At 42.0% G+C, this 232,969-nt stretch overlaps 6 protein-coding genes across 10 annotated transcripts; 3 read left to right on the top strand and 3 right to left on the bottom strand.

Annotated features, from left to right (window-relative positions):
- Positions 1-74,585: 74,585 nt before the first annotated feature.
- Positions 74,586-86,992, bottom strand: RBX1 (ring-box 1). Its single transcript, XM_037068091.1, has 5 exons — positions 86,872-86,992; positions 84,919-84,997; positions 79,699-79,769; positions 76,732-76,817; positions 74,586-74,797 (listed from the first exon to the last, which is right to left on the bottom strand). The coding sequence occupies exons 1-5, from the start codon at positions 86,947-86,949 to the stop codon at positions 74,785-74,787; spliced, it is 327 nt and encodes a 108-aa protein (XP_036923986.1). The 5' UTR covers positions 86,950-86,992; the 3' UTR covers positions 74,586-74,784.
- A 15,714-nt stretch (positions 86,993-102,706) lies between these two features.
- LOC119002354 (60S ribosomal protein L12-like) lies at positions 102,707-103,869 on the bottom strand. Its single transcript, XM_037068228.1, has one exon. It carries the CDS (start codon positions 103,372-103,374, stop codon positions 103,006-103,008), a length of 369 nt encoding a protein of 122 aa, XP_036924123.1. The 5' UTR covers positions 103,375-103,869; the 3' UTR covers positions 102,707-103,005.
- A 485-nt stretch (positions 103,870-104,354) lies between these two features.
- Positions 104,355-147,323, bottom strand: XPNPEP3 (X-prolyl aminopeptidase 3). 4 transcript variants are annotated; one of them, XM_037068470.1, is made up of 11 exons: positions 147,176-147,323; positions 140,671-140,787; positions 128,360-128,767; positions 126,974-127,176; positions 119,372-119,434; positions 118,447-118,560; positions 116,475-116,560; positions 113,802-113,982; positions 112,629-112,749; positions 108,434-108,504; positions 104,355-107,279 (listed from the first exon to the last, which is right to left on the bottom strand). In XM_037068470.1, exons 1-11 carry the CDS (start codon positions 147,237-147,239, stop codon positions 107,202-107,204), a joined length of 1,506 nt encoding a protein of 501 aa, XP_036924365.1. In that variant the 5' UTR covers positions 147,240-147,323; the 3' UTR covers positions 104,355-107,201. The 4 variants fall into 4 exon arrangements, with proteins under 4 accessions (XP_036924365.1, XP_036924367.1, XP_036924364.1 ...); XM_037068472.1 differs by lacking the exons at positions 108,434-108,504; positions 147,176-147,323 and adding exons at positions 131,237-131,298; positions 139,168-139,315 and having other exon boundaries at positions 140,671-140,760; XM_037068469.1 differs by lacking the exon at positions 108,434-108,504.
- DNAJB7 (DnaJ heat shock protein family (Hsp40) member B7) lies at positions 142,211-154,914 on the top strand. The gene is given in 4 exon segments (XM_037068475.1): positions 142,211-143,173; positions 143,175-143,236; positions 147,596-147,669; positions 154,859-154,914. Coding segments are annotated over 3 exon segments (927 nt in total). The 5' UTR covers positions 142,211-142,367; the 3' UTR covers positions 147,655-147,669; positions 154,859-154,914.
- ST13 (ST13 Hsp70 interacting protein) lies at positions 147,424-180,486 on the top strand. Of its 2 annotated transcripts, none has more exons than XM_037068474.1 (12): positions 147,424-147,669; positions 154,859-154,913; positions 156,881-156,959; positions 158,966-159,036; positions 165,572-165,638; positions 167,070-167,154; positions 167,273-167,383; positions 171,141-171,243; positions 172,447-172,563; positions 174,743-174,791; positions 177,139-177,251; positions 178,413-180,486. In XM_037068474.1, exons 2-12 carry the CDS (start codon positions 154,860-154,862, stop codon positions 178,539-178,541), a joined length of 978 nt encoding a protein of 325 aa, XP_036924369.1. In that variant the 5' UTR covers positions 147,424-147,669; position 154,859; the 3' UTR covers positions 178,542-180,486. The 2 variants fall into 2 exon arrangements, with proteins under 2 accessions (XP_036924369.1, XP_036924368.1); XM_037068473.1 differs by lacking the exon at positions 147,424-147,669 and adding an exon at positions 147,719-147,953.
- Positions 180,487-184,789: 4,303 nt separating this feature from the next.
- On the top strand, positions 184,790-229,570 carry SLC25A17 (solute carrier family 25 member 17). Its single transcript, XM_037067912.1, has 9 exons — positions 184,790-184,964; positions 203,503-203,563; positions 205,552-205,618; positions 208,901-209,052; positions 219,739-219,855; positions 220,935-221,080; positions 221,411-221,506; positions 224,136-224,218; positions 229,064-229,570. The coding sequence occupies exons 1-9, from the start codon at positions 184,911-184,913 to the stop codon at positions 229,209-229,211; spliced, it is 924 nt and encodes a 307-aa protein (XP_036923807.1). The 5' UTR covers positions 184,790-184,910; the 3' UTR covers positions 229,212-229,570.
- The last annotated feature ends 3,399 nt before the right edge of the window (positions 229,571-232,969 follow it).

The raw sequence follows: 232,969 nt of genomic DNA, 5'->3' as shown, positions 1-232,969 counted from the left end.
ACTCTGTACAGTAATTCAGTGGAATATTAAAATATGTTAGTAGTATTGTAAATAAAAATCTGATTGACTTCAAAATAAAAACAAATGACCTCAGATTTGATCCTTTGTCTTCTAAAAGAGTACTCCAAAGCAGGTCAGAAGAGACATATGCAAATAAAGATACTCAATGCCTGGTAGCCCTAAGCTGATGGTAACTAGCGCCACAATGTGTGGGCCTATCAGACTGTGACTCTCCCTAAAAGGATCTCAGAATAGCTCTGCTCTGCTCTCTGCAGCGGGCAAGCGTCTGCTCCATTCAGCAGTAGCTCATTCTTTACTATTGTTGCTATGTAACAAACTATTGGCTCTCAGTGTTAGCCAAGGCGGCCAGAGAAGGGTGGGCAGAGAGGGTTTTGGGAGAAGCATCTTTCCTAGAATCTAATGGAACAAACGTGGCCTGAGCATTTCCAGGGCACCCCCATGTTACCTGCCCCTGAAGATACAGACATCCAGTTCTGTTCAATGAACATTTATTGAATGGCTCCTATACAGGAAGCACTATGCTGGGCTACAGGGATATAAAAATAAATAAAATTTACATGATTTCTGCTCTCAATTGCTCACTATCTAGTAGGAGAGAGAGTTTTGCCAGTGGGGAACTAATCTAACAAGATGCAATGATCAAGGCTTGGGTGCTGTATGGACACACAGAAGAAGGGGTGCTTCGGATGACTTCGGCTTTGGACACGGTGATGTGCTTGTGGAACACACTTATGGGGATCTCCCAGAGACAGCTGGACATATGGGTTATGGGGAAATCAGACCCGGTGCTTGCCCTGGAGGCTCTTGCTATCGCGTAAAAGAGGTAGAAATGTGAACACAATAGACCAGCCACCATACTCGGTGGTGAGTGCTCACACGAGGCTCAGAAAACATGATGACACAACTGCTTGGCCTGGCAGTCTTCACGCTCCTCTAGGAGACAGCCCAGGGCCTGAGTCTTGAATGACCTAGGGTGGTAACTCTGGTGGAACAAAAAAAAGAGAGAGAGAGAGAGAGAGAACGGGCCCACATGAGATAATTGAATAATTTCTCAGCTCTGCCGAGAAAACTGGTAATGGGAGGGAGCCCAGAGCTGGCACAGGAAACACCATGAAGCTCAGAACCTGGACCCTGGGCATCGGTGATAGGGTCTAATGAGGAGCTGAATGCATGGCACCGCCCAGCGACGTAAGATGTTTTGGGGTGTTGAGGTTAGAAGCACAGGAGGGAGTAAATCCACGACTCCACACTCTGCCAACTTGATAAACATCTCATTCCCCAGAATTTCAGGTGCGTCTCCCTGAGACACAGGTGGAGACACATGCCTTTTCCTCCTACCTGCAGCCTCACTGCAGGTTTATTCCTTGAACTACTTCTTTGACTCATCTTGGTATAAATCAAAGTCAGAGCAATTTCAGATCAAGTCCAAATCAACATTCTAACCCATCCTTGAACTTTACTTAGGTTCTGTGCTCTAACTCAGCTCAGCTCAGGTAAGAGAAACAGACTTTACAAAATCCTGATGAAGTCACTTTTGCTTCAGTTAAAAGCGTGTAGGACATTCATGATGTCTTTTATTAATTTATCAAAAATGTATTGAATTGGGCCCTGGCTGGTGTGGCTCAGTGGATTGAGCTCAGGCCTGCGAACCAAACGATCGCGGTCCGATTCCCAAGTCAGGCCACGTGCCTGGGTTGCAGGCCAGTTCCCAGCAGGGGACACATGAGAGGCAGCCATACATTGATATTCCTCTCCCTCTCACCTTCCCTTCCCCTCTAAAGATAAATAAATAAAATTAAAAAAATAAAAATAAAAGATTTCTTATTTTTAAAAAAATTTTAGATGTATTGAATTGGTACCTCATGTGGCAAACAAGGGGTTAATTTATTTAATCCACACAGCTCTTGCAAATGGATAAGGAAAAAATAGGGGGGAAAACTGGGCAAGAAAACCTCCCCAAACAATAATCACTTGTGACTGAGACACCCTCCGGTGACTCCCAATAATTCCCTCCTCCTGGTGTCCACGCCTTCATGTTACCCCCTCCGCTTACATGTGGGCAGAGTCTATGGTTTGTTCTAACTGATGGAATATGGCAATGGTGACGGCACGTTGCCCCCAGATCGTGCTGTGTTAGGTAAGATGGCATCAAGCCTTAGCAATTTGCATCAAGAGATTCTCTTCGCTAGCTTGATACAGTTAGATGCGGTGAGGAAGCCTCTACATGGGTGGCCTCTGTGAACTGCAAGAAGTCAACAGACAAAAGCAACCAAAAGCTGGGGCCCTCAAGTCATACAGCTCCGCGGAAATGAGTCCTGCCAGCACTCCGAATGAGCTGGGCAGCAGATTTTTTCCCAGGTAAGCATGCAGATGAAAATGCAGCCCAATCGACACTCCGACTACAACCCTGGGAGGCCCTGAGCTGGGGACCCAGCGAGTCTGTGAGGACTCCTGACCCACATAAACTGTATAAATGGAAAGATCACTTGAAGCCACTGAATGTGTGGTAGGTTATTATGTAGCAATAAAAAACTAATACAAAAGATCAAGAAAAGAAATATAAACAGGACTTCTTTTTAAAAAATGCAAAATTTTTAAGTTGGCAATATATTAACATGGGTCAACACTTTAAAAGGTATATTCTTCCTCCTACCCTGCCCCCCAGTTACCCAGGGCCCCAGCCCAGCGATAGTCTTTGTTACCTATTTTTTGCATATGCTACAAGAGCTATACAGCGCATATGTGAGCAAACAAATTTATATTTCCCCTAACTTAAAAAATATACTTTATTGAGCCCTGGCTGGTGTGCCGCAGTGGATTGAGCACTGGCCTGCAGACCAAAGGGTCGCTGGTTCAATTCCCAGTCAGGGCATATGCCTGGGTTGTGGGCAGCGGGGGGGTGGGAGTGGGGGGGCGGCGGGGGCGGGCGGTGCTTGGTGCTTGGTGCTTGGTAGGGAGCACTTGAGAGGGGACCACATGTTGATGTTCCTCTCCCTCCCTTCCCCTCTCTAAAATAAATAAATAAATAAATAAATAAAATCTTTAATATATATGTATACTATATTGAAAGAAAAAGAAAAAATATTATATTGAAAATGTGCTGTTCCGCACCTTCTTACTGTTTTTTTTTAAGTTGTGAGAATATTTCATACACGCAGAGGAGTGGATGGAACCTATCTGTACAGTTTAAAGACCAAGCCAACACCTATGTCACCATCATCCAGTTCGTGAAGTACAACAGAGCCAGTCAGTATCTTAGCAGTCCTGCAGCTGGCTGTGTGGTCTCTCGTATCACGCTTGCTTCTCTGAGGCTGCGATCACCATGCTGACCTCAGCCATAATCACCCCCTTGCCTTTTTAATAGTGTTTCCTTCGATGCATGCATTCTCACACTCTGTACTATAGTTTAGTTTCATCCATTTCTGACCTTTATATAATGGGAATCATACTGTTCTTTTGTGACTTATTTAGCTCACTGTTTTTATGCAAACCAGCCATGGTGATGCATGAAGTTGCGATTTGCTCATTCTCTTGCTGCTTGGTTTCCACTGTGTTAATAAACCTCCATTTTTTCCCCACTCTGCAATAAGTGGACACTTGAGGGTTTCCATTTTTGTTCTTTTAGGAACAATTCTGCTCTGAACATTTACTTGCAGTACTCCTGCTGCACCTGGGCAAGGCTTTCTCAAGCAGTCTAGATCCTGGGAGTGAATGTCCGGGGCACAGGACACTCTTAGCTTCCGTTTTTCTGAGCAGTTTACCAGTTTAAACTCTGCCAGCAGTGCATAAGAATTCCTACTGCCCCACCTTGTCACCAACAGTTGGTATTGTCAGACGCCTTCATTTTAACCGCTCTGGGGGATATGCAGGGCTGCCTTAGTGTGATTTTAATTTATATTTCTCTTGATGCTCCTTTGAATTTCTTCTTTTATGAAGAGCCAGTTCAAGTTTTTGTTTATTTTTTCCATTGGTTCGTTTGTTTAAAGATTTTTTAAAAAGTTATAGACGTAGGGGAAGAGAGAGAGAAAAAGAGGGAGAGAAACATCAGTGTGTGGTTGCCTCTCCTCCTCTCCTGTTTCCCCACTGTGGACCCCGCCCACTCAGGCGTATGCTTTGACTGGGAATCGAACCAGAGACCCTTTGGTTCTCAGGCCGGTACTCAATCCACTGAGCCACACCAGCCAGGGCAGTTTGTTTTTCTTTTATCTGATTAATATAATTTGTAATTTCGCACTTTGTCATTTGTCCAATTGTACAAGTAGATCTTAGGTATGATAAGGTACTCTCGCCTTCAATTATAAAAGAGATGGCAAAACTAGGATGGTATTCTTTATTCTTTTTGTCATTATCAGATTGATGAAAGATCATGAAACTTGATAATACTGTGTTGGCAAGCATGTGAAGAATGTATAGTAGTACACTGCATACTGGGTGTGTAAACTGGTGAACTTCTATGGAGGATCAGTTTGGCGTATCTAACACACTATGAAATGCAGGTATGGTTTGACTCAGCCTTCTATTTCTAGGAACTTATTCCTTATCCTATGGATACATTCACTTAGATGAGAAGTAACACGTTCAGGATTATTCAGGGTAACATTGTTTATAATAGTAAAATGTTGGAAACTTAAATACCCCGTGGCTGAGGGCTACTTAGATAATTTGTAATACATATCTACAAAGGAACATTAATGCAGGTTAATAAAAACATTTTATGTAGGTTGAAAAGGAATATCCTCCAAGATACATTGTTAAGAGAGAAAAACGGCCAGGTGCAGAATACTGTCTATCAGGAGCTCCTACCACAGCCACAGCGTGTGTGCCTGTCTGCTTGTATTTGCATAGAATATCTTGGAAGGATTCTTGGAATGTGGTTGGGAAATTAGGGTGGAGAGAGACTTATTTTTCACTCCAAGTTCCTTTGCACCTTGTGGATTTTCTACTAGGTGCATGTATTACCCATTAAAAAGAAATAATTTTTAAATGTATTGAGCTGCTTCTCCGAGCCAGGCCTTTGCTAAACACTAGAAAGCTGTGTTTGCCTTGTGGAGCTCCCAGTCTAGTGATGGAAGACAGTCACTGGAACCATCATTGTGGTGACACGTGACAAGTGCTATGATAGGGGACATCGAGGTACTTAGAGGGATGTGGTGCAAAGCAGGACACCTAACAGAGTCTCGAAGGAGGACAGGCGGCCTGATTTCCGTGTGGGGAGCCAGCCTGTGGAGGCGGCTTCCGGAGACCAGAGGCCCCGGCAGAGGAAGCAGCGTTTGTAGAGGGAGAGCAGACTCCATCCATTTGAGGAACTGAAAGAAGTTCAGCTCATCCGGAAGTTGACATGGCCTGAGTTGGTTTCCAGAAACAGCCACAGTAGATTAATGGGAAAAGGATTGAGAGGGGGCAAGAGTGGAGTCGAGAAGACTGGTTAAGAAGCTTCTGCAGCCATCAGAGAAGAGAGGACACGAGGCTGGAGGAAGAAGGCCAAAGTGGAGACAGAACGTGTGGGGCAGATTTAAGAGGCAGTAAGAATGTAGAATCTGCAGACTCAGTGGTTGGATGATGGGGTGAAGCAGAGAGAGGATCATTACAATGATAAAGGCTCACATTTGGTGAGGACCTACTAAGTGACAACACCTGCCCAGAACTCGGCTTGATTTTGTCATTCGGTCCTCTCTCACTGACCTGGGGAGGTAGGGACTGCCGTGGGGAGAGGCTGCAGGTTTAGCTCGAGAAGGCTTAGTGCCAGCATTTGAAGCTGTGCATCTGGCTGACAAGTTCATGCTCTTAACCCTTCTCTTAAGGGTGACTCCCAGATGCCAGGTTTGGGGAATTGAGTGCTTGATGATGTTTTTCATGGAGAGAAAACACAAGGGAGAAAGAAGGTTTGAGGAGGAAAATGGTTGTCTGTTCTTCAAGTTTCAGGTTCCTACAAGACTTCCAAGTAGGTAAGTATAATAGACAGTTTTGTGTATAAAACCAGAGCAAGTTCTGGGCTGGAAATTTGGGCATCGTCAGCATGAAGTTCCTGTTGTCAAAGGAGTAGATGAAACTAGACTGTGACCAATTAAGTAAAAGCCAAGAGAAGCCAGGATAGTTTTCTGAAAAAGAAAGGCATCAGGGAAGTCAGGGGATCAAATCTTGTTTCTGGGAAGAAGGCAACGCTGGCAGCAATGTGGAAGATTGGCTGATACGGAGAAACAGGTAGTAAAAAAATCCAACACACGTATTTGTGCTTTCATTTAGCATCTTCCAAGCGTCACCAAATACTCTGTGCCAGGGACCACCAAGCCCAGGAAACACAGAGAAACACCAGAGCTTGTCCTTGACCTTGTGGAAGTTCAGGGACAAGAAAGAAGGAGTGAGATTGGTGAGCCCTGTGCTTTGAGGGGAGTGGGTGGGCACAGGGTGCTATGGGAGAGCAGAGGAGGGAGAGCAGGTCTAAATCCACCTGGGGCAGGGCAGGGGGTTCCTTCATAGAAGTGTGGCAGGAGGTGAGTCTTCATGAAGTGACACCTCCGCGAGTAACAGGCAGAGCATGGCCGAGAGAGCCAGCAGTGCTGGTGTGTGCTGGCTCGCCTTTTACGGACAGGTAGGTGACTTCTGGCCTAGAGGAGGCAGGGCGGTGGCTGGGAGCACAGAAGAAGTCAAAGATGCTGGTGGGGCAGGAGTGATGATAAATGGCTCAAGAGAGTGATGACGGCCCAAGCTCGCTAGGAAAAGTGGCATGATCGAGGTGAGGTGAAGAGAAAGGAGAAGGGTTGGAGGGGTGGGGTGGGAATGTGGAGGCTGAGTGCTTCAGAAAGGTGAAGGAGTGGTGGAGTGGGACAGCTGGAGGAAACGGTGGAGACGAAGCCTTCTGAGGTGCTGAGGTCCTCTGGACGGTAGTGAGAGTTCCTGTGGATTCCGCAGTCAACTGCGAGCACGTTCAGCTCCCAGGCCCCTTTGCTTTCCATGGCCACCCCCGACTGGGGGCCAGATGCTGGGTTCTCCCTGAGTGTGACTGAGTGACAGGAAATGGCATGAGGAGATGGAGGAATAGTGGTGAAGAACAGCAGGAAGAGGCTGCTGAGGTAGAGCCCGAGGCAGAGGAGGTGAGCAGTCCAGGAAGCCTCCGCTCCTGTGCTTGCTGGGACAGAGCCAGGCTGGCCAGGTTCCCGGGAAAACAAGCTGCGGAGGGGAGTGGGCTCTGAGTGTGGATGCTCAGGGGCTCTGTTGCCATGGAAGGGGGTGCGACAGGCCTGGGGGGAAAGGCAAGGAAGAGTGTGAAGCGTGAAGGCACTCAAAATAGTCTAGGGCTGAACAAAGCAGAGAAAGTCAGAGACTGGGTTGGATCGCCACAAGCTTACCCCAGTATCATCAGGACGTACAGTCGTCCCACGTAGAGCGTGAAAATAATCAATGACAGCAATTGAGAGTACCTGTAGGAATTAGGAATAGAAAACCTCAAAACAGATAAGGTAAGAATTTATTCCTTTCTCCCATAAAATTCCAGAGGTAGGTGGTCCAGGGCTGATGTTTGGGACTTTGGCTGGTTTCAGGGACCCAGCCTCTGCCCCCTCGCTCTGCCTTGTGCACCTTCCGTCCCTGAGTTATCTCTGCTCCAAGATCTAGCAGCCATCGCATTTCCCTTCCAGGCAGGAAAGGGAGGAAACGGGAGAAGAAGGCGTGCCCCTGCCTGCCAGGGCTCCCCAGAAGCTGCACCTGCCATTATACATCCCGTTGGCCGGAACTTATGCACATGGCTACAAGGCAGCCAAGGCAGCCTTGCTCCAAGGCAACCTTGCAATGTGGATTTCATTTTGAATGGTCCGTGTACACGGACCAAAGAAAGAACAAACAGTAGTGAACAAGCAATTTTCTTTGCCACATTCCACCCATATACCTACTATGTATATGAAAGATGACATCCCAGCTGCCTGGAATAGGCCTGGCTCACACTGTTGTCCCACAGAGTTATTAACGGCATTCCTTTTCACTCAAAAGTCGGGGAAAAAGAAAAGGGTTTTGTGATTCCTTGAAAAGTTAAATGTAGAACCAGCAAGTGATCACATGAACCAGCAATTCTACTTCCAGGTGTATACCCAAAAGAATTAAAGGCAAGGACTCACTCAGAGAAATTGGACTCAAGGAGGAACACACCAAGACACATCATAATTATATTATCCAAGATGAAAGATAATGAGAGAATCTCAAAAGCATCAAGAGAAAAGGAGAGAGTTACCTGCAAAAAAGTTCCCATAAGATTTTCAGCTGATTTCTCAAAAGAGACCTTACAGGCAAGAAGGGGCTGGAAAGAAGTATTCCAAGTCATGAAAGGCAAGGACCTACATCTAAGACGACTCTATCCAGCAAAGCTATCATTTAGAATGGAAGAGCAGAAAAAGTTCATCATCACCAAGACATTATTATATGAAATGTTAAAGGGACTTATCTAAGAAAAGAAAGATAAAAAATACGAACAGGGAAATGACAACAAACTCACAATTCTCAACAACCGAGCCTAAAAAGACAAAACAAAACAAAAAACCCAAAGCAAGCAACTAGAACAGGAAAAAACCAGAGAAATAGAGATTACCTGGATGGTTTTTAGTGAGGAGGGGGAAGGGAAGAATGAAGAGGGGTACAGGGAATAAGAAGCATAATTGGTAGGTACAAAATAGACAAACAGAGGTTAAGAATTATATAGAAAACAGAGAAGCCAAAGGACTTACATGTACAATGCATGAACATGAACTAAGGGGGGAGGAATGCTGGAGGGTGGGGAGGTGCAGGGTGGACGGAGAATAAGGGGGAGAAAAAATGGGATAACGTAATAGCATAATCAATAAAATGTACTTAAAAAAAGCAGGGACTCAAATACATGTTCACCCATCTTCATAGCAGCATTATTCATAATAACCACAAGGGGAAAACAATGAAGAGCCAGTCGGCAGACAGAAAGACAAGCAGAGTGTGGCCTATCTAGACAACAGAATATGATTCAGCTGCGAAAAGGAATAAAATACTGATTCATACCACAGCACAGATGAAACTTGAAAGCACTGTGTTTCAAGAAAAGAGCCAGATACCAAAGTACAAGCGTCGTGTGATTCTACTTATGGGAGGTACCTGGGGTAAATGAAGTCACAGAGACAGGACGTGGGTATGAGGGGCTGGGGAAAGTGGAGAAGGGGCAATTATTGCTTAATAGGTACAGAGCGAAAAACTTGGGGATGGTGAAAAAGTCTGGAAATGCATAGGGTGATGGTAGCACAACCATGTGAATATACCCAATGCCACTGGATACTTATAAGTTGTTAAAATGGCAATTTTATGTTATGTATATTTTACTGAGAAAAAAATATTTGAGGTACTTACCCAAGAGAAAAGAAAGCATATATGTTCCTGCAATACTGACTGCTAAAACAGCTTTATTTGTAATAGCCAAAAACTGGAAACAACCCAAAGGCACATTAACAGGTGAGTGGATAAACAAACTGGTAGAGCTCTGCAGTAGAATACTACTCAGCCGTAAAAAGGAACAAACTTCTCATACATACAACATAGACACATCTCAAAATAATTACATTGTGTGAAGGAAGCCAGACACAAGGCTATTCATTATATTCATACATAAATGCATATAGAATTTGTATAATGTTCTAGAAAATGCAGACTAATGTATAGTGATAGAGGTAGGCTGGTGGTTGTCTGGTGAGGGCTGGTCCAGGGAGGGACAGGAGAGGAGGGTTACCAAGGAATACAAGGACGTTTTGGAAGGGCTGACAGGAATATTCGTTGTCTCCATTGTGGTGACGGTTTCATGGGTGTATACATATGTCGAAACTTTTCAATGTGTAGACTTTGAATACGTGCAGTTTTTGTATGTCAGTTATACCTAAATGATGCTATTAAACTAAACATGCCTGGGCCCTGGCTGGTGTAGCTCAGTGGACTGAGCGCGGACGTTCGAACCAGAGGATCGCAGTTCGATTCCCAGTCAGGGCACATGCCTGGGTTGCAGGCCAGTTCCCAGCAGGTAACACACAAGGGGCAACCATACATTGATGTTTCTCTCCCTCTCTCCTTCCCCTCCCCTCTATAGATAAATAAATAAAATCTTAAAAAAATAAAAAATAAACATGCCTGCATGCTTACCTTATATGTAAATAAATAGTAATGAAAAAGATGTTTCAAAAAGTATCTTAGTTGAGACAACAGATTATATATATATAAAGGCAAATATATATATATATATATAAATATATATATATTTATATCTTCCCACATATAAAACACACTCGCCTGCTCCCCAGTAGAGAAACCTCCAGATCCCACTATGGACAGCTCAAAGTCTACAACCTAAAAGTCTATAAATATCCATCAGACCCAGAAGAAGGTGCAATCGTAGACTAAAAGACAAACTATCTTGAAATATATGCTAGCAGAGCGGGAACAAGATAATCCCAACAAAATGACCATTCTGAAAATGAGAGGCTACGAAACACCCAGCAGATGCTGGTCCACTGCCATCGTAACGTCCTCTGAGCAGGGACAGGGTGGATTCTCTGGCAGCAAAGCCAGTTTGTCAGTGCACCTGTCTGGTAGCCCCTGGCTCTGCCCTCTGGCCCTTTCTGCTTTTCCCATTATCCCCCACGGACACAGGAGAGACGGGCTTGGGGAGACGGTGTTTTGGGGCTGCATAGTTTCCAGAACCTGCTTTTGGCTGGCAAAGGTTTTGGAGCCTGGGAATGGCGGCAGGGTCTGAGTCATCACAGATTTTTGCAGGCCAGGCTGGTGGTTTCTTTGGTAATATAATTCTTTCAAACACTTAGCAGACTTCCAGACTATTTGTTTTGCTTCGTGTGTAAATGACCCCAGCCGAAGATCTCACTTAGATTTAACTTTTCAGCCCGGATACTTTGCTCTTCCCCAAATGAGCCTCTGCTGAGCCTAATGGCAGTCACCTTCAGTCCCTCCAAAAGAAGGGGGCAGAAAGCAAAATCCTTAATCCCGCTTTCACCTTCAGGCTCGTGGCCTCTGGGGAAAATTAGTCTACTTTCTGGTTACTGTTCCCAAGCCACTTCTCGTAATTGGTTACATTTGAAATGCCCAGGCAGACAGCTTCTTTCAGCCCTGAAAGTCTCATTGTCACAGAACTGCTGGGCAATTTGGACTGTGGACCACCGGCAAGAGTACAGCTCATTCTTCCCACCTCCACCGAGGACTGGAGACTTCAGTCTTCGCCCTGTCCTCCTCACACTCTTGAAAGCACCAAAGAGTACCCGACATAGGCAGAGACTGACTTCTTTGCCAGTTCTCCGGTATTCCTGCCTCGTTTGGAATTTGCCTTCCAAGGACCACTAGCACTGGTGACCCATCCGGGTGCTGTGAAATCAAGTGGGCCATAGCCAACCTTTTTTTTTTTTAATGATGTAGAATAGAATAGAAAATACCACATGCATGCAGTCCAGAGCAGGAATAGAAGCTCTGTTCTACCGAATGCCCTGCTCAGGCCGCTTCTGGGTCCTGGTCTGCTTTCCACTGCCTCAGGCACCAAGACAGTATCTGCAGTCCAGGCAGAAGTCTGGTCAAAGATGAAGAAACAGGCAAAGGCTATACCACCAATCTCTTACTTTCTATTCCCAGAAGCTGCTATATGACACTTCTACTTATATCCCACCAGCAAGAGCTTAGACACATGGCCACACCTGGCTCAAGGAGGTTAAGTGATGTTATTTTTATTATGGGTAACTGAGTGCTCATATAAAAGTTATAATACAATGTGAGCCCTGACTGATGTAGCTCAGTGGGTTGGGCATCAGCCTGCAAACAGGAAGGTCGCTGGTTCAGTTCCCTTGGTTGCAGGCCAGGTCCCCTGTTAGGGGCATGTGAGAGGCAATCGATATTTTTCACTTTCTTTCTCCCTCCCTTCCCCTTCTCTCTAAAATAAATAAATGAATAAAATCTTTTTAAAAATAATTTAAAAGTTATATTACAATGTAAAAAATGGAGAGAGAATATTAATTATTAGGCAACTAACAGAATGTGTTTTTGTGTAGATTTTAAAGCATCTAAAATTCCAGGGAGTTGTGGCTCAGTGCATTGGGTGCCGGCCCATGAACCAAAGTGTTGCCGGTTCAATTCCCAGTCAGGGTGCATGCTTGGGTTGCCGGCCAGGTCCCCAGTAGGGAGTGCAGGAGAGGCAACCATACTTTGATGTTTCTCTTCCTCTCTCTCTCCCTCCCTTCCCCCCCTCTAAAATAAAGAAAATCTTTTTTAAAAATCTTGAATTCCAGGCAACATGAGTAGTAACCAAATACTTCTAAGTCTCAGAGCTCCTCTCAGTTATAACTCAATCATAGAGATTGTCTTGCTTTGCTTTCTCCCACCTTCATGTAATCTTCCTTAGTTCCCTCTTTAATTCCAAACGTGTGGCAGAAACTGCAAAACTGCCCTTCTCTAGAGTATTTGAGATCTTGTTTCCCAGCGTGTTGTCATTTGGCTCAAATAAACTCTTCTGGAAAATTAAAACAAAACAAAACGTTCTACTGCTGTTCCTATCAGGGACCTCTGAGTGAGCTCCTCCCTCAAGTGGGCTTGTTCTCCCCTGACTCACTGCACACGTGTGGCTTCCTGAACCCCTTCTCCAAACCTAAAGGAGCTTTCACATCACCCCGTTTTCTTTCTTTTTGTAGCACTTCCATTTATTGATTGATTTATTCATCAATTGTCCACCTGTCTGTCTGTTTCTCCCTACCGGAATGTGAATGCCAGGAGAGTAGTGCCTTGTCTTTATTCATCATTTTATCCCCGCTGATGAAAACCAACCCTGCTGCATAGTGGATGGGACTCAATAAATATTCACTGAGTAAATAAAATTAGCTACACTTATTCAATCTCTTCTATTTTCTGGGCATTGTTCTACATCCTTTATGTATATTAATATATATGAAACCCTTACAACAATTCCATGAGGTATTCATTGTCATCATGTGATTTTACAGATGAGGGATAGAAATTGTCATTTTCCAAAGAACAAGCAGCTAGTAAGTAGCAGAACTGAATATCAACCTTGGGAATCTGAGTTCCAGAGCATGTGACCTTAACCTTTACAAAACATTGCCTCTTAAATATCAAGGGTCAAATTGTATAGAATGTAGCTAAAGCAGAGCTTAGAGTGAGATTTATAATAGTAAATGCCTATTTTAGAAAAGAAGAAAGATCTCAGTAACCTGAACTTCTGCTCTAAGAAACTGCAATTTAAAACAAAGCAAGAAGAAGGAAGGAAATAATAAAGATATAGCAGAAGCAAATGAACTGAAGAGTAGAAAAACAGTAGAGAAAATCAACAAAACCAAAAGTTGGCTTTTGAAAAGACGAACAAAAGTGATAAACTTTAGTTAGGAAAAAGGAGAGAAGATTCAAATTACGAAAATCAGAAATAAGGGAGGGGCTATAACTATCAGACTTACAGAAGTGAAAAAGGTTTTAAGAGGTACCATACAGAGAGATGCTGGTCAAGGGGTACAGGGCTTCAGTTATAAGAGACGTAAGTTCTAGGATATAATGCACACATCGTGATGACAATAATACTCTATCATGTACTTGAAATTTACCAAGAGTGTCACCACAAACACACACACACACACACACACACACGGTGACTATATGAGATGACGAGTGTGTTAATTACTCTGATTCTGGTAATTTCATGATGTGCATGTATGAGTATATCTATGTCAAATAATCACTTCACATGTATACAACTTTATTTGTCATTTATTTCTCAAAAGGCTGGGGGAAAAGGAAGGATACGATGAACAACTGTACTCTAGAAAATTAGATAACTTAGACAAAATAGACAAATTCTAGAACAACAGGGTTGCCAGCCAGGTCCCTGGTTGGGGTCATGCAAGAGGCAATTGATCAATGTTTCTCTCTCACATCGATGTTTCTCTCCCTCTCTTTCTCTCTCTCTTCCCCACTCTCTAAAAACAAATAGAATAAAGCCTTTAAAAAAAAAGAATCTTGAGATGGGGAGGTGATGCTGGATTGTCTGAGTGGGCTTGCTGTAATGACAAAGGTCCTTCCAAGAGCGATGATGACAGAGTCAGAATTAGAATGCCACGTGAAGCCAAAAGCAGAGGGAACAGAGTCTAAGAGAGAAGCTACTACTCAGCTGGCTGTGAGGATGGAGGAGGGGACCATGAGCAACTTCTAGAAGTTGGGAGGGGCGAGGAACAAAGTCTCCTGGAGCTTCCAGAAGGAACCAGCCCTGCTGTACATTAATTTTAGCCCTTTAGACTCATTTTGGATTTTTCAAACTCCAGAATTATAAAATTTGTGTTATTTTAAGCAACTAAGTTTGTGGTGATTTGTTATAGCAGCGATAGGAAACTAATACACCAATCTTCCACAAACCCTTCCAAAAAAAAAACAGAAGACACTTCTCAGTTTTTGGATGAGGCCAGTATCACTCTGAAGACAAAACCAGACAAAGACATCAGAAGAAAAGAAAACTACAGACCAAACTTCCTTATGAATTTAGACACAAAAAGAAAACTACAGACCAAACTTCCTTATGAACTTAGACACAAAAAGAAAACTACAGACCAAACTTCCTTATGAATTTAGACACAAAAATTTCCTGAACAAAATACTAAGAGACTGAATCCAACAATACATCAAAAAATTACATATCGGGACCAAGCAGGATTTACCCCAGGAATACAGGTTGGTTTAATATCATGTGCAGAACCAAGTTAGCATGTCAAGCCTGAGAATGCTGTCTTTAGAAACCCCTGCTTGCAGTTTGGCCCCTCGGCTGGCATCTGTGAAGGTGGATTTCAGAACTAGCAAGAGTGACTCGCTGTGCCTACATTGTTTGTACAAACCATATGGTTTATGCTAAATACCTGCTTTCCTACTGAGAGGATGGAATTTTGGTACATGGTAGGCAGAGGATGCTTCCATGACCAGCACCTGTTAAAACCTTGGATACTGAGTCTCAAATGAGCTTCCCTGGTGGACAACATTTCACATGTGCTGTCACGACCGCTGTTGAAGGAACGAGGCATGTCCTACGCTGACTCCACAGGGAGACTGCTCGGGAAGCTTGCGCTCAGTTTCCTGCGGACTTTGGCCCCTGTGTCGTTTCACTTTGCGTGTTTGGCTTTGTATCCTTTCACTATAAGAAAACTTCACTGTGAGTGTGACTCCGTGCTGAGTCCTCTGACCCCGCCCAGTGAATCATGGAGGTAGTCTTGGGGATCCCAACACACATCCAAAAATCAATTAATGTCATATACCACATATAGAATAAAGGACAAAATCCATATGATCATCTCAATAGGTGCAGAAAAAAAGTATTTGACAAACCTTGACATCTTTTCATGCTAAAAAAAAACCCACACACTAAGAACAGAGGGAAATTCCACAACCTGGTCAAGGGAACATATGAAAAATCCATAACTAACATCAAACTTCAGGCTGAAAGACTGAGGGATGTTCCCCTAAGATCAAGAACAAGACAAGCATGTCCACTGTCACCATTTCTATTTAACTTTGTTTTGGAAGTTCTAGCCAGGGTAATCAGGTAAGAAAAAGAAATAAAAGGCGCTCAGGCTAGACTAAAATATTGGGATAGTAAACATGAAATACAACATACAGACGATGTATCGTAGATACATTGATACACCGAAACCTATATAATTTTATTAACCAATGTCATCCCAATAAATTTCAATAAAAATAATAAATAAATAGACTGGAACAAGTAAAACTCTCTATTTACAGATTATATAACCTTGAGTATAGAAAACCCTGAGGAACCCACTAAAAAACTTAGAACTAATAAACACATTCAACAGGTTGTGGGATACAAGATCAATATATGGAAATCAATTGTGTACCAGCAATGAACATCCCAAAATGAATTTAAGCCCCAGTTGGTGTGGCTCAGTTGATTGGACATCGTCACGCAAACCAAAAGGTCGCTGGTTTGATTCCTGGTTGGGGCACACGCCTGGGTTGTAGGTTCTGTCCCCCATCAGGGGACTCATGGGAGGCAACCAACTGATGTCTCTTTCACATTGATGGTCTCTCTTTCTCTTCCTCTCTATCTAAAGAGCAATGAAAAAAAATGTCCTCAGGTGAGGATTAAAAAAATGGTGTGGAGACAATTGGATATGCAAAATAATGGATATGTACCCCTACCTCTTACCAGACACAAACAGTAACTCAAAGTGGATCATAAACCTAAATGTAAGAGTTAAAACTATAAAAAACCTCAGAAGAAAACATAGAAATAAATCTTCATAAGTTGAGCTAGGAAATAGTTTCTTAGATATAACATCTAAAGCAGAAACAACCAAAGAAAGGTAGATAAATTGAGTCTCATCAAAAATATAAATATTTTGTGTTTCAAAGGACACTATCAAGAAAATAATTTAAAAAGTGAAAAGATATTATACAGGTTAATTTGCAGATCACATATCCATAATATATAGAGAACATTTACAACTCAATAATAAAAAGACAAACAATTCTTTTTATTTTATTTCTTTTAAATATTTTATTTATTTATTTTTAGAGAGAAGGGAAGGGAAGGAGAGAGTGGGAGAGAAACATCAAAGTGTGGTTGCCTCTCATGTGTTCTCTACTGGGGACCTGGCCTGCAACCCAGGCATGTGCCCTGACTGGGAATGGAACCAGCAACCCTTTGCTTCACAGGCCCGTGCTCAATCAACTGAGCTACACCAGCCAGGGCAATTCTTTTTTAAATGAGCAAAGGATTTGAGTAGCTACTTCTCTAAAAAAGATGTGCAAATCAACAATAAGCATGAAAAAACATTCTCAGCAACATTAGCCATTAGGGAAATGCAAATCAAAACCACAATGAGAACACTTCATACCCACTAGAATGGCTATAATTAAATATGGACAATAACAAATGTTGGTAAAAATGTAGCATAATTTGAACCTTTACACATTGATAGCAGGAGTGTAAAATGGTGCAGTGCTGTGGAAAAGATTAGTAGTTCCTTAAAAAGTTTAACATACCTGGCTGGTGTAGCTCAGTGGATTGAGCGCGGGCCTGTGAACCAGAGGATCTCGGTTCAATTCCCAGTCAGGGCACATGCCTGGGTTGCAGGCCAGTTCCCTGCAGGCCAACTCCCAGCAGGGGATGCACGAAAGGCAACCATACATTGATGTTTCTCTCCCTCTCCTTCCCCTCTAAAGATAAATAAATAAATAAAGTCTTAAAAAAAAAAGTTTAACATAGAGTTTCCATACAGCCCAGCAATTTCACTCCTAGGTGTGTATTCAAAAGAAATGAAAACATCAGTCCACACAAAAACTTGTGTTAAATTCCACAGCAACATCGTTTATAATAGCTTAAAAACAGAAACAATGTGAATCTCAATCAATGGAGGAAGTGATAAACTTATGTGGTATACCCAGGCAATAGAATATTATTTGGTTATTAAAAGGAATGAACCCCAGCTGGTGTGGCTCAGTGGATTGAGTGCGGGCCTGCGAACCAGAGTACCGCGGTTCGAGTCCCAGTCAGGGCACATGCCTGGGTTGCAGGCCAGTTCCTAGCAGGGGACACACCAGAGGCAACCATACACTGATATTTCTCTCCCTCTCTCCTTCCCTTCCCCTCTAAAGATAAACAAATAAAATCTTTAAAAAAAAAAGGAATGAAATACTGATCCAGACTATGATATGGACAAACCTCAAAAACACGCTTAAGTGGAAGAACCTAGTCACAAAAGGTCACATACAAATGATCCCATTTATATGAAATGTCCGGGATAGGTAAATTCATAAACACAGAAGTCAGATTAGTGGTTGTCAGGGCCTATGGAAGATGGGGGGAGTGGGAAGTGACTGCCATTGGGTGCAGGGTTTTTTTCTGAGGGGGGTAATGCCTATGTTGTAGAATTGACTGTGACGATGGTCGCAGTACTGTGTGGATACAGTAGTCTCTCCCTGATCCATGGATTCACTTTCTGCAGTTTCAGTTACCTGTGTAACTGAAAATATTAAATAGAAAATTCCAGAAATAAACAATTCATAAATTTTAAATGGCATGCCCTTCTGAGTAGTGTGATGAAGTCTTGTGTCATCTCGCTCCTTTCCACCCAGGACACGAACTCTCCCTTTGTCCAGCATACCCATACCATATACTTTTATGCCACCCACCCATCAGTCACTCGGTAGCCACCGTGCTGATCAGATCAACTGCGGCAGGACTGAAAGTGCTTGTCTTCAAGTAACTCTTGGAGCAGCCTAATGCCAGGTGACAGTGCCTACGTCATTCACCCCCTTTCGTCTCATCAAACAGCCACTGAGTCATCTTATATCAGCACAAGAAGGGTAAGTATAATACGCTAAGGTGTTTTTGAGAGAGAGAGAGAGACCACATTCACATAACTTTTATTACAATATATTGCTATAATTGTTCTAGTTTCATATTATTTATTATGCTAATTTACTTTTACTATGCCTAATTTAAAAACTGAACTTTATCTAGGTATGTAAGTAGAGGAAAAAACCAGCATATACAGGGTTCAGTACTACTCACAGTTATAGGCATCCACTGGGGGTCTTGGAATGTGTCCCCACAGCTAAAGGGGGGTTTCTGTATACTAGCAACCACTTAATTGTGCACTCTAAGTGGATGAAGTGGATGGTATGTGAAATACCTCTCGATAAATTTGTTAAAAAACGCCGAGGGGACACTTGGGTGTCCCCTTACAGGAGAGGCTGGAGCAGTAGAAATAACAGTTACTGGGCTACACATAAGAGAGGTCTCTCGGGAAAGACTCACTAGGGGGTAAGACACTTCAGGACCAGGTCCTGAGAGTGACCTGTCCTTGGTGGAGGGAGAACAGCAGGGGAATTCAGGAAAGAAGGCTGAACAGGAGCAGCCAGTAGGGTAGGGAAACCTGGGTCATGGGGACAAGCTGAGGCCAAAGAAGAGTTTTAGGAAGGGGGATGGGTCATGTGTGTCAAAGGCAGCAGAGAGGGCAGGAAGGTGCAGGTGAGGAGCAGGGCCCACCCAACCCAGACTGTCTCCAATCTTTGGCAAAAACTCAGTGGTGATTTATGCCCTGCCCCCATGCCGCCCTGGGCCTCTCTGGAGAAGCAGGGGATATAGTTAGGTGGGAGTAATAAAAGAAAAATCGAAGTTTGGTGTCCAGCACACCAGTGACAATCTCGGCTCAGCCATTCATTGCCTAAGTTACCTTAGGAAAGTCACTGAACCTGCCTTCTCAGCTCCCCATGGGGCCAGGGGGAGCTTCAAGTACTGCTGGCGGTGAGGATGGATGAGGAGGTGGAACCATAGCCTGCACACACTGCCTGACTCTCAGTGGGCACTTCGGTTGTTAAAAGCTCTGGCTCCAGACACAGGGAGCTAGCTGTAGAACCTTGGTCAGTTTTCTTAACCTCTCTGAACAGTTTTCAGGAAAACCTCTCCCAGTTTTCAGGAGGCTCAGGGAAATACTAGTAAAATCAACCCCAGTGGCTTATTGCAAGAGTTAGATGAGAAAATGCAAGTAAAGCATTTTGCACGGGGCCTGGGAGCAGCAGGGTTCCACGGAGAAAGAGTAGGATGTCCCCTTCTGCTCTCAGCCCTGGCCCTGACGTATGCCCTTGCTGGGTGACATCAGGTGGTGGCAGAAGCAATGGGAGCAGCTCGACACCCCAGTGTTCGTGCAGGGCTGGCTGAGGGTCCAGACAGAGAGCAGAGTGAGGCGAGGGTGTGTGCGTTGGGGGCCCGGGGAGCCTGCAGCCTCTCCTTAGCTTGTATTGGCTCCCAGACGGGCAACATGATCGCCCCCTTGACCCCCGAGGGGGAACAACTGCACTGGGGACGTCCCATGCCTGGCATCCCTCACGTAAGGCCTGTTAACCTTGAGCAGCTGCCGAGTCCACGCCAACAGCTGGGCCCCGCGGGCCATAAATCACTGATGACACGAGCTGAGCGTAGTCGCCGGCTGCTGCAGGAGGTGGGGGATGGGGCGTGGAGGAGCAAGCAGGCAGGGGCTCAGAAAATTCCCCCTCCCCCCTCCATTCAAGCCAAGGGTGGCGCCTTTGCATCCTTGCTGGGCAAACTTATCTTAACTAACCTTCGCTCTTTCGACAGCGCAACAGGGGAGGCTGCACGGATAAGCCGAGTTGGAAACCGGAACGTCTGACACAAAAGTCACTCTCACACACTGTGGCCGGCCCCAGCCTGGGGCTCCGCATCCCTCTGGCCTCTGCCCTGGCTGTGAAAGCTGGGGACCAGCTAATCCCACGGATTGCACTAACCCGAAGAACACACGCTCCGAGCCGCCGCCGCGAGGCAAAGGCGAGGGAACCTCGACCCAGAGGACTAGGACACGCGTCCATGGCATGTTAGCTAGTGCAGGATGTCAGAAGCCAGCCTGGATTTTGCCCGTATCTGATGAGTGTGAATTCCAGGCAGTTCATCTGCCCGTTTACTTTGCTCCCGTGTGAATTGTCCAAAAAGGTCAGTAATGGCATTTTCCCTGTACCGTCGTAACAGGCAGTGGAAAGAAAAGCATTGATGATGATTCGCCCTCAGATTAGTAATGGCCAAGAATCAGCAGGGGGTGGAACAAACTCGGGTGTCGACTATATTCTCAGAACTGTCAGCTGAGTTTGCATCTCGAAAGACTGGAAAGTAAATGGCAGACATGAAAACCGTTGTTTTGGGGTGCCAGACAGATTTGCTTGTAATTGTCCTGGGCCAGGTTAATCTGTGGGGTCCCAGGGTGACGGAAGGGGTTACGGGGTGGGGGTGGGAGTGGGGAAGGCCTACCTTCCTTGGAGGTAGTGTGTTACAGGCGCGCGTTTACTCGATTCACCAAGCCGCTCACTAATATTTATTTGCTTTGCTCTGTGCTCTACTTCAATGAAATGTGTGCTTTAACAAATGTTTGTTAATGATATCTTCTTATTTGTAAACAATAAAACATTTTCAGATACTCATAGGGTGAAAGGGGCTTTGAGGATTACCTGATCCAATGCCACAGCTGTACTGGTGAGACAGGAAGACCCCAAATCTGGCCCCTGTGGCCCCTGAGTCAGAGGCAACACCAGAGCTGGGACCGCAAAACCTCCCCCTTTCCATCTCACTGAACGAGGTAACCTCAGCCAGGGTGAGTTAAGAAATCTTTTAGAGGGACCGTGGTTTTATTGATTTTTAAAAGACTAGTGATTACCTTTTTGCATCTTTTTAAATTAAAAAGATGTTATTTTATTTAGTTTTGAATTAGTGATGGGTGCCAAAGCTAAAAATTCAAAAGAGCAAACAAAAAGTACAGAATGCAAAACATCCCTCTCATTGTTTCTTCGGGGCTTTGTCCCACCCCTACCCCAAGTGCCACTGTGGGGACTTCTGCGAGTCTGTCCAGAGGTCATCTGTGTAGGATAAACCTGCTCCTCCCTCCTGACACACAGGCGAACACACTGGACACACCATTCCACACCGGCTCCTGTCACTTAGTGACACACACCAAGCCACACACGCTGCACCCTGAACGTTTTCTCCATTTGTTTGACTCTCTTAATTCTTCATTCTGAGAACCCTCTGTCCATGTCTTCTGTCCATTTGTCTCTTCCATTTTTCACTGGGTTGTCAGTTTTTATAAAAATCAAGTTTTTGCGTAGGGAATATACTTTGTAGAGTGAAAAAAACTGTACCCCTTCCGCACAAAAATTACAGTTATTTTTGGTGTGGCCCTCGGATGCTCTTTTCCAGAGGCATACGTATTTTTACGTTGTTACAACTGATCATAATAATATCTTCCACTTGTTGAGTACTTCCTGGGTGCGAGGCGTTGTGCTAAACCATTGGTGAGCTACATGAAATTTCTAGTTCCGCTTTTTCACACACGTAGCAGAGTGGTTTTTCGTGTTGCGACATTACCCTTAGGATTCTCATTTGTGATGGCTGCTTAGCATGCTGTCAAGATAACGTATGCGCTATCGTGTCCTTAGCTGTGCTGTAATGGTTGACTCTGAGTTGCTTCTGTGGCCTCGTAATTTCTGATTAGTACACCCTTCAAATCTATTTTAAAAACTAAATTCCTACATGGATGTAACCTCCATCTTACTTTAATGTCAAATAAACAATCTGAAAATATTGACGAATATTCAATCATTATAACTGAAATAGTTGCCTCATGAAATAGAGAGGAAAAAAGGTACAGTTAAGGAGTGCCTATGAAGGGCACACATACCAACCACTCTCTCTACGGAGCATGCCCTTTCCCTCCACCTGCTTCTTTCCCCAGGATGTTCGCTCTCTCCCCCTGCCCCGCACCCCCCCCAAGCCCCAAGGCCCTTTCTTTGGCTATAACTTGTTTCCTGAGCCAATTTCTTCTACCACTCACTTGAAAAACAAGGGAGGGAGCACACGCACCTGTATTGTACACGTACATCTTACCGCAGCTTATGATTTCAAATTATGGCTGGAAAATTATATTACTCAGCTTGCTGCAAAAAAGGTTTCATTTAATAGCAATTTTATTTGTAAACACTTTAAAAACTAAAGTTACACACTTTTTAAAACATAACTCATTGTTTTCACATAACTTATTTTTTTAATATTTTATGATTTTTTAGAGAGGGGGAAGGGAGGGAGGGAGAAAGAGAAAGAAACATCAGTGTGTGGTTGCCCCTCATGTGATCCCTACTGGGGATCTGGCCCACAGCCCAGGCATGTGCCCTGACTGGGAATTGAACTGGCAATCTTTTGGTTTGTAGGCCCATGCTCAATCCACTGAGCTACACCAGCCAGGGCAAGTTATACACTTTGTGGTGTGAGTTTCTCCTCAGGATCAATATAAAAAGCAAGTGCAATTTCCCTTTCTATCCCATAAAACTATAATAAAGAGAATTATTTCTGCCCCATGCTATCTTTAAAAGTATGGTGGTGAAATTGAAGTGGCCACCATTACATATGCTCATGTATATAAAAGCTTCTTTAACTAAAAGGCTTATTTTTCTTTTTTTAATACTTTATTCACTCATTTTTAGACAGAGGCGAAGAGAAGGAGAAGGAGGGAAAGAGAAACATCAGTGTGTGGCTGCCTCTCGATCAAGGCCTGGTGCTGGGTCTGTAACCCAGGCATGTGCTCTGACTGGGAATCAAACTGGCGACCCCATTGAACTATGCCAGCCAGAGCTAAAAAGCTTATTTCTCTTTATTTTCTAAGTAAAAATGCCTTTATATAATGTCAAGTAAAAAAATCTCAAATTGCACATACAATATGATTACGGTTATATCTAAAAAATAAGCCCTGGCTGGTGTAGCTCAGTGGATTGAGTGCCGACTTGCGAACCAAAGGGTTGTGGGTTTGATTCCCAGTGAGGGCACAGGCCTGGGTTGTAGTAAGGGAATCGTGCGAGGCAACCACACTTGATGTTTCTCTCCTTTTCTCCCTCCCTTCTCTCTCAAAAAATAAATAAATAAAATCTTTAAATATATATATATATATACTTAACAAAGGAGAAAAAAGGCTACAAGGAAATACACAAAAAAGTTGACAGTTGGTATTAACAAATTTTATGTAATGTAATAGTTTGACAATAAAAACCAAGAAATAAAAATAATATTTTGTGAAGAAAAATATTATAATATCCACTGCATAATGATCTGAACACTTAGGGAAGAATTTCTGGGACCCACAGGTATTGCGGCTCATCCCACACTACCTGGCAGGGCCTTCACCCATGCAAAGCCTGTGGCAGCATTCAGCCTAGGCAGGACCTTTTTCCCTTGTAATAAAACAGAGTAGAGTGATGTCAGACACAGGCAGGGTCAGATCTAAAAGAGGCTTCCCGTGTTGGAGGTTAAGGTTCATTGGCTCCACGGACAGACATGAAAATGACAGGGACAATGTAAACCAGCACCACAGAAGAGTCATCACATTAAGTGGCTGTGGTCACAGGTTGGTCCCCCACTCTCGTGTTATAGAACATTTTTATTTAAAAAGCGAGCAGGTGAGAAGAGCTGTGGCGAGCTGTGGAAGAGAGGGCAGCGGGCAGAGTCCTCAGAGAGGACTCTGAAGGACAAAACAGGAAAGCAAACACCACAAGAGTGGGGATTATTCTGGGCCCTGTACACAGCAACCCATGAGGCCACAGGACTTGATTTCAGCGTGGAAAGGCCCCAGCTCTTGCCTACACACCTAGGTGGGTGTAGCCAAGATAGTCACCACCCTGTAGGCCCCCAATACCCAAGACTGAGGTGACTGTCCCTGTGATCAGGGGTCCATCAGTCTGATGCGGATCTTTGCTTGCCGCACCAGTCAGGGGTGGGTGCTCAGCACCACCTGGGCCTCATGGCAGAGATCACCCAGCTCCTTCCCCGAGACTTGGTCTGACTAGATAAACCTGCAAATGGATTGTAGGTTGCAGCTTTCTCTGTGTTGTGGCTAGAGGTTTGATCACTAACAAATATGGTTGCCTAGGCAACCAGGCAGCAGTTTAGTCTCCTGGCATCATCTACATTAGGACAGCTTAAGTGGCAGGAATTTAGGGTTGTATTTTGTGTTTTGTAAACGGTACCATTGGATCCCCTTTCCCTTTAAAAAGCACATAGAAATGCCTACTCGGTGGCTGTCAAGATTCACGCTTTCCCTTTCTTTCTAGATCCAGTTCTCATGCTTGCCTTCCTGCCTACCAGGTAAGTGCAGAGGGACCAGCAGAGGGAAGGGCGGAGTAGGAAGAAGGTGGAGGATGTCGAGTGTCCAAGGAGAGGCTCAGCAATGAGCCAAGCAGTGATCTTTCACTCTTGCTCTGCAAACTCCTCCCTTGCTGATGCCACCAGCACAAGGTCACGCGGTTCCGGTGGCAGAGCGGGACTCCGGTTCCATTGCTCTGATGTCTCCACTTACTGCTACTGCTTTAAGCTGGGGCAGCTGGGGAGTTACAGGGAGGTGGGCCACCAGGAAGTGTGGGAGCAACTTAGCTGCATTGCCCTTGGAGCCAGGCAATGCCAGCCAGGTCTCTCCTTCAGCCCCAGCCGGAAGGACACCAAGCTCAGATCCCGGAGTCCAAGCTCACAGAACCCAGTACCGACCACATTGTCTGCCTTCCTGTAATGGATGCGTGTTTTTGTTTTCTTAGCACCTCTCTTTTCACTGGCGGACTGGCCCTACCCCGTGGCATGGTGGGATGGTCACTCGCAGGGCCTTGACAGCTACCTAACCACGGGACTTGGCCCCGCAGTCAAGGTTTAGATGACAGTGTGCCCCCTTACCTGTTGAGAGTGACTGGTCAAAGGGGTAAGTAGCCCGTCTGTTCTTCCCAATCTATTTGCTATAGGAACAGTAGGAGGGACAGGGCTCTTTCAGGTTGTGAATTTGAGGGCAGAGAGAGTCCGGCTGTGGCTAAAGGAAGTGAGACAAGCATGCAAAGAGAAACAGAGACAAGCAGAGTCAAGAAATGGAGAGCCTTGCCTACCCTGTTCCATCTAGCCGTGCATATAGCCAGTACCTCTCCTGGGCTTCATGATCACCCAGGTCAACAGATGCCCACCCAGGGAGCCTTGGGATCCTGCTTCCAGAGCAGCACGTTGTCCGTATGGTTCAAATAAATTCTTATAAAAATTCAAAAACAGCAACAACAACACAAACTACCACCCAGTTTCTTACCAGTTCCTGATTACAATTCAAGACGAAGGACAAGTATCTTTCTCCTGGCAGGGTTCTGGAATCACAACTATTTTTAGATAAGTAAAATGCCCCAAGTTCAATTAGTAGAGCATAATTCTGAAGAGCATAGTTCCGAAGCCAGATTACATGGGTTTCTAAATACCCTAGCAGTATAAACTTGGCCAATTAATACTGGCCCTAGCAGTATTAACTTCCCCTAAACTTCACTTTTCTTACCTGTATTTATTGTATAGATTAGATTTATTATGTTATATATATATTTGTGATTATTCCCACTGTTGTGTGACTACCAGTATTTGCTGGCTTACTGTGTGCCAGGCCCTGTGCTAAGGAGGCTGCAGGGAGGGTCGCACAGCAAGTGAGGGTGAGGCAGGGACGATGTTGACAAACCCCTCCTCCCACGGCGGCCTCAACCGCAAAGGAAGGTGCTTCTATCCAAATGCCCACAAAGAACACTTCCAGCCTTTCTTTCTCCCCCTTCCCTCCTCCTCCTTGAGGGAAGAGGAGCTAACATAATGGTTAGAGTTGACAATCATTTATTAATTAGTGGGTGGGGTCCCTTTTAAAGTTGGGCATGTGCTCATGACCTTCCTGTGATGAGCTCTGTGGGACCGGGTACTGGTCTCACTCTCCTGCAGCTTTTCCACCTGGTAGAACATGAGTCCATTCACACTCCACAGTGCGAACCCAGCTGTCTTTATTTCTGGGGTTGAGAGTAGGAAGGCCTGACGCAGGCCCAGGCCTAAGCCAACTTCTCAGTAGGGTTAACCAAAAGCCCTGGCTTGCAGTTATAGATGGCCCAGTTCCATCGAGTACTTTCATCAGGGCTCAAGTAGCACATAAAGATCCAGGTATATGGGCTGGGCAAATACAGAAAAGCGAGACCAGGGGAAAAACTAATGATCTGAATAGCATAGGGGACTCCAACCATACTTGTCTCAATGAGCTGGTTTCTGGCCCAGAACTGGGAAAGAGAAGACCAATGATTTATTTTCTGAAACAGGAGGGGGTGTGGTTGTTGGACTATGTGTGGGACAGGACAGTTGCCCACAGGGCAGCTTCCCCGGGATTTTGGAGAGCAGTTTTAACCATAAGCGACTTATACCTTAACTGCTAGCTTTAGTGCCTGCTCTGCATTTCCAAGTTAGACTTTTGTGCACAACCTGTGGGTCAGAGAGCCCTAGAGGAGGGGAGAGGTGAGAAGCAGCGTGGACACTGAAACTGTAAGTTACTTGCACTCAGAAATGGCGAGACACCCTAGCCCTGTTTGCACAGCTAAGTGGTTGAGCCTGGCTCCAAACCCAGGTCTGCCTGGGGCCACAGTTCATGCTCCTGGCCCCTCGACTGCATCCATGGCCTAATTCAGTGGTCCACTCAGTCTTGCTCTACAGACGCACAAACCATGGGAGCTGGAGGGAACAGGTGACCATCCAACACAACCTCTCACCCAACAACAGCTTCGCTCTTTCCAGGATCTACAGCTGCTGATCAGTTCACCTCTGCTCAGATACCAAAGGTGCTGAGCTCTCATCTCCCTCCAGGCCACATATCTCATTGTTATAAGTGCTTCCTTCTTATTCTTTTTCTAAAAAAAGATGTTATTTATTTACTTATTTACTTTTAGAGGGAGGAAAGAGAGGGAGAAACATATTGATCTGTTGCCCCTTGCAGGCCCCCAACCAGGGACATGACCCTCAACCCAGGCATGTGCCCTGACCAGGAATCGAACAGGTGACCTTTCAGTTTGTGGGACAACACCCAACCCACTGAGCCACACCCGTCAGGGCGAAACTGCTTCCTTCTACTAAATCAAACTCTGACTGTACTTTCCTAGCTCTGCCCTCCGGACCCTACTTACCACGTTTGCCACATTCACAGAACTGTCTCTCACTTACCCGAACAACCTGTGTTTCCCCGAAGGCTTCATTTATGAACATTTATTGCTCTTTACGTGCCAAATGCAGAGATACACACACCACTATGGCTGCCGTGTATCTCACAGATGCTCACAGACTAGATGGGGAGTCAGTGATGGACACAGAAAACCAACAGAGCAGTGCGGGAGGGACAGAGCAGAGGGAGGCCCTGCAGCTGGCGGGGGTGAGAGTAGAAACTCTTTCCCTGACGCACCCCCAGCCCCGGGCGCAGCACCCAACACAGAGTGGGTGTTTAAGTAATGTGACACAAAACAGCAAACCAGGGATGCCAGGGAAGGGTTCCCTGGGAAGGTGTTCTCCAGGCTACGGCTGGCAGTGAAGAGTGGGACTGAGCCAGGGGGAGACCTAGTCTGAACACTCCCAACTTCGTAAAAATCTTTATTTTCTTTTAACGTTGAAAGATTGGGAGATTTTTGCAATGAAACCTGGGCTCGTGGCCTCTCCTGGAAACTTGGAAGGCCTTGCAACATTAAGCCCACCGTTCCCCGGAGTGCCCCTCTCTTTGTACTGAGTGGCAGTGGCTGCCTCCAGACACGAGCTGTGCGCTCCTGTGCTCAGCATCAGCTTCCCTCACCCACGCTTCACGCCCGGCCCTTGCAGGTGTCAGTGTGGATGCTTGCGTTGAACCTGCCCCTTCACTGTCTTCATTACTCTTATTTAGAAAGCTTTTAGTTCAGGGATTCTCCACTTGAAGGATAAAGACAAGATAGCCTCTTAGGGATTTTTCAAACTACTCTTATATACTGGAAAGATTCTAATACAACTCCCTCCTACCATCTTTCCTCTACCCACGCACAATAAAAATCACTGTCAGAAGCCCAGCCTCACCCCCGCCACACTGGCAGTGCTATAGTGTGGAACTCCCACCCACAACATTTCCCTCATCCTGCAGGAGGATGCGTGTAGATGCTTACTCTCATCTCACACAACAGCAGTCACCCCCTCCCTCTCTAATCATCACTAGAGTTTGTCGCCTAGCAACACAGCATCCATCAGGGTAGCAACGGCTCACCAATTCATTCATCCCTTCCACAGACGCTGATGGAACTACTCCCACGCCCGAGATAGGAGTGACTGAAAAAGATTTGTTGCATGAATGAAGATACAGGGATGGCCCTGACTGGTGTGGTTCAGTGGGTTGAGTATTGTCCTACAAACCAGAGGGCTGTGGGTTAGATTCCCCATCAGGGCATATGCCTGGGTTGTGGGCCAGGTTCCTGGTTGGGGGCACATGTGAGAGGCAACGGATTGATGGATCTCTCCCACATCGATGTTTCACTCCCCCTCTTCCTCCCTCCCCTCTCTCTAAAAATAAATAAATAAAATCTTTTGAAAAAGAAGAAGAAAATATGGGGATGAATGAGGCCTCAAAGGAGGTTGTACTCTGGGCAGAAGAAAAACAAACAAGCAAACAAAAAGAGTTGTAATGCAGGCCACAGTAGGTAAGCATATGCAAGCTCTAAAGAGGAAGCCACAGTTCTGTTTAGGGAAGTCAGAGGAAAAAGCAGGGGTAATTCAGCTAGATCTTGAGAGAGGAGGAGGAGTTGGTTAGGACAGGATGAAGGAACAGGAGAAACCGGGTTCCAGGGCAAAGGAACATCATAGGTGAAGACCCCAAGGTGTGGAGCTGCATGGCATGCCTGGGGACACAGGCAAGGTCAATGTCAAGAACACAGAGGGTATACCAAGATTCCTACAATCCATGTGCACAAAGGTTCGAGCCAGTTCCAAAGTTCAGACAGGAAGATCAGAGTTCTTTTGAGACAGAGGACAGGCGCGCATCCCTGCATGGGCCCTCTACGCACAGAGCCTGGCCTGGCTTGCCTTGGTCAGTAGAACGCTTGCTAAATAAAGTTGAAGGTGGAACAGAGGCAAGAAGGAGAAACAAGTGCTATCCACATGCCAGTCATGGCCAAGATGCTGTCTCAATTACTATTTTCCAAATGCTGTTTCAATTATTCCCTTCAAGGTTGTTACACCTGCCAGATCCGCAGGCCCTACAGGATCTGGCCCTGCCTACCTCGCCACCCTCATTTTATGCTGTTCTCTCTTTCACTCATGCTGGTCTGTTTCTCCATTCATGAGTTTCTTTATTCATTTCCAAACAGGAACACAGAAGCCAAAGCAGTTATTTTAATATGGAGAAATTAATGTAGGAAAGTGGTTAAAAAGATATTGGAGGACTGATCTTGGGAGTGATGGACCAGGAAGAGGTTATAAGGCTGGAATGAGGAGAGTTTATTACTGTGGGGAGCCCTGCCATGATTCAGGAGTTCAAACTCTGGCAAGGACTCCTGGAGCCGGTTCTGAGACCCTTTAGAATGGCTTCTTAACACTTGGAAACAATGACATCCTGCCACAAATCAGATGGAAATGTTGGACTTGCCTCAGCAGAGTATGGAGAAGAGCGTGAAAAAGCTGAGAGATTTATTATGTAAAACTGGAGAACCTAACAGCTGACCACGATCTCGGGAAGACACTGTCCTCACTAATGCAGCACAAAATGCACCAGAGCGGGGTCCACACTGTAGAGAAACTCAGTAGGAGCCATCCTTCGAGGGCCAGGGTTCGCATGAAAGATGCAGCTATGGGCCGGGGCCCCCCGGGTGCGGATATGGATGATGGGATTCTGCCATAGCACAGGCCAGGTGATAGCACTCAATCACCAGAGGTGAGGTAGACACAGGGATGATAAGGAGGGGCAGAACTGGACCAGCAATTGGGCGGCTTTTAACAGGGATCTGTGGTAACTGACAGCTTTGGCAGACATAAACTGGTTCTCACCCACAGAGTTAAGGGAAGGCCAGATCCCCTCAACGGACCCTGCAGTGTCATGACAAGTACACACAATAGAGTTTCCCCAACTTCTCCAAAAGAACTTCAGTCACCTACCAGAGTGAATGTCTGCTACAGAATAAAGGAATATCTGGACCTTTTTTTCCCCTAAAGATTTTATTTATTTACTTTTAGAGAGGGCGGGGAAGAGAGGGAGAAAGAGAGGGAGAGAAACATCAATGTATGAGAGATATATCAATCGGTTGCCTCTTGCACACCCCCAACTGGGGACCTGGCCAGCAACCCAGGCATGAGCCCTGACAAGGAAATCAAACCAGTGACCTTTCAGTTCACAGGCCAGTGCTCAGTCCACTGAGGCACACCAGCCAGGGTGGAATACACAGATCTTTTGAGGACCATTAGACACAGGTCTGAGTTCACATGGTACAAGGAGACCCAAATGCCACCACGATCCACGTGGCAGGAGGAGCTGGCGATAAATGGAGTCATGGCCCTCTGGCCATTTCCCAAATTCTTTGAGAGAGTCATTGGAAAGGATGGACTCTTACCAACCAGCAGAACTCACATATTTTAGTCCTTGACTTAGAAAGTAAGAACCCTTATGTCTGGAAAGGCCAAGAAGTCCCTAACCTGGGGACTTTTCTTGAGTCCTTTCCTGGGGCCAACAAGGTAAACCAGAAGCACTCTTGGGGTGTCCAAAGTGGGGTCCCTGGGCTGCACACCAGCCAAGATGGCTATGAATGTGGCCCAACACAAAATCATAAATTTACTTAAAACCATTTATTTGCTCATCAGTTTTCATTAGTGTTTGTGTATTTAACGTGTGGCCCCAAACAACTCTTCTTCTTCCAGTGTGTCCCAAAGATGGGAAAAGGTTGGACACCAGATGAAAGAGATTAGTATCCTGTTTAATTCACTGGAATAGCCCTTGCAAAAGCCAGAAGGAGCATGGTGGGTGATGGTGGACCACCACAACTTAACCAGATGGTGGCCACAATCACAGCTGCTGTGCCAGATGTAGTATTTTTACTGTAATAGAGCAACACAGCCTGCGGTTCTAGGTCGGCAGCTGCTGATCTGGCAAATGCACTCTGCTCCCCGGAAGGAGGCATGAAGAACTGCATTCACCTGCAACAAACAACAGGCCACCTTCACAGTCTTAGCCCAGGGCTGAGGTAACTGCTGCTTTTTATCACAGTTTAGTCCTATGGACTCTGGGTCAACCTGACACTGATTCTCCCATATACCACCCCGTCATGAAGCGGCTGGTCTGGTGGAACGTTAGAACGGTCTCTAAAAGTACAGCTGCTGTGGTTTCTAGATGTGGCAATTGTCTGTACAGGTCTGTAGCTGCTCCTGGGGCTATGGCTAATATTTATTAATTCCTTCTTCCACTGCCCACTCTGTGTTTTGTTGGCCCTCACAGGACTTCAGCAGATTCTTTACCTGCTGGGGTGCCTCAAAACTTCATTTCTGAGGGGTCTCAGTTCTCAGTGGTCCTGCTTATTGGGGTTGTTTTAATTTCCCGTTAACTTTTACTACTGGGCATGGAAGTCAGAAGAGGGGCCACGTAGAATCTTCTGGGTTCCAGACACAGTTGTGCTGCCTCCACTGTGAGCAACCATTTGATTTGGCAATTGGGGTGAAGCATCCCAGCCAGAGGAACCTCCTTCACCACCTGAGAAATGCAAAATGTCCAGATTCTAATTCAGTAGAACCACACCTGTGTGCCTAACATTAGGGAATCTTTCTCCTTTGGGGACTAAAGCCTCACCTCAAGCTGAAAGTTGTGGGAGCAAGAATTAAAAGCAGATGTAATAGTCAGAGTCAAAGAACGCAGTATATCGATCTTTGGTTCACAGCACTGTGTAAGACGGACATCTTTTCAGGGTGTTTATCTCAGCTGGTGCCACAGCAGAATCTCCCGTAGGCCATTCCATCAAACCTCCAGGCTGGCTGCTTCTGGCTGATGGGGTACACAGTACTACAAGTGAATTCCACGTGCACGTGTGCACAGTTGCAATTCTTTTCCTAGGAAATCATTCCCTTGATCAGCGGCACCACTGTGTAGAATCATGAGCGTGCATAAGGCATTCCAGACGTCCACGGGCAGGGGTCCCAACAGAAACACTGCAGTCAGGGAAGGCGAAGGCCTATTCAGGACTCACATTTATTCTAGTGAGGGCAAACGGCTGCCTGTTTCAAGATGAAAGGGGTCCAGCATAACCAAGCCACCCACAGGTGGCTGGCTGGTCCTTCTGGGGTCTGACGGCACATTGGTGGGGAGTCAGCGTTAGTCTCTGCTGCTGGAAGGTTGAACACCCCAGTCTGTCTTGGTGAGGGGATGTCCTTGCTGTCTATCCCCAACCTCTGCCATGTGGACCCACCGAATAAGTACCAAGGTGGCTGGGAAAGGCTGACTGACATCCACAGCATGTGTCATTTCATCCACTTTATCGAGAGCCTCCTCTGTGGTAGATGTCCTTTGAAGAGTGTTCACATGGGCCACAGATTTGTCCACACAGTGCCCATTCCAGAGACCACCCAACATGCCTCCTCCCTACATTTCCCATTACCCATCTTCCAGTTCTGTTCCTTTAAGTATCTGTTAACCACTGAACGTAAGTACAATTTCAGGCCATTGCTAGTTCACATTATTGTCCATATGATCTGCCCAGTTTCTGCCCCTTGGGACAATTTCTCTTCATCAATGTTTTTTCACGAACACTCTTGATCGGGGTTGCGGTGCCGGTGGGGTGACAGGTGAATTGCTGATGGGGAACTTTGTCTTGGAAGGATCTGGCCGAGAGCATCCCTATCAGTCACAGAGAGACCATCAGATTTCACGTGATGTAATGGAAAGTGCACACAACATCACAAGGATGCCATCAGCAAGATCTAGAAGGTGGGGAATCCTAAAAGATGCATCATCCGGTTTCTTAAAAGTATTTAAAGAGAACATTATAGATTAAAAAAGCCTTAAGAGACAGGTCAACCAAATGTGATATACTTGGCTCTTGATTGTAACAAACCAATTAAAAAAGAAATTATTACAAGACAGAAAAGTGTGAACACATGACTAAATGATATTGAGGAATTATTGATAATATCTTTAGGTATGAAAGTTACATTGTGGTTATATTAAGAGACAAAGTCCTTGATATTAAAGATTAAATCCCTATATGTTAAAGATACATACTGGTCTGTTTCTGATCAAAATTGAATGAATTCTGAGATGGCTTTCAAATACCCAGGTAGGAAGAGATGAAACAAAATTGGCTGTATATTAAAAATCACTGAGGCTGGGTGATGGGTACAGGTCCCTTATGTTATTCTTGCTACTCTTTTTTTTTTTTTAAGATTTTACTTATTTTTAGAGAGGAGAAGGGAGGGAGAGAAACATCAATGCATGGTTGTCTCTCACATGTCTTCTATGGGGACCTGGCCTGCAACCCATGCAGATGCCCTGACTGGGAATTGAACCAGGGACCCTTTAGTTTGAAAGCCCGCGATCAATCCACTGAGCTACACCAGCCAGAGCTATTCTTACTACTTTTGTGTAAGCTTTACCTCTCCATATTAAAAGATTGTTTTCATTTATTTACTATTTATTTATTTTATCCTCTCCTGAGACTTTTTTTCTCACTGCTTTTAGAGAGAGAGGAAGGGAGAGAGAGAAACATGGATGGAGAGAGAAGCCTCTTGCACTGCACTCGGACCAGGGGCTATACAGGCCCCGGGGACATAGGTAACAACCCTGCAAACTGGGCATGTGCCCTGATCAGGAAGGAACCACACACTTTGTCTTATGTGACCACCGCGTTACAACCAACCTAGCCACACTCTCCAGGGCACGTCACCAGTGCTTTTACCCATCATTTCAGCCTTTCCATGCCTTCCACTGCTTTGTCTCCTTTGTCTTCATCTTCACCGTCCTATCAAGGTCTTTATTTCCATTCCTTTAAAAAGTTTTCAAAGATTTTTACTGATTGATTTTTTTTGCCCGTGGAGAAAGAAACATGGATTTGATGTTTCACTTATTTATGCATTCATTGGTTGATTCTTGCCTGTGCTCTGACAAGTGTTCCAACTGTGACCTTGTCTAATGGGACAACGCTCTAACCCACTGAACCACCCGGCCAGGGCTAGCTCCACTCCTTAACATTTTAATTTACTCCATTTTAAAATGAAGTCCTCTAAACAATAGGCTTTTCATCAAAACCCAGTGATTATTTCAGGGGGCAAACTGGAAGGTGGCCCGACGCCAGGGATTTGTTTCACAACAATAGGGAGGGGCGGTTGGTGGGGAGCGAGGCACAGGCAAACCCAGACGGTGGAGGGTTGATAATTGTATCGGGGTGATACGCACCTGGAGGCTCATTTTACCGTCGTGACTTTCGTTTATGTTCAAAATTCTCCATAATAAAATCAAACGGAATACCCATTACCAACTCCTCTGTAACTGACTTTATGGACAGAAATCTGTCGTCAGGTTAAGGACAGACCTGGTTGCAGAGATCTGCAACAGTGACTGTCCTGTGGGGGCTTACGGTTATTAACAATATTGGTGCGGCACCGAGAGCTAATAATCACTGCTGAGCTCGACCAGCGCAGGGCGGAGGGGTTCTCCGGCTGGGCTCACTGCAGCGTCTCCGGCGCCCAGGACACCCTAGTGCGAGAGGAAGAGAACGCAGCGCCCCCAGCCAGAGCCCCGCCCCCGGCAGGGGCCCCGCACAGGCAGCTGCGGGGACCCCGGGCTCCTTCCTCCCCTGCCCCCTCGGCAGGCAAGGGACACGCTACTCCGAGGCCGGATTAGCTGTGTGACTGCGGGCTGGAGAAGAGGATCAACGAAAGTTCAGGGTCCACCTTCCGACCGAACCCTGGGGTGTGGGTGGAGGGGCCGAGGGGCTCACGAGTTAACGCCACAACAAAGGTTAGAAAGAGAAGAGCCGGAGGGCGGGGAGGACTAGCCTGCCCCGGGGATGGGAGGGCGGTGCCGCTGCCAGAGGCCCTAGCTCCTCCGCCCCCAGGACTCCGGCACGCCCGGCCCAGGTGTCTGGGTGTGGCCGTCCCCTATCATCCCGGTCTGCGGAAGTCCCCCGGGCGCCGGCTGCCAGGCCCCGAGGACGCGCTACGAATCGTCAGCGCCGCCTCCTCGCGCAGAGACGTGAGCCTCTGCCCCTAGAGCGAGCACGTCTGCCTTTGTGTCCGCGGGTCTGGGTAAATGAAACCACTTCGTTTAGTTTCTTCTTTTTTTTCCCCTCCGATCCAGTTCCCTTTTCAAGCCCCACCCGGGTCTTGGGCAAAGCAGACGCCCTTAGAGTCCGGAGAAAACACTTGTTTATTTAAAAACAAACGTGTCCCAAGCTGAGCTGCGGTAGCGTCCTTTTACGCGCCGCCTCCATAAATGGCGCCGGTGTCCGACTCCAGCCAGGTCACGATCAGGGGACAGGTGTGACAGTGGGGGCCGGACTGTAAAGCCAAGGGGGACCGAGTGTGTGCCGGTGGTTTCCCCACTTACTGGCATTGCAGAGCTGGGTGGGTGCTGGACGCAGCATTGGAGGGCAGGGGGTCAGGCAGAGACCAGGATTACTGTGGTGGTGGCTGCAGAGAGGAAATACGCAAAGCAGGAGGCTAGGTGATGGAATGCGGGGTCCAGATGGTTGAGTCCTTTATTCCTTCCAACCGCATAACTGACGAGCCTGCCCCAGCCTCCATATTGGAGTGCTGGGGCAAAGGCAAAAGGTCAGAGTGGATAGTACACTCATCTAGGGGCAGGATCTCTTTGATCTCAGCAAATGTCCTCTAAGGGCCTCAGTCTCCTAGTCTGTATAATGGGAATGGCAGTTTAAAATAGAGCATTTGTGTTTGGCAACTGCAGCACACCCCCCCCCCCCGCCCCCGCCCTGGCCTCCTTGCTCTTGAGGGAAATACACGTCACAAACGTGCCATAACACACCTCAGTGTGGAACAAACCCAGTCACACGGGTTTTCATTCCTCCCATGAAATATTCTGAGGCTTCTGGCACCAGGCCTGTGCTGGGTGGAGGCTGCGTGATGAAGGCAGCAGGCTGGGCCTGAAGAAGCCAATAAAAGACCTGACTCTTTCCTTTGGACCAGGAAGTAGGCCCTGGAAGCCACTGGAAGCTAGGCTGCCAGGGGCCCTGTTCTGCCCAGAGCCCTTCTGTGTGTCAGGGCTCAGGGTAGTGCCCTGTACTTGGAAGATGTCCCCCTGACATGTTTGTAAAAGGCCGAGTGTTCCGAACACTGTTGGTGCTTCTTCCAAATGGTGGTGGGATACTCAGATTAGATGCTGAGAAGACAAACCCTGACCCTTTTGTAGGCTCTAAATGATTCTTTCTCGTAGTCTCTGCATTAAAGACTTCTGGAGGGAACCCCTTTCTCGCCAAGTTCCTTAAGTCCTGCGGTGCTTAGTGTCTGATGCAGGTTCAACACTGGCTAAGTTGTCCACGTCAGGTGCTCTGAGGACTAACATCGAGTGAATTGGGGAAGTCCTCTTTTGCATCCCTCTGAGCGTTCCCCCACGGAGACATAACAAAGTAATAGTCCTAGCTATGGTTTACTGAGTGTGTCTCTGTTGTGCCAGGTTGTATGCCAAGCACTAAATTCATGCTCTCATGTAAGAGGGGACAGAGCCAGGTCACTCAGGCAGTTCAGCCAAGCCCAGGCTGCACTCTGGTGTTGGATAGACTAAAGGCAATGGGCTTCCCTCCCTGCTTTGCTGGGCTCGTACAACGCCAGTGGCAGCTGAGCATCCTGGCACTCCCAGTGCAGTGGCCAGAGTCACTACAGTGGCCTAGACTATCATTCTAGAAGCTTGCAGGACAACCAACTCAGCCAGGATCAGGATCCTACCAATTCTACTCCTGAGTGACCCTCAAATTCATCCAGGTGTCACCATTTGCCCCCACATCACCACATAGAGCATCCTCCTAACCCCACTACCAGTTCGCCTTTTTAATCCATCCCTACACTGCAACTTCCAAAAAAATCAAACAAACCCTGGGTAACATGTTTAGCCTGTTTTTCAGCTACCTCACTGTAGGCGTTAAGGTACAGCAGAACCGAACAGTTTTTGCTTCCTTGCCTTGCACAGTTGGGCCTCCACCCGGGATTCCCGCTGCGCCACCAGCCTCCCCAGGCAGAACCCAATGGCCCGATGCTCTTCACCTGTTTGCTGATCTGTTTCCTCTGCAAGGACTGGGAGCTCCTTGAGGGCAGGACTGTCTTATGACACATGGGCTCCCTAATGGCCAGCACAGCATATGTTGAGCTCGTCGGGTGAATGAGAGAATAAACGAATGATGGGGTGCAGGTTGGACCAACTTGTTCCTGTGGTTGGTCTCTACTGAGTTTCTAAGATTCACCTCAAGCAAATAACCAGAATGTGTCTGTGCTCCCATCCGACAGCAGCAGAGGAGACTAATGGCAGGTGTTGGGTGGGGGCAGTGCAGGCCACAGGGGGTCCAAGATGCCCTGGGAAGAACAGAGAGAGCAGCTGAAGCCCCCGTGAGAAGAACCACCTTCCTTCCCCTCTGAGGCTGGGTCTTTTGACCATCCCAGAAGTGTCCTGAATCTCAGAGTGGCTTTGCTCTGGAAAAACACCTCTAGGTTTCCGGGCAAACTCTTCTGCAGAGGATAGGGGAGGGTGGTGTGTCTGAGGTGATTTAATATCAGCTGGGGGCTTTCTATGTAAAATCGCATTTAATGCGCGCATTTCCCAGTTAAGGAAATGAGGCACAGAGAAGTTCAGTACCTTGTTAGTACAGAAAGGGTCAGAGCTGGGATTGGAACATAAGTTGTCTCCCTCCACTATTATTGAAACTTAGGGTGAAAACTGGGCCTTTTCCCAGCTCACTGGCTCGCAGGGGCCATGGGCCACCTAGTGATACACTGGCCTTCTCTCCCTCCCAGTGTGGTTTAGAAGCAGGTTCTGAGGCAAACTTAAAAAGCAACCTTGTTACCATGGAAACGGCCCTGTCCCTGCAACTGATTTTATTTTTCCAGTGGACTATCAGCCTTAGCCACACTTGCCTGCCCTGAAAGGTTCAGGCCTCCCCAAAGTGGCCACACTTAGATCTCAGGGAGGTGAAGAGGCCATCTAAAGTGGGTTGGCCCAGGGGTGAGGGACCCTCCAGGCCAGGCCTAGCACCTATTACCTTCAGACCAAGGCAACTTCTAAAATAAAAAATGACACAAGGCCCATCATAGAGATATCACTTATCTGTGCAAAACCTTTCAGTGGCTCCAAATAACCTGCCACACTGGCAAGTTACCATTTGAGGGCAATAGAATATAGACTGGCCATAATGTACTTTTCCTCTATAATAACAAACATCTAGCCCTGGCTGGTGTGGCTCAGTGGATTGAGCAGCAGCCTGCGAACCAAAGAGTCGCCAGTTCGATTCCCAGTCAGGGCACATGTCTGGGTTGTGGGCCAGATCCCAGTGGCAGGAGCGCGAAAGGCAGCCACACGTTGATGTTTCTCTCCCTCTCTTTCTTCTTCCCTTACCCTCTGTCTAAAAATGGATTTAAAAAATCTTTAAAAGAGAGAAAAGAACAAACATCTAAATTCTACCTCCGCAAATCCTCTCCCATCTGGAGTCTTTTCTGTCCCCCACCTACCCCCTAAACTGACCATCACTGACCCAGAGCAGTGCCTTAGTTTCATCTTCACCTTGACCACTGTAGTAACTCCCACTACTAAGCATCCATTTGCTCAACAAGTATTTCTTCAACTTCTTGCTCTTAGCTGGAGGCTGTGCTAGGAGCTGAGGACTCAACAAGGAGCAAAGCTGACCCCTCCCCACCTTCTGGAGCTAGTTGGTGGTGGTCTAGCAGGAAATGCACGGGAAGAGAGCCACTGTCAAAGCCAGTAATGCTGAGTGTAAAGGCGTGGGGAGCTTAGGGTCTCTGAAATGCTCAAAAGGACAAGGTGAGCTATGAGCTAGGGGAGGGACCGGGTTGGGGCGGAGAGATGAAGGAAGAGGCTAGAGGACTAGGCAGAGGTGGACCATGTAGGGCATCACGTTCACTAGCCTGCAGGCAGTGGGTGCAGGGCCCACCCAGAGTGAGGCAAAAACTTCCTTCTAGTCCTCACCTGGTTATGTCTCCAAATAGCTCTGGGACTGATAGCAGGCTCCCGCCTTAATCTCCTTTGCCAAAAGAGGACTGGGTGAGGTAGTATTTTTTTAAGCCTTTGAACAATTCTAAACCCTAGACAAAGGTCAGATTTGCAACACCAAAAGTGCCTCTCCTTTTCCTGGAGCTTAAATTCCATTGGAAGAAGACAAACAGTGAAAAAAAAAAAAAGGAAAAAAATACTATGTAGTACTATGGAGCAAAAGAATTAGGCAGTGTGAGAAAGTGGCAGTTTGGGGTAAAGTAGTTGGAATTTCTCACTGGGAAGGGGGACATTTAAGACTTAAAGGAGGAGAGGGACTGGGGAACCACACGGACGGATTTCTAGAGGAAGAGCAATCCAGGCCAATGCAACAAGGACCCTGCCTCCAAGGCAGGGAGCCCAGGTGACTGAAGGAGGGGCAGGGAGGAGGGGGCCCCAAGAGTACATAGACCCCGAAACCTTTGCAAGGCCTTCGCTCTCAACACTGAGAAGGGGAGGCTTTGCGGGTCTGTAGGCACAGGAAGGACAGAATCTGACTTAAAAGAACCAGCACGCACTGCAAAGGGCCTAGCCAGGTGAGTGTTCAGGACAGAGAGTTGCTGTCAGAATCTGAACCAGCCCCCCAGGGGCTCCCAGGGCAGTGGGACACCCCCCAACCAGATTTGCACTGTAGAAAAGTCACTCCCACCAGCACAGGGATGGACTGGGATGCTTTGCTGACCTGTACAGTGTGTTCCGATAAAGATCTATTAAATATAAACGAATAAGACAGAAAAGTTCCACTTCCAATCTCTCCTCCTCATTCTCTTTCCCTGTTTGCCTTCTGTTCTTCCAAAACATTTATCCAAAGCCTAGTATATTAGCAGCAATACTGAATTATAATTCAGAATAAAATATCCACAAATCCATACTGATACAAACAAATAACTAGGGGCATGGAGGAAGAAACAGCTATTTTTTACAGAAGGATTCCAATTCACAAGTGCAGAAGGAGCGAGGGGAATAGACACTCAACACTGGAACTCAATATTAGTTATTGCACGCAAGAGCCAGCAGTGGATGCCAAAACTAGTGGGTGTAAGTTTGAGGAGAAACAGAATATTTGCATCGACTGAAGATCTCCTCCCCAAAATATTTAACTCCAAATGGAAAAATAATAATTGGACAGAAGAGAAACCTGGGAGACACCATTCCAGGCAAGCTGACCTCCCAGAATAAGGCGCGTCCACATCAGGTACCCTGGATGCCCGGAAAAGAGAGCACATCTGGGTTACTCCCCAGAGGGCATAACCTTGATCTAATCGTTCAAAGACGTGAAACAAAGCCAAACTGAAGGACATTCTACAAAACACCTGACCAGTGCTCTTTAAATGTGTAAAGGTCATGAAAGATAAGGAAAGACAGAGGAACTGGTACGGATTAGAAGGGACAAGGGACACACCATCAGTAAAGTCAGCGTGGGCGTTCCTGGATTGGATCCTAGAACAAAAACAACCACCAAAGGATATTAATGGACAAGTTGGTGAAATCTGAATAAAGTCTGTAGTTTAGCAAGTAGGACTGGGCCAATGTTATTTTCTTTATTTTGATCGTTTTACTACGTAGGGTTATATAAAATGCTGACTTGAAAGGAAGCTGGGTAAGAGGATAGACAGGAACACTTGATGCTATTTTTACAACTTTTCTGTAAATCTAAAATTATTTCAAAATAAAAAGTTAAAGAAAAAAGCCTATTAGAACCCTAGCACCCAGCTTGTGGTCTCTACATACCATTTCCCTCTGAAAGGAAGCAGGGCTCCTCGGAGGGCGGAGGGCGCTGGGCCCAGAACCACACACGCGGAGCCAGGAATACGAGGAAACGCCCGTGGGGAAGTAGTTGTCAAGACTCACAGGGTCGTGTCTCAAGGACTGAGGAACCAAACTGAAGAGATTTCCACAGACCAAAGATGGCATCATTTGAATATCAATAATAATAACTGCAGTGGCCTTTAAAGTACACCAGATGTTTAAAGCTATGAGTTTAAATCCACAATGATATCAAAATAATATATATATATATATTTTTCAACTTGATTTGTCGCCCTTGGTGGGTTCTAGAGAACCAACTCACTTTGAAGACCAGTGTATAAAAGGCAGGAATGCCGCGTTTATCTCACCCTGCCTTCATGGTTTGTAATTCAGAGGACCCACGCTGGGTATGCGGGGATTTGCTCTTTGGGGAAGTATTCCAGCTAATAGTGCGGGGAGAATGATCCAATTCAATGATTTTCATCTTGCAACCCCTCATGAATTCGGGGTTCATTGTTCATGAACAATGGCCATTTATGTCCTACAAAGAAAGACAGCCAGACATTATTTGCCTCCTAATGAAATTGTACAACACCTCCTATGAATTAGTTTTGTCAAAAAAACCGATAATCTGAATCCACTCAGGCTGTAGATGAAATTGTCAGTTTACAGGAGATACAAAGGACAGAGAAGCTCGTTCAACTCCAGCGCAGCAGCGCAATCAGCAAAGCCTGACCCAAGGGAGGTGGAAGGACAAGTGATGTGTTTGCAGAGAAAGTAAAAAAAGGCAGAGGGGAAATCGTGGATGGGAGAGCCCCGAGAGACATATTGGCTAATTGCACAGTGTGGTCCTTTTTTTAATCCTGATTTAAAAAAAAAAACTAAAATGGAAATGTCTATGCCACTTATGAGTCTATCTATGAGTCTATCGGACATTTTACCGTTGACTAGCTATTTGATAACATTAAGGAGTAATTAATTGTACCTCTTTTGTTTGTAATGGTATTGTGGTCACGTGTATGTTTTTTTAAAGACTTCATTTTGAGAGAAACACACCACAGCACCGAGAGAAGAAATGGTTGAGGTGTGGGACTCACCGCCAAGAAATGCATCGTGGAGATGTGGACAGAACGTGTCAGGCATGGGCTGGTCAGTGGGCTGATGGAAGTTCACCATCCTATCCAGTCTGTTTTCTCATGTATGTATAATAATTTTCTACAGGGTAAAGTCTTTTTAATTATTTGTTTGTTTTTAGTTATATGTGTGCCCTGACTGATGTGGCTCAGCAGGCTGGTTGCCCTCCCGCAAAGTGACAGGTCACCTCCAATTCTGTGTCAGCCTGGGAGCATGCAAAAGGGGACGATCGATGTTTTTCTCGGACACCAATAGTTCCCTTCTTCTTTCTTCCTTCCTTCCCCTCTCTCTAAAAATAAATAAAACCTTTAAGAAATATATAACTATATGTGTGTCTGTGTATTTTGTAAAATTTGGATCATACAACATAGATCTTTTTAGCAACCTGCTCCTTTGTCCCCCTACCAATAAATATGATACCGATGTATAATTTTAAAAAGTCTTTCACGCCCCAGGTGATGCAGATGTGGATTTAAGCCTGAGTTCCTATGGCCGAGGCAGCCCACAGTCCAGGGAGTGAGTGAACTCATATCTGTGACTCAGTTTGCCCCTCTGTATAATGGGTGTACACTTCCTACCTCCCAGCTATGCAGTTTCAAGGACGAGTATTTGCTCTGCTGCCCAGTCACCTCCAGGCCACTGAAGGACACTGGCCTGCACATGTAGGCACTTAAATAAGTCATATTAATGAGCTTCACTTCAGAGCGGGGCCTCCTTTGATTATCATTACATTGTTGTCATTTACACATTTCTCTGGGCAGTGTCCCTGCCTTCCAGGCTGCATCGTGCGTGGCCTTTTCTGGGGCCCCAGAGCTCCTGGCACTTCCCGTGGCTGCAGTGTGGTTTCCTGTGGCCTTTCTAGCTCCTCCAGCAGACCCTGAGCGCCTCAGGCCCCGAGCGCCTGGCGGAGGGTCGGGCACAGAGGAAGCTTTCATAAATGTGTGCAGCTGAAATGAAACATGAAAGAAAAGCCACCAAACCCCAAATCCGAAGACCAATTCCTCAGCGACTTTGTACAAAATGAAGTGCCAAGGCAGTTGAGGATTAGTTGGCTGAGTTGTCCCCCCTTTCCTTGGGAGGTGCTGGGGCAAAGGGGGTGAATCCTGGCAAACAGCAGGGAGGAGGGACAGAGTGCAGAGTTCTGGGCTGGGGAGGAGAGGTAGCTGGAGGATGGGGCCCTTTCTCTGGGGCTGGTGTCTTCCCAGTTTAGCAATTGCGATTGCCCCAGACCCAGCGCTCGTCCTCGCCCACACTTCCTCCTAACCTTCCCGCCTCTCGAACGTGCTTGCTCTGGGCTGTGCTTGCTCCCAGCTGGCTTGCCCTGGGCCTGGGCCTGGGGCCCACACCCGTGGCCTCCCTCCTTGGCGCTGTAGACCTGGCCAGGTGCAGGATGCTGTGGAAGGCGCACCCTCGGGCTCACTCAGCCTGAGGGTCCCACCATGGGAGCTGTTTTGCCTCTGCTATAAGGGGGGCATCAGTTCAGATGGACTCCCATTTAGTGGAGCCAACAGGGAGTTGCTGGGGAGCGAGAGACCCCTTGTTCTGGGTTACAAAGCCCCTGGGACACTGTTGCCCAGGCCGTGGCCCCTGAGCTCTTCCTGGCAGGAGCAGACCCACTGCGTGTGGGCTCGCAGTCTGCAGCGCGGGGCCTGGCGTTTTGGTGAGACGGAGGTGGAGGAGGCTGGGGATTTATGGAATGAATGAATGAATGAGCGTCAAATCCAGCTGCACTGAACACAGGGCAAAGCAGGAAAGGGCAAGAGTTCCAAAGTCCAGGAGACAGACGTGGGTTCGCACCATTTCCTTACCGTGCACTGTGTGGCTTGGGGCAGGTCGCCGAAAATGTGCTGAGTCTGGTTTCCCCGCCGTAAAATGAAAGCAAAAAATTCTGCCTTTTTATCAGTTTTATGTGGAATCTTTGTAAAGAATTTGGCACATAATAGGCTTAATAGCCCCGGCTGGTGTGGCTCAGTGGATTGAGTGCTGGCCTGCGAACCAAAGGGTCACTGGTTCAATCCCCAGCCAGGGCTCATGCCTGAATTGCAAGAGGCAACCACACATTGATGTTTCTCTCCCTCTCTTTCTCCCTCCCTCCCCCTCTCCAAAAATAAATAAATAAAATCTTTTAAAAAAGGAATAGGCTTAATAAATGGTCACTGTTTTTATTAGTATTGTTTACTCACTAAGCAAATGTGTGTGAAATGCCTATTATGTGCCACATACTTGGACCAGATCACTGAACAGCACACGCCAAGACCCCTTCCCTCACGGGGTTTACATTCAGGCAGGGGACAGAGACAATAACCAACAAAGGAGTAAATGAAGAAGCACATTGGAAAGTAATAAATGCCACTTTGGGAATGGGAGTGCAGGGGGACGTGTTGGCCTGTTATTTTATTTTATTGTTAATCTTTTTAAAAGATTTTGTGTATTTATTTTGAGAGAGGGCAAGGGAGGAGGAAAGAGAAATATCAATGTGTGGTTGCTTCTTGCGCGCCCCCTACCGGGAACCTGGCCTGCAACCCAGGCATGCGCCCTGACTGGGAATCGAACTGGTGACCCTTTGATTCGCAGGCAGGCACTCAATCCACTGAGCCATACCAGCCAGGGCTGGACTGTTATTTTAAATAGAGTGACAGAGTAGGCACTCATTGAGAGGGTGGCATTTGAGCAAAAAGGATGGAGGGGAGGGAGACAGACTTGACAGGATCTCACAGAAGAATATTCACGCAGAAGGGACAGGCCCATCCATGCAAAGCTCCCTGGGCAAAACATGCCTGGGGTGATTGGAGCTGGAGAGAAAGTCAGAGGTAAGGTGGCCAGATCGTGTGGCACATTGCCAATCGTCATGAAGTTGGCTTTTAGGCCAAGTAAAGAGGAGCTACTGTAGGGTTTTGAGAACATTATGATCTGATTTACATTTTAAAAGAATAACCTTGGTTGCAGGGTTGAGCATAAGCTGTAAAGGATAAGGAGAGAGGCCTGCTGAAAACGTGGTGTCATTGCCAAGTGGTAGCAGTGGTGGGGTGAGAAGTAGTTGGATTCCAGGTCCGTTTGGAAGGTAGAGCCAGCCTGGTTTCCTGAAGGGCTGGAGGTGGAATGTGGAAAGAGGAGTTCAGGGGGACTCTGGGGTGTGGAAGCTGAACAAGTGGGAGGAATCGATTGCCACCAATGAGATGGTCGAGGCTACAAGTGAAACAGGTTTGGGGGGAGATCAAGAGTTCAATTTTGGAAGTATTCGGAATGTACAGAGCAAGAGCAGAGCAGACTTTTTGGACACCTTTGACAATCCAATATGGAGTCACTGTCAGCCATGACATATAAAGTGCTGTGTCAAGACTGAGGTGATGGGGTGTAACATAAATGCCCTTAGGTGGGGCCTGGAATGCCCAAAACCACAAGTCTGGACACTAGGATATGGACTCCATCCAAACACCAACACGAGTGCTTCCTCCACCCCTGGTGGGCTCAGAGCTCCCACCACCCAATACTCAAGCGCAGCTGTATCATAGGTCACACTTGGAGCCCTGCTGAATTTCCACTCCACTGTGTGTGGCCCTTGAAGCCATCTGGCTTGAGACCAATGCCCACCTCTCCACCTGCAGATGCTGCCAGTGACCGGGACTTTGTGCTGGAGGCTCGCTCTGCTCGCTTCTACTGCATACGCTCCCCCTCTCTGTATGTAACCTGCAGGCGACTCTACTGGCTGATTGGACAGGTCTCCCCTAGTAAATCAGGCATTGTGGAAAGACACACACGTGTGTGACTGCTTTCGGGGAGGCTCCCGTGCTCACGACACAGACCTAGGTGTCAGACGGGTGCACAGTGATTCCGACAGGCTGCTGATATTACTTCGGGAGTTGTTGGTACTACTGCGACTGTTTTTCCTCCCCTCCCACGCTGACCCTCACACTACCCAGTGAGGATGACAGGGCAGGGGTGCTCCTCCCAGCCTAACAGAATGGAAAGTCTGTGACGAGTACACGTAAGAACTGAAAACAGGTATTCAAACACATACTTGCTCATGAGTATTTATAGCAGTACCATTCGAAAAAGTCAAAAGGTGGAAACAACTCAAATATCCATTCATTTAAAAATGAATATATAAAATGTGGTAGATCAAGGTCTAGCCAGGTTGACACTCCATTTGGTTGGAGTGTCATCCCACACACCAAAAAGGCTGCAGGTTCAATTCCCTGTCAGGGCACATGCCTAGGTTGCAGGCTGAATCCTCTGGCTGGGTGCACACGGGAGGCAACTGATTGATGTTTCTCTGTCATGTCCATACCTCTCTCTCTCTCTCTCTCTCCCTTCCTCTCTTGTTAAAAAAGTCAATAAACATCCTTGAGTGAGGATTAAAAAATGAATGAATGAATGAATGAATGTGGTATATCCATACAGTGGGATATTATACAGCCACAAAAAGGGATGAAAGACCACCTAAGTGTCCATCAATAGATGAGGGGATAAACCAATCATGGTAAATTTCCACATTGAAATTCTACTTGACCACAAAAAAGAAGAAAATTTTACCTTTTGCAACATTATGGATGGACCTGGAGAACATAAGTGAACCTAAGTGAAATAAGTTAGTCAGAGAAAGACAAATACCGTATGCTGTCACTCATATGTGGAATCTAAGGAACACACTAAACTAACAAGCAAAACAGAGACAGACTCATAGATGGAGAGCAGAGGACAGCTAGTGGGAAGGGGGTAGGTTAGCGGATGGAGGGATTAAGCAAAAAGGAGAAAGGACTCGTGGTCATGGATAGCAGTGTGGTGATAGCCGGGGGGTGGAGGGTGTAAGGGGACTGAATGATAATGGAAAAAATACAATAAAGATTAAATTAAAAAATGTTTAGCCCTGGCTGGTGTGGCTCAGTGGATTGAGCTCAGGCCTGTGAAGCAAAGGGTCGCCGGTTCAATTCCCGGTCGGGGCACATGCCTGGGTTGCAGGCCAGGTCCCCAGTCGGGGACACATGAGAGGCAACCATACATTGATGTTTCTCTTCCTCTCTATCTCCTTCCCATTCCCTCTCTCTAAAAATAAATAAATAAAATATTTTTTTAAAAAATTTAAAAAATGAATGAAAGACCAATACCTGGAACAAGGTGGATGAATCTTAAAAGTATACTAAATGAAAGAAGCACCAAAGACCATACATTTTAGGATCCTATTCATACAAGATATAGAGAATAGATAAATCTATACAGACAGAAAGCAGATTAATGGTTGCCAGGGGCTGGGAGAGGGGGAAATGTGGAGTGATCACTTGGTGAGTAGAGGGTCTCCTCTGGGGGTGATGAAAATGTTTTGGAACTCGACAGGTGATGATTGTACAAAACCAAAAATGTACTGAATGTTACTGAGTTGTACACTTTAAAACAGTTAACTTTTTGTTATGTAAATTTTACCTAAATTAAAAAAAAAAAAAAAACCAACGCTATGAAGAACCCAATGCCAGGCTCTGTGGACCCTGAACCATCAGTGACTACTTTGCACAAGGCCTAGCAATCTGTGTGGCTTGCTAAGGACTTGCCCCCTGTGAGAAGAGTAGCTCAGAGAAGCAAAGAGATGTGCCCACTGCAAGATCAGTTTAGGACAACTGGATTTCCCAAACCAGGGAATCTGGTCTGGCAAGCACTGGTCTGGCAAATCAGGCCTGTGCTGGAAAACCTGTGGCTGAGGGTTGTTTTCCTCAGGGTGTTGCTCTTCGTACTCCTGGGTTTGTTCCAGTTGGGAGGGAAGGAGCAGGAGCAGCCCACGTGGCTTTTCAGAGCTTCCATATTTAATCCTCAGGGTCCAAATCTCCCAGAGCCAGCAAGGATTTTAGAGCTCACCTATGAGGAATTGGAAGACCCAAGAAGATGAGTACCTTCTCCTAAGTCACACAGCCTGTAAATCACTGAGCTGGACTAGGAGGAAGGGAACCAACATTTATATAATGTTGCTGGTAGAAATGGGGTCCTTTCACAGGGTTTTGAGAAAAGCATTTGCAAGGACCCATGCATGGGAGGTTGAGATGGTAAGATTTGTTGTAGAAGCAAAATCAAAGGACTGCTCCAGAGTTCTCAGTGTCTCATGTCCTGTTCTGCTGTGAAAGAAGTCCAGCCTTGACTTCTTCATCAAGCCCAGAAGAAAGGCCAGTGTCCAGGTATTCTGTGCCATTTGTTCAGTCGAAATTAAAGCTTAGTCCAGTTTGGTCTTTGTCCCCACCCAGTTGTCTTAGTCTGTTCCCAGCTGCGCTTCAGCTGGCACTGTGCCTAGGCCCATGCTTGGACTCTGCATGGCTGCTGGGCTGTATATGGCTGCTAGGGCCACATGGTTGCTCCTAGGGCCACATGGTTGCAATGCAGAGAGCAAAAGAATGAAGCAAATGTATGTTATGGAAAGAGAGGGATAGAGAAAGAAAGAGAGAAAGAGCGAGAGAGAGCCTCGTAAAGCTGAGTATATTATCTTGGGCTTGGAAAGGACCAGGTGCCCTTTCAAACTGAGCAATCAACTTTCCAGTCTTTCATAGGCTGCTGCTATTTCCTCTCCTTAATCAATCCATTTCCTAGATCTTCCCAGGTTCTGTGTCCCTTATCCAATCTAACCCTTTTACCAGGCTAGTGCGCATAACTCCATCTTAATTCCTACTGCATGTGCCTCCTAGTAGAAGCACCACCCTCTTGGCTTCTACTGGTCACGTGCCCAGCGGAGGAATTTCTCCTGCTGTTTTATCTTTCCCTTGAGTAACCCTGGCTAATGACCTGTAACTATCTTTCCTGCCCTGGGAAAGGTATTAGGTCCTGAGGGTGGAGGATGCTCTGGGAAGTGTGTGAAGCTGTAGCTTCCTAATGAAGCAGGCTTATTGTCCAGTTCAGCTCCCTAGTTTGTTAGGCTTGGTGTCTGATTCCCTTTGCTCCTTTCCTTTATTAATATCTAGCTACCTACACTAACAATTACACCTATTCTATCCGCATCCAGGAGCCTTAGGGACATTACCTCAACCACCCTACAAACCAGGTGCTAGCAGCTCCATTCAGCATATGAGATTCTGGGATTCTCAGGGACTTTGCCATCATCACACAGCTATTAAAAGGCAGGGCTGGTGGTTGAATATAAGTCTACCTGACTCTTTTTTCTAGGCTTTCATCTGCCTTGGTCACATATGTACCCCCAATACTCAGTGAGAATGAATGAGTCACACCAAGCTCCACTCCCCCAAACCTCCATCCAGATTCTCCCTTTTCAAAGTTAATAGATGCCCTGGGGCTCTCACATAGTTACCATGACAACTGAACTTTTAGAACTTTTAGAAACAACAGCTGCAGGCAACCCAGGACAAAACCAGTGAAGTCTTCGCTTGCTAAACTAGACAGTTAAGACTTTTCTGTCAACGCTGATGATGGTTAACACAAAGCACCAAAGAGCTAGAGAGAGATTTCCTAATTTACTTTTATTGAGAGTGACCATGGTTATGAAGGGCCGTTTGCTCACCCCACCGTGGTCACCTTACCACAGATCTGTGGCACCTACTGGCAGAAAAGAGAAGGGGATATGAAAATGCAGGCAGATTGGAGTGACACAGTGAAGCCAAGAAACCCCAAGGATTGCTGGGTACCACCAGAAGTTAGGGGAAAGGTATGGAGAGGAATTCTCCATCACAGCCTCCAGAAGACCCAACTCTGCAGCTACTGATTTTGAACTTATCAAAATTGGTCCTTGAAGACAATTAGATTCTAACCAGACCAAATATTGTTTAAGAAAATTAAATGTTATCGAAGAGCTATTCTCCCACCCACAAAGGAAAAATTTTCAAAAGCACTAGTTTCAAACAAGGCACCAGATGAATTCAAACCAACACTTTAGGAAATTATGAATAACAGTGCCATTCAAATGGCTCATTGTCCTAGAAATAAGAATAATAATATCCTACATGTATGGAGTCCCTATGTGGCAGATGCAGTTTTAAGTGTAGGATTTGTTAATTGTCCCAGTAATCCTGTGAAGAAGATAAATAACTGTCCCCATTTTAGAGATAAAATATACTCAGGCAAAAGAAGTTGAGTCACTTGTTCAGTGCTACACAACTAGTAAGTGGATGATTCAAATGTGAACTTAATGAACTTAGTTCAAAAACTCACCCTCTTAACCACTGTGCCAGGCCAACTCTTTCAAATTCTTTTTATGAATATTATGTATTAATATTCACATCTGTAAAAGATAGCACAAGATAATGGTTACTATCAGAAAAAGCACTGAGCAGGATAGGGAAGCTGGGAAAACTTGGTGGTCACTATGGGCCTCCTGGAGAAGGAAGGAGGTAAATGAGTGAATCATGTAAATATGGGTGTGGGAGGAGGGAGCACAAAGTCCTTGGGGTGGAATTAAGCCTGGTGTGTGCACACAGAATGAGTCACGTCTCTGAAAGCAAAGGATTCAGGTAGCCTTCCAGTCAAGATGGCAGCATAGGAAGACATGGCTCACCTCCTCGTACAAGAACATCAAAATTTAAAGTGAAATATAGAGCAACCACCACTCAGAACCGTCAGATATCAAGCTGAATGGAAGTTTGACAACTACGGAATTAAAGAAACTGCATCCATCCAGACTGGTAGTATAACAGGGTGCAGCCAAGGGCCCCCCAAATAGGAGTTTGTAATGGGGTCCAGAACTCAGAGTATCCAGTAAAAATATAGATAGTATGTTCTTCACCCTCACTAGACTGAATTGGGGGATAGGACATATGGAGCTGGGCCATTAAGAGTTGTTTTGCATATGAACAGTTTTGCAAATAACCTTAGGAATGGTCATTTAACACATCTATAATTTTTGAGTGGTTTCATGGATGTGTTAAATAGCTGTGGCCATGTTTGACCCAGGGAGATGAGAGTGACTTCCACACAGATGTAACTGGGAAGAAGCTCCCCCTGGTTACAGTGCCCGCGTGAGAGCTTGGAGTAAGAGGGGACCACATGACTTTGGAGTAAGGTGGAGGAGACCATGCAGCCTTGGAAAGGCTGAACCACGCGGCTTTGGGATGCTCCCTTAGTCATGCAGTTTAGGAAGCTGGAAAGCAAGATGTAGCAGCAATGCGGAGCTCTCTCTTAGCAGTTTAAAGAATGCAGGACAGATGCTGCGAGTAGAAAAAGGGTGAAAGGACTCTTACTGGTGGGCCTAGAGAAGGTGCCACGTGGGTTTGGATTAAAATCTGGAGATCGTGGGGGTGACACAGCTGATGGTGCTGTAAACCGAGAGAGGCCTGCCTGCCAGCCAGCCACGGATTACGGGGCAGAACCGGGGACCACCTGAGCCATGCATTTCTATTTCTTTCCCTGAAATATGATACCCCTGACTGGGCAAAGTAGGGAAGGAAGGATTATGTGTGTCTGTGGGTGTTTTAAGGGTCTTTGGGATCTTAACAAAGACATTAAGTCATTACTCTAAGTCTGTACAACCTTTGAATAAATAATTCCTTTCCTTTCACCAAACTCTGGCATTGAGAGACGTAATTTCTTGGTGGTGGGAAAGGCGAACCTAGTACAGGGGGACCCCTGAAGAAGTGGGGTGGTCCGTTCGGTAATAGTATTTTATCTGCCATACCTTAAGTCCATTCTGTAACAGTAGGGGGGGCTCCGGCGCAAAATGGGCTGATCTCACACCCACGTATGGCGGATAAAAATTCGGGAGGGATATCTCAGGGGCAAGGAGTCCCGGCCCTACACCAGGCCCCACAGCCCAGGGATCCAGAGCCAGGAAGATGTCTCCACAACTTTTGGCTGCAAAAACCAGCAAGGATTTGGTTGGTGGAAGAAACAGCTGGAGCCCCAAGCGGTTCCTCTTAAAGAACCCACACATGGACTCATCTACATGAACTCACCTACTCAGACTCACTCCCTCTGAGCTCCAGCACCAGAGTAGCAGCTCTAAAGGCACCAGAGGTGCCCAGGGAGAAACTGAAGTGTCTGCCATCCAGGCAAACAGAGGCAGGCTGCAGTGAGGCCCAGGCGCAGCACTAGCAGCAGCCAGCTTAGATTCACAGCTTGGCTTTGCCCGGGAATCTCCAAGTTGAGCACAAATAACAGCCATCTCAGATTGTTTTATAGCACAGGTGGCAAACACAAGGCCCACTGGCCGAATCCAGGCTTCCACTTTGTTTTGTCCGGCCTGGCACCTTGTTTCTACTTGGCAGCAGTGCTGAGCTCCTTGCCCCTAGTTAAGGAGCAGTTACATTTATAGAGTCCTAAAATGACATCCGGCCCTTTGAAGGCCACCACGAGGCTAATGTGGCCCCAGTGACAATGAGTTTTACACTCCTGCTTTATAGCTCAGTCAGGGAGCCCTGGGCAAAACACAGGCACAGGATGACCTTGGCCTGCACCACCTGGGAAACCCCAGGGGGCCTGCGCACCCAGAGGACAGCTACAGGTTACATCGGAGCACCACCATTCTGCCCCTGCACAGCTGATCCTCCACAGAGGGGGGAGGTTGGTGGTCAGTGGTCACAGCCACTCCTTGCAGCTGACTGGCCTGGGTAAACCCCTCCCGCTGATCTGCCAATAGCAACTGAGTCTCAACTACAAGAGGGGGGTGTACTCACCCACATGGGTACTCAGTACACATCCTGAGTGTACACACCCCTCCCGCTGATCTGCCAATAGCAACTGAGTCTCAACTACAAGAGGGGGGTGTACTCACCCACATGTGTACTCAGTACACATCCTGAGTACCCAGCTTGGGTGATAGGGAAGGCCACGCCATTGGACCCTACAGGACACCTACTACGTTAAGCCACACTATCAAGACACAGAGTCAAAGCAGCTCTAACTAACACATGGAAACAAACACAGGGAAGCTACCAAAATGAAGAGACAAGGAAACATTTCCCAAATGAAAGAACAGATAAAAATTCCTGAAAAAAATAACTAAACAAAATGGAGATAAGCAATCTTTCAGATTCAGAGTTCAAAATACTGGTTATAAGGTTGCTCAAGGAACTTAGTGAGGACCTCAGAAGCATAAAAAAGATCCAGTCAGAAATGAAGAATACACTAATTGAAATAAAGGATAATTTACAGGGAAACAACAATACGGTGCATGAAGCTGAGAATCAAATCATCAATTTGGAATATAAGGAATAAAAAAAAACAATCAATCAGAACAACAAGAGGAAAAAATTTTTTTGAATGAGGATAGTATAAACAGCCTCTGTGACAACTTCAAGAGGTCCAACATTCGCCTTATGGGGGCAGGGGTCCAGAAGGAGAAGAAAAAGAGCAAAAAATTGGAAATTTATTTGAAAAAATAGTGAGCCCTGGCTGGTGCGGCTCAGTGAATTGAGCACCAGCCTACCAACTAGAGGGTCACTGGTTTGATTCCCAGTCAGGACACACGCCTGGGTTGCATGCCAGGTCCCCAGTGGGGGGTATGTGAGAGGGAGCCACACATGAATATTTCTCTCTCTCTCGCTCTCTCTTTCTCCCGCCCTTCCCCTCTCTAAAAATAAATAAATAAAATCTTTAAAAAATAGTGAAAGAAAACTTCCCTAATTTGGTGAAGGAAATAGACATGCAAGTCCAGGAAGCACAGAGAGTCCCAAGCAAGATGGAGGCAGAGAAGCCCACTCCAAGACACATCATAATTAAAATGCCACAGGTTATCCAGTGACCCTTGATTCGCAGGCTGGCACTCAACCACTGAGCCACACCAGCCTGAGCTCATAATCTATTTTTAGTAGACAGTGCTGAGCTAGATTAAGAAAAATTTGACTTGAGACCCTGTAAGTCCTGGTCCTTCATATTTATCAGAACCACTTGGGGACATGTCTGGCTTCAGCTCGCAGAGGCCCAGGCAAGGATGCTCACCTCACCACACCCGCAATCCTCCCCAGCTGCCCCATCTGCCCCAGACACCAGCCATCTCTTTTCTTCACAAGTCTGTGTACTTCCTAGTCTTAACAAACCCATTTTACACTTTTCCAAACCTTTTTTACTTGGCCCTTTGAAAAGCTAGGTCTTGGTTGAAAATCAGCTGTACTCTTAGTCTTTGCTGGCCCAGTCTAGGGTTCCCTCTGGGGCCAGGCAGGTAAGGAAAATGGGTGGTGGTGAAGGGCCAGTGGCAAGGGGTCAATGCCTGTGCCCACACTGGGCATGGTGAGAACTTGGCGACCTAGCACCATGGGGGAATGTGGACCAAGTGTGGCCAGATGTTCCAAAGATTCAAGAGAGGCAAGAAAACCTGCAGTGCTGGTGGGAATGTAAAATGGTACAGCGCCTCGGAAACAGTTTGGCAGGGCCTAAGAAGTTTAAACACAGAGCTAGTGTATGACCCAGCAATTTCATTCTTAGGTATTTACCCGGGAGAACTGAAAAAAGCTCATGCAAAAACTTGTACATGAATTTGCATAGTAACAATGTCTCCAAAGTAAACACCACCTGAAAGTCCATCAGTGGGTATAGCCGAACAATGGAACGTCAGCCGTAAAATGGAAAGAGGTATGGTACATGCTGCCATGTGGATGGACCTTAGAAGCATTATGCTAACTGGAAGAATCCAGTCACAAAAGACCACTTCCTCTATGAGTCCTTTCAGGTGAAATTTTCAGAATAGGCAAGACAGAAGACAGATTAGTGGTTGCCAGAGGCTGGGGGGAAATGGGAAGTGATGGGTGACAGGCACAGGCTTTCTTTTGGGGTGATGAAACATTCTAGAAGTAGATAACAATGATGGTTACAAATATACTAAAACCCAGTGAACTGTGCACGAAAAAAGGGTGAGTCGTGGTCAAGGAACTATGTCTCAGAAACAAACACACAGACAACTAGAAAGAGGCCACAACCTGGATCTGTGTGAGGAACTGCCGGATATTTTGCATACTGACTCATTTTCTGAGCAAGCAAAGCAAACTGGGGTTTGGCCTGTAGGCCACCGGTTCCAAAGCTTTCAAAGGAAATCACGCTCTCCTCCAAAGTCACGGCTTGTCAGCCCTCCTCTCTCCTGTCGGCTGTTTCTTTTTCCTCATTCTTCCCCTCCTGCAGCCGCTCCAAGGCTTCTTCCAGATCTTTATCCTTGGCTGTCTGTCAAATACCCTTTCTGTCTCCTCTCAAGTTCTTGCCTCTCAGCCGCACGCATATTCACTGACAACTGTTAGGCCCAGACTCACTACTTTCCCCCCTCCCCTGTCCCCCCGTTGTTCTGCTGTCTTTCTGTTCTTGGCTGTGGCCCGTAAACTGACAACCTACCTGCTCAGCTCTGTGCCTTCCATCTCCCTGAGCCCTTCCGCCTTCCCTCCATCTCGGCTGCCGTTTATCCCAAGTTCCTTCTCTTACTGTGGTCTCTCCTTTCCAGTTGTTTGTTCCTGGCTCTCACTTCCTACTCCTTGACCTTCAGCTGGTCTTTGATTCCACTCCTGTCTTTATCTCCTTCCAACTCCCTCAGGGCCCCCACAGTCCCTCACCTTGACCGCTCTTAAAAACATCTTCATTTCTCTTTAAAAATATATAAAAAAATTATTCTTATTTATTTTTAGAGAGAGGAGAAGGAAGGGAGAAAGAGAGGGAGAGAAACATCGATGCTTCCCTACTGGGAACCTGGCCCACAACCCAGGCATGTGCCCTGACTGGGAATTGAACCAGTGACACTTTGGTTTGTAGGCCAGTACTCAGTCCATTGAGCTACACCAGTCAGGGAACCCTCACTTTTCTTGACCTGTCCCACTGCTGCATCTGCCTGGAAACCCCAACTCGAGTCAGCCTGAACGTCCTTCCTCTCCTCGGTACATCTGGGCCCTGAGCTGTGCTGGAGAATATCACGTGGCCACAGAGTCGGATGCCATTAATTCATGAACGTCAAGTGTAACTAGACCTGCCAATACTGCCCACCAACTACTCTGCCTTCCTCATCAGCTCACCCTGCCACCCTTCCCGGTGGCCACTTAAAACCCTTTCCACCGTCCCCAAACCTCTGACTCCCCCACTATGACCCTTAGAAAACTGAAGCCTTCTGACAGGAACGATCCCATCAGCCTGCTGTCAAGGGATCCACCTGACTGATTGCACCCACTTGTCACCGCCCAATGGGAAAACGTGGGCTTTTTCCATTTGCTCTGGTTCGAATATCTGTATTTATAATGCAAATAGTAACAAAGTCCCATGTTCCACCTCACTGCCCAGGGGATGGTGTGGCGAGATGGGTCTTTGGGAGGTGACTAGGGCAGGAATGAAATGGGTGCCCTCATAAAAGAAGCTCTGGAGAGCCTCTGTCCCTTCCGCGCTGTGGGCCAGTCTGCCGCCTGAACAGTCTTCGCCACATGCTGAATCTGCCCTTGGACACGCAGCCTCCAGAACTCTGAGAAATAAATGTTTGTTGTCTGTAAGCCACCGAATCTATGGTACTTGGTTCTAAAAGCCCGAGCAGACCCAGATACCATCTAAGGCCAGTCTTCCCTGCTGTGCTGAATGCCACGCTCCAAATTCCACCTTTGGGTCTCTTAGATGCTCTCCCAGGCTGTGCGATCTCTCTACTGATTCCTGGCCGAGCGCAAACAAGAATCCTCACATGTCTACCTCCTTGCCTCCAGACTGTGACCTTTTCTAGTAACTACCCTCTTCCCCTTCCAAGTCAAAGAGCTGTTGGAAAGCGCTGTCCATACCGGTTGCCTCAGTTTCACATGTACCACTGACTCCTTGACGCAACCTGGCCTCTGCTCCCAGACCCACTGAAATTTTTCTTGCACACCACCATCAACCTCCTTATGGTCCAGTCTAACGGACACTCTAAACCATTAGCTTGTGTGGTTTCTCCACGCAGCAGTTTCCGTGCGGTGGGCCTGCCCAGCAACAGGCGATGTGATAGGGGGGTCTATGGGACCTCATGGGAGAGATATTTCATCCAGCCTGGGAAGGCCAGAGAGGGTCCCCTGGAGGAGGCAACACCAGGGCAGAGCCTGGAAAGATGTGTATCAATTGGTCAAGCAGAGAAGGGGAGCAAGGACATTTTAAAAGGTGGGAGGATACTGAGATTTTGTGAAACAGCAAGCAGTTCAGCATCCCTGAAGTTGAACTGGGAGACAGATTCTGAAGCGCTTTTGAGGTCACGTTAAATAACTTGCCGTTTGGGTTTTGTTTTGCAGGCAGTGGGGCTACTTATGTGACTTAAAGGAAAGGTCACAACCTCTTTATGGAAAGAGCTACGTGGCGAATGTTTAAGCCCCTGCAGCTTCTGTGTAGCATGAAAGAAGCCATAGAGAATGCAACCAAGTGAGGAGTGTGGTTGTGTCCCGATAAAACTGCATTCATGAACACTGAAATTCAAATTTCATATAATCCTTACATGTCATGAGAAAATTTATCCTTCTCTTGAATTTTTTCTGACCATTTACAAATGTAAAAACCCACCGTGGGTCACAGGCTGTACAAGAACAGGCAGCGGGCTAGATTGGGCCTGCAGGCTGACCTTCGCCAACCCTGATGGAAAAGCTAGGGATGACGTCAGTGGAGCCGGGTTTTAGGGTGGTGGATCAGAGCGGGAGCGAGCGCGCCAGCCGAAGAGACTGGCACGCAAGCAGCCTGAGAAGGAGGGTAAACAATGAGGTGAGTGGCAAGGAGGACGGAGCTAAGTGGGTGGGTGAGGGAGATGCTGTGCCAGGGAGGGCTTAGGAAGCTCCCTTACCACACCCTGCTTGGAGAAAGAATCAGGTAGGATTGGTGCCTTTCCTCTTTACCTCATTATCTAGAAAAAACGTGATTACTGAGAGCTTTGGGAATGGGAGTAGGTGTCACCACTATCTTCACAAAGGGGGATAATCCCAAACTAGTTCTGGGTAGATTCCTCCCAAGAATAAGTCCTGGCGGCTCTCCCCTGCTGTGAGTCCCCAGGGTGTCCAGAGACTGTTTTGAAGAGTGCTTGTGTGTCGTAGGCATTGACAAGGTCATTGTTCATGTGGAATACTTTGGGTAGACTGAGCAAAGCTTTGAGACAAAAGGTCATCACCAGCTGGGAACTAATTGACTTGATGGTCATGGTCAAGCAGGTAAACTGGTCATAGGGGGTCTTTCTGCTCGGTAAGAATCACAGCTCATGGAATCACAGGGGAGAGGTGGCATGCAGTGTTCGCTCAGGGGGTGGGTGTCAGATGGTCCCAGGAGCTGGCTGAGCTCCCTGTAGAGCCATGCATCCAGAGAGGGTTCCAAGTCCCCACCGAACCCCTCTTGACTCTTTCTGCACCTGTACCCCCCGGGGAAGCCTAATAATCCCTTCCCACCCCAGGGGAAGCCTAATCCTTTACTCTTTTCTTCCCAAGCTACTGCTGATGAATGAATACTGTGCCCTCCCCCTGTAGTCTCAAAATCCAGCTTGTGCAGGTGAGAGCTCAGGCTCTGCCTCGGCCCTCCCCACAGCAGGAGGGGCGAGCATCCCTCAGACCTCCTTGTCCCCTGACACTCTCCCCACTTCAGTCAGAAAATAATGCCTCAGAAACCAGTGCAAAGAAGGAGTCTGGGTTTAGTGCCTATTACTGTTTGACTCTACGCCGGGTGTGTGCACAAGTGGCCCAGCACTGCAGGGGCGGGAGGTGGGGTTGGGTTGCTGAGCAGCACTGAGGCCCTGTTTGAGGGTTGGTTTTTTCCCCTTACAGCAGCGTTTCCAAACACCTGTCCCAAGTAATGGTGTCAGAATTACCTGGAGCACCTGCCCAAAATAGGAGCTGGGGAGGGAAGCCTGGGAATCTATGCCCCCGTCACCAGGCATGTTTGACAGCCACTAGAGCTCTTGCCCCTCCACCTTGCCTTTGTCTCACAGCTAAGATGGCATGTTCCCTGAGGAGGGTGGAGGGAGCCTGTCTCACTCATCTTTGTGTCACTGTTAGTGCCATGCAACGTCGGCACCAACGCAACACCGACAGGAATCTCCCATTTGGGGTTCGGTGAAGAAGGATCTTTATTCAGTGCAAAACAGCTCAGCTCTGATAGAGCACAGCTGTGAGGCGCCCTGGGCCAGGCCCCCTCCCGCTAGACAGCTCTGCTCTGCTCCCCAACGCTGTGCTTCACGCTGGACCAGTCTGCTCCGCCATGTGCTGGGGGCCCTGCTCTGCTCTGCTCCAGCGAGGCACTTTCAGCTCAGCCAGGGAGACGGACGAGGGAGAGTACGCTCTTACTGGAGTTTTGTAGGATAAAGTGTGAATCGTCAGCATGACTGTTTCCCCCCAGCCACATTCAGCTGGTCCGCAAGGATAGATCAAATGGTGGGCCACAAGTATGATAAGGGTAAGGAGGGACGGGAGGACAGGAAGGGAGGCGATGGCCAGTTAAAAGACGGAGGGCCACTGGTTAGGGATCCCATATGTGAGGAAGAATTGTCATATCAGAATAAAGGAAGGATCTAGAAATATATTTGGAGTAGAGGTCCAAGACTGAGATGTTTGATGTGGAAGATCTGGAAGTCGTATCGTTCTTGCTAGGACAAAGTCCAGGATATGACAAGGGTAGCAGATGACCTTGGCAGCATAGAGGTCAAGGAACTGAGAGTCTAGGGTTTGGAGGAATTGTCCACGTGGGTGTGGGATTTATGAAGAAGAAAGGTGAGGCGCAGTGGAGGAGGAGGGAGACAGAGAGAGAGACATGAGGACCCTGGGGATGAGGCTGTCTGGGAGGAAGGCAGGTGGCTGCTGTCAGGGAGGTCATTTAAGAGCCTGTGCACCACCGGGGGCGGGAGGTTTGAGGAAGGAGAGCGGGACAGTGGTTAGAAAGAGGCAGTGAGGAGCCTGGTAGAGGCTGCTCCTCCTCCAGCTCTTCGGTAATGGATCATGGAGGATGAAAGCATCCCCATCTAAAGACTGCAAGGGAACAGTGTCCTCAGGGGAGTCAGGTGAGCAGAAAAGAGGTTGGGGATAGAAAGGGTTTTGCTGGGGGCGGGCCATGGGTCCCAAGATGTGCTGGGAACATTTGGCAGATTAGGAGGGAGACGAGGCAGATTAGGAATGTTCAGAGTCTAATGGGATTGGGGTTCAGGTGATGAGAGGTGACCTGGGAGCCCTGGGCTTCAGGCAGTGTGGAGCATGACGGGGTCCTGTCCTCCACGTGTTCCTTAAACCCCTTCTTTTTTCTATTGAAACTCACTCCATAGGTAATCTAACCCAATTTCAAACTTGGAACACTCGGCCAGCAGCCTTGTGACCTCTTCACCTCTAGCCTCTCTGTAGAGCTCCAACAAGCCCATGTGATTGTGTGTGAGACATCACCACCTGAGTGTTTCCAAAACCCTTCAAAGTGGAAGGTGTGAACCTTCAAATCTGCTTTTCCCCAAGTAAGTAGCACCACCATTCACACTGATGTTTAGGACAAAAGCCTAGAAGTCACCCTAGAAACCTCTAATTCCTTTACCCTCCTCTATCCAACCCATCACCAAGTGCTAAAGACCCTCATTTCAAAATCCACTCAAGCCTGGGCTGGTGTGGCTCAGTGGATGGAGCTCCGAGGGTTGCCGGTTTGATTTCCGGCCAGCGCCCATGCCTGGGTTTCAGGCCAGGTCCCTGGTTGTGGGTGTGCAAGAGGCAACCGATTGATGTATCTCTCACACACTAATGTTTCTCTCCTTCGCTTTCTCCCTTCCTCCCTTCCCTCCCTCTAAAAATAAGTATAATCTTTAGAATAACCCCCCCCCAACACGTCTCATAGCCTTCATGGCTTCTGTTGTCGTCCCTGCTCCCACACCTGCCCCCCTACGGTCTAGCCTCATGGAGAAGCCAGAGGGAATTTTCCAAAATATATACCAAAGCAAGGATGGACTCTGCCCCCCTGGCCTCTCAAAGTCCTCACAGCAGAACCTCAGGTCAGTGTCCCTGGCCTGCAGGATTGGACACCTCGAACCCTTGCTCCCACCGAGCTCCCCTTCTTGTTCCTCCACTCCAGCCACACTGGCCTCCTTGTCCTTCTCAGGCACCCAAGCCACCCCCTGCTGGGGCCTTTGCGGGGAGTGCTTGTTCCTCGCCACCTTCAGAGCTCTGCTCCGATCCCACCTTCTCAAAGAGGCCTTCCCTGTCCGTTCTGTCCCACATAGCCCCTCCCTCCACTCGTCCCTTATTCTGCTTTGCTTTCCTTCACATGTACCAATATGCTTCACAGAACTCAACACCATACTCATGTGATGCTTTTCTGTCTCTACCGGAGTGCATTCTTGAAGGGCATCCCACATTTTTCTCTGCTATATCTTTACACTTTGCTTCAAACTCTTCCCAGCTCATAGTGGAGGCATAATAAGTATGTGTTGAATAAACAGATAAACTAAAAAAAGTCTATTTTATGTGATATGGGCCTCAAGAGCTCAACAGGTCACAAGCTGAATGCTGGCAGTGTCGTCGCATGCATTCCTGCCTTAGCGATTCTAATTTTCCCCAAAGGCAATTCATCTTCTATATTAGGCAGAGAGTCAGGGAGGAGCAGCAGTAAAGAGCTTCTCAATGAATATCTTCTCTTCTTTCTTTCTCTCTCTCTCTTTTTTTTTTTTTGGTTGTTATTGATACTAGGTCTTGGGCAGGGCAGTATGAGAACATGTGTTTCTCAGCGTAATAGCAAACATATGCTTTTCCTAAAAAGTCAGGAATAACTTTCTGCCCTCCATGGCATTCACCTCTGTAACCTCTGGAAAGAGGAAGAAGCAGGCTTGGGAGCACCCACCCTTGCCCCCACTGGTCGGTTGCATTTTGGAGTCTGGGGGCTGGTACACATCAGCGTTCGTCTAGCTGAACCCTGGTGGGTGTGGGGGTGGGGTGACTCTTCCTGAACTTGAACTTGGGGAAGAAGAAAGGTCATCCTTGTTTTAGAAAATGAAATATGGTACCTGGGGGAGGAGGGGTGGGGATGGAAGCATTCAAGAGAGACGGAACCACAAGTGTAAAAGGCCTTCAGGAAATAGGAGCCAGTCGGATTGGCTCTGAAGGTCGATGTTGCTGGGGAGCTGTGGGGAGTATCAGAGGGAGGAAGTGGCTCCGGCCAGGCCATGTGAGAAGCAGCCCTTGCAGGATGTGACAAGATCAGTTTGGATTAACAGAGATCCTGGCAGAATGGATTGGAGCAGGCGGAGAAGGGGCAGGGAAACCAGGGACTCTGTCAGCAAGTGTCTAAATGAGCAATGATGGTGCCTTAGACCAGGGAGAAGGATGGAGAGAAATGCCTGGTCTTGATAGGTATTTGATAGGTCAAGTTCATGGAGCTCAGTGATAAGTCAGATACAGAGAACCAGGAAGAAGAAAGCAAGGACATGCCTATGCTTCTTGCTTAAGCACAGACAGATGTGGCGCCATTTATGAGACAGGGAGTCTTGGAGCAAAGAGGCAGTGGAGGAAGGACAGAGGCTGAACGAGAGAAGCAAGAGGGCGACTGGGGAGTTTTGTGTCACAGAAGTCAAGGCCGACACTGAAACCAAAGTTAAAACGTGTGTGATGGGCTGAAAGCAAACCTTCATCACATATATAACAGCTTCATCTTGAAAGACAGAGGATCATGAGAGGAAGAGGAAAACATCAAATAACCCAGTAGAAAACTGGGCAGCTGCCGGGGAAGGGTGATTTGCAGGAGAATGGGTCCAAATTTCTAGTAGACAAATGAAAAGATGTCCCATGACCCTAGAATGTAGAGGAACGCCAATGTTATGGGTTGGATTGTGTCCCCTCAAAAAAAAATATGTTGAAGTCCTAATTCCCAGTACCTCGAAATGTGGTCTTTTTGGGAAATAGAGCTTTCACAGATGTAAGTAATTAAGATGAGGTCACACTTGAGAAGGTTGGGCCCCTAATTCAAAATGACTAGTGTCCTTCTTATAAAATGAAGGCCATATGATGACAGAGACACTGGGAGAATGTCATGCAAGGACAGCGAATTGGAATGATACACCAGAGACTGACAGCCACCACAGGCGTTAGGAAGAGGGAAGGAAGAAGCCCCCCTACAGATTTCAGAGGGAGTGCAGCTCTGCGAAACCTTGATTTTGGACTCCCAGTCTCTGGAACTGGGGGACAATAAACTTCTGTTTTTCTTAAAGCCACTGAGTTTGTGGTACTTGGTTACAACAGCCCTAGAAACCAATGTAGTAAATTAAAACAACATTGAGATGCCTTTTTATTTCCCTCAACAGCTTGGCAAAAAAAATAAAAAAGATAATATCCAGTGCTGGCAAGGATGTGAGAAAATTCCCACAATCCCAAGGATGTGGGATTTAGGGACACCTATTTGAAGGACAATTTGGCCATATACCATCAAATAAAGGGGACAAGGCCCATGACCTAGAACTCAGCAATTCCTGTTCTTTGTATTGTGGAGCAATACACATGTTCATGAAAGAGTTACATAAAAGAATGTTCTTTGCAGTACTCTCGTAATGGCAGAAAGCGGACAACTCATCCCATCTACCAATGGCAAATGCTCACAAAAACCTGGTTTGTCTCTTCTCGGGGCGGGGGGGGGGGGGGATTCATTGTGAATGAAGGAAGCTTAGGCATCGGGGCCCCTCACTTGCCTCAGCTCCATTGAATTCCCAGGAGGAGCTCTAGAAATTTCCTTATGTAACTTTATATTATTTTTCCTGAAGAGGTTCCCCCAAATGCATGAGCTTCAGGCCCCATGAAACCGGAGCCTGCTCCTGTCACACCATATAATTTGCGACGACAAATTAACATGAATCCAGGCAGGTAACTAGACGGGGGAGGCTTTCACCAAGGGTCTGCATTCTCGCAGAGAAGGACTGAAAGGTGGATTGGCATATGAAAGGTGACTTTAGTGGCACTTTCAGTGGAATGGCGGGTAAGAAATGGTAGAGTGCTGGGAGAGGTGGTGACAGACTGGGGACCAGGACTGTGGACAGTCCTCTCAAGGAACATGATGGTGAAGGGTGATGAGCTGCAGGAAGTCTTATGAGGGAGGGTGTTTTAATAAGAAAGAGGCTTGAGCCTGTGTGTTGAGGAAAGGACCAGGTAGTTCCAGCAATGGCGTCGAGTTAACAGCCATACTGAAAATATCTGTCATTTTGGTGGCTCAGCCTCCAAACACTCTTCCAGTTTAGGGAATTATCTTGAGCCCCCACTTCCCAACACAGAAACAGAAACAGATCACCTGCTTTTACCCGCAGGGGGGGCCCGGCATGGTGTGCATGTGACCTGGCTGCGCCTGTCAGGCTCTCGAGTGAAGGCGGAGTGCCCAGGAATGTCTGCCAGCCGATCATTCCTGTGGTTTGGTCTCAGCTGCCCTGTGCCCTTTTGGTTCTGGCCTGTTTTCTTTTCTTTTTTTAAAAAAATATTTTTGCCCTGGCTGGTGTAGCTCAGTGGATTGAGCGCGGGCCTGCGAACCACATGATCAAGGTTCGATTCCCAGTCAGGGCACATGCCTGGGTTGCAGGCCAGTTTCCAGCAGGGGCCAGTTCCCTGCAAGGGATGCACGAGAAGCAACCATACATTGATGTTTCCTTCCCCTCTCCTTCCTTTCCCCTCTAAAGATAAATAAATAAAATATTTAAAAAATATATTATATTTATTTAATTTTGGAGAGAGGGGAAGGGAGGAAGAGAAACACTGATGTATGATAGGCTGCCTCTCACACACCTCCAACCAGGGACCTTGCCTGCAACCCAGGAATGTGCCCTGACTGGGAATCGAACCAGCAACCTTTTGGTTCACAGGCTGGCACTCGGTTCGCTGAGCCGCACCATCCCAGGAGGCCTGTTTTCTAAGCTGCTTCTCTAGCCTATCTGCCATTCCGAGAGCCATCCAATATTCCACCAATAAATCTCTCTCCCGCACAAGCCAGCTGGCTGGTTTCTGCCCTTTGCCACCAGGAACATGACTGATACAAGCAGCTTCCCCCCAGTTGTCAGGAATATTGAAAGGACTGAACGGAATCTTTCTTAATCTCATGCTTTTTTCCTGCAAAATTTTCTGGATCTTTGATGTCCTCTACCACTTGCTTCAACTATAATTTCATGAAGAGTGATACCTGATCCGGCACAAAATGTGCAGGTGCCTTCACTGCAGGTTCAGTACCAACCCCAATTTTACGCTCTGCCATCCAAAGCCCAGGACCCTGAAAGTCTGAGGTCCCTTTCCCCTTGTGACATAACTTGCCCACGAGGAAGATTCTTGTAACTTTCAGCACGGTGAGCTTTCTTCCTCTGAGTGAGAGGCAAAATGATTAAGCAGAAAGAGTGTGAGATTTAGAGGCAGGAGACCGCACATGAACCCAAGCTTGCCTTTAACTAACTGTGCGCCCTTAGGCGAGTCTCTAAAACGCTCTGAGCCCCAATTCCCTCATTTGTAAAGGGGGACAACTGTACTCCTTTGGGCGAGTAATCCACAATCTGGAAGCCTGGGTGCTTTCACACAGCAGCCCCTATTAAGAAAGAGTAAGAAACAACTCTGTTGCTAAAGTTGTTGGGCTTTGCTCCTCAGACTTCAGAAATGTGGGCTGAGGGAGAGTCAGGGACTAGGGCAAGGATGGCCAGCTTTGGGGGGCAGCGCTCAGTGAGCCGGCTATTGTGAATGCCCTGCCCAGTCACGGTGGTGACTCAATAGGACAGGCTAAACACAAGACTTAACAGAGACTTGGGCAGCAGAGTGACATAGAAACCCAACCCAGAGACATGGCGGTGAAAGCTCAGAAGTCAGCTCAGTGGGAGCTCTGAGCAGGCAGGAGTCATGAAGAAGGCGCAGGGCAGAGAGGTGGGTGGTGGTGCTGGCTGTACAGGCTGCTGGTGCCCTGCCCCAGACCCTCTGGTCCTTTCTAGTCCACCTGCAGGGGCCCAAGAGGTTCCCAGTATGGATGTTGCTTTCTCCTCCTTCTGGCTCTGCTCTGCAGCCTGAGGGTTTTTTCTGGAGCTGCGGAAACTTGCTCAGCCTGTTGTGCAGGGTAGCCCAGAAGGGCCAGAGATTTCAAACCTCCAGGGCCGTGGGAGTCTGTGGAGAAATTCTCGCAGTACGTGGCCCCTCAGCTGCCCACTCGGCTGCTCCTGGTGGGACTGAGCCCCACAGAGGTAGTAGCCCTCTCGCTGGCTTTCTTCCATTCCCTGTTTCACTTTCCCTCTCCCTTCCTGGGCTTCCTGGAATCTCTTCCAGAATAAACCACTAAGTTCTTGTCTCAGAAACTTTGGGGGCATCTGAATTTGGACAGCAGTGCTAAAAGAGAGAAGCAGAAATGGAAAATCTGCTTCAGGTGCTGAGAAGCAGTGGACATTGCTAAGGGACAAGCAGATGAGGGCCTGGTGTGCCCTGAGTCACACTCCGGTCTCCACAGGCCAGTTGCGCAGATGGGAGGAGTTCCCCTTAGCTCTGACGGAAGCTACTCCTTTCAACCTCAAAGCACCTGGCCCGACTCCTGCTAAGGGTACCTGCTGTTTTTTAAGCACCTATAGTGTGCCAGGCTCTGTGCCAGCCACTTCACTGGCGTGATCTCTCATTCTCATGACAGCTTGCAAAGCAGGTCATATCCTCTTCTAACAAACAAAACAGCATGGCCCTGGCATAAAGACAGACATGTAAACCAATGGTTTAGAACAGAGAGCCCAGGAAGAAATCTTCACCTATATGGTCAATTGATTTGGGGGAACGAACAGCCTCTTTCCCAAATGGTGTTGGGAGAACTGGATATCCACATGCAAAAGAATGAAGTTGTACCTTCACCTCATACGACATGCAAAACAGCATAAACTAGATCAAAGAGCTAAATCTAAAACTATAAAACTCTTAGAAGAAAACACAAAGGCTAATAGTCATCGTGTTGGATTTGGCAATGGTTTTTAAAATATGCACCAACACCAAAAGCACAGGCAACGAAAGAAAAAATAGATAAACTGGGCTTAATCAGAATTAAAAATGTTTGTGCCTTAAGGGACATTATCAAGAGAGTGAAAAGACAACCCATAGAATGGGAACACATTTTTGCAAATCATTTATCTGATAAGGATTTAATTATCCAGTTTATATAAAGAATTCCTACAAATCTTCACCAAACAACCCAATTAAAAAATGGTCAAAGGACTTAAATAGACATTTCATTAAAGAAGATATGAGGCCTGGCTGGTGTAGCTCAGTGGATTGAGCACAGACCTGCGAACCACATGATCACGGTTCGATTCCCAGTCAGGCCACATGCCTGGGTTGCAGGCCAGTTCCCAACAGGAGACTCACAAGAAGCAACCATACATTGATATTCCTCTCCTTCTCTCCTTCCCTTCCTCTCTAAAGACAAATAAATAAAAAATCTTAAAAAAAAAAAGAAGATATGAAAGTGGACAACAAGCCCTGGTCAGGTAGCTCAACTGGTTAGAGCACCATCCTGATACGCCAAGGGGGTGGGTTTGATCCCTGGTCAGGGCACATGCAAGAATCAACCGATGAATGCATAAATAAGTGAAACAACAAATTGATGTTTCTATCTTTCTCTTTCTATCTCTTTCTCTCTTTTCTTCTTTCTCTAAAATCAATAAATAAAAAATAAAAATCAAAATGGCCAGTAAGCATGTGAAAAGATGCTCATTATCATTAATCGTTAGGAAAATATAAATCAAACCTACAGTGAGATGCCACTTCACAAAACTAAGATGGTTATCATTTAAAAATGGAAACTAGTAAGTGTTCTCAAAGATGTTACTATGGATTGAACTGCCCCCCCCCATGACCCCCAAATTCATACGTTGAAGCTCTAGCTCCCAGTGTGACTGTATTTGGATATAGGCTCTTTTTTAAAAAATTTTTATTTATGTTTAGAGAGAGGGGAAGGGAGGAAGAAAGAGAGGGAGAAAAACATCAATGCACAGTTGCCTCTCACACACCTCCAACTGGGGACCTGGCTCACAACCCAGGCATGTGCCCTGACTGAGAATTGAACCAGCAATCTTTTGGTTTGCAGACTGGCACTCAATCCACTGAGCCACACTGGCCACGGCGGATATAGGCTTTTTAAAAGATAATTAAAGCTAAATGAGGTCCTAAGGTAAGGCTTTAATCAAATAGGCTTGGTGTCCTTATAAGAAAAGTAAGAAGGGCAAGCGCTCGCTCTCTCTCTTTCCTTGAGGGCTCATACCAAGGAAAGACTGCGTGAGGGCATAGCCAGAAGGTGACCATCTACAAGCCAGAACAAAAGCTCTCATCGGACACCAAATTTGCCAGCACCATGATCTAGGACTTCTCAGCCTCCAGAACTGTGAGAAGTAAATTTCTGTTGTTGAAGCCATGGTGTATAAAAATAGTGCATCCTCTGTGGAAGACAATTTGGCAGTTCCTCAAAAAGCTAAATATAGAATTTACCATACGATTCAGCAATTCCACTTCTGGGGTATAGAATTAAAAGCAGAATCTCAAAGAGATATTTGTATGCATCCTGTTCATTGCAGAAGTAGTCATGACAGACAAACAGTGGAAAACACTCAAAAGCCCATCAACAGACGAATGCGCAAACAAAATGTCGTGTCCACATACAATGGATACTGTTCAGTCTAGAAAGCAATGAAATTCTGACACAGGCTACGACACGGATGAACCTTTGAAACATTATGCTAAGTAAAGGAACTCAGACACAAAAGGACAAATATCGTATGGTTCCACTTGTATGAGGCCCCTAGAATAGGGAAATTCATAGAGACAGAAAAAATAGAGGTTACCAGAGGTTGGGGTGGGGAGAGATGGGGAGTTATTGTCTAATGGGTAGAGAGTACCTGTGAGGAAAAAGTTCTGAAGATAGTTGGTGATGGTTATACAACTTTTTACTTTTTAAATGTAATACTTCATGCTATGAATTTTACACTTAAAGTGGTACATTTATATTATATGTATTTTACCACCATTGAAAAAAACTTGTAAGAACTAAAACCAAACAACACAAACAGGAGACTCAAAACATGGGAACAGCCCACATGTCCTTCAACAAACGAACAGATAAGCAACTTGCGGTCATCCGCATGATGAAACAGAATGGAGTGAACCATTCACACACAAGACCAATTGAATTAATCACAAAGCATTGTGTTGAATTAAAGAAGCCAATCTCAAAAGGTGACATACCATCTGATTCCACTATACGGCATTCTTGAAAAGACAAACCCTGTAGGGCTAGAGGACAGACCAGTGGTCAACAGGGCTTAGAGCTGGGAAAATGGGTCTATAAAGAGAGAGCCCAAGGGAAGTTTTTGGGGAGGTGGGCCTGTTCTGTACTCTGATTGTGGTGATTATAATAATCTCTATTCTGCTAAAATTCATAAAACTATTTGTCAAGATGTTTTTAAAAGCTCAGTTCATTGCGTGATAATGTAAAATAAAAAACAGACGAAGGACTCGGACAGACTGAGTGACCTGTCCAAGGTCACGTGGCTCCACAGTGGTGGATTGGGATGTGGCCCCAGGTATATTGTCTTCCAAGGTCACCTCTTCTCCCCTTCCCTGCCTCTCAGAGGGCTAGTGTGAGGGGAAAATGAGAGGAGGGAGTGAAAGCCCTTTGTAAATAGTTAAGGGCTATACAAATGTCAAGGTTCTGTATTAATCAGGGAACCTGGATGTTCCTCCAGCCTCAATTTAATGAAGACCATTATTATTGATTTGGGCACTCAACTCTGACCTTTAATATATTAAGAACTGGGCTTCTAAAAAACAAAACAAATAAAAAAATAGATGATATCTTTACTCCTTTTCTAAAATTCATTTCTTCTGAAGAGAAAAGAACTAAAAGTGGAAAGACAGCCACAGTTTAAATTGAAAAGATTCCCCACTGTGGTTCATGGGTGAGGGCTGGCCTCTGCAAGGCATGGGGTGAGCTGGAATCATTGTCACCAAAGAGAGGGTGAGCCGAATTCTCTGGGTGGGGAGGGGAGAGGGCTGGTGTGAACCCTGTGCCCAGGGAGGAGCAGGAGTCAGACTGACCCCGATCAGAGTTTGCTTCCACCGTTCCCTAAGACAAGACCTTGCCGTCCTTTCGGCCCCCTGAGCCTCAGTTTCCTCATCTGTAACGGGGGGCAGTCATAGCACTCGTCTCGTAGACTCTATTTTGGTGAAGGTAAAGTGGATGGGAAAGTCCCCATCGATGGCTGGCACATCAGTGACAGTCAATAAATAGTAAATCATGATAAAAATAAACATCAACAATAACAACCAAGCTCTTAGGCTCAGATAACACGAAAATCATTTCAAAATGAACCACAACTGTTACAGGGATCGGAAAAGACACTCACGTGGACACCATCAGTGTAGTGCTTCTTCCCAGTGGACCCCCAACCCTGATCAGAGAGTTGTCTTGGTGGGTATGACCAAAATAAAAGCAAGGGCAGTTCATTTGTTCATTCCTTTACGTATTAAACCAATGGGGGCACAATGGGAGGCACTGAAGATTCAGTGGCAAACAGGATGTTTTGCTCTCTTGGAGCTTCAGAATCAGAAGGCCAGACAGTACGTAATTACTTAAGTGACCAAGACAATTTAGGTAACCCCAAGTGCTTCCTAGACAATTAAGTGCGCTGATGCGGCAGTGAACTGGATGGCCATTTCCACAGGGTGGCAGGGAAGTCCTCCTTGGGGAGGTGACAGTGAATGTGTTTTGGGACTCGAAGAAGCCAGAGATTTGGAGATGTGGGGGGAGTCCCAGGCCAAGGCCATGGGCAGGCGCCAACTCCCTCCAGGGTGGTTGGGGCTCTGTGAACACCAGAGGGAATGACATCCTTAGATGAGATCAGGAAGGAAGGTAGGGCCAGCTCACCTGGAGATGAGTCGGCCTTGGTGAGAAGTTTCAATTTGAAGTTAAATGAGAAGCCAGGGGCAGGCTCTTTCAAGTTAGTTAGGTGATACAAATATTTAAAGTCATCAGCCCAAGCTCTCCAAACTGAGGTTAGCTTTGTCAACGGGCTGAGGGACTCATGCAAAGCTGGAAAGACACGGGAAGAAATTGGGGGATGCTGTAGCCCTACAGGCTATGTGAGGTTCTGCAGAGCATGGGTGAGGGCCCAGTTTAGAGGGCAGGCAGGCTCCAAAGAACTGGATGATTTTCATAGCAGAGTGCATACTAAACGGACACTGGAGAGCTCACGGCAGCTGTTTGGAGCATCAGGATCAGAAAACTGGCAGCCCCTGGGACCACAGCCAAAACAATGCCACAAAACTAGTCCAGGGAGGTGTTGGCTGTTGACGATGTTACTGGATGTCATAACCATTTTGCCACCAGCGCTGGGCCTTGGGTGCTGCCAGTGCTGCTGCCCACGGTCATAAAGGATGGCAGTGTGAGTGTTCCTAATTGATGGTTAGGTAACCCACCGCCTCCCTGCAGCTTCGAGCAAGCCGGAGAGCCAGGATGAGCACGTTCAAGGTCTATGATAGGAAATGAACTCTGCTTCCATCGAGGTGGGGATTTCTCAAGCAGTGGAAGGGGTATCAGACCAACTTGAAGACTCACTTCAGGTTATAGCAAGGAGACTAACAGCAGTGTGGCTAGTCAGGGAATTCAACATTCTTTGAGAAGGAAGAGGGTTGGGCCCTGTCACTGGCAGTGGGAATGGAGAAGAGGATACAGATTTTAGTGAGAGCGCAACAGGGTACTGAAAGACTGAAGAGGTTAGTGATTAATCAGGTGCAGAGGGGAAGGAGAGGAGAGTGTCTAAAATGCCTTGTGAACGCCTGTGGCTTCAGAAATTGGATGAGTGACAATGCTATTACCAGGTGAGGACATCCAGGAGGGATATGCTTTGGGAAAATAATCACAGGTCAGTTATTAGTGAAATGCTGAGTTTGAGTGTCTAAGACATACAACCAAGGACAGACAATGGGCACAACTATGCAGTGGTATGCTGGTAAATGACTAACAGGCTCTCTAGGGAAAACACTGATTTGTAGCATTTCTCAATTTCTGTGGGGTAAATATCCTATCAAGCTGCCAATGTGAGGTTACTGAAAGCAAATCTGGGAGGAGGCACACAGTCTGTCAGGAGTCCATCCAAGGGCCCAGTACACCGTTTTGACTACAGGCGTGGATAGGTCTTCTAGACAGAGCAGAACTGAGACCCGAACCCTCAGGGGCAGATTGAAAAGGAGCTCCTATAGGGCACAGTCGTCAGACGGAAAACCAAAAGGGAATGGGCACTTTGAGATGGAGCCATCTGGGCCCTGTCAAGTTCTCCAGAATTGGCTTCCATCCTTCATTCTCTTCGCAATCTCCAGATTGGGAGCTATTTGAGGGCAGAGACTTTAAATCTGCTGTGTCCTCTGGGTATAGAGAGCACACAGTAGGCACTCAGCAAATAATCCCACTAATATCCCTGGGGAGATTTATGTCCACCAGTTTCATTAGGCCATGCCAAAATAAGTGGCTATGTCCATCACGAGGAGGCGTGTTGGCTCAGTGTAAGACAAATCTTCCCAAGCAAGTCTTCAGGTGCGTATCTTTTATTTTGTCTGGTGTGGCAAGTGCTGTGGAAGGGGAGGTGGCAGAGGTACGAGCATCCGGATTTTCCTGCCGTATCTGAAGTTAGCCTCTGTGAAGGGGCAGCGGGGGAGTACCAGCAGGGATTCCCTGGTCCCACTCATGGCTAGACTGGTTGCTTCTTCTGTTCTGTTATATAGCCCCACATTCCTCCAATAAACTCCCCTTTACCTGAGCAGGAGCTAGATTTCTGTACTTGTCAACCAAGAGTCTTGATAAATACAGAACTCTCCAAATATATGTTGTCATCTGTGCAAAAAGTAATGTGGTTTTCACTACTGAAAGTATTCATGCAGTTTAAATGACCACATGGGAGGGGCTTAAAAGAGGGGATTTCTGCCACGGGCAGAAGCCCTAAAATAATAGCAACTGTAGCAGCTACCTCTGGGGCGAGTGCTTGCTATGTGCCAGGTGGGTGTAGTGGCTAAGTGGGGGAGCTGGGTTTGATCCAGGTTTATTAGGATTTACAGTTCTTTATTACCAAGCTAGAGGTTCTCAGACTTTTTAGTCACAAGATCCTTTTATGATCTTAAAAATAGTAGACCTTAAAGAACGTTTGGCCCTGGCTGGCGTAGCTCAGTGGATTGAGCGCCGGCCTGCGAACCAGACGATCGCGGTTTGATTCCCAGTCAGGGCACATGCCTGGGTTGCAGGCTGGTTCCTTGCAGGCTAACTACCAGCAGGGGATACACAAAAGGCAACCATACATTGATGTTTCTCTCCCTCTCTCCTTCCCCTCTAAAGATAAATAAATAAATAAAATCTTAAAAAAAAAAAAAGAACGTTTGTATGGGTTATATCTATACAATAGTTATCATAATGGAAATAAAAATTGAGAAATTGAAGACTTATAAACAATCAAACCCCATCACATGTTAACATATTTTTATTACAAGTAACTATTTTTCAAAACAAAAAAAATTAGAGTGGCATTCTTTTACATTTTTGCAAATCCCTTCTATATCTGACTTAACAGAAGATAGCTACATTCTCTTATTTGCTTCTTCACTTGAGATGTTGCTTTGACTGAATAATATAAAGAAAAGCTGCCCTCAAACAGGCAGGCAGTTGGAAAAGAAACTTCATGAAGCACTTGAAAGGATGCCAGGTGACCCCGAGAGTCCTCAGACCACTTTGAGAACCACTGTAGTATCCAGGCTGCTTCTCAGTTAAAGACTGCACGACACTGAGTGTTACAGCTGGCATGTCCGCATGGCCAACACAGTTTAAACAAATTTCAAAGAGTGGTGGGGTGAAGAAAACTTGAATTCTCTTGTTAACTGAATTTTAAGTGACACCAATTTTAAACTTCAGTTAATAAATTATTCTTTTGCCAGCTAAAATTACTAGATTTTTTTCACGTTTACTTTCCTAAACTAACAGAAAGCAACATGTCATATCCCAAGGTTAACATTTGTATCGTGATTTTACAGTTTACAACGGCTCTTTCTGGGCCCACATGATGCCACTGAGTCCTCAGAAGCCACAGGAGCAGAGGTGACTTGCCCCAAACTACCATCAGCAACCAGGCTGCGGACATAGGCCTTGTGTCTGAGTGACGTGCTCGCAGGACGCCTCTGCTCTGATGAACAAATGTCTCACTTTCACAAGCTGGCTGCCAATCTAGGAAGAGGGGACCCTTCATTTATGTTCACTTTTTCCCACATACACAAGAGACAGCATCTGTTCTAGAATCTAACTGGATTTTATTTGACACAAAACACAACAGGACGGCAGATTAGCAAATGTAAAAGACAAAGCAGAAAAGACACATTCTATCTAACTTACAATTAAGTAACAGGAGGGCAAGTCATTCAATGGATAACAAAACAGTTGAGCTTGATGAAAAAACATTCTTTTTCTAGTGCCCATACCTGAAAGACAAAGTAAATTATTTCATTAACACCTTAGTAATTTCCTGTTTTGAGACTATAAAATCTACTTAAACACATAAGCAAATTTGATTAAAACTCTGAAAAGATGTGTGTGCTCCAAGATTGGGTTATGACACTGGTCTCTGCCCCTTTCATCTCATCATCCTCTGTAATACCCTACCTACTACAGCCCCAACCTCCCTAGTGAAGGCCCCTCCCTGGGACTCCCACCTGACTCTCCTTGCAGTTACCAGACAGATGCTGGGCAGTGTCAGGGAGGCAAGAGGAAGCTGTCAGAGCTGGTGGTTGCGAAAGGGAAATCCACCTGTTAGCTCCGGTGGGTGGCTCAGAAAGCTTGAGCTCTTGACCTCTCCCTACCTTTTTTTTTACATCTACTCCAGTACTTAGGCAAGTTTGGGGTAAGGCAAGTACAGAGAATAGTAATAGAACAGCCATCATTTTCAAAATTCATCACCAGTTGCATTATGGCTCTGATTGCATTCAGCACTACAGAAAGAGCAAAACTATGGAAAGTGTGAAAACTAAGCATGGATTTTATGTATTTTCTGATTTCCCCAGAAGCCAAAATTTGGCTCTAACACGATTATAAAAGAAAACAAAGCCAGGAAATTTCTTCCTTTGGTTCGCAGGCCCGAGCTCAATCCACTGAGCTATACCAGTCAGGGCAGGAAATTTCTTCCTCATATAAATGAATTTCTTGAACACAAAATTCTTCATTATCTTACTTAATCTTTTGTCCTGGTTCTTCTGGGGCAGTTACCCTCTAACTGAAACACTTCGTTATATGGACAAGAACTGGGATATGAAAACTCCAAACATCCTGCTTCAAACATCCTGAAGGACTACTAAGTCCTTAAGCACTTTTCATAAGAAAGCCACTTGAATATTGTCTAAAAAAAGGTTGTGCCAAACTCCATAAGGTAGAGAGCTGTAGTGTTTGTTAGTGAGCTCGAGAACAACCCAGAAATTGCCTAGCAGATTAAGAGAATGTTATAATTTGTTTCTTACGGATCTGTTTTCCCAATGCACTGAAAACCACTGCGTGGCAAAGCCAGCGGCTGGATAAAGTGGCAGTGTCAAAGCCCAACACGAGGAATTCTTCATGCTCCCCACTTCTTAGGCTTAAACCCAGGCACATATAATGGGCAACATGAGGTGGTTTGGGTCCAAAACAGAATCCTGAGCCTGCTATAGGAAGAGCAAGTCACAAAATCCTCTTGAGAACTCAAAAAGTACTTCTGCCTTGACATGTATTACTGTCATGGTTGCACTCAGAATGCAAGCTCCCCAAGAGCAGGGAAAGACTGTCTCATACATTTTCAAATCTCACACATTACTTACCATACACTTTGCTGAACAGAGTGCAGTGGTATGAGTTAGACACTGAGTATTTGGCAGGTTTCTTAAAAATGAACATGCGTTTGATATGACTTCTAAAACTCTTTACCAAAGTAAATATTCAAGTCTAAAAGCAAAATAATTGCACCAATAAGGGAATCCTAAACACAACAAACTAAACCGAATTTTTTGTTTTTAAAACAAATTATATCCTATTAATTAAAACTCAGTTAAATAAAAATCCTCCTTCTCATAAAAAATTTGATAAAGAAAATGACCTGGCCCACAACCCAGGCATGTGCTCTGACTGGGAATCGAACTGGTGACCCTCTGGTTTGCTGACTGATGCTCAATCCACAGAGCCACACCAGCCAGGGAGGCTGGATACTTCTAATGCTGACCGCACATTTGTACATTTTCCAAGTAGAGCCCTTAATTAACCAAAAGCTAGTTTATAAAACAAGGTATGTTCCATGCTCCGTGTTTTATGACTACACACCCTTCAGCCTGAGGCGTAACAAGAATGGCACTGGCCAAAGCCCAGTCTTACAACATCAAAACCGCCAGATACCTACTTTTGGAATTCCCACTCTCTGTTGTCCAGTGGACACACCTGCCGTGTTTTGAGCCAGCGAGAGATGCAGTGGAAGTGAAAAGCATGCTGGAAGAAAAGATACATGTTATTAAAAATAACTGTGTAGGCTCAGTCATCTACAGACAACATGTGTCAAATGCAGTAGATCGGTTACACAAAGCGGGGCTGGAGAACAATGGGAGATAGGAAATGAGAAGCAAAAAAGCTAAACCCCTACACTTTGGTTAGGCACAAGGACATTTCCAATGAAATGTCTGCTAGAAATGTCATTATCACAAGGAGGAAACTATTAAGGAAGAAGGGTGTTATGTTCTAGTGGTGAATTCTCCCCCATTCTCTTAAGGGAAGATGGAATGCGGCTTCCTCATCCTATCCAGCCTGTAAGAAGCTGCTTCTATATACCTCGGACACATGCAAGAAGGTTCTTGATCACATGCAGATTTCAAACTTCCCTACTCTTGATCTTCAGCTGCATCCCCTCTCCTTGGAGAACAAGAGCCCCAGGAGAAGAGCTTTCTCAGCCCCTGGTGGTGCACTGCCACCACGGCCCACCCAGAGCGGATACGGCAACTTCCCTGACCTTCCCTCACCCACCTCAACTCTGTTCGAAGGACTTGTTTATAGACGTAGTGCTATTACAAGAGCTCAGTACTCAATAAGCCTTTAATGGGTGAGGGACTTTGTCTTAAAAGGGAACAAGATAAAAATTAGGGTAAAATGATGTATTGTGATGAACACAGTAGCTGAAAGAGCATCAAAGGGCTCATTTCACGATCAAGATAGGAAGTAAAAGGCAAGAGTACCAATACTGGTAACTGACCGGGAGCTAAGAGCTGGCTCTCAGATTTGGGGGGAAAAGGAAAGCCAGTGCGCCTTAATGACCTGCAGATGCTAATTACAACACCTCTAATGCCTCTGCAACAGCCCTTATTCCCCATCCCTGCCCAGATGGGTCAGTATTAAGAGAGAAGCGGCAAGTGTTCCTCCACATCTAATCTGTGGCGGGTCAAGCTGAGGTGGGGACAGGGCAGAAATGCTGACACCCAATGAAACAATGAAAGTTTTTGCAGGATTGGTTTAATAACAGCCTTGAAATCTGGTCAGTAATGTCTCCCCAAACATGCATAGAACTTAAAATAGAATTCAGTAATTAAGAGTGGACTCCACAGCTAGTGCACTACAGATACTCAATAGGACAAACATTCTCCCAGAGTGACAGCTTTTGGAAGATCCCCTACTGTTGACTCTCATACAACCCATTCTGGAAAAAAACTACCCCCCGCCCCCAAATTTCTAAAAGGCAGAGAGCTGAGGTATTTTTCTCAATCACGGGACAGCCTCACCTGGACACCCTTCTCCACCGCCCCACTAGGCACTTTGTAGTAGTATAGGGTCCTTGTATACCTCCAACTACCTCAGAAAATGAGGGAAAGCAGGGGTGCAAATGAGGCTGCGTGGCAGGTGACAGCATCCACAAATGTTCCCAATCCCAACTTTCTTCCCATTAATGATCTAACATGTGCATGAGTATGCTGAGCAGTCTCAGAGTACACTGGTGCTTTACAGCTTACATGTATTCCATCATTTGAGCATGACAGCAACCCTGGCAAGCTAGCGTGACAGGTATTATCACCTTCATTTTATAGACAGGAAACTGAAAACCAGAAAAGTCAAGCAACCTGCCTATTTCATGGAGCTGGTTAGTAAAAGACCCAGAACTAGAACCGAGGACTAGTCCAAAGGCTTTTGCCATACCACGCTGGATCCTCTTTATGGCAGGCCCTCTGAGTAAGTCTCTCTGCCAAATTTAGGGGATGTCCAGTCCCTTTTCCTTCCACCACAGGGTAACGGGGTTCTCAGTATACGCCTGAATGCCAAGGAGAGCAAAGAGCCCACTATATTTCTTCTTCCCCACGAACAATGAACACCATCCCTTAGCCAATACGGGCTTCTATAAATTGCCCAGAGCATTCTCGACAGAATTAAGTATTGGTAGCTATTTTCAGTAACTACCACTGCCCCCAATTTTAAAATTTATTTTATTTTAATTTTATTTATTTAGCAAACACTTATGCTTACTATGTGCAAGGAGATATTCTAAGCATTCTGAACATAAAATCACTACATTCTTGATTAAACTCTATGCAGTCTACTGTTAGCCCTATTTTACATGAGAGAACCCAGGCTGAGAGATGTAAAATACCTGCCTGAAGTCACTTCGTAAGTCAAGCTGTGCAGACTCCAAGTCTCTTAGGCCTGTGCCATGCAGGGGGCTGTGGGTCCTCTGTCCCCTTGGCACAGGAGATCCCGACAGGATAATTTTAGCTCATCCGACTGGGACTATATGGCTATAAGGATGAGTTTTTAACACATGCTAGAAATACCATATTTGATGCTTGTTATCCTTCACAGCTGTCACACCCTGGAAAGCCGTACATTCAGTCCAATGATGTTGCACAAAACATTTCTGGCATGAGCCATGTTAAAAAAAATCCCCCAAATCCGAACTTAGTACATTTCCCACACTTAAAATGCATGTGCATACACACACGAACACGCAGTTTATTCACCAAACTTAGTTCAGGACATCTATCCTTAAAAAAATCTGTTAAGAAGGTAAAGATTTCCACCAACAGAAGAATATTCCAAAACCTGTCCCACAGGCTTCAAAAGCAATTTCCAAAGATGAATCCCCCAAATGTTGCTAACAAAAGTGGGCCCACTCTGTAATTAAGAAAAACTAGTGCCTCTGCAATAACTAATAATTTTTACCTTGCAACAGGTGAATAGTACAAAGATTAAAAAATTTTTTTCTTTACTATTTGTATACATTCTGGGAGAAAGGTGGGCTAGTAATTTTTTTTTCTAGTTGGGTTTCAAGACTTCAAATCAGGAAGAGTGGTAATATGTTTAAAAGCCATGATGACAGGAAAAGATGTTTTCTTACATTACAGACTCCCCATGCAACGGTGCACTCCTCAGAAGTGGCAGACGCCTGGTTGGCCTGACATTCTATGCCTGTGGGAACAAGGACAACAAGATCACAGACTGCAGCAAGAGCAACCACCTTTCAGTCTATAGCTGTCCTACCTGCACAGTTACACAGGGACATGCTTGGGGCAGGGCTGGGGAAGCAGTGGTACAAACCTGAACAAAATCTCCAGTGATAAATTAGTCATTTAATGAATGCTAAGAAGAGTTAAGAACAGAGCCCTGACTGGTTGTAACTCAGTGGATCAAGTGCAGGCTGTCAACCAAAGTGTCGCCAGTTGGATTCCCAGCCTATGTCTAGGTTGCAGGACAGGTCCCCAGTAGGGGATGCAGGAGAGGCAACAACATTCTGATGTTTATCTCTCTTTCTCCCTCCCTTACCTTCTCTCTGAAAATAAATAAATAAAGAATTAAAAAAAAACAAACAGGCCCTGGCTGGCGTAGCTCAGTGGATTGAGCGCAGGCTTGCAAACCAAAGGATCGAGGTTCGATTCCCAGTCAGGCACATGCCTGGGTTGCAGGCCAGTTCCCAGCAGGGGACACATGACAAGCAACTATACATTGATGTTTCTCTCCCTCTCTCCTTCCTTTCCCCTCTAAAGATAAATAAGTAAAATCTTTTTAAAAAAAACCCCAAACAGATAAGGCTGAGATGTGACTTAACAGTACACTTTGCAATGATTTCCTATCCTTAAGAAGGGAATAATGAAGGAAAAGGCACTTTTTAATTCTGAACACAATCTGACTTGTCCAAATGAAAGTGATTCCTCCCAATTTGGTAAATTTCATAAACTCTTAGTCACTTCATAACTCTTACTGCTCTGAGGACTGGCATCTTTTCCCTATTCTTGGCAAACACTTCCTTATAGGCCCTCAGAACACTCAGGCTTGCCTGCATGAAGCTCCAAAGCCTAAAGGGGTCAGGCAGACAAATGTGAATTGGAATAGAAGCAAATAAAAGGGGGTGAAGAGGCCTGCAGCAAACTATAGGGTATGCTCTTCACAAAGACATCAAACCTCAAGTCTTGAATACACTGTCGCCAAAGCAAACCTGTTAGGCCAATGGGTTGGGGCTTTGGGGCCTGCCACTTAGTGATGCTTACAGCCCCTGAGGTGATTCTGTCTGGTGAATAGAATAAACTATTGAAAAGGTATGTATACAATATCAACTTCATAGAGGGGAAAGAGAAGGGAAACTGAACAAAATGGAAATCTGAGATCCAGAAGTGATGAGTAAGGTCTACTAGGGGTGAATATTCAAGGAACAAGCACTGTCAATGTACACTTTGCTTTCTCCGAAGGTGGTAACTAAATGAAGTCCCGCTTCTGAAGAAGAAAAATCTCTAGGAAAGACTATTTAATAGGAGACAATTACTTCAAACTTCCATAGGTAGAAAATAGTAAAACTGTAAGAAAATAATGCTGAGATGTTAATGGCCTCAGGGGAAGAATTTTACTGTAATAAGGGTTCCCCCCCCTTCCAAAATACGAAAAGCAAAGAATCCGAAATCTCAGAACTTGCTTTTGCTACACAGATTCACATTATAAAGAGAATAAATGGATTTTCTTTCTGATAAAAGTGGAGATCCAGGGTCTACACAGTATATTCAATAATTTATTTGGATTGTGAAGGTACTACCATATAAAGAGATGACTGAAAAGATACATCTGATGTCCTTCAGGTTAGAATCTCTCACTTAAATGAGGACTATTTATTATGAAATTAGTTAAATAAAAGGCACAGTTATTTAAGTAACAAAACTTTTTCAAAGTACATTATCATGTTTATATTTTTCTAGATCTCGGTATTTTTAATGGGCTCTTTCTGTGCCAAATGCAAAGCAGGCTCTTGGTAACTGAATAGGCAAACAAAAACCACTTCTACAAACTGAAAGGATGGGGGACAAAATGTGTATTTATTCATTACCAGAAAATCTCTAACACAGAACAAAAATATATAGGAGGGACAGGATTGCAATCTAGAATGCCAGATAAAAGAGCACGAAAATCTACTGACTTCAAGTGTGCAATGTTCTCAAAATGTCTTCAAGCTTTTGGTGCAGAGAATAAGTCATTAAATGGGGAGAAGAACTGGGAACAGTCAACCTAGAGCAGACAGACAAGAGGCAGGTCAAAAGGTCTTATCACACCCCTGGCAAAGAAAGAGGCATATTTCATGCCTCTGAGACATACAATGCTTGGGGACTTTTAAACTTCAATACTGCTAGGGAAGCAATGGCTTCATCTTGCAAGTGAACAGATCTCACACTTTGAAAACACAGATGGAACTGTGGTTTTAGGAAGAGATTAAATTCTTATGGATAAAAGCTGGGTCTAAGCCTTTCTGGATGTCCTCTTCATCTGGAACTAGACTACCTGATGTGATGAAGAAAATAACACCCAGTGGACTGTGTATTTCAGCAACTCTGTAAAACACCAAAAAAATGGGGCAATCTAAAATAAATACAAAACTGTAAGTATCAACTAAATATGAGCATGTAGTATCAATTTAGATTCAAAGAGAGAAATTCTTCAGAGCAAGAAAACTTTGTAGGAGAGTCCAATTGGGGCATAGCCATAATCACTCTTATTTATTTACAGCTATGTATATAATTATTTTTAATGCCAGTCTAGAATATATTAGAAAATGGCTATTGCTAACCAGGATTCTTATATTTATCTTTAGCAAAAAGTCTTTTTCAAGAATCATATTCCATTTATTTTTGAAAGACAAGGCCAGTTGTGGCAATCAGATTTCTCTTCAGTGTCTGTATTAAACAACAGAGTATGTTTCTTAAGGATAAAAACTTGATCTCAGTCAGTTTTTATTCTGGTGCCTAGGAAAACGCCCAGGATATAAATATTTATTGAATGAATAGAAGATACAACCTAAAAATACTGTCATAATTTTTGTTACAGGAGCTCAGTGTTCTACTTCTTCACTGATGTTTATAAAGATATGATTAATAACTAAATAAATAAGAATAAAATATACCATAAGGCAGGTGTCTAACTGAAGCCTACACCGATCCCCTGATGGTCAACTCTAAGAGAAAAGAGAATATCAATGGCCTTCACCTGTCATGGTCTTCCCAAGAAGTGCATTCTCTTCCATCCAGAGAGAGACACAACAACTTAAATATAGAGGTAAAAAATAAAATCAGGGTTCTATGAAATCATTATTTACAGAAGAGAGCCCCAAGAAAGTGAAATTTTCTGTGGGTGCAACTCCCTGTGAAAATGCATGGCAGAGAAATTGGCAAGCATAAAATCAAATACCACACCCAAACACATTTTAAAATGTGCGTGTGTTTTTCTGTGATGAATTCCTATCTAATCAAACATTATGGTAGCTACTGATCTGCTCTGCCTGTTGTGTGAAAAGGTAAACACGGTCAAAACTCAAAGAAACCAAGGGCAACAAGCTACCAACACTAGCCATGACTGTTTTCCAACGCAAAATATTTGATTGGTGCTTTCCAAATCACAATGATCACAAACTTCCCCCCAATTTTGTCTTTATTATTCACTGAGTAAATATTGAGTGAGAACCTATAATGTACTAGACGCTATGGTAGATGCTAGGAATATGGCAATAAATCACATGGACATGATAGAGGACGAATTAAATTAAATGCCTGCTACAAAGAAAACTATAGGATGTCTTGCAAATACTGACAGCACTGTCATAGGCTGTGTTTGTATGTATGTACGGTCAGTGAAAACATCTGAGCAAGTCCAAGGTGAGTTATGAAGACCAATTATGTTAGTTCTATATTACTCAATGAAGTGGCCACTAGTTTCACATGGCTACTGAGCACTTGATGTTGGCTAGTCTGAATTAAGATTAGACTAGCTGTAAGTGTAAAATATACTCCAAAGGCTTAATACAAACAAAAAAGAATGTAAAGTATCTCACTTAAAAATAATGATTATATGTTGAAATTAACATAGTTTGGATACAGTAGGATAGATGAAATACAAGTCATCTGTTTCTTTTTACTTTAATAATGTGAATACTAGTGTATTTTAAATTATGCACATGCCTGAATTTGTAGCTTGCATTTAGACTGGACAATGCTGGGTTAGACCAAAGTAGCAAGGAGAAGAGGCAGAGAATATTCCAGGCAGAAAGAACAGGGTATGTAAGGGCTCTAAAAAAGACCATGAACTCTTCAAGAATGACAAGCCAGACAAAAGTATCAGAGTGAGCAGGAGAGTGGCTTAAAGTTGGAGAGGCAGGTGAGTGACTTAACAAATAAGTGCCTATTATTTCAACTCTAGAAAGTTGAAATTTCTTTGCCCCACTTCTGATCTCAATAAAAAACCATTTTACCCTGGCTGGTGTAGCTCAGTGGATTGAGCCCAGGCCTGCGAACCACACGATTGCGGTTCGATTCCCAGTCAGGGCACATGCCTGGGTTGCAGGCCAGTTCCCAGCAGGGGACACATGAAAGAAAGGCAACCATACATTGAGATTTCTCTCCTTCCCTTCCCCTCTAAAGATAAATTTTTAAAAAATCTTGAAAAAAACCCACATTTTAGCAGTTGGATGAAAAAGCACTCTCAACTCTTCCTGGTGTTGTCAACATTCTTGCCCTTATTGCTATAAGGTTACTAAGTTTGTCCATCAATAGCTATAATCCTATCCACCATGTGTGGTGAAATATGTAAGCATTCAAATGAAATTTCTTTAGTGCAATTGCCTATTTAGATATTGGCAGTGATATGGTCTTAACTGTATTTGGGGTTAAAACTGAAAATCCTTCCTTCATAGGCTTCTTTTATTTATAAACCTTGCCTGGCAAAAACTAGCTCTGGTAGAATATTTTAGCTCAAAGTTTACTTTTCTCCTTTCACCTTTGCCTTTGAGTGTGTGTATTAGATGAAAAATATAGAGGGATCAACAGTGCCTCTGGGTCCACAATTCATTCTAAATGTGGCCCTGTCATCTTTAGCCTGAGTAGATTTATTCTGAGATGCTGAGATGGGTATGCCTCCAAAACACCATAAAAACCTACTCCATTTCATACATACAAATGGACTAGATGCAGAAGACCCCAGTGCTCTGCCTTTGCTTTATATTTCATTGTGAAGAACGAAATTGGTCACATCAGGATAGCCACAATCTCTGTAACCTTCTGAATTTCCCTCCCATCCTCTTGTGATTACTTACAAAGATCCATAATGTGGTTCCTGCAGATGGCACAGTTATCAACCACAATATCCCAGGCCCAGAGGGCTACTGCATTCCACTGCAAAGAGAAAAATCGGGGAACAATGTACTCTCCTTATGATACACATACACACCCTCTAGGATTTCATGCTGCAGCTTAAGTTATCATCTCTTTGGCCACAAGGACCACCAAACAATAGTTTTTGGGTATTACTTTAATCTTATAACAAACAGGTACACTATATAGGTAAGCTACATGTATACTCACCCATTCTTCAAAGGGTTAAGTATATGAACACAGAAATTAATGAGTCATCTTTTAATTTTTACTTTTTCCTACAGCTTAAAATAATTTAGTCAGTCATATCAATGTAAGCAAAGCAGGAATCATTTTTAAATGCTCATTTCAAGTTTTATAAACAGAGTTGAATTACTGTGCAGGTTCCCCGGGCAGCTGCAGAAGAGCTCAATTTCTGCATCAGTAAGTATCTGCTCTCCCAGGTAGCTTTGGATGCATGAGTAGGGAGGTAAAAGCTAGGAACAGAATGAACTAAAATGATGCCTGGATCATAAAACGGGTAATCATGGGATAAGCTGGATAATGAATTACCCAGTACCCAGAACAAGATCATTATTTAAATTATACAATATTACTTCAAAACAAACTCTAGAATTCACTAGAATTTTATTTGGCTCCTATCATCAAATAACATGATATTCTCAACTTTTCATTCTAAGACTCTTAATATTTAGTCAAGATAATTCCAGTAAGAATTTATCTAAAAGTGGCATTTAAATAATTCAACTTCCTGGCTTCTGTAATTAGAAACACTCCCAAACTCCCTTTTCATCCCCTCCCAAACTGTCATCTCTTTCAACCAACTTCTTCAGCACTTTTCATCCAACAGCTTCAACTTGGAAGGAAAAAAATCCTACTTCTATTATTCTTCAATATGGCTGCTGGTTTTAACAGCACGCAGTGTCCACAATGAAACGCCAGAAAGCAACTAGGAGGGTGAATACTGCGTGTTTAGCCAAATGTCCCAGAAATAACACCGTCCCTATTTCAGAATCATTTTGAACAGACTTATTTTATCTTATGAGGGAATCGGCAATTTTCTCCCAAACTGTTAGTAAACCACTATGAAGCATTTCATGCTAAAGGCCAAATTCCACGTTTTTTTTTTCCCCTAGTTTTAGCAGGTCGCTTGCAACTAGCACTGAACCCTCTCGTAAAAGACATAAGATTTGAGCTCGCATTTTCTTCTTAACAAATTCCACCACTTCTTTTTTTGAGGGGGATTTTGTTTATGACAGGACTGGGGCAGCTTGTGTGAGACAAATCAACAGACCTCTGAAAAGCGCCAAGAGTGACGCTCAATTCACTTTTACTCGGCGGGGCTCGGGACAGAGAAGGGGCTAAGGGTAATGGACGCCTTGTTCAGGCGAGGATCGGGCATCTGTCCATCAGGGTCAGAGGGATCCCGAACTTCGGAAAGGGGCGGGGCAGGGAGCTCAGCCCGGGAGGCCTCCAATGCGGCAGGACCTCAGGTTCCCGGCTTTCGCCGCACTGCTTCATCCTCCACCCTCCGCATCGACCCGACCCTCCGCTTCCACCCACCCCACCCTCTCCTTCCCGATCCCCCACCCCAACCTCTTCAGTGACAGCTCAGCCGCTTGGCTCGCAAAGCCAAGTCGCAATCCCGCGTATCTCAATAAGAACCTCCGTGATTGGCCCCTCAAGCTCATAGTGAAACCAATACTCCAACTAACACTGGGTCGCACACATGCCAATCAACTCCAAGACCCGCCCCCCAGCTTCCTTGCGTGGTACCCAGTCTCAGGAACGCCCTGAAATGAAGCCTTTTCCCACGCGCCTCGGTCATCCTCGGGCCTGCCAGCCAGATCCGAGCCTCTCTAGCTTCCCTGAGGAAGACACTGGCGAGACCCAACCTTTTTCACTTCAAAGCGCTTCTTGCCCGCGCCGCTGTTGGTGCCGCTGGGGGTATCCACATCCATCGCTGCCGCCATTTTGGAAACACAAGGTCTGCCGTCCGTCCACTGCGCCTGCGCACCAGTGCACGCCTCGTTCCCACTCCGGCCCCGGCGCGTCCCCCGGTACCCCACCCAACACTGGAGCGCTAGGGGTGGGTGGGGGCGGGGCATGTTGCCACGCCTCTTAAAGGCGCTGGCAGAGGTTTCGCCCCTCCTGTGTGGGCTAGGGAGGAGGCGGTGGCCGGAACGGCCGGGCGGGGCCGGGCGGGGCCGGGCTGTAGAGAGCGAGGGGGGTAGTAAAGGTTAGTGGGACTCGCTCCGATCGCTCTCCCGCGGGAAGCCCCCGACCACACTACCTCAGCTGGGGCGGCGGCTGCTTCCTCCGTCAGGCCGCGACCCGAGGCCGTGGCCACGCCCCGCCTTTCAAGGCTGCTGCGCCGCTCGCGTGCCGCCGGGTTTTCCTCCCCGTTCCCCCCGAGGACCGGGCGAGGCTGGCGCCCTCCCTCTTGCTGCCGGAACCCCTAGTCTGCACACTCGCTGTTCACAAATCCTGAGCGGCTTCCGAGGAGAGCAGGAGCCCAGACACCGTTTGGATTCCTGAGCCTAATTCGGGAAATATTCAGGATCTGACGGAGAGGCAGGAGCTGCAGACTGAGCAGGAATTCTCCAGCCCCGCCTTCGCCTGCCCACCTGAAATAACTGGCTGGAGGAAGGAAGCTCAGGAGCCCGGGAGTTGCCATCTCCAGCTGCCCCAGAAACGGCCTTTGGTTAAGGAACACTATGTCGACCCCATGCACTTCAGCACACGTTTCCCGTTCCTCCGCTGGTCGTCTATGGAGTTCTTTCTCCCTGATTTCGGCCCTCTTTCCACTCCTTGAGCCATAGCCATTCATATCTTTGGTCGCAGTACTTGGATTTGTGTGAGACATTAAGCTACTAATTCTTACTGGTCATTCGTTCCCAGCTAAGGTTAGAGATGCAAAAGGGAGTCTGATCCTCAGTACAGGTGCTTTTTCGGCTTTTTTGAAATCTCATTTTCTCTCTTCTCTCTCTCTTTAAAATCGGTTTTAGAGAAGGGAGAAGGGGAGAGAAAGAGGAAAACATCCGAGTGGGAGAGAAACATCCATCGGTTGCCTCCCTCTCATCCATGCTTTGATGGGGGGTGGGAATCTGCAACCTAGGTACGTTCGCTGACCAGATTCAACCGAAACCTTTCGGTGAGCTGGTCCACAGTCCAACCAACTGAACCTCCTGGCCAGGGCTTCCTTATTTTTCTCTTAAGAGAAAATTGCATAGCAGTGGGGTGTGTTGACTCCATTTGACATTTGTTCCTCTGTTTTAGTCATAACAGGAACAACGAATTTGTGAAAACGTTACAACCAGGCTTGGAAAGAGAAAACTTGATTGAAGCCTTAAAGCATTAAGGGAACCCTACAAAATTTTTCTTAGCTCAAGTTTTGTTAATGATTACATATTAAGATTCCCATCATCTACTTATTGTGTTCCTACATGCCCCTATACGAAGACTAGAAATCCTTAGTAAGTTAAGATATTAAAGGCATATTTATCCTTCAACAAATTCACTGAGTATGTTCCAGGTGCTATTTACATGAGGGGGGACCAACCGCCGCCCCCCCCCGGAATTTATAAAAATTGTGTATTTATTCTTACATATGTAAACTTCACTCACCTGCAAAGTACTCTCCATTTGATGCAGTTACACATATCGAGGCTTTTTCCACTGCTCAAAACAGTTTTTGAACTCATCAATTTTGATATTTTTTAGTGTTTCTGCCATTTTTGTTTCACCTCTTCCACATCAGCAAAACATTTCTCTATGAGGACTTTTTTCATCCAAGGAAACAAAATAAAGTTGCTGGGGTGAGATCTAGTGAATAGGGAGGGTGGGGCACCAGGATCATGCTGTTTTGGGTCAAACACTGCTGAACACTCAGGGCAGTGTGGGCAGGTGCGCTGGTAAATCACCCATCATGAAATGGGCAAATGTGTTGAAAAAGTCTTCAAAGAAATCACCGAGGCCCAATGCAGCCTCTCACGACAATGGCAGATGATACACTGAAGTGATACAAATGGGTTCCTAGAACACTCACCTAGCAGGGGAACCTGGTACTATAAGGGGCCTGCCCTCCAGAAGATAACTCCATTTCCTTGGGGGGAGGGGATGCCCTCACAAACAGGAAAGAGACACTGATTAAGGAGTCAAACTCCTGGTGGGGAAACAATTACACAAGTCAATGAATAAATCATTAGACAATCTCTGGTATCACTAAATGCTATGAAGAATACAAAGCAAGGTCATGAGAATGAGGGGAGATGGAAGCAACATTACTTTGGGTGGTGAGGCCCCTGGGCAGAGTGATATTTAAGCTAAAGTCTTTACACTGGCTTAAAAGGCTCTGCTTGACCTGCTACCCTTTAGTTTTACTATGCATTTCTTCTTTTAAAAAAATGCTACATGTACCTTCTATCATATTTATGTAATCATTTATTAGGTTTATTGTTTTTCGTGTGTCTTTACCAAATTAGGATTTTGATTGCTTTGTTTATTGGTAACCAAAACTCCTGGAACAGTGCTTGGTACATTGCAGGTGCTCAGTATATGTTGAATGAATAAATGGGAAGTTTATTGAGTAAAGGGAGTGTGGTAGAGATGTTGGACAGGCAGGCAGGGGCCAGATCAGGGATTTTGTTGCAGGTGTTATGGGGAAATATTGGAGGAATAAATTAGTGGAGAGGACTAACAGTGACATAATCTTAAGATTTTTTAGTTTTTTGAGCTTCGTGAAGATGAAGGAAGGTAGTGTAGGGATGCAAGAGAGGGTGCAGCAACAATTTCTAAGCTACAGTGGGGAGACGAGCTACAGAGCTTAATGGAACTACCTCCCCTTAGGAAGGGGAGCCTAAACTTCTCCCCTTAGGGGTGGTTCCATTAAGCTCTGAAAACCTCATGTGTTATCTGTCTTTAGGAGATTTGCTGTGGTGATTGGCCATTGCAGTCTGTGGACTAGATTCTTCTGCATAAACCTAAAAAAACATTGTGGGTTTCATACAGATTCTTATCCTTCTTCATGATTTCCCTCAGGTTACAATGCAATAGGTTATAATTTTACTTTAGTTCTATTCCTTTTAGCCGTCCATTCATTCGACAATTATCTTTAAAATAGCTACAGAACCTGCTGTGTGTCAACTACACCATGTGGGTCTAGCTAAAAAGGCTTCTGATATTTTAAGAATTTGCAAAAGGCCCCTTTCATCATTCAACTTAGGGTGTAATTGTCAATTAATGACAGACAATTTCAATGAATTTTAGGAAAGAGAAGTGCACGGTGCTTTGAAATATTGATAGAAAGTAAGTCCGGAGAGTAGGAGGAAGTCCTCTTCAGAGAAACAGTGGTTGGAGATTGAAGGATGAGCCAGACAAAGAGGAGCGGATGCAGTAGAGTGCTGATGAGTGCTTCAAAAGAAGCTCTTTTTTTTATTTTTTTTAAACAGTTTTTTTTTAATTATTTCGTTGTCGTTCCATTACAGTTGTCTTTTTTTTTTTTAAAGATTTTATTTATTTATTTATCTTTAGAGGGGAAGGAGAGAGGGAGAGAAACATCAATGTATGGTTGCCTTTCGTGCGTCCCCTGCTGGGAGTTGGCCTGCAGGGAACCGGTCTGCAACCCAGGCATGTGCCCTGACTGGGAATCGAACCGCGATCCTCTGGTTCGCAGGCCCACGCTCAGTCCACTGAGCTACACCAGCCAGGGCTAAAAGAAGCTCTTTTTTTAAGCCCTAACTCATAGTTTTAGGCAGCCAGATTTCAAAATTCCTGACAGTTTAACAACTGCTCCTGTAAGCTGATGCAAGCTGCCTCCAGCACTCACACACATTGAGAGAGATGGAAGAATGGCATTCCAGGTACAGCCAAGTGTGTAGAAGGGGCTGGAAGTTGGAGAATGCCTAGTGCTTAGAATACTTGGTAACGAAGCTTGGAGTGCCTGGAGTATAAAGATAAAGAATGATAGAAATGAGTCTGCAATGTTATGCAAGAATCAGTTGTTAGCATATCTCCCATATTAGCAATGTCATGTTGGTAGCTTAAAATTGGCCCTAATAGTAGTATTTATACCATGGAAATCAGCAAACACTACAAATCAGGTTTCCCCCCTACCTGCCTCCACCAGAGTCGGTTGTTAGATATTTATCCCCTTAGGGACCAGGTCCAGCAAGACTGTCCAACAGAGCCATGCAAAGGGTTTTGGTCTTTATCCTTAGTGATTGGAAGCCACTAAAGTGTTTTAACCAGTGAGTCACATGGTCAGATATGCTCTTTTAAAAGTGCTATGCAGGACTTCCACTTCTGGGAAGATGGAGTAGATATATTTTTCTGTATTCTTCTAAATACAACTGGACAGAATATATTAAAAGTAAATAAACAAGAAGACTATGAGAGATGGAGAAAAGAAAGCAGATGAGTTAGGGACCTCAGGACTTGAGGAATGATGTGGCAATGAATTCCCTGGGTTTTCTTTTTACCTTATACATCCCGGACTTGGAGCTGAAGAAGCTGGTAGCCCCAATGACTGCAGACAGAAAAAAAAAAGAAAGAAAGCAAGCCCCAATGAAAGGCTTCTTTCTCCAGCAAACAAATGTTTTACACAATAACTGCCCCACTCCCATCCATGCTGGCAAATGCCCATGCCAGGGTGGTCTAGGCCAGTTAGGAAGTTGGAACTTTTATCCCTCAGCTGCTAATGAACTCCCTTAGCCATGTAGTGTGAGAGGGGACCCCAACGGGGTCTGGACATTCATTCCCACCCAGCAGTAATATGCCAAGCCTTCCCCACTCTGTGGGGTGGTGTTGGAGATCTAGTGGACAGTTAGAACTGTCAGCATCACCCACAATCATGAGGCCACCACCAACCCACAGCAGTGTCGGTAGAAACGATGTGGGAAATTTGAATCCCCATCCTACCCAGCAGTGATAAGGAGCACTTGTGCCCTTGGATGTTAATGGGGATTAAGTGGGAGAACCTAAACTTCTACCTTCACCTTCCTCTGTTGGAGTGGTGTCATAATAAGGCCAATTGAAACAGAAGTTTTAAATAAGATCTGAAGTCCAATAATGATGTCCAGTTTCAGTTGAAAATCACTCAATTTACAAAGAAGTGTGAGATCTCAAGGTGAATGAAAAAAGATTATCAAAAGTTGCCAACACCAAGATGACAGAGGTGTTAGAAATATATGACAGAGTTGAAAGCAGCAATGATAAAAATGTTTCAGTGAGCAATTACACATTAGCTTGAAACAAATGAGAAAATAGACTCAGCAAAGAAATGGTTATGTAGAGAAGACCCAAATGGAAATTTTAGAACAGAAAAATGCAATAACTGAAATAAGTATCTCAGTGGATGGGCCCAACAGAAGAAGGGATGTGACAGGGTGAGGGGGGCAGAAATCACTGAACCGGAAGACAGAACAACAGAAATTAACCAATTTAAATAAGAGAGAGAGATCATGCTGAAAAAATAAAACCAAAAAACTTCTTTAGAGCCTCAAGAACCTATGCAACTATTATAAATATCTAACATCCGTGTCATCCAAATCGTAGAAGGAAAGGACAAAGAGAACCAGACTGAAAATGTAATTGATGCAATAATGGCTGAAGATTTCTCAAATTGGGCAAGAAATATAAATCTACAGATTCAAGAAGCTGAGTAAACCCTAAACAAGATAAACTTAAAGGAATGAATGCCAAGACACATACACAATTAGACTTCTGAAAACCGAACACAAAGAAAAAAAGCCAGAGAATGACACCTTACTTACTGAAGAAAAATAATTGAAGTGACAGCCGACTTCTCATTAGAAATCATGGAGGCTAGAAATAAATGGAAAAGGGTTTTTGTTTTGATTTGTTTTTTGTCAGTACAGAAAAAAATAAAAACTGTCAACCCAGAATTCCAATCAATGGATTATGCCATGATCATGCAATAGATAGAATTTTTTAATATAAAATTCAACAACCATTCATTAAAAAAAACTCTCAGAAAAGTAGAGATAGAGGAGAACTTCTTTAACTCGATAAAGAGTTGAATCACCAAAAATCCCCACAGCTAACATTATACTTAATAGTGAAATACTGAGTGCTTTCCTTCTAAAATTGGGAACAAGGCAAGGATGACCTCTCTTATCACTCTTATTTATTGTAGCACTGGGACTTCTAGCCAGTGCAATAAGGAAATAAAAGGCATATAGATTGAAAACAAAGAAAAGTGTCCCATTTTTAGATGACACATACTTTATGTGTCTCTAGACACATAGTATTTGTGAAAATCTCAGAAATCTTTAAAAAACTTTTAGAACTAACATATAAGATCAGCAAGCTCATAGGATACAAGATAAAACACAAAAATTGTATTTGCATATACTAGCTATGAATATTTTGACATAGAAATTTAAAATACTGTTTTTTTGCTGTGCACAATGAGCACTTCTTTGCCCAAATTTTTCAGGGAAAAATAAGGATGTGCATTATACATGGGCAGTACCTGAAATACCTTGTATCTGTTCTTGTGTTTTGTAATTATTTGTTAGATAAAATTTCTTGTACCATAATATATTCAAAAATAAATGCTAAAGTTCTTTTATAATAAAAACACAAGTATCTAAATATAAGTAAATGAATACTTGAATTAAAAATTAGAAGATTTTTTTCCTGAAAATTTGGGCCCAAAACATGAGTATGTGGCAAAATAGAGTAATATGCCATTTATTTTATTGAAGAGTATTTATCTTTTTTAAAATTGATTTTAGGCAGAGAGGGGAAGGGGGAGGGAGGGAGAGAGAAAAAGAGAGAGGAGACATTGATTTGTCATTCCACTTATTGATGCATTCACTGGTTGACTCTTGTATGTGTCTTGACCAGGGATGCAACCTGCAACCTTGATGTATCGGGAGCACACTCTAAGCAACTGAACTACCCAGCCAGGGCAATGTGCCATTTATAACCATCAAAAAATTAAATAGGTATAAACCTAGTAGAACATGTATACAATTGGTATGCTTAAAACTACACAACACTGAGAAAAATTTAAATTTTTTAAAATAAACAAACAGTGTTCATGGATTGAAAGATTAATTGTAATAAATATGTCAGTTTTCACCAAATTAATATACAGTTTAGCACAATTCTTCTCAAAATCTCAGAAAGTTTTTTGTAGTTACAGATAAAATTATTCTAAAATTTGCCCTGCCCAATGTGACTCAATTGGTTGTGTGTGTCTCGCAAACTGAAAGTTTGCTGGTTTGATTCATGGTCAGGGACCATACCTGGGTTGCGGGCCAGGTCCCCCATGGGGTGCCTGTGAGAGGCAACCCATCGATATTTCTCTCTTGGTCTTTCTCCTTCCCTTCCCCTCTCTTAAAAAAGTTATTTTAAAATTTATATGGATAGGCAAAAGAACTACAATATCTAAAACACCTTTGAAAATGAAGAATCACTAATTTTGAAAATGAAGAATCATTTTGAAAAGGAGTCACTTTATCTGCTTTCAAGACTTACACAGCTACAGTAATCAAGACTGGGTGCTGTTGGTAGGGGGACAGACATGTAGATCAATGGAACAGAACAGAAAACCCAGGACTAGACCCACCCAAATATGCCCAACTAAATTTTAACAAATATGCCAAAGCAGCCCACTGGAGGAAAGATAGCATTTTTAGTAAATGGTGCTGGAGCAACTGGACAAAACAAACAAAGCCCTTGACCTATTCTCACATGTTACACAGGAATTACCTCTTCATGTATCATGAGCTTAAATGTAAAATATAAAACTATGAAACTCTCGGCCTGGCTGGTGTAGCTCAGGGGATTGAGAGCAGGCTTGCGAACCAAGGGATCGTGGTTCGATTCCCAGTCAGGGTACATGCCTGGGTTGCAGGCCAGTTCCCAGCAGGGGATGCACGAGAGGCAGCCATACATTGATGTTTCTCTCCCTCTCTCCTTCCATTCCACCTCTAAAAAAAGATGAATAAATAAAATCTTAAAAAAACATAAAAAAGGAGAAAAACTATGAAACTCTTGAAATAAAACATAAGGAATACATTTGCAGGATTTAAGTCCAGAGTTCTTAGACTTGACACCAAAAAAACATGATCCATAAAAGGAACAATGGATAAATAGAACTTCATCAGAATTAAAAACTTTTGCACTGGGAAAGCCTTTGTTAATAGGATGAAAAGAGAAGCTACAGAGTGGGAGAAAGTATTTGCAAACTGCATATCTGACAAAGCACTGATATCTAGAGTATAGAAAGAACTCTTAAAAGTCAACTGTCAAAAACCAAATGATCCAATTAGGAAATGGGCAAACAACAAAGATCTATTTCATGAAAGACGATATACCAATGGTAAATAAGCAGAGGAAGAGTTGTTCAACATAATTATCCACTGAGAAATGCAAATTAAAGCCACAATTAGACACGACTGCCCACCTACTAGAATGGCTAAAATAAAAAAACTGACAACACGAATGTTGGTGAGAATGCAGAGAAACTGGATCCCTTGTACATTGTAGGCGGAATGCAAAATGGTACAACCACCCTGGAAAACAGCTGGGCAGTATCTTTAAAAGGTAAACACGCCCTGGCTCAGTGGATTGAGTGCCCGCCTACAAACTGAAAGGTCACTGGTTTGATTCCCAGCCAGGGCACATGCCTGGGTTGTCTGCCAGGTCCCCAGCTGGGGATGTGCAAGAGGCAATCATTCCTTACACATCGATGTTTCTCTCCCTTTCTTCCTCCCTTCCCCTCTCTCTAAAAATAAAAAAGGTAAACATAGAACTCAGCATTTACACTCCTGGGTATTAAAAAAAATAAAGACTTCTGTTCACATAAAAATCTCTACATGGATTTTAGCAGATTTACCTATAATAGCCCCAAACTGGAAACATCCAGATGTCCTCTAGTGGATGAATGGTTAAATCGTGGTTACATCTACACCACTTGACCATAAAAAGGAATGAACTATTGTTACATGCAACGGAGGACTCTCCAGAGAATTATGCTGAGTGAAAAAAGCCAGTCCCACAAGGTTACATACTGTATGAGTCTATTGATGTAACATTCTCGAAATGATGAAATTACGGAAATGGAGAACAGATCAGTGCCTGCCAGGAGTCAGGTATGGAGGTGGGAGGGGAGTCCATGCGCCTCTAAAGGGGCACCATGAGGGGTCGTTGTGGTGATGGCAAGGTCGTGTCTTGACCAATATGTCTGTGATACTGCACCGTAGTTTTGTGAGATGCTGGCGCTGGAGAAAATTGAGTATAGCATAGGCGGGATCTCATTGCATTATTTCTTACAACTACCTATAGAATCTATAATTATCTCAAAGTCATAAACTTAACTAAAAGAAAATGCTCGGCACCATTTGAAGCTGCAGCCAGTACCGAGTCAGGTGTCATCCTGCTGCAGAGGAGCTCACAGTCCACTCCACAAGGAGCTGGGCGCATAGGCACAAACTTGTAAGGCACAGTGTTCCCGGTTTCGGACTTCCCAGCATTCCTGCACCTTGTCTTGGTAGAAAATCTCCTCCTGCTCCCATTTCCTCCCTTACCACCCATTGGGTGTGATCATGACCAGCTGCATAATTTGCAGCACACTATGCAAAGTGAAAATGCAAGGGTCCTTGTTAAAAAATTATTAAGAATTTTGAGCCCTGGCTGGTGTAGCTCAGTGGATTGAGCGCGGGCCTGGGAACCACACAATCATGGTTCAACTCCCAGTCAGGCCACATGCCTTGGTTGCAGGCCAGTTCCCAGTAGGGGACACACGAGAGGCAACCATACACTGATATTTCTCTCCCTCTCTCCTTCCCTTCCCCTTTAAAGATAAATAAATAAAAATTTAAAAAAATTAAATTTAAAAAAAAAGAATTTTGAGACAGCAACAGCAGAGCATTTACACATGTGCAGGGCCCTTCTGAGCCCAGAGCCTTGCGTGACTGCACAGGTCACGCTCTTGTGATGCTGGCCCTACTTGCGATCCTGGTAGGGCTGCCAGTCACCATCTCACCTCCCTTGGCAAAAGATGGTTCTGAATTACCCAGCAGTGGTCATTCATAATACCTCATTGCCCTGGTTACTCCTCCCAGAATCCTTCCAGGGAAATCATATCTGGTGAAGCTGGGAGAGAGAGAACTCATTTTTCTCTGGGACGAGTTGCTGACTGAACGGATGTCTGTTGGGTGCCCCTGTGCGTCAGGCCCTGTGCTGCATGTAGGAGTATCAAGGGTGAGCAAGACGTGTATAGACAATCCTAGCCCTCGTGCAGCCTGTGTCCTACCAATAAAGGCAGACAACAGTAATGACTACAGTTTGGATCAAATGCAAAATCAAAAAATGAGTGAAGATCTGTGCATGAAAATAACTGGGTGGCCAGATACATAGGATTCCTATTTTATAGGTGAGAAATGTAAAGGTAAGGTAAGGTTAAGCAAATGAGCTTAAGGTCAGAGATCTGGGAAATGGCCAAGGCGGGGTTCCAGTGCAGGCGTGTCTGCCACCAGCTGCACCTCGCTAGTTGGGATCATTGCAAACTGAAGCGCCCATGTGCCGTGGGGTTGTTAGGGGCTCCGGTTCTGAGCTGTAGCTCAGTTCGAATCCTGACTTCCACAGGTTACTCGAATGTCTGAAAGTCTTGCTTTTCTCACTTATAAAATGAAGACTGTTAAGAATTGTTGCTGCAGAGATTAAATGAGATAGTGCACACAGACTGCCTAGTAAGAGCTTAGTGAGTGTTAGGTTTACAAATCACAGTTTCAAGTTAAAGGAACTGAATTCCATTCAAATCTGCTTTGGTGCTGGGTGTGTCACATCCTCAGGGAGCCTATTTTCCTGGACCCTAAAATGAGGTTAGTGATGTACTTACTGCATAGGCTCATCCTATGTATAAATGAGATGATAATGGAAATGAAAGTGCTATCCAAATGTGGCAATTTTATTTTAAAGCTGGGGTATCTTCTCTGACCAGTGGTCTTTACTCTCTTGGCAAAGGCGTCCCGTCCTTCCTCCTTCATGCCAACCCTGTAACTAACTCTGTTATAACACAGTTCTGTTTTGTAATTACTTACAAGCCAGTGTCTCTTAGCAGACTAGGAGCTCTTTGAGGCAGAGACTGTGCCTGTTCCCGATTCCCCTTTGCACCCCTAGCACCTGGCTCAGTCGCAGCTCAGTAAAAGCTGAGTGGCTGACTGGGCCTTGCCCCTGGGTGTTCCGCGTTGTAGAGCGCAGTGCTGGGGCGCCCCTCACAGCTTCGCAGGACCACCCGGTCAGTCCTTAGCTGCCCTCCCATTTCCCCCACAGCGAAATCCAGCTGCTCGAAGACTTCTTGCTGTTGTCCAAGAGAAAACATCTGTACTGCTTCTCTCTACTACCAGTTGTTTCTAGAGAACAACAAATCCACTTATTTAAAATAATAATAAAAAAAAGATCAGCAAGCTCTACCTCGTGGTAGCATGCCCTGGCCTTTCCCATCCTCTTCCTCTTCCCATCCCCTCTCCTTCCCCAGGGCCCCTACCTGTGCCCTTCCCTCTCCAACCTCCAAGGGTCCTTCTTTTGCTTCTGTAACTTGTTTCCTGAGTTCATGAAGCCCAGCTGGCTCACTTCTACAACCTCTGTAACTTTCTAAATAAACTTTCTTATAATTGAAGCAAACAAAAGGTCTGTAGTGTTCTATGTTGATGCTTTTTATGTTGTTTCTTTTTCACTGAGCTGTTTATTTGGGATATCATTTTGGTATTAATCATTGTATTTTGTAGTTATGTTGTGCTTATATGTGTTATTACAAGGTTCTCCAGGCTAAGATTTATTGTAGAAGGGAATGGATACTTCATTATTTCGAAAAGAGAGGGAGGACATTCAGGCATTTAAGAGAGTGAAGGCGAGAGGGTCCCCAATGAGTTCATATTCCCCTTGAAAATGGAGGGAGACGTATTTAGCTAAGTTTGAGGAGGTAAAGTACCAAAATTGTAGAGTGTGGACGTGGTTTGGAATGGGCTTTGGGAATCAGCGTGCTGTTGAGAAAGCACCCAGATCTTGGAGGTGGGAGGCCGCCTTGTCAACCCCCCACACTAACTAGCTGTGTGATCCAAGGCAGGTCACCCCAAATTTGAGACTTCTCTGTAAGGCGGTCGGACCAAGTCCCTAACATCCCTTTTTACCTCTAAAATTCTGAGTATCTGTGACTGCTAGCTTCCACCCACCAGTTCTTGTTCTGCCTAATGGAGCAGCATAAAATAAGACGTTCTTTGACAGCTTTACAACTGTTCGGAGCCAGCCATCATGCTTCTCTTTCTCTTCCCACCCAAATAGCCTCTGCTCTTTCAACCACTTTTTATGACACTATTTCTTGGTAACTCTCCTGGGTATACCTTTTTAAAAATAGGTACCCCCCGAATACATGACTCTTCAGAGTCTGATGATTGCAGGGACCATGAGTTACAAACTCCTGTATTTGATGATACTAAGTTAGCTTTTTATTGGTTCTTATTTTAAATACTGAAATACTGCCAACCTCAATCTGCCTTTTGCCTTCCTCTTCCCCCAGTGCACATGCCAATATAGTTACATTTTTTTATTGTGGTAAAATATACATGACATTGATCATTTTTAGCATATAGTTCAGTGGCATTAAATACATCCATGTGGTTTTATACCCATCACAAGCATCCATCTCCAGAACTTTATCATCTTCCCAAGCTAAAACTTTGTCCCATTAGATGCTAACTCCCCTCAGCCCTAGCAACCACCATTCTACTGTCTCTATGGCTCTGATGACTCCGAGCACTTTGTAAAAGTGGAATCACACTGGTTGGTTCTTTTTTTATCTGGTTTATTTCACTTAGTATAATGCCTTAAAGGTTCATCCATGTGGTAGCAGGTATCAGAACTTCGTTTCTTCTTAAAGCTGAATAATATCCCACTGCATGGATTTATCCATTTGGCTTACTCATTCATGTGCCAACAGGCATTTGGGCTGTCTCCACCCTCCGCTATTGTGGATACTGCTGCTTTCAATTCTCTTGAGTGTGTGCTCAGCAGTAGAATTGCTGAGTCAAGTGGTAATTGTTTAATTGGTTGAGAAGACACCATACTCTTAGAATAAAAACTTTTGTCAAGACTCTGAAAGAGTCTTCTTTCAGGCTTTTGCAGGTGGACTCCGCACCTGACGTACCTACTTTATGCAATGTTGAGTACAATTTATTATATACAGTGATCCCTCTGATAAAGAATTGTTTACATATAATGTATTGTTCACTGCCCAGATTAAAATCAGTGCAGGGATTAGCTTTAGAATGTTGCAGATTTTAATCTATATAATATGCAGAGAAACATAACCCAACATCTTTGGGCATACATTGTAGGCTTCCCAATCCCAACTTTTCTAGGAAAAGACAGCATTCAGTGGCAACTATCCAGAACCACTGGGCTTTAAAAACTGGTAGAAATCTGGCTTAGTGTTTACATAGTGCCACACGTTTTTATGTGCAAGGTAAGCCCTACTCAGCATAATTGTAGATTTTATGACCTTAAATACCCTAAGTCAGGAGTGTCAAACTCATTTTCACTGTGGGCCACATCAGCCTCATGGTTGCCTTCAAAGGGCCGAATGTCATTTTAGGACTGTACAAATGTAATACTCCTTAACAGTTAAGTGACATCTCAGCACTGCCGCCAGGTAGAAACAAGGTGCCGGGCCAGATAAAACAAGGTGGAGGGCTGGATTCAGCCCTGGGATTAGGCCACCTGTGCCCTGAGTGATGTGTCTTGACATTGGCATGTGGGAGATCCCCTCTGTCCTCAGGATGGCCAGATGGATGGAACTTGGAGCAGCCAGAGCCTCTTACCTGTTACCTTATCATCAGGAGCCCTGGACTCACTTAAATATGGCCAAGGAGGAGCTCCGTCACCTGGTCATCCACTTCACAGCAGCTGTTGAGTGTACCTTTGCTCATCAAAGACAAGGAAGCCATGGAGTTACTGGAGCAGTTGCTGTCTCAGGCTCCTGAGGTCATGGTGGGTGTCCTGGGCCTGAAGACTGGACTCTGCAGGTGCAGCTCCAGATAGCCCTGCTTTCTGCTTCACACACACTGGGTACTTCTGACCTTTGTGGTCAAAGCTAATGGCAGGGCAACTATTCTAAAAATATATGTACGGCACTGGCTGCGTGGCTTGGTTGGTTGTAGCATCATCCCCATGCATCAAAAGGTTGCAGGTTCAATCCTCAGTGAGGGCATGTATGGGAAACAACTAATCAATGTTTCTCTCTCTCTAAAAAAAAAAATAAACCTATCTTCGGGGGAGGATTAAAAATACATGTACATTCTGCAAATTGTAACTACATTATCTTGAAATATTTGACATGATCTTAATTTGATTGGAAATCCATAAGACATTTCCCATTACATTTTGTCACTGAAAGTAAATTACTAGCCCTGGCTGGTGTGGCTCAGTGGATTGCATGCCGGCCTGCAAACTAAAAGGTCACTGGTTTGATTCCCAGTCAGGGCACATGCCAGGGTTGCAGGCCAGGTCCCCAGTGGGGGGCATGTGAGAGGCAACCACACATGGATGTTTCTCTCCCTCTTTCTCCTCCCTCCCTTCCCCTCTCTAAAAGTAAATAAAAATAAAAAAAAAGAAATTATATAGTATGTGCCTCCTCTGTCTGGCTTCTTTCACTAGGCATAATATTTTTTGTTTCATTTGTGCTATAGCATGTATAACTATTTCATTCTTTTTATGGTTGAATAACATTTCATTGTATGGACAGATCACTTGTTTATCCATTCATGAGTTCAATGATACATTTTTTTAAACATTTTATTTTTAGAGAGATGGGAAAGGAGGGGGAAAGAGAGGAAGAAAAACATTGATGTGAAAGAAACGGTCGCCTCTCGCACACCCCCAACTGGGGACCTGGCCCATAGACAGGTGCCCTGACCAGGAATTGAACCAGCAATCTTTTGGTTCACAGGCTGGTTCTCAATCCACTGATCAACATCAGGCAGGGGAAATATGTGAATAAAAAAAATCAGCTTTTGTGTCACCTACTTGTGCAAGTTTATTATTAATGGTTTTTATTAAGAATTGAAGACATTATTACTAAAAAGTCTGCATCAGGAATTATGTGTAGGCATTTTAACCTGTTATCAAAAAAGTCACGAAAGGGTCGTCAAGGAACCAATGGACAAAGCCACAGTGGGGGAGGGTTGAGGGTAGGAGGTGGGGGTGGGGCAGGGGAGAGTGATGGGGACAAATGGAGACAACTTTACTTGCATGATAAAAAAAGTCACATTCCCCAAAGTAAGCTATGTTATTTCTTGATACTTAAAATTATTTTTAGAAGTATTTCATGAATCAAGTTTTCAATAAAACATTGCATACTTTTTTCTTATATAGATATGTAATACATTTTTAATCCAAATTGCATGTACATATTCCTAAATCCCAAGTGTATTCTGTTGTGCTGTACAAAAAATATCTTTTTTACATGCCAGGAGTGAAAATGCTGGAAAGCATGCTTTACAGAATGCCTGGTTTTAAGTAGGATTCCTAATAGGGAGAGAAGGCTACACATAGGATTCTTTAAAAAAAATTTTTTTTAGAGGGGAAGGGAGAAAGAGAAACATCAATGTGTGGTTGCCCCTCATGGGCCCCACCCTGGGGACCTGGCCAGCAACCAGGCATGTGCCCTGACTGGGAATCAAACCAGTAATCCTTTGGTTCGCAGTCCAGTGCTTAATCCAGAGCCGCACCAGCCAGGGTCACGTGGAAGGATCCTTGATATGGCTCACTGAGAAAACGCACATATTTATTTTTGGTTGTCAAACAGTCTTCAATCAAAATACTTCCCTTTGTAGTTAACTAGCCGGCATTCTGCTACACTACTGTTGTCATCTGTGATGTCAGGAGGGTGGCAGCCATCAACATCGCAGCTCGCAGACTGCCCAGTCCCCAGGATCTCTTTAATGGTTCCAGAGTTCTCTAGCCAATCAGTACTGCACCTGTCAGGCAATGTTGACAACCTAGTCGAAAGTGGTATTTCCATCGTGCTTAATGTCTTTGCTTCTGTTTCTTGGTGGTTCGAGGGCTCTGATGATCAGGGCAGAGGCAGAAGACACTACCTCGGTCTGGGCCTGTCTCTTCTGAATAGTCACTTTCACTGTAATCCTCAGGCCCTTCCATTCACCAGTCATTTTGGCAATGTCATCACTAACCTTTTCTGGAGACAAGCCCAGGGGGCCAAGCTTGAGGGCCAGGGCAGATGTGGCACTGACTTCCCCACGGGTGCACTTCAGGTGCACGACTTTGGCCTCTTTGGGGTCGAACTTTAACAGCACCGTGGAGGTAGCTGGTTTCGAGTGACCGCGGGTTTGGGACGACCAAAGCTGCATCTCTGGCTCCTCTGAGCCGAAGGCCGGAACCAAAAGTTCACATATTTACAATTTTGCAAATTGACCCTACTTCCCCACAAAAATCAACCTTTATAAAATGCTGACAGCTCTAGTTTAGATTAAAATTCTATAGAGGCTGCCTGAAGAGCTATGGGTTAGTTTTGTGGAGAGTAATGCATTTTTGCCCCCCCCCGCTTTCTTGCAGCATAATTGACAAAATGTTAAGATATTATGAAATGATGCCCCTTATCTAGTTAACACCTCAGTCAACTCACATATTTATTTTTTATGAGAACATTTTAAGCTCTACTCTTACAAATTTCAATTATACAATACAGTGTTACAAACCCCAGGCACCATGCTACACACTGGATCCTTAAGTCAATCTTTTAATGGACCACATCTAACCCATTGCTTTCTCCCCCATCTATGACTAGTAAGATCACGTTGAGTTTGCTATCATGATTTTGTGACAGCGATTGGTGGACACTCTGTAAAATATTTTGTAAGTCAGCCCTGCCCGATGGTTCAGTTGGTTGTTGTCCTGTACACCAAGAGGTTGTGAGTTCAATTCCCAGCCAGGGCACATACCTAGGTTGTGGCTTTGATCCTGGGTCAGGGTGCATATGGGAGGCAACTGATCAGTGTTTCTCTCTCTAAAAGCAATGCTACACAAGGGTGAGGGTTAAAAAAAATTGTAAATCAAAATGTTCTTAAAGCTGTAGATTCTAAGCCTGGCTGGTGTAGCTCAGTGGATTGAGCTTGGGCCTGCGAACCCCAAGATCGCGGTTCGACTCCCAGTCAGGCCACATGCCTGGGTTGCTGCCCAGTTCCTGGCAGGGAACTCACGAGAGGCAACCATACATTGATATTTCTCTCCTTCCCTTCCTCTCAGAAGATAAATAAAATCTTAAAGAAAAAAGCTGTAGATGCTAGATTTGAAAAAAATACACACATGGGCTACTTGTACACTTTTATTATTTTATAATTTATTTTTAAGTGACAATAAAAATGTTTTTCCCTTGTTGGGGAATGACAACTATATTTAGTGGAAAGGGCCTTAAAAGTAACAGCATTTTGTCCAAATATATATAATTGCACGGAAGTGATATAAAGCCTTAAGAAATGCTAAGAAAACTAGTTCTCTCGGATCCTCATGAGCACACCCCAAGAGGCATTGGTTTCATGGGGACCCTTGAACCAAGTAACACTGATGCCAACCCCAAGCTCCCCAGTGACACATGGGCTGAGGTCAGAAGAGCCGCCAGGAGGACCCACATGCTTTGTGACAATGGAATTCTGCACTAACATTAGGGCTTCTTGATGTATTCATCTTCCCATCCAACTAGGAGTATTAAGCACTTTAGTTTGAAGTGTATTTGCCCAGGCTTAAAACCCACAGAGAACTTGACATCACCAGAAGTAGCTTCCTAATGTGGATATTAGGGCTATGGGAAGAGCAGCTACTCTACAGGCCATTTCCTGATGATGGGGGGCAGAGGGGAACAGCGGTCTCTGAAATAAACATACAGAAGCACGTGGCAGAGGCTATCTAGATAGCGTTTCCCTCATTTAGAAGGTACTGTTAATGATTCGAGCTCATCTACTCAATTCAGGGAGAAAAAGTCCAGTGGAGCATTTGAAAGATTTTGAGAACTGTGGTTTTTGTTCTAGGAGAGCCTGGTATGTATATGAAGCACTCATCACACTGAGACATGGAGGGAAATGTGGGGCATGTCTGCGGTGCGACAAAGAATGGATGAGGTTTCCGCACTGCGAATGGCTGGTGGCTCACACCCCTGGATCTACCGGACAGCCCCTAACGCCATGCTGAGATGTGCACTAGGTCATCTCGAGATGGTTCTAACAGACTGACTCACATGTTTAGCGGCAACAGTTAATCTGGGGCTCCAAGGGCAGTATTCCTTGGAGTATTAGTATTCCTTAGTCAAGGAATACTAATCAGCCAAAACCACCACAGAAGCCTTTTTAACTACTACCAACATCTGTACAACTTGGCTGGACTCTAACTGGAAGGAGTCTGTTTTATGCTGCTATACAAAAACTTGCCTAAATGTTTAGCTGAAACACTGAAGACCACAGAAAATGATTTTTAGGGAGAAAGGCAATTCCTTATTCCAGGATTGTGAATGAGCAAAGGAAACCAAATCTAAGGGTTATTAGGGCCACAGAGGCCCAAGGGTGAGAAGCCCGAGTTGTGGATTTGTTTTCAGTCCTGTCCTTTTGGAAGGTAGCACAGGACTGAGAGGCTGACTCCAGCTGTGCGGCCATCCATTCCCACAGCTGCTTAGATCAGGTTAGCAAGGCCAGGCATTGTGGGTAAACACTGTCAGGACACAATTTGCATCGCTTTGGTTCATTGTATTATGTCTCCTGAAGAAGTCACTGCCTGTCTGCTTTGGGCTCCATACCTTGGGTTTTCCTGGTAAGGTGGGCAAACCTCTATTGCTACAGTGAGTGTTAATCCCCTAGCCTGTGCTCAGCTAAACGAATGTTTCCTTCAAAACTCTCAAATTGATGCTCCAGTAATCAGCATGTTTTAGATATCTTAGATTCGTATCCAGTTTTAAAAGACAACACACCAGTTCTCAAAGCTTCTTTTTGATAGAAGGTCCCAAATAAACCATCTGCAAAAATCTAGCCTTGTCCACTTTGCAAACTGAGTTCTTATACAATTGTGTCCACTGGTGTGCTGAGACAGAGATTTCTTCCAGTGCTATCAGCAGAGAAAGACGATTTCAGGCTGTTTATAGGCACTTGGTGGGTTTCATATTTTGTTTTTGTTAGCACTAGAGGAATCACAGAATGCCAACAGGAGTATCTCCCTGAAAACCAGGTGCCATTCCTCTCACTTTAGGTAAGTAGAGGACCTGCCCTTGGCCAGGAGCAGCTTCAAGGGTGTGCTATGAGGCAGTGTATTCAGAATCTATGCAGGAAGCATGGATGTCTGGGAAAGGAATCATCTTTAGACTGAGAACAGATGGAGGGTTGGATCTGTAGCAGACACCTATACACCCTTTTTTCTTTCATCCCTTCTTTTTCAAGAATCTAAATACTTCCTGGGCCCTAGGCAACCAAGGAGTGAGAAGGCTCAAAGCTGTTCTGTTTGATAGCTAGTGTTGCTGGAATCTGGATGGTGGCTACATGGTGGAATCGCAGGACACCAGTGCCATGAGGGCTCATGTGGCTCCAGGAGATGTGCAGGCTCTGGACCAGGTCGGTACCTGTAAGAAAGGCATGCATTCGCCACACGCAATCACCGATGGGTGGCTTCCAGTGTAGGCAGAGACCTCGGTGATTTGCTCCAAATATACACATCACACAAGTGTCTTATGCTATTAGGTGGATCTCAGCTAAAGCTCTGAAAGGAAAAGACCCGGAGAGGAAAAATTTCCTGTGCATTTAAATGCATTAACTGGAATGCATGAATAGATATAACCAAGAACTCTCTTTATGTTTAAAAATTAAACTTGCCTGGGTCATTAATTCTACTAAAGTTGCAGTAACATACAGTCCAAAAAGTCAACTTTCCCGATTTCTAGTTACTTAAAACAAAAAATGGCCACACACACAATTAGACACATTCATACAGTTCCCACACTCCCAAATGAAACTCACAGATAACGGCACACACACACACAACACTCAGAAAGCTCATGTGTACAGGTGCCAGGACACACCCCTTGAAGCTGAGATGCACGTGGGCTGCAACTAGGGTCAAGAGGCCCTGCTGCAGATGTGTTCAATGTCATTTATCTCTTTGGGACAATCAGCAGAAAGGATGAGAGGTGAGTCTTGAGTCACCACTACATCATCCTCAATCCGTACACCAAGACCACGAAACTTCTCTGGGGCATCTCTGTCATCTTCTGGAATATAAATACCTGAGAAGTAGAGAAAAGAATGTACTGTTTATGAAAGGCAGTCCACGGATGATTTGGGGCAGATAAATTAACCTGTTAAAGTTCATCTGTAAAACTGGGATCTTAACAGTGTCTACCTAGGAGTCACGGAGATGAAATGAGACAATACACATACAAAAGTGACTAGTACATAATGATGTTGACTGTCATTACTAAAACTATGATTGTAGTTAGTTTGTAGACTAGACTGCAGGCTCCATATAACTATAGTAATGCCAATCATGATTCTGTCATATTTTAGAGGCTCAATCAGGCCACCAAAGTACTTAACCTATTAGTATGTCCATGTATGCTGGGAACTGGTAGATAGGAAAAGTGAATTCTTTCTCTGCCTAACAGTCCTGTGGGAAGAGGGAGCTTTGCTAAAATAAAGACATAAGATGTTTTAAAATATATATATTAAAAACACTTATTTAGAGATTATAAGACTGAACAAGAAGGTACAGAAATACTCGAATAAACCCTCCCAAATAAGCCATAAATTTAACTGATGTACATGCTGTAAAGTATGAGAAACAGGAAGATTTTAATGAACATTTGGAAAATTCTAAGAGCCCAAGGTACCCTTTCTAGTAATGAAGTCAGACAGACAACAGTCTTTTCACAGGAAAGAAACTGTAAACTTCCCCACCTATCCTCACAGTTGCTGCTCTGTGATAAAAAGATCAGCAAAGAAAAATGTAGTCGAAGTCTAAGGGAGCGCCCAGGCACCGACTCAACGGGACTAACGGTAATGCGAGGCCACAGGCAGCAAACGTGTGACTGGGTTCAAAGGGTGCTACGGAAGACGCATCCCAACTCAGCGACCCCACCCCGAAACACGTTTGGTGCGGGGGTGGCGCGCCGACCCTGAGGAACGACATTTCACAGACAAGCTAAGCTGGCGGTCAATAACAAGCTTCCTGGGTTTGAGTCCAAGATGGCAAAGCAGAAATATCCTGAGCTCACCCCTCTCACTGACATGTAACCTACAACTACACATAGAGCAGCCGTCTCTGAGAATGACCTGAAGACCAGCAGAACAGATGTTCCACAACTACAGACGTGCAGAAAAAGCCACACTGAAAGTCTAGTCAACACCCACCCTATCCCCCATTCCCTATGTGGTGACTCACAGTGGGAGAGAGATCACGACTGCTGAGGTTGTCCTTTAAGAGCGAGGGGTCCAAGCCCCAGCCTGGGGTACCTGCACCAAGAAGAGGCGCACCCATAACATCTATCTTTGAAAACCAGAGCGGCTTATGTCTGGGAGAGCCAAAAAGCTGAAGGAAACCCAAGTTGTGCTCTTTCTGAGTCCTGGCACCGAGGCAGCAGTTTGAAAAGCACCTAAGTCATATGTGAAGATGATACATTGACTAATTTTAGGGTGTGTGCTGCACGAACAGGGATCTGTTGGAATTTTCTCCTGAGTCAGAGGTGTGGTGGGTATCTTTTCCCCCCTTTCTGTAACATAGCTGGTCTGATATTGGCAGGCATCATAACTAACACTCTCCATTAACCTTGCTAACACTGCTTGCCCCACCCTGGCTAGCACCCTCCAAATCTGCTCTTGCTCCACCACACCCAGTGGGTGGCCTCAGTCAGCACCACAGCAATGTGTTTCCAATGTACCCAATGTACCTGGCCATGCACTCAACCACACTGAAGGCTTGCCCAGAGAGCCCGAAACAGCAGTGGCCAGGCCCCCACAGCCAGCGGGCCAGGGACCAGCCTCACCTGCCAGTGTGTCCATAGAAACTGTGGCCCCACCACAACAGGAGGCCACACTAGTCCACCTAGGGAACACCTCCAGAGCACCTGGCTCTGATGACAAAAGGGATTCCACCACTGGACCCCAAAGGACACCTAAATAAGGCCATTTTTTAACACCAGGAGATTTAGCTGACCTACCTAATACATAGAAACAAACAGGCAAAATGAGAGAGGAGATTATGTTCTAGCTGTGACCTATGTGGCTGAGCTGGTCAGGCATCACCATGCAAAGAAGAAGGTTGCTGGTTCAATTTTGAGCTAGGGCACATGCCTGGGTGCAGCCTGGTCCCCAGGTAAGGCTTCTCCACTTAAAGAATTCCCTTTAACATTTCTGGTAATGTTTGCTTAGTGGTGAGGAACCACTTTAGCTTTTGCTTCAATAACTGTCAATGGTTATTGATGTTTTTCTTCCTCTCTCTTTCCCTTCCCCTCTCTCTAAAAATCAATGGTCTTTTAAAAACAAAACAAAAAAAAAACCAGGATAAAACTGTGGAAAAAGAAGTCCAAACAACAACAACAAAAAAACAGGATAAAACTGTGGAAAAAGAACTAAATGAAACTGAGCTAAGCTGTCTACTAGATAGAGCTCAAAGTAATAGTTACAAAGATGCTCACCAAACTGCACAGACAAGTGGATAAACTCAGTGAGAACTTCAACAAAAATATAAAAATTACAAAAAAAGACCTATCAGAACTGAACAATAGAACAACTCAAATGAGTAACATTGGAGGGAATCAACAGCAGATCAGATGACTAAGAAGAATGGGTATCGATCAATAAGACAGGATAGTGAAAATCACCCAAGTGGAAGATCAAAAATAAAAGAGTTGAAAAGACTGAAGGTAGCATAAGTGATCTTTAGGACAACATCAAGTGTACTAACACTTGAATCAAAGGAATCCCAGAAGGAGAAGAAGAAAAGGGATGGAAAACCTATCTGAAGGAATAATGGGTGAAAACTTCCCTAATCTGGCCAAGAAAACAGACATCCAAGTCCAGGAAGCACAGAGTCCCAAACAAGATGAACCCAAAGAGACCCATGCCAAGACAGGTTTTAATTAAATTGTTAAAAGTAAAAAGAGAATCTTAAAAGAAGAAAAAGAAAAATAATTAGTTTCACTCAAGGGAATGCCCATGAGACTAACAGCTGACTTTTTAATAGAGACTTTGCAGGCCAAAAAGGAGTGGCACAATATACACAACATGATGAAAGGGAAAATACCTGTAGCCAAGAATACTCTACTCAGAAGCCCTGGCTGGTGTTGCTCAATAGATTGAGCACGGGCTGTGAACCAAAGCGTCGTCAGTTCAATTCCCAGTCAGGGCACATGCCTGGGTTGCAGGCCAGGTTTCCAGTGGGGGCCACCTGAGAGGCAACCACACACTGATGTTTCTCTAACTCTCTCCCTCCTTTCCCCTCTGTCTAAAAATAAATAAAATCTTAAAAAAAAGAAAAAGAATACTCTACCCAGCAAGGTTATTATTCAGAATTACAGGAGAGATCAAGATTTTTCTCAGACAAGCAAAAGCTAAAGTGGTTCATCACCACTAAACAAGCGTTACCAGAAATGTTAAAGGGAATTCTTTAAGTAGAGAAGAAAGGCCAGAACTAGAGATAAGAAAATATATGAAAGAAAAAAATTCTCGCTAGTAAAGGCAACATATAGTAAAGATAATAGACCAACTACTTATAAATCTAGTATGGAAACAAATAAAATGGCAATAAGTACATATCTATCAAAAATTACTTTAAATGTAAACTGATTAAGTACTCCATTGAAACAACATAGGATGACTGAATGAATGGAAAAACAAGACCCTCACATATGCTACCTACATGAGACTCCAGACTGAAAGACACACGTACACTGAAAGTAAAGGGATATAAGAGGTATTTCAAGGAAATGGAAACAAAACAAAAAAAGAGACCGGGATAGCAATACTTGTACCAGACAAAACAGACTTTAAAACAAAGGCTATAATAAGAGACAAAGAAGGACCCATTAACTCCATTTCTGGGTGCTTATCTGAAGAAAAAACCCCAGTAATTCAGTATTTGAAAAGATATGTGCATCCCTATGTTCAATTGCAACATTACAATAGCCAAGATATGGACACAACCGAAGTCCATAAGCAGATAAATAGATAAAAAACAACTGGATGTGTATTTACACATTATTCAGAATGAAAAAGGATGAAATCTTGCCATTTGCAATGACATGGATAGACCCTAAAAGGTATTGTGTTAAGTGAAATAAGTCATAGAAAGACAAATACTGTATCATTTCACATGTGTTAAATCTAAAAAACTACACAAATGAACAAAAAAACTAGACTCACAGATTCAGAAAAACTGATAGTTGTCAGAAGGTTGAGCAGTGGGGGTGTGGGAGAAAAAGTGAAGGGCAATAAGGAGTACAGAGGTACAAAGTCAGAGGCAGGTAAAGTACAGCACAGGGAATACAGTTCAGTAATACCATGATGACTTTGGTGACAGATGGACAGGGGACTTTTCCTGGTGATCACTTTGTAAGGTGCATAAATGTGAAATCTCACTATGTTATACACCTTTAATGTAACACTGTATATCAACTATACCTTAATTAAAAAGAGGTTCACATTCCAGAATGAATAAAAAAAGCCATGTCCCAGCTATAATTATATACTTTAGAGATGGAAACACTTGAAATCTAAGAATAAAATCTGCTTCACAACAAAAACAGCATCAGTATTTAAAAACTGACTCTTGTAACATCACTCCCCACACTTTGCCATGGCTACCATTTCTCTGTTGAAATCTGCCCAACACTTAGCATCATGCAAGCCAGGAACCATGAAATTACCAGCTTTCTCTGAAGCTTAAGAGAAAGAATTTGGATGCTAAGAAGTCGGGTAATGTGGGCAGTTCAATGCAGTTTGCAGAGCAGGTACAGCTAAGAATATGGTGAATCTGCAGGTCTTTCTGCAGGAAAAGCACTGGGACCTTCAGCAGGGTGAACAGCCCACCACTGCTGCCCAGAGACTGGCACAGATTGGCCCTGGCAAAGGCATGGTTGGTAAAGATTTCTTTCTTTCTTTTTTCTTTTTTTGTTAAAGATTTTATCCATTCATTTTTGGACAGAGGGGAGGGAGGGAGAAAGAGAGGAAGAGAAGCATGAATGTGTGGTTGCCTCCCACGTGCCCACACTGGGGAACCTGGTGCGCAACCCAGGCATGTGCCCTGACTAGGAATCCAACCAGCGACGCCTCGGTTTGTAGGCTGATGCTCAATCCACTGAGCAACACCACCCAAGGCAAGATTTATTTCTTTATATCTACTTATAGAGAGTTGTCCCCTTGTACTGTTTGCTGGAGAAGTCAAATTAAACAAATTGTGTGATGTTAAATAAGAAAGCTCAAGAAAAATCTAAAATAAAGGTTCCCTTCTACTCAGAGTCATTCTCTGCCCCGACTCCTAATTTATGTTAGTTTAGGTGAGAATAAATGATGTTTTCCTTTTTATCTGACACTACTACTATGTGTCCCGGGCGTCAGAAGCTGCTACCCACACCTTTTACCTGGCTCCACTGTGATCACCATGCCGGGCTGTAGAGGGAGGGAGCGGGGCATGTCTGGAGTGTCGTGGACATCCATCCCGAGGTAATGGCCAACATGATGAGGGCAGTATTTTCGAGCAGCCTGGAAAAGATAATTGACAGTGTTATTAGAGCAGTGACCCCTTAAGAGGAAAGTTGGACGTATATGAGCCAGTGAGATAGATGTTAATACCTTCCCCATGGTTCTGTTGCTTATGTGGAACCTCTCCGTGGGCTGCTGCTTAAGAGACCTGATCAACTGCCACCCCTCGAATGAAATTCTGCCAGTGCAGATGGACTAACCCACACTTTCATTCCCACTACCTAACATATACACACATGCTGACTTGGGCAGCCCCAGTAGCTACAATGACAAATGGAAATCTCTTTTCTCAGGGAATGGAAGAATGATGTTGTTAGAATAATTTTAATTTCAATGTTCACACACCCCTCTTAAAGTCTACTCTGGGGACCCTAAGTATCTCTCAACATCTTGTGGAACAGGCTGAAACATCAGATAACAGTAATTATCAGGCATTTATTGGCCTGGATATTTCTATCTGTTAATTAAAGATATGCTGGCCTGCACAAGAAGAATTTATAGTTTCTTTCCTATTGATAAAAAAACCCTGGCAGCTTAACTATGGAAATGGGAGATACTTAATGCTCTGTTTGGCTTGATCAACCAGCATTTTAATTTAAAGCTGAGGTTTTACATTTTTATGGAACACCATTACATTTTGGACACAGATGAAATTCACTAAAGACATGCCCTTGAGGATACTACTAAAGTCTCAACAATGTCACTGAAGCTACAAACACCATCTCCTCCAACTTCTAGCTTTTCAAAATCACCACAAAAGAATTAAGAGTTAACCCCTCTTCCTTTTTGTGTCCTTTCCACCGTCTGCACTAGACTTCATTTTATGCCCTCTGATGACAGAGCTAGTTATACAGCATGCAATGAAGCAGAATGTGCTGCCACCTTCTGGGAGGACTAAGCACTGACTCACTTTTTTGTAATGCGCGTCCAATCCAAGTTCCTTTTACAGATGGAGAATCACAAAGACCATTTCTAAATCTGATTAGCTTTACATAAAAACCGAGCAGCATGCAAGGTATTTTTGAGAAGTGAAGTTAAAAGAAGTGAGGTACCTTGAAGGCATTATTTTCCTTAATGTTCTTTATGATCCCCAACTCTTTTAGCTTCTGTCCTATCAGGGTCAGCATCATGCTGTAGATGTTTTCCAAGCTTGTTCCAGGGGAGCAGAGCGTCAGACAATCTCTCTGGATCTCTAGAACAGCTTCGTAAAGTTCTGCCTGAGGTGCTGTAAATCTGGGGACAGGAAAACCAAAGAACTTGAATTAACTGATAATGCAGGAAGTCTGTGCCAAGAAAAATTCTGATATGTTAAAAATCAAATTACAGAAAGTGAGAGGAAGAGACAGGAAAAGATAACCAGTTAATTGCTTTGTGCCGACTAACAAAAGACTGCTCATATCTGAATGTAAGTTGGAGCTGAGAAGCAACTTCCAGGCATCTATGAGCCAACCACCAGCCACCACCACATCCAGCATGTACATAAACTTTCAGGGCTGTTACCTGTAACCAATCAGAAACAGTCAATTTTGCCCTGGCTGGTGTGGCTCAGTGGGTTGAGCACCATCCTATGAAATGAGAGGTCACTGGTTTGATTCCCAGTCAGAGCACATGCCTGGGTTATAGGCCAGGTCCCTGGTTGGGGGCCTGCAAAAGGGAGTCAACTGATGTTCTTTTACACACCGACATTTCTCTTCCTCTCTCTCTCTCTCTCAAAATAAATGAATAAAATCTTTTCAAAAAAGTAATAAATATTTCTTCCTCTGAACTGGACTCCTATCCTAGAACTGCACTGCCCTCAACATCGCTCCTTAACTGTAGTCAATGTTAGTTCTTTCAAAACAACTTAACATCTTTCTTTTCCTAAACATAATGTATAAAAGTGCCCATCAACTCTAGGACGGTGCACATGTTGCCTCCATGGAAAGCCCTGCTGCTGGTGGTTTGGACAGCATGCCCCACGACCTGGTTCTTTGCTGGCTAGCAGGATGGCCCAATAAATCCTTTCTTTAAAACAAAACCAAAAACCTTTAAGCTGTGGAATTACATTTTGCTTAACATTTACTTCTAAGTTTGATGAGAAAAATTCCAAGGTGACGATGATGGGGCGCTGTAGGTGTTTAATTAGTACCAACATATCATTACTGACAGGACCTTAATCATAGCCTAGACGTTCAACAGGAAGAGCAATAACCCTTCCAACTGCAGCAGAAACAGTCCGTCATTCAGCAGACACACTCGAGGTGAGGCCAGAAGATGCACCCAGTCGTGAATGGTGTCAGAGGACCAGACCAGGCTGCTCGAGAGCCTTTCCAATTTTTATCATTGGGGAAAAAAAAAAGCATAGGGATCCACTTCTTATGGGCAAAACATGTCATGGGATAAGCCAGTCAATACTCCCGTTACTAGGAACTTATAGGTGTCTCCAAAATAATAATTTCTTTGGCAACCACAGGGAAAAATGATAAAACAACTACAGTGGGGTGGTATATGATATGTATCTTCGTGTCCTATTGCTAGGAGTGTAAATTAGTACAGCCAATCAAATCAAAGGTCTTCAAAGATGCTCATATAATCTAAGCTTCTAATTCTGCTGTAAGTACCTATCCTAAATAAACTGAAATTAAAAAAAGCTGAATGTATAAAAATGTTCACTGTGATGTTTTTTATAATTAAAGGTATTATCTAAATGTTCCCTAATGGAGGAATATTTAAGTATAACAATCAAATGGTACAGTGAACCCCTATACACTCAGCTCTCAGGCTGGGTGACTATCAGCATTGCTGTCTGCATCCATACTCTATGCCACCACAGCACTACTAAATATTCCATACGTTTTTTAAACGTAAAATTTACATACATTGGAATGCACAAATCTGAGCATGCAATTCTGACCAATGCTGATGAAGCTGGGGACACTGAACCCCTAGTTTCTTCTGTGGCATCTCTGCTGGCAGAGGCAGTACTTCTACCACCATCTGAGATTACCCTTGTTTTGACTGAGAACCTACAGGTAGTTGCCTTGGTACTCGCTTCTGGACTTTTAACTACACTGTACTCCTACCTGGCAGGTCCTGAAAGGTTAGATATGAAGTGTGACCCAATAACCAAAAAGAACTATTTAATTTTTCCTGTTTATATAGACAAAAATTTGAAAATACGTGTGGGAAAGGATAGTGATGTGTGGGATAATGGCGGGAGGAACATAAAGTTGGATCAGGCCGAATTTATTGATATGGGTCCACTAAGCAGAGATTCTGGAGTCACTGTCATAGCTTAAGGGGTCAGAAAGACTCTAATAGTTTATTTGCTTGGCTGGCCGCATTGTGGGCCCAAATGTATCCTATACTAAATGAGTTCAAATACCAGAACTGCCTTGCTGTACTGGAGAGTGAATTCTGCCTCAAGATTGCAACATCAACTGTTGCCTTCAAGTTTCTAGCCTGCTCTGCAAAAGTGTGAGTCTATTCCTTAAATGAATCAATTATTATCAATCAATCAATCAACTTACCGACCTACATATATACATATATACATACTTGTGCGTGGATGTTAACTAGGTGTTTCCAGGTGCCCAATTCTGTAGTGTGATGAATAACAGTCTTTGCAAATAATCAGGAGCTTTGCAAAGGCAGTTAACGTGAGCTAGAGGGGACCGTCTATTTTTAGTCATTTATCCTAAACAAAACCATATTCCAAGAAGCAGTGGGATCTGTAGAAGCCTTACTTGCCATTGACAGGCCAGGTTCGGGTGATGTCACTCACGTAGCAAGCAGACTCACAGCCTCCATCCAGCAGCACCATCTCCCCATCCTGGAACAAATGTAAGACGGGTCAGAGCAGGTGCCCCCTCCACTGTCAGCTGTTTTTTCTTTTAATTTAAACTCCTTGTGTCTTTCATGTTACATCTATTTTTAAAAAGCTCTAATTTAAAGAAGACTAATTGTCTCTGGTTCCTTCTCACAAGAAACAGCATCTAAATTTTTCAAATGAATTCAGTAGCTTAAGAAAGGAGCCATTGTACAGTGGTTTAGTGCATTGGCTCTGGAACCAGAATTCTTGGGCGTGACTTTCTAGGTGTAAACATCAGCACATAATAAATGTCACCATTACCATTATCACCAACAATTAACAAAATCCTAAGCCCTGGCTGGTGTAGCTCAGTGGATTGAGCGCAGGCCTGCGAACCAAAGGATCGCAGTTCGATCCCCAGTCAGGGCACATGCATGGGCTGCAGCCAGTTCCCAGCAAGGGACACATGAGAGACAACCATACATTGATATTTCTCTCCCTCTCTCCTTCCCTTCCCCTCTAAAAAAAACCAACCAAAAACAAAGAAACAAAAAAAACCTAGATAAAGATTTTACCTAGGGACTTACTCATATACAATTACTCTTAGCCATTTAACTTCAGGATATCACTTCTCTTTCTGCTCCCTATCAAAATACAAGTGGGGGAAGAAGAAAACTTTGGGTATATCTCCATCTCACTACTTGTCATGTTACATTGAAATGACCTACTTGTGCCCTTGAAGAAAGGACGTATATCTTATTTATCTCTAAATAAGCACAGAACTTGGCACACCATAGAGTAATGGTCCAGTATGTACATAATAGTTACAGTAACTTTGAGGAATAGATGTGATTTTTGTTTCTGGAAAAATGATAGAATAAATTTTCTGTTAGAAAACTACGAATATCATCACAATTAATGAATAAAACAAATGTTAAGTACCCTAAAACTACATATTACATATATAATGTTTATGTATTTCATAAGCAAGCATACCATATGTGGCAGAAATATTAAAAAAAATCAAGGGAATGACCAACTAAAAAAATGCAGGCCACCAGCGGGTGCCTGCCAGAGGGAGGCAGGAGGACGGGGTACACCACAGATACAGGGTATTGGGAACGTGCTGACTCTTGCATAGCCTGAGTGCTTTATGGGCACTCATTTAAATAACATGCGGTATAATTTGTTTGCTATATCGACATTTTGAATTTACTGAATATTAACATAATTAAAAGTGGATTTAGAGGAATACACAACTCATTACCTGTATAGTCACTTGGAGAGAACCATAAAAGATAAATTCTTTCATAGCTAATAAAGTATTTTTTTAAAAAAATTTGAGAGAGAGAGGGAGAGAAGAACACTGATGCAACCTGCACTCAGGTGCCTCTCGCATGCTCCCCAACCCCCAACAGGGGGCCCGGCCTGCAACCCTGGTACATGCCCTCACCAGCAGGCATACGCTGGGGGTTGAACCAGTGACCTTTTGGTTCATAGGTCAGCACTCAACACACCAGCCAGGGCGCTAATGATGTATTCTTAAAGCTGCCTGCTCGTGCTTGGCCCACTGTAGCTACCTGACCTTAGAAAAGGAGTGTTATAAAAGAATGTGAGCAGAGGCTTTAGGGTTGAATACTTGCCTCTGCACTACCATGTTACCTAATTTTTTAAAGTTTATTTTCCTCACCTATTGAATGGCATGTCAATAAGTGCTCCTGTCTCACCGTGCCCAAGTGAGGATCAAATGAGACAATGCCTGTAGAAGCATGTCATAAATCATAAAGTACTTTATATAAATGGCAGTATTTTGTGAAAGCTGCAGGCTGGGGGATCCTGAGGGCAGTGACTTCTCTGCTAGGGCATCTGGACACAGAGGAAGCAGTGCTGACAGGCACTCCGCATACCTTGATGAGCTGATTATTCTTCACATAGTGCAAAGTGTTGGACCGGTTGCCCCCAGCGACCACAGGTGGGTAGGCTAAGATGTCTGCTCCCCGGGCCCGGCATTCAAACTCAAACTGAAAAACAGCAAAGTGTGACTGAAGAAAGGGTTTCCTTAGGGCCACCCCAGCCGAGGCTCTCCTCAACAGCCCACACTCCCCTGTAAATCCTACTCCCTGAAATCATTACTGGAAAACTATTCACCACATCTAACAAAGCTTCTTACGCTGTAATTTCAGGCCACTTCTTATTCTTATCCCCATCCTGCTATTCAATCCTATCATTATATCTGTTCTTTTCTTCTGAGTACTCTAAATTTCCTGTGATTTTCAAATTAAGTCCAGAAGAGGACCCGGAAAACCTGTGATCAAGGCTGAGTGAAGTGACAGTCATGTTACATTACAGTTTGCTTTTTCCTGAACACTGGGATACAGCTTGCATTTTTAACAACAATGAGCTCTAAATGACTCATATCAACCTTTCAAATAGCTATTAACCTTCACGCTCTGGAAGATTTCAAAAAGATGCTAGGTAAATGGTAAATTCTATGCATTTCACTATGTCCTAGGATGGAGTTGACTGACAACCACCTGCGACTACGTACAGTTTGACCTCCAATTCTCTGCCTTTACATTTACTTAAACAGTATTCTCATCACACACTTAAGCCTTTCCTTCTTCAATGTTTCTACTCTGAAATTTTCTTCCTTTAACTGTAGCTCCGCACACTTTACACTCATCTAATAAATCACCAGTGACATTTAAGAAGGAGATCCTCTCCGCTGATATCCTGGTCACTGAATGAAAGCCAAACAGATGCCACATGCAGACCAATGGAAGGACTTTACATTTGCCTCGCCCCAAAGCTTTCCAGTAATTTAAAGCTCACCTTAGCATAAAGAAAGCTCTCCTCCACAGGGGCTTTACTGGCAAACATGGTCTCTATGAAAGCCTGTGAAGGGAACAGAGAATAAAAAGAAATCCTATTTTAACTATTTTGCTTGTTCATGTACTTAAAATACTGGAATTCAACAAATGAAGAACACCCTTCCCCCAATTTTGTGAACCCAAGGATGTGACTTTGTGGGCATGACAATATACATTTCCCAAGGGGAAAATACTGCATTCAGAAATATTTGACTGATCACAGATTTAGTGGAAGGGCACCCAACCTTCCCAGTTAGAATATATGTTGTATGCTAGAATGAGCTACATGGAGACACATCTGTCATTTATGGAACCAAATGTTTCTGTAGCTCTGGAATGAACAAAATTACGGATTGAAAAGTCCAGTCTATAGTAGAGTTTCCCAACCGCAGCACCACTGACATTTCGGGCTAGATGGTTCCGACTGTGGAGGCTGTCCTATGCCACGCAGATGCCAGTAGCACTTCCCAGTGACAACCAGTTATTGCCAAACATTCCGTGGCAATTAGTTCTCTGTGACAGCTACACTGCCTCTAGGCTGTGTTTTTCTGTTTTTATAAACACACCTGTTTATAATTCACTGTGGTACCTTATTCCAAGTAGGGATTTTTGGGAAAGATTTATTATTTATTTTCAGAGAGAGGGGAAGGGAGGGAGGAAGAGAAGGAGAGAAACACCAACTGGTTGCCCCTTGCACATGCCCCAACTGGGAGTGAGCCCGCAACTCAGACATGTGCCCTGACCAGGAAGGAAACCAGCGACCTTTCACTTTGTGGGTCGATGCTTAACTGAGTCACACCAGTCAGGGCCCAAATAGGATTTTGATTAGCTTACACGAATACATAAAATACGAAACAGCATAAATTCTGGGTAGTTAAAGAAAAGCAAGGCTTAGTGGGATGAAGCTCAAAAAAAATAATAATGCACACCATAATTACTATGGCTACTATAGATGGTCCACAAATTTACCTTGGAGTTTTCTAGCAGCCAATGTAAACAGTTTACTCTGTCAGTTATATAATTTCCAGTGTCTGTGGGACAAAAACAAATCAGTTGCACAGGGACATAACTATAGGCTACTGTAAGTAGAAAGAAATTTCTCTCGAGTTGTTAGACTCTAAGTGAATGCAATGTGGGAAGGAATGTTTGAGTACCGTTTTTCAACATACAAGGAAATGACAGCACCGTAGAGCCCAACAGGAAAAGCACGTGGGATGGCCGTGGGAGTATCTGCATGGCTTGCTCCCTTCTCTCATTCTGATCTTTCCTCCAGTGTTTTGTCCTTCTAGAACCCCCTTTCTAAACTGGCACTTTCCATCATGCTCTCTCCCCTCCTATTGCTTCATTTTACTTCACAGCCATTTCATTCCAGCCGACTCTTCATCGTATGTTTGTCTCATGTCTTGCCTCAACTAGAATATATGGATAGGGACACATGGACTATCCATTATCCTTAAAACATAGAGCAGTACCTGGTACCACAGTAGCTACATTACTATAAATACTTGCTGAATGAGCCCTAGCCGGCGTGGCTCGGTGGCTTGAGTGCTGGCCTGCAAACCAAAGGGTCACCAGTTCAATTCTCGGCTGGGGCACAAGCCTAGGTTGTGAGGGTGTGCAAGAGGCAACCAAACATGTTTCTCTCCACCTCTTTCTCCCTCCCTTCCCCTCTGCCTAAAAAATTAATTAATTAATTAATATTAAAAATGTGCTGAATGAATTAGTAATTAAAACCAGTTAAAGTCATTATCAACACACACAAATGTTGATAACTGACTAGTCAGCACTATAAATTTAGTATGAGGCATAAAATGAAGAGAGAAAGATAAAGCGCTGGCTGGTGCGGCTCAGTGGATTGACAAGTGCCTGTCTGCAAATCAAAGGGTCTCTGGTTTGATTCCCAGTTGGGGCATATCTGGGTTTCAGGCCAGGTCCTCAGTAGGGGTGTGTGAGAGGCAACCACACATTGATGTTTCTCTCCCTCTCTTTCCCCCCCCCACCCCGTCTCTAAAAATAAATAAATAAAATTGTAAACAAAAAAAGAAAGAAGGGGAGGGAGGTGGGGAGGACTGGGATGGTGGGGAGGGGCAAGGCAGAAAACTGTACTTGAATAAAGTTAAAAAACTTAAAAAAATACCTTAATATATGTTATATATAATTTATGTATGTATAATTATATACATAAAATATATAATGAAAATAGAAAAAAAGAAAAGAAAAATGTGGCAGTTATAGTGAGGTTCATTCATCTAAGAGAGGGATTTCTTTTTTTAAAAAATTAATTCCTTTCAAACTTTTACTGAATTTCTGCAGTCATGGCCCCTTCACACTGGTACACAGACTAAGTGATAGAAAAGTTCTTCTTGCTTCCTAAGAAGTCAAATGCCTGACCTTGCTTTCCTTTTTTGTAATGAACGCGCCCCCTAGGAGCCCATTTCTTCACAGATGATGGCACCTGGTTCAGTGCCACCTATCCTTACGATGTGTGTGATGTCTTCCTATAAAGGTCCAGGGGCAGAACGTATGACTGCCACTTCTTATTAGGGTTGTCTCCTCACAATATAGTTCATGTTCCCAATTAACACTCGACCCTCTTACTTCACCAGGTGCTATTTAAACGTTTGTATTTTGATTCTTTCAGAATGTGAAATGGTTGTTTTTTTTTGCATTTCACTCTGTGCATCTCATAATCAACACATCAAGAGTAGACATTGTACAGCTTACAGCCAAGGGACAGTGGAGAGAAAAAGCAGGGATGATTTCACGAAGGTGCTGGGTGTGTGTTCACACGTGGGTGATGTGAAAGTAGGGAGACAGTGACATTTGAGAGTGTTCGGTACGGCTAGAGTGTCAAGTACATGTGGAAGAATGAACCATAAAGCTGGAAGAGAAGGCAGAAGAGGCCAGGCCATAAAAGGCCCTGCGTGGGCATGTTAAAATTTAATCCTAAAAACAACAGAGGGTACTAAAGGACTTTAAGTAGGAGAGAAGACAGTCTGATTTATAAAGACCACTCTAGCTCGGGTAGAGTTAGAAGTAGGCACTAACAGAGGCAAGCAGACAGACAGCAAAGGGTAGGTGTCCCACTGTGCACCAGGCACAGGTCAAAATAAGACATCTTGGTATTTAAACCCAGGTGTGTCTGTTTTCTACTACACTATTCTGCCTCCTTAGGAGTGAACTTGGGGACTAGTTAATTAGAATAAGGGTTGGGGAGAACTATTATATAGATAACTTTCCTATTATTAACCATGAAAAAGAATAGAAGAGTCAGGTTGGGTCCAGCTGGCAGAGCACAAATTCAGATAATCAGAGGGAGTTCAGGTAGAGATGTGCAAGAGGCAGGATGCATGTTCAGCTGTAGGAGAGATGTGGCCTGGGAAAGGTCTGACTCCCATCCCAGGTTTACTTCTGTCCATACATCACGCCAACTCTCCGTTCTGCAAAGGTTACTGAACTCTAACGGCAAGGTCCCTTACTTATTTTAAAACAAATCAGACTGCAGGAAAATCTAACTCATCAGTATCACAGAGGCATAAATTATATTGGCTTGTACCCCCCAAAAAGGGAAACTTCCATTTGGGCTGAAAAAATGTAAATACAGCATAATTATTCTTAAGAAAATTATTTTGCCCAAGTACCCAAAAATCTTTTTTTTAAGAATTTATTTATTTATCTTTAGAGGGGAAGGGAAGGAGAGAAGGAGAGAAATATCAATGTATGGTTGCCTCTCATGAGTCCCCTGCTGGGAACTGGCCTGCGACCCAGATATGTGCCCTGACTGGGAATCGAACCGCGATCATGTGGTTCACAGGCCTGTGCTCAATCCACTGAGCTACACCAGCCAGGGCCCAAAAATCTTTTAATTATATTTTATTGATTATGCTGTTATAGTTGTCCCAGTTTTCCCCTCCTCCACCCAGCATCCTCCATTCCTGCTGGCAATCCCTACACCATTGTTCACGGCTGTGGTTCATGTGTATTGAGTTCTTTGGCTATACCATTTCCTATACTGTGCTTTACATCCCCATGGCTATTCTGTAACTACCTATTTGTACTCCTTGACCCCCTTACCTCTTCACCCATTCCTCCACATCCCCTCCCATCTGAGGATGAAAGCCCTCTCTGTACCCATGATCGTTTCTGTTCGTTTGCTTAGTTTGTTTTTAGATTCAATTGTTCACAAGTATGTATTTACTGCCATTTTATTGTTCATAGTTTTGATCTTCTTTTCCTAAATAAAACCCTTTAATGTTTCACATAATAATAGTTTGGTGATGAACTCCTTTAGTTTTTTATCTTTAACCTTTGGAATTTTAATTATGTTGTGTCTTGAGGTGGGCCTCTTTGCATCCATCTTGTTTGGGACTCTCTATGCTTCCTGAACTTGCATGTCTATATTCTTCATCAAATTAGGAGTTTTCTTTCATTATTTTTTCAAGTAAGTTTCCAAATTTTTGCTCTTTCTCCTCTCTTCCCGACACTCCTATGATGAGAATGTCAGACCTCTGGAGTTGTCCCAGATGCTGCTTCTACTGCCTTCCTTTTGGGGATTTTCTTCTGGTTGTTCTGATTAGTTGTTTTGGGTTCCTTATTTTCCAAATCATTGATTTGATTCTTGGCTTCATCCCCTGTACTGATGTTTCCCTATAAATTGATCTTTATTTCAATGAGTGTACCTTTGTTTCTGACTGGATCTTTCTTATGCTGTTGAGGTCCACACTAAGTTCCCTGAGCATCCCTATAACAAGTGTTTTGAACTCTGCAGCTGATAGATTGCTTATCTTCACTTTGTTTAGTTCTTTTTATGGAGTTTTGATCTGTTCACATGGGCTGCTTCTTTGGTTCCTCATTTTGCCAGCCTGTGTTTGTTTCTATGTATTAGGTAGAGCTGCTTTGACTCCTGGTCTTGGTATTGTGGTCTAATGTAGTAGGTGCCCTGCAGGGTCTAGTGGCATGGTCTCCCTAGCTCGGTACTTGAGGTGTTACCCTTTTGTGGGCTGAGTATACCCTCTTCTTGTAGTTGTTGAGCTTTGGTTGCTGTTGACAGGTCAATGGGAGAGATTTTCTGGGCCAGTCAGTTGAAGGATTGGCTGTGACGACTGACCACCAACCTCCACCCTCCATGGAGGGTAAGCTGTGCAGAGTCAGGGTGATGGTGCTCCAATACGGTCTGTAGCTGTCTACTGGTTGTGCAGGCCCTGGGGTTTCCCGGGTGGTAGAGGCCAAGGTCAGCCCTCACCTGTTTTGTTCAGGGCCACCCTGCCTGAGTTATAAAGCAATCTGAGATGGCTGCTACTTGTGCTGAGCTTGGAGATTCCCAGGCAAAGCCGAGTTGTCAATCTAGGCTGGCTGCTGCTAGTGCTAGGCTTGGGGCCACTTAGCAAGAAGTACAGGGGCTGGGAACTCACTGAGGCCAGATGTTGCTTGTTTGAGAAGATTTAGGACGTTGTGATGCATGAGCCAAGACCAACCATTCACATGGAAAAGCTACTGTTAAGAGCTGTAAGTTGGGTGGGATGGAGCCTCAGGGGATCATCAGGGTGGGGCAAAGAGTGTTTAGCTAGGTTGATGGAGTCTTGGATATGGTGCCTGCTTGCTCTGTGGCTCTGCCTGCCTTTCTGTCTGGGAGAAAGCTGTCCTGCAGCTCCTGCCTTGAAGCCAGCCACTTCAGTTCCTCCCCATATGCCACTGGTGCCTTTCAAACTGCTACCCCGGTTCCAGAACTCAGAGGACTGAGTCTGAGTAGGTGAGTCCATGTGTGGGTCCTTTAAGAGGAACTGCTTGGGACTTGAGAAGTTTCTTCCACCGACTCAATCCCTGCTGAGTTTTGCAGCTAGAAGTTAAGGGGAATCAGTATTGGTAACTTGGGCTGGGAGGTTTGGTGTGGGGCTGGTACTCCTTGCACCTGAGATAACCCTCCCAAATTTTTATCTACCACACTGTGGATGTGGGACCATCTGGTTCCACATCTGTGCCCCTCCTACCAGTCTGGATGGATGTGGTTCCTTTAATCCCACAGTTGTCAGATTTCCATTCAACTTGATTTCTGTCAGTTCTAAGTGATGGTTGTTCTATAATTTAGTTGTAATTCTGATGTGGTCGGGAAAGGAGGTGAGCTGTGTTTACCTATGCTGCCTAGACCACAAGTTCCTCAAAATCTTACAGTATAATTCTAGACCAGATTGGGAATACTTAAAGAATGGTCACCGGTAGACGTTCATTAAAAAAAGTAATCCAAACTCCATTTCCCTGTCTGACGTCTTTCCTGGGTTGGCAAGTAAAGGGAACAATAGCTTAGATTCCAAATTTTGGTACAACACTTAAAAGAGTCTCTCAGGATAACAGTGTGGACAGTGACAGAAGTGTGTACGAGAACACTCCCGGGCACATTCTGCCTGATTTTACACTTCACACAAAGACATCTGATCATTGGACTGATCATTTCTCTGGAGCCCTAAACATTATCCTATGGATTTATTATTAGCTTCTTCTCTTCCTTATTTTAAAAATCAGTGATTTGAAGGAAAACAAAGACATACGTTTATCACATTTGTAATTAGTTATAAACAGTCTTTGCTGGTCTGGTTGTAGCTAGAACCTTGGACAATGTAGCCGAAGAAAGACCCTGACAAATTAGAGCACTTACTGAGGAGGGTTACAAAATGAGGGAATAGTTAAGGAAAATAATGTTTAATTTTGGGAAGACTATAGGCAGAATTCAGAAAAGTGGGCTTCAAATGTGTGTGTGCTATTATTCTGTGAGGTTAATTCAGTAGGCCTGGAATTAGCTTGAACTGTTTTGTTATAGTTCCTGTATGCAACCGCTCCTGGTCAAGGCCTGAAACACACCGATTAAGAGTGTTGGTAGGAGTTTCAAAGCCGTTTGTATCAGTTTCTCAGTATTGGTCTGTACTTGGTTTCCACAAGAACTCTGAAGGTCTTTGTTACATAGCAGGAATCTGACAATATAACCAAAACCAGAAAAATCTCTACTTGAGATTTGATTTTGGACTCCCTGGTTTCTAGGTGTTCCATGTATGCATCTGTGGTTCCTGATCCAGGAAAGGAAATGCATCTTGCCCAGCTCTTACTGAGGGACTACAAGAGAAGCCTGCACCAGGCTTCGCTGGCCCCTGGCTGTGAGACAGTCACTGGCTGACAGGTCTTCTTACATTCTGGTTAATGTTGCTGCTATATTGTACCCTTTCCCCAGAATTGTAGATTTGTAAGCATTGTCATTTTGGGCCCTGTGATTCTTCTTTATCAAACTGTTTTACTGCTACTAGTATTGCAGTTATTGTCAGGAAATAAAAAAAATAATTTATATCATTCCAAGGAGAAACAACTAAAATCATGGGTACAATACATAAGGAGGCAGATTTACTCTGCCTTGCAAGGTTCTGAGCAAGTCTCTATACATGGTCACTAAATGTCAAAGTAGAAGCTAGATGTTCACCAGCCAGGAAATGACTGCATTAAGCACACAACCTCAGGGTGCCCACTGAACCCTACAAGCTTACATTTTTTTCATTTGAAAATAGCTTCTTCAGTAGGAACCCACCTGTGATGTGAGCTTCCCAGCAATCTGCATTCGTTCAATTTCAGCAGGAGATTTGACCAGCCGGAGGCGCTGTACCAGCTGCTGGACAGTGCGAACTCTGTTCTTGCTCCTGGTTTTGACCTCAGTCACAGGCTGCATATAGTCCGAGTGAAGCTGTGTGTGAGCGGGCCTCATCCAGTCATACCAAAGTGTATTTGTCTCAGCTTAAAATGAGACACAAAAAAATAAATTCAAAATAAAACTAACAGTACCAACAAATACCAACTGCCATCATGACTTTAAACAAGAGTCAAAACTATAAAACTTGTGGTGTGAAATTCCAGAGGGTTCAGCACAAACTCTCTCGTGACTAAAGTAACTGAAGGGTTTGATCATAAATCATTGGAAAGGCCATTCCCTGAAAATGGCAAGACACTCTGAGACTCAGCAGACAGCTTTTCTGCCCCCAAACTTCAGTGTTCCTAAAGATAGGTACTGGAACTACCTTCATTCAAGCTTTGATTTTATTTATTTATTAACAGAACAATTGCAATTGTTTTCCACACCACCACTGAGCTGGGGGCACTGTTGAATAACTGAACACAAAGGACAGAAAAATGTGCTCAGATCATTACCTTGCAGTTAAAAGCATTTCACCCCTGTACCCACAATCAGTATCAGTGAAGGGAAGTTATCTGAGAGCAATTACTTAGGGCTATGGAGACACTATAGTAGATAACAGGTGTTAATCCACCCTTATTCAGGAAATTCCTTCCTATCTACTAGGTATTCTCATTACAGACAAGGACCGCTTACCTTTTAATTACAGAGACGCAAGGAAATGGTTTACATTGGCCTAAGATAAAATAAGTGGGATCATTATGAAAATGATTCCCACTTACCCCAAGTCTCCCTTTTTTTCCCTGACAGTAGCCAATGAACAGTAATCCCAACAACTGAAGTCTACAGGGTTGTATGTTTTATACAAAGCAATTTGGAACATGACAGCCCGCAATTAATTCAAGAAATCATGAACTACAAAGAAAATTATTCTGTGCCCCACACTGATGAAGACTTTTGAAGATGAAAAAAGTTCCATTAGCTTAGCTGGGTAATTAAATCTGTAAAATAGACAATAGTTTACAAATAAAAGAATTCTAACATATTAACCGTGCATATTCAAGTAAGTATTTTCTCTAAATAATCTAGTAAGATTTAGCAAAGGAATAAATGAAGTCTTTAAAGTAGCCCAGTCGTGTGGAAAATATTTTATGCTCCTTTCTTGGTGCTTAAGGGAAGCACCGCTATGGATAATCATCTTCAGACATGAAGAACTTTGCCTGAACAGGCAAGGAAAGTCTTAACCCCAACCGGGCCCATGATTTGACTTCTGCTCCCATCTGTTACCTTTCAGTTTTGGTACTAGATGTTGAAATTCTTCCAGTGTATAGGCTTCGTCCACGCCAGTTAGAGCTATTGCTCCATCAATGCCAGATCGGGGGCCATCCCAAAGTTCTCGACTGGGGTCCCTCCGAGGCACAAAGAGCATGGCCTTGTGTGCTGGTAACTGCTTGCCAGGGAGGCTTTGAAGGACCAGAATGCTATCGGGCTCTTGGAATCCACAAAGGTACAGGAAATTGTTGTCTTGGTGGAAGGTATAGGGGATATCATTGCTCATGTAGTATGTAGGGTTGGACAGCAGAACCACTGTCTGGTCTGTCCCGCTCTGCCCTTGTGCCTCCTTGTGGACCAGGGACATTAATTTGTGTCTGCGAAGTGCATACTCCACTTGGGATAGTCCTGGAGTCACCTCCCCTAGAAAAGACAAGCAACAGTGATGCTTTGCATTTTTATAGTGCCAAAATACTTAAGCTAGCTTAATGTTAGATAGAGACATTTATGTCTTCAATTTATGCTAAATCTCCTCATTGCACATGGAGAACTGTGGAGATACCAGGTTTAAAAATCCTATTGCAGCCCTGGCTGGTGTGGCTCAGTTGACTGAGTACTGGCGTGTGAGCCAGTTGAAAGGTTGCTGGTTCGATTCCCAGTCAGGGCACGTGACTGGTTTGTGGGATAGGTCCCCAGTTGGGAGAGTGCAAGAGGCAACTAATCAACATTTCTCTCTCTCTCTTCCTCCTTCCCTTTTCCTCCTAACAATAAATAAATAAAATCTTTAAATAAAACAACAAAATTTCTATTCCATTGTAAAAATTTGAAAAAAAAAAGATAATTAAATGTGGTTTTGCCTAAAAACAGATCATGATGCCTTTAGATCTCTTCCACCTCTTTGGTTCATTCTCTTTCTTACTTGATCAAACATTTATTAGCATTACTATGTGGAAGGCATTGTTCGGCATATAATCAATGCTGTTCTTAAGTGTCAATATAGAAAATGAAGAATTTAATCAAAAGTGTCCTGCAGTTTCAGTATAAAAGGTGAGGAGACCTGGCTGCTGGGGCTCAGTGGACTAAGTGATCGCCTGTGAATCAAGGGGTCGCTGGTTCAATTTCCACTCAGGGCACATGCCTGGGTTGCAGGCCAGGTCCCTGGTAAGGAGCGCATGAGAGACAGCCACACATCAATGTTTCTCTCCCTCTCTTTCCCCCCCTTTCTAAACATAAATACAATCTTTAAAAAAATAAAATAAAATGATGGGGAGAAGAGTCACATTGTCTGGGTATGACTTCCCCCAAAGAATGTAAGCTTCACGAGGACACATACTTTTGCCTACCGATGTTATATTCCCAACAGCTAGAATAACAACTGGAATATAGTGGGCATTTGATAAATATGTTAAATGATATACAGTTAACATAATAGATTAAAGACCAAAAAGCTTTCCCTGAATCAAGAGCTACAATATACTTCTTCTGAATTCTCAAGGCATAATAATGGTAACTTTCCAATAGGACTTTTTATTCTCCACCTGTATTAACAGTGTGCTGGGTATACACAATCTCTTTATGGGTCAGGACCACCTTCATATCCCCTAAAAACCCCACGGCATTCTCTATCTCTTGGGGCTATCGTGAGAATCAAGTCTGGTAGAGCATGTGGTTCATAAGGAAATTTTTTGAAGGCCACGTATTCGTCCTGCTTACTGAGCTGCATGTAGGCACACACAGACTGTTGACACACAATTTCAAGGGGTTCACAGTCCCTTACACTAGCCCCCAAAATCTACATTAACAACCTGTTGTGAAGTGTCATGTGTTAGTCATTAATTTTAGTGCTGTTAGTAACACTCTGGCTGCTATCCCAGTGATAACTGAATGAACGCTTCTTTTCTGAAATGGAAACAATGCCTGCTTTCACTTAATGTTCCCAAAGCAAAAGAACTCCCAAAATAATCACTCACAAAAGCTGCATCCCTCAGCCTACACTTAGTAATAATAGTAAAACAACATCTAATGCTTATCAAATGCTTACTACGTGTCTTATACTGTCATTTACATATATCGACTCATTTCATCTTCACAATGACTCTGTAACATGAGTTACTACTGGTTTTCCCTGCGGTAGCCAGTCTTCATATACAAGTATGGGAAACAGCCATGAAGGACCGCTGTATGAAAACATTTCAGAAGAAGATGGATGACATGATCCTCATCGTTGTTAAAAAAAGAGAGAGAAAAAAATTAGAAAGAAATCACAACTTTTATAGTGGTAATCTATGGGGAGTAAGTTAAGACTGATATTTCCTATTTAACATGCTTTATTATAATATTTGAATTTTTAAATGAGTAATAGTTAAAATCCCAAATAAAGAGAAAAAGAGGCTGAAAAAGGAAAAGTCCACTACATATTCATATACCTGTGACTCTTTGTAGTCCATTAAATCAAATTCACACTGTAAAGCTTGGATGTTAAGTCCTCCACTAGGTGACCCCAATTGATCTGACCAACTTTTTTTTAAAAAAGCTTTATTGAGATATAATTTACATACCACACAATTTAACCACTTAAAATGTACAGTTAAATGGCTTTTGGCATCTTCCCCGAACTATACAACAACAATCACTACAATCAATTTTAAAACACGTCATCCCTACGAAAAGAAACCCCACGTCCATTTCCTCCCAATCTCCCCCAACCCTGGTAACTGTTAACCTATTTTGTCTCTGTGGATTTGTCCACTGTAGAGATTTCATATAAAGGAATTCACACAGTGTGTGGTCTTTAGTGACTTGGCCAACGTTTTTCTTATCATTCCTCCAATTATTCTGACACTAGTTCCTTCTAATGTCTTACCTAAGCCCCACCTGCTCTTTCCCTATTACCTCGCCTGCAGTGTGTCTCCTTTCTGAAACTTCTCCCTCCGTAACAGTTCTACTACAAGGTCCTAGGCACAATGCACGTTTGTTTTTAGACTCGACTCGTTCAAGAGGCTTTCCTGATTAGCCCAAACTAATTAGTCTCTTTGAATGTTTTAAAGTTAGCTATTTCATGTCCTTCTATCCACACACCGATATTTGTATATAAATATAATCACATCACACTGAACTCTCAATAGTTAAACATCCCCCCCTTTGGTGTTAGACTCCTCCCCTTTCCTCCTCCTACATCTGTACCATACCCGTGTCTGTCATCTCACACACAACCTTTCCTGTTCTCTTAACACTCATAAAATCATACACACTTATGTATCACATACCCGCATGTAGGAATTTTTGGTCACCAGTGTTTTACAAAAATGGGATACAATACACTATTTTCTGTATCTTGCTTTTCCAACTGAATACCATATGAAAATCTCACTCACCAAGCCAAATGGCATAGTTTCAATTCACTCTGCTTAATGTCTACATATTTCTCGGGGTGATGTACCATAGCTTATTGAGCCATTTCCATACTGGCAAGCACTCATGCTTTTCAGCTTTATGCTGCCATTATAGACATATCTGTGCACATATCCTGGTATTCTCATGCCCTGCATACTAGTGCTTTTATTTCTATGGGATAGTCCCCAGGAAAGAAATTGCTGGACCAAAGACCTTTGAATTTTCTTAGTATTCATGTTCAGCATACATAACTCAATTGTTTAGTGACTGGAACTAGGTTTCACCTATGTATAGCTAACCTCTCCAGCAAATTCTGTAGCTTGCATTACACTAAGAAAATATTAATTTTTAAAAAAATTTTACTTATGTACATTGAAAAGCTACATTTTTATTGATAAAGTTGGTAAGAAATAAGAGAAACAAGAGATGGCCTTATAGGTCAGTTTGAGTCAGGCAAAAACAGCAGAGCCGGGCCTGAAAGAGCTCACATCACATTTCTTCCTTTCAGGACTGAGCTGGCTGAGAGTCCCCCAGAGCTCTTGGACAGAACATTGAACCTTGTACCAAACAGCCAAAGAACAGCTTAACTATTTATTCCCCTGATAATGATTCACGTTAAGCCTGCCACAGTTACTCAACACTGGAAATTTCCCAATTTACCCAAGTAGTAAATACTCTATTATAAAAGCAGAGGCTGCTTTTAATTGGTGGATTACCCAACCTTCCCTTTTTACTTTCTCCTTTTCCTGTGCTTTGCATTGGTTATGTCACAGCTAAAGTCCATGTAATAAAATGAATTAAAAAATAAATTCATCTTGTGTTTTTCTTTTAATTTTGGAAGGTAAGGATATTCACAATTGTAATGACTTTAATTAATCTATGTTAGCTCTCATTTTCATTAATAACAGTATATATTTATTTATATATTAGAAAGTAATTTTTGATGTAATTACTTTGCTTTCAAAATCAAATCAAAACAGCTCACACTGGTATACAGCTCAATGGGTTGGGTGTCTGTCATCCTACAGACCGAATGGTCACTGGTTCAATTCCTGGTCAGGGCACATGCCTGGGTTGGGCCAGGTCCGTGGTTAGGGGTGTGTGAAAGGCAACCGATCAATGTTTCTCTCATACATTAATTTTTTTCTCCCTCTCTTTCTCCCTGCCTTCCCCTTTCAATAAATAAATAAATAAATAAATAAATAAATAAATAAATAGCTTTAAAAAATCAAATCAAAGCAGGATTGGAAAATCATCTTTTATACCCTTCAAAGAATTCCTTTCTTTGTGGAATTCAATTTCATACCGTGGACTACATGAGAAATATTTAAAACACTGGCTGTATTTTCTCAAACTTACTAATTATCAACACCATGGGGTGCATCATTAATTAAATGCCTCAAAGCTTCTGAAGTTCCAAAGTGACAACTCTTGATCATGATAGAAAAATTATCCGAGGGAAAAGATACCTTTTCTTGTCACTCAAGGAGAACAAAAGGTGATGAAGTAATGTACTTTAATCCTAGAAGTAAACTTGGCAGTTGTTATGGCCTTTGATCATAGTACTATCACATTAAATCTGTGCTAATTTCTTCTAATTAAACTGTACTGCATAGACATTCTGGCAAAGTTGTCAAATTGCAAAGTATTAAGAAACAAAGTTAGTATTTTATCATGTGGAATCAAGTAAGGATAGCGGGGCTATTCTAACAAGTTAGCTTAAGCAATCAAATGCCTAGATGCTGGGAGCTGGGCTATACAAACAGCCCAGTGTCATAATTCTGAGATTCTGCAGCCAAGAAGAAAAGCTCTCCCGGGACATTTAAGGATTGAGCCTCACACACAAGACAATAAGAAAAATGTTCTTCATATTGTATTAGCCAAGCAGAAAAGTCAGAGAAGAAAGTTTTATAAAGACTGAAAATGGATGGAAAGATGCAGGTTTTTGGTACAATCCAGGTATGTGTTTTAATTATTTCCTGTAACTAACTGGAGGAGGATTTGAACATGGTATGATTTTGAAGCAGCATTCTTGAAATAATTATTTTTAATATGAGGTAGTTTTTTAATATATAAGGAAATAGTTCATAAACTAATCTACTACTGTATAGTTGGAGAACAGGGGTAAATAAAAATCCAATAGATATTTCTGTAATAAAATAAAGCACAGATGTCTCTGAAAATATAACATAACCAAAGAGATAATTAAAAATACTCTAAATAGGTTTTACTTGAATATATTGAGAAAAAGAAGCTAGACAGGCAGGGTATATATTCTATGATTCCACTGACATGAAATTTAAGTACAAACAAAACAATCCATGTTGGTAAAAACTAAAGCAGTGGTTGAGGGTGGGAGTGGGGGCTGAATGGAGGAGGCACGGGGGAATTTTCTGGGGTGATGAAAATGTTCTAGGAACAGGCTGACAGGGTGCAGAGGGGAGAGGGGAGAGAATCACAGGGGAAAAGGGGATGGACTCACATGAACAAGTATAAAGGACACATGGACAATAACTAAGGGTGGGGGGAGGAAATGGGAGGGAGGTGGGGAGCATGGGGTGGGAGGTGGGCAGGGTTGGGAATATAAGACAGAAAGCTGTGCTTGAACAAGAATTAAATAAAAAAATTATTAAAAAAAAGAAAATGTTCTATGTCTTGACTGGGTGTGGGTTATATTGATGTAAAAGATCTGTGTACTTCACTGTATATAAATTTTATCACATCAAAACAAAGTACAGACTTCTGCCAAGATGGAGGCATAGGTGGAAATACTGTGCCTTCTCCCACAACCAAGTTTGAATACAACAAAGGTTTGGAGAACAAAGACACAACCAAAGGACAGAAAATTGAATTATACGGAAGTCCGACTACATCTAACCGTTCAACGGGGACGGTAAGAGGGGCGGAGCCAGCAGCGAGCAGGGTCGGGCAGGACAGGGTCCCCGACTCAGGCGCGCAGGCAGACCGTGGGCGCATATTCGCGCACAGTGAGACAGACCACGCAGGCCCCAGGGGGCGAGGGCTGACGGCGGTGGCACACTCGCGTGCAGTGGGACAAAACGCGTGGGCCCGGTGAAGGCAGCAACTGCGGCACCGGTGAGGGCCAGGGCGGCAGGCGGCAGGCGGCAGGCGGCAGACGGGACGCCAGAGTCCCTTTTTGACCCCGCACCCACATACAGCGTCACGACCCAGCGACTTAGTTGCCCTGCAAGACCAGTGAGAGCCATTGTCCCTCTTTGACCCCGCCCCCACCTACAATGTCACAACCCAGCGACTGAGTTGCCCTGTTCTAGTGAACACTTTAGGGCTCTGATCCTGCTATGGAACAGGCACAAACAACCCAAAAGATGGCACAAGAAGAACTCAAAGTCCCAGAGCCAATAACTCTAAGCGACCGAGAAATTGCCAGCCTCTCAGAAGCACAATTCAGGACACTATTTATCAGGATGCTCACAGAACTGGTTGATTATAGTCACAAATTAGAGGAACAAAGTTACAAATTAGAGGAACGTGTGAGGGCTGGACTGATTGAAATGAAGGGAGATGCACAGGAAACCAATAGTGATGGAAAGGAAACTGGGACTCAAATCAATGGAATGGACCAGAAGGAAGAACAAAACATCCCACCAGAAAGGAATGAAGAAATGAGAATTCAAAAAAATGAGGAGAGGCTTAGGAACCTCCAGGACATCTTTAAACGTTCCAACATCCGAATTATAGGGGTACCAGAAGGGGGAAAGAAACAGCCACGAGTGGAAAACTTATTTGAACAAATAATAAAGGAGAACTTCCCCAGTCTGGCAAAGGAAATAGACTTCCAGGAAATCCAGGAAGCTCAGAGAGTGCCAAAGAAGTTGGACCCAAGAAGGAACACACCAAGGCACATCATAATTACATTAGCCAAGACCAAAATGAAGGAGAGAATCCTAGAAGCAGCAAGGGATAAGGGGACAGTCACCTACAAAGGAGTACCCATCAGACTGTCAGCGGATTTCTCAAAAGAGACCTTACAGGCAAGAAGGGGCTGGAAAGAAGTATTCCAAGTCATGAAATCCAAAGACCTACAGCCAAGATTGCTTTATCCAGCAAAACTTTCATTTAGAATGGAAGGACAGATAAAGTGCTTCTCAGATAAGGTCAAGTTCAAGGAGTTCATCATCACCAAGCCCTTATTATATGAAATGCTAAAGGGACTTATATAAGAAAAAGAAGATGAAAAATATGAACAGTGAAAGGACAGCAAACACACAGTTATTAACAACCACACCTAAAACAAAAGCAAACCAAGAGGACAGCTAGATCAGGAGTGGAACCATAGAAATGAAGAACACATGGAGGGTTAGAAACAGGGGGGTGGGAGGGGGAGAAGGGGGGAGAAGGCACAGAAAATAGCATAGATGGTAGGTAGAAAATAGATAGGGGGGAGGGCGAGAATAGTGGGGGAAATATAGAATCCAAAGAACTTGAGACACGTGGTTATAAACTAAGGGGGGGAGAATGGTGGGGGAGGGAGGGTGTGGGTGGAGGGGATTGAAGGGGGGGAATAGAACAACTGTAATGGTATAATCAATAAAATATATAAAACAAAAAAAAAACCCAAAACAAAGTACATCACTCTCTAAGTTCTTACACCAAGATTTCTCTAAGTTGAAATTTTTATCAAAAATACTATAGCAAAAAAGACTTTTAAAATATTTCCAGATACTATTCTTTGGCACAGGTGTTATACACAATTTTGTGGTTAAATGCGGACTCTGAGCCAGAACTTGGTTAAGCTGAAATCCTGGCTGAACAACTGACTTGGGGAGAGCCACCAATCTGCTCTGGGCCCCAGTTTCCTCGTCTTCAAATTGGAGGCAATAATAGCAGCTGCTCCACAAAGTTGTCAGGAGGATTAAATTAATAAAATGTTTAGAACAGTAATCACAATATAATTATCAGTTATAACCATTACCAAATAAAGATTTATACTTAAGGAGGTGGCCATCCCGGTACTCTAAAGCCGGGAGGACCTTGGAAGGGTCAAATTTACATGGACTATTCCTATCCAAGTAACTATTTGTTTATACAGACGTCCTGAAAGTCTTTGGCTTCTCCACACAACACATGAGTTTCAAGTGATTCACGAGCCTTAATAGTCAATTCTTTAGAAGATTCCCGATTCTTGTCTGGGGTTAATCTTTACCTTGGAGAATTTGGCAATATGAATGAGAAATATGCACAAAGGCTAAAGAGAAAAATAGAAGAGTCATTTATTTTTAATGTACCAGTATTTAAACAACATGGAAATTGTTGTTTTGTATTCAATTTGAATTTTATTTTCAGTGTTATCACTTTTCATTTTCCTTTAAAAAAGATTTTATTTATTTATTTTAGAGAGATGGGGAAGGGCGGGAGAAAGAGAGGCAGTGAAGCATCAATGTGTGGTTGCTTCTAGCACACCCCCTACTGGGGATATGGCCTGCAACCCAGGCATGTGCCCTGACCGGGAATCAAACTGGCGATGCTTTGGTTCGCAGGCCAGCACTCAATCCACTGAGCCACACCAGCCAGAGCCTTCATTTCCTTTTTTTTTAAAAAAAGATTGTATTTATTCATTTTCAGAGGGGAAGGGAAGGAGAGAGGGAGAGAGAAATATCAATGTATGGTTGCTGCTCATGGGTCCCCTGCTGGGAACTGGCCTGCAACCCAGGCATGTGCCCTGACTGGGAATCGAACCGCAGTTATTTGGTCCGCAGGCCCAGCGCTCAATCCACTGAGCTAAACCAGCCAGGGCTTCATTTCCTTTTTTAAAAAATTGAATTTATTGAGCTGACAGTGGTTAATAAAATTATATAGGTTTCAGGTATACAATTCTATAACACATCACCTCTATGAAATTTATTATACTGTAAAATTTTCTTATTCTCCCAGTACTAAAAAATAAAGGAATACAAAAAAAGAAAAAGAAAAAGAAACAAATAAAGGAATACGCTATAATTCTGCTCTAGATGGATGACAGTTTATGGGTATTCTATAAGCTAGTCATCAGTATAATGGTACTTTGAAATGAGTAGTCAACATGTATCACACATACAGGTTAAATATATAGGTTTAGTCACCTATCAATTTATATACATAAAGGCTTCAGTCTTTACTCTGCATTAAAATCTAATTCAGAAGATAAAGATGAGAAAAATGTATAATCAACATGAATATATTGTTATTTAAAAAATTCCACAGGTACACAGGGAGTGAGAAAAAAAGATACATTAATTTATAAAAACAGGTAGGACTTGATGTTAAATTAAAAAACTGTAGAATACAAAACTTTTAAGGCTACTTATCTGCCTATTAAGTGTAATCCATAAAAAAGTGTTTTGAAATGCCTAAATAAATGCCAAGTCATCATTCAGGCCCTGTTTGATGGTGATGATAAAGATGTGAATGGATTTAAGTACTGAGTGTATGGGATATTCTGTATGTGTACACACACACACACACACGCACACACAATTCTTATGTAAGAAACATATAGAAAGATACATATACAAAAATCTCAACAGTGGTATTCTCTGAGTGGTTGGATTATGAGTAATTAAAGAAAATATATGCTTATCCCCCTGACTGTGTGGCTCGTCGGCTGGAGCATTGTCCTGTACACCGGGAGGTTGTACGTTCAATTCCTGGTCAGGGCAGATACCTAGGTTGTGGGAGTGATCCCCAGATGGGATGTGTATAGGAAGCAACTGATCAGTATTTCTCTCTCACATCGATTTCTTTCTCTCCTCCCCTCCCCCCCCAGGTCAATAAACATATCCTCAGGTAAGGATTAAAAAAAAAGTATGCTTATCTCTAGTCTCTAATTTTTCTATAATATACCCAGAACTTTTATTACATGGCTTTTAATGTTTCTTAATAATTTACTCTTCCTTCGTCCTACATTTCAACACTTCTGTATGTTTTGCATCTCTACCTGGAGAAAGACAAATGATTAATTTGCTTCCCAAAACTATATACCTGGTAGTTTCTTTAACACTGATAATTCTTTTTTAAGATCTTATCTTCTTCTTTCCCTTCTCACCTACTCCGATGTCCAAATCCAGCATCCAGAAGAGTAAAAATTAGAACAGGCATCCCTATCCCCCATAGGTGACATGAATGCATGTATGTGTATGAACATGTGTTTGAGTATGTTAACTTACATTCACTTTTAATATTATTAACATGCAAACAGTCTAGTTCCAGTGGCATCATTTTGACAATATGATTATTGGTTTCAAGGCCTGGAAAATGCAGCTCACGGTGTAAAAGCATTTCATCACAAGAGATCAATAATTTTCAAAGCTGGTAAAAAAATCAATTCTACTTAAAAAAAGATGGAAGCTACATAGGTTGACAGGGTAGAGATATACTTAAATTTGTATCAACTGGGTTGCTATAAAGCTTACCTTACAGCTTTGAAAACCTCTGATATTCTTGTGTGTTTCAGTGGTGAGCTGCATTTCCTGAGTCTCAGCCGACTTTCCAGCAGGAATTCCAGTCTGATGAAGAATCAGCAAAGGAAGCCCTCACTGAGCAACACATGGGTATCGTTCACTGAGTGGAGACAGTGGAAGAGTAACATATTTCTAATGGCAGTTTAGATTATAATATATGCTTACACAGAAAATACAGATTTCACTTCTCATGGGAGAAGAAAGAATTAATTTCACTTGAAAATTTGGCTGCTTTTTCTACAAGCATTTGGTTTTACTCTACCTTCCTCTTTGGGATGACATTCATCATTCACTATAGTTCATCCCTTAACTGTCTTTTTTGGGAAAGCTTTTATTTATTTATTTTGAGAGATAGGGGAAGGCAGGGAGAAGAGAGGGAGTGAAATGTTGATTGGTTTCCTTTTAGACGCCCCCAACTGAGGACCTTGCCCACAACCCAGGCATGTGCCCTGACTGGGAATAGAACTGGTAACCTTTCAGTTTGCAGGACAATGCCCAACCCACTGAGCCACCCCAGCCAGGGCCCTTAACTGCCTTTTTTCTTTTTTAAAGATTTCATTTATTTATCTTTAGAGGCAAAGGGAAGGAGAGAGGGAGAGAAATATCAATGTATGGTTGCCTCTCGTGGGTCCCCTGCTGGAAACTGGCCTGCAACCCAGGCATGTGCCCTGACTGGGAATCGAACCACGATCCTTTGGTTCACAGGTCCATGCTCAACCCACTGAGCTACACCAGCCAGGGCCTTAACTTCTTTTTTTAATAAAACAAAGTGAAAACAAAAATTTTTAGGCATGAATTTGAGAGACAGTGATGACATATCTAGCAAGAGTCTTATAGCAGAGAATAGTATTAGGAAGGTAAACTTTTATCGTGTAAAAATTAGTGAAGTAAATAAACATCAATTTTTGCATCATTTTTATCATTGCTATCACTTCTCAAAGTTGTAACAATCAGTTCTGGAAATCTGCTTTATCTATATAAAACATTTTGTTCAACAAAATTTTGAAATAAATATTTAACGCTTTCAAGAAAAACATGTTTTCTAAAATGGCTTTAACTCAGTTCACAAGGAGTCAATAGAACACAACGGAAGAAACTATGTCTTAGAAAGTAATAGAAATTTTCCTTAAAAATACTAAGTACATAATTTTCACTGATAATTCTGAATTGTAAGGCTTACAGTTCATCCCTCTAAATGGCACTGTCAGTAGAGTGCCAGTAGCCACATGTAGCTATTAAATCATTTAAAGTAAAATTTCAAATTTAGTTCCTTAGTTACACTAGCAACATTAAGTACAGCAACGTAGTAAGTATACAATAGTCACTTGTGGCTAGTGGCTCCTGTACTGAACAGCACAGATCTGGAACATTTCCACTGCTGCAAAAAACTCTACTGGAGAGCACAGCTCTAGATAAAGCCCCTGGAGAGGGAGAGTTCCTGTTAAAAGGCCTTACCTGGTCTGAGGAGGTGTGGGTGTGTAAAGGGGCTGGGCTGGCCTAAGTATCGATTTGGAATCTTCCTCTCTAGGATGGGCTGGAGGGAGTACCTTCGTTGCGAACAGGATACACATGCTGAAGGAAAAGCAGAGAGGCTGAAATAGAATGAGGAACTGAGAAGTCTTCCCAGTACATTTATCTAAAAGTAAAGAGGATGAGCCCCTGCCAGTGCAGCTCGGTTGGGCATCGTCCTGCAGACTGAAAAGTTGCCTTGGTTGCAGGTCTGGTCCCATGGTGGGAGCAGACAGAAGGCAACCCATCGATGTTTCTCTTTTTCCCTCCCTTCCTTTCTCTCTAAAATCAAAAGTAAAATTTTTTAAAAAGTAAAGAGGATGAAATGGAACATGGAATCAAGAAGGTCCTCAGCATATGTACATTTATCTATCTCCAGTATTTGGGTACTTTAGAAAAATGTAAATCAGTATCAGCTTCAATATTTACGGTACATGGCCCTCCCTCTGTGAAAGCCGGAGTGTGTGCTGTGCCCAAGAAAAATACAGAAATGATCTCATTTTTACCCTTAATGACTTTAGTCTACCACAGCAGTGGCTCCTTTTTGGCAGCAGGGACCAGTGACCAGTTCCACGGAAGACAAATTTTTCCACAGATGTGGGGTGGAGGGGGGTGGTTTGGGGTTGATTCAAGTGCACTGCATTTAAGCTCACGTCTTACTGTGTGGCTGGGTTCCTAACAGGCCGCTAACTATGGCCTGGGGGTTGGGGACCCCTGTTCTACAGTACGATACAGGCCGATAGTATGACTGAGGTATAAATAAGTAGCCACAGGAAAGGAAGGCAACAAACCAAAGCCGGGGAGGGCTTAGGAGGTACTGCACAGAGGTAGTACAAAGCTATGCCCTGAAGTTTAGAAAAAGAAAAATTTACATTTTTTATTGAGAATTATGTGAAATATGAAAAAATATGCACATGCCAGCTCATTAAATCTCAGAATCTAAGGTAACTCTCTCTGCCTCCACATTTTGGTGTACTTATCATATTATCCCCAATTATTTAATTCTTTGTATTCCATGATAATGTAAATACCATGAAAATTAGCAATTTTTTTTGTTCAATACTCTTATCACCACTGGCTGAAACTATGCCTTGCACTAAGTAGGCATTCAATAATTATATACTGAATACACATTATAAATACATAATTCACAAAATCTTTAAATACATGTTCTCTAGTAGTAACCTTTAAGTGGGCAAAGATACCATCATCTCCAGGGACTCACCAGAGGCATGTACAGGAGGCTGCTTCCCCAGGAAGCCTTCCCTGACACCCCAGTTCTGGGGCAGGTGCCTCTCGTATGATTGTTTAGCATCCAGTGCTTCCCCCATCAGTGTTTATTATATTGTAACTGGGTTGTTTGTTTGGTACGATTCTGGACTAGTTCCACTTGGAAGGTCTGGTCCCTACCCCAACCCCAAAATGATGCCACAAAGCAGCCCTCTCTGACGTAAGCTTGTAACCCTGCCACATAATTAGTATCCTATCGCCTCCTAGCAGTGGCCCACAGTAATAACACTGCCTTCAATGTAAAAATGTGCCTATTTGCAGTCAGTCCGCACCACCAGCAGCAGCACAGCATGAGCAAAGAAAACCACAGTCCTCACTACCCAGAGCACCCCCTTCCAACAATTTGCTAAAACATGCTGGATTACCATGAAGTTCTAGGAATACAGAGATATCCTTCCTGCGAGGACATTAAAAAGCCTTATCATAAAATGGCACTTAAAGGGCAACCTGATAAAAACCCATATAATAAAGAAACTGAGAGAAAATTCAAAGTAGCTGAAGCATATAAGGTATTATCAAGTGATGAAAAATGAATATTCATTTAAAATGAATATGGCAAAGGATTAAATGGTAAAGGTGGAAGTAATTTTAATGATTCTTTTGAGGATGGCTTCATATTCTGTAACCCGGATGTCTTTAAAAAACTACTTTATAAAAGGGATTTGTTTTCATTTCATTTCTTCGAGGACTCAGTTGAGGACCTTTTACACAGTCCAGTAAGTTCCTACGGAAGCAGAAGCACAGGTGCAAGATGCTTTTTCTCTGCCTCCAGTGAATATCCAGTGTTGGGAGATTTTCTTCCTATGACGTAGGATACATACCATGGTTCACTGGGTCACGAGGACACTAATTCTTTCTCTTCCCTGGCATTTGATGACGGTGGGATGGCCAACTACATATTTTTTACAATTTCACATAAAATTGTTGGTGACAGAAATACTAATACAAACAATTATTGAGAATGATTAAAAAAGAGAAGAGAAGATGAAGAAGAGGATGGTGGCAAGTTGTGTGGCAGAGAAAGAGGGCTTTGCAGAGGTCTTCTCCAGCCATTCAACAATTATTCCCCAAAGTCCCACAGCCCCAAACATGTAGTTCAATATACTTGTGTGGAAAATAATGAGCAAGGTGTACCTTGGGTCACCAGCTACAGGATACCATGTTTTCTCAGCAGGATTCAAAGAAGATGGTAAAGGGGGGAAAAGCAAGAAGAGGTGCAGAAGTCAACCAAAAGGAATCATTAAATTAACTCTGCAGAAACATTATGTTCACATAATATTTGAAAACAACACCTTGTGTTTTGATCAATCAGTTTTGTAGATAACTGCAAAGATTACTGTATTTTACTGTGAAGAATGGAAAAGATTATTTTCCTTTTGTTTTTGAGCTAAATGTTTACATATCAGTTTTTTTTTGGTAAAGTTTATGGTCATTTTCATTTCTTTTAATTAAAACTACTATTCAGACTTCTGAAATATATATTGCCTTAGGAACTAGAAATGTATTGAGATGTACAGGTTCAAACTATATAATTATTCATGAAATGACTTTTTTCCAATAGAGGCAGAGCATTTGACACATAAAGCCATTACAAATTAAAAATGGAAGTACAAAAATTTTTTAAATCCTTATTATGTTTTTTCCATTACAGTTTTCTTTTATGTTAAAATAGCCAGACTCATATTTGCATATCCTCATTCACAATAGCCAAGAAGTAGAACCAACCCAAATGAAGTGAGATTTTTGTTTCATTTTGTTTGATTTTTAAGTTACTAAGTGGGTGGGGAGAAAAGGTAATTTATTCCATAGTAGGTATTGGGGACAATTAGCACTTAGTTTATTTTCAGAAAATAAAATAATAAAAGCCTAAATGGTACATACATAAAATGTGATATTTAGTAGAGTTTATCTATTACATTGTGGAACTAATCAGATTAGAAAAATATACAATTTTCCAACAAATGTGAAAATCAGTGTCTGAAAATTTAAGAATGCAACGATGCGCCTTCCAGTCCATTTTCCCACTCTAAACAGATAACTAAAAATTTGATTTAATCTCACTCATCAGTTTAAAATTACACAATGGTTTCCCACTGCTTAGAGGAAAAAGCTCATTGTTTCTTAACATGATATCCAAGAACCAGCCACCAACTTCCTTTCTACCAACTCTTCCTTCACATCTTATTCTTGTGCCCCAATTTTTTCCAAAATGTGTTCCAAGGGATACCAGTTCAAGACTCATCACAAAAAAAGGGCTCCATGGCCAAATACAGTTTGGAAATTACTGACAAATATGTTTCCCTCTCAGAGACTTTGAATTAGTTTACCACAGCACTACGAAACGCAGCATTCTCCTTACTTATTAGACCACAGAACCATTTTGTTGTAACATCCACTAATGTGCCTGGGAACATATTTTAAAGGCCTATACGCCTTACTAACTTTTTCCAGGCTTATTAACTGCAAAGTTCTGCAACAGCTGATGTTTCAGAGTTCTGTGCCTTTGCACGTTCCCTCTGCGGATAGCTCCATTACTCTAGTCTGCTTGGTGAAAGCCCTCCTCCTGGTCTCAAATCAGTATCTCCCAGTCTTCAAAGGCACAATCACATTTCCACTTTGCCCCTCCCTGTCCCCCCCCCAAATATCTATCATGTTTTCCTTCTCCCCACCACTGGATCTCTATCACTAAATTTAGTATGTTACATTATAATTACTTGCTTTTGGGGGGTCTCTTTTGAGGGTAGAAACTTTTTTGTGCTCTGTACTCAAACATAATTCAATTATGTCTGTTGAATGAATTAACCGTGAAGAGGTTTTTAAAAATATTCTCTAAGCCCTGGCTGGCATAGCTCAGTGGATTGAGCGCCGGCCTGCCAAGCAAAGGATCGAGGTTCGATTCCCAGTCAGGGCACATGCCTGGAATGCAGGCTGGTTTCCTGCAGGCCAACTCCCAGCAGGAGATGCACAAAAGGCAACCATACATTGATGTTTCTTTCCCTCTAAAGATACATACATAAATAAAATCTTTAAAAAAATTTCTCTATTTATTCTTTAATATTTTCAATATTTCCCTTTCTCACCTCAGTCTTGTCTTAAGTGATATAGTCCTTTAAAATACAACTTACACATCATTAGTGCTTTACTTTGCTTTTTCTTAGACTACCAGATCATGTTAGTATCTGCATATGCCAACCAATAAAATCACTCTTAAATGCATGACTTTCATAGATGAGAAAGTTTCCTATGGCACTCTGTACCCACAGCCTTTCTAAAAAAGGGCAACCAAGAGCACCACAGACAATAACAGTTTTTTTAAAAAATAAAGATTTTATTCATTTATCTTTAGAGGGGAGGGGAAGGGAAGGAGAGGAGAGAAATATCAGTGTACGTTGCCTTTCGTGAGTCCCCTGCTGGGAACTGGCCTGCAACCCAGGCATGCGCCCTGACTGGGAATCGAACCCCGATTGTGTGGTTCGCAGGCCCGCGCTCATAAAAGATTTAAATATTTACGAGTACCTCAAGTTGGTGGAGTTTTTAAATTTTAAAACTTAATAAAATTCCAGAACAACCTAAGATTTACAACCTATTACTGCCTTTTCTCAAGCTCCCAGGTCACTTGAGTCAAGACTCTTATTACCATTCTTTGCTCTAGTGTCATTTGTCTACTGTTTGTCTATCACCCTGGCTAGACTATGAGAAACTTCAGGGAAGTGGAGGTTCAATAACCTTTGAGTTATTGTGACTCAGTAAAAAGTTCCAAAAGGACCCTACTAAGCCAGATCAAGACCTAGTGTATAACAGAAAAAGGACTAGATGTCGATACAACTAAAATTCCTGACTTGCTTCCTGTGATCCTGTGAGTTTCAGTTCCCCACCAGTAAAATGATGATATCTGCCCTTACTGAACTTGTGAAGATCCAAGTAGATAATTTTTATTCAAAAAGCATATGTATATGGTACATAAATTGATCATGTAAGAGGTGATTAAATTTACCTCTTGAGGCAAATTTTGCCTCATTCCATTGAGGCAAAATGAAGCATAATAAATATCTTTTAAAGATCCTGGTGTGTATAATAGTATCTGGTCCTAAACCTTGACTAATCAGGTTTTACACAAATCCTTAACAAATTAAAAAAAAGTCACAAGCAAAGGTTCCAGCTCTAAATCATATACTGTGGCTTGTGTGATTAAGATTAATTATGTCTTGGGGTGGCGAACGCACAATACAATGTAAAGGTAATTCATTATATTACTGTACACCTGAGATCTATGTAACTTATTAGCCAATGTCTTCTCAATAAATTTTTTTAAAAAGAAAAACTAATTGCACATCCATTTACCCACTCTTATGGAAAGGGACAGATTTCTGCAGCTTAACTATTGGAAATGAAGAGCAAGGTCTGTGCAATGGACAATGATTACTTTTTTAAAAAGTAATCTTGATTGCTTTGATGTCAAATAGCATACGCTCTGGTTTAGTCATTGTTCACACATGGTCCCAAAAAACTGAAATATGATCCAATGGAAGATCCACCCAAAAGGTACATGATTCAGCTTTCCCTGACCAAGTGTTATGTTCATGAAATCAACTGCTCGAGAGAGAATACAATCCCCCCAAATGGGCCCCCTTGTGCCTTCACAAGCAAGAGTTTTTGAACATAAAAAGTCTTTCCAAACACTACCTCTTGTGAGAGACTGTTCAAAGGATTTACATTACTAAACATGTTTCTTGAACATTCTGGACCCGGTTCTCAGTCAACTCTCTGAAACCACGAAAACAGGATTTTAGAGTAACCTCACAGAAACAAGGGCTACTTGATGCGAGACACTTTCTCACTCAGTCAACTGTGATAACTGACACTCCTGTGAGTCCAAGTAACTTTCAAGGCAGTGCCTCTAGGGTTTGGCCACACTTTTCTTTCTGCAGTCACCTCCGCTTCCCAGAATACCTCAACGGAGGAGAGAACACACGACCCACCCTTTTCCAGGAGCAGAAAGTACAGAAAACCGAGGAGCGCACAGAGGAATTAGGAGTCCACCACTCTGGGGACTCCTAGGGGGCCACCCCCCAGCAGAAGGGTCCGCCAAACCAGCGATCACTCGCAACCAATTTGTATCACTCTGGGGCGCCTCAGGGAACACAGTGGGAGCGAGTCTAACCTGAGAGGTTGCGGGCGCTTGCGATAGCCGGAACCAGCTTTGTTGATGAGAGTAACCAAGGCATGCCGGACTCGCGACAGGAGGGAAAGGTGGAAAACAGCCCGAGAGGCGGATGCCCGCAGGATTGCGTCGCCAGGAAACCGAGCCAAAAGCTCCTCCCCTTCCGGCCGGAGCCGCTCGCCGGGCTTTCCTCCCACGCGGCGCAAGCACTGACGTCACCCCAGGGCACTGGGTGACCACGGCACTGGCCAGACGGCCCTTTCGGCATCTGCATGTTGTGCTGCACTTGATGCTTACACTCATAGTATGTCCGATTCTAAGTGACTCCCTCCAGGGGTGATGTCTTCCGCCTTCTTGAAAGCACCATGTAGGGGGTTGATCCGTCCAGAGAACTGGCTCGGAATTGAGAATGTAAGAAAGAGTACGTGCAGCGGCAGGCAACAGCAAGAACAGCCACACTTCTAGAAAGTTCTAACTAATGCGTAGAAATAGAGGTGAGAGAGTGGAAATGAACAGGCCCAGGACCCGAGGTCACGAGACCATTGGTGGGCGGAGCTAGCGGCCGGGGAGGTTCCAGTCTGTTCTGCCTCGCGGCAGCCGCCCCCTTCTACACGGTCGCGCCGAGTAGGAATTTTAGTCGCGCGTGCTGCGTCCCGCCACTTCCCGGAATGGATCCCCGCAAAGTGAGCGAGCTTCGTGCCTTCGTGAAAATGTGTAGGCAGGATCCGAGCATTCTGCATACTGAGGAAATGCGCTTCTTGAGGGAGTGGGTGGAGAGGTGAGACCCGGGCCTGAGGACCGTTGGGGGTGGGAAGAGGGACGACCGGAGGGGGAGCTGGGCCGTAGCTAGCGCGGGGCAGAGAAGCAGGCAACTCCGCGAGTCGGCCGCCTCTTTGAGGCTCGCTCTTTGGCCGGGAAAAGGAGGCGGCTTTCTTGGGACTAATGGAGAGTCGGATAGCGTACGGAGGCGGGGAAGGACGAGGCAGAGCTGGATCTCTGCACCCTGAAATCGCTAGGGGTGTGTCTTGGGCGTAACGTAAATGCAGACCATTGCGGTATTTGGATACTATATTCTAGAGGGAAGGGGTGAAGCTGCCGGGCTTCGATTTCGCATGGAGTTGTTTTTCTTGAAATCTCTGGTGTCCTGCTTAGGTTGCAATGTCACACAGCAGCTTATTTACGGACTGTGCATTTAAACAGTGTTGTAATAATTATTTAATAAGTTACAAAATGCTATATTTAATTTCCTTTAAAATCACAGCGATTCTGACTGCCTAGAATTACGTGACTTGGGAATCACTTCTACCTCCGTAGTAGCAGTGCCGTCACTCCAATCACTAAAAGGAGTGATTTTCCGAGGACTGGTGTGTTTTCCACGGTCTGTTTTTGTTATCGTGAGAGTACTTCGCCACGTGCACGGAATTAATTGAAAAGACATTGTGCCAGATGCTAGGAAACAGTGTTAAGTACAGTCTAGAGATATGGATGAATAAATACAGAAATTCATTTTGATATTTATATGTAATAGAAATTAGTGTTCTACACATTGAAGGGGAATTGAGGGGGAAATGAAATCTTCCCCGGAGTGATTTTTAAAAATCACTGCTGCTGATGGGTAATTTAAGAGATGACATACAAATTGCACCTCATAGTGGTAAATAGCGACAGTACAAGGCAATGTGACTTCTGGAAGGTAATAGTAGCTAAACCTCGCTCTGTGTACTTACCCATGACTAACATGTATTAGAAACTCTTTCTTCCCACTAGCTTGTTCTCAGGAAGAAACTTAAGTTAAAAATCTATCAATGTTATCTATGAGGGCACAGTTTTTTTTTCCTTTAAGAAGTTTTTAAGTCCTTATTTCTCCTCACTAGTTTTATAGCTACTAAATTAATAGCTACTAAATTCTAATTAGGTTTTTGCTCATGTATTTTACATAATAACATTTTGAGAACACTTCAAATTAGTTACTGTAGCAACTTAATAACTGCTGTTAGTAATAACTTAATGATCCAAAAGTATCACTTAAGATATTTGTATGCGTTTGTCTTATATCTGCTCATTGGAGGAAAGTGCCTACAATTGAGGTAAGGAGGACGTATACCACAGAAAGAAATAGCTGGCATCAAGAGTGAACGTTATACTGAGTAGATAGAATGTTTTGTTCCACTCCTAGAGAGAAAAAGGGGACACTGAAGAAAATGTTAAAACGTGTGCAAGAACAGTGTTGTAACTTGTGCTGGAGTGATTTGTAGAGAATTCCAGTAAGTTCCAAAAAGTACTGTCAGACATTATTTCCCCAAATTGGCCATGTTTTTTGTTTTAATGTTTTCGGCAGGTAATTCTAGTTTTTCTTTCTGGTTCTATTTACATTTTTATTTTATCATCCTAAATCGTTGGTTTAAGTATAGGATTAAAAGCATCTTGGCATGTGTAGGGGCCTTATCTGAACTTAAGTTGAATTATTAACATAGATGATTTTGCCATTTCTGTTGTAATCTAAATTTGAGTTTTGTCTTCTCTGAGACATTTGCTTGAGCTATCAGTTCTTCTCTGGTCTGCCTTCCTATCAGTCTTCTTAAAGCAGTCCAAGATTACAGGAGATCTGGCCGAATGTAGAGACTAGATTCTAGGCCCAGGAATATTTCTCAAGTTGAAAGCATTTCAGAATTCTTTCCATACCAAATTAGTAATAGATACCCAGGATTAGACAGCAAAGGACATTTGCTTATTTGCCATAGTTTTACTGTTGTTTAGAGCTTAAGATTTTATCAGACGCTGAGAATTTATTAGTTTAACCTTGTAAATTGGACAAAAAGAAATACGAAGAAAAAATATTTGGCCCAATAGACAGTGGGGGTCCAAGGAGACTACATTCTCTTCACATATGTTTTGGGATTTTTTTTTGTTTGTTTTTCTAGAGAGAGAAGCACTGTCTGGCACTATTTTCTCCCATTTAACAACTTGTTTACTTTGTATCTTTTATGTGCTTTTCAGTAAATGTTTTTTATTTTTAAATTCTCACAGGAGGTTTTATCTATTGCTTTTAGAGAGAGGGAGGGAAGGAAAAACATCAGTGTGAGAAACGTGGATTGGTTGCCTACCATAAACGCCCCCACCAACCCTCCACCAGGGACTGAACCTGCAATTTCGATTGCATTCGATCGTGTAACAGAAATCAAATGCAATCGAATGCAATGCGTTACCATTTGGTGCATGGGATGATGTTCCAAACAAGTGAGCCACCTGGCCAGGGCTTTTCAATAAATATTTTAAAAGAAGTGAACAGGAAGCCTTTCTACCCTCAATGAATTTAGGATATGGCACTCAGTTTTTCCTATATGTGCATAAGTAACTCTCGCACAAAAGGTTGATTGAATGTTATCGAATTAAAAGAATTATGACTGGTCTCATCCAATGCCATATGAGGAAGATCTTTGCACCAGCCTTATTTGAAAGCATAAAACCCTAAACTGGCAAAGGACGTTTTGCAAGTTTTGTCAGTTTTAAATAAAATTTACGTGTCTATAAATTGGCGCTATCTTCAGTAGTGAACTAAAATTCGAAATGTGAGCCCTGGCTGGTGTAGCTCAGTTGATTGAGCGCGGGCCTGCAAACCAAAAGATCACAGTTTGATTCCCAGTCAGAGCACATGCCTGGGTTGCAGGCCAGTTCCCAGCAGGGGCCAGTTCCCAGCAGGAATGAACCAAAAGCAACCATACATTGATACTTCTCTCCTTCTCTCCTACCCTTCCTTTCTAAAGATAAATAAAGAAAATAAAATTTGAAATGTGAGAAACTCTAAATCTAGCTTATGAGTAAACTTGTTTTCTTCCCAAGTTTTAACTTTATCTGGTTTTTTGGAAACAATTTCTAGCTTGCAGAAAAACTGCAAGTACAGTGCAACAAACTTTTTTTTTTAAATTGTGCCCCCAATACTATTTGAAGTGTGCATTTCCTCAAAAATACAACCATTACACTCAGGAAACAAATTACATTCTCCATTTCATTGTCATGTCTCTTATTCATCTTCATCCTGAAACAGTTCTTCAACCTTGCCTTTGTTTTCATGACCATGGCAGTTTGGAATATTACTGGCCAGTTATTTTATAGAATTTCCCTCAATTTGGGATTGTCTGATTTTTTTCCGTAGGATTAGGTTTAGCTTAACACATTTCTTGACAGAGCTATCATTTTCTGAAGCTTTAACATAAAGTTAGACTGTTGTGATTGGCGTTTGGGTGTCACTCTAAATACATTACCGGAGGCTACATTTTGAAACTTGGTCAAAACACAGCTTAAGAATCCTGCTGGGCCCTGGCTGGTGTAGCTCAGTGGATTGAGTGCGGGCCTGTGAACCAGAGTATCACATTCGATTCCCAGTCAGGGCACATGTCTGGGTTGCAGGCCAGTTCCCAGCAGTGGACACACGAGAGGCAACCATACATTGATATTTCTCTCCCTCTCTCCTTCCCTTCCCCTCTAAAGATAAATAAATAAAAAATAAATAAATTTTGCCCTGGCTGGTGTAGCTCAGTGGATTGAGTGCGGGCCTGCGAACCACACGATCGCGGTTCGATTCCCAGTCAGGGCACATGCCTGGGTTGCAGGCCAGTTTCCGGCAGGGTCCAGTTCCCTGTAGGGGATGCATCAGAAGCAACCATACATTGATGTTTCCTTCCTCTCTCCTTCCCTTCCTCTCTAAAGACAAATAAATAAAATATTAAAAAAAAAGAATCCTGCTGTTATTTTGCCCTGGTTGCTGTGGCTCAGTGGATTGAGTGCAGGCCTGCGAACCAAGAGGTCACTGGTTTGAATCTCAGTCAAGGCACGTGCCTGGGTTGCATGCCAGGTCCCTGGCTGGGGGCATGTGAGAAGCAACCAGTTGATGTTTCTCTCTCTCTCTCTCTCCCTCTTTTCCCCTCTGTCAATAAGTAAATAAATCTTTAAAAAGAAAGAATTCTGGTATTTTTATTTAAATTTTAATTGCAAAGAACTATTTGATACCTGTGTTCTTTTGAAAAGTAGACTTCTGTAGAACAGATTTTTAAAGAATTTTGTCATGTTTATAGACCTGTTCTTTATCATTGAATCATTGTGCTTTGCTCAGTGGAAGTTTTGGATCGTGTAATGACTCATTTACTGACATATGGGAGCCATTTTTCCTTGTTAAGGGCACTAACACTGAAGATATTTTTGTAGCATTAAAAAGAATGGGGAGAGTGCACTTTTTCATGATTGAATGATGTTCTGAGAAATTTTAAATTTTGTGGAGTTTTTTAAAAAGATTTTATTTACTTTTACAGAGAGGGGAAGGAGGAGAGAGAAACATTAATGTGTGAGAATACATTGATTGGTTGCTTTTCACACCCCCTCCCCCCAACTGGGGACCTGGCCTGCAACCCAGGCATGTGCCTGACTGGGAATAGAACCGGCAACCTTTTGGTTCACAGGCTGGCACTCAATCCACCGAGCCACACCAGCCAGGGCCTAAATTTTGCTTTTTATTATATTTGCTAAATAAATACACTATTTTATTGCATACTTTTGCTTTGTGTTGGCTTCATCAAAAGATAACATCAAGAGTGAGAAGGCAAGCCACAGGGTGAAAGAAGATACTTGCAACATGTAAAACTGACAGGGCTAGTATGCAGATGTACAGAGAACACTTATGTGTAAGTAAGTGTGACAGACAACCTGATAGAAAGCTGGATGAGTATTGAACCCCACAAAAATGTCTGTTCAGATGGCCAGTAGACACATGAAAAAGAACTCGACTGCAATGAAATACCACTATACACCTATCAAAATGGCTACAAATTTAAAAGATGGACGATAGCTTAGTTTTAGCCAATGTGTGGAACAACTGGAATTCTCACTGCTAATACAGGTGTAAGTTGGTTAAAGAACTTAGGAAAACCAGTATTTTTTAAAGATTTTATTTATGTATTTTTAGAGAGAGGGAGAAAAAGAGGGAGAGAAACATCAATGTGTGGTTGCCTCTTGCATGCCCCCAAGTGGGGACCTGGTCTGCAAACCAGGCATCTGACTGGGAATAAAACCAGCAACCCTTTAGTTTGCAGTCCAGCACTCAATCTACTGAGCCACACCAGCCAGGGCTGGAAAACCAATATTTATTTAAATCCAGCATACATATACCCTATGTCTGGAAATTCTAACCAACTAAAATGTAAGTGTGAATATAATTCTAGTTATAAAGAATAGACACGTAAGGGTGTTTTGAAGTAGCTTCCTTTCTGATTTCCAAGTTAATACCTGTCTTACATAAAAGCTAATGGCTTTTTTCTTAGACAGATTTTTATTATCCTTTTGAGCTCCATCTTTTACTATTATGGAGTGTTCTTAATCCACTGAACATTTTAGTCATTGCACTGTTGCATGTAGCCCATGTGCTTCAGAGTCTGCCTCAAATAGAGCTGGTAGCACTAAATTTTTTTAGTCTTTGTTTCTCCTTATTTTAAAGTTAGATGTACAGTGCATCATCACTTAACATTATTGATAGGTGCTGTGACTTTATGTGAAATGACATGTAGTGACAGTTTTACTATAGGCTAATTGATACGTACAAGAGTTAAGTTCCTACGGCACCTGATTAATGTTACAATGTTATATGAAGACTTGCTGTATGTAATTCATGGTGTTTCCCTGGAATATTGGGTGTAAGGGGCTCGCCAGTGCTAAGAGGAAGTACTGATGGGTGAAGTTGAAAGGATAAATTGAAAATCTAATGTGAGGAGAATGTGAATATAAGCAAGAAAAACCTTTTTTTTCTTTTCTAACCTCACCTGAGGACCCTTTTTCCATTTTTGCTTTCGGGGGGGGGGGGGCGGGGGGGAGAATGGGAGAGAGAGAAACATTGATAGGAAACAGAGAAGCATCTTGCCTCCCACCCAGGCCGGACTGGGGATCATTTGTGTCCAGAGGGATTGGGGAGCAAACCCACAACCTAGGCACGTGCCCTGAGTGTGAACTAAACCTGCAACCCTTTGGTTACAGGACAAAGCTCCAGCCAACTGAGCCACACTGGCCAGGGCAGCAAGAAGGATATAGGTCTTAATCAAGACAAACATTTTGAAGCATGGGCTTGTGAACCAGACGATCGTGGTTTGATTCCCAGTCAGGGCACATACCTGGGTTGCAGGCCGGTTCCTTGCAGGCTAACTACCAGCAGGGGACGCACAAAAGGCAACCATACATTGATGTTTCTCTCCCTCTTTCCTTCCCCTCTAAAGATAAATAAATAAAATAAAATCTTTAAAAAAAATAAAAAAAGACAAACATTTTGAATTAATTATATGATGACTTCATAATTATTTCCTAAATTGCCTTTTTGAATTTAATTGAGCTCTTACTGGATTTTAATATATCTACTGAACTCTAAATGGGCACAGAGACACTATATTATTTTGTCCACTGGGTTTATTGGGTTAAGGAATGGGTAGATTTTTACTGATCAATATGCTGAAAAATAAGTAAAATTTTAAGCTGAAAAACTTATAGGTATACTAAATTAAAATAAATTGAGTTTATTCTTTAAGGTTTGAAAAGGTAATCATCTAATTGTCTTAATTTTTTCCCAGCATAAATAAATAAATACTGCTTGGCTTAGTGATTTTTACTTTTCTAAATGAATATCTTTTTTTTTTTTCCATCTTCCTCAAGCATGGGAGGTAAAATACCACCTGCTACTCATAAAGCCAAATCAGAAGAAAATAAGGTAAATTACGAGCTGTATCTTTGTGTTTAGTAATAAAGTACTACAGGTTTCTTAAGGATGTTTTTTAGCTGCTGCTCTCAGATTACCACTCCTGATTTCCCTGAAGTCCCACTTGGAAGTAAGATCTTTGTGTAATTTCTGTTCTGACATCAAATCCCTGGAAACTGATTTATAACTGAGAGTTTTGGGTTGAATAATGTTCACTGTGCTTTAGGAGAAAGGAGAGTACTCTTTTTGTGCATGACCTGTAGGTGGTAAGTTCCATGATTGAGTGTGTTTGCAGTCTTGTTATTGTATCTTTTTTTTATATATATATATATTTTTATTTAACTTTTGTTCAAGTACAGTTTTCTTTCTTGTATTCCCAGCCCTGCCCCCCCAGTGCTCCCCACCCCCCCTTGTCATTGTATCTTTAGCATCTAGCACAGTGTAGGTGCTTTTTGCATTGTAGGTAATTTAATAATGTTTGCAAAGTAAATGAACAAATAGCCTAAATCAGTAATTCTCAATTTTTTCTGTGCTGCCACCTGAGGGATGTTTTTGTGATCCATGGTGTTGCCATTTATTTAGAATCCTAAACAAGGTGTATGTGTCTGGATATGAAGCTAGAAGTTATATCTTTAAAGATTTTATTTATTTATTTTTAGAGAGAGGGCAAGAGACGGAGAAAGAGGGAGAGAAACATCAGTGTGTGGGTGCCTTTTGTGCATGCCCTACTGGGGACCTGGCCTGCAACCCAGGCATGTGCCCTGACTGGGAATCTAACCTGTGACCTTTTGGTTCACAGGCTGGCACTTAATCTACTGAGCCATGCCAGCCAGGGCTATATTGGTTTGGGGGTTTTTTTTGTTGTTGTTTGTTTTTTAAGTTTGTTTTTATTCTTAGAAAGAGGGGAAGGAAGGGAGAAAGAGAGGGAAAGAAGCATCGGTGTGCCAGAGAAACAGACTAGTTGCCTCTCACACACCCCAAACTGGGAACCATGGCTGCAATCTAGTCACGTGCCCTAGCTGGGAATTGAACCTTCGACCCCTAGGGTTCGCAGGCTGGTACTCAATCCACTGAGCCACACAAGCCAGGGCAGAAGTTACCTTACATCTTTGAACAAGTGAAATGAAAGCATTTAAACTAGAGCCCCAAAAGTTAATTGTGTGTGTGTTTTGTTTGATATATTTTTAGTTGTTGTTTTTTAGATAACTCATTTGTCAGAGTTTGGTCGTTTCTGAGCACTACATAGGGTATTTTGCTGTGTGATAAAGATGTATTAAGGCAAAATTATATTTAACCTATACCTCTGTTATGCTGAAAAACTTTGTAATGAAAACATTCTGATTTAGAAAATATGGTCTGTTTCTCAGTGTATGCTAAAGCATCTGGCGCCTTGCACATGGTAGGGACTCAACAAATGGATGTACAAACCACACTGGTTACTTGTAGGGCGGGAAGGGAACTTGAGTATACTGTTTGAATTCTTTGAAATTTCATCATTTGTGTATTACAGTTCTGTAGTTATTTATCGGCAATTCCAACTCTCAGAAACTCATGAAAATATAAAACTCTTTAGTAGATTCGTTCAGCAATAAAACATCTGGGTAGACACGGGGTTATAGTTTTAATCCCACTTACTGTGAATGCTCAAACTTTATTTTGCACAAGTAACATGCTTGATTATGAGGAGTGTAGACTTCAGTGCCCACTGAAGGTATTATATAGTATACACATCATATTAGCTTTCTAAAATCCAAAATATTTTAAAACCTAAAACTCATCATACAGAAGGTTTGGATGAAGGACCGGACTTATATATAACTTTAAAAAACAGAAAACTAAAACTTATTTACCAAAACAAGAACGGAAGCATGTGTGAAATTTAATGCATGTGAATAGTTCATACATAAAATTGTATAAGTGAGTATATACAGGGTATGCTTATTAAATACTGATAGTATTGTTTGTCTTCCCTTTGCTAGGAAGAAAAAACGGATAGTAAGAAGGTGGAGGAGGAAGACATAAAGACAGATGAACCATCAAGTGAGGAAAGTGACCTAGGTGAGGAGATGATAGTTTGTAGTTTGTACTTGATAACCCTTGGGATAAGATTCTATGTTGATTTTTACTGACTAATTCAGTGTTACCTATTAGAAATATGATTTGAGCTACATATGAAATGCAGAATTTTCTAGTAACCATATTTAAAAAACAGGTGAAATTAACTTGAATAATATACTTAAATTGATATACCTACACATTAACATATTTAACATGTAGTCAATATGGAAAAACTGTTATTTAATGAGATCTTTTTTCATATGAAAAAATATACTCTTCAAATCCAGAGTATATTTTACACTTTAGTATATCTCAATGCAGATGTTACATTTTTGGTGGAAGTACTTGATTTGTATTCAGTCCTCATAAAATTTGTAGTTGAGAAGTTGGGGCATGTACCCAAGTTGTTCTAGACATAGGTAGAAGTTTTCCACTAATGGCAGTGAACCAAACAGTTGTTTCTTTTAGTACTTGTATCCCTGTTGATAAAACTGGTTCATTTCAGAAGAGTTGTTATCTGTGCTGCATGAGTTTGGTGGGGTTTCTATAGTTGGTTTTTAAGACTACAAAACTGGTAAGTTTTTCTGTAAATTTTGAAGTCCTTTGAGACTATATACTCCAAGTATTAGCTGAGCAATCTTCCCCTTTTTAAAAAATTTTATTTATTTATTTTTAGAGAGAAGGGAAGGAGAAAGGGAGAGAGAATAATGTGTGGTGTCCTCTCGTGCACGCCCCCTGCTGGGGACCTGGCCTGTAACCCTCACATATGCCCTGACTGGGAGTTGAACTGTCAAGTCTTTGGTTTTCAGGCTTGCACTCAGTCCACTGTGCTACACCAGCCAGGGCTAACTGGACTGTCTCTTAATTTATGGACCCTATCTAAATTTAGCTTTAAAAATGTTGGAATTTTACAAATTTTTAATCAGTTGACCTTCGTTATTTTTAGAAAGGGCAAGATAACGTTTTTTAGTCATTTAATTTTCTAACAATTTCTATAACTATAATTCTTTTTTACCAACTTTCCGAAAGCATTTTATTTTTTGACCATGAATCCCAACTTTTATAGCTAGACAAAGTTATAAGTTCAGTTCCTGTTAAAAATTGATTTGAAACTTTTTTTTGGTTGGATGTTCTGATTTCAGGTAGCTAATTTAAAAAGATTTTTTTTTTAATATTTATTTATTTATCTTTAGAGGGGAAGGGAAGGAGAGAAGAAGAGAAACATCAATGTATGGTTGCTTCTCGTGCATCCCTTGCTGGGAATTGGCCCCTGCAGGGAACCGGCCTGCAACCCAGGCATGTGCTCTGACTGGGAATTGAACCGCGATAGTCTGGTTCGCAGGCTCGCGCTTAATCCACTGAGCTACACCAGCCAGGGCTAAAAAAAATTTTTTTAGTATTAAAAGTAAACTCATAAAATTCACTGTTTGCTAAAAATATCTCCTAATATTATTTATTTTTTAAATAAAAAATTAATACATACTGCTACGTTTGCTGTAGCAAATTACAGTTTTATCATGAAATTTATAGTAACCCTCTTTACAGTCTTTGTTTATTATTTTCATTATAGTGTGCTAGCTTTGGGGTTTGATTCTACATCAGTATTATACCTTTATTTTAGAATAATCTTTATCCAAACTTAACAAAAGTGTATTAAAATTAAGTATTTTGCCGTCATTTACATCAAAATACCACCGTAACTTGTTCTATCTGCATAAAGTATTCTTTAAAACATTGGTATGTAGAACAAAACATTTAAATTGAGTCCATTTGTGGACTCAACCAAATCAGTGGTGTGTCAGTGTGTAGTGCTAGAAACTGCGCTTGCACATATTCTCACTACAACGCAATTGTAAGTACCTTACAAAATGCAGCAATTAAAATGTAGTTTTACACTACACTGAGTTGGGTTAGGTGGGAAAATGTTTTACAGTGCATTAGTTTAAGTAAAATTAACAAAATAAAATACTCAGTTGCACTAATTGTAGTTCCGCTTTCTTTGGCAGAAATTGACAATGAGGGTGTGATTGAAGCAGACACTGATGCCCCTCAGGAAATGGGAGATGAAACTGTAGAGGTAAGTTTGATGGCTTGCTTTCTGCTTTTTATGAGGAATGTGAAGGTCCCACCTATTGCAATGATTTTATGACAATTCTAGGAGAAGCACATGTTAAATCTTTCTCTCACTTAAAGAATTTAGAAAAGCATTTTACTAAAAATATTTGTAAAAATTCTTGTTACTTTAAGTTACACTCTCTAATAATTTCTGAAATCCTTGTTTTCTTTGTACCTGGTTTTTCCATTTTCATCTGATTTGACTGTGGAATTGTGTATTAAGGAGATACCTAACACCAAATTATTTACAAATGGTTTTGTCACAACAGTTACAATAATGTGCTTAGGGTGGTGAAAATGGTTCTTGGAAAGGGGGATTGAAAAAAACTCAGATATTACAGTAACGCATTAACATATATATTTTATATATCTGTGGTATTAAAATGGAGGGGATGAGAATTAAGAAAAAGTGTCTAAAAGGGCCCCCTGGTGATTGATGTAAAAAGTTTGAGAAACACTGTAATAATAGCAGCTTAAAGTTAGTCCATATCCTCACCTGATGCTGTCAGATTTCATCTTTGCCAATCTTGTGTGAAATGCTACGTCCTTGTGGCTTTTAATTTGAATTTTCTTGATTTCTAATGAATTTGAACATACTTTGATGGTTATTGTTTATTCCCAGGTATTTGTGAATGCCTATTCTGCCTTTTCCTATTTTTTTTTTTTGGCTTTTTTGTTTCTTACTGATTTATAGTTTGTTTTATTTTTTGGATACTAGCAATTTGTTAGCTATATGTGTTCAACATGTTTTGTGCTAGTTGTGGCTTGTCTTGGTAAACAAATTTTTAGTACAGTTAAATTACTAGTTTTTGATATATTATGCTTTATTGCCTCAAGGTAATAAATGTAACATTGTTTTTTCCTTCTAAAAGTTTGATACATTTGCCTTTCTACCTTTTAGTTGCCTGTCAGTACCATTATTGAATCTCTTTCCTCAGTAATGTTTTCATGTATGTGTGGGTCTGTGTTGGTGATCATTTGTTCTATTTGTCTACTTGTTTCCATGTACTAATGATACATTGTCATGCATGGCTTTATGCTGTCTTATTATCTGGTGGGGCACAGATTCACCCTGTCCCCCCCAAAAACTTCAGGAGTATTTTGGCTGTTCTTGGCCCTTTGTTCTTCCATATAAATTTTAGACTCAGATTGTCAATTTCTTCTAAAAAATAGGATTTTTTTCCCCTATTAAAATTGCATTAAATCTAAAGTTAGGGAGAAGGGACATCTCATTATTGAGATTAACTATCTGTGAGTGTATTATCTAATTTTTATATCTTTTTTGGCATCATTCATTAATATTTTCTCCACAATGATCTTCACTATTTTTAAAATTTATTTATTGATTTTAGAGAGAGAGGAAAGGGGGGGAGAGGGGGAGAGAAAAATCGATTTGTTGTTCCACTTATTGTTGCTTTCATTGGTTGATTCTTGTATGTGCCCTGACCAAGGATCAAACTGGCAGCTTTGACATGCTGGGTGGATGCTCTAACCAGTTGAGCTACCTGGCCAGGACAGCCTTCATAATATCTTGTATGTCTTTAAGAATACATGTAAATACTTCATGTCACTATCTGTAAAAGGAATTTTTTAAATTGTGTGTTCCATTTATTGATGGTGCTGTGCCACCTCAGTATGTCTAGATTTATAACACTCTGCTTAATCTTGCTTGGGGTTTATTGGGTACCTTAAATTCTAGGGTTGTCAACTTTCTTTAGCTCTGGAACATTTTCAACAAGTTTCTCTTTAAAATATTGCCTCTTCCCACTTCCTGTCAAGATGGAGGCGTAGATAGACATTCTTTGCCTCCTTGCACAACTGTGAGAAGAATCGCAACTAACCCTCAAAAACACAACATCCAGAACTGCCAGAAAAGCGAACTGTATGGAAGTCCAACAACCAAGGATTTAAAGAAGCCATATTCATCCAGATGGGTAGGATGGGCCAAGATGGTGAGCCAGAGTGTGGAGGATGCGGAGTGGTGGCAGTACGGTGGCATCTGGAACAGATGGTCCCATGTTCACTTGTGGTTGGATGTAAATCGTAAGGGATGCCTTGGAAGAGAGTGATCCCAGTCCCAGACCAGACTGCACAGCCCAGGGTTCTAGTGCCAGGGAAATAAAGCCTCATAATTCCCTGGCTATAAAAACCATTGGGGGTTAGGGCAGCAGAACAAACTGCCAGTCTCTCAGGAGAGACCATGTAAAGGGCCTGCGTGGTCCTAGAATATATGCAAACCCACCCACTGTGGAAACCTACCACTGGGGCAACAGCTTAGAAGGGCACCAGTTACATATGGGAAAGGAGTGAAGTGACTGGAAACAGGGTGAGTGTTGAGCAAGCTGCCAGCGGCCAGGCAGCAGCATTGTCCCCTCTCTGACCCCTCCCCTACATACAGAGCCACAAAAAGGTGAAGTGGATCAAATACCTAAGGTTCCACCGCATAGAATTTAACAGGTGGGTTAGGGCAGGGAGTCAAAGCCTTTTTACCCAATACATAGAAACAAACACAGGGAGGTTGCCAAATCGAGGAGCCAAAGAAATACGGCCCAAGTGAAAGAACAGAACAAAACCCCAGAGAGAGAACTAAGCAAAATGGAGATAGCCAACCCATCAGATGCAGAGTTCAAAACACTGGTGATAGGGATGGTCAGAGAGCTCGGTGAATGTGGCAAAAGCATAAGAAATGAGAGCTATAGTAAGTAAAATAAACGTCTACATGGAACTAGCAGTGAAGGGAAGAAAGCTAGGTTTCAAATCAATGATTTGGAACATAAGGTAGAAATAAACAATCAACTAGAACAGAATGAAGAAACAAGAGTAGGCAGAAAGTTACCTACAAAGGAGTTCCCATAAGACTGTCAGCTGATCTCTCAAAAGAAACTTTGCAGGCACAAAGCTGGCAAGAACTACAGAAAGTGATGAAAAAGCAAGGACCTGCAACAAAGATTACTTTATCCAGGAAAGCTATCGCTTAGAATCAAAAGGGCAGATAAAGTGCTTCCCAGACAAGGTAAAGCTAAAGGAGTTCATCATCACTAAGCCTTTATGAAATGTTAACGGGACTTAATTAAGAAAAAGAAGATCAAAACTATGAACAATTAAAATGACAACAAACTCACAACTATCAACAATTGAACCTAAAAAACAAAGCAAACAACTAGAACAGGAACAGGGTCATAGATATGGAGATCATTTGGAAGGTTATCAGTGGGGAAGTAGAATGGGAGAAAAGGTACAGGGAGTAAGAATTATTGGATAAACAAAGCAACAAACAACAAGTGTTGGAGAGGTTGTGGAGAAGAGGGGACCCTAATTCATTGTTGGTGGGATTGCAGACTGGTTGTACTGTTTTCCACAGGTACAACCACTGTGGAAAACTGTGTGGAATTTTCTCAGAAAACTGAAAATGGACCTGCCTTTTGACCCAGCAATTCCATTGCTGGGATTATATCCTAAGAACCCTAAAACACCAATCCAAAAGAACCTATGCACCCCAGTGTTCATAGCAACACAATTTACAATAGCCAAGAGCTGGAAGCAACCCAGGTGCCCGTCAGTAAATGAATAGATCAAAAAATTATGGTCCATATACACAATGGAATTCTATGCAGCAGAAAGAAAAAAGGAGCTCCTACCCTTTGCAACAGCATGGATAGAACTGGAAAGCATTATGCTGAGTGAAATAAGCCAGGTGTTGAAGGACAAATACCATATGATCTCACCTTTAACAGGAAGCTAAACAATAAAACAAACAAGCAAAATAAAAACAAAGACACTGAAATAGAGAACCAGGGGGACAGTGACCGGAGGGGAGAGGGGAGGGAATTTCAGGGGAAAAAGGGAAAGGATTTACAGGAACTAGTATAAAGGACACATGGACAACAACTAAGGGGGTGGAAATGGGAGGGAAGTGGGGAGTGGGGGGTGGGTGGGCTGGGATGGGAGTAAAAGACAGAAAACTGTACTTGAACAATAATTAAATTTAAAAAATTAAAGAATTATTGGTAGGTGAAAAATAGACAGTGGGATGTTAAGAATAGTATAGGAAATGGAAAAGCCAAAGAACTTAAATGCACAACCCATGGACATGAGCAGATGAGAGGGGATTGCTGGAGGGAAGGGGTGTACCAGGCAAAGGGGGGGGGTTGGGACAATTTTGATAATATAATCAATAAAATATACTTTAAAAAGTACCACCTCTTCCCCATTCTCTCTACTGTCTTTTTGGAGTCCTAGTTATATGCTAGACTTTTTCACTATTAAGTTCCATCCATGTGTGCATTGTCTTTGGTTAATTGATGTTTGAATTGGAATGCTTATGTTTTTCATTTTGATGATTTGATTCCTTTTAAAGCCTACTTGGCTATAAGTCTCTTGCTCCATACTCATTTCAGAACTTTTCTTTAATTCTGTTAAACTCATTGAATTCTTTTGCTGATCTTACTCTCCTGTGATTTTTTCCTGACTCTTGCTCATTCAGATACCTTTTTTACTTGTGGATTTTATGTGTTATTTTAACTGAGTTCTTTGAAACCTCACCAGTGGAAAGTTTTTGAGGCACCAGGAAAAAGCATGTTTCTCTAAAGAAGGATATGTTTGTTGCTGGCTGAGTAGCTTAGTCGGTTAGAGCATCATCTCTATATGCCAAGATTATGGGTTCCAACCCTGGTCAGGGCACATACAAGAATCAACCAATAAATGAATAAGAAAGTGGAATAACAAACTGATGTTTCTCCCTCTCCCCCTTTAAAATGAGTAAATATTTTTTTTGAAAAGGGGTATGTTTGCTTTCATCTGCCAGTTAGCAGTTTATGTTCTCAGCATGTGTTTTTTTCATTGTTTTTGCTTACATAAGTAATCTAAAATCCACTTGAAAGGCTGGCTTGTGGTTATAAATTTAGAGGTGATATTTTCTACATGGCTGTCCCTTTAGCTTAGATTAATTTTTGGTTTACCATTATGCTCATAGTCATTGGGTTCCAGATTTATTTTGGAGGGTATCTGATTAGACAAGCATTCTCTTTACCTGAATCTAAACTTTGTTTCATGTGTTCTGCACTACCTTCAAGAACAGAATTGCGTGGCCGCCAGGTTTGACACCTGCCAAACAGATGGAGTACTTAGCTCTCTCACTGGATTTCAAGCCTTCATTTAATGTTGTTCCTTAAGGATTTCTATATTCTCAGGTTAAAGATAGCTTTTAAAAGGGGGGGGGGTTTAGAGTTGTTCAGGGTGTCATGTGCACCCTGTAGCCATAAAGGATATCTTTTATAATTACCCTAATTTTCTGTGCTGTCTTAATTATCTAGTAAAGTGTTTCTTCCTTTGTTCTTTGTATTATTATTTTTAGAGGGGAAAGAAAGGGGGAGAAGCATCAATGTGTGCCTGCCTCTTGCACATTCCCTACTGGGCACCTGGCCGACAACCCAGGCCTGTGCCCTGACTGGGAATTGAACTAGCAACCCTTTGGTTTGCAGGCCAGCACTCAATCCACTGAGCCACACCAGCCAGGGCTTCCTTTGTTCTTTTTTAAAAAAATTTCAACTTTGTCTAAAACTTACAGGAATTTTTGTTGAACTTGCTTTGAATTTATTAACATTCGGATAGCTTGATATATTCATAGTAATCTTTCCAGGAACATGGTGTATATCTAGTGTCTTTTGATAGAATTTTGCATCCCTCTTCTCCATGAACATTTTGTGTGATCTTAGAATGATATCTTGTTCTGTTATGTTTTATCATTGATTTTTGCTGATGTGGAGAAACTCTGGGTTTATTTTTTTTATGCTGCTCTTGTTTCTGAAAACCTTATTGAATGATCTTAGTTGATCTAATAACTTTTTGCTTCCTTTGGTTTTTCAAAGTAAATACAAATAAGGACAACTGGGTACTTCCAGTTCTTACACCTATCAAATCATCATCTTAATTAACCAGCACCTCTAGTAATATTTTGCACAGTGGTGGTGACAGAGTGAGTTTTTTTGTTTGTTCAAGAAACCTTTTAACTTTCCATTTCTTCAGTTTTTGTTAAAAAAATCTCTTACTGTCTACATCTTTTGTGTTCTGTCTAATGTAGATACTCAATAAATGTTTGCTGGAACAAGTTAATGAGATAACTGTTTTCCTGAAGATTAAAGCCTAAAAACAACTAGCTTTAGTTACTTCTTGTGAGGAGTTGGAGTTGTAATATTTGTGAATGACTAGAAAGGAATTAGTAAGACGAACAGAGCAGCATGCTTAGGTCGGGATAGAGGGAAGCAAAGGTAATGTTTAAGGCAGAGTGTAGGGACGGAAGTTTATTGTTTCATGTAAATAATTAAAACTCATCCTGTATAATTGCTTATTAGTCAGTTGTCATATTCTCTTGGCTCCTGGAAACTAGAGAAAAATGAATAAAAGTGGTATTTGTGACTACCTCATTCCTAAAATGTCCAAATTGCTTTCTTCTGTTTGCTCTCTCTACTATTCTAACTCTGCCTTCATTTTTCCCCTAGATAACCGAAGAGATGATGGATCAGGCAAACAATAAAAAAGTGGCTGCCATTGATGCCCTAAATGACGGTGAGTGGTTTTTACGCTTTGCTACATTTCTGTGATATTCTGGATATTCTCTTCTCTACTACAGTTACTGTTAAAATAGTGGGAAAGGGGGAGGGAACTTAAATTTATTGAACGTTTTATATTGGAGAACTAAGCATCTTACTTTCCACCCAACCCTACCTCATTTATAAAGAGGCTGAAGTCACTCAGGTGTCAATTACCTTGCCTTGGGACACAGACATATCCTGATGTGACTCTACTTTCCTTGACTCTTTCTCCACTGAGGACAGTCTTTAAAAATGTGGAAAGTAGGGGGTGGGAAGAGGAGGAAGAGGCGAAAGCAGGTCAGGGAATAAATGGGGCCAGAAAGAGACTTGACTTTGGCCAGTGGGCACATGACACATTATTCACATGATGTTTTATTGAGTTGTACACTTTAAACCTGTATGTCACCACTGTCAGTTCGAATGAATGAATGAATGAATGAATGTGTGTATGTCATTGACTCAGTTTGGGGACATTACTGTTTGCCTTTTTTAAAAAATCCTCTATTGTTCCGATTATCTCTTCATATTCCAGGAAGCTCCTTTTTCTCTAGAGAATAAAAATCACATACAGTGCTCTCTGGTTGGCTTACTTGGTTGGAGCTGAGGTGGTAGATTTAGTCCCTAGTTGGGGCATGTATGGGAGGCAGCCAATTGATGTTTTTCTCTCCAGCCCTGTCCCCTCTCCCCCCTCCCCCCGCTCCCTGCACCATTCTTCTCTAAAATCAATAAACGTTTTTAAAAATTTTAAACCTTTTTTAAAAAGATTTTATTTATTTATTTTTAGAGGGGAGGGAAAGGAGGAATATTTTTAGAGGGGAGGGAAAGGAGGAAGAGAGAGAGAGAGATGTCAGTGTGTGGTTGGTTCTCACGCATGCCCCTGGGGGCCTGGTCCCCAGGCATGTGCCCCGACTGGGGACATTGAACCAGTGACCCTTTGGTTTGCAGGCCAGCACTCAATCCACTGAGCCATACCAGCTAGGGCTGGTTTTCTTGAATTTTTATACAATTTCTGTGAATTCAAATAATAAACTTTTTTCATAAGCTTTGTGAATTAGGTAGAAATACTTCTTTCGTTAAATTTAATTTTATCCTTATAGCTTAGAGAGGAGAAAATTAAGGAATAAAATTGATTTATTCTTAAATTTTAACATTTACTTTTTCTCAAGTAAAGTTAATGTGAGTCCTAAGAGTGTACAGCATTATCTCTGTCTTGAGTGATTTACGTTAGAGGCTTATTAAAGGTTTGCTTTGAAGAGCCCGTTTTGTATATTAATTCAGAGACTAGTCTTCCCCCCCCACCCCGGTCTGAATAAAGAATGTGGAAGACTAATTAGACAAAAGATCAAAATTTTTTCTTAATATTTTATTCTCTGGCTATTTTTCAATAACTTTTGTTTCACTTTAGGTGAGCTACAGAAAGCCATTGACTTGTTCACAGATGCCATCAAGCTGAATCCTCGCTTGGCCATTCTGTATGCCAAGAGAGCCAGGTGAGAACTCTAAGCAAAATCGTATCCCCTAGTGAATAATTTAATAGACTTGCTTCTGTAGCAGTCCCAAAGATATTGTTTGAAATGAATACTTTTTAATATCACACTTATTTTTCAGTGTCTTCATCAAATTACAGAAGCCAAATGCTGCCATCCGAGATTGTGATAGAGCTATTGAAATAAACCCTGATTCAGCTCAGCCTTATAAATGGCGAGGGAAAGCACACAGGTAAATAATGGAGTTTATTTTCAGAACTCTTTATTTAAATCTGATATTTTTAAAAGATTTTATTTATTTTAGAGAGACAGGGAAGGGAGGGAAACAGAGAGGAAGTGAAACATCAATGTATGGTTGCTTCTGGCACACCCCATACTGGGAATATGGCCTGCAACCCATGCATGTGCCCTGACTGGGAATCAAACTGGCAGTGCTTTGGTTCGCAAGCCCGTGTTCACCCCACTGAGCTATACCAGTCAGGGCTAAATCTGATATTTTAATATGCTTTCTAAAATAACCCAAAATTGCCTAAGGATTTAATTTTAAAGCAATAATTATGAGGGGCACCCCAAAAAGCTGGAATTATCTTCTGGACGGTGGGCACCTTGTGGTACAGGCTTCCCCTGTTTGGTGAGTGTTCTAGGAACTCATCTGTATCAGTGTAGCAGCTGGCATTGTTGTGAGAGGCTGCATTCGGCTTCAGTGAATTGTTTTGGAAGACTTTTTCACTGTGTTTGTCCATTTCATAATGGGTGCTTTACGAATGCACCTACCCACGCCTTGCTGAATGTTCAGCAGTTTCTGACCAAAAACAGCATAATCCCCCGTGACCCACCCTCCCCGTTCGCCTGATCTGGCCCTGAGTGACCTCCTTTTTCCCCCCTGTATATAAAAAGTTCTCAAAGGGAAACGTTTGGCCATTGTGGAAGAGATAAAACAAAAAAATGGCTAAAGCACTGAAAGGCCTCAAAATTGACAAGTTGAAAACTGTTTTGAGCAGTGGGGAAGAAGTCTCGGTAGGTGTTTTACATCAAATGGAGAGAACTTTGCAGGTGACTGAAGTTTAAACATGTAATAAATACACAATTTTTTAATAAATAAATTCTGTTTTGGGGGGAGGTCCCCCCACATATATGTATCCAATATGAAAAATTGAGAAAATAATCATAAGGAACAAATAAAATAAAAATTCTTCATGTCTTTTGTTCAGAGAAAATCACTGTTAACAGTTTTTGACCATATAGAGCCAAATTTAAGGTAAGGATTTTTCTCCAAATTATCGCCAAGAAAAGAGAGTGTCGTTTGTCAACCAAACTCAAAACGGTGGAGATTTTTTTCTAGAACTGAATAACAAAGATTTATTCAAGGGTTTTGGGGGGTTTGCAAACCAGAAGCACAACTAAGCAATACCTAAAGCTGAAGTTCTTAACAGTAAAAAGTATATTCTTAATCAGTTCTGCATTCATAGCCCCCGGATTGGCCCAAAATGGTAATCATCAGATGTCCTATTGTCTATACAATGAAACATTTTCTTCTTGGGGTCATTTGAAGGTTTGATGTATGCCCAGGGGCTGATGTACAGTGCATTGGTATACATGCAGGTATTGACAAGAGACTGGAAAGTTCAAAAGTTTTAAGTTCCTGGAGTTAAGAATAATCATCTCCTTATGCCTCGGCCTACTTAAGAAGCTTGACCACAGTGACTATTTCTTTTTTTTTTAATTTAATTTTAAAAAATTTAATTTCTATTTTTATTTATTTATTTATTTTTTGCATTATATTTTTCACTTTTTTTATTTTTTAATTTATTTATTTATCTTTAGAAGGGAAGGGAAGGAGAGAAGGAGAGAAATATCAATGTATGGTTGCTTTTGGTGCATCCCCTGCTGGGAACTGGCCCCTGCTGGGAACTGGCCTGCAACCCAGGCATGTGCCCTGACTGGGAATCGAACCGCAATCTTCTGGTTCTCAGGCCTGTGCTCAATCCACTGAGCTACACCAGCCAGGGCTTCTATTTATTTTTAGAAAGGGGAAAGGAGGGAGAAAGAGGGAGAGAAATATCAATGAGTGGTTGCCTTTCACATGACCCTCACTAGGGACCTGGCCCACAACCCAGGCATGTTCCCTGATTGGGAATTGAACTGGTGACCCTGTGGTTTGCAGGCCAGCACTCAGTCCAATGAGCTACAGCAGCCAGGGCCACAGTGACTGTTTCTTCACTGTTTTTCTCACCTTTTATTATTCTTAAAATTTTCAGACTTCTCTTTGCAGCTTATCATTAACAACCAATAAATTATAGAAGGCATTTGCTAGTCTTCAACTACCTCAGTCCATGCTAAGTCACCTGAAGAATCAGAAAAGGGGGCAACTAAAAAGTGAATTTAACCCAGATTAGTAATCATTCCTGGAAGCAAAACAATGTTATACAAATAGGTATTCTGTGGGTTGGGGATGAAATGTTTGATGATACTGACGTCTTATGTGGAAGGAATGAAAAAGTGCTGTACTTCAAGTGTGGGTGCAGATGAAGATGGATATGCTGGGACAGCTGCAGTGAGGTGACTGAAAAAGCAGCTTTAGTTATTATTAAGACATATCAGAGATACGGGTAAAAGATCAGAGTACAGTTTATTAATGTCCTGTCAGTACAGGAAAGCTCACGCATTGCCATTGATCCTCTTGAGACCCCAGTAGTATTTGAGCATTTCCTTGCCTTCTGATAGAACACAAAATGTGAGCTCACCTTATACTTTGCTTGTCCCAGATTTGGAATAAGTCATTCCTCAAAAAAAACTAGTTTATTTTAGTGGGGATTATATTTATAGTAACAAGTTTGGCGTCTAAATGTGCTCATTGCTTCTGGGATAGCCTTACTTCTGTCATTTTAATGGAGAGAGTCAGAAACTTCCTCCTCAATACATTTACCTACTTGTGTTATCCTACCTTATACATCAAATTGTTTTGAAATCATACCTTGGAGATCTCTGAGTAAGGTTTGAGGTTTTTTTCTTGCAGTTCTTACCTATATCTCACTGAAAGATATGCTGTGGGATATAGTCTCCCACTGTGGTTTAGTTGTGAGTGGGATTGGCCTCTTCTCTGTTTTCAGTTGGGTTTAGGGTTTGCTCTATTTCCATCCTTTCTAATTCAATTTTCCTCTTTATGTATGTAAAGCATTTTCATGTTTTTTAGAGTTAAAACTGAGTTGAGTTCACAGGTATAACCAGAGAAGTCTGATTTCCATTGCTATCCTCCTACTTGATTCTTAGCTATGCCTACCAACCTTAGTTTCTGATTTATCTTTTCTTTCCTTTTTCAATAAAAAGTGTGCACATGTATTGTTTTCTGTCTTACACAGAAGGTAGGTAGCATGTTAAACATATATCATGTTTTTGATTAACTGAAAGTTGTGGCTCTACATAATTTCTCAAAGTTTTATATTCTGAATTAAGAAAACAGTGTTTTTGACTTTGTAAGCATTTTTAGTAGAAAGAGCGTGTTTAAGGTTAATCATAAAGGAAATTTAAACTCTTTCAAATTTTTGTAAGGTGAAACATAGTTATTGGTTCACAAGCCCTGACTGGTGTAGCTCAGTGGATTGAGCACTGGCCTGTGAACCAAAAGGTTTCTGATTCGATTCCCAGTTATGGCATATGCCTGGGTTGTGGGCTAGGTCCCTAGTTGTGGGTGCAAGAGGCAACCAGTGTTTCTCTCATACATTAATGTTTCTTTCCTTCTCTTTCTCCTTCCATTCCCCTTTTTCTAAAAGTAAATAAAAATCCCTAAAAAAACAAAATAGGTGGATTTTATGGTATGTGAAATGTATTTCAAAAAGCTGTTTTTTAAAGAATGGTTCATGAAAATTTATAGTTCAGTATTTAACTTGAACTTCTTTAACAATCCTTTTTTGTGATAAGGAAGAAAGACATCATGATACATAAGTGAATATGGACAAAAAATTTCTAAAGTGAGTTTAAATCTGTTTCAGACTTCTGGGCCATTGGGAAGAAGCAGCCCATGATCTTGCCCTTGCATGTAAATTGGATTATGATGAAGATGCTAGTGCATTGCTGAAAGAAGTTCAACCAAGGGTATGTTAAAGTAGAGAAAGGGAAAGTCATTACTGTAATACTTCATGGATTTAGTACTTACCTGCACAACAGATGCCAAGAAACAAACATTTGCAAGTTACTTGTAATCACTGAAGTTTGTGCTCAGCTCAGGAAATACCATTAGGTTTTCATGCTTTCATTTTTTATGCTGTGTTATAGTGAGCTCTATTAACTTTATTCGCAACCCTAAAATAGAATTATAACCAAAAAGAAATGAATTGCGGGCAAATGGAAAATTTGTAAAATGTGCACCAAGATTGAGTTTAGTCTGTCCTTACTTAGAGGTATATATAGCCACGGGACCTATCATGAGGACCCTGTGGTAGTTAACAAGTTTCAGCCTTTCAGAAATGATGGTAATAAATCCAAAAGCTAGCGTACTCTGTTTTAAGATATTTCTGTCTAAAATTTTTGGTTAATGTTAATATATTTACATGGTGAATCCTTCAGCTTTGTGGGAAGTTATACTACCAAGAATTTATTTATAAAGCTATTAAGGCAATGCAAATTTAATTTAATTTAAATTGGCTATTACTAGTAGAGACTGTTTTATTTCTTTTTCCTTCTCATAACAGGGCTAACTCAGTAAGGTTATTTATTGTGGGAGATATTCTAGAAAATAACCTTCTTAAAAATCATGAATAAGCTAATGTAAAGGCTGAATATGAATCATATTTACTTCATTCTCTAAGTAAATAATAGATTCCACATATTTGTCATGCGTGATGTACTAGTGCCTGGCACATATGTCTTCTCTCTTAATCTTTATAGCGTTTCTGTAGACTCACATGGTTTTCCTCCTATACCCTCATTTTGCGGATGAGGAAAGTAAGTATGGTTAGACTGGCAAATAACTGGCACATGTGTTTCCAGATTACGCCCTTTTATGGCAGGTATCAGACAAGAATAGTGCAATTTGAGACTTAATTCTCTTCCTTGCCTCAGTTAATTGTTTGAAATTTATAACATTTCTGACTTCAGATTCTAGCCTCCTTCTTCTCTTTCCCAGTGGACTTGTTAAAACTTGAGTAATGTCAGGTCTTTTTCTGATAAATCTGTCATTATTCAGAACTATGTTTTGAACACCTCTCCACACAAAAAGGTAATTCCTTAACAGAACTGTAGATGGGTGTTGGCTTTATTCAGTTTCTAGAATGTGTTTTCTATGGCTCTTTCTTTTAGGCCCAGAAAATTGCAGAACATCGGAGAAAGTATGAGCGGAAACGTGAAGAACGAGAGATCAAAGAAAGAATGGAAAGGGTTAAGAAGGCTCGGGAAGAACACGAGAGAGCCCAGAGGGTAAAGTTTCTATAGCTAAGCCATTAAAGGGAAAAATACAGTAGGTTAGAGCTTTTAGGATATTACTCTAGTTCCAGGTTCTTACTTAATGCTGTCTCCAGTTTTGTAGAATGGTTCTAAGTAATAGCTTTGCTGGATAGGGTAATCTTGGTTGTAGTTCCTTGCTTTTCATCACTTCATATAGTTCTTGCCAGTCCCTTCTTGTTTCTTTTGAGAAATGAGCTGATAGTCTTTTATCGGAACTCCTTTGTAGGTAACTCTGCCTTTCTCTTGCTGCCTTTAAGATCCTCTCTTTGTCTTTAACTTTTGGCATTTTAATTATGATATGTCTTGGTGTGGACCTCTTTGGATCCAACTTGTTTGGGACTCTGTGCTTCCATATCTGTTTCCTTTGCCAAATTCGGGAAGTTTTCTTTCATTATTTCTTTCAAATAAGTTTTTGATTTCTTGCATTTCCTCTTCTCCTTCTGGCAACAGTATGATTTGGATGTGGCCTTTGTGTAGATGTCCCAGAATCTTAAACTCTTCTCATTTTTAAAAAATTCTTTTGTTCTGATTGAATGTTTATTTCTTATGTTCCAGATCATTGATTTGAACCCTGGCCTCCTTCCCTTTGCTGTTGGTTTCCTGTGGTTTTTCATTTTTCTTCTTTTTAATTATTTTTTTTAGGTTTTATTTATTTGTTTTTAGAGAGAGGGAAGGGGAGGGAGAACGAGAGGTAGAGAAACATCACTGTGTGGTTGCCTCTCATGCACGCCTTACTTAGGGCCTGGCTGGCAACCCAGGAATGTGCCCTATCTGGGAATCGAACTGGTAACCCTTTGGTTCGCCGGCCTGTGCTCAATCCACTGAGCCATAGCAACCAGGGCAGCAGTGTTCCTTCTAATGGTTGTGCAGTGAGGCAAGGCATGTCTACCTACTCTTCCATTTTGACTGGAAACTTATTCTTTTTTTTTTTTTTCAGATTTTATTTATTTATCTTTAGAGGGGAAGGGAAGGAGAGAGGGAGAGAAATATCAATGTATGGTTGCCTCTCGTGTCTCCCCTGCTGGGAACAGGCCTGCAACCCAGGCATGTGCCCTGACTGGGAATGGAACTGCGATCTTTTGGTTTGCAGGCCTGCGCTCAATCCACTGAGCTACACCAGCCAGGGCTGGAAACTTAATCTTTAAATTCTTAACTGAGTTTAAATTTCACCAGTTTATAATCTTGTTTTATCCTAAAGTTGGATTTTTCCCTGTCAAGTAATAAAAACTTGGCAATAATTGTTTTCTTAGAGATGCTTGCTCTGATGTGTTAAATTTTGTGATTCCATCATTCCAGTAGTTTAGTCATAGTTATTTAAAATTCCTTTCTATTTAGTTACAAAGTAATACTGTATAAAATTTAGGAAAAAAATAATCCATAATTTATATACAATATTGTTGCTATTCTTAAGGTTTCTCCTCGTTTTTTCTGTATTAGCCTCTTGCAGTGATGCTGTTAGTTTCATCTACTTATTTTTAACATTGAACAAAAGCACGTGAAGCTGTATTACAATTATATAACATTACATTCTAATTTTTTGTCATTTCGTATTTTTAAGTATCATGTTTGATTTGGGGGATTATGGTGTATAATCTTCAAAAGCAATTTTTACCTTTATAGATCTCCTTAATGACTTTATAATTTATGTATGTTTGCTTTCAGTTTGTGTTTAAGAAAATAGCCCAAACCAGTAAATCTCTAGTTGTATTTGTTGTTGAGTTACCTAGGGAGAGTATGGAAAACATGAACCTGGGAGACAAAAGTCATGGTAGTTTTAGTAATCTAACCATATGCTTTTATTTTGGAATTTAAAACAGTAAGTAAGAATTTAGGTTTTGTGAGCATGGACAGACATATCAGTATTGTTTTCCAGGGTTCTCCCTCCCTGCCAAGTGGAAGTGAAAAACTACTTGGGGCCATTATTGGAAGTAATGCTCATTGAGAATGTAATTGGACGTTTGAAGGGGGGGGTTGAGATAGGGTGTATCTTTTAGTCCATTATTTCCATTTGAAATTTGTTATTCTTGTAAGTCCTATATAACTATCTTATTTTAGAATATTTTTCGTGATTTTTGCATGGTTGGGTAGAGGTGGATAACAGGACTCTTTTCCTACCTGTTATATAATTTGTTTCTTCTTTTTCCTATTAAAGGAAGAAGAAGCCAGACGACAATCAGGAGCTCAGTATGGCTCTTTTCCAGGTACTTTTAAAGAAAAAGTGAATCGATTAGTATTGTAAATAAATGGAGAATATTCTGATTTGGGTGTTCTGGTATGTCCATTATATTTAATACCATTAGTCCCTAGGACACTGAAGAATCTTTAGAATGTTAGTTTCTAGAAAGTTTCACTCTAATAAAAATTTTATGTTAGTAGAATTGGAGTATACTGTTTTCCCCTCACTTTGAGCAGTGTTTTTAAAAATAACTGACATTTATTGGGGTCTAAGCATTGTACCTTTATTTTAAAAGAGTATAACAATTGATTATGATGGATTCCAAGTATTTCTAAATAGCTATAGTGGAATTTTGTCCATTGCTATTCATGAGATAGTAGGTAAAAGCACTGTATGTAGTTAATTAAGCACAAAAAATGTTTTAAGTCCAGTGTAAAAATAATACACACTTTTCTCTTGTAAATTGTTAAGTGATCAGAAATTATTAGGCAAAACCTTGCATGATACCATAGTCCTATATAATACAGGTAGAAGAGCAGTTTAAAAGGCACTCAAAATGAATGAATACTTTCTGTATAAGGCCATATGAAATTTATATAAAAAACAAGCAGAGATTTTTTAAGTTCGTAATTCTAATGGGGAGTCAGCTGTTTAATAGTAACCAGCTCTCCCTCAAGATGTGTTTACAGGAGCAGCTACACACTACTTACACTTTTATGCCACTGGCTGAGAAAGGTAGCCAATATTCTGAAAGATCATGTGCCAAGCAACTAAAAAAAAGCACATATTGGAGGTGACTTGCAGTTTGAAGAAAAGGCAAGGAAATTTTAGCTCAAAGCTTACTTATTTAAAATAGAATTTTATGTCAGGTACCTTTGTTTTAGAAAATAACCACTAATGTAGACTAGTTCTTGAGATAATTTTTTGTTAGGTAGTTGTTATTACCTAGGTTTTACAAGCAGACTGGTTAACTATTCCTGTGTACGGCCAGTAATTTTTTTATAGGTAGAAACTAATTTCTCAGTATGATCAGCAAGATAAGCGTAGTTCATTAGACCCCTTAGATCTCTTTATCTGTGATTGTTATTTACGGGTATTTTTAAATTATTGTGACAGGTGCTAATGACCTTGTAATCCACGTTTTTGCTTTTTGATGGCTTTATTACAGTCACCCTTGATGTATAGAATACATTAATGTTACTTATATTTCCCTTGAGAATGCCCCTGTATTGGTGTAATGGTTGTTTTTGGGATACTTCCAGTACATGTGAAGTTAATTTTTTTAAAAAAGAGTAGAAAATAGTTTGGTCATATAATCTAAAAACATTCTGGGAGAATTAAATCCTTTTTGCTGGATCATTGTTCTAGCAAAGAAGAAACACCAGGAGTGCTTGTTAAAAATGCAGATTTTCAGTTTTACTGAAATAACAAATTTCAGTAAAGAAATTTGGATTCTGTCTGATGTGGAGATAAAAGTCCATAGCTTTTTATAACAAGCATTCAGTGTACTCCTTGAAGGCATAACTGCTCGAGAAGAATATAGGTTTTTGTTTTTTGTTTGAAAGAACAGCTAAACTCTTACGAGTTTAAATTGAAACAAAAAATACTAAAGAAATTTTGTAATTCCAAGGAATTTAGCTTTCTTTTTATTTTAAAGTAAGATTAGTTTTTAAAAAAATTTTATTGCTAGGGAAATAAATGAATCTGGAGGTAGCAAAGTCTGATTTACAGCCTTATTTTTAAGGTGTAATTTGAAAGTTAAAAATTGTACCTTGTTACATTCAGTTAGAATGTTCTGACCCCTTTGTGTTGAGTAGCATCCTTTTTCTTTATGCTTGTCTTTGTTTTTTAAGCAGTAGTGTCAACATAAGAAACATCCAGTCCTATAGAGAATTTTTTTAGTTTATTTGAGCCAAAACTAATGACAGTTGCTGGGAAGCAAGATCTCAAATACTCCAGATAATGACAGTTTTGCAGTTTCTTTTATTCATTTTAAATTCGGGAGAGAACATAATATTACATGAAGTTGGGAGAAAGCAAGGTGGGGATTGGATTACAGAGTTATGTGCTTGCTTGAGGGTGATCACTACTTATTTCAAAGGTGTGTTAGATTGGCAAAAACAATGGACAGGACTGGCTTAAAACAAAGATAAACCTTTTACTAAAGAAGTTACATACTTTATATGCCTCAGGCCTAACTACCCATTATGATCTGCCCTGTTAGGAATTTAGGATTGGATCACCTGTGAAGTGATTTTTGTAAAACCCCGTTTTTGTTCACAGCAGAAAATAGTGTAATATTAGATGAATTGAGAATTTGGTTGGTGTCTGTACAGTTTTGTTTTGTTTTTTTCCCCATGTATTTTTTGTAGGTGGCTTTCCTGGGGGAATGCCTGGTAATTTTCCTGGAGGAATGCCTGGAATGGCAGGAATGCCTGGGCTCAATGAAATTCTCAGTGATCCAGAGGTTCTTGCAGCCATGCAGGTAAGACAGAAAAACATTGTGGGACTTTGTATCACTAAGGCATTTCTTTCATAATCCTATGTGGAGACAAAGGTTTCTCTGTTAGCCAAATTTTATTGATCTGAATTACCAGATAACTGACTGTGCACTTTTGACATTCATTTTCTTTCAGAATGGGTAGCTTAAGGTTTGGGGGGTTTTTTGTTTGTTTTTTTTGTTTGTTTGTTTTCGTTTTTTAATCCTCACCTGAGGACACACTTACTGATTTTAGAGAGGTGAGAGAAAGGGAAAGAAACATCTTTGTAAGAGAGAAACATCCATAGGCTGCTTCCCATAAGCACCTCGAATGCACCTACAGAAATCGTATAGGTGACCTTCCGGTTTACAGGACAAAGCTCCAATCAACTGGGCCACACTGACCAGGAGAGTAGCTTAAGTTTCTAAAAATTGGTTTATAAGCCCTGACTGGTGTAGCTCAGTGGATTGAGCACAGGCTGCCAACCAAAGGGTCGTGGGTTGGATTCCCAGTCAGGGCTCATGCCTGGGTTGCAGGCCAGATCCCCAGTGGGAGGCCACAGGGAGTCAACCACACATTAATATTTCTCTCCCTCTCTTCCCGTCTCTCTCAAAATGAATGAATAAAATATTTTTAAAAAATAAAAATTGGTTTATAGGAAATTCTTTGTAATGGATGGTAATTATATCCTGTTGTGTTTTTCTTTTTTTTAGATTTTATTTATTTTCAGAGAGAGTGGAAGGAAGGGAGAAAGACTAGCAGAGAAATATCGACATGTGAGAGAAACCTGAGTTCCTTGCCTGCAACCCAGGCATGTGCCCCAGCTGGGAATTGAACCAGCAACCTTTGGTTTGCAGGCCAGCGCTTAATCCACTGAGCCACACCAGCTGGGGCACCAGTTGTGTTTTTCTTTGAGTTTTTCTTTTTTTCAAAATTATGTATGTTTTTTTCATTAGGTAAAGTGATATAATCGAGTTTGACTTTGGAGTGCACATTAATAATATTTATACTTCAGGGGCTTGTCCAAACCCCAAATAACTTGTCCCTGACAAAATTAATAGGATTTAAGATAACAAACTTGTTATGTTAACTTGTTATCAAACTTGTTTCCCCATAGAATTTTTAAATACTTAAAAAACAACAAAAACCCATACCTTTCTTTGCAGGATCCAGAAGTTATGGTGGCTTTCCAGGATGTGGCTCAGAACCCGGCAAATATGTCAAAATATCAGAGCAACCCAAAGGTTATGAATCTAATCAGTAAATTGTCAGCCAAATTTGGAGGTCAAGCGTAATACCCTTCTGACGGATAAAGCCATTGCTGAAGGAAAAGGAACTTGGATCACTCAATGGATGTCGCAATAATACAAACCAGTGTACCTCTGACCTTCTTGTGAAGAAAGCTGGGGTGCGTTGAAGAGAATCCCTACCCCTCTGCCCCACATGCAGCTGTGACATGTGACCGTGGTTTGCCATTATGGTATTCTTTCAGATAATGTTTTCCTACTAGGAATTACAAAGTTTAAACACTTTTAAATCTTAAAAATATTTAAAAACAAATTAAAAGAGTGTGTTAAACCCTACACTTTCCTTTACTAATCATTTTGGTGTTTTCCTTTGAATTAATTGGGCAAAAGATACTTCAGTATGGAAGATTTATTGCCCAGTTTGAGTGAAATAAAGATTTATTAGTGGGAGGTAAATGTAACATTTAAATAGGTAGTTTGAGCTGAATATTATAGTTACTGAGGCATTTTGATTTCTCTTTTTAAATGCTTTATTTTTTAAAAAATGATTTATTTCAGTAAAACTACTGGGACCACCAGTATTGCAGTAGGGCCTGGGTAGGGACTGGAAGTTCCTGGTAGGGCAGCAGCAGTCTTGCTACATTTTACATCACACGTGCCCTGCCCGTGTGCAGATGCATTGAAATCTTACACTGTGGTGAAGGGATGATTTTTACAATGCTGCAGTGGAGTTGTATTACTTAGCTCTGTTCTTGTCTGATACATAAAATAATAAATGTTTCATATTATTTCCACAAAGGGGAAATAAGGAAATACTTTTCTTTTTATACTTCTATGTTTAAAATTACTTTTTCTGGTCAGAAAATACTCAACTCTTTGTCAGCTTTCTACTTGTTTTTATGTTTTCTGCCCTTACTCTTTGGCCTGAAGATAGTCCTCTTTCACTGGCATCACCACTGCTATCATTCACAGTATAATTGTGCAAGCGTATTTAATGCTGGGTTTAATTTAATATATAATGCATATAATGACTTTGTAGGGTAATACTCATAATAGCTGTAGTTTTCTACTTGGCTAAGAGATTTCATATTTAAATATTAGATTTCTACTTCCAGGGAAATTTTACCATATCAAAAGATGTTGAAAGGAGTAATTTCCTTTGATGTTTAGTTGTCTATTTAGGAAATACAAAGAGAGTTTGTATTTGGAGAGAGTACGAGGTTTGAGTTAATTGAGATACATAGAGGGGAACCTAAGTTTTTGATGGAACATGAGTTATAAAATTGATGAGATCTATGGTGGTTCTTCACTGTAGTGGTGTTGGTATTGTGAAAGACTCATTGTTCTTTTCAGCTCTTAAATACTGCAACCATATTTCTACCCCTGCTTCCTTCTCCTGCATAAAGGAAATGACACATTTTCTGTTGTATATTAAATTCCTCTGTTTTATAAGACTAAGTCCTGGCACTGTACCAGGAATTTTGAGATTTCTACCTGAAAGCAGTTTAAGGGGTGAGGCCCTCTGTACTTGCTTATTTGAAGAATCAGTACTAGGAGCAGTGAAGTAAATTTTATGGAATACATTTTTGAAATGGCACATCTCTGAAGTCGTAAGTTGATATTCACATTCTGACCCTTTGCTGTACACAAGCAGACAGAAATGCATCTGTTATATAAGTGAGAAAACTGTATGCTAATTGAGCATGATTTTTAAACCTTTAAAAATACTCAGCATATAACTTAGCGTTTGAGCTTGCCAGTGTTCTTTTGTTAATGTGTGTTCTTTACCATAATTTCTAATGTACACTGCGAGTAACTCAAGACCTGTTACTTTTGAATTCCTTGTTTGATTTGATTTACTTAACTATACATTACCTAAGTACATTTTAACATTGCAAATACTACCATTGCAAATACTACCATAAATGAGTAAAAGTAAAATTGGTCTTCTGAAAATGTGTTCTGTGCTTTTAGACTTTTAAGTTCCACAAATGAAAAAATGCTTTCATTTTCATAGAAAGTATCATTTATAAACAAAATGGTTTTTTTTTGTGCTAATGATGCTATAAGATGGAAAAGTGAAGGGGTTTTTTCCTGCTTAAAAATATATAGTTACTGGATATTTCTAGCTACATTAAAAATAAACTGTGGTTTTAAACTGGGTATTGACTCCCCACCCCTCTTATTTTGCCCAGCACATGTTCTGGTTCTTTTGTCTCTAGCACTAATCTTAAGTGATTGGGCATAGTAGACTTTAGATTAATTATAAAGTGCTGTTAACAATGACCCCCCACAATATACGTTAGCCTAAGTCAGCGATTTTCAACCTTATTCACCTCATGGCACACATAAACTAATTACTAAAATTCTACAGCACAGCAAAAAGTACATTTTTGCTGATCTGACACCAAAAAATAGTTACAACTTTTATTGATTTACAAAAAATAATAGTAATTACTGACCCTTTTTGCACCAAACTGACTTTTTAAAAAATCAGGTGCCTAAACTTGTATATAAGGATTTCTGGTACCAAGAATTAGCCAATCAGATGCAACCATATGTGATGTGGCCAGTAAGATGCAACTCTATTATATGACCTATATATTTATGGTTCAAGGCAGGGCATTCATACTGGACAGCTGTTGTGTTGACTGTTGTCATTTTTTTTATTTGACAACCTAGCGGAAAAGAGTTCAGTGCCCCTGAATAAATAGTTAGGAATTGCATGTTTTAAAATTGCAGCTGTAACATGTGACCGTGGTTTGCCATTATGGTATTCACAATGGCAAAGAGTTTGTATTTGGAGAGAGTACGAGGTTTGAGTTAATTGAGATACATAGAGGGGAACCTAAGTTTTTGATGGAGCATGAGTTATAAAATTGATGAGATCTATGGTGGTTCTTCATTGTAGTGGTGTTGGTATTGTGAAAGACTCATTGTTCTTTTCAGCTCTTAAATACTGCAACCAAACATTTTAAATGTTTTAAAAATTCTTGTGGCACATGGGTTGAAAATTGCTGGCCTAAGTTAAGTAAAACAGTTACATACATTTTTTCAGGTAGCAGTCCAGAGGTAGCGCAGTTGCACTATACTGTGGTAGGTTCCACCTCTGGGTCCAAGGTGCATGCTCTGGTGCGTATCTTTTGTCCTGAGGAAATAGGAGAGGGCTCTAGGGGAGCAGATGCTGTAATACTGAGGCTAATACATGGAGTCAGTGATTTATTTATTTATTTATTTATTAATTATTTTTATTTGTTCACTTATTTTTAAGATTTTATTTATCTTTAGAAGGGAAGGAGAGGAGAGAAATATCATTGTATGGTTGCCTCTTGTGCGTCCTCTGCTGGGAACTGGCCTGCAACGCAGTCATGTGCCCTGACTGGGAATTGAACCGAGATCCTTTGGTTGGCATTAGCGTTTTATTCTCATCCTGTTGGCCAGCTTCTTCTTGGTCTTGAGACCATATTATAATAGTCCATGGTGGTGTGTGAACATGCCCAACAAAACAATTATATTACCACAGAAAAAAATGGAGAGAAGATTTGGTGTAACATCTAGCAGTCTGCCACACTGGGAAACACTGACCTAATGGGCTATAGGGAGAAACAACTACAGAGATTTGATCATAGCTGGAATTAATGCACCCAAGCAGGCACACATATCAAGTAAAAGTAGTTTTTGTGCCAAACACTTTGTAATCAGTTTCAAGTATTGACTCAATTTCTGATGACCAGAAGGTAAGTATTTTATTTTACACAGAAGAAGAAACCTGAAACACTGAATGCCCAGGATAACACCCCTGATTTTTTGTGGAGCTGACATTTTCACCAAGCTTATGGTTTCAAAGTCTTAAATTCTATGCTCTGCTGCCCCTCTCTGTTTGAGGTTCCTTCTTGCAGCCCTGTTCATTACTTTGAGAAATTCAAAACTAAAGTGTATGCTTGCAAAGGAATATCAAATCATGGGGTGTGCTGATGTGCACATCCAATAGGTGCTTTCCTTTTAGGGATATAACAGTTGAAGTACTTCATCCACTTGCGGCAGACCCAATAACAGAGACAAAATCAGTTTTAAAAAATTACGGTGCAGTAATTTTTTAAAGTTTGATCTGTATCAACATGAACCAGTGTGTAGTGTATTTAATATGAGTTTAGGGAAGAAAATTTCCTAAATAGGCAACAAGTACAGTTAACAGTAGCTGTAAAACTTTAAAAAGGATAAATTTAAACTGAGTATGGCATATCGAGTTGGCAAAGTTTTAACTATCTTGGCAGTTAAGTTGAGACCTTTTGTCTAGTGCTGATGCTTCCATGTAAATTCATAATTTTCTATGATGTCTAACAATAAAAAATACATGGATACCAAGTATTAGGCAGAGCCAGAGTAGCAAGGAGGTCAGTAATACAATTGGTGTTCTTGAAATCTAGGTACCTGGTGTATTGTCTAGGGTGTCCTCAAAGTTCACTCTTCCAGGTCACTAAGATATTTTAGGTTGCAGTATGGAGATCTTAATGTGATTAAAGTATTGCACAAAGTTTCATTTAGTATGTGGTGCCTACATAATTGCTACATTTTCCATTGTGTACTCTTAGGATTTTATAGTGCTTTCAGTAGGAGATAATTCCATCTATATCAAATTATTTTTTGATAGCTGGGCCTGGTATCTGCTAGTTTCATGCCCTGCAAATGGGAATTTGGGAAAACCATTCAGTTATCATCATAAAGGGAAAGTGTTCAAAAAGTGTTTATAAATGGGTATCTCTGTATTGTATACAGGGTGGGGTAAAAATAGATTTACATTTGTGAATATATGAAACCATGTATTTTTCATTGTATTATTTTCCATAGGAACGACTGTGTAGACTACTTTTGCCCCACCCTGTGTTCTTGATGAGAGCTCCCAGTTTGTTTAGGAATCAGTGAGAACTTGACTTCTGCTCAACTTTCTCAATGGACCAGCTTGTTTCTGTTTCAGTGCCGGAATTCTGTCTTCATTGGCCGTTTGGATCTGTGCCTTGATGTCATGACCCAAGGGAGTGCTGGGATTATTCTTGGAAGCCTCTCTTCCAATAGGGTGTCTATCAGTAACAACCATACATGTAGACACCACTAAATCCAACTACATGTTTTCCCAATTAATTTTTCACTTAGCTTGTGGTCACTATCACTGTAGTACCACCCTAAATGAAGGGGAGCATAAGTGGAAAGAGATCTTAACTAATGGCAAAATATTTTCTGGAAATTTTGTGAAAACATGACCAGGTAAATTAAGACCTTCTCCTGAGGAGCAGATGTGATGTGGGGCATACAGTACTGACTGTGGCATTATAGTAAGCATTCCGTTATCAGTGATGGCATTACAAAACTGACTGTAATTGGGACTCGTGACATTCGTACCCCGGTAAAGAAATGGGAGTCCTGAAACACTGTGTCTCACCATATAACAGTATTAGAAATCCTTTCTCCAGTTCCTCAGAAATGGTTGGTTCTTCACTTTGTAATGTGAGCGGGGAAATGTTAAGTATTCTGTAAAGTGCAGCTACAAAAGTGCAGCTTTTGTAATCCTCACAGCAAATCAAGTTGTTTAGCACTGTATTAACAGTCATTTCACAAAGTAGGAAACCAAGAGGGTAAAGAATGTTCCCACCTGTATCTGATTATTTTGACTTCTTGAAGCCTGAGTTATCTTCCCACACCTCAGGGTTTTTCAGAGGGGAGAACCCTGACCAACCGACATTTTATGTCCTCTTGGCCAAAATGTCACTTTAAAAATAACTCAGATCCCTGGTCCTACAGCTCAGTTTGTTAGAGCATCGCCTGACATGCCACCACCTTTGCAGGTGCCATCCTTGGTCAGGGCACATACAAGAATTAAGCAATGAATGCATAAATAAGTGGGACGACAAAATGTTTATCTGAAATTAATTTTCAGAAAAGTTCTAGTGAGAGAAAATACCAGCCAAGTCTCAGAAGAACAGGAAGATGAGTCCCCCACTTTGACAGACATCACCTTGTATTATGGAGGGAGGTGGAGAAAAAGGAGGCCATCTAGGCTTTTTGAAGTGCCTACTGTTCTGTACGTGTGAAGCACGACTGGCCGACTGGCCAGTTTGGGGAACCCAGGAGGCTGCCCCACGTGGTGGAGCCAGCCCCGTGCGGCACCGCCCCGTGGCCCCGTGCAGGCCGCGGGAGCCAATCAGAGTCAGGGGGTGTTTCCGGGCTCGCCTTTTTGCCTTCCCGCCAGGGCGGCCTCGCAGGGATACTGGGCGCCCTACGACCCGGAAGTGGTTCTGGAGGAGGAGGCGGCCCTGAGAGGGGAGGACCTGTGACGCTTCGCCTGGGATTCTGGCTCTCTCACAAACCTGGCCGCGGCTCCTGCGGGGAAAAGTGTAGCTGATTCTGGGAAGAACCGCAGCAATGGCTTCCGTGCTGTCCTACGAAAGCTTGGTCCACGCCATTGCCGGGGCTGCGGTGAGGCTGGGTCTTCACACCCGGACCGCTGTGCGGTGTGGGGTTTCTCAGGGGTCACTTTTCGGGATACGTCTAGGCAGGGGATGGGGGTGAGAGGGAGATCGTGAAGGTTGGGGTATAGGGTGCCCTGTCGTTACCGTGGGGCGGAAAGGAAGAGGGCTTAGAAGTTGCTGGAAAAATTCGGAGTGAGGGCCAACACTCATTCTCCGCTCCTGGCCACCGCTCCGGACTCCTAGACCGTCTGGGACAGTGGCGGTGTACACCCGCAGGGAGGCGGGCAGGAGATAATTTGCGGGGGGGGGGGGCTTCTCAAAGTTAAAGGTCACTCTTCGTCTTACCCCATGCCCGCCACACACGCAAACTTGGTCTTGCCTGGGCCGGAGGAAAAGCTAGGTGTCCGATGCTTCTCTGCGCCTTACCGTCACACTGTTGCTGCGGCCTGTGGAAGTGCCTACCTAATGGGCTTATCTTTGGCCAGTATTAGTGGTAGAAAATACACTTTTTTTAAGTCAGGGCCAGAGTTGCTGTCTACTACAGGTATGATTTACTGGGAGGTGTGTGCTGGGTTCTTGGGCTTGGGGGTGTCCCACGTCCATGTAACACCCGTTCCTTTTCCTGGAAACTTTCCCCCTTGACTTGGGTAACTCCTCTTCCGGTCCTCATCCCGTTTCTCTGACCGCCCTTTCTCATCTCCTCTAGCTGTCCGCCTGCACCTGTAGCAGCTGGAATCAGTGTGGCTCCAGAGGAATAATATCACGGATCCCTCCCCTTTTAGCCTCTCAAACTCATGGAGAGCTCATGTTCTGTGACGACTAATCACACCTGAACCCCAGCTCCATTATTTGGTAGACAGGTGGCCTGTAGACGTCACCTTCCCAGGGGTGATGAATACTTACCTTGCAGAGTTGTTACGAGACTTAGTTGACACAATTGTTCATGGCAGGGCCTGATTCGGGAGTCTCGGTTTGTTCATTAACCAGAAGAGCCTTTCTGCCAGTGTAAAGACACTGAGTTGGAAGCTCGCTTGACTTGCTGTAGGGTGGTGTGGAGGCCCGTGTTCCCGAAGGGGAGGGAACAAAGAGGAAAACTGGTTTCAGGGGACCAAATCGTGGGAGACTCTAACTCTGGGTAGGAAAGAGAGCTAGCTAGCTATTGGAGGTTGAGAGGATGCAGCAACTTGCTGATTTACATTTTAAACATGATCACCCTGGATGCAGGGAAGCTGTCAGGGAGCTATTATATCATTTCAGGCTAGAGATGGTGATGGCTTGGACCAGGATGGTAACAGTGGAGGTTGTGAAAAGTGATCATCAACTTGGAATATATTTGTAAGATAGAGCCACCAGAGTTTGATGGTGGATTGGATGTGGAGTGTAACAAGACGAGGGTTGATTGACCCCCAATAGTTTTTGCCTTCAGCAACTGGAAGGGTGGTTTTCCTATTTACTGAGGGGGTGAAGGCTGTGATGGAGAAGGTTTTGGAGGGAAATGAGTTTGGTTTTGAACTAGTTACATTTAAAATATTTTGGGGGGTGGGGGGAGAGAAACATCGATGTGTAATTGCCCCCAACTGGGCACCTAGCTCACAACCCAAGCATGTCCCCTGACTGGGAATTGAACCAGTGACCCTTTGTTCATAGGCTAGCACTCAGTCGACTGAGCCACGCCAGTTGAGGCTGTACTACTTACATTTTAAGTGCCTAAGTGTAGTGATGAGACTTGATGAGTTCACTAAGAAAATGTGTGTGATCTGAGAGAAAAATCTTGGAGACTTGCTGCGGCCCGCCGCAGCAAGGGTGGTCGAGAGGTGAGGCGAGGGACTGAAAGAATGGAGAGGACCAAATGCTCTGCTGGCAAATGGCAACTTTATTCAAGGAACTGCTGGCTTATATGCAAACTGCTGTGGCCTAAAGCAAGACCGCAAGGAACTGGAGACAATGTTGCTTTTCAAAGTTTGTACGCACCCTAGAGTTATCAAAAGGGCAAGATGTTCTCATATCCTGAGAACATTAGCCTGAAGATAATAGTGTCCTCATTACTGTCATTTCCTTGGAACATGACGCATATGCCAAGATCTTGTTCTTTCCTTCAAGGCTGAGAACGAGAAGGTCCGGAAAATGTCAAGACGCCCGCCGGCTCCAGGGACCAGAAACCAAGTTCCTCCACCATTTTCACAGTGGAGAACTCTGTCCTTGATCCCCTGTGGCCTGGCGGGCTCCCACAGAGACTGGGCCCCAGAGCACCAACATTAAGAGGTTAGGAAAATGAGATAGCACCAGCAAAGGAAACTAAAGAAAGGCCAGTGGGGTAGAAGGAAAGCAAAGAGAATGTGGTATTCAGAAAGTCACGTGGAGAAGAGTGTTGACCAACTGGGTCAGATACTAATGGGTCAAGCTGAGGACCAAGACTTAACCATTGAACTTATCAACATGTGTGTCAACAAGAAAAATCCAATGTTTACATTAGAAGACCAATTTTGATGGAATGGTAGGATGAATAGTTGGAGTACATCCCAGAGAAATTGAGAAATATTTGCTCTCCTTTTGTCTTTCAATAAATGCCATTTATTGAACACTTTTATTGAGTGCTTTCTATGTGCCATGCACAGTTCTAGGTGCTAGAGGTAGCGGGGAGAACAAAATGTTTTTCTTCATGAAGTTTGCATTCCAATGGGGAACTCAGACAGTAGTTGATAAACAAAATAATTTTAGATAGTGTTAAATGTTATAAAAGAATGGCTGGCAACCTTTCCGTGAAGAGCCAGGTGGTAAATATTTCAGACTTTATATAAAGTCTGTAGTGCACCTACTCAACATTGCAATGATAGTGTGAGAGCAGCCATTGACAGTAAGTAAATAAATGGGCAGAGCTATGTTCCAATAAAATCCTATTTACAGAACCAGACAGTGGATTAGACTTGGCCCTTAGGCCATAGTTTTCTGACCCTTGCTATAGAGAGTGACTGTGGAGAGAGATGATATATTTCTACCTAACCTACAAAGACATTTCCATTTTTTCTTTTTATTGCCTATTTTTCTCATGTTAAAAGTTCTGCTTAAAATTACGCACCCTGAATTTGTTGTGGTTTTTCTTCTCCCATAAACTCTGTTAGAGTATCCAATAGATAGACTTGTAAGAATAATTTTTTTTTGTTTTGCTTCCCCATGGGGTAGTACTGTTTCTAGCACATAATCTGAGTGAGAATTTGAATTGTGTTTGTTTTTTTGTTTCTTTTTAACTCATTTTCTAGAGCAGTTCTCAACTCTGCAAACCTCTGTATTAAGTAAGGTTAAATCACACAACGTGCCCTATTTTTTTCTGCTTGCTACCAGAAAAAAATTCACCACAAAAAATGTCACTATAGTTGATAAGAAAATTGTCATGCTTTTACTTTTTTTTTTTAGAGAGAGAGTAAAGGGAGGCAGGGAGAGAGAGGGTGAGAGATGTCAGTATGTGAGAGAGACATCAATTGGTTGCTTCTCTTACACCAGCTGGGGACCTGGCCTGCAACTCAGGCATGTACCCTGACTGAGAATTGAACCAGAGACCCTTTGGTTCACAGGTCAGCGCTCAATCCACCAGTCAGGGTGGCATTGCTTTTAATGGTATATTGTGGTGATACCTCATGTTACTTAAATGTCCTGAGCATGATGTTCAACCAGAGCTTTGAGTTGATGGAGAGTTAGCTTAGCGTAGTGGTTAAGAGCACTTGGGCCAGGCAGCCTGGGTTGGAATCTTGGCTGTGTCCCTCCCCAACTTTGTGACTTTGGTATAAGCTCCAAGGCTGCCTGGAGTAGTCGCTACTTCTCCCCAAAGGATTGTTGGGTCGTTGTTTAAGATGTTGACTTACAACCTTTTTGAGGTGAAGTTTCATGTTTGCTTTTTCACTTCTTTCCAAGTTCTATACTCACTTGTGTGGTATTATGGGCAAACACATTTTAACAATTAAAATAAACGAATGATTTTGAGTCTTGTGGCACACCATGGGATAATTGCAGATAATCTCAAGTGTTTGGGAAACAGAATTGTACTGTTTAGGGTAATGCTATATTTCTAATTGATAACTATTATATATTAATGGTCTCATGTAAATCTCAAAACTTTGAATGTAACTTGATTTATAATTATAAATTTTGGGTTTTCATTAGATTAGCTTTGAAAGGTAGATTTAATTGTTGATTTTATTAGTAAAAGAGATTTTATTAGTCAAGATTCAAAGTCTAGGGAGAGCACCTGACCATGAACACCTATCATGGTTAGGTGTTCACCCCTTGACTATAAGAGGTGGAGAGTGGGCACCTGGATTTACCATCCTACCAAGTTTGTATGTGCAGTGGGAAAAAGTAAAGTAATCAGCCCACACTTAGGAAAAGGGAATGATGCTGTAAGGCCCAAAATATTAGATATCTACTGTGTCATGTCATTAACAAAACTGTAAAAATCAATCTTAAGGGTTTTATGTAGTCTTTTTTTTTCTAGCTTTTATTTATTTTTTATTGAATGTATTGGGGTTACATTGGTTAATAATTATATAGGTTTTGAGTGTATAATTTTATAATACATTATCTGTATGTTTATTGTATTGTTTGTTCACCATGCTAAGTCTAATATTGCAGTCTTTATTGTAATTATTTTTCTAACTTTTTATAAAATAGGGACAGTAACACTTAATCTACTGGGTTCTCCTTGAGAAGTAAAAGTCATAACACCTGTAGAGCACCTAGCACGGTGCCTGAAATGGTATAATTAGGCCATAATATTCACTTCTTTTTCAGATATATTCTTGCAAACACAGTACTTGTGTACTTGGTTTCTAAAACCCAGTTTTAGAAATCCAATGGAATTGAAGTTTTCTCTCATCTCATCTGGCCATCTCCACCCACTCCCTTCACTTATAGCACAGCTCACCTTTTCCTTTCTAGGTAAAATAGAGGCTACATGAGATGACCTCTCTCACTTTTCTGTTTTTTCTGATTACAGAAACAACTACAATTGTACATATACATCATATTTCCCTATATTCTGCTTGTCTCAGAAAAACTGAGATGTATGCATCTCTGCTACCTTTGATCTGGATCCTGCTTTATCACCCCATTCCAGTTATCTTTGGGGATTTTGCTCCATTAATTTTTACTTCTTTCCTGTAGCTTTCATCTTTCTCCAATATTCGCTTCCTTTTTGCCTTCAAACACGCTCAACCTGTCTTGTTATAAAACCATACCATTGTGTTCTGGAGACTTTGCCTTTCTTAGCTGCTGCTTATTCTCCTTCCCTTCATGCTAACTTTATTTAAAGATTATTCTGTACTTACTACTTCTCTTTCTGATTCTACTCTGACCACTGGAACTGCTCTTTAGAAGCCATCACTAACTTCCTAATGGCTTAGTCTACTGACTCATTTTCCATTCTTACTTGATTCAGCTTCTTTATAGTAGCTTACACTGATGACCCTCCTACTTGAAGCTCTTTCTGAAAGAGCCTTCATTCTTTATGTTTTACTATATAACGGTTACTCTTTTGGAAGGACCTTAAGGAACCATTACTAATTTTAGGGCCCTGGTTAATGTTGAGTCCTATTACTAAAAGAAGCTTTAGAAAGGATATACAGGAACCAAACATTTGTTGAGTGGCAACTGTGGGCTTGGTACAGTGCTAGGTGCTTTTCATAAATTAATTTTCACTTCTCACAGCAATATCAACAATTAGGTGTTGGTCCCAAAATTAAAAACGAGAAATTGAGACATGGAGATTTCCAGTTACTTATTATACAATATGTGTTATAGCTGGGACCTGGCCCTTGGTTTGTTTTAGTCCAAAGCCCATGCTCTTTCCATTAGACACTTGATGTGTTGATCCATTAGGCCTTCTGTTTAACTCATATGTCTGTCTGTGTAGAGGTGTGAGAGTTAGCTTGATATATCAGGGGAAAGACATTAACTCCGGTTAGGTGAATAACGTTTTTGAACATGAAGCATTCAAAAGTACCTTTCAATCTTGGAATTTCATTAGCTTAAGATCTACCACTGAAAATTTAATTGTTTTTCTTTCTTTTGAAAATAATTCTTCTGTCCAGTGATGCCATGTACTCCCTCAGGAGATGTTGTCCACTGATTTCAGTGGTGATTCTGCAACTCAGACAGTTTTGGACTCCTCTCAGAAATTGACACTGGAACTGGCACTGCTTTTTATTTTTAACTATTTTTCATGCTCGAGGGTGAATACGCATTTCAGAGAAGGTCGAATTTAGTCACTTGGTTGGTAGGCTAACCCAAGCATCATTATTTGTACTTAAAAACTATTTGTGTGTGTCTGTCTGTTATTCCCATTGTATTGCACATGTTTGGGGGACCAGGTCTGGACCAGGCTTACCCCACTGTTTTCATTCTGACTGTCTGTGATATTAAGTACTTAACACTCATTTTTTTGAATGTTTACTTACTGGTTTTTTGGAGAGAAAGAGGAAGGGAGACAAAGAGAAAAACATTGATTTGTCATTCTACTTACTTATGTACTATATTTTTAAGGCTATAAGACACACCTAGGTTTTATAAGAAGAAAATAGGAAAACAATTTTTGAAGCAAAAAATGTGGTAAAGTATGTAATAACCTGTGACCCTGCTCTACTGCGCCCCCCACCCACAGTGAGCCAGGTAAGCTACATTCAGACTATAAGACGCATCCCCCATTCCCCCCCAAATGGGGGAGGTGCGTGCATCTTATAGTTTAAAAAAAATACGGTATTCACAGGTTGATTCTTGTATGTGCCCTGACCAGGGATTGAACCTGCAACCCTGTTGTATCGGGACAGTGCTCTAACCAACTTAGCTATCCAGGCAGGATCTTGACTTTCCTATTTTTGTCAGTGGTATCTTTATTCTTGTGACTCATTTCTTTCTCATTCCTCATTTAGTAAATCAGCAAACAATATTGATTCTCTCTATTATAGTTCTTCTGGCAGATATCTCTTTTTCATTTTTTTCTAGCCACCACTCAAACTGATTCAAGGCCTTACTCTTAAATCAGATGTATTTTGCTAGAGCAGTGTTTATATTTGTGTTTTGGTCTGTCTGGTTGGAAGCTTTTTTTTTTTTTTTTTAAGGATTTTATTTATTTTTAGAGAGGGGGGAAGAGAGGGAAAGGAACATCATTGTGTGGTTGGCTCTTGCATGCCCCCTACTGGGGGCTCGAAACCCAGGCATGTGCCGTGATTGGGAATCAAACTGGTGACTCTTTGGTTTGCAGGCTGGCATTCAGTTCATTGAGCCGCACCAGCCAGGGCAGGAAGCTTTTGGGGTTATTTGGATAACTCCCTGAATGTCCCTTGGTGTATTTAAAAATTTTTATTTTAATCCTCACCTGAGGATATCCTTATTGATTTTAGAGAGAAAGAGACAGACATTGATTGATAGGCTACCTCCTGTACGTGCCTCAACCAGGGATTGACTCTGCAACTTTTTGTGTACAGGACAATGCTCCAACCAACTGAGCCAACCAGCCAGGGCACCTTTGGTGTGTCTTTTTTTCTTTTCTTTTTGTGAGTCCCCGCTGGGAACTGGCCTGCAACCCAGGCATGTGCCCTGACTGGGAATCGAACCATGATCTTGTGGTTCGCAGGCCCTCGCTCAATCCACTGAGCTACACCAGCCAGGGCCGTTGGTGTGTCTTTTAATCAGATACCTGTGAACAGGTATCTGATTAAGAAATTTGATTATTCAGAAACATGATTAATTTCAGATTTCTGGGGGTTTTCCCTTCCTTGATTTTGTCATTTTCCTAATTTCATATTCTAGGTAAAATGGATGCTGTTTTATGTTTGTTTTGAAATGCTTTTGTTTAGTATTTGTAACTCTGTTAAATTTTATAAACTTTTGGGAAGCAGGGGATCAGGTTAGAAAATAATTAAATATATAAGGAATACAGAAGAGTAGTGATAGATATTATGGGGTAATAGATGCAAAATATGATATGTTACCAACTTGCCTTTATATAGGTTTATCATAAAATAAACAGTAAAGGATAATAGATTCTCAAATTTTAAATAATTTAATAATTAATATTTTAATGTTTACATTGTAAAATACCTGTAATGCAGTTTCTGTTTCTAACTAAGGAGGTAATCAAACCTCCTGAAAATTTCCCTTTGTAATAAAAACCTATATAAAATGTTTTTTTAAAATGACTTTTAAAAAACATTAATAAGGTGATAGGAATGTAAGGAACTCTCAGACTGGAGAATGAGTAAAGACAGGACCCAGGGGCAAGGAGAGCAGCTTTTGCCCTGCAGAAATTGCTTAACCAGGTAAACATGAAATTTAGATTTGTAGCTTCCAGGGATACAGGGAAGGTGAGAAACAGCCCAGTCTGTCCAAGATAAGACATTTAGTAGGGGATCAACCAATAAACCTGGAATTCCAGGGGAATATGCTATAAAAGTAAATAGGAAATAATCTTACTTCTTCCCAGGAAAATCAGCTATTTCCAAGCTTGGCACTGAATGGGGAGTTGGGATCATTGCTGAAATTTTTAAACCACAAAATTGGACCCAAATTCCCACTACTTGCATGATTTGAAAACTTAAAGCTAGCAATTTAACTTAGAGTGCAGGGCGGTGAAGCCCCAGAGTGCCTGGCAGGTATCCATTCCAGAGGTAGTTATCATTATGAGGTCTAAAGGAATGCCCAGAAAGAAAATTTGAAGAGAAATAAGGCGTTGTGAATAAAAAATATAGACAGCAACAATCATAAAAGGGAATTTTCGGTCACAGTCTTTTTTAAATCCTCACCCAAGAATATGTTTTTATTGATTTTTGGAAAGAGAAGAAGACAGAGAAACACCTATGTGAGAGAGAAACATCAATCCGTTGACTCCCATAGGTTCCCAACCAGAGATAGAACCTGCAACCTAGGAATGTGCCCTGACCCAGGATCAAATGCACAACCTTTTGGTGTAGAAGACGATGCTCTAACCAGCTGAGCCCTCTGGCCAGGCTTATGTGCGCCCGGGACCTGGGTCAGGCAATATTTTTTCTTGTTTTTAAGATTTTATTTATTTATTTTTTAGAGAGAGGCAGGAAACATTGATGTGAGAGAAATATGGATTGGTTGCCTGTTGTACATGCCCTGACTGGGGATTGAACCTGCAACCCAGGCATGTGACCTGACTGGGGATCAAACTGGTGACCTTTAAGTTGGCAGTATGGTGCCTTACTAAATGAGCCACGCCAATCAGGGCTGGCATTGGTTTCTTAGATATGATGCCAAAAACACAAGTAATAAAATAAAAATATGTAAATGTACTTCTTCTGAATTAAAAACTTTGTACTTCAAAGACACTTTCAAGAAAGTGAAGACAACAGAATGGAAGAACAAATTAATAAATTATATCTCTGATAAAGTCTAGTGTTCAGAATATATAAATAATGTTCACAGCGTCAGTAATAGAAAGGCAAATAACAATTAAAACTGGACAAAAGTTTTGAATATACATTTCTCCAATGACAGTGTACAAGTAGCCAATAAATACATGAAAAGATGCCTGACAACATAAGTCATCAAGGAAAATCAAATCAAAACTGCAGTGAAATAGCACTTCATACCCACTAGGATGGCTATAATCAAAAGGACAGTTCATAAGAATTGTAGGGACGTGGAGAAATTGGGACCCTCCTATTTTCTTAGGAGAATATAGAATTGTGCAGCCACTGTGGAAAACAGTTTGGTTCTTCACAATGTTACCAATATAACTGAGCAATTACACCGTGAGATAATTGAAAACATCCATACTCAAACTTTACAGATGTTCATAGCTGTGTTATTCACAAAGCCAAAAAGTAGAAACAACTTACATGTTTCAAATGATGAGTGGATAAACAAAATGTAATATATCCATACAATAGAATATTTTTAAAAGATTTTATTGATTTGTAGAGAGAGGAAGAGAGGGAGAGAAACATCCATCAGTTGCTGCTCGTGCGCTCCTGACTGGGGACTGAACCTGCAACCCAGGTGTGTGCCCTGACTGGGAATTGAACTGGAGACCTTTCTCTCTATGGGATGATAACCAACCAAGTGAGCCACACGTGTTAGGGCAGAATATTTTTTCAACCATAGTATAGAATGAAGTTCTGATTCTACAACATGGGTGAGCCTTGAAAGAAGCTAGTCACAAAAGTTCATGTATTTGATTTCTTTTATACAAAATGTTCAGAGTAGGCAAAACAGAAAATAAATGTGTTTTCCAGGGTTTGGGAGGAGGAGAGACTGGAGAGTGACAACTAATGCGTATTGGTTTCCTTCTAGGGTAATAAAAATGTTCTGGAATTAAGTTGTGATAGCCACACAACTTGTGTATGTCTTAAAAACCACTGAGTTGTAAAGAAAAAAACTTTTCAAATACAGCTAAAATACCTAAAGGAAAATGAATTGCCTTTAATCAAATTAGGAAAATAAGACAGACTTAAAGCTTCCATCTCAAGAAACTAGATAAGAATATCAAAATAAACCCAAAGGAAGGAAAAATGGAAGGTAGTAAAGAGAAGAGATTCATGAAATAAAAAATATAAACACAAAATACGCTGGCATATAATGTGTGTTCATAATTGTTGAGAATGAAAATTTGACTATGGAAATGAAGAAAACAATATACATTCATGCACTTTTAGTAAAATAATCACCCCACCATCCCTAATGAATAGAACCTGTGATGTCATGGTGGAATCATTCTTGTCTTAAAGGTAAGGAAATATACTACACTGTAATGACTTTCACATCTGCATATTTGAATCTCTAGAACTCCAGATTGATATCTGGCCACCTCCTGGACATCTTCAAATAGAAGTCTTAGAGACACTTAACCTTTAGCTAATTGAAACCCAAATTCAGTATCTCTTGCCCCAAAATTGCTCCCCCAGCAGTGTTTACTATCTCGATTAATGACAACACTGTTACCCTGGTTCTTTAAGTCAGAAACCTGTGTTCCTTGCAGTTCCTCTTCCCCCCACCATATGTTCAAATCAGTCACTAGAATGATCCTTAATATACTTGGCAGAAGCCTTTGACTTGACCCCTGCTTACCCCTAGAGGCTTTCATTCCACTCAATTTTGCACTCTGCATTCTAATGATACCAGCTTCTGAATTTCCATAATGTTCAGTTCACTTTCAGACATGCACTTGTCTGCCTTTTTAGCATCCTATGAGATGTTCTTTTTTTAAAAAAAGATTTTATTTTATTTACTTTTAGAGGTAGGGGAAGCGTGAGAGTGAGGGAGAGGAACGTCAACTGGTTGCCTCTCACATGCCCCCAACTGGGGAGCTGGCCTATAACCCAGGCATGTGTCCTGATCAGGAATTGAACCAGCGACCTTTTAGTTCACAGGCTAGCGCCCAGTCCACTGAGCCACAGCAACCAGGGCTAGATGGTCTTTGTCAGCTATGTAGTATCCTTGTTCTTTTTAAAAAGTGCTTCTGATAAATGATTCTCTCTAAGGTGTCAACTATAGGCTATACTTATTCTTTATGGAGTTACTTTTAAAGAATTTCTGGGAATGGACAGTTGCCAACCCAAAGGTAGTGTGATGTTTTCAACAGTGTATGTCACACTGGTATAACATCACCTAAAAGGTATATTAGAAGTGATGTGTAAAATAGTGTTAATAATGTACTGGTTTTCATATTTAATGACATGTTTATAACAGCAGTTCTCAAACCTTTTGCTGTCAGAACCTCTTAAAAATTATCGTGGACTCTGAACAGCTTTGTTTATTTGATTATAACTCAATATTTATTGATCAAATTAAAACTGAGAAGTCATTAAGACGTCATTAAAAATATTAAACCCAGCCCTGGCTGGTGTAGCTCAGTGGCTGGAGCACTAGCCTGCAAGCCAAACAACCGCAGTTCAATACCCAGTCAGGGCACGTGCCTGGGTTGCAGGCCAGTTCCCAGCAGGGGACGCACAAGAGGCAACCATACATTATTTCTCTCCCTCTCTCCTTCCCTTCTCCTCTAAAGATAAAGAAATAAAATCTTTAAAAATATATATTAAACCCATTACATGTTAACATTTTAACTTATTTTCCAAAAAATAGAAGTGACATTGTTTTATATTTCTCTAAACCTCTAATTGACATAATAGAAGATAGCTGGATCCTTTTATCTGCTTCTGTATTTGGTCTTACAATATTACATGTCATGTAGCCTGTAGAAAATTTACTGTACACTGAAAAAATGAGAAAGAAAAAGGCAAATAATGCTATAGCATTCTTATGAAAATAGTTTTGATCCCACAGGCTGCTGAAAAGGGTTTGGGGGCTTTCAAGGATGTCCAGATATAGTTTGAGAATCTCTAGTCTATATTATTCCCTGGTATTCTGATGTCTTTAAAAAAAAAATTACTAGCGGCCCTGGCTGGTGTAGCTCAATGGATTGAGCGTGGGCCTGCGAACCACACGATCGAGGTTCGATTCCCAGTCAGGGTACATGCCTGGGTTGCAGGCCTCTTCCCAGCAGGGGACTCATGAGAGGCAACCATACATTGATATTTCTCTCCTTCCCTTCCTCTCTAAAGATAAATAAATAAAATCTTTTAAAAAAATTACTAGCTTTTTCTCCACTTCAAACTAAAACACATTATGTTACAAAAAAATTAGAGATGCATAATGAGGAAAAGGGAAGCCACTAAATTTTTTTTCTCCTGGTATAGTCATTGTTAAGTATTTATTGTTTGATTTTTCCAGATTTGTGTATTCGTGTTTGTGTTGTGTGCACTTTTATAAGTGGGAGAAAACAGTGAAGGTTAAAAGTCATTTATGCCTTGATTGAAAAAAGATTGAGAACTGAGGTAGGCCACTGAACAGTAGAACTGGGAGCCTGAGGGATCGTAACTTTAACTCAGGCTCTGCCACTCCAGCTTCAGGCAGTCCTCTTAACTTCCCTGGCCCAGACCCCTCAGTTCTCAGGCAAAGGAACTCCACTGCTAGGGGATCTCTAAAGGCTTTTCCAGCTCCAGGCACCAGTGCAGTATAGGAGTTAATTTATTTTTCCAACACCAAATGGTTAAATGCCAAAGGGGGATGGTAAAATGTAATGTCTAAAAATGTTTGGTGAAATAGAAGATTTTCCTCTGGAAATGGATCTTTTAAAATTTTAATTATTGTCAGCAGTAGAACTCCCACTCAGATGATTAGAATTCTGTGAGACTCAAAACAATGGACTTGTGTTTAAGCGTTTGTGGCACAGCTGTATTGTACATTGTAGTTATATCTTCTTGGTATTTTGTATCTTTTAATTTTATAAAAGTGAACATAGAGTCTGAAGAGTGAAAAACTGATTATTTATGTAAAGGGGAATTTAATTCAAGTTCTGAAAAATCATATATTTATATAGTTTAGCATAAGACTCACATACCCTCATACATAATAAATATTTTCCTTCCAGTAACAGCTACTTGTGAAAAGTCATCAGTGTTTGCCTGACAAGGAGACTAATATAGCAAGTCGCCATTGTACAGAATAGCTATGTTTTGGATATACCTTCAGCATTTGTGATACCGTTTCTGGTGGATATTACATTTACTTGTAGGTGCACATAGTCATACTATTCATTAACAAGTTCAGGGTGTATGCTGTGGCAGGCTCTACTGGGTTTTCAGACTAGTCCATGAAAGAAATATTTGACATGTAAAATAAGCCCCATATTAGTACCTTTTTTTACTAGTTTTTTATCATTAATTTTTTCTTAAGTTTTAATTACAGCAGTGGTTAAGAGTATGGACTCTGGAGCCAGGCTGCCTGTGTTCAAATACTGATCTGTCACTTGCAAAGTGTATGACATTAGACAAGCTGCAAAATCTCTTAGTATCTGTTTCCTCATCTGAAAATGGAGAGTATAATAGCACATAACTCATTAGGTTGTTGCAAAGATTAAATACTTCTTAGTAACATTCAGGTATAATTCACATAACAAAATTAACCATTTTAAAGTGTACAATTCAGTGGTACCAAGTACATTTATAAGTTGTAATCACTACTTCTGTCTTGTTTCAAAGCACTTTTTAAAAGATTTTTATTTATTTTTAGAGAAAGGGAGAGGAATGTTAATGTGTGGTTGCCTCTCGCATGCCCCCCAACTGGGGACCTGGCCTGCAACCCAGACCTGTGCTCTGACTGGGAATCAAAATGGCAACCCTTTGGTTCATAGGCCTGTGCTAAATCCACTGAGGGCTCGAAACACTTTTTAATTTGATCTTCATTATATTTTTTCCTTTACTATTTAATCCCGTTATACCCCCTGCCCTCTCAAAACATTTTGAATGGATAAACAAAATGCAGTAAATCCACACAGTGGCATATTATTCAGCCGTATAAAGAAATGAAGAACCGACACATACTACAAAGTGGATGAACCTTGAAAACATTAAGTGAAGTGAAAGAAGCCAGACACAGAGGTCAAAGATTACATGGCTTTTTACATGACATATCCAGAATAGATACATCTTTAGGGACAGAAAGCAGATTAGTGCTCGTCAGGGCTGAGTAAAAGGGGACTTTGGAGGGTGCCTGCTTAGTGGGTACAGAGTTTGGAGGTGATGGGGACGAACATGATGGAGGCAGTTGCAAAACATTGTGAATGCACTAACTGCCACCAGACGGTTTACTTCAGAATGGCTAATTTTATGTTATGCGGGCCTTACTTCAGTTTTAAAATGATAGTTATTATTTGGATGCTCGAAAATCCTCAGGCAAGATCTTCAGGCAACCAAAGCCCAAGAGCCTATCAGTTTCTACTTTTTTAGGCCCCAGTGGCTTTCCCTTTCTTTCCCATGAGTTCAGCTAAACATTTAAATGGTGTTTGTTATATTTTATTATGTATGTTTTTTATATTTTATTTAACAGTTGTAGATATTTTTTACACGTTGTTTAGGTTACTATATTGTTAGTAATGGAAGCCCCCATTTTACCCTTAAAATTTTAACTCTCATATTTAAGCTTAGGATTTCTAACAAAGCCTAGAGTGAAGTGTATGTGTGTATATCTTTTTCTTAAATAGAGTAAACTGTTAAGCTTTTCATTTCTGACCTCACTCCACACCCCTCCCCCTACCAGGGATTGTGGTGAGAAGGTGACATGGGCTTCTGTCAAGGTGTGGCAGTGGTTAGCTTTCTGGATGCCGGGTTTCCTGTGCTGACCAGTGTTCCTACTCACCTTAAGCAGGTCCAGGTTCCCACATTCACGATTACTGACTAGGACTGGGATTACCTGGCTGTGGTTGTTGTACTCAGCTAGTCAAGCAGAAATTCGCACCATGTAGGTTGTGGGTTTGGTCTGTAGTCCGGGCTTCTATGGAGGCAACCAGTTGATTGGTCCTCTCTTGCATCGATGTTTCTCTCTAGAAGCAATGGAAAAATATCCTCGGGTGAGGATAAAAAGAAAAGAAAAGAAATTCACCCCAGAGCTTCCTTCTGCTTTCCAATGCTTGTCTCCACCTTTATAGTCATCTTGTTTGTTAGTTTTTTCTATAAGTGGTGTAACAAATTACCGCAGATTGAGTGGCTTAAAACAACACATGTTTAGTATCTGTAGGTCTGTAGGCCGGACGTCTGACGCAAGTCTCACTGAGCTAAAATCAAGGCGTCAGCAGTGTTGTGTTCCTTCTGGAGGCTCCAGGGGAGGATCTGTTTGCTTGCTTTGTTGAGCTTCTGGAGGCCACTCACATTGCTTGCCTAGTGGCCCCTTAGTGCAGCAGTGGCGGGTGAATCCTGATATTGCCTCACTCCCACCTGCTTTTTCACCTCCCTCTTTTACCTTTAAGGACCCTTGTGATTACTTTGGGCCTGCTCAGATAATCCAGGATTGTCTCTTTTTTAATTTGTCAATTACTATTGACATACAAGAATAATCTCTTTATCTTAAGGTTGGGGATTAGCCTCCTGCTATGCCATGAAATGTGTTCACAGCTACTGGGGAGTAGGACATGCCACCTTTCTGAGGGGCATTATTCTGCCTACCACACCTTCTGTGCGTTTGGGCCTATGATTTCCTCTTTCAAAACAGCCTCACTCTGCTGTTCTTTAAATTTCTGCTCCACCAATCAGACCTCTTTTTGTTTTTCTACATAACACTTTTTAATGTCTTTTTCATCATTAGTTATGGAATGGGAGGAGGCAGTGGTGGATTTCAATTCGTCATCTTGATCTAGTCTTTCTAATAATGCTAGTAAATTTTTAAAGTATTACTTAGTTTTAATGGTGTGAATCTTTTATGCTAGTCCTTGAGGTAATAGATCATTGACCTTTTTGGGCTAACTATTCTCTGTATCTTGGTATAAGGTGTACTGTATATCACTTTAAGAATTCGAGGTAGATATGCAGGGGCTTCTAAGTTAGAAACCTTCAGGTATCTGTTTAAAGCTAGCAGGGAAGAGGGATGGAGTTAGCCCACTTATTTGAAGAAGTAGTTCCCAGGCAGGACTTTTCTGCCTGGAGAGGCCCTGTCTGCACAATAGCTGATATAGAGATGTAGTGCCATGCACTAGGAAATAAATGCTGTAGCCTTAGTAACCTTAGTCAGTGTCCTCTAGCTTTCCAATTCCCAGTTTTCTTGGAAGTCACCTATGAAGTGAGCGAGGGTGCCAGAAGCATAGATTTGTGAATGATAAACCTTTGTGAGTCCAGTGTTTCTTGAGACATTAAGTATTGTTTAGTCCTCGCTAGAAAAGAACATTTATGTTGGAGCCATCAAAGCATAAATAACTGAAAGAGTGACTTTAATAAACATTTATTAAGAATCTGTTATATTGACCCTGGCTGGTGTAGCTCAGTGGATTGAGCACGGGCCTGCGAACCACACGATCGCAGTTCGATTCCCAGTCAGGGCACATTCCTGGGTTGCAGGCCAGTTCCCAGCAGGGGACTTAAGAGAGGCAACCATACATTGATGCTTCTCTCCTTCTCTCCTTCCTTTTCCCTCTAAAGATAAATAAATAAAATCTTAAAAAAAAAAAAGAATCTGTTATATTGAAGAGATGGAATGTCCTTACTATCTGGTGGAAAAGTAGATTCTACTGTAATATTTACTGTAAAGAAAGTGCTGTGTGAGTCATAAACAAGTGCTAGAGGAACATAGAGGAATGAACTACCTACCATTTGTAACCTAATGGGCAGGGAGTGGAAACATTTAACCTGAGTTTTGAAGAATGCTGATAGGATAATACAGTGTTCTTCCCATCATGCTGGCTGACCTATTTAAATATTTAAGAGATCTAGCTAATTTTTGTTTGTATTTATAAAGTTGACCTAGTGTCTAGGCATTGTCATGATTTAAAATATTGTGCATAACTGTAATTAGATCAGTAGCCTAAAACTTGATCTTCTCCCTGAGATTATATACCACCAGTAGGCCTGCACCTGGGTTGAGAACCATAAACCCATGAAGGATTTCATGTGTATAATTTCACCCCTAACTGTGTGCTTGTGGTTTTTACGTGTAGGATCTTGTGAATGGAAGGATTAGTTGTGGGCTGGTAACACTAGTCCTTTTTACCCACAGAAAATAGTGGATAGTAATACAGAAAAGAAAAACTACACAAAATAAAAGCAGACACAGGACACCAGAAAAGATAAGTGTCAATGGTGCATATATCAAGAGAGAGAAACAAGGAAAAGCAGGCATTTGACAGCAAAAGAAGTAGATAGTGCTGGAAGAAGAAATAGAGTATAGGAGCTTGTGACATGTTCTTCCTTGATCATTTTTGTCATTGTGCTGACTTGGATGAGTAATAGAATTTTTAGGGAAGAGAATGTCCCTATTTTATTTAAAGCATGGCAAATAAAACCATTATAAAGAACAATATGATACTTACACTTCTTATACTTTATGATGAATATCTTGGTTAAGCATGGAGAATAGATGTGTCTGATCACTGGATATTTTGCTTTCAGAGCATAGGAGCAGCAGCTGACCTGTGAAAGGTTAAAATCCATTCATCTGCTATCCTCGACATGTGTCCTAGGTTGCAAAACCCTAAGGTTATCATCTTAGGGACCCACTACTTTAAAAAAAAAAAATATATATATATATATATATATATATTCTACTTACTTTTAGAGAGAGCAGACGAGAGGGAGAGAAACATCTGTGTATGAGAGATACATAGATCAGTTGCCTCTCACATGCGCCCTACTGGGGACCTGGCTCGAAACCCAGGCATTTGCCCTGACTGGGAATCGAACCAGTGACCTTTTGGATTACAGGCCGGATCTCAACCCGCTGAGTCACACCAGCCTTTACTGGTTTTTTTGTTGTTTTTTTTTTTAGTATCAAAGAGAAAGAAAGATATTTCTCCCAGAAAATTTAATACCTTTGTTTAAGTACATAACTGTAGAGGTTTAAATGATAATAATCCCAATAGGTTAAAATATTTGTGTGTATTCATTAGAAACATGATCTGACCCATCATCAATAACGAACCTTTGTTCATTTAAAAAAGCTGTGGCTCATTGTCTTGTGAAGTATAATGGCTAACGGCTTTTCAAACTTTTCAGGGCAGCGTGACAGCAATGACAGTGTTCTTTCCTTTGGATACAGCTCGGCTTCGGCTCCAAGGTGAGTATCTTTTGTATTTCTGTTCATTTGGTGTCAGGAAGCAAATGTTTTTCTCTAGGGAGTCTAAGTTAACGTAAGAATATTGTTTCATTAGAGTTCTGTTGTCCAATTTCACTGACTTTACTCATAATCGTTGCTGTTTCCTAATTAACAGAGAGGTGTTCATGGGTGAATCATACCCTTAGCCATTTTCTATTCTGAGATAACTTGAGTGGGCTTACATTAACAGTTTTGAATCATTACAACCCTATAAATAATACCACTTTTTAAAGGTACAGTGGAGAGCTTTGCTGGGGGTAGATTTTTTCAAGTAAGAAGAGAGAATAAGAAACATAGTGGAACTAAATACCCATTGTCTTTGCTCATCTAGGCATGTAGTCCTAGTTTGCCTCTTTTGCTTTATAGGACTGTATAACTTTAACTCCTGCTTGTTTTTTTGTCAGTATTTTTCAACTTGAAATAATAAACCTATGCCAAAATGTACGTGAAGAGGTAAGAATAAGAGGAACTTTGAATAAATTAATTGCTGTGTTAAAACCCTTTTAACTACTGTTTTAAATTAATTTTAGAGTTTTAGGATAGGTAATAATTTCATTGACTCAATTCAAAAAACAAAACATATTTTTAAAATATACAGTACAGTGAAACATCTCACTCCAGTCCCTTTTTCCTTTTTCTCTTCCCTGTGTATAATGTCTACTATTTTTTTCAAATGGCTTTGCAGAGTTTCTTTATGGAGTAACAAGCAAATAAGAATTTATATTCTTTTTTCCCTTAACAAAAATATTCTCTTCACACTGTTTTGTAACCTTGCATTTTTCACTTGACATCCTATTTTGGAAGCCTTCCAAATCAGTGCATTGGGAGCCTCTTCATCCTTTGTTCTAGCTATAGAGTGTTCCATGGTATGAATGCACCTCCCCATTGGAGATTCTTGGGTTGTTTCTTCTCTCTTGTAGTATAGACTTGTTCGTGTGCCACTTTGTTTCTGTAAGTTCTGTGGGATAAATTCCCAGAAGTGGAATTGCTGGATCAAAGGGTAAATGTGCTTGTAATTTTGGTAGATATTGCTGGATTTCCTTCTACATAGGCATTTGAATTTTGCCACCCTGCAAGCCATATAGGTACCAGTGTAATTCTTAAGAAATTGGTTTATTTCCACATTTCTGTGTTTTTAAAATATTCTTCAAATGTTGGTATGAAATTTGAAGTTAATTGAGGTAGGTTTTATCTTCAGTAAGAATGCCAAGAAAAACAGAATTCTCATCCTTTTGAGACCTTTTATATTTTTAGATTAGGAAGTAGAACACAAGGCTAAAACTTTAGAAACTTGAGTTTTCATCCTGATTTTGCTGCTAGCTATGCGTCCTTCACAGCTTTTGTGCCTGCAGCCTCTTCTCTAAAAGAAAGATGGTAGTTTATTTCCTCTCTGCTTTGTAAGATGTTAAGATACAAATGAGAATATATAACTTTGGGGGGAAAAACAAGAGAGCCTTATGAATATAAGAAATAAATTTTACGCCTGGTGTAGCTCAGGTGGTTGGGCATCTTTCCACAAGGCAAAAGGTTGCCAATTTGATTCCTGGTCAGGGCACATGTGGGTTTGATCCCTCGATGGGGTGTATAAGCAGAGGCAATCAATTGGTATTTCTTTCTCACATTAATGTGTTTTCCCTCTCTTTCTCTCCCCCTTCCCCTCTCTCTAAAAATTAATAAATAGCCCTGGCTGATGTGGCTCAGTGGAGTGAGCGCCCAACTGTGAACCAGAAGGTCACTGCCTCGATTCCCAGTCAGGGCACATGCCTGGGTAGTGGGCCAGGTCCCCAGAGGTGAGAGGCAGCCGATCTCACCTCTCTCTAAAAATAAATAAATAAACACATAAATAAAATCTCAAAGAAATTTCTCCCATCACATTTTTTACTTTGGATATTAGGTATTGAAATAAAATGCAATGGTTCGTGAATAACAGATACTCTTTCATGTTGTAGTTGATGAGAAAAGAAAGTCCAAAACTACACACATGGTGCTTCTGGAGATCATTAAAGAAGAAGGCCTGTGAGTACCACTGTTTTTATCTGTGTTAGACAAAGAAGCTCCATAGGAGATTCACAGGCCTACACTCCTTTCTGCCCATTCTCATAGCCTTAGAGTGCTGTGAATCTGTACTTGCCTGATTTGTAAGTACATAGTTATTTCCATTTTCTTCAAATTGTGTGGTTTGTTATTTTGGTTCTTTATTGTCAAGTCTTTCATGAAACCAAAGTTTTGTTTTACGTAAGGTAAATCAAAGAAGGTAACAGTTGTTTAGTTCATTCCTAACCCATGCATTCAGATTATGTACTTCTTTTACTTTTAACTCTTTATTTGTAAATAATTTCAAATTTATAAAAAATTGCAAAACAAAAAAGAGGACAATGGAGACTTCCGCCAAGATGGAGGCATAGGTGGAAACACTGTGCCTTCTCCCACAACCAAGTTTGAATACAACAAAGGTTTGGAGAAACAAAGACACAACCAAAGGACAGAAAATTGAATTATATGGAAGTCTGACTACATCTAACCGTTCAACGGGACGGTAAGAGGGGCAGAGCCAGCAGCGAGCAGGGTCGGGCAGGACAGGGCCCCCAACGCAGGCGTGGAGGCAGCCTGGAACCAGCCTGGGGTGCGGGCAGACCGCGGGCGCATATTCGCGCACAGTGAGACAGACCACGCAGGCCCCAGGGGGCAAGGGCTAACGGCGGTGGCACACTCCTGTGCAGTGGGACGAAAAGCATGGGCCCGGTGACGGCAGCAACTGCGGCACCGGCAGCAACTGCGGCACCGGTGAGGGCCGTGGCGGCAGGCAGCAGACAGGACGCCATAGTCCCTCTTTGACCCCGTCCCCACATACAGCGTCACAACCCAGCGACTTAGCTGCCCTGCAATACCAGTGAGAGCCATCATCCCTCTTTGACCCCGCCCCCACATACAACGTCACAACCCAGCGACTTAGTTGCCCTGTTCTAGTGAACGCTTTAGGGCTCTGATCCTGCTATGGAACAGGCACAAACAACCCAAAAGATGGCACAAGAAGAACTCAAAGTCCCAGAGCCAATAACTCTAAGCGACCGAGAAATTGCCAGCCTCTCAGAAGCACAATTCAGGACACTATTTATCAAGATGCTCACAGAACTGGTAGATGATAGTCACAAATTAGAGGAACAAAGTCACAAATTAGAGGAACATATGAAGGCTAAACTAATTGAAATGAAGGGAGATGCACAGGAAACCAATAGTGATGGAAAGGAAACGGGGACTCAAATCAATGGAATGGACCAGAAGGAAGAACAAAACATCCCACCAGAAAGGAATGAAGAAATGAGAATTCAAAAAAATGAGGAGAGGCTTAGGAACCTCCAGGACATCTTTAAACGTTCCAACATCCGGATTATAGGGGTACCAGAAGGGGGAAAGAAACAGCCACGAGTGGAAAACTTATTTGAACAAATAATAAAGGAGAACTTCCCCAGTCTGGCAAAGGAAATAGACTTCCAGGAAATCCAGGAAGCTCAGAGAGTGCCAAAGAAGTTGGACCCAAGAAGGAACACACCAAGGCACATCATAATTACATTAGCCAAGACCAAAATGAAGGAGAGAATCCTAGAAGCAGCAAGGGATAAGGGGACAGTCACCTACAAAGGAGTACCCATCAGACTGTCAGCGGATTTCTCAAAAGAGACCTTACAGGCAAGAAGGGGCTGGAAAGAAGTATTCCAAGTCATGAAATCCAAAGACCTACAGCCAAGATTGCTTTATCCAGCAAAACTTTCATTTAGAATGGAAGGACAGATAAAGTGCTTCTCAGATAAGGTCAAGTTCAAGGAGTTCATCATCACCAAGCCCTTATTATATGAAATGCTAAAGGGACTTATATAAGAAAAAGAAGATGAAAAATATGAACAGTGAAAGGACAGCAAACACACAGTTATTAACAACCACACCTAAAACAAAAGCAAACCAAGAGGACAGCTAGATCAGGAGTGGAACCATAGAAATGAAGAACACATGGAGGGTTAGAAACAGGGGGGTGGGAGGGGGAGAAGGGGGGGAGAAGGCACAGAAAATAGCATAGATGATAGGTAGAAAATAGATAGGGGGGAGGGCGAGAATAGTGGGGGAAATAAAGAATCCAAAGAACTTGAGACACGTGGTTATAAACTAAGGGGGGGAGAATGGTGGGCGGGGTGCGGGTGGAGGGGAGTGAAGGGGGGGATAGAACAACTGTAATGGTATAATCAATAAAATATATTTAAAAAAAAAGAGGACAATGAATACCAGTATGTGCGTTACCCAGATTCAGCAATTCTTAACAGTTTTTCATTTGTTTTGTTGTTTGCTCATGCGTTCTCCTTTCCTTCCTCTCTTGTTCCCCTTCTCTCTTAATTATATACACACCACACACAAATTTTTTCTGAAGTATTTGAGAATAAGTTTTATACCGTACATCAAAGCCCTTTACCCCTGTGACACTGACATTTTCAAAGGATACAGTTAGTCCTTCCCTTTTTTAAAAAATAAAATGCTTCTCATGTTGAGTTTGCCTCATGTTTCTTCAGGATTAGACTGAGCCTATGCATTCTGGTCCAGCATAATGCATAGATGATGTGCTCTTTTCAGGGTATCATATCTGGAAATATCCAGATATCATATGATACCCAGATGACATATCATTGTCTACCTGCCCTTCACTGATTAATCATGATTTTCTAAATTTGAGTTAGCTGCTGAATAATTTTATTTTTTTTGTAGTAACTATAAGTAGTCTATGAGGAGAAACGGTATTTAATATTAGTGTAGATTCAGAAATTTACGTTTTACCAATGATTTATAATCAATTACTATACTTTGTTATTTTAGTGCTAAAATTGTTCTAGGTTTGGCCAGTGGGAACCTCTTAATCTGGTTCCTATGCCTTTATAATATACCCCATCTTTTTTTGCACTTATTTTCTATATTTACTTCATTTTAAATGTCCTTGCCCTGTGTGAATGATAATGTATTTACTAATAACCACAAGGAAATTGTCTTTCATTTTACATAGTAATTTATACTAAAGGAAAGCAGTAAATTAGCTGTTGAATGTGTATTGCTTTTAGTTGTCATTGGCACTAGAAAAGATTTCTTGGTTTGGGCATCCCTCAAAATGTAAGATGTATGTACAGTGCGGAGTATATTGTAGTATAGGAGTGAACTTGGAGAAGATGTGAGTGACATTCAGCCTTGCCCAGGACTTTGCCCATTTCTAGTGGCTTCTGTGCAGCATCTTTACTTTGCTTATTATGTTTTTTTTTTCTCCAGCTTGGCCCCATATCGAGGGTGGTTTCCAGTTATCTCCAGTCTCTGCTGCTCCAACTTTGTCTATTTCTACACTTTTAATAGCCTCAAAGCAGTCTGGGTCAAAGGTCAACATTCTACTACTGGAAAAGATCTGGTAATTGGATTTGTTGCAGGTAACACAGCTTTCAGAGAGTAAATATTTTTATATTTTAACATTTATCTTGTTCATATATCTTCTGAGAGGTTATTTTAGCACAAAGTTATGCTACAAAGAATATAGTATCGTGACTTATATGTGTGTGTTAAAAGCACATAACATAAAATTTACTATCTTAACAATTTTTAATTGTATACTTGAGTAGTAAGTTTGTGCACATTGGTGTGAAACAGATCTCCAGAACATTGTCATCTTATAAAAGTTAAACACTAGACCCATTAAATAATAACTTTCCTTTCCCCGCTCCCCTTTCCCCCTGGTAACCACCATTCTACTTCCTGTTTCTATGAATTTAACTACTTTAGATGCTTCATATAAATGGCATCATACAGTATTTGTGTTTTTGTGACTGACTTATTTCACTCAGCATAACATTGTCAAAGTTCATTCATTTTGTAGGATTTAACAAGATTTCTTCTCTTTTTAAGGCTGAATAATATTTTATTGTATGTATATGCCACTTCAACATCCATTCATTTATTGATAGACATTCAGGCTATTTCTTCCTCTTGGCTGCTGTGAATAATTGTTGATATGGACATGGGTTGTGCAAATATCTGAGTCCCTGTTTTCATTTCTTTTTGATATATACCCAGAAGTGAGATTGCTGGATCATGTGGTAGCTGTTTTTTAAATTTTGCGAGGAATCATTAGTTTGTTTTCCACAGCATTTGTGCCATTTTACAATCTCACCAGCAATGCACAGGGGTTCCAGTTTCTTCACATCCTCGCCAGCACATTTTTTCATTGATTTTTTATAAGTTTTTTTTTAAGATTTTATTTATTTATCTTTAGAGGGAAAGGGAAGGAGAGAGGGAGAGAAACATCAATGTATGGTTGCCTCTCGTGAGTCCCCTGCTGGGAACTGGCCCGCAACCCAGGCATGTGTCCTAACTGGGAATCGAACCGCGATCGTGTGGTTCGCAGGCCCGCGCTCAATCCACCGAGCTACACCAGCCAGGGCTTCAATGATTTTTTTAGAGAGAGAGGAAGGAAGTGAGAGACATCAATGCGAGAGGGAAGCATCAATTGGTTGCCTTCAAGTATATGCCTCAACTAGGGATCAAACCCACACAACATGGATATGTGCCCCGATGGGGAATTGAACCTGTGACCTTTTGGTCTATCAGACGATGCTCCAATCAACAACCACACCAGCCAGGGCTATTTTCTGGTTTTTTAATAGTAGCCAACCTAATGAATATAAAGTGACATTTGACCATGGTTTTGATGTGCATTTCTCTGACAATTAGCGATGTTGGGGATCTTTGCATTTGCTTGTTGGCCTTGTGTAATGCGAGTTACATGATTTTTTTATTGTTGAGCTGTAGGCATTCTTTATATATTTTGGATATTAGACCCTTGTCAGATACATGATTTGCAAATATTTTCTCCTATAGGCTGCCTTGAACTTTGATAATTATGTCCTTTGGTGCTCAAAAGTTTTTGATTTGAGTTTTAAGTGTGTTCCATTTGTCTAATTCTTACTTTTTACCTGTGCTCATGGTGTCATGCCCTAGAAATCATTGCTGAGTCTAATGTCTAATGTCATGAAAGCTTTTCTTCTATGTTTTCTACTAGGTGTTTTACGGTTTTAGGTCTTTTTAGGTTTTAATCTACTTAGAGTTCGTTTTTGTGTGTGGTATAATAAAAGGATCCAACTTTATTCTTTTGTGTTTTCCTCACACCATTTGATGATAATACTGTCCTTTCCCCATTGTAGAAGCCCTTGGCACCCTTGTGGAAGATCCATTGACCATATGCACGAAGGTTTATTTCTGAGCTGACTTGGCTTATTTTTATCTTTTCAATCCAGGGATAAACATTAGTAATCCCTGTTTAGTAGCCTGTACCCAGAGTTTATGGAAATTAAAGTTTCTATTCTAAAAGAGAGAGAGAGAGATTATAATAAATTCCCTGCTTATTTTCCATGATTTTTTTCTTTGAGAGGTTCACATGAGTTGTTTAACGTGAACAGGACTGGCTACATAATTTACAGGGTCCAGTACAAAAATGGTGTGGGGACTTCTTGTTCACAATGTATTAAGCTTTTCAAGACAGTTGACACCAAAGCATTGGACAGGTTGCACACCCATGAATTCCACCCTGAAGGCATGTAGTCAAATACCACAAAGGTATTTAGTGCACAGCCCAGTGTAGTTTGTGTCATAATAGTTTTTAATGCTTTAAAGAGTTTATAGTAGGAAAAGAGATCCCTTTTGGCTGAGCTGGTGGGATATTTGCCTACAGAAAGCAGTGGCTCTTGAACTGAGTCTTGGTAGGATGGGTGACATTTATAGATGAGTGCTGACAGCTTCCTGATGAAGGGAATGAGAGGGAATTGAGAAAATCCAGGACTGTCTTTACAACAGTGAGTTCTCTAATTTAGTTAATGAGTGAAGTGAGTGTAAGAACATGAGCAATAAGGTTGAAGAGGTGAATAGGAGCCAGATTTTAGAAGGCGTTGGATCCTTGTCATCTGAGACTTCAGAAGTGCTAGGTAGTCATTAGCCTGGTGTTATGAATATTTGTTTACTATCTCTCTACTTAGTGGAATTTGAGCTCCATTTATATATGCTATATCAAAGAAATATATAAAATGCAGTGGTGGTACCTTATATATTATATATGAGATATATGACAGTTATATATGCACATGTATGTAAGATTTTTTACAGATAGTACCTGCTTTATGGAGTGTGTCTGTGTGTGTATCCCTTGCTATATTCCCAGTAAGAACAATTCCTAGCATGCTCAGTAAATGTTTTCTGAATGAACAAAATATTTGGTGGATGAGTCAGGATTTTATTTAAAAGGTGGAAAGAAAGTATATCTACTTCCTTTGTTTTTTGTGTTTATCCATTTTAGTCTATAACTGATTTGAATGTTGTATGTTTAGTGTTAGTATTTTGTGGAATAACTTTTCATATATTCTTTGAAAAATTACTAATTTGTGATTCTCAGAATTGAATAATATAAATGTCCATTTGAAATTAAAATGATTTGGTTGAAAGGTAGTTACCAGGCCAGGAGTAGTCATGGGCCCCTAGTTCTCCTGCAGAGCTGTGCGAGACTACCACTGTTTTTCGGTTTGGTCTCTGAGCTTTTATTCTGCTTAATAGTCTCATTCTAGTCTTAGGTTGATTTTGATCTAATTAACTTTCACTTGGACCAGCTTTTTAAAAATTGAAATATAATTGTAACATTCTATTAGTTTCAGACATACAACATTATGATTCAGTATGTGTATATATTGAGAAATGATCACCAAAGTTTTTAGTTAACATCATCACCACACATAATTAGAAATTTTGTTTTCCTTGTGGAGAGAACTATTAAATCTATTCTTTCAACAACTTTCAAATATACAATAGGGTATTATTAACTATAGTAATTATGTTATATACTATAATTCCCATTGCTTATTTATTTTACAACTGGATATGTGTACTTCAACAACTTTCACCCCCTACCAGACCCACTTTTGCATAGAGTATAACAAGATTTCATTATCTAAGAAAATGAATAGATAGTTGTTGGTAAATAAGTCAGGATAGAATCTGGGAGTTGTCCCTGAGGGTGCTCTCTCACCCTCCACATGCACTTATCATCAGGAACCATCCGTCTGTCTTCCAAGTATCTTCAGAATCCATTTTTTCTCCATACACATAGCCATTTCCCCAAATCAAGTGTCATCTCTTATTTCAACTATTGCTGTTCTGATTTCCTGTCTCTTAGGTCTTCCTCACTAGTTGTGATTCTGTGGTTGTGCAAGGAGGCAAAGTGTATCTGCCTACTTATGCCTCCATCTTGACCAGAAGTCCTCTCACTAGTTTTCAAACAGTGTCAAAACTAAACTCAAGTTTGAGATATGTTCACTAGGAAAAAAAGTATCAGAATAGATCCTGTACAGAGAGAACCTGTTTAATTGCAACAAATGGCAGTCTAGTCTGATTTTTATACACGAGACCAAGTTTTTTTTATCTTGATTTTAATGCATTTTAGATGACTGTAGTTTGTAGTTTATATGTATTGACTTTTAAAAGGTTATGATTGACTGTCCAGGACTAACACACAACTTTTGGTATAAAACTACTAATTCATGAAGTATATGATGAATTAATTGTCCAAAGCTGTTTATTTGCTCTATTTGGCATTGTGTTATCTACAAAGTAAACACCACCCCCTGTTATTCTCTCTCACTGTGCTCTGCTTGTTTCCTAATTCTTTCACAATTTACGATTACAGTAGATTCCTCCATACCTAACACAACTAGATTATTAGAGTAGGGCAATTAATTTTAAAAAGTCACTTGATGTAAAGAATATTGTAAATACTGTACTTACCTCAGGTATTTTAACTTAAGGTGTATGAATATACTATTTCAATTTTTTTAATGTATTGCCAAGGCATATTGGTTCACCAATGGGAATTTTTGCTTTTTTTCTTACATAATCTATACCTGTAATGTTTTGCCTACAGTTACAGATACAGCTGACATAAACAGGTTTGAAAAGAGACATAATTCACTCTCGGTAAGCATACAGCCCAGTGGGATGGAAGTAGACGAGCCTGGGCATACCAGAGAGTGGCCTTGGGTGTTCAGTGTGCTGTGGACATCTGTCAGTATCTTGCAAAGGGAAAGAGAAACACTGGTTTCTCTGGTGAGTCCATTATGGAGAGCTGGTTAAAAGAGATCCCATTGTAATAATATTATTCTAATTTACTTAGATTCTGAAATGTTTTCTCGAGTCTGTGAGAAAAAGGGTGGAGTCATGCTTGGCATGCAGGGAGAGCTGATGGGTGTATTTTGCCAGCTCGGAGCATCATCTGTTACATGTCTTGTCAGGGAGATGGTTCAGAACTGCTTTTCTGAAGCCCAGATCTGATTGTGTTGTCTCCAGCTTCAAAACCCTCAATGCCTGTCGCTTGCATACAGAATAAAGAAAGACATGGTACCCTCAATGTACAAGGCCCCCACCATGTCCGGGTCAAGGGCCTAACATATAAGATCTGCTGTGATATTGTTTACCTCTCTAGTTATTCCCATCTTCATGCCAAACTGTTTAGTAATTCCATTCCTCTATCGCTGCTGTTATCTGTCTGGAACATTCTTTTTGTACAATATATTTCATTGTCTATCTGATACAACCTTCCTGCCTTTTTCATCGTATTAACTCCTATTTACTCATCCTTTTACTCTCAGTGAAGCTACTTTTCAGAAAGCCATCTTTGAAGGCTTCTTTACCACCCTCAGGTTTCATTCTGGGTTAGGTGTCCATCCTTTGTGCACCAACATAGTATATATCTCTGTCTCAGTGCTTACTGTACTGTGTGATAATAGTCTGCATAGTGTCTTTATATTTTACTAGACAGTGAACCACTTAAAGGCAGGTACTACATTTTTATTATCTCTACATCTCCAGTTTTTTCATACAGTGCCCAATACAGGGAAGGTACTGATTAATTGTTGAATGAATTAATTAAATTTAAAGGACTGCTTCCCTTGTAATCTACGTTTTTCTAAGTGACAACTCTAGTCTTATCATTGCCCCAAGAAAAATCTTGAATTTTTCATCTCTCTCTCTCTGACCCCACTTCCAGTCTATGAGCAAATCCTATTGCCTCTTTTTTTTAAATGTTTTATTTATTTATCTCTAGAGGGGAAGGGAAGGAGAGAGGGAGAGAAACATCAATGTAGGGTTGCCTCTCTTGCACCCCCTGCTGAGAACTGGCCTGCAAACCAGGCATGTGCCCTGACTGGGAATCGAACCTCTATCCTTTGATTCGCAGGCCTGTGCTCCATCCACTGAGCCACACCAGCCAGAGCTGCTGCCTCTTTCTTCATATGGTATTCAGGTCAGCCACTTGTCTCCACCGTGACCTTGGTCCAAACCACAATGAACTGTTGATTGGATTATCTTCAGAGCCTCCTAACTGATGTCCTGCTGACTCTTTTTGTTCCCTTCAGTCTGTTTTCCACACAACAGCCAATGTGACTGTGTTAAAACATAAGCAAGAGCATATTATTTCTCTGTTCCAAGCCTTCTAGTTGCTTCCTGTCTTGCTCAGTAAAAGCCAGAGTCCTTACCTTGTCCTATAAAGTGCTGTGTGACCTGACCCTCCTAGTGTTCTCCTCACTCACTCCACTGCAGCCACACTGCCTTCTTCTCCCTGCACACTCCTGGCACGCTTCTGCCTCAGGGCCATGTACCTGCTGTTTCCTCTGCCTAGTAACTCCATGGCTCACTCCCTCGCCTCCTCTAACATCTTTCTCCTAAATGGCCATAGTTTCTGAAATAGACACCCCAGTAATGTACTTAAATTTTCTCCTTAAGCCCTGACTGGCGTGGCTCAGTTGGTTGGGCGTCATCCCACAAAGCGAAAGGTCACCAGTTTGATTCCTGGTCAGGATGCATGCCTGGATCACAGGTTCATTTCCAGTCAGGGCATGTATGAGAGGCAACTTATTGAGGTTTCTTTGTCACATCAGTGTTTCTCTCCTTCCCTTTCTCTCTTTCCCTCTCTTTAAGTAAGTAAAATCTTAAAATTTTTTTTCTCCTTAAACCTATCCTCTAACATTCTACGTATTTTACTTCTCTTGTCTTATACCATTAGAATGTAAGTTTCATGAGAACAGGGATTTTATTTTTATTAACTGCTGTATTGTCAGCACCTAGAACAGGGATGATCACATACTAGACATACAATATATATTTGATGAGCAGAATGTGAACGAAGGACTTGTGGGAAGGGACTGACTGTACTTGATCTATGTTACCCAAAGAATTTGGGCCAGGATCGCAATACACATGAAGTCACTAGAGAACTGCTAATTCATACCTCAGGTAAAGATAATTTACTAGCTTATTTCATATACATTTCCAGTTGTTTAAGAAGATAGGTTTACTATCAATAAAAATAAAATTTCTAACAGCTCTCATAAAAATAGATTATTGAGGTGAGAGCGAATTTCTGTCTTTGAAATTTTCAAAAATAAAGTGAATAATCACTTGGGGATTGAATTAGAACAGCGGTTCTCAACTGAGGCTGATTTGACCCAGAATGAACATTTGGCAATTCTCTAGAGACATTTTTGGTTGTCACAACTGAGGGGTGCTACTGACACCTAGTGGGTAGAGGCCAGGGATACTGCTAACCATCCTACACAATAGCACTACCCCCCACAAACACCCCCAAATAAAGAACTGTCTGGACCAAAATGTCAGTAGTGTCACAGTTGAGACTCTTGGTCAAATGAATTTCTGAAGGTAGGTATTTCTTTGGAAATGCTTTGAAAATGCATTTACTTTTATGAGTTTTAAACTTCTTATAATATGTTTTTATATCTTAATACCTATGCCTTCTTACAATAATGGAATAGCTTTTCCTTCCTGCTATGAGCCCTATCATTGTATTATAGTCACTGTAGAAATAAGTTTCATTATTTTCAAGGAAAACTAGGAACAGTACAGGGGTGGGCAAAAGTAGGTTTGCAGTTGTAAGTACACAAAATGATGTTTATTCTTATAATTATAACTTGCATGTCTTTTTCCATGCATATAACTATAAACCTACTTTTGCCAACCCCTGTATTTTCAAATTCTACTTGAAACTTAGAAATTTATTTTATTTATTTATTTTCACAGACGTAAGCCCATATGGCTTGATACCCTGGGGAAGAATTTGGGAAAAGAACCTTGCAGATAACTTAAATGAAGAAGATACCATTTTTATGAAACTGGGATTTTTACAAGTAACTTTTTGAATGACAGTGATGTTATCATTGTCGTGACAGTTCATATTCATTTCCTGTCCTCCAGTGTTAATTCTGGTAAGGCAGATTTGTTCCTTTTTTTATCTAGTTGCATTCTTTCACAGGGAGACAGATGGTGGATTTGTGGCCTTCATCTGCCATTTTTCTTATATCAGTGGTTATTGTGTACATTTCCCAGAAGTACATAGTCAGTTAACATACTTCATTTTTGTTTTCTCTCCTTACCAAGGAAGACTCGCTGCTAATAAAACTGTTTGTTTTGAAGTTTTCAGAAGTAAATAGCTGTGTTCTGAATTCCTTGAATCAGTGAATAATTTTAGTGAATAGGTTCAGTTACTATTCTTCATCTCTTAATTTTGGTTCTATTTTCCCAGAAATGGTTTTTTCCAAAAAAATAAAAAGAATCATTCAAACTAGAAGGAAATCAATCTCCTGTCATTAAAGTATTAGTAAAGTATTAGTATTCCCATCTTAGAGCTGAAGTAATAGCCACGTCTTCAAATTAGAAAAAGAATTTCCACATAGCCTCATAAATAAGCAAGTAACATTCTTTTTTTAAAAGATTTTATTTATCTTTAGAGGGGAAGGAAAGGAGAGGGGGAGAGAAATATCAATGTATGGTTGCTTCATGTGTCCCCTACTGGGAACTGGCCTGCAACCCAGACATGTGCCCTGACTGGGAATCGAACCACGATCCTCTGGTTCACAGGCCCGTGCTCAGTCCACTGAGCTACACCAGCCAGGGTGCAAGTAACATTCTTTATCCTTCAGTCTTATTGTTCAGTTAGTAAGAGTTGGAATTGTTTGTCATGACCATTTATAGTTGTTTTTCCAAAATGAAATGCTTTCCTTTGCTTGATAGCAAAGGTTGTAAGTTTCTAGCAAAGTTTTGGATCCTCAAGTATTTTGAGTGTCTTTTCCCAGAACTCATCAAGTTATAGTGTTTAAAAAATCTGTATCTATTTTGGCTTAGATGATAAACACAGTACTTGAACTTCTCAGATAAAAAGCTTTGAAATACAAAATGTTCTTACAAGGATTCTATAGCCTCTTTAAATGATGTAATCCATTTTTGCACTTGAGATTGTACATAGTATCCTCTCAGTCTTTCAACTCAATCAATAAAGGGGATGTAAAAGCAGAATTTTATATAATGGCGAAATCTGAATCTTGGCCACACTTCCTGGCATGTTTCGTGTATACCTACTTATTGAATAGAACATGAAGGAAATTTTGATTTATAAAGAATTTACTTAATGGGCAACCTATTTCATTTGTTTAGAAAGGTATGTACCCTATCTCTGTCTATACTATCCATTGATGCTTGTGATCTCTGGCTCCAAGCTCTCCTGTCATCATCTTTTTTTTTTAAAGGTGGTCTACTCAGTAGTACTTTTTAGTTTGTTTTTTCTAGCTGTTGATTTTTCTGTTAACTGATGTGTGCTTTGCACTGAATAGAAATACACTACAAAGTCTGGGTAAATGGGCTGGTATTGATAATTCTGTCTTGGCTTCTTGGGCACTAGTGCTTTTTAAAAATGAGACTCGCAAGACTCTCTCAGTAAGACTTACTCAGATTATGATCAAAGCCTCAAGTGACAATGTGTGAATATATTGAGTCAGCTAAAGATGACTCTGGTGTTGTGTGACTATAAAAATATGACAGACACACTCATAAAATTACTTAATAATGTCTTTTGAGAAATATATTCTCATAATGCTCCTAAGAGAGAGGTAGCAAAACATTTTACTTTTGCAACTGTATGCAACAAATGAAAACAATTTGGCTGTTGCACAAACTTGTTCTTGGTTAGGCTATGTTTTTTTGTATGGTATATTATTTTTCATGTTGTGTTTCAATGACTTATAGTAAAAGAGATTTCTCTTCCCTTAGAACTGCACCTCTTGGTTCTTCACAGTGTGGCTAGCACCAGGTAGCTCCATTGTATGGTTGTTGGCTGAGTTTGTTCATTGGTTCATGTGTTCAGTATTTGTTTAACAAATATTTATAAAGTATATACTATGTGTCAGGTACTTTGTTACAACTCTGTCTGGTTTGTTTGTTTTAACCATTTCAGGACTGATGGGGAGTGTATTAATATTTCAAGATGGAGTTAAATTGGAAACATATGTTTTCCAAAAAGAAGCACCTGGCTCATTTTGTTGTTCCACTCTGAGGCAACCTTGGGTGGGCCAAGGTCCCCATCCTTGAGCTTGTAAGGATCATGATGCTTGCAAAGCTGTTTCAGGTGTTTTGTGACAGTTCATAACTATTGCTTGCTGCCCGCCTGTCCTAATTCCTTAAGTGATGAGGAACTCTTCTACAATCCTCTAGTCTGGTCGCTGTTGGAGCACTTTCCAGTGTCACCACTTTCTCCCACTTATCACCCATTATACCAGGTCCATACTCACTTAAAACCATGTGAGCTACTTACAGGACAGTTGTAAATTATGTATTTTATCTGAGGTTGTCATGGACTTAGCATGTAATCAGTAAGCCACATCTCTTAAAGTTGTTTTTGAAAAATTGAGTTTAAAATTTTATCAGAATTGCTACTTTGGATGCTAGATAATAGATTGTCTCCTGTTATACAAATTAGGAAACTTATTACTCTTTTCATGTGGAAAGATACTACTGCTAGGCATTCTGCTATCAGCAAGGCTTCTGAATTGCTTCTAACAGTGGTGGCTTGTGTTGTTCTCTGGCCCAAAGAGACACCTTACCTTAGGTCTCCTAGTAGGTCGGGTCAAAAGTATAAGTGGAAGTATAAATGGAACAGAAGTATGTAGCTTTTATATAAGACAACAAAGCTTAAAAGGTTCCATTTTGCTTTCCCTTTGTCTCTCTCTCTTTTCTTTTTAAAGGAGTGGTGAATGTATTGCTGACAACTCCACTCTGGGTGGTAAATACCAGACTGAAGCTGCAAGGGGCAAAGTTTAGGAATGAAGACATTGTACCAACCAACTATAAAGGTATTATCGGTAAGTGTTTCTTGGTGAGTTTCTGTTTAAGGGTTTTCTTTATTCTTTGTATCTGGAATTTATTGCTAAGATACTGCTATATAAAGATGACCTCAAATCTCAACATTCAATCGTAAGCATTTCTTTAGCTCATGTGACTGTGGATTGACAGGGATTTGGCTCATCTAGGCTGTCGTCAGCCTGGGAGTCTTGGCTCCATATGTCTCGTCATCTTTCTGAGACCATCTTGAGCATATTCTTTTCTTTATTTTATTTTATTTTATTTATTTATCTTTAGAGGGGAAGGGAAGGAGAGAAGGAGAGAAATATGAATGTGTGGTTGCCTCACATGAGTCCTCCTCTGGGAACTGGCCCGCCAGGGCGAGCATATTCTTTTTTTATGGATGGCAATACACAAGAGGATACACCCAATTGCGCAAGCATATTTCAAGCCCCTGCTTGCAACTTGTTTGATAACATCCTCTTATCCAAAGCATAGCACATGGCCAAGCCCAAAGACAAGGGGTAGAGAAGTAACTGCTACCATGAGTGTGGATGGGAAGGGTGAATATATCTAAAGAATAATATACTGTACTTTTTTTCTAGTGTTATCTTTGGTTAAAGAAACCCGATTAATGTCTAATATCTAGGAGCTTCTGCTTTTTAATAGTATCACACTGCCAGCTTCTTTTCCATGTTTGTGATGAGAACATTGATTTGCTTATAAGCCAGTCTGATAAAACAGATTCCAAGTAACTATTGTACTTTTTGTTTCACTGGCCCTTGTTGTGAAACACATGGGCTATCGGTTCACAAATTTCTGTAATCAGAGTTCCCAGTGGTGCTGATAATTACTTAGGAAAACTTGACATTCTGACCCCATATTTTCAGAAGGCGTTCCCTATGATTGAAGTTGTCTGTCGATAACTTGGTGACTATCAGTGTCTGATAATTATCAGTGATTAACTGATGAACTTGCCCCTAAAATGTCATTACAAGATAGGACCATGTGGTTTCTATTCTGGATACCTTTGAACAGAATTCACCTTGTCTTCTCGAGTTAAGGGACTGTCATCACACATTTTTGATTTATTGCTTAGATGCTTTCCACCAGATCATTCGAGATGAAGGAATCTTGTCTTTATGGAATGGCACGTTTCCCTCCTTGCTGTTGGTCTTCAACCCTGCCATCCAGTTCATGTTCTATGAAGGTTTAAAACGGCAGCTTTTAAAGAAACGAACAAAGGTAATCCCTGGTTTTTTAAAATGTTTTTATTAAAAGATTTCATTTATTTATTTTTAGAGAGGAGAAGGGAGTGACAAAGAGAGGGAGAGAAATGAAGTGTGAGAGAGAAACAGTTGTCTCTCAGACACCCCCAACTGGGGACCTGGCCAGCCACCCAATCGTGCTCTGACTGGGAATTGAACCAGCAACCTTTCGGTTTGCAGGCCAGCACTCAATCCACTGAGCTACACCAGCCAGGGTGAAGGTAGTCCCTGATTTTGAAAGCAGCAAATAGTAATCTCTTGTTCTTGTTGTTTGGAATGACACGGTTTGTCTTTCTTTGCTTTCCAGCTTTCTTCTTTGGATGTGTTCATCATTGGTGCAGTAGCCAAAGCAATTGCCACCACAGTCACCTATCCCTTGCAGACAGTACAGTCAATTCTGAGGGTGAGTGCTGGGTTTTTTTCCTGCATTTAGTCAAATGACATTCTAAAATGCGTGATTTCTCTATTTAAAGCAGTGTTAATATTAATAAAGAAATAGAGTAGTCAGTTGGTAGGCCAGAACGTTCCTCTTTCATTTTTTTTGTCTGTGTTATATTCTGCTAACCAGGCTGGCTATTGGTTGGTTTCCTGTTTGGTTTGGAAGGAAGTTTACATTTGCAGTTTTTAGTATCTCAGAGAACCAAATTGTGGCTAAAGGTTCTTTTTTTTAAATATTTTTTTAATTTATTTATCTTTAGAGGGGAAGGGCAGGAGAGAGGGAGAGAAATAGCAATGTATGGTTGCCTCTCGAGTGCCCCCTGCGGGGAATTGCTTCCCCCGCCTGGAACTGGCCCGCAACCCAGGCATGTGCCCTGACTGGGAAATGAACCGCAATCCTCTCGTTCGCAGGCCCGTGCTCAGTGCACTGAGCTACACCAGCCAGGGCATAAAGGTTCTTAAAAGACTCAGGAAAGTGTAAGTTTGCTTCCTTCTCATTCAGGTTGATTTCCTTGGTACCCTAAGGCAAATTATCCTTTACAAAACCTAAGGTTGATTCCCTTAGTTTATTCAAGAGCAATTAATGATTTTGCTCTGCTTTTTTTGGAAGACTTTTAGATTTCTGGATTACTTATGAAGTTATTCATTGCAGTGTTTATTAAGTGCCCACTCTGTGTGAAAAGCTAGGTACACATGATAAATAAGATACTCATAATCCCTGCCTTTATGGAGGTAATTGAGGAGAGAATTAATGGGTAAATAAGCAAAATAAATAGATAATTACAAATTGAGAAGAGAGCTACAAAGAAAGTAAGTAGCTTTCTGTGACTTAGTGGAAAGGTGCATGGTGGGGATCTTTTTAGAAATCTGGGATGATTGGGGATGGGCTTCTCTGAGGAGGCATATGTAAATCAAGACTTAAAGGGAAGCCCTGGCTGAGTAGCTCCGTTGTTTAGAGCATCATCTAGATACACCAGTGTTGTGGGTTTGGTCTCTAGTTGGGGCACATGCAAGATCAACCAATGAATGTGTAAATTAGTGAAACAGCAAATCACTGTTTATCTCTCTCTCTCCTTCCCCCTTTCTTTCTCTATCTCTAAAATTCAATAAATATTTTTTAATTGAAGAAAAAGATTTACATGATGATAAGGACTCAGCTGTGCAAACAGCATTCTAGGTAGAGGGATCATGATGTACAAAGAGCTCGGTGAATCCTAGGAACCAAAAGGAGGCCACTGTGGCTGGAGTGTGGTTCAGGATGAGATTGGAAAAGTAGCAGGGAAGGTCTAGAGTTTATTCTCAGTTTGTGGGAAGCCTTTGAAGGGTTTTACACTGGGGAGTAATGTGATTTGATATATTAGGTTGGCCCAAAAGTCTATGTTTTTTTCTGTAAAATGAAAGACACATTTTTCATTTTCACCAGTAGCTTTATTGATTTGCATAAATCAATAAAATCTATTCTTCCTTTGTAGTAGAATGTTGATTGCTCTCAATTAATGTCTTGATTTGATCTCTATCAACTTCAACTGGTTTCCTCAACCAGGGACCATCATTTAGTAAGAAATTTCCAGCACAAAACTGTGAAAACTACTTTTAACACATTCAGTCAATCATGACACCTTCTTCATACACTGCACAAATCTTTTTTTTCATTTCTGTTGTGTTTTTATCTCTATTGAAATAATAAAGCATAATATGCTGAAAAAAGGAAAAGGAAGAAAATTGTACTTGAACAACAGTTATAAATAAACATGCTGAAAATGTTGCATATTTTCTTCCATCTTTAATATTAAAATGTCTACACAAAAATTCACCAATTTCGATGTGTTTTTTTAAATGCACACTGATATGACAGCTGTCACAGTACAGTCAACAAAATTGTTTCAAATGAAGTTACAGACAACAAAGCTGCTATTAGAGCTATCTTACCAAAAAAACAAATGAGCTTTTTGGGCAACTCAGTACAATTCTAGAAGGTTAGTGTTGCCATGATGATGTATTGGTCAGAGGCTAAGGGAAAGGGGGGCAATCAGGTAGGAGGCTATTTCAGTAACACAAGTGAGAGGTCATGGTGACCTGGACCAAAGTGGTAGCAGTGGAGAGCAGAGGTGAGACAGCGAAAGAGTCATGATCTGTTTTGGAGAAAAAAATTGAAAGGACTTATTGAGGAATAAAATGGGGGTAGCAGTGAGAGTATTTCAGTTCAACAAATTATTACTTTCTGTTAAAAGCCAAGTTCTATTTATCAGAACTTCTTAGAAGACTGGAAGTTAAACCATACCAGCAAATCTGTAGCCATATTTATATCTTTGTGAGCGTCTTTCTTTTTCTTTTGAGGTAGAACTTTCCCCATAATTGTCTATAAAGTAAAAATTCTCATGCTTGCTTCATTGAAACATTTCTTATTTTCACTTATATCATTAAAATAGTTCATTTATTTCAGTGAAAAATAGAGGATTAATGAAATCTACATACCTGTTGGATATTTTTATTGGTGTATGGTATAAGATACCACTTCCAATGGAATTTCCAATGGTAGAAATTAAGGTAAAGAAAGCAGTACTAAGCAGTTCTTCTTTCTTCTCCTTCCCCAGTTTGGACGTCACAGACTCAACCCAGAAAACAGAACATTGGGGAGTCTTCGCAATGTTCTCTATCTTCTTCACCAGCGAGTAAGGTGAGCTTTGTAGATGTTTCACCTTCTGTCCTCTTTCAACAACCGCCTCTCTCAGGGCGGTTGCATCTGTCTCACTTGTGCTACTGCCTTGACAGGGGCAGCCTGGAAACCTCTCCCTTGGATGCTGTGCTCAGACAGTCCTCATTTTAGGGGCCTGGTGCAGTATGGCAGCACTTGTTAATAGCAGCTTTATGTGTAAGTCAGCAACTGGAAACATCTCAAGTGTTCATCATCAGGTGAATAGATACATAAATGTGGTATCTCTGTATAATGGAGTACTACTTAGAAATAGAAAAAAAATATTGATTCATGCAATAACATAGATGAATCTCAAAACAGTTATGCCGAGTGAAAGTCAGTCATAAAAGAATTCATACTGCATGATCCTGCTTACCGCAGTTGGCCGTGTATAATGCACACTGATGTTTTTGTGCACATTTATATGCGGGATTATTCTACATATATGGGATCCTTATTTTTTCCTCAAAAATTTGGGCAAAAGAGTATGTGTTATACATGGCAAAATACGGGTATATAAAACTGAGAAAATGCAAATTATCTGTAGTGACAGAAAGCACACCAGTGTTCACCTGGGGCCAAGCAAGGAGAGACGGGGAATGGTTACAGAGGGATGTAGGCAGTTCCGGGGGGGCCACAGATGTTGTCACTGTCCTGAGTGGTGATGATTTTGTGAGTGTATACCTCAGTGAAAACTCATCAGATTGAAATGATGTAAACTTCAGTAAAGCTATAAATACGTGTATATTTACTTTTTTTCTCTCTTTCCTCTCTTTTCCAAAAGGCAGTCACTGTTGACAGTTAAGAGTATGTAAGACATATACTAGGGAGGACCCCCCCAAAATGGAATTTTTTTTTTAAGGATTTTATTTATTTGTCTTTAGAGAGGAAGGGAAGGAGAGAGGGAGAGAAATATCAATGTATGGTTGCCTCTTGTGAGTCCCCTGCTGGGAACTGGCCTGCAACCCAGGCATGTGGCCTGACTGGGAGTCGAACTGCGATCGTGTGGTTCGCAGGTCCGCGCTCAATCCACTGAGCTACACCAGCCAGGCCAGAATTTTTTTTAATTGTGTATTTATTCTTACATGTTTAAACTTCAGTCACCTTCAAAATACTCCTCATTTATTGCAGCATACCTATCGAGATGTTTTTTCCACTGCTCAAAACAATTTTTGAACTCATTGATTTTGATACCTGTTAGTGCTTCTGCCATTTTTTGTTTCACCTCCTCATTGGCAAAACATTTCCCTTTAAGGACTTTTTTTCATCTAGGGAAACAAAAAAAGTTGCTCAGGTGAGATTGGGTGAATAGGAAGGGTGGGACACTGGGGTCACACAGGGGTTTTTTTGGTCAGAAGCTGCTGAATATTGTTGTGGGCAGGTGCACTCATAAATCACCCATCATGAAATGGACAAATGCATTGAGTCTTAAAAAGAAAATTTCACTGAAGTCAGATGCAGCCTCTCACAACAATGTCAGCTGGTACAATGATACAGATGGATTCCTAGAACACTCAACTAGTGGGGTAAGCCTGTATTATGAGGGGCCTGCCCTCCAGAAGATAATTCCAGTTTTTTGGTAGGTCCCCCTTTGTATTTCCAGAAAATTATATAAAACCTGTATCTTGGGTATTCATTTTTATGTAAATGGGATCCTATGGTCATACTGTTTTGCAACTTGCCTTTATATAAACTTAGTATCACAAACAACCCTTCATATCAGTATCTATAAATTATCTTATTTTTCTAAGTATCTAACTTTTTATAGTGATTACTTAGTTTTCTGTTACATAATATATCATGATTTATTGACCAGTACATTTATTGATGGATAGTTTTTTTCCAGGTTTTTGGCTTTACAAATATTGCTGAATGAATTGCTCATAAATTTTGCTTTTTACACCTAAGTGATTGTAATTGTAGAGAAAATTTCTTTAAGTGGAATTGCCTGGTTAAAGAGTTTGAACAGCCCTGGCTGGTGTAGCTCAGTGGAATGAGTGCAGGCTGTGAACCAAAAGGGTTGCTGGTTCAATTCCCATTCAGAGCACATGCCTGGGTTGCGGGTCAGGTCCCCAGTGTGGGGGCGTGTGAGAGACAACTGCACATTAATGTTTCTCTTCCTCTTTTTCTCCCACCCTTCCTCTCTCTCTAAAAATAAATAAATAAAATCTTTTTTTAAAAAGAGTTTGAAAATAACAAATTTTGATAAACATAGCCAAATTTATCTTAAAAAGTGATACTAATTTCCATCTCTACCAGCATTGTGGGAGTTAAGACCAATGTAGTTAACAAGAACTTCAAGAAGGTACATAGTGTTAATGAGAAATCTATAGCGTAATACAGTTTTCAAATTTAGTATGTTTTTACATCTTTTGTCTTGTTTGGTTCTCCCTCAGCCTTGTGAATGTGGAAAGGGACTATATTTCCATTGTTGCAGGTTAGGATACAGGGTTAGAGAAAGAAAGTGACTTGCCCAACACCAGAGAGATGGAAGCAGAGAAAGGTACTTGGCCTCAGAGGCTCAGTACGCACTCAAGAACTATTGGATGAATGAAGAGCATTCCATCTACAATGATGGAAATACCTTCACTGGCCAATAGGGTTGCCACTAACCACATGCAGCTATTGAGCACTTGAAATATGGCAAGTACACCTGAGAAACTGAACTTTAAAAATTTAATTTAATTTTTAAAAAAAGATTAATTAATTAATTTATTTTAGACATAGGGGAAGGGAGGGGAAAAGAGAGGGAAAGAAACATCAGTGTGTGGCTGCCTCTTGTGCGCCTCACATAGGGGAGCATGGCCTGCAACCCAGGCAGGTGCCATGACCTGGAATCCAACCAGTGATCCTTTGATTCATAGGCTGGCACAACTTCAGTCCCATGAGACTTCAGATGCCAATTGCAAGTCATAGGTCCCTGGATTATTCATAAACTTTCTGTCTCCCTTGGCCACATACCTGAGGTTCCCAAGACCCTTTCCCCTTGAGATTTGATTCTTTGCTAGAGTGTCTCACAGATCTCAAGGAAATACGTGTGTTTATTAAAGTACATGATAATGCAAATGAACAGCCAGATGAAGAGGTACATAGGGTGAGGCTTGGGAGGGTCCTGAGCACAGGAGCTTCTGTCCCCCTGGAGTTGGGGTGCATTACCCTTCTGGTGCATGGATGTGTTTACCTACCTGGGAGCTCTTCAGACTCGCTACTGTTGGGTTTTATGGAGGCTTCATCATGTGGGCAGATCTATCAACTCCCTGTCTGGCTCTCTCCCCTCTCTGGAGGATGGGGGTGGGGCTGAAAAGTCCAAACCTCTAATCATGGCTTGGTCTTTCTGATGACCACCCCCAGCCATCAAGGAGCCCACCCAGGGGTCACCTCATTACAATAAAAGACACTGCAGTTACCCAAGATATTCCAAGGGATTTAGGAACTCTGCCAGGAACTGTGGTCAAAGACCAACTATTTGAACAAAAGATACTCCCGGTGTTCAAGTAATTACGAGGGTTTTGGGAGCTCTGTCTCAGGAACCAGAGACAGAGACCAATATATATTTTTTCTGTGTACCACAGTCGACCTCATGTTGAGAAACACTGAAGTGGACTTTCTTGGGGGCAACATAATTCATGTTAATTAATGAACTAGAAATATATGGGTCAAGACTTTTCATTCCTGTTTATCACATGATTTGTCCCAAATAATAGGTTTTCACACATAGCAGATGTATAAAATACAGAACAGCTTGCACATGGAGCACTTGATGAGTTGTACTATCTGTGTTCATGCTGTGTATAGTCCTAGAGGTGCTGATGAGCTGGCACATGAGACCAGTTCACTCTTGACAGATAGCTGTGGAGAAATCATTTACTCTGAACTCCCGGTTTCAAGCATTCTTTTCTGTGGTTGGAGGATTGGTACTAAAGGGATGGTCTCCACCTGGAAACTTACTAGAAATGCAAATTCTTGAGTCCCATCCCAGGCTTAGTAAATGAGAAACTCTGGGGATATGACCCAATAATCTATGGCTTAACAAGCCCTTCAGGTGATTCTGATGTATGTTAAATTTGAGAACCACTGGGTTAGAAGATCAAATGTGTGGGGAAACTGAAAAGGGGGTAGCTTTCATTTCTGTCACTTTGCCTAGTTCTGTTGAGGCTAAAGTGAGCCAAACCAGTTTGCAGATTTCTTATCATTTAAGGACTGTTACGTTGAAATAACTGAGTTGGGACAGTGTTAAAGATCTAAAAGTTCTTACTTAGATCTCAGATCTTGTCATTGAGATGGTTTTATGATCTGCATCCTATCTGGGATAGTGTCAGCATTCCGCTAATTAGTGGTGATTATAAAGACAAAGGATTGGTGGCTCATGAATACTGAACTTCAATCAGTCTTCAAATACCTTTAAAGGTAATAAGTACTTTGACAACAGAAGTCTGTTAACATCTAAAACTTCCATTGCTTGTTTTGATTCCAAAGGATAAACCTTTATGAAGTAGCTGTCAAAGTGGCCTGTTTCTTTTTTTTAAAGATTTTATTCATTTATTTTTAGAGAGAGGAAAAGGGGGAGAGAGGGAAAGAAACATCAGTGAGCAAGAGGAGAGGGGGGAAAAATCCACCGGTTGCCTCTTGTGTGCCCCCGGCTGGGGACCCAGCATGAAACCCAGGCATGTGCCCTGACTGGGAGCCACCACAGCGACCTTTTTGGTCGGCAGGACAGCGCTCAACCCACTGAGCCACACCAGCTAGGGCAGTAGCCTGTTTCTTTGGTGCAGTAGTTGACTTTTATAAAGAAAGCCTTTAATTTTTTTCAAACTTCTTTCCTTTTAGGAGGTTTGGAGTAATGGGACTCTACAAAGGCCTTGAAGCCAAACTGCTGCAGACAGTCCTCACTGCTGCTCTCATGTTCCTTGTGTACGAGAAACTGACAGCTGCTACATTCACGGTTATGGGGCTGAAGAGTGCACACAAGCATTGAGACACCTTCCCCTACAGAGTGAGGAAAGGTGCTCAAGATGGGAGTTTCCTTCCGTGAGAAGAGAAGTGATTTCTTTTTTTACTCTTGCTCTTTCCACGATGAATGTTTACCTTCATTGGCTTCAAAAGCATTTAAGGGTAAACATGGAGTATAGCCAGCTGAACCTGTTTACCAACTTAATTTTTATGATGGTTGGTTGAATTTTCCAGGGAAGGTTGGATTAATGGTCATATGAAGAGACGGCATTATCGACAACCTAAAATTGTAAGTGTGGGGGGGTTAATTAGTTTTCCACAAGGAGAAAGGACTGTTACTGTCATGTGTAATCTTTCTCCCGTTAAAAATCTTTTTTAAATTTACTAGCTGTTCTCTTTCCCTGAACCCTTCCCCAGGTTCTAGGACAAATTTAATATTATGAAATTCTCCTCATATACATTTTATGTCTTAATCTTGGTATTTTCCTCACTATAAATAATATTCTGACTATGCCGTGGGAGCATGGTTTTATTTTTGTTGGGCTTTTCCCCCTCTGCTTAAAGAAAGGTGACTTCCTTAGTATATGAGCTATTTATTTGGGGAGAGAAATGAAAATTATTAATCCCACATGATTCTCTTACAAGCTCTTTGTAAACATTACTTATTCATTAGTATATGACGATTTTAAAATGTTTATTTTGAATCAACTCTTTTATAACAAAAGGCTTGAAGTTTTATGTTCAGCCATAAAAGCCCCAATAAATTGTCAGCACCAAGGATATGCCCTTTATTAAGCTATTACATTGGGTTTTCAACTAGCTGGTAAAAATCACAAAAAAGGGGGAAGAAAGCAAATATCTTGTTTAGGCTCTGGAATATTATCTCCCTTTGCAAACTCTTTGAGGAAGCTGTATTTTTTTTGTTTGTTTTGTTTTTTTATTTTTGTCAGTGAACATCTGATTGAGGTTATTTCTGTTTGGGAACATTTCTTAGAGTCCTGCAACTCAAGAGTGTGGTGCATCAAGCAGTAGCATAGACATCACCTGAGAGTTTGTTGGACATGCAGTCCCAGATCTTTTGAATTATATTCTGCATCTTAACAAGATCTACAGGTGATTCATAATCAAAGTTTGAGCACCGGCCTGTGAGCCAAAGGGTCACTGGTTTGATTCCCAGTCAGGGCACATACCTGGGTTGCAAGCCAAGTTGTGCCCCCTAGGCAACCACACATTCATGTTTCTCTCCCTCTCTCCTCTTCCCCCCTCTCTAAAAATAAATAAAGTATTTTAAAATAAAATAAATAAAGTTTGAGAGACCTTAGTGCACCAGACCCAACAGAAGATAGAATTGTTTTCAATTATAGAAACCAAGACAAAGATTTTTCTCAAAGGAAACATGGACTAATGTATTAAAACAACCTCTGAAAAAACCTAGAGTCCTATGTCATCATTTACTTTTCCTTACAGCACAGGTGGTAGGACTTGTACTGTGGAGCTAGGAGTGAATTTAGACATCTGAAGCCACTCAAGAAGCAAACTCTTGACATTAGTAGAACAGCGTTTTAGGTTCCTAGGAATTGTGTTTTGTCCCTATAACGAAATGACAGGTTTTTTAAATTTATAAATACAATGCAGTCAGAGCTAGAGAGCAGTTATAGCATGTCTGAACTCTGGTACTTAATTCTGTTGGAGAGTAGAAATTTCTTTCTCTTATTTTCTCTTTGGCCACTGATAATTTCAAAATATGTGATTATCAAACTGGTAATAATTGAAAGATCATTGTTTTGTTCCAGAAAACAAGAGCTAGGAAGAGCTGATAATCTGGGGACTAGACTGAATACTGGTTCCTATTTAAGACAGGATGGTAGGCAGAATTCACCCATTACTGCTTTAATTTTACTTTAAGTTTTGTGAGTGTCTACGGTGGGGCTTGGGTGGGAAGCACAAAACTGATTTTGATTTTTATACAGGAGAAGAATGATCACAAAAGTGTCATGTGTACTTTTGTTTTTGTATTAATTACACAGTTTGCTTTGGAACTTCAGTTTTGAGCTCAGAATATTGTGGACTGGTATGTTAGGATATTTTCCAGGTCAAATTATATAATATTTAAGTGTTCATGATGTGAAAATGTATTTGATGCTTTGTTCTGATTTTGTGAGGGAACAATTTAATATTGAGGTTTTGTGTTCCCTGCGGAAGCTAATAGACTCACTAATTGAAACTAGATGACTCACCCAGTTTTATAGCCTTTGATTAATAAGTTGAGAAAACTAAAGAATTGGGAAATTGAAATATTGCTCTTTGATTCCTTATACAGTTCCTCTAGAATGTGAGGATTAAGACCCTTAGAGATTATATTAGTGTCGCTGCAGTAGGAAATTTAATTTCTGTAAGTATTTAATCTGTGTTTTGAAGTGGACACTAATATTTTAACCCATGTCAATTTTACAGTGAAGTTTGAAACACAGAAACAGAGTTTACCATAATAGCATAAGCAGGGGGAATTAGAATCTTTGGGTTTTATTCCCAGCTCTGCCACTGACTAGCAAATCACATCATCTCCTTGTGCTTCAGCTTTTGATAAGTGGAGATAATAATAGTACCCACTTCAGAGGATGTTTGAGAGCTAATGATGTCAGTTAAATCCCTTATGATCGTGGAAGAGGGAAGATTTGAGTGAAACTTGTGACAGTGTCTAGATTTATATAGCAATTTTCCTTCTTAAAAGCTTACACACATTCTCATTTGTAATCCCAATATCTCTGTGAAATAGGTAGGGACAAGCAACAATAACCCCATTTAATTAACAAGGAAACTGAGATAGAACCATCAAATGACTTGCCTGGTTGGAGCCAGGAGTAGAGTGAGTTTCCTGCAGTCAAATGTAGTGATTAAAAGAATGGGTTCTGCTGTTAGACCTAGGTTCTGCTCTGGTCCTATTCCTTACCAGCTGTGGGAACAAAGGAATTATTGAACTTGTATAAAAGTCAGTTTCCTCAGCTGTGAAATGGAGATCTTGATGAAACTACCTCATAGTGTGATTATGAGGATTAAATAAGATCATGTACCCAAATTGTTTAGCACAGTGCTTGCCACATGAGAAGAGCTAGATCAATTAGCAGCAACTATTGTAATATTATGGATGAGGGATATGGCTATTTGGGTAGACACGGTTCAGTGGAACGCACTCTGCATTTTGAGCCAGACCTGGGATCAGATTTTCATTCTATCACTTAATAGCACCACAGCCACAGATAAGTCACTTCTTTACCTTTCTGAGTCTATGTCCTTATCTGTCCAATAGCAATGCTGTTCTATATATGAATCTTTATCCTCAGAACAGCCTTGTAAGGTGGTCTTTTCTATAGGACATATGAGGATATATGTATGTATATGTGTGTGTGTACCGTGCATGTGGCACAGTGCGTGGCATATAGATCTGATAAATGCTGTTTTTCTTCATTGAGATATAATTGATACACAATATATTAGTTTCAGGTATACAACATAATGATTCAATATATACATATTGCAGAACAGTCACCACAATAAGTCTAGTTAAAACCTATCACTGAAATACCCATCAGATAATACTGTTTGAACCAAGAAAATCAACCAGATTTTACTTTGGGGCAACATTTTCTCTTTCCATTTGTTTATTGTGAACATTTCTGATTGCCTTTCAGTGTATCTCCTCAAAAGAGAAGCCAGCCCTGGCTGGGAAGCTCAGTTGGTTAGAGCATCATCCCAATATGCCAAGGTTGTGGGTTCAATCCCCAG

This window comes from Sturnira hondurensis, unplaced genomic scaffold, assembly GCF_014824575.4.
Source record: "Sturnira hondurensis isolate 20B ecotype Veracruz unplaced genomic scaffold, ASM1482457v3 Scaffold0017436, whole genome shotgun sequence".
Taxonomy (NCBI): Eukaryota; Metazoa; Chordata; class Mammalia; order Chiroptera; family Phyllostomidae; genus Sturnira; species Sturnira hondurensis.
The sequence above is the reverse complement of the archived record's forward strand: the minus strand, read 5'-3'. Positions and strand labels throughout refer to the sequence as shown.

Excerpts from the sequence above, each read along its gene's own strand:
- RBX1 (XM_037068091.1), bottom strand. The coding sequence starts at position 86,949 with ATGGCGGCAGCGATGGATGTGGATACCCCCAGCGGCACCAACAGCGGC. Across the intron at positions 84,998-86,871 it reads AGCGCTTTGAAGTGAAAAAG|TGGAATGCAGTAGCCCTCTG; the intron begins GTTGGGTCTCGC and ends TTCTCTTTGCAG. Across the intron at positions 76,818-79,698 it reads TTGCATGGGGAGTCTGTAAT|CATGCTTTTCACTTCCACTG; the intron begins GTAAGAAAACAT and ends CTTTTCTTCCAG.
- LOC119002354 (XM_037068228.1), bottom strand. The coding sequence starts at position 103,374 with ATGCAGCTTTGGTCGTCCCAAACCCGCGGTCACTCGAAACCAGCTACC.
- XPNPEP3 (XM_037068469.1), bottom strand. The coding sequence starts at position 147,239 with ATGCCTTGGTTACTCTCATCAACAAAGCTGGTTCCGGCTATCGCAAGC. Across the intron at positions 119,435-126,973 it reads CTGGGAAGCTCACATCACAG|GCTTTCATAGAGACCATGTT; the intron begins GTGGGTTCCTAC and ends TTCCCTTCACAG. Across the intron at positions 118,561-119,371 it reads AGAGCTTTCTTTATGCTAAG|TTTGAGTTTGAATGCCGGGC; the intron begins GTGAGCTTTAAA and ends GCTGTTTTTCAG.
- ST13 (XM_037068473.1), top strand. The coding sequence starts at position 147,844 with ATGGATCCCCGCAAAGTGAGCGAGCTTCGTGCCTTCGTGAAAATGTGT. Across the intron at positions 147,954-154,858 it reads TTGAGGGAGTGGGTGGAGAG|CATGGGAGGTAAAATACCAC; the intron begins GTGAGACCCGGG and ends ATCTTCCTCAAG. Across the intron at positions 167,155-167,272 it reads CTGTATGCCAAGAGAGCCAG|TGTCTTCATCAAATTACAGA; the intron begins GTGAGAACTCTA and ends CTTATTTTTCAG.
- SLC25A17 (XM_037067912.1), top strand. The coding sequence starts at position 184,911 with ATGGCTTCCGTGCTGTCCTACGAAAGCTTGGTCCACGCCATTGCCGGG. Across the intron at positions 205,619-208,900 it reads ATCATTAAAGAAGAAGGCCT|CTTGGCCCCATATCGAGGGT; the intron begins GTGAGTACCACT and ends TTTTTTCTCCAG. Across the intron at positions 221,081-221,410 it reads TTTTAAAGAAACGAACAAAG|CTTTCTTCTTTGGATGTGTT; the intron begins GTAATCCCTGGT and ends TTTGCTTTCCAG.